This window comes from Poecilia reticulata, chromosome 2, assembly GCF_904066995.2.
Source record: "Poecilia reticulata chromosome 2, P_reticulata-male-v2, whole genome shotgun sequence".
Taxonomy (NCBI): Eukaryota; Metazoa; Chordata; class Actinopteri; order Cyprinodontiformes; family Poeciliidae; genus Poecilia; species Poecilia reticulata.
Genome location: NC_088831.1, coordinates 26,180,163 through 26,421,995, shown reverse-complemented (window position 1 = coordinate 26,421,995; position 241,833 = coordinate 26,180,163). Strand labels below are relative to the sequence as shown.

Genomic DNA, 241,833 nt, shown 5'->3' with positions numbered 1-241,833 from the left:
TAAAACAAAAATGTACAATAATTTTAGAATCCTGTGCAAGTACAACCCTAAATTAAATAAGAACGGGAAAGAATTTCATTCACACTGTAAAACTACACCGGATGGCCCTTTAAGGATGTGCTGAAAAAGAGGTTGCAAAAGTTTGTGGTAACTGCAACCCTGTTCTGATGTTTGGGAAAGAAAATCCAAATCAAATTGTGAAGGACAGAATTTGTTTCAAATTTGGTAAACAAAATCTTTAAACACTTGCTTTAAAAAAAAAAATTATTTAATGTTGCACAATAAACTTCTTCTTTGGGATAAAAGAAAGAAGCTGAGCTTTTGAGGCAGGTGTGACAGCATGAGGTATTTTGTGTGAAAATTAACATGGGCCAGGAAGAACATCAGACAAAAGAGAGATTTCAGTATCTAAATAAAGTGTCAGGTCAAAGCTGGGGTCGAAATACCCCCCTCCCTAGTCTCCGCAGGGGATTTGGTCGCCAAGGAACACAACACCAAGCTAAATGACGGAGGATTTGTTGTGTCATATTTAGACCCACACCACCACAGTGGCACCAAGTGCAAAAAGAGCGACAATGAGTTAAGGAGCCTTTTAATCATGCTCATAAATTCACAATTAGGTGGAAAAGAACCCACCAGAGCTGAAATAGGTGCCAAGTGGATGGATGCTCCAGCTTGAGAAGTTATGTGTGCATTGTGTTGATCAAAGAATCTGAAACTGCGGCAGGAGCTGTGTTCATAATTCATAAAGTAATTACTTGTTTATCTTTTCAGTCTGCCATACAAGGATAAGATTCTTTTTCACGTGAGAGTTATTTTTGCACTGGCCACATGAGCGTTCCTCAAATGATTTGTTTTCTCAAATGTGATTCATTTGAGAAAATGAATCCCAAGATCCCAATGATTTCCCAAGATTACATTCTTTCCTTTTATTTTGGTTTACTGACCGGATTCATAAAAAAGTCACATGTTGTAATATGATGTTTATTTGGGTACAACAAATAACAATGCACATAAATCTTTCCCTTTAATTAAATGAAAGGAGCTGATGAGATTGGTGTCTGCACTTATTTTGAAGAGGAAAGATACACTCCAAGACTGTTTCTGCGCCATAATTTAGGACGAACATTTTTAGTAACACTGAACACATCGGTGGTGGCAGCATCGTGCTGTGGTGAAGTTTTTCTACAAGTGGGACAGGTAAGATGTGTTTTAAAGATGCATGGAGTAAAATACGCAACAATCCAGGGAGAAAACTTGTCGAAGGCCTCAAAAGACTTGAAAACCGAAAACATTCAAGTGTAAGAATGGCCTAGTCAAAGTCCATGGAAGGGGTTTCTTCCCACTCTTTATTATCACTGCATAATCTGTCCTGGAAGCACTATCTGTACTGTGAGATTATTTGGGCATGTGATAAAAGAAATACTTCAGAGGGTTTTTTTAAAACGCTCCCTCTGTTTGTTCTTTTTGTATCTTATTATAATTGCAACAACAGCCTATGACAAAAGAGACAAAAAAATAGAGATCACAAGGGTCTAAATGCACTTTGCTAGACTGCTTTGGCTGCTATTTTCTGAAAAAAAGTTAGTCAAGTAAATTTATGCGTCTGTGTAGAATAATAAATTGTGCACAAAGATGCTGTGATGAATTGGTGTTTCCCATGAACACATGGGATATAGTCTTGTACATTTTGATAACACTTTTAGTTAATCTTATAAATGGTGAGACTATTATGAAAATAAATGTCTTAACTTGTCTGTGACGGGTCCAATGGAGGACGAAACTAAATTATCACAATTGTTATTCATTAAGGGAATTATTATGAGTATTATTTTAAATAACATCACAAATAAATATGCTGCACTTTCTAGAGCAGTGATACGGAAGTGTGCAAATGAACTAAAGATAGGAATCGTGCTTCAGGGACCAATCGCGCGGTGACACTTTTACAAGTTGTGGTTATCTCTGCTACTTTTCTTTTTCCACACTTCTTCCTTCCAATAAACTTTCTATTAATACACTGTCTAAGACACAGCTGTCTGTAAACAGGCGGCTTCTTTAGCAAGGACCTCGTGTGTTTTCCCTTCCTCATGCAGGGCGTCCGGCAGCTGTCTGCTGGACAGCTGGACAACTGTCACATCGGCAGTCTTCCCTATGGTTACATGAACCGTAAAAGAGTATTTCTCTGTTCATAATAATTTTTACATTAGTCTTGTATAACATGCAAATTTTCTGGGAAGTTTCACTTCATTAGCTGTGAGCCAAAACGAACAAAGACAACAGAAATACACTTGTAATATATGACTTTGTGTTATTAATTTATGAAAATTTTGATTTTTTTTTTTAGTTGGATTGTTGAAGTAACCAATTTTTTAATTGGCCACCCTGTAACAGGCTTAGAGTAATGGATGGAATTTACTTTTCAACAACAGTCTAATTCATTAACGTTGAACTTTTCCGTTACAACGAGCCTTTGTCATGTTCCTTCTGTCCTTCTTTCGGTTTGTAAAACGACACAGATTTCTCCCCTGCTGTTTTCATGCTCATCTAAACCACCTGGTAACTGCAGTCTCTTTTAAACCGCGTTCATGGAAGGTGGATATGAAACACCATCGGCTCACGTAATGTCAAGACGGGGACAGTTGCCTTCCTACTCCCACAGTGGAAACCCCAAATGATTGTATCCGTCTTCACCGGCTCTAACTGCCCCTCTGAGACGCTCATTATGACGCTGCACGTTCTTCGGAGCTGGTTGCCGGGATCCATTTCGACCACCTCCACATGGAGCGCAGTGAAGTTCTTCCAAAGGGCTGACACTGGATCTTGGATGACCCGGAGTAATTCCAGTCCAATTGGTTGCTGTGGCATTAATGATTAACAGTACTCTGGTGATGATGGGGACTGCCTGGGCTGACCTTTTCACGCGGCTGTATTTGTGGCCAGCGTAAGTACCGAGCTTTACCATCATGATAGTCCGGACAGCTGCACTTTTATCCGCTGGCCTTAGCAGCTGAGGTGGATGCCCTGGTTGGGAGGCTGCGGAGTGGAGGAGGGGAGGCTTTGCACCAGCTGAATGGAAAGAAGAAGAGCTGAAGAGAGAGGGAAAGCAAGGGGGCGTTATTTCAGCTGGGCATTAAAACAGAGTTGTCCCTTGAGGTATTAATTTGATCACATGTCTGAATCTAACCAGACTGAACCGAACTGATTGGCTCCCAATGCCTAATTGTACCACTAATGGCAACATTTCTATAATAATCAAATAAAATCTTCCTCCAGTCGTTTTACCGGAGCTAGCACAACATGATCTTCTGTTTGAGGTGCTGTCATCTGACTTCAATTTTACCTAGTACTAGTCAAAACTGCACAACTTCCTGTTTGTTCCAACTGTATAGTTCTAACCAGAGACACCAGCAGAGTGTTTTTATGGTTAGAAATGAAGAAAATTAGATGTTTATCTAATTTAATAATCGGTAGAATTTGGACTGGATCAGTTTGTTTTCTGAAATGTTTTTTATAAACTTGAGTGTTGTTTTTCAGAGGATAGCACAACAAACTCTTGATGCTCTGAATATGCACGCACGCACGCACACACACACACACACACACACACACACACACACACATATATATGACGATATATGTATATATATATATATATATATATAAACCCATTCAAACCATGAAGCAAGTCTAAAAACCAGAAGTCTAGCTTTAACCTAAACTGTAATTGTGTGTCTGTGTCCAGTGCATTTTTGGTTGAAACTAGCTGGTTCTTCATTCAGTGATACAATTAGGTTGGTAGAGAATGCACAATTGTACTCAAATAAGGGCAGAGCGACTTTAAAATCGCATTGCTCGAGTAGAAGTAAAAGCGTGGGGCAGAAAAACTACTTCTAGAAGTACGTACTTTTCAAAAAGTTACTCAAAATAAATGGAACTGAGTAAATGTAAAGAGGTACTATGAACTACAAACACAACTGAAAAGGAACAATTGTAAAAACTATAATATATGCTCTGTTGTCACCATCTAGAAACACAGATACACTTGGCGACATCACACACATGCAGCATCAAAATCAAAGTGGGTCCATGGTGATGCTTATTCTGAGAAATACCTTCCCAGAAAGATAGAGAGACTGGAAGAGCACCCACATGGAGTGTTATGGACGGGCCCAACGTGTGGATGGGAGACTGAAGGATTGCACACAAGAAAGCCAAACTTCCCTAGAAACTGCATGAGTCTCTGTTGTTAGCTGGCCTGGATACCGTAGCCACCCCACCGGGCTGGAAGACAGAGTCTCCTGTGAGGGAATGTGAGAAGACGTGGGGACAGATGAGACATCTGAGCATAGGAAATCCTCGCTAATCTGTGACATCATTGCAGGCATATAGGTAAAACATAACAAGTCAGCAGGGAAAAGCCCTGACAAATGAATTACTTTATGATCCAAGGAAGTTTTGACTGAGTGAGCCTCTGGTGAGTGCGTGAGAGAGAGACTGAGAAGAACAACTGAGTGACCTTAAAAGGCTACGTGGTCGTGCTGGTGCCTGAGTGTGGACATGAAAAGGGGCCTCGAGGGCTATCTCTCAGAGGTGCTGCTGTATTTATAGATCATCTCAAAAAAAAAACGAAAGAAAAAAAAGAACGACCCTGCCCCCATGCTGCACTCCTGGTCTACCCCTCCCTCATTTCCAATTAGCCCGTGATGGGTCGGCTAATGTAATCAGGAGTAACTACAGCACGCACGGAGCTTCCTCTCTCAGTCTGCCCCAGACTCAGCCCAGACACACACTCCTCACACAGGAAGGTAAGAGCCAAACTCAGCTCCTCTACTCATCCATCCACTCACCTGTCCATCCTTCTCTTCTTCTTCACTGGTCTTCATTCGCCATGTCCTCCTCCACTCTGAGGCCGTGCTGCTCGCTGGCATCCTCATGTGTGCCTCCCTTTTCCCACCCATCCATGTTCTCCTGTTTTCCAGCTGCACAAGATCCCTAATTGTTTACCTCCTCTTCATCCCTCCCTCCACTTTCCTCTCCATATTTCTGTGCAAAATAAACACTTTGAAAATCTGCTAATTGAATTTTATAGAGCTAGTTTAACCCTTTCCCTCATGTCTTCTCTTCATCCAAGAGAGACTCTTGTTGCAAATTGAAAAGTGGTGACTGTCCTTTGATGTTGTGATGCTGATCATGATCAACTATTACAGGGACATCTGATGTTTGGCTTCAGCATTAAATCTAGTGAGCATCGACCGGTGAACATGTACTTGTTTAGTTGACTTGCACTATGGGACGTACATAAAGTTAAACCCTTGCAAATTAAGCCCTAAGTTGTTTTAACTCTATTATCCACTTTAAAGGCTGTAATTAATGTGCTGATGTAAACCTGTGTTTAATTGAAAAGGAATGCCCTCGTGATTTGTTGCTTTGGAAAAGCACCTAATCCCAGAAAATAGTCAAAGCATCTCAATCAGAGTATGTACAAGTCGTTGCAATATTTAACACAACTTTAAAAGCAACTATCAGCATCAATAAAACATCTGGAGGCTTGGAGAGAAAAAAAAAGCAGCAAATGACATTTTTTTTATTCTCTCATTTCTTTCTCTGGGAAATTGTAAGTTTTATTTCAGATTTAAAGACGTTTTTAAAAGAGGCCGCCTTTTCTTTAGAGGCAAAAGCTCACTGGAGGTTAAATTCCTTGCAGTCGGGCTCCCAGATGGATGGGCATCAAAGCGGACCCCCGAACCTGACAAAACAGCTGCATGGCACGTCCAAATAGCTGCAGGTCTTATTTGTGGCCTTTCAGATTATCTTTCCGTATTTTTAGGAGTCAGATAAATCCTTATATAAGCTAGGTGAGTCATGGTGGGAGCAGCAGACAATGAGGGAATGTGGGAGGGGTCGACTGCGTTTGTAACAGAGAGGCACGGACGGGATTAAAAGTCTTGGTTTTGTCCAGATAAAAAATGGTATTGCCTCCTCGATTCCAAGAGGATCCCCCCCCAGTCGGTCACAGGTCTCGTTTTAAAACTATGAGCCAGACATGAAGAACGGACAAAACTGACTGGACTTGTAAGAAAAATACGTAGTATCGCAGTACAAGGTAAACCCCAAGCAGCTGCTTGTTTTTTAATAGTCATTACTACGAGAGCCGCTCACAATGACCAGGGAAACAGGGATCTAGCGCTGACAGTTGGAAGTGAGGCCCTGTATGGGTCAGTACACACTTGCATAGTGGGCGTTGGTATGCAGGGAGGGCAAGTGTTGACTGTCTCTAAGCAGGGCTGATGGGAGTTATTTATATCTCCGCAACCGGTCACTCTCTGCTCCTGATGCACAGAACAAAGTGAAATCTGGTAGGAAAGATTAGAGAGAAAACTGTTTTCCTTTATTTTCTTTGGAAAGGTCTTACAAACAAATAAAGCCTGCACTCTTTCGATTCCCAGGTGAGTGACTCTTGGTCAAAATGACCGAGCGCTACGACTGCCACTACTGCAAGGAGTCCCTGTTTGGGAAAAAGTACGTTCTTCGAGAGGACAACCCTTACTGTGTGAAATGTTACGAGAGCCTGTACTCCAACACTTGTGAAGAGTGCAAGAAACCCATTGGCTGCAACACCAGGGTAAGTGACTGAATTGAAAAAGAAACACTACAGACGTGCAAGATGAGACTGTGTCAGCTTGGCAACAACTATCTGACATTCCTTGCAGGATCTGTCCTACAAGGACCGTCACTGGCATGAGGACTGCTTCAAGTGCTTCCAGTGCAAGCGCTCCCTGGTGGACAAGCCGTTCTCCACCAAGGATGAGCAACTTCTTTGCACCGAGTGCTACTCCAATGAGTATTCCTCCAAGTGCCATGAGTGCAAGAAAACCATCATGCCAGGTAAAAAGGAAATCAAATATACCATGGAAAGATTTTTAGATTTTCCTTTCAAGAGTTTTGATGTGACCAAAGGCAGGCAATTTGGGGGACGTTTCCTGAGAGGCGGGTGGGCTGGGGTGAGCAGCGGCATTTCTAGCATTACTTCTGCCTTAGGTGAGCTCTTATTTCTGCAAGTTGAGTACTGCTTGCACTGCCCAAAATGGTTCCATTCACCATTAAATGGACATGCATGTAAGCAATTCAAAACTTATTTGATGCCCAACTTTTAAAGAATTGACAAGATATTTTTGAGTGCCTGTTACCTCCGTGATCAGGCTGAGGTAGCCCTATGGACGCTCACAATGAAATGTAGAAAGAAGTGACCGAAAATAATTCAATCGCCAGAGGCATCAATAAGTGAAGTGGCATTCACAAAATGTTCATTTTAAATCTACGTCCTCATCACAACACATCAACACTTAAATATGCATTATAATCTGGCATAGTGATTACCAACTGGCAGGTTTCCATCCATCCATTTACTTACAACCTTGTCCCCAGTGGGGTCAGAAGGGGTGCTGGTGCCTATCTCCAGGTTGACATTTTGGGCGAGAGGCAGGGTACACCCTGGACATATCGCCAGTCCATCACAGGGCAACACCGACCGGTTTGTCAAATGAATAAAGATAAGAAGAAAAGAAGACAAAAGACAACATGTCTACTTTTCTAACTTCCAGCTACTTGTGGCTCTGCTGCATTGCTACTATCAGCTTGTACATGAACAGGAAACATTTAGAAAACTTTCACTTTCCACTCGTGTTTTTTGTTTGGTTGGTAGAATGCAAACTTCTACTGACCTTTTTTTGTTTGTTTTCCCACCTTTTAATTTTTTTTTTACACACAACACCTCTTTCTATTAAAATTATACAATTGTAAACAACTTAAGAAATAACCAAGGTTCAGTCTTCCTTGAGTGTAGCTGAAATACTCTTATTTGGCCACCTACAGCAGAAAGCCAAAAATTTAAACTATAAATGAGGAAAACATAACTTTGTGGTGCATAGATGTACAAGATGAACTCCAGCTGCTTAGTGCCGATTTAACTCGGGTTAAATTTAATTACACCATTCACAATGCAACCAGTCTTATCCAAACTGAACCGATTGTTATGAGTATACCCAATTACCCAATTACTCTATTAGGATTCAAAGCTGATTCCTATAATTCTCTCTCAGCACTGCTTCTTTTTCCATCTCTTTAACTTCCTGTTGCCTCTTCCATCTCAATTTCCTGAAGGCTCCAGGAAAATGGAGCACAAGGGCAACAGCTGGCATGAGACCTGCTTCACCTGCAAGCGATGCCAGCAGCCAATCGGCACCAAGAGTTTCATCCCGAAGGAGAGTCAGAACTTCTGTGTGCCCTGCTACGAGAAGCAGTTTGCCATGCAGTGTGTGCACTGTAAGAAGGTAGGACTTCAAGCACATCTATGTGTATTTACGAAACTTTCTTGTGTGCTCGATAAGATGATGCTCATTCTGATTAGCCCATCACTACCGGTGGGGTGACCTACCGTGACCAGCCCTGGCATAAGGACTGCTTCCTGTGCACTAGCTGCAAACAGCAGCTGTCCGGCCAGAGGTTCACCTCCAGAGACGACTTTGCCTACTGTCTGAACTGCTTCTGCAACCTTTATGCCAAGAAGTGTGCCTCCTGCACCACCCCGATTAGTGGTAATCAAACAATCCTCGTGCTAACTGGATCCAAAACTGCTTTTCTCAAGTCTCCTGATGGTAGACTTGATGTTTTTTCCTTCAGGTCTCGGAGGAAGCAAATACATCTCCTTCGAGGAGCGCCAGTGGCACAACGACTGCTTCAACTGCAAGAAGTGCTCCGTGTCCCTGGTTGGCCGTGGCTTCTTGACTGAACGGGATGATATCCTGTGCCCAGAGTGTGGCAAAGACATCTAACTCTGCCTGAGGGATAACAATACAACTAACAAATGGCATATATTGAATAAGTAATATTAGACAATAAAGTATAGCATCTTTAGCATAACTATGACTGTACATTGTTTTTAGCTCCGGATTGCACACTAATCGTGTTTTTTGACTTCATGACGCTTATTCAAAGTTACCTGTAAGTTCCTTCAAGATGAAAATGTATTTACTAATAAAGTATCTGTAGGCATGAATGTAAAGGGTTTTCTCAAATGCAGAATTTGAACTACGCTCACCCTTGTATTTTCTTGGGAGAGTGAAAGACAGATGTTTAAGTCAAAAATTAAAAAAAAGAAATAAACGAAATGAATAAAATGAAAGCTGAATTGTAAATTTGTTTTACCTCAAAATTTTTCAGATTTTGTCACAGTTCATCCACAAATGTCACTGCATATTACTGGGATTTTATGTGGAAATGTTTAGAGCCAATGTTTAAACCACCACTTCCTAATCATAATAAATATAAATAGTATGGCTTCTCATCTACAATGATGGCTCAAGCAAACAGCCAAGAGGCTCAAAGCAGCTCTGGAGGAGCTGCAGAGAGATACAGCTCAGGTGGGAGAATCTGTCAAGATATATTATTAGTCAAGCGCTCAACAAATCTGGCCTTCATGGAAAAGTAACAAGAAGAAATCCAACAGAAATCACGTTTAAATTAAGCAGCAAATTATGCAGTTTATTCAGCAAACATTTGGGAGACGGGAGGGGAAAAAAACTACTTTTTGGCCTACAATGGAGTGAATTAGATCAAAGCATATTAACGTGTTAAAATGACCAAGTGAAAGTCCAAACCTAAATCAGTTTGAAAATCGGTGCCAACATTTGAAAGTGTAAGTTGCAAGACGGATGTGTAAACCTGGCAGAGACACACTACAAAAGACTTGAAGCAGCAATTCAGGCAATAAATACTATTTGCATTGTGCTACGACCCTAATAAAGCCATATTGAACAAAATACATGTTTGCTCACTACTAAAAAGTATTTAAAAGATGAGAAAAAAAACACTCTGGAGGAGCTTTAGATAAAACGCAAGTAGTATATTAGTTCTTGAAAGCATTTATTGAAAAGTATTTTCCTAGGACTGATAAAAAGTTGATATGATGAGAACATCCAAGCTACCGATAATTATCAATTAATTTTTGTAGCCTTTTATAATGTGCAAACAAAATGACTTAGAAAAAAATTAAAGGTCTTTGACAATAATATTTGATTTCATAATATAACAGTACGTCATGTGCTGTAAATTTTACAATAAATGTTTATGAAATAATTGAGACAAAACCAACAAACTTTCCTCCAAGACTTAAGGCAACAAAGAAGTGTGTTGAGAATTTATTTTAAAAAACTGTTTCTACAAATGCTGAAAACATTTTTTTTCCTGTGTGTTTGTAATGAACTTTGTCTACATCAAAGACATCAGCTGCAAAGGGAAATTATCCTAACCAATAAATACAGCATTACAGGGATCTAAGCTCGGGTCGGTTTACGCTCAATATACAAAAGTTTTCATAGTTTTCCCAAACCTTCCGCTTGATGCCTATTTAACCCTTGAGCATGATCAGTTAAGGATTTTAAAAATATTACTAAATAAAACCTTGACCTTACTGGAATTACAGCAAAAACTGAAAAGCATCCATTGGTTACCAAATGACATCGATTCAACTTCTAAACAATGTAGTTATTAGGGAAACAAGTCTCTCACTGGTGCATCAATATGTCTATCCGTATCAAAGTGTAGGATTCTTCTGTAGGTTTTATAAACCAGGAAAATCACATTTTCATCAAATACATGAAAGCATCAACAGTCATTGTTATTAAATAAAAAAAAAAAACAAGATGGGAGATGCTGGCTATGAGGACATAAAGGGCACTTGAGGCTGCAAAAAGCAACCAGGAAGATCTTGACTTCGACAAGCAGGGTTGATCTCCTGAGCGTCTCTGTCCACCATAAATAAGAATATTAAAGGGGTCCTTTGTGACGTCTAAAAAAAAAACCCCCCAAAAAAACGCTCATTACATCTTTTAGTTGGAAAACTGTGATGGTGAGAGGTTAGGCTGTGAGAGGTAAAAGACATGATGGGGAGAGATTTATGGATGAGTCTGAGCTGCCATGCTGGGTCAGGTGTCATGGCCACGTTATGTGTTGGATCTTTTTCTTCACCTCTGCAGATTTTAGAGCATCCTGAAAAAACAAGAGAAAATTAACCATAACGCTTAATCGTTGTTATAGTCTTTTAAAAACAATATTTGTTCCATTTTCTTTTATGGAAAACTCCTCGAGCTGTTATAGTACCATATTATGAACTGATTTGAAAGATTTCCAGTCAATCAAAGTAACTTCCTACCGAGTCGCCTGCGTCCCGTTTGAGGTTTGCGGTTTCAGAGCTGCGATGTGTGGACGAGGGAGACAACGATGAAGTGCCTGAGAGTTTGCGGATGGGGTTGGAAAGATTAGCAGCAGGAGGAGGTTTCAGTCTGTCTGTGACTCCGGCGGAGCCTTTCGTGCCCTCGAGTTTCTTCACTTTCAGCGGGGACGACTGAGTGGACTTCCCGTCAAACGCAATCAGAGGTCTCTTCCTGTGTTGGTCATTATAGGAGCTGGGAACACGACAAAAATATCCAACAGATGTTCAGATGCTTAGTCAAAGATAGACACATCTGCAAAGGGATGAGTAAATACTGAGAAGGTCAGAGCTGTTTTAAATTTTTTTTTCTTACTATTTCTTACATTTACGGTGGACAATTTCTTGTGATCAACCTCAGATCCCAGTAGGGATTTTCCAACTGTGCAAATGAATATCTACTACAGTTAATCCAGTCTGACGCAAGTGACACACCTGATACTAAAATATAATTAGATTTTGTTGAATTATGATGTCTCAAAACCATGTTTCCAGGGGTGCTACAGTGGCGCAGGGCTAAATAATGACCCATGTATGCAGGCCTTAGTCCTTAATGCAGCCATAGGTTCGAGTCCTGGCCTAATGCCCTTTCATGCATGTCTTTCCCCTCTCTCATTACCCACTTTCATGTCTGACCACTCTCAAATAAAGGCCACTAAAAACCAATAAAACAATAAAAAAAAAATTAAAAAAAAAACATGCTTCCAAGAACCACACCGGATGAGAATATTATAGAAAATAAATTAATTATCAGCTGTAAAGCTGAGTAAGAATCATCCATAAGATATGAATTTATTGACGAACGGTTGGTATAAGGACTGTGCCCGAAATCAATTGCAAAGAATAAAAAGCCTTACTAAATACAACACATTTTGAGGGAAACATGTAGTCTCTCAAAATGTTTCAGAAGATCAACAATAAATCAATATTTAAAAGAGACAAGTTGACCTGGAAGGTATTTGAAAGATACTGTCAGCAATAGCTTGGCAGGAGAGTTAGTATGATGTAGAACAGATTGCTGTCAAAAACAATCATGCATTGTACTCTCTTTATGTACATTTTACTTCATAAGGTTACATCTTTATGTAACAATAATAATATAAAAATAAAGAATGACTTGGGAAATGCTCATCTAAAATCCTTATGTGTGTTTTTTTGATATTAGAGGCTTACAAAGAAATAAAAAAAATGCAACTTCTTTTAATACTTAGCTTTGTCTAAAATCGATATTTTATTTATTTGCTCACTTTATGTGTTCTTGTTTTTTTTATTATTATTATTTTTATTTTATTTTGTGGTGATAAGTGACACGTGGGACAATATGAAAGAGCTCCTTGGGATAAATATAGAAAAAGTAGCCTAACCGACAGCAAGAAATGCATCCTTCAGGTAAAACCCATTAATGTCCTGCAGCCTGAAGAGTGAACCTTGACCTTTCTGACCTGTGCCCAGCGGCTGTCTGTCTCCCCTGGCTCTTCTGCATCCTCCGTCCCCAGCGGTTGTTGGGTAAAGTCCTCTGCGGCAGAGGGATGACATGCCGCAGGTAGAGCTCTGTGAGCCGGTCCCTGTCTTCACAGGCTCTGGTACTGACATTTCTCTGGTTCAGAACAAAGAAAACCTCTGAATCCAACATAAAATTCACACAGCACGCACTGAGAGAGAGAGAGCGAGAGAGAGAGAGAAAAACAGCCCTACTGTTTAGCTGACAAGCTACATTTTCAACATTCTTCGTTTTTTCTACAATAAAATGATTACTTCCGCATCCCTCTTCAACATTTAACTCACCTCCTTTAAAATGAGCTGCATAAAATCTTGAGATAGGAGCTCAGGGTGAAGTAAGAAGTCCGCATCTGAGGTCGAAACACTCTGTTTATTTTGTCCTGTGGCAGCAGCCATTGTTGCTACTCTTCTTCTTTGAGGAATTATCGACGATAGCTTCTCCTTTGCAATCCTGCACTGCCGCCTGCTGGACACAACAGGCTCTTTCTACTGTGTCTTTCAGAAGGCTGTTTTCTTTCTTAATTTCTTGGTAAATTACGACATTTCATGATAAACAAAACTCTCGAATAGGAAAGGATAATTCGAAAAAGGCACTAACTCCCGGCAGGTCAAGCAGCCACAGAAGATGGATGAGCAGATAGATGGATGGACAAAGGCCTAAAGACTATATATTTTTTCCTATTCCAGGAAAAACACACACACTTAGTGGAACTTCATACAAAAAATCTTTAATAACCTAGCTTTGCCTTTCAAAAAATTAGAAATTAAACTCAATAAACATTTAAAACTGACAAAACAACAGTTTGATATTACAAAATTCTGCACTTCTTGGTTTTGGTTCGGTTTTTTTTTATATATAGCTTACTGAACATTTATATTGTCTGATTTGTCTGTAACTCCCTCACTTTTACACATCTGACAACAAAAGTATTTTTTCCCACAATGATTTGTTTCAGGACAACAGGTTACAGCTTGCAGCAGACAGGTCAAACCAGTAGATCACAGGGGAAGATGTAAAACAGGTGGAACTTCTGTAATAATTTGCAAACTAAGCATCTATTTACTCATGGAAACAAACAGTAGACAATATACTGCACATGATGTTTGCAGGAGATATGATGTTTTCTTGTATTTCATTTTTTTACCTTTTTGTGCACGGAAAGGACACACTGGCTCAGTGCCATATAAGACTGTTCACACCAATGTTACAACCCTGGACTTTTACATGTTTTATTGAGATTTTATGTGTTAGGCCAACACAAAGTAGCACATAATTGTGTAATTCAAGGAAAATGATACATAGTTTTAAAGATAAAAATGAAAATTGAATAAATGGGGTGAGATAGGCTATACAAAATTACCCAAAGCTTTCAGCATCATTGAGCATCTAATAAGCTTGACAACAACATCAAGCTTATCAAGACATAGGAAGGTGTTTTACATTCTATACACTTCCACCCCATTGTAAAACATGGTAATGGCAGCATTCTGTTGTAGAAAGTTTTTTTTTCAGCAGGGAGAACTAATCTGATCAGAGTTGACTGGAACAGTGAATACCATCCTGGTAGAAAACCAGATAGAGGCTGTAATGACTCAAGGTGAAGCTTTTCCTTCCAGCAGGACAGCAACCCTAAACATACAGACAGAGCTACAACAGAATGGTTTAGATCAGAGGTGCCCTATTCCACCCCTCTAGACCAGAAGGGTCTTGTCATTAATCACCCATCTTTTAGCTGCAGAGCTAAAAGATAAATATGAGTCATTTGATTCGGGTGTTAGAAAAGGGGCGGAATGGATTTAGAAAAATAAATAAATAAAAATAATAATAATATCCTGCGACAGACTGGCGACCTGTCCAGGGTGACGCCGCCTCTCGCCCGAAACGTTAGCTGGAGATGGGCACCAGCAACCCTCCTGACCCCACTAAGGGACAAGGGTGCAAGAAAATGGATGGATGGATGGATGGATGGATGGATGGATGGATGGATGGATGGATGGATGAATGGATGGATGGATGGATGGATGGATGAATGGATGGATGGATGGATGGATGGATGGATGGATGGATGGATGGATGGATGGATGGATGGATGGATGGATGGATGGATGGATGGATGGATGGATGGATGGATGGATGGATGGATGGATGGATGGATGGATGGATAATATCTTAGAATGGCCCAGTCAAAGTGTAGATCTTTCTCAACCTGAAAATGTGTATCGAGACTTCAGAATAAATGTTTACATACCTTCTCCAGGTATGAGACTTTACTTAAAGTCTCATACCTGGAGAAGGTATGTGATGGGAGCATAAAATGATGGGAACAAACGTCATTCTCTGATGTATGTGCTACTTTGTGTTGCACATGAAGTTTATGGTTGCAAACAAAACAAATGTGAAAAAGTTCAAGAGATTATGTTTAGATGGAATGTTCATTATTGAAGCTATGCTTTGTGGTATATTGCTTTAAACCATACTTCCTGTTTTGGGGGAGCATTTAAAACATGAAAACATCTAGCAGGAGGGTCAGTCGCTGTTTCACACAGCAGACTGAGTCTCGCTGCACACATAAATGTTGCTGGGCCTCACTCTCCTGTGGCTCCTGCCTGGCATTCGGGGACACAACCTGCAGCTTTTGGGGATGAACTCCTGACAGGCCTCCCTGAACTTGCGGATCCTCCAGCAGTAAATGACAGGGTTGAACACCGTCTTCAGGTAGCTGAGCCACAGCGCGCCAATGCTCACCGGGTAGAAGATGGGGCTGTAGTAGAACTGCCGGCTGAACACGGCCAGCAGGCTGACCACGGTGTGGGGCAGCCAGCACACGGAGAAACCCACGAAGAGGATGAGGATGGTGGTGAAGGCTCGGGTCTTGAAGCTCATGTCCACCTTGACGTGAGGCGGCCGCTGCAGCCCGGTGAGCCTCATCTTGCTGACCTGGTTGAGGGCGGGCAGACAGGAGCGCTCGCTGGTGTGGTTGTGGATGCGCAGGGTGTTGCGGCGCACCGTGTTCAGGATGCACATGTACGAGTATAACATGACAGCAAATGGTACAAAGAACACGGCCACAGCCAGGAGCACCGTGTACCCCCGGTCTGCCATCGACTCGCTGTATCCCAGCACGCACTGCGGCGCCCAGGTGCCCCCGATCCCCGCTGCACCTGTCCTCCACCCGACCACGGACGGCAGCGACACGCACAGGCTCAGCACCCAGGAGCCTGCTATCAGCACTTTGGCCCTGTGTGGGGTCAGCTTGTCCTGCCGTTGCACGATGATGAGAAACCGGTCCACGCTGATGATGAGGAGGATGGACACCCCTTCCAGAACGAACAGCCAGTACAGCATGATGGAGGCCCGGCAGAAGCCGCTCCCGAAGCTCCAGTCGGCGGTAGCCACGGTGACAGCGGTGAAGGGCATGCAGAGCAGCGAGAGCATTATGTCAGAGAAGGCCAATGTGGCCAGCAGGAGATTGATTGCTGAGCGCATTGCGGGCTTCTGATAGACGATCAGACAAACGATTGCGTTGCCGAGGAAGCCGATGGTTATCATGAAGATCATAATGGCCGCCAGTGTCACCCGGAGAGTGACCGATATGAGAGGAGGCGACGCTTCCAGCGGGAGAGTTTCTGCTGGTTCCTCCACATCTGGCTCCAAGAGGTCACAGTCGTCCAGCAGGCTTTCGTTGCAAAAAGCCATAGCAGCTTTCATCAGGCACGATCAACGCAGGGGAGGAAGAACATAGCTGGCTGGAGGCTGTCACTCTGAACAGTTTACCAGCCGAGGTTCCTGGCAAAACCTGGAGCGGGAAGACAAGAATAAAAAAACTTTGTGATTTTATAAAGCGAATGCAGTGTTTTTCTGAAGTACGTTAGTATTTTTAGATTTTATCTCATACAACTGTAGACTTTTGAGGAAAGAAAGGAGAGGAAAGCAAGTTTTTTTTTCACAGTTTTGCAAATAAAAAATGTTAAAATTTTATTCATCCCTTTATTCTCTGGTACCTGTGAATAAAATTCAGCTCAACTATCTGCCATCAGAGATAAACTAATTAGTAAACAGAATAGCTCCATCAATGTTCTTATACAACTCTAACTAGCTTCTTTTTATCTTCTAAATTAAAGAATCCACTCAGCATGATGCTGCTACCGCTATGTTTCACTGATGCACCACAGACAGCATTTTGCATGCAGACCACAAAGTTCAGTTTTGATCTTCTCAAAGTTCGGTTTTGATCTTCTCAAAGTTCAGTTTTGATCTTCTCAAAGTTCTGTTTTGATCTTGTCAATGTTAGCTGTGACCTCTAAATGGCATAGGGCGAACGACAAAAGAGACTACTTATGGCTTTCTCTTTTTAAGAGAGGATTTTATCCGTCCACATTTCCACGTGGAACAATAGTTCTTCATTGTTTTGCAGCCCTTCCCACCTGAGCTGTGGATCTCTGTTGCTCCTCCAGAATTACAATCAATCTACTGGCTGCTTCTCTGATCACTGCTCTCTTGATCTTTTTTAGTTTAGGTTTAGCGGCTATCTCTAACTCGGTTTGCATTTGTGCCGGACGTTTAACAATCTGTGCAAAGAACCGAAGATCAAAGTTGATAGAAAGGATCCTGAGAAGCTTCATAATCTGGGGACAGTTTGTGGAAGAATGGATCAAAAATAATTTCTTGTGACGCTTGTGACTAGTTTCTCCATAAAGATGTCTTGAAGTTTTTGTTATCAATGAAAAGCTTTCATGTGTTCAGTTACTCCATATGTCCTTTTCTTTTTCTTTACATCTACATTCATTTGAGGACAAATTTTGTCCTCAAATGTCACTTGTGTCGCCACCAACATCTGGTGTGAATTTCATGTCAGTGGAAATGCTGCAAAAATATTCACTGAGGAAAGCATTGACGATTCAACACTGCTTTTACCCGCTGATTATAGGCCTGCAAAACAGGAGAGAAATGTGTCGCCAAGCTCAGTCCACAGAAGTTGATGATTAACTGCCAAGCGGTCATCATCAGAGTTTCACACGAGTAGGAATACACACATTTACAGCCCACCCAGAGCGTGGTCAGCTGCCATCCTAATCCACTCTCCCTCTAGGTTGCCTTATTGGATAATGATGATGCAGCTTTATTAAGTCGGAGGCATGTGAGTCACCCCTGAGTGTGTGGTGACTCTCAGCATGATAAGACGATTATTACACTTTAACTGTCATAGGGCTCTGTTCTGTTTTAGCCTTTACATGGAAAGGAACCATATTTTCTTTATTGGCAACACAAAAACACTTCGAGATGGCTTCAATTTCTTGGCAAAACTAAAGGTGACACCCTATTTCATCATGTTAACAACAACTTAAAATGATTTCAAAAATGTCTTAGTAGGCTTACGTAATTTTTTTTTGTTGTTGTTCTATTTTAGTTTGAAATACCAGGAAGTAATGAAAATGTATTTTATATTGGTGGGCATTGTCAAAATAATTTACAAAGTTCAAGTGGGGGCAATGTGGATATTTATACTAGAAGTCAACATTATATGAGTCCTTAATTGCACTGTCATCCAGCAACATTTTAGATTTCAAGGCAAAATAGTTGAAATGTTTCCAGACATGAAACCTTTGAAATTATGGATATAAGCTAATTCCCTAATTTATGGCACCTCAGGTAAAGATATAAAACCTTTAAAGCTCTCTCTATACTTAACTAAAGTATAAGTCTATTTTTGTTTTCAAAATGGTCAAATTCATTTATTTCAAGTATTTTAAACATAAATCATCAAAATTTAGCAGAGCAACACTAATATACTCATTTGATGTAAGTTATATTTTTTTCCATATTGTTTTTATTTCAGTGTATTTGTAAAGTCTTGTATAAATGGAGATTAAAGTCAGAATCTAACAAATCAATCAGAATCCTATCATTTCTAAAAAAGAAAGAAAGAAAGAAAGAAAGAAAGAAAGAAAGAAAGGAAGAAAGAAAGAAAGAAAGAAAACAAAAAAGTAATTTACAAAAGAAGAAAATCGTCTTTGTAGATCAGAAATCCCCCTTTCAAGTCACTGCATAGTGATGCTGGCTGTTGCCATGGAAACAAGATCAGCAGTTCCATGGCAACAAGCAGCCCTCACTTCCATCCGCTGTGCACAACTGTCAAGAAACGCTCATGATCAGCCTGGCTGCGCAGACAGAAGACGACTCCAGCCCCCGTATGAATAAAAGCCAAATAAACAGCAACATCTCATTTGCTGTAGGGTCACAGGCTTCAGGTGTGGTCAGACAGCGGTCTGACCACAGACCGGGCAGCCTGAGACAGAGTCGCCAATTTCTTCATTTTCATACAGATTTTAAGTCAGTTTTTTCTTTTGCCCCCACCGGATGTTCCTAACATTTTCCCTCTGTTAAAGTGCTTTGACTCAGCTCCGTCACTCGGGCTGTACAGCGTGTTCTCAGCTTGACAAATATGGATTTCTCCCGCAGATGATTTACTTTGCTGCTGTCCGCATCCGTCGCCTTTCTACGGAAACCGAAGGAGTCACGGCGGAGAAAATGCCCTCTCAAGAGAGAATCAACCACAAACGCTTCTCTTGAAACGCTCCCCAGAATGACTTACCCGATGCAAGAGGTTTGAAGGCAAAACGGAGTCGTTCCCGAGCCTTTTATCCGGGGCGTGCCAGCGTTGTTATGAGAAGATGTCACATTGCAACATTTCACCGCCGGATCGATCGTGCAGCCATCGTGCCGCCCGTGGGCGCTGCTGACGCCAGAGGAGCAGGTGGTCTCTGAGTTAAAGGAGCAGTCAGGCAGGAAACATGAGCTTCCTCACGATGTTCCTCCTTATGGCCAACATCGCCAGGCTGCATCTATTGCTCCCGACAAGTGTGTTCATTAAAGATAAAATAATGACTTTGTCATTATGTTTTTTTTTTGTTTTTTTTTTAATGTAATCAAGTTTAAGACAGGTTGAATCTGAACCAAAAGTTCTGCCACGGAATTGAAGTCTGGACTTTGACTGGACCATATGGTTCTCAAACTGTGGAAAGTACCTCAGAGAGTTTTGTCTTCTTGGATTCTCATAAGGAAGTTATTGTATCAATTCCAGTGCGCCACATGTTATGTGCTGGGATACATCTGTTTACTGCAAGCTAAATTTTGCCATAATCCAGTTGTATTTCCTCACTGTTAGCCAGTTGCACTGTACACAATATATTTCTATCCATTTGTACTTTTCAAATAACGATGTTTATTGCTTGGAGACTTTAATCTTTGCTTTATTGGTACTTGTATAAAAATTTGGGCTAAAATATGGAGTTGAAATATTCCGTTAAAGCTCTGACTTTATGTTAAGGGTTGTTGTCCTGCTGCAGTGAACCTCCAGCTCAGACTCAAACACTTTGCAGCTTCTAACAGGTTTTGTTTTTTCATAATTTTCCTTTATCACTTCCATCCATCCTTCCAACAATTTTTAACAGACTGCCTGTTCTTCCTGAAAAAAGACAACCCACATCAAGATGCTGCCATTCCCGTGTTTCACAGACAATGGTGTGTTCAGAGTGATGGGCAATGTGTGTGTTTTCCTCCACGTAAAACATTCTGCATCAAGGCCAAAACTTTCAGCTGTATCTCATCTAACCAGAGCCTCTTTGTCTGCATGTTTGCTGTGTCCTCAAGTTACTTATAGACAGACATGTAGCTAGAATGTTGGAATGATTTTGTTATTTTTTCTAATGCTAATGCTCATTAAATTTATTAAATCAAAAATAAAAAAACAGCATTTTTAAAAAGTCCTTCTGGTGATTGTTCAGTTCTGAATGAATCACATATTCATTGCGTAACTCGTTAACATGACTCATCCAGATTAGCTTCATAACTGAGAAACAAATCCAGTTTTTTTTTTCAAAGGTAATTTATTTGTTTGTTCACTTAAATTGAGAAATTGTTTTTCTTGTTCCAAATTTATTTTATTATCGCCCTCTGTGCTGTCAAAGTATTGTTTTGCTTTATTTATTTTGTTGAAAGTAAATGGGTTTGTTTTTGTTCTTTTCCCTTTTTTTAAACCCATAACTATCAATCAAGCTCACATGCGTTGCTAATTTTGTCCAGAAGATGGCAGTATTGCCCTAATGCTAACTTCCTTTTGGTCAAGCTACTCTGCATTGTACTGTGTGTTCAGGTACTGATTGAATTACTGCATGCTTTTACCTTATTTAATATCTGTCTATATTAATAAAAAAATAAACATCCTGTTTTCCTTCATATCTTATTGATTTTTAATTGGATGCCAAAAGAGAGTAAAACCTCCCCGTCATACACAGGTTTCCCCAAATATTTTAGTTTTTGCAATAAATATCTGGTGCGCTCATACAGAAACAGCTACGTTTAGTCACTTAGCATGCAGGCCGATATTCTTTCAAATGGCATGCTTGTCTAAATTGGCATCGTGCCCATGTGCTGAACATGCCCATCAAACGAGTTCCACTCCAGCGGTCTGGCACATGCATGCTTGTCACGTTCAGTGGCAGCCACACAACAAAGCTCGCTGGAAAGACAATTCATTTCCCCGTCCGTCGTTCCACAGATGTTTGCTTTAATTCCTTCCTGATTGGGAGACTTTGGTAGCTGCTCCATCAATCAGTGAAGAAAAGGCAAACACAAGCAAAGTGAAAAATCTCTTTTGATCAGAACCTTCAGATGGGAGAGGACACTGACTTGTGTTCAGGGTTCTTTCTTTTTTTTTAAAAAAAAAAAAAGAGGGAAAAGTCAGACTTTAAAATGCACTCGCACGCACCGAATAGGGGCACTTTTTAGGATCTTCTGATTCCAGGAAATCATTACTCACCTCATGAGTTTCTGCTCTTTTCTGCAGAGCCTGCAGTGTGTTAATCAGTGCTAGACGTGGTGGTTAACATATCTCCCTGTTGTAAAAAATAATTAACACAGAGCAGTGGGGATTGATAATGTTCAAACTGGATTGAAATAGTTGTAAGATTGGGGCTTTGCCGCTGTTAAATGATTAGTTTGATGCAGGTGCAGGTGTTAGTCAGCTGCATGTGTGGCTGTGCTGCAAACTGTGAGACACAAACAACAACTATTAAAGAGGGGGATTAATCTCGCAGTAATTGCTTCATGTAAAGCACCTCTGAACAAGGCTTTAAGAGCAATTATGAGCAATCATATTAGTAGTTACAACTGCAAGGAGGTAATAACATCCTCGGTGTGGAACTGCAATCACCACATGGCTCAGAGACGCAGGAAACAATAATCTATTGATGAATGATGTCACTTTTGAGCTGAGCACACAGACACAATTTGATTCCTCATGTGAACGTTGCGTTTTTTTCTTTTTTATATATACGTACGAGCTGAGCCTGTTCTGTTGATTGAGGAGTTTGCATGTTCTGTAGCATCATCAGCTCGTCCTCTTCAAATCCCAGCATTGATATTCACTGAGCGACGTGTGATGACAAAACCCTTTAAACGTCTTTTTATCCCCCAATTCCAGACTTATCTCCTATCTTTGCATCACCAGGCTTTGAGGGGATCACAACACAATCCTGCAAGCGTATATTATACCTCCATTTTCTTCTTGCTGCTAAGAGGGAAGATGTCATGTTAAAAGGCAAAGGATAGACGTTGACCATTAGCACTCTGGCTGAGGATGCTGCTAAAATGTGCAGATGACTTTCTTTTTGACTTGTTTTTTATCAAAAAATGTTTGTAAAGGGACATAAAATGTCAAGTTGGGTAAAGTTGCATCAGAGTTTTAGTGACTGCTAATGTCTCATGAAGAACATGTAGTTGCAATAATGGATTTAATAAGTATATTGGCAAAATAACTAATTTAAAAGTCAACCATAAAAGAAGAAGAAAAAGAAATGTTTTATCAAATGTAACAGAAAAGAAAATGTACAAGAGAATTGTCTGAAATGCAAAACAAGGAGACCATCCATCCACTGTTTATGCCCGTTTATCCTTGCAGGGTCACAAGAGGTCATGGTACAAGAGGCAGGGTACACCCTGGACAGGTCGCCAAAAACAAAAAATATTAAAAGATTTTGTAGCAAAATGTAGAACTGGACAAAATCAAAAGAAACAGCAACAAAAGTTGCCAAAAATACTAAGCAAATTGTTAACTGAAGGCAGCAAAAGCAAACAAAGTGATTCAATTAGCAAAAGCAAGACAACTAAAACCTAAAACGTCACAAGTTTTTTTCTGCAAATTGTGAAAACAAAACTATTCAGTCTTCCTCAAACAGAACAGGAGAAATACAGCAGAAGCAAAGATAAAAACTTTGGCTTAATAAAACAAAAACAAAAAAAAGGCAGAACATGCAAATCATAACTAATATGCAATCAGTGGGTTATAAAACAAAACGTTTTTAACTCAGTACAGCAAAACAAAAATATTGAAGCTGTTAGTAATACAAAAACAAATCACCAAAAAGGGAGAAAAACACACAGAAATTTTTAAAAAGTACTTAGCAACACAAAACGACAAATTCAAGTAAAAAAACAAAACAAACAAAAAACAAAACTAGCAATGTATCTTTATTGTAAAACAAAACATTTTCAAAGAATTTAAAGCATCTATTTTAAACAAATCAAAAACTGTACTAGAAAAAAGTTCAAACAGGCTAAAAGAAATGACAGCAAAATTAAGAAAATAAAGTTAGCATATATATATAAAATAGAGGAAACTCATCTTGAAAAAGACAAAACTTTTGATGATGACAGCAAAAATCACATAAATACAGTAACAACAATGCAATTAAGTCTGCAAAAACAAAATTAAGACAAAGTGAAACTCCCATCAAAAATTTAATTTCTGTTAAATTAAATTATATATTGTTGTGTTTTTGTCTTTAATGTTTTGGGGTTGTTTCTGCAATATTTCTGAAACATTCCCTGAAAAAGTCGCATTTACTGAATAATTGTCAGTGAAAAGGTTTTATACTTTCTGTTCTCAAATAGTTTAAATGTTGCTGCTGTGTTTTGTTTGAAAAAAAAAAAAACCTTCTGAAGCTTTTGTTCCACTTTGATTTTGGCTCTGTTTTCACAGTGTAGCGTTGTTGGTTTTTCTTGTTGCAGTTTGTCCAAAGTCTGTCCAGACTTTTCCTGAAACGCTGCCAGCTGCCCGGCGAGGACACACAAACGAACACCTTGTACAGTTTCTGCCGTCTGCTTGGGTGTTTTGACAAATCTGTGCGACAAGCTTCTCCAGCGGTAAAAGATATATATATATATATATATATATATATATATATATATATATATATATATATATATATATATATATATATATATAAACTGATTTCATTATGTAGCGTATAGAGTGATAGCTCCCGAAGAGAAAAAAAATCAAAATCAAAATCACATGTTTAAGGAAGTGTTTTGTTTGCATGCCAGCGCAGACAGGGATTAAAAGTGATGCATTAACTTCCTGGTTTGTTGTTTACCTCCCAGCAGCTACAGTAGCAGCAAACCTTTGACCTCTCGCAAAGGGGTCAGATAACCTCTGTGACTTTTTCTGCAGCTTGTTCCCCTTACCTTCAGATGTCCCCAGATGTCCAACATCACCTCATGGATTATTGTGATATTTAGAGACAAGCAGATGAAATTATAGGCTGTTTGTCAGCCCTCACTCACTCGGCTCCCCATCTCCCCAAACCCATCATCCGTGGCAAAAGATCCGCTTACTGCCTCGTGTCACTCCATCTCGCCGTCACCTTGGCAACTGCTGCCGAGGTGAACCGCCATCTGGGATAGCCGACCTCATCCGCTGGCTGATTTCCACAGAGCTGCAGTCCACAGCGCTGCCACACCGGCTGGTTTGATGTGCGGTTTATCACCCCACGAACGGGCTCATTAACTGATCCGTGATCAGTTCAGCCACTCTTGATGGGGTCAGAGGGGCTCTAATAGAAACATGCGGCAAATTATTCAGATTTGTGCTCAGTGTGAGAGCAAACCCATTTGTTTTAACAAATTTGGGGTGCTGATCTTCCTTAGATCCTCTGTTTCCTACGTCAGTCTTCCTCCGTAAACGAGGAGTCCTAAAAAAGGCCCTTTGTTGCCTCTTTTTCAAACCCACAAAACCAGCAGATGATTTAAAATAAAATGACTTGATTTTGATTTTCCTGCACCTACGTGAAAATACCTGTAGGTTACCCTACAATATCAAAATGTATAAACCAATCAAGGCTTTTTTTTAAAGGCCTTAAACGGCCACAAAAATCACAGATCACGTCTTAGTTGATCAAAACCAAAGCCAAGATGATGCTGATGAGATGTGAGCATGTGAACGTAAGAACAAAATGATGATCATCTCATGTATTAACATGGTTTTATGTCAAATTTATTAAATTATTGGTCTTCCATGAAAATAGACACATAGGGAAAAATAAATAGACTGAATCTTTACACAGGAACACACAGCAGACCTTACATACAGTTTTGGGAATTTGTGCTAAATTCTTACTGAATAAAAGGAGTATTCATCTACACTGTTTTTTGTTTTTTTTTCCATTTTCGTGTCACAACTTAATTCCACTTATGCACAACACAAAATATGAACGGGAGGTGATTAAATTATTATTGCTGGCTTACAAAAACTATTCATGGACAAAGTGAATGAAACAAATGTATTTCTTTCATGTCTAACAGGATGGACGTGGAATTCTGCAGAATCACAAAGAAAACTTGTATTTTGTACAATTTAGGAAAAAACGTTTTACTTTTTGTCTTCATATTTATGTAACTTTGTATTTAAAGTACTTTATTCTTGCTTTTGTGCGGATTCTAGATTAGCGTTAATGTTTTTGTCCCAGAGACAGTATTACAGATAAATACCAAACAAACACAAAAGTAAACTTCTTCTCTTTTTTCTTTTTTTTTTTTCTTTCTTTTTTTTTTTTTTTGCTTCTGGAATGAACACATACAGAAAAACACTAAAACTGCGGATGGATTTATATATATAAAAAAATTCTTCAGAAATTCTGGTGAGTCAGGAAACATTTTCCCTCCTTCTTTGCTCTCAGTTTCTTGCCTGGACAGTTCGTCCTGGCTGTTTTCACGTGTCGCTGTACATCCTCTTGCACTCGATGGAAGGGGACGGCGTGTCCGGACCGATGCTCCCCACCTGAGAATACGCGTCCTCCGGGGTGCGCGGCAGTCCAGGCGGCGTCATGCGCTTCTCCTTCTGCCTGCGGTTGCAGAACCAGACCCGGACCACCTCCTTCTCCAACTGCAGCGTGTCCGCCAGGGAGTTGATCTCCTGCGCGGACGGCTTGGGACACTTGAGAAAATGGCTCTCCAGCGCGCCTTTTACGCTCACCTCGATGGACGTGCGCTTCTTCCTCTTCCTCCCCTGCGTGGCGATCTTGTCGATGCTGGTCGGGCTCCCGGTCGTGGAGTCGGCCTCCTCCAGCCATTTGTTGAGCAGGGGCTTCAATTTGCACATGTTTTTGAAACTCAGCTGGAGCGCCTCGAACCTGCAGATGGTGGTCTGGGAGAACACGTTGCCGTACAGCGTCCCCAAGGCTAAGCCCACGTCCGCCTGGGTGAAGCCCAGCTTGATCCGACGTTGCTTGAACTGTTTGGCGAAATGCTCCAAGTCGTCCGACGTCGGCGTGTCCTCGTCGGACTGCGGGTCGTGGCCCAATCCGTGCTGCTGGTGATGGTGCGTGTGGTGGTTGTGGCTCTGGTGGTGATGGTGGTGGTGGTCCAGCTCAGGGGAGTCCCCGCGCAGCAGCCCCGAGTGAGCGAGGCTCTGCCCGGTGTGAGAGCTCAGCATCCCGTTGACTGTAAATCCTGACGGCTGGGAGTAAACCAGAGACTGTTGCTGCTGTTGCTGCTGTTGCTGCTGCCCCTCGCTGATGCTGCTGATGTGCGCCGCGGAGCTTCCTCCCCAACTTCCCGCGTGGGTCTGATGAGCTCCTAGATGCGGGGACCTGTGGTGCAGAGCGGAGCCCGAGTGCAGGTCATCCCTGTTCCGCTTCACCTCCTGCGGCTGGGAGCTGGGGGGCCACGGGGAGCCGGTCTCCGCTGCTGCAGCGGCCGCGGCCGCCGCCGCTGCCGCGGCCGCTGCGTGAGGCAACGATGTCACCCACTGGTGGGCATGGCTCAGCATGTGTCCACCGTTGCTCGCCACCATGGCTCCATGCATGAAGTCTGCACTCTGCACCATCTTAACCGATGGGTCCCCTCTGTATCCGCCGGACACCGTGGTCACGGCGGTGGTGCCCGGCTGCATTCCAGCACCTCTCCGGTCGGAGTGCACGATGGGACCGGATAAAATCCTGCTGCTGGCCAAATACGGGCTGGAGGTGGCTGCTGCCATCCCCCAAGGCATAAATCTGCAGATGTGTCTCACCTTTAGGTTTGGTCTTACTTTGCTTTAATCCATAAAAAAAAATACTCTAATAAAGTCTTGGTGCTATAAAAAAAAGCACCAAACACTCCAGAAGACAGTTTGACGAGAAAAAAAGAAAAAAAAACTGTTCAGCTTTTCATAAAGTTTACTTCCCTGTGCATTCCCGAGAGTTTGATAACTTTCTTGAGTCCCAGAATCCACGCAGGGCGTAATCCACTGTGCAGGTGACGAGGAGAGAGAAAGAGAGAGAAACTCTTTCTTTGATCCGTTCCAAGCAGACAATTTTTTATCATGAGATTAAATAACCTTGAAGTGATATAAATTAAAACTGCAGAACTGAAATTGTTTCCCACCCTCCTTTTGAATCTGCGCGATCTGGTGCGTCTTCTATCAGGATCCACGGAGACGGATTGTGAGTTTACGTTGTGCCAAGGCTGCGTTTTGCTCCCACCATCTCCGCCCAATTACAACAGCAGGGCTGCGCAGAGCCCCCCCGCTGATTGGACGCTCTGCTGAAAAAGAAGTTTGTGTGTTTATATGGTCGGTGCTCGGAGTTCCTGCTTTCAGGTAAAGATGCGACAATTTGATTGGGGGGGAGTATAAAAACACACACAAAAAGCCGCGTTTGGTGATGGAACCAAAAAGAAGATTTTATTAAATTACAATATTATTTTGTATAAACAATTACTATTATTTGCTTGACAATGTATTCATGTAATTTGGAGCAGCCTCGGCTTGAATCGAAACGATCAGATTCGGGTGAAAACAAAACAAACAAACAAACAAAAAAAGGTGTTCGCGCGCGTAATGCCTAATGGATCCCCCTTTGCATGTTGTAACCTTGAGGCGCGCGCCAGAGAGCTATGCTGAAAAATGTTGTTCTTTTTTTTTCTGAGACCAAACACGAACCACTGCCTCGGTGTACACATGCAACCTCAGTCATAAAGAGTTTGGAGGGGATTTTGTTTCACCGAGTCGCCTCGCTTTTTACAGGGCGTCAGAGAGAAAATGGAAGGCATGGACATGGACACACGGAGGTCTGAGTCTGGAGGAGACTGCCAGGTGCTGGTCAGTCAACTTTCTGCTAATTTATATCTTTCATTGGATTTATCTTGGGCTGTGTCCAAACAGGGAATGATAAATAGACTCCAGTTCTGTTAAGGGTTTGGTGAGCCATTAGGGTTACTTTTAGCTTATTATGGCAGTGGCGACCAACGCTAAGGCCAGGAGCCCACTGGGGGCTGCAAATCGATAAGTGTGGTCTTGAGGTTCTCCAGATAGACAGACAGACAGACAGACAGACAGACAGACAGACAGACAGACAGACAGACAGGATAGATAGATAGATAGATAGATAGATAGATAGATAGATAGATAGATAGATAGATAGATAGATAGATAGATAGATAGATAGATAGATAGATAGATAGATAGATAGATAGATAGATAGATAGATAGATAGATAGATATAGTGTAGTAAAGGAAAGATATTTTTCACAGGACTGTGGTTACCGACTAGCAGTAGTCTACTGAATCCTTTTTCAGTAGACTCCTTTTTCCTGATTACAACATCAGGAAAAAGGAGCACAAGAAACTGGAGAAATACCAGGGCCTCAGAGAGGAACTGGAAAAGACCTGGAAGGTGAAGACCACAGTGGTGCCTGTGGTCATCGGGGCCCTCGGGGCAGTCACCCCCAAACTGGAGAAGTGACTAAAACGGATCCCAGGAACAACATCAGACATCTGATGTGCAGTTCTAGGCACAGCCAAGATGCTGCGCAGAACCCTCAAGCTCCCAGGCCTCTGGTAGAGGACCCGAGCTCAGAGGATGAAAGAGAGAGAGAGGGAGAGAGAGACCACCCACGGAGGGTGAGAAGGGAATAAATTTTATATATATATATATATATATATATATATATATATATATATATATATATATATATATATATATATATATATATATATATATACTGCTCAAAAAAATAAAGGGAACACTTAAACAACACAATATAACTCCAAGTAAATCAAACTTCTGTGAAATCAAACTGTCCACTTAGGAAGCAACACTGATTGACCCGACGAGGGTCCCCGTATATATATATATATATATATATATATATATATATATATATATATATATATATATATATATATAAACATACATAATATTTTATTGCAGCTATAGAAAATTGCGATATGGGAAAAAATATCAAACTTCTGTTATTTTTTTCAGTTGAAGGGAAAACATGTAAAGAAATAAGTTGTGATTTTTTATTTATTAATTTTTTTTACAAAGTTCACAATTTCACAAACCCTTAAAAATTCTAAAAAAAAAAAAAAAAAAAAGAAAATACCTGAAACATATTTTTTAACATGTAATTAATTTCCAAAGTTGTCTAGGTACTTCTAATTAGTAAGCCAAACCTTCCTGTTTCCCTGGTGAATAAAAATGAGGTGACAAAAAGTCCCAAGGTGACAGCTTAGGCCAGAATTTCTCTACAATAGGTGAAAATGGGATGTGGTTCAGAGGTAAATTTCTCCCCGCTGCTGTTCAAAATTAATAAGACGAGTGAATGTTCCATTTAAAGCAAGTTGTTCTTTTGAGTCATCTACTATAAGAAATTACTCTAAAGTCATTTCTTTTGGAGCAATAATACGGAGCAATAATGAAAGTTTAAAACCAAATGTATCTTTCCATCATCTAGAGCGAGGAGAACGATGATGGGTGTTTTAAAGTTTTCATAGTCCACTTTTAGAGAACAGCAGCAGAGTAATAACACAGCAATGTAAGAGGAGCTTATTTTAGGATTTTTCGCACATCTTTAACACGGATGCTGATAAATGCAGCAAGGGCTGTATGTAAATAAACGCAGTGAAAGGCAAAAAAATTGTCTTAGGAAAAGTCTCAGTTGGAATTTATGATGCTGCTAAAACATTTTTGTAGAATCAGTGGTCAAAATGTTTACTGCAGTAGCCCATTCAGCTAACCTAGAATACAGGAAGGCATCTTAAATACATCGAATATAACCAATTTAGTAATTGGGGCTAAATGATCAAATAAATACATTAATAAACTCATGAAATTTGCGTTAAAACACCAGGAGTATCACTGTGATATAAGTTTTTACACTTGTCACAAAAACTTCATTCTGACCATGTATGGGTGTAAAATAACATCTTCCACATGGTAAAATCTGCTCATTACCGAGCTGCGTCCTGTGAAACGGCACAATGTGCATCCAAATGGCACAAAAAGCTCCACAGTGTTTCACATGTTGCGAGCGTCCCGCCATAATGTGGGGAAAAGCAGACAAATCAGGGAAGGCAGTAATGTTTTTCATGTGTTGTGCTGCCTGGTCACAGCTCTGGCTCCTCTATTTGTTATTCATGAAGGAAGCCGGGTGAAGAGGCCTTCTTATGATGCACATTTTTTCTCGCTGCCCCCACCCAGCCGCCCCTGCTTCAACCCTCTCAACCGGGGAGCCGCTCGACAACTACAACTATAATCTGTTAGCGAATGCTGCAATTAATCCAGCGTAATGAGCATGACACCGTCAGCTAATTGACATTATTGTTTCTTTACGATCAACCTCGTATCATGGGTGCAGAGACTCCCTCTGTCGCCCTCCCGCCCCTCACCCCTCCTCCCCATCTTCCTCCTCCCCTTCTTGCGCCCTCTGTTCAGGCTTCAATATGCAGATCAGACATTTCTGTCCCCGGGGCTATTTTCTTTGGTGGACTTTTGAAAAATGTAAATGCTTCCAAAAAAATTCCGAAAGAGAAAAGTAAAAGCTTTCGTCTGGCAACCAGGAGTTTTTTTTTTCTTCTTCTTCTTTTTTTTCCATTCAGAGAAACAGATGATTTTCCTTATTCTTTGCTGGTGTTTTTGTTTGGTTTGCTTCATCAGTCAAGAGCCAAGCTCATTTAAATGAGAGAGGAGGACGGCCAGAGCAAATGCAACAAGAAATATATTCTCTACAAAGACAACGCTGCAGTTTTTTAAATCGTTTTCTAAGGTTATTTTCTTTACAAATCCCCCCCTGTACATAGGGTGATATAGAACATCGTGAACTCATTCATTTTGAATATTTGCATGAAGTAGATATTTAAAGATGAAAAAAAAAAAAAAGAAAGAAAAAAAACTGTTGCCATTTACTCTGGGCTCTAAAATGTGGCCTTTGCAGAAGCAGACTGTCTGCAGCAAACAATGCAAAGAGAAAACAGACCTTAAGTATCTCTGAGCACTCTTTATTTTCAACCTCTTCAGTGTTGTCCCACGATTCTGATCATGAGTGTGTTTGACCTTCAGCTCCGCCAGAGCCAGAGAGATCCTTCACAGCGTGAGGTCCCCATGCCCACAATCCCCTGCTGCGCGTGCTTGAATCAGGAGTAGAGGCAGTCGAGGGAAGACAGAGACACCAGGATGGACAAACCGCGGTGGTGCAGAGTGCAGAGCAAATGAAAAGCGAAGGAGATGGAGGAGAAATGATCAAAGCGCATTCATCTCCAAGGTTCTTGTTTACGAAGACTGGGAAATATGAGACTGATGTGACCAATGAAGCGCCGCTTCAGCGACGGATGTTTTTAAAAGTTTAGCCATCGCTGTCAGTGAGCCTGGATGTCACGTTTCAGCCATGTTACAGCGAGATTCACAGAGCTTTCTTTACATCTTTTGTCTGTTATAGAAAGTTTACTTGTCGACTTTTCGTCCGTTTATCGGAATGGACGGAAAACAACAAATGGTTTCAATTTAAAAAAGATCTCAGTACTTCGAATCCTATATCCTGTTTTGAAAAACATTTAGGTGCAATTACAGCTCCAAGTGTTTTGACGTTTATCTACCAGCTTTCAGCATCTGCAGACTAAAATGTTGTCCCTTTCTTTTCTTGCAGAGCAGCTCAGTGAGATTTGATGGAGAGCTTTTTTTTTTTTGGACATCTTTAAGTTTTACCACAACTGAATTTTGAGCTCGAATATTCTAACCAATATTTTTCCAGTATTGCACTAAATTTGGCTCAGATAACCTTGACCAGCATCCCAGTTCCTTAGTAAAACAGAGTCTTCCCACAGCGTGACACCGCACACACTCTGTTCAAGTGCAATTATCACTCATTAGATTACTGTCACTTTAACAGATTTTACTACCTGAGCTTTGAATCTCTCCTGCTCCTCCAGAGTTACCCTGGGCTTCATTCTGTCTTGGTTATCGTTTGTGTCTGTTTTCAGATTATGGTTTAAAGTGTGCTCTGTTCGTTCTTTTCAAACTCTAGGACGCAGATCCGTCACATAAACGCGCTCTAAGCTTCTCCGCAGCTTTATTGGGGACAAATCTGGGGTTTTTCTTGGCGTTGTTCACAAAGGGACCATTAAAGCTCACTTTACATGCTTAAACTGACATGCTCCTTTCATGAATGCAGTGCAGAGTTCACTTGTAAGGTTTGAGATAATTTTTTATTAGCAATCCTGACAAATGTCTATAAGTTGATGATAACGCTCATTTTTAGAAAGATTTTTAAAGAAGCGCTGCATTATCTATATCATGTGAACAGATTTTTTATTTTTTTTACTTTGGTGCAAGAAACTGACAATAAATGAGCTACATTTACATTGCTCTATTTATCCTGAGATTAAATTATTCCCGTACGGTCTCTATTTACTACAGCATTTACTATAATTGATTTGTATTGTAGACCTGGAGGCAAAACCCATGTATTTTTTTTTGTGTGTCTGCACAACTTTAAAATTGTGCCCACCTTTGTGTTGGATTGCCACATTAAATTCAATACAACATTCTCAAATTTTGAAGAAGTTCCAGGTGTATTGATATATAGATATGTTTTTGCAAGGCAGAGTAGGAAGGTTTCTGCTGACTAGTCCTGCATCTCTTACAGTCAAGAGAGAGCAGAAAGCAACCGGACCAATCATCAGTCCCAAACGCTGCTGCAGCTTAAAGGAAGGAACCCAGCGGACGAATTCAAAGGGAAAACACAGTTGTGGGTCGGCCAATTATGGTTGAATGCGAGGCAGTTAATGTGTGAAAATTACAATCATTAATCCCAGCAGATAATTTGAAAGGGACCAAAGTGATGCCGAGACAGAGTACAGCCCAGAAAGGCACCTCTCTTGCTGTTTTTCTGTGTGTGCGCCCAGGTGTTTGCAGGTGCTCGAAGCCTCTTTCTAAGTGTCTGTATTCATTAACATAATGGTGAGAGGTGTTCCAGGAATGATGGCGCAGAAGTCTATGATTAATGTTTATGCTAAACTAAACACGGAGTAGAACAACATCTGGGCCATCACAGAGGGAAAAAACAGAGGAAATTGCTAAAAGATGAGACTGTTGGCTTTGGAGCATCCAGATAAAGTCCCGACCTGCATGAAAAATTGCGCTGCTTATACGACGGCGAAAAATAAGACATGCAAGATGGGTTGAGCTGGTGGATGGCTTTGGGTTTTCTAATTTCCTTTTAGGTTTTTTTAGTGAAGCATGAGCAGAAGAAGAAGGAGGAAAATGCGGTGCTTCTGCGGTTGTTCTTTATGTTGGATTCATCCGTGCTCTGTCTCCAAAAGTTTCCTTCACTGAATACAACTGCAAACAGCAGGACAGAGAAATTTAGTCAGGAAATACCTGCAGCTCTGCAGTTCGTGGCTACATACAACTGTAGCCCTGTGCCTGGCTCTGGACAGAGAGCCAAGTCAAACAGCCGGTGTCTCTGAAGGCCTGGCCAGGCTGAATCTGGCTGGCCCCGCGCCTTTCATAAAGGCAGAGAGCGCTCTCTGAAGCTCCCACCGAGGTCCACGCGGTTATAAAGGCGCTCTGTAGTTAAGATTAATCCACTAGTGGATTTAGGGGGGTGAGGGAAGGGGGGGGGGGAGGGAGGACGTATTACAAAGAGAAATATTAAGTGACTGAAACAAGCAGCAGAACGGTTTGGGGTGTTTACATGGTCCTCTAAAGGATAAACTACATTTCTGTTGCTGTTAAGTATTGAAATTAATTTATTTATCACTGATCTATTAATCACATCCCTTCATTGTTTTGGTTTTAAAACTCAGAAATAATCTAAGATGAAGTCGAATGCTGATAAAAGTAATGAAAGTGAAACAGTGTCCGGCAAAAGTGCATAAACCTCATTTAGATTTCAGGTTACCTAAAACTGATCGAACGAATCATTTCCAAATTTTCCCCCCTTTGCAGTGACATGCATCTCTTACAATAAGCTGAAAGAAAAATGTGGCAGAGGGAAGCAACTAAACAATTAAAAACCTGGAATATGTTGGTTGAACAAGGTTTTATATCCTTAAATTAAGTTTGATTAAGTTTTCCTCTTGAGTTCACACACGCCATCAGTTCAGTGAATCTGATTAACATGAAAAGAAGTTAAGCTGCATTTAGATCATTTTTGACATTTGGTCTTATGCATCCTTTAGCTAAAGTGATAGTTTGCAGGGAGGTTATAAAAGAAAAAACAATAAAAGTATCGGTTGGGAATAGTTAAAGAAAACATGCAGCATTACGTTATGTGTAAGTTTAGAAAATGTGGACGACTGCAAAGAGTAGGGCATTTCTCCTAAAGATGGAAACTGGCTGTGGAGACTGATGTTGTAGGATCTCCCAACAACTACTGGTTAACTCCTGTGTCATACATGGACTGAGAAACGACAACAGAACCAATTAAACCAACCAGGCCTGACTAAAATCTCCTAAAATCCCATGAGAGAACGTGAAGGAACCAATCTGGAATTATTGTAACGAATGTTGGCACAAGAACATCTTTAGTTATTGTCAAAACTAATGCAAACAGTGAAACATGGTGGTGGCAACATCATGATCTGGGTCCCTTCCCTTCAGCTACGGTTTTCATTAAATCCTGAACAAGTCCAAATATTAGTTTAACCTAAAGAATTTGGTAAAGATTTCCAATGACTCAGCCAGAGTCCAAAACTAAACCTGACATAAATGTCTGAAATCCTCTGAAGAGGGATGTGGCCAGGAAACGGTGCTGCAATCTGCCTTGTTGCTGAAAAAGTGCCAAATAAATGAAATTACCTTACCTTACCTTACCTTACCTTTACATTTAAACATAACTGGTTGAATTTATTCTCCATTTAATGATATTCTGATTATTGAGATTCAGCATTTTTTTTATTTTTTTTATCTACAATCCTACAACTTTGGTACTTATACTCTTTTATGAAAGAATATTTCTGCGGAAGCTCACTGGACCAAAAGCTGAAGTCAGCTTGAATTATTGATGAACCGTTTCGCAGAAAGAGTAAGAGCCAACTTTGGCGGCAGACAAACATCCCGCTGTATGAGGAGCCGCAGCGCTTTAGATGAGGAGGAACACAGATGTGAGGACTTCCAACCTCGCACCAACATCCCACATGTGCTCCCTGTGAGTCAGGGGGAATCTGTGTCAAACGAGGGCGGCGTCCTGAACCTGTGAGAGGGAGAGAGCCTTGCTGGTTGCAGCGTTTGACCTCCCCCCTCACTTCCCCCCCCACGCCGTTGAACTCGGTTTCCGCAGACCCCGCAGCTCACCTTGTGCCATCGAGTTGGCCTGCATGCTCGCAGCGCACGAGCCGGATCAGAGACGACCTTGGCATGCACGCAACGAAAACACAGCCCACTTCAGCGTCTGTCTTTGATGTGCATTATCAAAGGCCTTCTCTCCTCCTCTCCTCCCCGGACCAAAGGCTACTATTGTTTTTGTTGTTGTTATTGATATTGTTTTTCCATCCTTACAACACAAAGCAGTCTGACCATGACTCTGATGCTAATGTGGAGGTGGAGAGGGTGTTTTAATGAGCTGCCGAGTAGATCAGAGGGGTTCAGGGGGAGGGGGGGGGCAAACAAGGGGGGGGAGTAGGTAGCTCTGAACATCAAAACAAAGCCAACGCTCCACAGCTTCTGCTTTTCGCCAGCCTTGACCTTTAAACGCAACGTAAACATCCAACTTCAATTCTACGACTTTAAGCCAAATAATGCAGAAGGATAACCGATGATGGAGGAATACCTTCCACTGGTCACAATCGATACTCGCCGGCTGCTCACTGTTGAAGAAAAATGGTGTAAAACCAGACACACAGAGGCACATGAGACATTTACTTCATGTGTTGTGGAACAGATTTAGTGCAACTTTTTTGAAGAGCTTTGAAAAATGTAGAAAATTATTGAAATTTGTTAAGAAAATCTATATTTTTATCTGCTTCTTATCCTGAGCAAAATGTTTCAATGACATTAGTCAGATAAAGATTAACAGATTAATCTATCATAATCATTAAGCTGTCAATAATCATCATCGTTGTCAGGGATGTTACAGTAAAGCTATGTGCTACAATAAATAACAGCAGCAGCCTTAATTCATTGTATATACCATATTCTTATCCGCGGTTTTTAAAGTACAGAGTAAAATTTTCAAATGTTAGAGATCACCACAACGGCCACTTCTAAATCTGCAGCACGCAAGTAATTGTACTGTGTGTTTCAAACATGTCCTGCCTGAGACGCTGCACGTCTCCCAGTTTAACAGACGCAGCTCAAAAGTTTTTGCAAACACAGCAAGTGAGAGACGGCGGGATCAAAACAAGTCTCTGGATCTGGAGAACAAATAATTTATAGAAAAAGGTGAGGCTGGAGCAAAACACGACGAGAGAGAAGCAGAAGGAGCTCTACACCTAAAGATACGCTACAGGAAGGAAAATGGATGAATGAAATGCATGCAGCATAAAACGAGGACAAATTTTAACAACATCTTTACTTTCAAGCTGAAACTTCTGATTATGTCCAAAAACTTTTGGTTTCCAACATCACAAGCCTTGCAAGCTTCTCCCGATACCCTACAAATGTAAGGTCATTGTGGACAAACACTTCCATTTTTATTTCATCAGATCATAGAACATTTTGGAAAAATGTGCAGAAAAAGTGTTAGTCGCGGAGTGCATTTGCAAAATATATGAAGTCTTTGTACAGAACCCCTCTCTTCCCTAAATGTTTTGATACCTGGACACTCCCATGGTGTTTCTACTTGCATGCAATTGTTTGACCAGACAAATTTGGCTCTTTCAAACTTCTAGAGGTTGTACTTAAATGCAAACTAGACTGTGGAGTTTCAAATGTACCTTCCTGATTTATTTAGATTTTCAATTCTGTCCAAGGAAGTCCGGTGTCTCCGATTTTGCCTAAAAAATATGCCCAGATGCATGAATCCAATTGCCTCAAAAATATATAATTTAATCTATCATAAACTCATGAAAGAGAAAAAAATGTTTTGTAAGACAATCAATTTAGAGTGTGTGTATTTTCTGAATTTAAATAAAATATCTTTTTCATCATTCTGGCCATTTAGCACATCTGAATAAAACAGAAATTGTTCAGCACGATTCAAGGTCAGACAGTTATTTATCTTTTTATGCCGAGTAGATGAGTAGATTTAAATAGTTTAAAATGTATTCAGAGATGAGCTCCACTACCACAGATTTCCAAACTAGATTATAGCACCAAAAGTTTTTAACTGCTTGGGGCAAATTTAAAAATGTCAAAAAAACAAAACTTTTGTTTTATGCAAATTGTTCTGAAGGTGTTTAGACATTTGCACCTCTACAGCACACTTACAGCTATAACCAGAGAGCATTCGCTTGAATAACACATCTGCCTCTGAAAAGCAAACACATTTTCATCATCTTGTCTAAACTGTCCTGATATTACTGCAAAAAAACCCAACAAAAAAAACAATTAAAAGAGGCATTTTTATCAAGTCTTCAAGCCAGGTTAGAGATCAGCGGAGGGGGGGGGGGGGGGGGGGGTTGTTGAACAAAACAGATGGTAGGAAGAGAAAGAAAAGACTTGTTTACCTTTCCTCCCTTTCTGGGTGAAGGGGTATTCATTAACTGCTGTGTAAATCAATCTGCTTCTTCTTAAAGGCCTGTCAATTTAACCATGATGTCTGGCAGCCTGACATCGCTCACTGGATATTTAACTTGAAAGCCAATTAATCATCATGATTAATTCACTCACAAACTGCATGAAACTGTTCCGCTTTATGTTTCGGACCGAGAGACGAATCCCCCCCCCAACATCAAACGAGAAAGAAACGAGAGAACAAGAAAGTCCCGATCACTCTTTATCAGCCTGTGGGAAACACTGTTTCAGCTGGATGTCTACTCTCTCTCTCTCTCTCTCTCTCTCTCTTTCTCTGTCTGTTTCCTGCAAAGCCAACACTCGAAAGGTTCCTGTGCAAACACTGCACTTCTTAAGAAAAAGCAACCAGTGCCGGTGATTATAGAGTGGTGGCTGTAATTGGATTTGTATGTTAGCGCGGGTTTGAACAGTCAATATGAATTTGACTGCGCACATAAAAAAAGACCCTAGGAGCAGGGACAAAGAAAATACATCTATGCTTAGCGCTGCTCGCCGTGTTCCGCCTGGCTAATATTTTTCTCGCTTAACCTTAATATGTCCACCTCTTTCTCAGTGGAAAAAAAAAGAAGAAGAAGAAGAAGGGGGGGATTACAGATCAGGAAAGTGGAGTGTGAATATGTATTCCACTCAGTTCGCTATCATCAATTTCTAAAGTCTCAGTTGTGGTAATGGAAATGACCTAAACTGTGTGCAGAGTTACTGAGAAAGAGGGTTGTGCTATCAGCAAACGAGAGATGGCTTTTGCGTTCTTCAATCATCTTCTGTTCTTTCCTCTGCTCATTCACTGAGCCGTGGGAGAATTTAATCCATTCCTCTGGCTGCACGGCTCCGATAGACGGCCCCCAAATGTGTGTGTTTTTAATCGCACCTTTCTATCCTATTTAGCGGTGGAAATGGACATTGCATAATTGGAGCTGCTAAGGAAAGCTCTCAAAGTGTCACAATCATCCCCTCGCGGATCTCACCGCGATTGACCAGAGCTGATTCAACCACTTAAATAAGTGAAATAGTAGTTGAATAATTGCAGCAATCGGCTGACTGATGTCTTCCTGCTCCAGTCGCCTTCAGTGCTATGCTTTCCATCGGATGGCACAATCAGCAGATCAATACACCAATGAATCATTTAGCCTCTGAAATCATGGAGAACGTTCTTTAGTTGCTGTCTAATCTGTTTTGGAAGCAGAAACTACGCTGGCCACATTTCTTGTTTCTACATTTTTTTGCCAGAGGGAAAGGATTCAGTGTGTGCAGCAACATCTGCTCAACATGTGTAATGTCTTCAAATTACACCTTGTTCTGAACAGTCAGAGGAAAAGAACCAACAACTTAACTGCAAATTGGTGATGCTTGTTTGAGACAAGCCACTTGGATTGAAAAAACAAAAAAAGATGTATATCAGACACGTCTAACACTATTCATTACTGTTGCATTAAAACACTGAATCTCACTTGCAAACATGAACTCTTTTTGCCACCATTAGTTGATGGATGTATCAAAACCAGACCAATTTTGTACATTCGGTCTGGCATTTCACACATTACTCCCAAGCTTGGAAGATACCAGTGTATTGTATTTTGTTTTGAAGCGTTGGGTGATATTGGTGCCTTCTCTATAATACTCATCTTAAAGATTTCTGAAACAATTTCAAAGATTTTATGCCAGTTTGACATTGAAATTCAGAATAGAATAGAAATATTTGATTATCATTGCACACAGCCAGCCTTCCTGCAAATAAAGCTAAATTGTAAACTTTCAGAGAGCTTGACTGCAATGATATTTCAAAATAGAAGAACAAAAAAGTAAAGACAATCAGAAGCAACATTTTTGTTAAAAAATACAACGTAATTAGCTTGTTGCACATGAAAGTTTATGGCATGCGCTACAAAAAATAGTTAAATCGTGCTGAAATCCAAAGTTTCTGTCTGACACAGAACTAGTTGCTAAGTTGATCAATCACCATGTAGCTCTTTTAATTAACTTCTTCACCTTTCTGGATAGGCCTCCCCATTGCACACAGCGATGCACAAGCTCAACGCGCAACAACAACAAACCAACCTCCCGCTGTGCCAGATCCTGTACCAAACTGTCCGCGACGCGAGGCCGAACCGCAGACCCGAACCGCGATGAAAGCAACCGCAGACCCTCCACGTGGGCTTGTATCGGATCTTAATTAAAAAGCTCCGCATATTATTTTCTGTAACAAAGGGGAAATTTGGGGGTTCATTTAAATCCAATTAGGCCTGCACTGATGCCTCAGGAGATGAGGGAGTAATTGGTGTTTGAACACGAAGGTCTTTGTTCTGAGCTCCGGTAGACTGATAAAGGCAATGAGCGCACAACGTAGCAACTGGAGCTGCTGGGACCAGGCTGTGAAGTTGCAGTGGAAGGGTGCAACCACACCAGCACCTCATAACAGGACAATTAACAGTGAGTTCATTGTTAGGATTTAAAAAAATAAAAAAGAAGTGATTCTTGGCCCGAATGCTGCAGGAGTTACTGAAAAGATCACTTGAATTGATGTAGGTTTTATGGTTTTATGAATTTAAGGTCAGAAACTAAAGATATGTTTATTATGTGGCCACCATCTTTTCTTCCACATTAATAAATACTCAGGTGTTACTTGGCTAAGGGAGCAAATGTTTTAGTTGGTGTTAATTATCAATAATCCACCCAACAATCCATCCCACTAAAATTAATGCATGCGTTCACGCTAAACCATCACAACATAGGTTTCACCTGCAGTCAGTCACAGGTGATCATCACTATAATTCACAAAAGGACAAACACTTTGTAATTTTTCTTCATAAAGATGCAGCTCTGACAAAAATTAAGAGCCCACTGCACTGAACGCCATTGAAAACCTCCTGGTTATTCCATCAAATACTGGTTTCTGAACTTTTCTTGAGTTAATGCATTAGTATTGTTGCTTCTAAAAGAATATTAACTTGTTTTCTTTGCATTATTTGAGGTCTGAAAGCCATGTATCGTTTCCATTACTTTGACCATTTCTCATTTTCTGCTAATACTAAATTTCTGCTTGGAATTTCGGAGACATGCTGTCAGTAGTTTGTAGAATAAAAGAACAATGTTCATTTTACTCAAACGTTCACTTATAAGAAGTTAAATCAGAGAAGCTGATCATTTTAAGTGGTCTCTTACTTTTTTCCAAAGCTGTAAATTTCTATCTAAATCTCTAAGATCATCATGCTTGCTACTAAAGAGCAGAAAGTGTCATTTTTTTAAATATACAGCAGCAGTAAACCTTCTGTATGGCAAGCCGTATTTGAATTTATTTGGTATCCCTGATTTATATGTGTATGTGTGCAAATATACTTATGGCTGCAATCAGGCCTCATTTTTGAGTACTTTGTTTTAGTTGGTCTTACTGAGAACACCAACACCACCTCTTTACATACAATTATGTTTCCTTTCCCATTCCTCTGCTGGTTATTAATTATTGGTAGAAGTGAAATGTAATCTAATATCATCGTTTCTTTTTGTTGTTTCATATCCATTACTTTGGTTCTCATCTATTTCACAAACTTAAAATAACAAGATTTTTTGAATGAATTACCTAAGTTTTGTCTGAAATTGTTTGTCTTATTTCATAGTTTTAAAAAATATATATTACTGATAACTTCAGACAAATTTATTTAAAACATGTTTTTAAATAACAAGGCTGTCTCAAAAGGATTAATCAAAACTATATTTTATAGGTTGACAACTCACCTCAGTCTGAATGTTCAACTGTGCTGAATTATATCGAAAAACTAAACTCAGAGATTAATTACTATAGTACAGAGAGCAATCACTACGTCTGTTCTTCTGTATTTAAATTAAAAGGATGCTTCAGTAATTGAATCAGGAAATCAATATAATGGAAGTAACCTTACACCTGCTTCATCCATGTGTTTCCTCTGATAACATCCTGCATTGGAGTGAAAACTCTTCACTTTCTTATAACTTCTCTCAAGGTGATTTTTTTTTTGTTGTTTTTTTTGCTCAGGTAATTTGACCAGGAGCATTGCTGCTAGAAATCCACCACAACGCTGTTCAGGTCACATCTGCAGGGGCCAGAGATCAAACGATGAAGACTGAAAGGCAGCTTTCTGGCTTAAGGCCAAGGTCATGGGGTCAGAGGTCAGTGTCTTGGTTTAGCCTATTCCTGCCCTTGGCCTTCAGTAGATCAATATGAGGAGGTTTTTTTTCTGCTTCGGTCAAGCAATCAATGCGGTATTTACATTTTGCTCAGTCACTCCATGCCTACCCCAGTGTCCCCGTGTTTCACACCTCCACTCTCTGTGACCTGGAGTGTTACTTTGGTCCATTTTTTTCTGCCCCCAAGTCATTTTGAATTTTTCATGGAAAACATAATGTTTGTTTTCAAACACAGCCTGGTGTACTTAACTTTTAGAGGAACCTTAGTTTTGCTTGCATTTTTATTTTCTTTTCTTTTTTTTTTAGATAGATTTACTTTAGAGTGTGTGGCTTTCCCCTGCTTTGTTTGACCCCTATCCACAACCTCAGGCTTATTTACCCTACAAGAACATTTTCTAGAAAGCAGGAATATAGGGTTAATATTTCCCCAGTGCCTAGAAGCAAATTACCATGGTAGAAATGGTAGAAATGTATCCCAGAAAAACATCCTTTTGTGGATGTTGTGTGTTATGATCCCAAAGTGTTAGACCTGTGGTTTTCATCTCTTGTTTCTGTTTTGATCATTAGTTTATTGCTGTTATGTTTTGCTAACATCTTTCTACTTTAGTTTGTACCATGTGTACAAACTAAAATGTGTTAGTTTGTTTATTCTTATCATTTGTGCTTTTGACCCGTTAGTTTCAAATTTCTCCTTTCGTCTATGATTTTGCTGTGTCTCAGCTCTTTTTGAGCCTGCGTCCCGGTCCAGATTCCTCTTCTTCTTGGATCAAATACTTGATAAAAAATTTCTTTGCTGATTAATCCAAACATCAGGTAGCAAGTAATGTTTGTTTTTCATAGTCCAGCATCAGATATGTGATGCATCTGCATAACATGGTATGAGATTAAGTGATGCTGTTGTTTGGCATCCGTAGCTTTGTAGCGTTGATGCTGTGCTTCACTCTCTTTGAAAGTTTCAAGCAAGACACCACCATCTAAGAAAAACCATGTGGTGTTATATAAAAATAAAACATTTGGAAAAAAGACCAAACCTCATCTACAACCTTTCAAACTTCATGTCTCGATATAAAAACTTTTCCTTCCACAGCTTCTACACATGGACTCCTTTCACTCTCCTTTCACTTTCAAATATTCTTGTTTTTTCATCCATACCAAAGTGGGCTCAGGCTTGTCCTACTTACTTAGAACGACTCCTTGAACTCCGGCCATGTATCATCAGAGTTCCCTCTTTTTCCTTTTCCATCTTGCCTTTAACATTGAGGCGTGGTCTGCAGTAGCAATGTTGACATTTTAAAGATCAAATTACAAAAGGAAATCATGGACTAGCAACGCTTGGATCAAAACGTTCCCTCATTCCCTCTACATTTTCTGATTTATCACACACCTAGGCACAGGGTTACTATTTAGACTGGACTAACTTATAAATAAAAACATGAAACCATTTAATTGACCTTTTCTGTATATAAGTCCAGTGTTATTCAACCAGTTAGGCCATCGCTTCCACTTATTTTTGTTCTTTTGTTGTGTATTTTGTACTTTTGAGACATTGTACGTTCTTTATTCTATGAACTTTCAATTTTAGATATACGTTAGCTTTTCAACCGTCATCTTGCTCAATTATCTTCTTAACAATGTCGAATTGCCTCCTTCTCCTTGCTTTCGACAGACTACCACGATTAGCTTCCCTCTTTTTACTTTTTATCTACTTCATTGTTTCTTGCCCGTTAGCCTCCCTTGCTCTCACCGTTTGTAGCCGCTATCATGAACCACTCTCCATCCTCTGCAGGTTCTCAGTAACATGGGACATTTAGACAAACTGAAGCTATGTTGTTTGGACAGTGTTTCCTATTAAATGGCCCTTCCTTTATATTCACACATGGTGCATTTCCAGTCCCAGAGCAATTATACACATGACTACACATGGAGCTAAAGGAACGGGTTGAATCTTTATCACCAGGCAAAGAGCTGCAGCTCTGTGAGTTGAACTGAGCCGCCTGCCTTCTGTGCTTGGGTCTGCGTTCGCTGCCAAAGAGGAGGGAAATATTATTTTATTCTAATCTAATGACCGGGATTCAGACAGGGAAACATAAAAAGTACCTCAATTAGCATTTTGCATTTCTTGCAGAATTTCTCCACCAACAGAGCAGAGATAATTATTCTCTACGACTAGGCTCGGTAAGTCCAATAATATCACTTTGAATGACAATGACAAGAAACAGTTGCAAGCAAAGTCCTGGCTCTGTGTTTCACTTGAAGCTGGTCCTCTATATTCTGATCCAACCGTCTTGATGTGCCGCTTTGCATCTGCAATAAAATAAATACATTTGTCAAAGAATTAAATGTTTATTTTTATGGGGGAGAAAGGAATATTGCAGTGTTATGCAGTATGCAGTACATCATAAATGTCTTTATTTTTACTAGATTAACCCTTGTGTGTGCGAGGACTGATGAGGCAAACGTAGAGGACTATGGCAAATGATACACGTTTTGCGTGTGTGGGGTCGGTGGGGCCATAAAATGGTTTCTTCATCGGTACAAAATGTTTAGGTAAGAAATGGAAAAATGAGTTAACAAAAAAGTGAATTGAAACTGGAGGGGGTTTTTTAAGCTTCAACTCAGAATCAGAATCAAAATATTGTCTAATCAAGACTGCGTGTTTTAAATTATTTTGCTGAAAACCTTTTTTTTTTTTGCATGTTTTAGTGGTTGTTCTCACTAGAATTTCAGTGAAACCGCAGCTGGACTACAGTGAGAATAGTCTATAAATCTGAAGTGACCACCAGGCACCGTCAAAAACCTGATGTCACATGCAGCACACCATGTTCTAAAGATGGATGCTACACACGACTACATGTCTATTTGAAACTGATGTTAAATCGGGAAGAACAACATTAACCGCCCACTGTAATGATTGTAAATACTGTTGCGGTCAGACTTTTGCTTTGAAGGAGTGCAACTACTTCCCATGTGAACAGCTTTACCACATTTAAGTTGCAATTTTCTGCATTGAATCCAAACAAATAGACCCAGTTTAATCTGTCACTGTGGCAAACCAGCAAACACAGAGATAAAAGTTGAATGAAATGGAACATGACCATTCAGTGGAGATGAAGATTTGATTGTATCTTAGTAAATTTTTGCCCCACGTTACACTAAGTCTTCCAAAAATAAATTTATCTAATAATAAAATCTCTTAAATTAAGTTGTGTTTTTACATCTATAATACAAACAGGGAGAATCATCATTGGTTGTGGAAATTCAGAGGCAACCAATACAGATAATTTTAATACCAGGTTTTATGAGCAACACCAAGGGAAGATATATATTGCAGCAATAGTATATTAAGTTAATCTCCCACTATGTTAATCAAGCAATTCGTTCATCTTGAGATGAATATGTGAAGCTCAACGTGAAACTTGTGGCATAACTTACTGTCTAATTTAATCAAGCTAGTAAGTATCTAACACCACAATTATGGTTGTTTAGTGTAGATTTTAAAATCACATATTATTTTACAAAACAAACTTAAGACCTAAAAACAGACACAGGGTAAAAATGGGTGCTTAGGGGAGAAAATGACATACCAACGTATGTAAATATCAACAGCAGACATGTTGCTGAGAAGGAGCCATGAAAGGTTAAACCTAGAAAATGAAAATATAAGTTAAAATTGTTCAAAATAAGACAGAGAAAAGGCTGAAAACTGAACTCATGACTCACACAGACCCCTGTGCAAGCACATGAGAGACGAATTGCTATTTGGTCATCATCCTTATTTTATCCAAGTCTTTGCAGAAACTCTTCCTGCAGCTAAGATGAAGAAAGTTTTAAAGATGAAAGCTGTTTCAATCTGCCTGCTCTCCTTAGTGTCCCAGAGGGGTGAATACATGAGGAAGCAGGTTACGCAATAGACTTGAATCTAAAATTGTGCTTGATCATGGTTTGACTGGGAAGAGCTTCCAGTTTTAATCTGTGTGGAAAAACTAATTCTTCCAAATGATGCTGACCTTCTGACGTGCCTTTTTATTTTGGATAAAATTCAAAACAGAAGTGCAACCAACATCGAAAAGCCATATTTAAATACTGTACATAACCCACCAGGCAGCACTGAAATAATCCAGCATGCTATCCCTTGATGAGGCATTAAAAACACTAACATACAATAGCAGAACCATCGGGACCGAATGTTTCAGTCAATCCCTAATTAAACCAGAGATTCCAAGCAACGTGGCCTTACGCCGTTCAGCAAACGAGCCATAGCTAATAAAGCCCTTCAGTAATTAGAAGCTCTGATTTGTGGCTGAAGCACCTTGTTAACGGATCAACATTATAATCCCATGATTATAGAGCAGTTTCTCCTGTCAAATGAAGAAAATCAGAATCATATTAGGTAGAAGTCAAACACATGAAGTAAAAAAATGTGTTAAAGAGCCACTAAAGAAACAGAAAAAAAAACACATAAGAGGTAATTTAATTTGAGTCAAATCTCCTCGGGACCGGTCCCAGCAGACGCCTTGGACAGATCCATGAAACAAATGAAATAAATCTTTCAGCTTGATGTTTTGCTTTTTAGAGCTTATTCAGAGTGTCTACAACAAACAACACAATCCTTTGTAAAGTGTTTAAACAGAGGTTAATTTCTTTAAACAGTTCTTTAAGATAAAACGACCTTTCAGGCTATCAATCTTCATAAATCTAAAAATCTAAGGAAATAGCCGCTTACCGCTTCAAACATCAACAATTGAGTCAAGCGAGGCAGAATGAGGACCCAAGGTTGGTTTTTTCACCAGCAATGACAGAAATGGTTCACCAGACATAAAATCAACCCATTTCCATTAACATCTTAATGCCCAGACCTACATTCAACAGAAACCTGCAGGGTGAGCTAAACAGAGTAACAGTATAAAAGAAGTGGGCCTGTTATTAACACCTCCACCTTTGTGAAATGCTACAGGAGAAGATTAAGTGATTTCCTATTGGTTGTACTAAAGTATAAAGAAGTGTTTTGGATGAACCAACATTGCCATACAAGACTTTTTGACAAATTTACACACACAAGAAAAAACTTGTTAACCTTCAAGCTACTCTGTACATTGTCATGTTTAAATATTCCCCAGGAAGATTTATTGTCTCGTGTTGATAGGTCTGTAAAGTTGGACAAATGCCTCCAAAAGATGGCTTATCCTGTGTTTCCCCCCCCCCCCCCCACCCCCCTACCTCCTTCCAGCCAGCGCTCGGATCTACAGTCAAGATAATCCATCACTGTGGCATATAATGCAAAAACAGATATTAAACTCCCTGTGAGAAAATGCATTCCAGGGGACTAGGAATGAGTATAAAATGCTGCTTAAGCATTTAGTGAAGGTTAAAAAAGGAGAAGACTTCAGATGAGACGCCTCCAAACTTGATATCTGAGTAATTCGTTTGAGTCTTCATGTCGTTTCGTATTTTGTCAACATTCAGTTTTTATTGAAAAAAAAACTGATCGCACAAAGATGACATGTAAATAATAGCCGCGCAATAGTGAAAAAAAGGCATCATAGATAGATAGATAGATAGATAGATAGATAGATAGATAGATAGATAGATAGATAGATAGATAGATAGATAGATAGATAGATAGATAGATAGATAGATAGATAGATAGATAGATAGATAGATAGATAGATAGATAGATAGATAGATAGATAGATAGATAGATAGATAGATAGATAGATAGATAGATAGATAGATAGATAGATAGATAGATAGATAGATAGATAGATAGATAGATAGATAGATAGATAGATAGATAGATAGATAGAAAGTGTGAAAACCCATCTTATTAATTAACCAAACCGCGTCCAGACGCCAAGGCCTTCTCTGATGCCTGTTTCTAAGGGCAACCCGTTCAGCCTCTCTGTCTGCAAAGCAGATGCCTCATTGCTCGTCCCACAGGCTCAGATGTCAGCAAGCAGGTGTCCTTTGTGCCAATGGGCGAGAGACTCACATGGCATCTTCTGTTGAATGTGGAGGGGCAGAGCAGGGAGGGAGCAGGGAGGGAGCAGGGAGGGAGCAGGGGGAAGCTCTTCAGCGAACTCAAGGAAAGTAAAATCAGTTTTTCGTTTATCAGAGTTCTCCGACATTTCCTTCAGATTGTTACAGTATTACTCTTCGGTGTGGAAGTTCAGTGAGGAAACCTCAGAAGGAGCTATTGTCGGTATCAGTGGAGCGCTTAAAAATGAAGCCAAAAGAATCACAGAAGTTATTCACGAGGACGTTTTTTTATGTAGCATTTGGAGATATTTCTGGGGTTTATTCAAGCTGCAAGAGAATGAGACAGAGCAAGACAACAATAACAAATGACAGGAAGGCTGAAAATGTGCTCTGTTTTTCTCCTTTTGAGATTTTAGCCTCTATCTGTTGTGGAACAGGGTGGATTTGGAAAGGTTGACAGCCTTTTAGGACATTTTACAAGTGAGGAGCGGCATTCTGCACACAGAATATACACCCAAGCTAATGTGTACAGATTGTAATACCAGCTGTGTGTTAACCGCTAGTTTAAGATGCTAAAAAACAGTTTAAAATGTGATGTTTTAACCATTTTGTGAAAAAAAATTGTAAAGCTACACACCAGATTTGGTTCTTTTTACGTGATGCACATTTGTAGAATTGGCATTCTTTGCTTCTAGCTAACTGTTTTTATTCATAGTATATTTACGTAGGAAAACATTGCAATCAAATTTCAGTTTATTTGTTAAAAATGAAGAGCTCAGCTGTTGCATTCAGTGTCTTAGCTGAATAAATAAAAGCATCCATCCATCCATCCATTTTCTTCCGCTTGTCCGGGGTCAGGTCGCGGGGGCAGCAGCTTCAGAAGGGAGGCCCAAACTTTCCTCTCCCCAGCCACTTCTTCCAGCTCCTTCAGGGGAATCCCAAGGCGTTCCCAGGCCAGCCGAGAGACGTGATCCCTCCAGCTTGTCCTGGGTCTTCCCCGAGGCCTCCTTCCGGTGGGACGTGCCCGGAACACCTCACCAGGGAGGCGTCTAGGAGGCATCCTTACCAGATGCCCGAGCCACCTCAACTGGCTCCTCTCGACGTGGAGGAGCAGCGGGTCTACTCTGAGTCCCTCCCGGATGACTGAGCTTCTCACCCTATCTCTAAGGGAGAGCCCAGCCACCCTGCGGAGGAAACCCATTTCGGCCGCTTGTATCCAGGATCTCGTTCTTTCGGTCATGACCCAAAGCTCATGACCATAGATGAGGGTGGGAAGCCTCCACTTGAGACAGTACGACCCCCCTGACCCGGAGAAGGCACTCTACCCTTTTCCGGCTCAACACCATGGCCTCGGATTTGGAGGCACTGAGCCTCATCCCGGCCTCTTCACACTCGGCCGTGAACCGCTCCAGTGAGAGCTGCAGATCACGTTCCGATGAAGCCAACAGGACCACATCATCTGCAAAAAGCAGAGATGCGATCCTAAGGCCACCAAAACGGATCCCCTCAACACCTCGGCTGCGCCTAGAAATTCTGTCCATAAAAGTAATGAACAGAATCGGTGACAAAGGGCAGCCTTGGCGGAGTCCAACTCACACCGGAAACGAGCCCGACTTACTGCCGGCAATGCGGACCAGACTCTGACACCGGTCATACAGGGACCTGACAGCCCGCATCAAAAGGCCCGGTACCCCATACTCCCGGAGAACCCCCCACAAGACCCCCCGAGGGACACGGTCAAACGCCTTCTCCAAGTCCACAAAACACATGTAGACTGGTTGGGCGAACTTCCATGCACCCTCCAGGACCCTGCTGAGGGTGTAGAGCTGGTCCAGTGTTCCACGACCAGAATGAAAACCACACTGCTCTTCCTGAATCCGAGGTTCGACTATCCTATGCTAAATAAAAGCATTAGGTCTGAAAATAGAGTTGTATCTGATAATCAATCTAAGTAGTTTACTTTGTTCTAAACAGTCATTTTCTGACATGATGTCTCTTTATTTGACATCTGAAATATATAGAGACTAATCACTGAATATAATGGAAATATCTTGTAGCAAAGTTTATTTTGTCTTTAGTAAAATTATTGTAAATGTATCTGAGTTTGTGCACATTGTTCAATTATTTTTGTTTTAGTTGCAGGGATTAATATTCTCCTCATAGGGAATACGATCCAAGAAAAATAATATATATATATATATATATATATATATATATATATATATATATATATATATATATATATATATATATACATATATATAATTAGTCTAGTTTCTTAATATTTACACTAGTTCCTATACAATTAAATGTTCAATTGTATAAACTGAATGTCTTTGAAGAGTAAGCTTTAAGAAGATACAGAAAAAATCTGCTTATTTTAACTGGATCATCTCAGAAAAAAATCAGATTAAGTTTCACTTAACGTGTCTCTACAGTTCACAACTGTTTAAATGTAGACTTTATATTTTCTTTTACAACTTGGTAGGTGACACTGGAAACATTTGGTACTTAAACCCTTTTGGTAAGTTTTCTTATTAACAAGTAAATCAAACAGTTGAGTTAAGCTAAATTGTATTTAATTTTACTGATCAGTTTTAGAAGTTTTATTTTGAAATAAGTCACACACAAAAGAAAACAACATTTAAACTTTGCATTGTTCTGCTAATGCAAACAAATTCAAATCATCAGCATGCAAATCTTAAACAAATGTATCCTAGTTGTGCATGTGTGTGTGCGTGCGTGTGTGTGCCTGTGGCTTTCAGTAAAATGCTATTTGTGATTATTCATGTCATTCAGGAGAGCGATTTAATATTCTTTATACCCTGAGAGCAGCGAAACAAATGAACCGCAGCCTGCTTCTAACAGGAGCTGACAGATCTTTTAAATAATGTTTATTTATCAACGGTAACATTTTCAGCCCTCATCTGGTCCCTCTGGCATGTGACTTCAGCTGCCTCAAGACCGGCAGCAACATTTCGCTCTAAAACTTTGGAAAACTCTGGAGAACTTTGTGCCGTGTTTATCCAGCATTTTTCTCCCAGCTCATCTTCGGATATAAATAAAAGAAACGTTTGAGGTGCGTAAAAACAAGTGGGTGAATCTCTTTGTGCAATATTGGAGTAAACTGAGCAGGATGGGATTTTGTCTGACTTCCTGCTGAGGGATGTAAAAAAGATCACAATTAAACAAGTGATTTAATGTCGCAGAGATTAACTTTAATGACAAATTAAAATGAGCTTAGTTTTAAATAATGGTTGGAATAAAAGAAAGCTAAATGTCAATCCAAATGTATAAATTAATAAATGAATATATGAACATATTCATTATGTGCATACAGATACATTATTCACTGCTTTCTCGTCTCCGCACCGTCCCGGCCATGGATATCATTATACTTCCATTAATACAAAGTCTACTTTTACCATTGCAAACAAAAGCTGCCGCATGTTTTCCATGCAGGATTTTACTTTCAAGGAATGTCAGTCTCACTTGGGGTCAAAGGTATAATTTTGCACGTTGAAACTGGTATAAAAGATCAGCGGCAGCCACAGGATGAGGACATGTGTGTGGAGCTTTTTTCTGGAGCAGCAGAGAAGTCAAAGGACGGTGGGATTAGTTTTCTTTACATTCATTTCAAGCCGCAGCCATGATGTGGATTTTGCTCCTGTGGGATAGAAAAAGGAAATCTGAAGGTAAATTTTCCCATATTTCTCTGCAATGTGTTTCATGTTCCTTTGCATTGAAAGTTGCATATCTATTTTTTTTTTTGTCGTTGTTTTCCTGCATGTGTTTTAACTTCTAGTTTGCAGGTTTGACTGAATCAAACTTTTTAAATGAAATTTGAGATTCCTAGTCAGTCAGTTTCTGACTTTCTGCAACATTAACGTTTGCCGTTCACCCTGCTCAACGGAAACCTGAGCCCAAAGGAAGTCCACCGTCGCCTCGCTGCTGGGAGAACGTCGCCCCGGTTCCAATCAAAGCGACTTCTGCTCAGATGTAGTTCAAGTGTTAATAACAGGCCCGTGTTTTACCGCCACCGCGATTTCAATACATCATTTTCATGAGGGTTGCTGCGACAAAATGAGGTTGCGTACAAGGCGCTGTTCATGAATACACATGAAGAGGCAAACAAAGAGTGTAGGAATCATTTGAATAGCAACATTAGAATTGTATATTTAGTTTCTATTAATTATGGTAAACAGAGCTTGTGCCTGCTTATTTTTTGAATGCTTTTACGCACACTGACAGGTTTAACACTAACAGATATGACAGATGCCCCCCACAAGCTCCCCCCTTGAAATAATGTCATTAATAAACATGTATGTTGTTAAAACTGACTGTTGAGCCCCAGCTGAAGCAGCAGACACTTTTCCCATCATGTTCAGCAAAATATGAAGCAAAAAGCTAAACACATAGTTTTACCACATTTGAAAATACTGTTAAATGAATTGTTAAAAGCTAGTAAATAAATATTTTAGTTCAGTTTTAAAGATAGCCATCATTACTTCACATAATAGATGTATTCCATGGGCTGTAATGATTAAAAATACTTTTTATTTTGTCTATTTTCTGGGTTGGAACAAATATATTTGTAGATGCTGATAGAGCAACATGAAATCTTGGTTTATCCTTTGTAAACAGTTATGACTCAAGTGCCTTAGTTCACAATGAATAAATAAATGAGTAAACAAGTGGAAACACAACAAAAACAATAATACTAATAATAATTTTAATAACAACAATATTTAAAGAGGGGGGCTTGACAAGACAAAAACAAGACTGAGAGTAATAAGCTGCAAAGCAACATTTGTGGTTGTAGCAATTAAAGGTACTGTTGCCAAAAAAATAAACTGTGTTTTGTTAGACTTTGCTGTTCTACTTTCCTGTATTTATTAGCAGCTTGACAGGAAGAAGGGCAGACGTTCAGTAAATGACCCAGGGTCAGGAATCAAACCTGGCTGCATGTTGAGGGTTCTGGCATCTGGTGAATCTGCTCCACCACTGATCCACAAGCCACTGTGAACCGAACCAACAAATCTGTAGAATAAAACAGTCCAGGATGACAGCTGTAACTTCTTTACACATGTTTTTGAACTACGCGTGATCAATGCAGCCTAGGCTACTTAGAAATAGAAATGGTAATTTAGCAAAGAATCATTTCTTGTGAATCAAATAACATCTTCTGCCACATCAGTCAGCTGCATTTTATGGCTAAATATTCTCCTCCCCCCCAAAAAAGTGAATTTCAGTGATAACTTGGCCAAACAACTTTTAACTTTTAAGGAGATCTTTTCTACTGATGGAATCAACATGACATCCTCACACAACAAAGAGAGTTGTAGGATAAAATGACTTTTTGAAGAATGAGGTGCGATGTCCTTAAAAAAATCATTTCTACTACATAAAAGAAATTTTGAGCGAAACAAACAGAGCCGTGAAGAACCATAAAGAAATCACTTAAAAATGAATTCAACGCAAAATTGAAATAAGCTCCACATGTATGATGAGAGTGAAAAGGTGGGTTCTGCCCAAAACAATTGATTTTGTACGGTGCGGTTATGTCCAGCGCCTAAAGAGTTACACAAGAAACCAAAGACAAAGTTAGCGTAATCATAAATGTAAAATTAAAACCAGCAGAAGAATGTCACATTTCATTGTGTTAGGTCTCACTTCACGGAAAGAAAAGGGAAAAAAAACCCATAAGAGTGTAGATTGCAGGTTTATTGTTCACACTGAAACAGATACACATGGTACATGGAGCCTACTCCTTTGTGGCTCTGCAGCTCACCAACGCTCAGTGTTAGAACACTGCATGAGAAATTATATGCAAGAGAGCCGTCTTTGAATATTCATGACCAAAACCGTTGGCTGTTTGTACTGAAGCATTAATTAATGGCTCGGAGGGAGGGGGGGAAGCGAGCAAAACTCAAATGCAGAACTGAACTTCTGAAAGCTAAAACATAAGAATCCCAAAGAAAGTTAGAAGAAAGGGGGGAGAGAACTAGAGGCATGGTTTCCCCCACAGAGCTCCACTTGATCACCTGGACATTTGCGCTAAGCGATGCCTTCTCTTAAAAATCTGGAATCATTTCTCAGACCGTGACAGATGATGAAGTTTTTGTTTTGTTTAGGACTTGTGGATCCGTATGCGGCGTTAGAGACGTGTGAATATTCAGGAGGTAAAAAGGTGGCGGTGGAGTCCCAATCATCCCCTTCACGGTTCCTCTGGCAGTTAAAAAAAAAGAGAGAGAAAGAGAGAGAAAGCCGCTGAGAGGAGCGGCAGACATTTGCATGCCTTTGAAACAAGAGACCTTGTGTACGAACAAGAGCCGTCCATACGCTCTCTGGAATGTCATTTATATGCACAAGCCGAGGTGTGAGGCCACAGGATGTTGGAGGGCCGGAGAGGATCCACTCAATACAGGTGTAGCTTTCACTGGCCAACAATGTAATAACCGCTTTTAGGCTGCCGGGCGCTTCTTTACACATCAGTGAGCTTTTTCTCAACTTGCAGACTCCATTGAAAGAGTCTCTCAGCTGAAAATGAGAGCTGGGTTAGAGAAACAGGATGATGTGCTTCTATGAACTTTTGTCCAAATCTTTTTTCCTTTTTTTTTTTTTTTGCTGCTGCTCCATCCAGATAAACGTATGGATTTTTACCTCTCTGTGTCTGACGACCCGAGTTACTTCCCGTGCCACTGCCACCGATGACCTATGCACTCAGCTCTCTGAATTATGCATGATGATTATACGACGTAGTCCTCTGAATTGTAAATTCTCACAATTATGCGGCCCATTGTCTATTCATTATTTCAAACGAATGGGAAATTATGTAAAACTACCTCTAAAGAGGAAAGCAGCGTGTAATATGACTTGCCATATTGTTCATGCAATTCAAATACTTTTTGCTTTTTCGGAGAGTTGAAAGCAATCAGATTTAAATGAAATCCGACTTCGCGTGTCGCGGGGGATTACGATACAGTCGCCAGATAAGCTATGATAACTACACTACATGCCATAAGGTGTGTGCACTCAGGCAGAGGCTGTTTTCCAATTAGCTCAAAACTCCTCCAAGGTTAAACAGGAACGACTGAGAGCTGAGCTTATCTCGCCTTGACCACGTCAGTGAAGAACAGTGACTATTACTGCTTCTCAAAGGGCTAGTCATGGTTTAAATAAAATGAAAATGTAAAAGTATGATAAATGAAAACGCATGTTTAGAATACAGTTTTCAGGTTGATTTTCTAGCACACTGTTGATACTCCTGCTCACTTCCTAATTGAAACTGATTCTTTCAGATGCAATAAGTTTAACCTAGATGAGAGTTTCCTTTTTTTGTTTTCTTTTTGTTTGCATTGATCCTTCCTTTTCCTACAGACCTGTTTTATTAAATAGATATACGTCATTGTTTTCTTTAGCAATGTATTAAAACAATATCTTGCGCAATAAAACAAAGAAATACTTCTAAAAGTCTCACAGTCGGCAGATGTATGTCGATCTGCTAACTCTTGAGACTTATTAATAAAATTTGATGAATTATCAAGATTGTCCAAACATTTTTAAAATGTATATGGCTATACACATTGCATTGGTTAGCATTTCTTTGGTAATTCTTATATGAGTTGTCATTAATTGTGATGTTAGACTTAACACATTTTGACTTAGTTTTCTAAGTTACGTCTTTTTTTCTTGTCACATGTATTTATTATACAGTTACTTGGATCCCATTTTTTATTTTCATGTAATTTGAAGTAGATTGGCCACTTATTTAAAATCACATTTTATTGAAATCTTTAATCACAAAATGTATTTCTAAACTGTTTCATAATCAGATTTCTCTGGTGTTCAGTGTCTTGTTACTCATGGAGCATTTATCTAAAATTGTGAGGTGCAGTGAGATAAAACCTTTCTGGGAGTAACATATTGTCTCTGATTAAGGAACAAATATGTCAAATTAAGTAAATAAAGAACTTAAATTGAACTCTGACCCTTAGGTTAAAGCCAGAGTAGAAACTTGAGGAAGGCCTGTTATGAACTGCACTCTTAAGTGATATTATAAGTGATGTAAGATGTTATTATATATTTATTTTACTTACTTTGCCTGATTTTATTAAGCATTTTATTTTTTCAATTTTGTGTTTGTGCATCAAACTGTCCTGTTGACTCCAGCTGTCATGGCTGCAGCTGGAGTCAGAGTTTCAAGGGTCACATATGCAGGACATGAACCACAGATGTATCAATCCTTGTGATGTGTTCCTTATAAACAAGAGTACATTCTGGATTTTATTTACATTTGGATTCTGGATGAGAAGTGGAGAGAGACAGAGTTGAAGCTGCCTGAGGCCAGTTTATTAAGGTTTCTGCAGTCAGTGATCATTTTTGGAGTCATTTTATCTACTTCATGTTTCCCTCTGCTGACAAGATTTATGGAGACGATGGTTTTATTTAGTCATTTGTAAATGATGTGTGCATACCACAGTACCACTGAGGCTGACTGACCAACAACACAGCCTCACCTGAACCCAGGTCAACCAGGCGTTGAGCATATTTAATGTACAGAATATACAGTATATCTTTCAGTAGGCGCACATTTCTGTATTAAATTTGGGTTTCTTTAATAACTGCATGCCATGATAGCCATAAGAATAGTTGTTACCCTCTGTGCAATAAATCTACATATGATTTTCACTTTTTATGTTCAAAGACTGAAATAAATGACTTTCAAGTATATTTGGTTGCAAGCAAAAAGCCCAAATCAATTAGTTAAAACAAATATAATGTTGATGTAATGATCAGATTTAAAGTGTTGAGCATCCCTGATAACAATTGGAATAAATGTGTGACTGAATTGAAATGAACTGAATTGAATTCAATTTGATTAATTTCAATCAGACTAAACTCAGTAGATGATCTTGCTAAAAAATAAAACAAATTGCTCACTTTTTCAATTCTCAAACTCCCACTAAATCTTAGTTATACTCCAAGTTTTATAGATTTGTGCAAAAACACGCCATCTTTCCATATGGAGTTCTTCTAATAAATTGATTCTACTCATGATTCTCATTCTCCAGCTTCTCCATTTTCTAATTTTTATCGTGTGAAGGACTTTGCAGTGCAACTACTTCCTCTTGTCCTTCCTCCTCCTCCTCTTCCTGCTCCTCATCTCCCTTCTCTGCAAGTGCTACCCTCTCATCCTCTATCTCCCCTCATCCGCTATTCTTCTCCTCACCTTCTGCCGCACTCCATCCCTCTGCTGAGCACAGGTATTTGTTTAGGAATCTCTCGGTGGAAATTATACTCCATCTCCGGCGCTCCCTATCAACACACAATTATCATGGGCAATCATGCAGAACAGTGCTGAATTCAGCTGGGACTCCCACTCTGATGACATTACCGACTGCAGGGCCCCACTTCTCCAGGACCTTGGCTGCTCAGCACATGCATTATGCCTCAACCTTTTACTCCCTCCCCTTCTAATCACACTACTCGGATCTGCTTGAAGAAATTATTAAACTTTTTGTAACTCAAATTAGTATTTCATTTAAATCAGGAAGTCCAATAGATAAGAAATCTCTTTTCTGGGGGAAACTTGGCCGAAAGGACGGCTCCCCGCCTCGGTCCAGGACAAATGCTGAGATCGTATCTTACAATTTATTAGCATTTGCCCACCTGACCTGCAGAGGTTCGCCACGGCGCGGATTCTCACATGGCTCAGCCGAAGATGATGCTGCACGATGCGGAGGCAGTAATTTAAAAATAAAAAATAAAAAACATCTCAGAAATGCAGAAGTGAGAACTTCCATCATTAGAGTCTTTTGTGTGGGGCAAAGTCAGTCTCACAAAAATAATCAGCGCCTCACATTGTGTCACTCCCTCCTGCATTCTGAGGCAAACTGCGGATGCATTTCCCCGTGTGCGATAAGTACATTATAAATCTTGAAAGGCACAGAGTTGAGGCAGACGCACGAGAATCAACACAGGAGTACATTCAGATCCTGATCAAATGCTCCATTCATGAGTGAAATTACCATCCGTCTGTCAAGTCAAGGTGTGAATTCTTTCATCTACAGATCCAAGCTCTGAAGTTGTGATTAAATGCATAACGCCTCGTACTCTCCACACAGACCCCAGATAAGCAAAATGGGATTTCTGCCTCTCAGGATGTGCCGACTGGAAAGGAGAGTCTGTCAGGAGAACGCTGCCATCTGGTGGCGTGTCACTTCACTTGTTTACAATTTTTCAGGTCTTTGGTCTTATTTTGTTAAAAAATATATTTATGTTGGTCTACTTTAGGGACTTCAAATGTAAGACTATAAGCTGAAAAGACTCAAAGTAAACACTTCAGGAATGTGGTTATTCATTGAATTCACTCCGTTGAAGAGCTTGGAAACTTTGAAATTGCAGTTATTTATTTATTTTTAAAATGTTTTTATTAAAAATGGTCAAAATCTTTGGTTTAAGCTCCTACAACTGTCAACTGAGGGCCCTTTTATATATTATATTACTTATAATATAATGGTGCTATGCTTTGTGTCGTTCTCTGCTGTGGAAGAACTATTCACACCAAAACTTTGACTTCCTGGTTAATTTATTGAGATGTTGTTTCCTTAATATTTCATCTATTTTGAGAGGTGCAACAAAACAGAAAAAATACAAGAAGAAATACAATTTTACAAAACTGCAGAGAATTTTTTTTTTTTGCAGTTTATGCACACAGTATTTAACAGGAATACTGATTGAAATACTAAATACATCCAACGTGCCTTACCTGGTATTTGCATCTACACATATTATAGTAAACAGTAAAATAAAAAGTTATTTTCTGATGACAAAGTGTTTGAGCGTCAGTGAAGGTTAATTGTTCTTTATTAGAAGTACTTAAATAAATTAAAACTTTACCAAGTTATTTTTAAATGAAAGATTTGTTGAATGGTTCGTGCAACAACTTTGACAACCAACACGTGTCCACCACACAGACTGAAAAAAAAAAAAACTTGGAAAAAGCATAAATATGCAAGACTCAGTAAATTTAAGTAAAAATAAGTCATGACTTCCCCATCTGCCTGGCAGTAAGGTTTTCTCATTTATTTATTTGTTTTTGTTATATGAACATTTTTGTCTATTATTTTGGCGAAAACGATAATTTTGAGACTGAAAGAAAAATCACTCCTTCACAGTCAAAGAGCACAAACAGTTTAATATTTATTGCAGTTGTGATAAAATCATTTACAGCAAACAGTGTAAAAGCACCAACATAAAACTGCTGCTTCAGACATGAACCAACTTGACCAGTAAGTGACATCATCACATCAGAATGACGTCACCAGGATATTCTACAGTTTTATCTTCGTTATCAATCTGATATCTCTTAGAAAATGATGAAACTGTGAGCGCGATAGCTTGAAAACACTTTGCTATATTGCATAACATCAAAGCATTCTCACTGCAACAAACTTTGACTAAAACAGCAATAATCATATTTTAAAAAGTTGCATATATGTCTGTGGATAAAGCTCCGACATTGCACCAATGAAACTGAAGCCTTTATACTTACAACTGTGGCCTAATACTTAGCGTCATGCATGAGCCACTCTGCTGTACACACAGATTTGACTAAAACTAATATAGATATTGTTGCTTCCATTGTTGTGAATGTACAGCTTGAAAAATGTACCACAGGGACAATCCTGTACCCGGTTTTTGGACTCATGATGTGGAAAAATTAGAATTTGTATAGAAATGTACCCCTTCAACTTCTTGTGCTAAAGCAAAAAAATATATAAAATAAAATAAAAAAATAAAAATAAGCATTGTTCAACAAAATAAAATAAAAAAAACACAATTTTTACAAAGTGACCTAAAAAATACAGAACCTTGAGAAAATGTATTTACAACCCCTAATGCACAAGCCTGACAAAAATGTTGGGATTTTATATGATCAACAAAATGCATTAGATAACATTGATGATCATCAAGATTATCAACATTTCCTAAAATAAAAAAAAAATCCAAGAATAATGTCATGCTTTTATATTCAGCCTCTGGAAATCAATACTTTGTAGAATTCCCTTTTGTTAAATTAAAACCCGCTGAATAAGAATATTCCTACCCACAGATAAAAACCTTCTACATATTCAAAGAAACGTGGACAATGAAATTTACACCAGAATCTAATTTATTTTTGGGGGGCGTTAATGAAGTTCATTTTTTGGAGTATGTCTCTGCAAGCTTTACACATCCTGAGATCAAAAGTTTCCCTTTTTTTATCTTAAAGTTTATTGTTCTCTAATGTTCTCTAAGAAACCTCTGAGGCCTTCGCATAACAGCTGGATTTTGGCTCAGATCAAGTAACTCAAACGTTGGCTACATTTTCTAATCGAGTGGCTTTCCAAGACAGCTGCCTCATCTGGACTTCACTAATTGGCAACAGAGTAAATGGGGGTGAGTAAACAATGCACACCATACTGTAAAAGTGTTATTCTTTTTCTCCCTCTTCACACTTATGTACTGCTTTGTGTTGATCAATTTAAAAAAGCAAAAATGGAAAAAGTAAAAGGGGTATAAATATGTTTTCATCGCACTGTTTCTCAGGCTACCATTTATCAAAACTGCACAAGAAAACCAAACAAGTGTCTCACACCAAAATGTTCAAGCTTGTCAGATCATTGAAACCACAGAGGAGAGAGAGAATCCACAGCGTCCCGATGACACAGAATCAGACGAGCGTGTAAAGAGAAAACTTTTCAATCAGTGGTGGATCTTTACAGTTCGACCGATGAGCAGGAACAGAAGGCCCGCCAAGAGGGCGAAGAAGATCCCGATGGGGGCAAACACGAAGGACAGACCATAGCTGAGGTTCAGTGTGAAGTCTGGACAATGGGTAGCTCGCTGTTCGTTGATGAAGGTTTGGACCACATCCAGGACCTGAAGCCACACCACATGCATCACCACGGCACACAGCATGAAAAAACCTGCAGGTGCAGAGAAGAGTTACAGAGTGAGCTCGGGATGCGTAAACTCAATCATTTCAAGCACTGAAATTCCCTCACTGTAATTCATATTCAGCGTCTGCACAAGTATTCTTTCTCTCAGATAACACACAGGTCTTGTTCAATCTTTTTGAACATTTTATTCCCCGTCAGCTTGTAGCTTTAATTACTTTAAATTCCATCTCTGATTGGCTAATCAGTCCCTCGTGACGGCTCCTGTTCAAGAAGTAAAGGGTGTTAAAAGGGTGGCTGTGTTTTGTGTATTTTCAGTGAAGCCCTGCAAGACTCCTTTAAAAATAGAGATAAACAACTGCGTGTGTTGCATAGAAAGTTGCTGAATTATCTTTGTTTCCAAAACTTTAGGTTTCTGTTGTTTTTTTTCTTTCCCCTTATTAATATCCCATCTTAGAATAAAGTAGATCATAAACGTCTGAATTAATCAATTACAATAACTAACATTGTTGCATCTTAGATTCAAACAATGTCTTGATTTTCATCTCAGCTATAATTCATAGAAAGTGGTAATAGTCCTTTAACTCTTCCCCCACACAGCTTATAGCTTAGAAGAATTGTTTGCCTCGTTAATTAGTAGTTTATCTCCAATTTGACTCTGGATTGTTGGGTCACATTAGTCTTGATTTTTTTCTTTATAATATTTAGCAAACTGTAGATTTTTCCAGTTGATTCTTTCAGTATAAATATAAGACATCGCCTCTTACTTTAGTGCAATTGTTAACTGACTCAAAATGAGAAACTCACAATTTAAATGGATAAAAGACTCATTTCATTTCTAATAACCCTTAAAATGTTCATAACTACTGAGTTATGAACATCAGTACCTTTTAAAGAGGTTGAAATTCACTCTGGAGGGGGGAGGGTCGTATTTTCAGTACATTACTGCTCAGAAAAACATGTGCTTAGTCCCTCACGCCGCCCCTGGATTATACTCACCAGACGTCAGGAAGAGGCCGCCCCCTGCTTTGTACAAGCAGTGGCTCGCAAACGGAGCTGCACAGATGATGAGGAACCCTCCGAGAGTTACCGCTGCCACACTTATGAGCATGAAGATCCTCCAGAAACCTCCGTAGACTGGAGAGAGCAGAGATATTAGCCTGCTGCAGAGAAACGCTGTATCATAATTTGTATGAATGACACTCACTGATAGCTGTATTGTCTTTTGTTGTACTGTTGGTAGGCCCTGGCTCTGGGAACGGGAACAGGTAGCCAGGGTAGCAGAGTTTTGCGGAAGACTTTTCCCCTTCAGAAAAGAGACATATTTTAACACCGGCTACAGAAATGAAAGTTAATAGCACTTAGTTGTACTCATTAGTTTGCAAACTACAGTATAATTTTATATCTTCTCATTACTCATGTGGAATTCCATAAATCCTTAGAAGGGGCATTTTCATGTCTGCAGACTGTGTCACCATAGTGACCATTAAAAAAACCCAAAAATAAACAGATGACACATAACCAGCTGACAGACCACATGAAAAACATCACATGGTGCTACCTCGTTCATCAAGTCACATGAGAGTTTGGGATGTTTCTATCATTAATAACAAAAGAACACACTTTGCTCCTCCTGTATGAGCAGATTATTTCACTTTTATTAATGTTTCAACTTTATTTAGGCATTCTCAAAAGATGAACAGCACAAAAACCAAACTGTTCTTTGTTTCTGATCTGGCATAAAGTTTCACAAGAAATCAAACTATCAGTTTTCTGGAGAGTTAATTTATTCTTGCCCATTCACACAAATACAACGTGTTTCCGTGGTTAGAGATTATGAAGAATTAAAAAGTCATTGAAGCTTCTTCTGTCTTTAAGGTATTATTAGTCTCACATGTAAGCAATTCCTCTAAATATGTGAAAATGAATGAGTATTGTGATCAAAATCAAAAATAATGTCAGTTCAAACAATAAAATGCTGCTCACTCACAGGACGATATTGTCCCCGTGTGGTTGAGAAAAGCATCTGGAGGGAGTCCAGAAAAGCAAATCCAGAAGAAACCATAATGGAATGAGACAATCTTGCCGCTTTGGTCGTGCACCACATCAACGGCTAGCTGAAATATGATTCACAAAACAAATATGGAATTTAAGATGTACACTGAGTATGTCCAGCTTTGAAAAATATAGCTGATATTGTGTCTCATAAAAATATTCAAACATCTTTAAATACAATGCAATCACACTGAGTTTTATTTAGAGCTATCAGGATAAGGGGAGCTAAATATCAATGCACGCCACACTTTTAAGATGTTTTTAATGCAACAAATGTTAAAAAATCATGCATCATTTTATTTCTAGCTCAAAATTAAGCACTACTATACTTTACTCTGTCACATAAAATCCCAATAAAACACACTGTTTTGAGTTATAGGACAATGTTTTGGTAAAGAGGTTAAATGAGTTTGCCAAAGCACTGAATGAGGCCTGCTGGGTGTGGCACTTTCTCAAACTTATGAGATACAGTTGCAGCATCTGCTGCCACTTTGTCTGTGCAGCTGCTAAAGAAGGTCAAAGGTTGAGCTGAGCAAGGCCCATTAACCTCTGGCTGCTCCTCTTGGTGCCAACTGAGATTGCAGGCTCTTCATTCACCAGATAAGGGTGATGGAAAAAGGGAGGATGTATTTTTCTCATTATTTTCTCCAAAGGAAAAAAACCTATTCAATTTCTTATTAAGAAATTATTATTAACGGCATTAGATCAGGTATTTTTTCCGTGACTTTAAGATTAATTCACACCCTGAACCTTTAATCACTTTTATTGTGATTGATGTTAAATATGAACGCAAAGTAAAGAATAAGCATGAAGGTTTAATAATACCTGGTTTTCAAAAGCTTTCCCAACTAATGCCACATCTTTTAAATTACATTTCGGCTTTGACATTCACTGATACTGAAACGTATTTTGATTAAAATCATTTCATCATCTTAGCCCTTAGAAGGTTATAGTAGGTTTTCTTCCTTTATTTATTTCTTCTCATCTACTCTGACCATCTTTCCCACAGCATGACGCTGTCACCACTATGTTGCACAGTACGGATTAATATTGGCACACAAGCTGAATTTCTGGTCCTTCTGTCTTGCCAAACATACTGTGTTCCCTACAGAGCTTGACTTCTAGTGGCTTCTTTCAGCAATGGTTTTACTTGTCCTTCTTCCACACAGACGGGAGTTGTTCAAGTAAAAGTTGTCTTCTCAACCAATTCTAAAGCCTGACCTGACGGTCTCTGCAGTTTTTTTATTATTTTTTTGGATGAAATAGTATTTTGTCCAAGGAGCTGTCTCAGTGATTAATGCTCTATTTGACTTCTGAAATCAATTGATTATACTAGATGTTGAAGAGAGCTGAACACAAATGCACGCTGCACCTTCTAAAGATTTTATCAACATAAAAATCTTAGAAATGTGGTACAATTATACGAAAACATTTGTTTCTTTTCAACTACGTTTTTTTATCACATAAAATCCTAATAGCTTGTTGAAACTTGGAAACCTCTCGGTACATCAGAAAGTCAACCTAAAGCGTCATAAGAAGTTACTCTTCTCTGTGTAGCATGCACCACCCAGCACCACTCCAGTTTTATGGTCCTGCTCTCCAGTGTGGGTGTCAGTATAAGCCCACTCTGGAAGCTGGAAAGCTAAGTATGCTCTACTCGGTGATATATAATACACCGTCATGCCTTTGTGACTACAGGGACTTGTATTTCTATCTTAGAGGCACACGGTACAAGCTCTTCCTCAATCACTGCATAGCTGCACACACATTACATTGAACAGAGTCGAATTACCGGGATCCCTCTCCGCTCTGTAGTCCAGCTGCTGAGAAAATAATCGGAGCAGCTGATCTTTGAATCTCGTTGAATGTCAGCAACTAAATGACTTGATGTCTGCTGTATAATGTTATGCAGTAATAAAACGCAACATTAAGAGCAGAACAACTTGCCTTAATCTTGTTTCATTAACTAGTCCAAGCTTGTAGTGAACACAGCTGTTCTCATATTCTCCCTGACCTGCAGCCTTTTAGGAGAGACCAGTACTCACCGTAATTGTCAGACTGTCTTTGGATTCCTTATTTTCTGGGTCGCAGGTTTCTGAGGCTAAAAGCCAGTAATCGGTTCCAAAAGAAAGGAAGATAAATGCTGCTGCCAAAGCCCCAAACACCCCAGCAAAACACAATGCCACGCTGAGCTTCATATTCCAGAATCGGCTCCTATTCACACACTTGGTTTCCTTGAACAGAGATTCAGATCCTCTGATTTGGTGGGTTTCTACCCTATTCGGTTGTGTATCATTGGGTTACTGGATCTTCAGTCCTCCTTGCTATCTGTTTCTGTGTTATGGGAGGATAAAGTTGTCCACATGATTCTTTTGGATCCTCCAGCCCAGTCCCCTCCCTGCCCCCGGGCTATTTTTGATGTCTGGTTGAAGGTGGCTGCTCCTCTCCGGTGTGGAGCTGAATGCGTGGAGCATTTGGCGAGCGTGAGGGGAGGGGGATTAGCGCAGAAATAACCAGGCAACTGGACACCCAGAATCTGAGAGGGAATGTCAGAGTGGGGTGAGACAGAAATGGCAGCAAAGGAGAGAATAATCCAACAACACCAACCCCTTCTCTCCTACAAGACAACAAAGTGATGATGCCCCAGGGGGGACAAGTTTAAATCTGCCAGACGGTTTTGCAAAATCTCTGAAACTCACGTCAGAGATTTGATTTATTCTGAAGTGAGTTTTCACATACAAACCACTATATCAATAACGTTTTCCTTTAGTTGTGCAATTTGTTTTGCTTTAAATCGTTCGTCAAAACAAAACCTGCAACCTCGTCTATTGACATTGTGTGACGCTCCTGATCAGAGTTTTACATTTTTCTTTTTTTTAATCAAATTTCTTCTTCAAGTGTGTTTCTTTGTATTATGAACAGCAGCAAAGCAGTTTGAGTTGTAAGTGAGAATAAAGAAATTATTAAAATACAGCAACAATAAAACACATGGAGGAGTTTTGTTTGGAAGACCAAATCAGGCTGAAATTCTTTATCACTATTTTATTGTCAAACACGATTGGCTGCCATTACAAGCCTTCTTACATACTGTAAGGATTGGTTAGTACATGCAAGTAAAATTATACTCAAGTCCCAACATTTTTTTTTTCCTGTAGACTTGCTAGTTTGTACTCTAAGTCCACCCGACTCACTAACATAAGAATCATCCAATGATCTTCTCCTTACAAATCATATGAGTATTCAATGTCAATGTCATTTTTATTTATAAAGCATTTTAAAAACAGATATTAACTGCATCAAAGTGCTTTACAGTATTCATGAAAGTACAGTATTCAAGAAGGTAAAAGTTCAATTTGTCATGTATTCATTTTTCAAGTGATGATTCAGACAGAACTATTTTTAACAGGAATATAAACATATTTATACCATATAAAGCTCTGAAGACAATCATTGTCACAGTTTGCTTCATATTTCTCTTCTATGACAGTGTTTGGCAGCTCTACGACTCATCATGGTCAAACTCTGGCTCTAGTACAAACCCTAACACACATAAAGTAGAATTTGAAGAGACTGTCTTTATTTTTGTGACTTGTGATTTCCCTACCTTTTTTCATACATTTATTTTTATTCATTTGCAGTGTTTTGTGCCACATCAAATAATTCCCCTCATAAACACCTAAAGTAAAATATTTAGCAGTGAACCTATAGGTGAGCACTTTGCAATTAACACCCTTTTGTGACCGGTCCGCTCTCGACCAAAGCTGTTATATCTCAGTGCTTGTGAGTGAATGAGCTGGTTTGGTCAGCTTCTGGTGGTCAGGAGTCTTTCTTTGTCAAGTTCATCCCAACAGAGTAAAATCTCATTCTGATTTTCAACAAAATATTTTCAATTTTAGTAATAGCTCAGTTTAGTCAACTGCCACATGGTGTATACTTAGAAATACAAAAATTGTATTTTAAATAGAGCAGGAGTAAACATGATGGCCCACCAGGGGGCAGACAAAACAGTTTCTGATATTACGAATGTCATTAAGCAAAATTACACGAAACTAAATAAATGTGCCAAATAAATGTGCCTTGTATCTGGCATCAGCAAAACACAAATGTTCTTGTTTTTGTGCGCATGGAGAATTAGGAGTTTTGTTTTCACTCTGAGAAAAAGAATCCTGCACAGACTTTTCTTCAAGGACAATAATTGTATTTTATTTTATTTAGTTTCTGTTTTATTTCAGCTTTCTTTTGTTATAAATAATGTAGTCCACCAATTCTTAAAGTCCACATGATACATACTTTAGAAACTGTTTCAGGGTGCATATTTTACTGTATACATTTGTTTTCTTTTTTAATGTTTTTAAATTATGATTTTAGCTCATTGTGTATTTTACTATATAGTTCTTATCTTCCATGCAATACATCCTTGAGAAATTAGTTTTTAAGAAATGGAGACGTTTTCATTTATTTATCTAATTATTTTTATTTATCTATTTCACTTCTTTCAGCATATTTCATTTTCCTCGCATGTTTTCAAGGTTTATGTGATGTGTACTTGAGAAATTAAGACAATAATTTACTTTTTAAAATATGTTTGGTTTCATTATTCTTAATGTCAGTTTTATAGTCAATTTTAATGAATGTTTTGGTTCTTAAGGATTAACACTGTGAATTGTTAAGATTGTAAATTTAATTTGTTATTTGTAATTTGCTTTGTTTTATTATATAACTTTAAATTATATTGTTTACATTTTTGGTATAGATGCTATTTATTTTATTTTATTTTATTTTATTTTATTTTATTTTATTTTATTTTATTTTATTTTATACTTTGTGTTGCATGTTTGTAGATTTTTTTTTAAATTAAAGTAGCAGTGTGCTCGGGATGATCCAGTAGGTGGCAGAAAATAAACACAATTTGTTCATTCAAAGGTCGTTGAAGAAAACAAAAGGAAGGACCTCAAAACATTTAATCGATGTCCCTTTTTTATTAAACGTCAGAATTATAGGCAGAGCTTTTTATAAAATTATTTTCATTTCTTTGTTACAAGCAATTTACAGCTAGTAACGAAAAGCTTTTTTTTTTCATGTCCACGTCTGTGACGTAAATGGATGATACCATCTACTCCACAGTCACGGGGGAATAGTCACTTCAAAAATTACTCATAAGGATAAAACAATTCACCTTTAACCTCTACGATAAGAAATACACACTTCTCTTAAAGTGTAAGATGTTTCTTTTAACCCAGTAGCTTTGACACGATCCAACATGTCTGCCCCCTCTCCGGCAGCGGTCCACCGTCTCCCCCATTGCGGCTGCCGGAGCGGCCCGCCGGCTCTGAGACGTGTGCCGTGTTTGCTTACAGTAGAGCCGGATGGGAGCTTCCGCCTCGGCTGTGAGCGAGCTGTCACCGCGGGAGGATGAACAACCAGAGATGTAGCACTTTATTCCTGAAACTGAAAGGACGGAGGGGAATCATACACTGTATCTATGTGGTGGGCTTTATGGTGAGTCGGGAACTGCGGGTCTCTGTTGCTGCTTCAGGTGTCTAACTGGGTGAGATGTGAAATCAATGACACGGGCAGGCTTTCATAACTTAGGTGTGATGTCAAGTATGCAAAGGTACAGATTAGAACCGGTTCAATCTTTGTATTAGAGTATAACCCATTGACAGGAAATAATAATAATAATAATAATAATAATCATTGCTATCGCTGGTTAACGGGTGCTGTGGTAATGTGCTAATCATTGAGGAATCTGGGAATGTCAAGTTGTTTTAACATCTCTGTTTGTTTTCAGCCAGCTGCTGCAGAGGAGATTTAAATTCACAAACACACTCTGATCAATTCCTTGAAGCTTTTGTAATTAAGGAGGTTTTGGGTCACCCCCGCAGATTCTTCCAAATTAAAACCTTTCACGGTTTCAGTCATCTAATTAAAGGTGGCTAAAATAATTCAGGAAACTGACTTGAAAACTAAATGGGGAAAAAATAAATGTTACCTAAGCTTTAAAAGAATGTCATTATTGGATTGTGTTAGAACGCTGTATGAGCAGCTGTGTGCCTCCAATTAAGCATCTGGCAAAAGCTGCTTCAATCTCAGCTATGCAGAAAAACAGGATGTAGCTGCTGATTGAGTGTCTGATTTGTGCTATGTAAGCATGCCCTGAATAATTAATAGCTGTAGATTGTCTGCATGTTTCACCTGTTTCTAACCTGCTGGCTGTCACGTTTCCTGTGACTCCTCCCTCCTGCAGGGAGTGAAGCTGCTGTCTGACACACCCATGTCTCTCCAAAGCCATTCTTTTGAAGCCTGTGTATTCACAGAGTCAAAGATATGTAATTCCTACGAATATTTGCAGAGTATATCCGTAAAAGGTCTGATGAATAATTTGTCTCTTTATAATATTTTCTTCTTTGTTTTTGGTGTGACTGGTTGCCCGAACATAAATTTAGACTGGAAGTGGTGCTGATTTAAATTCAGCAGCAACACAAAGTACAAAATCTGGGAGGATATAATAATTAACTTTCTTTTCCTGTGATGAGAAATATAACTTTATCATTCTGCTATTTATCTACTGTTTTCTTACCTGTGTATTTACTTTGTTTTTTAATTATTATTCTTTGCAGTTGAAGGACTTAACTTTTTTTTCTACTACTAATTATTTTATGTTTTTATATTATTGTTTTATGGCTATCTGATAATGTTTTTATATAATGTAACTATGTTTATATACTATACGTGTTTATATTACTGCTGGATATGTGTTTTATTTTATATAATATTTTTTATGTTGGAGCTGATTTAATGCAGAGTTCTTTTTTTATTTACAAATCTTATAAGTGTATATACAGTCATATTCAATTAATTAGAATATGTGCTCAGAATAAAAACTACATTTTGAAAATAACCTTTTAGAAGATATCAAACATACTTTTCATTACACCTACATGTTGTTATTAAAAATGCTGTTATTCTTTAGGTTTTGTTTTCTTTTATTGTTTATTTTCTTATTGTTTTTGTCCTGTCCCAAAACCGAATCATTTTTTGAGATCTTCTCTTGTTTTCTGTAGGACTTGTTCGGGGTGAGCATGATCATCCCGCTCTTGAGCCACCATGTAAAGGCTCTTGGCGCGAGTCCCACAGTGGCTGGAATCGTGGGTGAGTTGTGTTTTCATAATAGTTAAGTGATATGTTACATTTCTGTGAGCTCAGCCTTCTGAAACAAACTGTCTGATGGCTACAAAAGACAAATCAGACAACATAAATGTCACATTCACAATTAGTTAGTTACTAAAACTTTACAGATCAATACGAAAAGGCCAAAATTAGTAAATTAATTCAGAAAACATTCATCTTTAACCCAATACTTAAACACAGGAGCGTGCTTTTACCAAAGACTGTCTTCTTTACGTTAGACGGCTTCACTTCATTCAACATGTTTTATTGGAATTTCTGTGACAGATCAACGCAAAATAATTATTAAGTTGGAAAGGTAAAATATTTTCATTTTGTTATTAATATTCTAACTCTAACATCTAGCCCTCTTTCTGATACCCTTCAAAAGTAACAACTATTGTGACATACAAAACCACCGAGATACGATAAACTCACAAGTCGGGTTAGAGAGCATCACGTAGGAAAGCAGCCAAGAATTACCTATTTACTTCCCACATCTGGAGGGATAACAAGAATAAAACCATAAGAAGTCCCGTTTAAACATTTTTGAAAAGCCAAACAGCTTGAGGAAGATGTTGCGATTACGAGAATGTAATATTTTAACTTGTTCGACTTCACTTAAATTTCAATTTGTGGTAGAAAACTAATGTAGCAAATCATACTGAACTCTCCATCTCCAGTTAAGAACATGGAAGTGGGAGCTTTATGTTGTGTAGAGTAATAGATTTCTGCAAGGTCAGGAAAGGTTTTCAGAGTTAATAGGAAAATGGACAGAGAACAATATTTAAAATAAAAACTGTAAAAAAAAAATAAATTGTTTTTTGAGCACGTAACATCCTAACAAAAGATGCTGTTGTCTGTTGTTCGTGGTTGTAATGTGAAAACGTTCCTGAAATTTGAAGGGTTGTGAATACATGTGTTACTGTGCAATAACCAATCTTACCATTGTGGAAAAAACACAAAATGTTTTCATTTCTTATCATGGACTATTGAGTGTGATTGACAAGGAAATGTGCATGCAATTTAAATGCAACACTTAAATGCTGTGATTTCTTTCATAACTTCTCTTCATATATTAAGATTTATTATCCATGTAAACTCAAAAAATGGAAGTTGCCCAGTTTATGACTCTGGATGCAAATCTGAATCACAAAACCAATTTTACAGTCACCTTAACTGTTTAGTAGATAGTAATCAATCAATAACTAGTATTTACACTTTTAATAGTAACAATAAAAATCTGCAAGCAAGATTTTTATTTGTAACTTGATCTATAATTTGCAGGATCTACGTATGGAATATTGCAGCTTTTCTCCAGCACAATAGTAGTGAGTATTGACTTTGTTTCTCTGTGCAGCCTCCTTTTCTGTAGGATTTCCTGGTAAACAAGACGAGCCCACTATAGTGGACAAAATGGCTGAATTCCTGGTAATTTGTGGAAACAAAAAAAAACACAAAAAAAAACACTGGTTGTTCAAGATTGATTGTGATCGCACAATGGGATCACTGTGAAGACTTTAATGCGCGTAACTGGCTCATGGTCGGCCACAAAATCCTTCTTTTAATACAGAAATCATTTCTAATTGTCTCCGCCCTTCAGAGAGCAACCTACGAAATAAACAAAATCATGAAGATGCATAATTTAAAATTTATTTTAAAAATTAAGAAAGAGCACAAAGTAAGTTTGGCATCTGCAGCTGAATTCTTAACTCCTTCTGCTGCTGCACACGGCTCCAGAAATTGGTTTAATTTTCAGGGGTCATGGGACAAATTAAGCACATAAAGAGTCATCTGTTGGTGCCCTCATGCAGGCAGACTGGATCCCTGTGAATGTTGGGATAATGTGAACAGCTGCAACCCAAAAGTTTACATCCAGAGCACAGATCGTCTCAACTGCTCCTAATTTTATTATTTCATCATTGCTGTGTGTGTGTGCGTGTGCGTGTGCGTGTGCGTGTGTGTGTGCGTGTGTGTGCGTGTGCGTGTGTGTGTGTGTGTGTGTGTGTGTGTGTGTGTGTGAGAGAGAGAGAGAGTCTAATCAAACCACAGCTGCTTGGCGCACAGAGGATGTGGAGTTTTAGTTGTTGTGCCTCTTGTTTCTGAGTCGCGTGATTTTTTTTTTTTTTACACAACTAGCATAGTTTCAGAGCAAAGTTAAAAACTTTTCTTTTCTGTACGCGCTTGTTAAGAAATATGCTTTTTATTTGTCCAACTCTGTCATTGATTGCTTAATGATACCATTATTGTCGAAGCGTATGTCGATGTGTCGTTGAACGGATCGGCGTGTGATTGGCAGGGCAGCTGGAGCGACGTGGTGGGGCGGCGCTACTCCCTGCTGACGTCTATCCTGCTGAGCGCCTGTGGTTACGGCCTGCTGGGGATTTCTACAAGCATCACTTTATTTGTCCTCGCACGAATACCTGTGGGTGAGTTTGGGGGGGGGCAAACGGCACCCAATGACCTGTTCCAAAGACTCTTGTGGATAAAACGTCTGATTTAAGCTGTATGTCCCTCTAAACACATCAGAGCCACATTTTTTCCCCCCCTGTTGTGCTTTGAAAATAACTCAAGCTCAGCCATGCTGGATTGACCTTGTGAAAATTTATTTTCCCACAGGTTCTCTACTCTGTTTAGGTGTTGACTTTAACTAGACCATTCTAATACATGGCCTAAGCCAAGTATCTACAACCTTAACAATCCAAAGAGGCATTTTGTCCCCTCTGCCCAGCAAAATAAAACTCGTTAATAGCCACAGATGTTAAACAAAATGTTAATTTTTCAGCTGGAATGTGAAATTTTGATTTGATCTCACGCCTGTTGAGTGTAACTGCTTCTCTTGCAGGATTTAACTCAATCCATCTTCATATTTTCTCTTTTCCTACTGAAGAAAATCATCCCCGCAGCATGATGCTGCCACCATCTTTCGCCACATAGATGGTGTGTTCAGTGTTGTGGACTCAATTCACTAATTAGACAACATCCTGTTGCACTTGATGAACAACCGATGACGCAAACACACGTCCCACATTTCAGATTTCCATTGATTAAAGTCTGCATTTTCTGTCTAATTATGCACTACTTTGTTTTATGTATTAAACATCAACATGTGTGTATTTTTTTTTCCAGGGCTGTTCAAACACTCCTTGTCCATCTGCAGAGCTTTGCTGTCAGACCTGGTGTCTGAATCAGAGCGCCCTCTTGTGATGGGACACTTTAATGCGGCCTCCAGTGTCGGCTTCATCCTGGGTCCTGTAGTAGGCGGCTACCTCACTGAGCACGAAGGAGGCTTTTACACCTCCTCATTTACATGTGCAGCCATCTTTCTTATCAATGCTGGTGAGCCTAAAACGCTAAATAATCTGATATTACAAAATTGCAGTCTTAAGTCTGTGTTTTTATTTCTTTGTATTCCGTCTTTGTTCTTTATACTTCAACTGATTTCAACAATTCATATATCAAAACGTTCACCTTCTTCTGGTGAATTCTAATTCTGCCATATCTTTTTTTGGTAATTTTATCTTTCATACTTCATGCAATATTTTAACATTCATCCAGATTTTGGCTCCATAGAAATGCAATAAAAACAATCAGAATTCCACAAAACTCAGCAAAAACTTTGTGCTCCTTAACAGTCTATTCGTTTTGCATACTTCAACCTAGAAACTCCTTTCAACTTTTAGATAAGTCACAAGATGTTAAGCTGTCTTCAAATGATTCAGCTTCTTGATATCTCTTTCGGTTTTTCTAAAATCAGGATTTAAGTGTTATGCAGATTTCTGTCCATTTTCAGTTTTACAATGTGTTTCAATGATGCGATCCTTCAACTTGCACAGTGTGCACCGATGCTTTTTCAAGTTTGACTGGCTTTTCACAAACAAAATGCAGCTGTTCATGCATTTTTAACCCTACGAAAATAATTTATGCTTCAAAAGATAGCCACAGGCGTCTGCTTTGAGGAAATATAAGCATCACTGCTGAAGGTCTTTTGGTTTTCTTTCAAACACTTCCTGAGCACCGGCATGTCTCCCCTTCCTCCATTTGGGCTCCATATAAAATATTTTCAGCTCCGTCTCTTTCTTTAACAACCTCAGGCGCGTCCTTTCAGCAGTTTTTCTGTTTGCTGTCTAAAGTCATGTTTGTGCTTCAGGCCTGGTGTGGCTGCTGCCGTGGAGCGAGACGATAACCGATCGAAACGCAACTAACTGCAGCAACAGCACCAGCAAAAGATGCCACGACAAATACTGCGGCAAGTCTGTGCAGAACGGCTCTCACGCAAACAACCACCACTCGGCGTCGCCGACGGAGACCGAAGCGGAGCGCAGAGCTGCTGGGAAGCCTGGCTTGAGGTGGAGGGAGGTGTCGCTCCTCCAGCCTGCGTGGAGACAGCTCACCTCCGTCAGCTCCAGGATTCACATGGTGGCCTCTTCCGACATGTGGGACCTCTTTCTGGTGCGTCTCTTGATGGCCGTCGCCATCATGCTCTACTACAGCAACTTCTCTCTGGCCATGGAGGAGCGTTTCTCGATGAAACCGAAGATGACGGGCTATCTGATCAGCTACAGCAGCACCTTGGGGGCCCTGGCCGGGTTCCTGGTGGGGCCGGTCACGCAGCTCTACAGGAACAACATGCCCGCTCTGCTGCTCCACTCCACCATGCTCACCTGTCTGCTCATTTTCCTCTACGCCGCCGCTCCGAGCGTGTGGCAGGTGCTGCTCACCTCCACCTTCTTCGCCATTTCTACCTCTATCGGACGGACGTGCATCACAGATCTGGAGCTCCAAAGGGGAGGCGTCCATGCCAGCGGGACTCTGATCGGGGCTGGCCAGTCGGTGACGGCCGTGGGCCGCGTCCTGGCCCCGCTCCTCTCAGGTCTGACCCAGGAGATCAGCCCCTGCGGTCCGTCCAGTCTGGGGGTAGTGCTCGCTCTGGCAGCTGTGGGTTTGCTCCTTGTCAGAATCCCAAAGTGGGACGGGAGGGCACTGGCAAAAACAGTGAAACTTTAAAACCGTTTCTGCAGCTGAATGACGATCTTTTGTCGAGTCGATGCAGATCCGCCACTTTTTGAAGTGCTCTTATTTGTGGCATGCAGCTGTGGCGAACAGCAGACCCTCAGCGTGAACAGAGTCTCTCACCACGGATGCCTCCGCCAAACAAATCTGCTGATGTCACGACTCGACACAAGGACCGCAGGCCTTTCTCTCAGGGACCGTGGACGTTTGCAGCTCGGAGGAAAAGGCTGCAGAGTTTCTTGTGCTTCCATAAATGCTGAAGTCGGATTTCACAGAAACGCGCAGTGAAGGCCTTAACTTTGGCTTGGTGTCCTTGTTACTGCAATAATCTACGCCGTGTTGTTAATTTAGTTCTGTCAGTACTACTTAGAGGTGCACTCGCCACTGATTTATGAAGACACAAGACCACTGAAATTGTCGTTATTGGAGATCCTCTGGTTATAGCTTTGTGACCAATTCTCGTTCTGCAAGTGTTGGAAAGGTTCGCAAGGATTTTATCCGTTTCTAATTTCTCTTTCCAAGCCATTTGTGTGCATTTAAAATGTTTCTGCTGTAAGCAGCCATTAAATATTTATATTAGGAATGTTAAGTTGTTAAAAAAAATAAATAAAAAGGGGTGGGTTACCATCTTAAAAGAAACACTAAACTTCCCATTATCTACTTTACTCCATTACACACTGATTTTTCTTTTTTACTGTTATATTTCCACTATACACATTTTTGTAGATGCTAACATAAATAAAATGGTTTATTTAAATATAGGATGTGTAGTTAATATTAAATTTAGACATATTTCTACTTATTAACATGAACCATAATTGTGAATAATGGTAGCTAAGCTATTTCAGGAACCTAAATTATGTTATTAATGCTGCTAAACAGAGCTTTGAAAAATGTTATTAGATCATGAGTTTTATTGCGGCTTTTTTAATGCATGTAGCTCAGAAGCCCTTTTCTTACTGCAAAATCACAACCGGTGTGTCCTGCAGACTGTTAACCCTAGATGGCAGGAATGTTCTTCCAAAATGATCCAAGGATAGACTTTGCATCCACACAGGCACGGTGACTGCATTAGGACCAGAAGTGGTTCAAGGCAAAGTCTCAACACTGAAAATGGTTAAGTCTTGTTCTCTCTCACTAAATCGAAGCCTGATCCAACTGCAGACATGATTGGAAATGTAATAATTTCTTTGAAGTAACTGCTTACATGCAGGCCAGTTGAATTCCAACCAGCAGCAGATTTCTTGACACATCTGCACTATTGATTATTGATTAAGACATATTGCAACGGAAGAAATGATGAGAAAAGGTCATAAAGCATGTAAAGAATGTAAAGATAATCTACCAAAGCAGAGATTATGGTTTCATCTATTTAACACATGCTGTTATAGACACATCAATTGTATTTCCTCCTTTAGCCTTATAAAACAGCTTTCATGTAGCAAAGTTGCACTATGCCTGTGTGTCATTACTTGATTTTTTTTAACATTTTTTTTTTTTTAAGTTTCATTTGCAGTTTTTACCTAAAGTCCCAGGTAAGAATTTTCACCTTTGATAAGTCATTATGATAAATTTGTGATTGTAATTTTTCACCATTTAAAAAAATTGTTCATATTATTTCGGCCATATTGACCTGTTCAAATTGTAGAAGTAGTAATGTGAAAAACCTTTACAAATTACACCTCGGTGGCACCTTTTCTTTTCTAATGCAGTGTAAATGGTGTAAAGTAAATTCAGCTTTTAACCTTAATGGCAACTGGAAATGAAGTAAATTATTTTTTTTCTTTGCACTACATATTAAACAAGTACAGCCCTAAATAATAGTAAATATTGTTCAAAATAATTGTGAAAGTTTTTTTTTTTATGTCGGAGTTCAAAATACCCTTACTGTGACGCATAAAAAAAAAAGTCCAGTTTGATTTAAAACTGTATTTTGACAGTTTATTATATGTCATATTCAGTTGATAAACACCATAATTAATCACTACAACATATTAAGATGTCTTTTAGATTTAAGGCAAAATCATTTTTTGTTGTTAAACAATTTTAACTTTAAGCTTTTCATTTTCTGAAAGAAATGCAATGCGAGTTCATCTTTTTGATGTAATTCAGCTTTTTTTCTTCCCTCTGCATATCTGCACTTCTAATCTATGTGGGCCTCGTGTGGCTGGATGGGAACTGAGTTTGCAATCGGCACTTGAATTGACTAAATATAACTATCAGCAGTATAACTGCTGTTCTACTAACTACTGGTTTCTGAAAGATAATTTAAAACACATCTAGGACTCACACAAGACCCACAGCTTTAATTTTTGAATATTTTGCAGGTACAACAAAAGTTTGTTCAGAGACTTTGGGAAATCTTTGTTCTTTTAAATGCGAAACCTTTGTGTTTTTATAGTTGAATCACTTTTTGCATTCTTCAGTTGTCTCCCATGTGTTATACAGGAGTTTGTGTTTATGAAGGTTCGTCACTGCTGTTGGTTGGACTAATGTTTTAATATTTGCAGTGCCTTTACAAAAGTGTTTGCATCAAGAAAAAAATGTGCGTGATTGTGAAATGGAAAGAAAATGATAAACGGTTTTCAAAATAATTCCAAATAAAAAACTGAACAGTCTGAAACATTTTTTGTGACGAAACTCTTGTTTTAGTTATAGCTGCAGGTTTTTGAAGAATGTTTATGGTGCCTCTGCAAATCTAGAAACTGAAGTATTTTATGTATATATTTATTTATTTTTTTTCCAAAGATGTTTACATTGTAATTCCTTGATAAAATTTATTTGACACCTTAAAACAATATAAAAATGAATAGTAAAATTTTAAATGAGACACATTGAGAGTTGTCTGACGTTCTGAAATAGCTCCTCCCCCGCAGTGCGCTGCGCTTCACTGTTCACTGTTTCACTTTTCTACGAAGTTTACCTATGAGCCGGGACTTTATCTTCAGAAAAAAGTGGAAAAAAAAAAGACCTCCAGTGTAAATTGCCCTTCATCTTTAAAAGTAAAATCAGGACTCTTCAGTTTTTTTTTTTTACAATTTGAGGTTCTATTTGATGCAGTCGTTTACTTCCTGGGGTTTCACTGCGGCCGTCTGAGCAGAGGGTTTCCAGGCGTGTTGTCTCTGGGTTCAGCTGCCCAGCTGGGCGGAGGCCTCAAAGCCCCGCGATGCTGCTGCTGCCGCCGCTGCTCCTCTTCTGCCTCGTCCTCATTTCTTACGTCATCAGCGGAGCCGTTGTTATCGTCAACAGGAGGGTCGAAGTGGCGAGGATGAGCTGGGAAGCGGGAGTCGCTGTAGGAGGAGCCAGTTCGGGGTTTGCTGTGGTCTTTGCCAAAGCTCTCACTCTGGCTTTCATTGAGGACGTCGGTGGAGGGAACTTCCTTCAGAGTTCCCAGCCTGTGAAGAGGCATCATGGCTCCGGACGAGGAGCGTTTGGGCTGGCTGAATCGAAAGCGCCGGGTAGGATAGGCTACTTCCGACATGGTTTCATGGTCATCTGAGAATAGAAGGACGGGAAACATGAAGGAAAAATTATAAAGCAGCAATTAGAAGAACAGACGTTTGTGCTTTCTCTAACATTTTCCTTCCACTTCACAGGCATCTTCTATTTGTTGGCCATATTTTAATATGTTGATATTTACTGTGAGTAGGGCTATTAAATGGGTCTCTACACTTTTGTCCAAACAATTTGGTGTCTAATGAAAATGGCATCTGAGCAAGGAAGAGAAATAATTTCTAAAACAATTGGTTGCACTGGATCTTGTTTCTGATCTTCAAAGTAAAAAGGGGAATTGAAACAAATTAACCTGAGCATTTTTGTATTTTCTCTAGCAAAAACTGCTTATTTTTCTTTTGCGCCCGGTTTACACTTTTTCTGGTTCAGATCACATAAAATTTCAATAAAATACATCTATATTTGTTGCTGTGGCATCAGAAAATGTGAGAAAAGTAATGACTGACTCAATACATTTGCCTAATTAGTTTCCTAAATCTTGAAAAAAAAATTGGGTTTGTAAGTTTAGTTTTAGAAGCTTACCTGCATAACTCCGCCTCGCAGATGGATATTTTGACCCCAGACTCTGTCCAGTAGGAAGTGAGAAATATTTCTGAGAGTCTGGAATCTGGGAATAAAGGTACAAAACAGATAATTGGCATGCCTGCAAGGGGATTTGTTTTAACATTTACTGATTACATCATAATTAGGAATGTGTAGATATTTACAAATGTGCTTTAACTTTGTCGAGACCCCTAAGATCGTCCGTTTTTATAGAAGTAAACTTAAACATCAGCAAACCACAAAAAAAAACACAAAAACTGCTGTAATTGAAAAAGATCTTGACAGTTATTTAGTTTCAACACAGCTGTAAACAAATGAAATATTCAATTCTCAAATATACTCATGAATTCCCCAATTCATTTAACAGAGTCAATGAAATTCAGATCCATAAAATGTCAAAATTAGAACCTGGCGAGTAACGATGGATTTTAAGCTTTAGCCACATGACAATAAATAAATAAATAAATACTATCACTTACGCAAATTTTCTAAATTTACAGTATTAACATTAAATTGCACCAAATTCAATTAAGACTAATTATTTTTTTATGGTTTGGGCTAATGTTCACTACATGAGAACTAAATTCTGAATTATAATTATATTATGCATATTATCATATCATGCAGCCAAAACAGAAAAAAAAACAAATAAAGGCAATTTATCTTAATATATTAGATTTATATTAGAAAATATTCCACGTACTTTGCTGTTGGGACTGATCAAAGTCACCTAAGAAACGATGTGACTTATCAAAGATTGTTTTCAGATTTCATTCATTTGGATTTTTTTTTTAGTTGTCCCTTCTATAATTTCTACCAATGTTGCAAAAAGAATCATAGTTCGGTTACAAAAGCAAAACATTTTTTTTTAAGTATGGCAGCATTTGGAAGAATTAGTGAAATCCTGAATTAGAGCTCACCGCTGACTGAAAGCTGCCGGGTCGGAGGCTCCGGCGGATGCTGGCGTGGCGTCTGATCAGGATCTCTCTGGGCTGGTTGTCGTTGGGCAGAGCGTACTTACTCGTAAACGCCACCGTCTGAAAACATAAACACAAAGTAAGGTGACGTTATTCGCACAGTTGTGGCTGTTATGAAGGGCTTTTTTCACACATTTGATCAAGTTTGGCTTCTGTGGACATTTGCAGAAGTCAAAAATGCAGCTCCACTGCCTGCATCGTCCTCTGGAGACAACCAAGGCTCTGATAGATAAACCATTAAGTGCTCTCTTTCAGGGAAGACAGCATTCTTTGAAGCTCGGATTACTCAACCACCAAAACTGACCACACCTGTCTGAGCAACAGGGGGGAAGTTTCTGTGTTTGAGCTTTGCAACCATAAAATTATCCTCCATGATGCAAAACTATCATTTCATATATATATATATATATATATATATATATATATATATATATATATATATATATATATATATTATAACAGAAAACATGCAACAGAAAACATGACGTACTATCACATATGGAATTATTGAATCAAAATTATTTTCTTAATTACACCTTAAATATCTAAGCAAAAAGTTTAAGGCTGACAGTTTTCAAAGCTCCTCAGCAATATCATTTTTAAAAATAAAAAAAGGACATTAGTTCATAATGGACACTGTTTAAAAAGAACAACGCACAATACAGGACTGTAAATATTTCAATTAAAACTACCAGCCCAACCAGAAAACCAGGAAGCTTGTTTTCCGTTTGTCTGCACATCAGAGTCTTTTAAGGGATGATGTCATTGTCACTGGTGGAAAAGTACTGCCACAGACACACCATCGTTATGCAAAACAAGCCCAGTTTCAGTGCTTGGAGTTTTCACATGTCACTAACATGACTCTGATGAAGCTCCATTTACTGGGCCAGACCTGTGTAAAAAAAATGTTTATAGATGGACTTAGAGGATGTTCTGGTTTCCATGTTGACTTTGTGAATTTTATCCCATTTAATTTCCACAAACACATCAGTGGGACCCATTAACATCTGAATAAATTAGATTTGCTCTAAAAAGTCTTACAACTCCTTATCTAATAGTTCAAAACACCAAGTATATATTTTTGTGAGTTAATACACACAGTACAAATGAGTGTGAAAAATATCACATTCTCACTATTGAGCATAGAAGAGGATGTGATGTCACGGCGGTCTCTCTTCCAAAGCTATTGACAACCTTCCTGGATTGCACGGCGTCATGATTTATTTGAAATGTGGAGAAATTTGAAACAATTCTGGTGGATTATTTAAAGTTTGTCACTGGGTCTACCAGTTGGATTTATAACAAGATAAAACGGAAACGGTTCCCCAGACAGCAAATGAAAATTATTCCATGGACTGATTCTGACAAATAAATGACCAAATCCTAATAGCAGTGATGTTTTTACTGTCCATCTTACCCGTTGCCTGATCTTGTACATGTTCTTGGAAAGGAGGTTGTGCATGTTTTTCAGGTCCTCAGCCATGAATGCCTTCTTTGGTTTAGCAAATTCCTTCTTCTCTTGTCTAAATAAAAATAAGAAAAAAAGATATATTAATTCAGAAAGAACGGTAACTAGTTAGGCGCCAGCTGATCTGACCAAACAGTAAGGAAGCTGTGTGGTTTTAGGATCAAGGTTTCGTACTGAAGGGATACGAGGGAAGGAGCAGCACTGATGTCCCCAGAAACCGTGTCCAGGATCTCCATGGCGTTCTGCAGCTCCAGCTTCTTGTACAACGCCACAATGCTGGACTCGGCCCTGCTGTCTCGGATCAGGACCCTACGTAGTATTCGGTTGTTGAACTTCATGAATCTAGGATTGGGATAAGGAATTTTGTTTGTATGAAATAATTTTCTCATCCTAAGATGCATGAACACAGGCTAAATTTCTGTAGTTCTGTATCGATACATAAAACCTGACCGCTCTATATGTAAGCGTCATGTTCAGAGCATGTTTCGACTGGTTAAAACTAATCCACTGCTAGACCAGTCTCACAAGGTCTGCTAGGGAACCTAGCAGACCTTGCAGATTCCCTAGCAGGAATGTCCCCTAGCAGGACATTCCCCTGCTAGGGGAATGTCGACACAGCCGAGAGCAAGAGGAAGAAAGGGGGGGGACAACAAAAGAAAATTAAGATGAAAAGAGCAGCATATACAAAAATACGGTAACTAATTTTGAGCAGAAGGAAATTGTATATATTTTCTTTGTTGACTGCTGAGGCCGAACACGACATTTCCTCACCTCTCCATCAGGAACACACACTGCTAAAAATGATGTGAAAGACAGTTTTTTAACGGCATTTTATATTGTTGGCATGTTTATGAGCAAAATCATAAACATGCCAACCTGTTAAACAACAGTTTAAGCAGAATTAGGACACCAGAGTTACTCACTTGTCCTTCCAGTAGAAGTGACTCCACTGTCCACAGAGATCCTCTATTCCTGCCATCGTGTGCTCCATGAGCTGAAAGTGACAAAGAGCGTCTCAGCACTTCCTTGTGAACACACACACACAAGCACACACAGTAGGTGATAAGAATAAATGCCTGCGTTATACCCTGCTGTGAATCTCTACATTGATGGTCTCTACGTCGCGGTTGGTCCTCCGTACGTTGATGAACTCAATCAGAGGTCGGATACTGATGCCCTGCAGAGAGAAACAAAAAAACACTTTTAAAATGTTTCAAATGAGCCTGGATTTATATGATGATGTCAATTAGAAATTATTTGATTTTTTATATGAATTGAAAGGCACAAATATTTGTATTTCAATATAACTCGCGTATTCGCCTCTCACCCAATGAATGCTCGAGCCAGGCATTAACCAGCTTTTTATTTTAACCAGATAACATTAAATTGTTAGACTGCTAGAATTACTTTACGAAAAGCAGAGCACAAAAAAAATTCAGCATGATAAGCAGCTTAAATGGTACTAAATTTAATATGTTTCTATCATGTTGATATGCATCAAATTAATATGTTATTGTGGCAGCAAGAGGAATAAAAGTTGATTTTTTTTTTCATAGTAATATGATATTTTAGCTCGGCTGCACAGTGGCACAGTTGGTAGAGCTGTTGCCTTGCAGCAAGAAGGTTCTGGGTTTGATTCCCAGCCCGGCGTCTTTCTGCATGGAGTTTGCATGTTCTCCCTGTGCATGAGTGGGTTTTCTCCGGGTACTCCTGGTTTCCTCCCACAGTCCAAAAACATGACTGTCAGGTTAATTGGCCTCTCCAAATTGCCCCTAGGTGTGAGTGTGTGTGTGTTTGCATGGTTGTTTGTCCTGTGTGTCTCTGTGTTGCCCTGTGACAGACTGGCGACCTGTCCAGGGTGACCCCACCTCTCACCCTGACCGTTAGCTGGAGATAGGCACCAGCCCCCCTCCCAACCCCACTAAAGGACAAGGGTGTAAGAAAATGGATGGATGGATGGATATTTTAGCTCAGTGATAATACTGTGAGAATCCAATATCACTCATTAAATCCAAACCTCCCAACATTTCTGGATAGTTTTAGTGTCACAATGTGCTACTAGTTCATGAAAATATGCCAGAACTGGCGTCAGTGAAACATTTTCAATAAATTAACCTGGTAGGGGAACAGTGAACCCCTAACATTACCGATAAACAGTGGCGGAGCTAGACTTTTAAAGTTGGGGGGGGCCAGGACTACCTCTGGGGGGGCAAAATTTTAAATGTGTGTGCATATATATATATATATATATATATATATATATATATATATATATATATATATATATATATATATATATATACATTACTAACAATATACAGATGTTGTTAGTTATCATACTAACAATATCTGTCAGAGAATCATCTCTGATCTGGACGCTTTAATGGACCAGAGGCTTTGGAGCGTCCAGCAGCTGATCCGCTTCTGCTGGTTTTTCTTCCGCTGAGGGAAGTCAGTGCGGGATCAGGAAACGATCAGAGTTCTGTCGTCTGCTAATCACGTCATTTTGTGAATTGTTACCTGATTTCAAAAACATTCTCGCAGAGAAATACTAAATGTTTCGTTGGATGACTACAAATTGGAAATAAAATGTTTTTTTTTCTTTGACGGTCAACAAAAAAACTCTAGGGCCACCTCTGCTCCAAACTACGAACATTGTCGGCCCCTCTTCGGTTTTTTCTCTTTTTTGTGGAGGATCAACTTATTGATGTTTTACCATCACCACCAGGTATAAAATGTGCTTCAGCCTTTGAGTTGCACCACAGCGCAGCACAACTGAAACATCCAGGAGAAGAATATCAGCTTGTTGTTATGAGTATAAAGGAGGCTGGTATCGCGCCTGATCTAAATCTATGTATTTATGTCACATTTATGTCACTTATATAAAGTTTTATACATTTTCTTTTCATATATTTATTATTGTTTTTCTTCTTTAGATATTAGGTTGACTTAGAATGATTCCAAATAATGTGCAGGAATAACCTGGTGCTGTTACATGTCAATCATCAGGGGGGGCCACTGGGGGGGCCAATCAGATGACAGGGGGGGCACTGGCCCCCTGCCCCCCCCCCCCCCCTGGCTCCGCCACTGCCGATAAAGGAATGTTATATAGACAAATTACACCAGCAAAATGTATTTAATTATTTTTATTTGTGTCTTTTGTGTTTATCCTTTCATCTACAATCAATCATTTTATTGATCTTGCTATGCAGTACTTTAGCGCTGTTTGTCGTAAATTGCTTTATCAATAAAGTTGACACTGACAAAAGCCAAGTCTAAAAGTCTGACTATGCCATCACTAAGTGTAAAGGTGTTTCTCTGAAAGCTTTCACATAAACATATATTATACATGTTGTTATAATGACTGATCTACTCACTTCCTAACTTCAGCAGATCTGATTATGATTTGCAAAGCTTTGGGTCAGCTTCTAGCGAGCTTCAACCACAGCAGTTCAGTTTTATCCACAGACTTCTACGTGAAACTGAAAAACTCTTACCTGGAGAAACACCGTGAAGAGGATGACTGCGATGGTGGCGGTGATGAACAGCTGTTTTCGGCCAATACTGTCCGGAAGCGTGAAGGCCAGAGCGAAGGAAATGGCGCCCCGCAGTCCTCCGTAGGCCAAACCGAACTGATCTTTCATGTTGAAGGGGATGGTTCGGAAAGGGTTAATGATCTGACTCAGGACCAAAACACCTGGAGGAGGAGAAAAAAATAAAATAAAAAATAAATAAATTTTATTTATTTATTTTAATTAATAAATAAAATGCATTTCTTTATATATATATATATATATATATATATATATATATATATATATATATATATATATATATATATATATATATACATATCAAACTTCTGTGTAAATCAAACTTCTGTGAAATCAAACTGTCCACTTAGGAAGCAACACTGATTGACCCGACCAGGGTCCTCGTTGTCAATCAGTGTTGCTTCCTAAGTGGACAGTTTGAATTACTTGGAGTTATATTGTGTTGTTTAAGTGTTCCCTTTATTTTTTTGAGCAGTATATATATATATATATATATATATATATATATATATATATATATATATATATATATATATATATATATATATATATTTGCTGAAAATGTTAGCAAAAATAAAACTTAAATTTTGACTGTTTGAACTTTTGGGCTCAGGTTAGTTCTTGAAATAATAATTTTAAAAATACAGAATTTTTATGTAAATACGACAGGATAGCTGTGTGGACAAATTAATATGGCCACTGAAATCTTACTGACAGAAAACCAGAACACCTGAAAAAATATCCAATCATCTTACAGTATTAACTGAAAGGCATTTTATAGTTTGAAGAGTATTGGGCTAGAGTTATACAAGAGCACATTTCTCATTTTTTGTATTTTAAAATCTCTTTTCTGTTTTACTCCTCAGAACAAATCTATTTAGTTGGACATGCCTACGAAACTGGTTCGATTTAAGGCTAGCAATGATCATGTTATAAAACGGAGGCACTCTGAAATTTAGCCATTTCCTTCTAAAACATTTAATTGTGCTTGTTAGTTAGAAAATTATTTCTTAAAGTCAAAAAATGTGGAGCCAAAACCTAAACCATAACTTTTAAAGGTTTCTGCACCTTTCTCATACCAATCTCGTAATTACACTAACAGATTCACGTTATTACCACCACGCCTTGCATCCTGCTTACCCAGACCTCTCCATAAAAAGGTAAACAGCAACGTGAAAAGGATGTAGCCCCAGTTCCACTCATGCTTGGTCGTTACGGTGGCGACGCCCAAAAAGAAGAAGATGAGGGTCTCCGAGATAGAGCTGAGCATCTTGACCACGTGCCGGATGGTTGTGCAAGAACGCTGGGAAACGTTCTCCTCGACATAGTACTTCATGGTGAGGGCACAGCAAACAATGCTGCATCAAACAGTTACAGCTTTTGGAGTCATTGAGGTTAAAGTAGTTGACAGTTCAAATATGTGAATATGCAACACCGTTTCAAAGCCACTCACGCCATGATGGAGGAGATGGCAAAGAGCTCGGCCACCAGGTACGCCAGGTAGCTGAACATGAAGATGAAGAGGGGCTCGATTTCTCGGACCTTGGAGGTGAATCTCGTTGTGAAGGCGGCCACAAAACCAAAAAGGATGCCGAAGCCCATCCCCCCAAGGCCGACCACAAAGAACCTCGCCACTCCCAAGAACACATCTTCGGGCTCCACCACCTCCATCTCTGCCACAAAGGAGAACATGTTGTACAACACCTGAAAACAGGCAAACATAGAAGCTCTCAGAGATCATGGAAATGGTTAGAAACTGTGGTGTCTAATTTTCAAATGTATTCATTTATTTGGTAGGGACAATGCACGTTAAAAGTTTTCTAAAATGAAACAGAAATGGCCAAAAGGCTTTTTTTTTTGTCTGTGGTTCCTGAACAATGTGCAATTTGTCCAGTTAAAAACAAACAAGGCAAAATTAAAATGACTTACAGACATTTTGCCAATAAATACAATCAGTACAAACAGCAAATACTAATCCCTGATGGTTGAAAAGGTTGTTGCGATTGTTTCGGTCTCATTCAACCAAGATTCTTATGATGACAAATCAGCTCAAGGCAGAGTAATATTTTAACCAGATGTCATCATATCACCCTGAGAACTAAATATTTTTTTAGGTGGCTTCAAATTTTTGTGAATAGCTTTTCACACAGTAGTAAGCACTTTTCACAAATGAAAAAAAAAACTTTCATGTAGAACTGTGGGCTTGTGTTCCTTAAAAAAGGTCTCTATCATGATCAATACATTAAAAAGTTGATATTTCTAACACTGCCTTGTCAGGTTGTGTGTGGTAACGACAGTGCTGTTTGTATTTGCATACGAATGTCAGTAATACAATAAGCAAACACATTCCCAGCCAAAAGGCAACACTCGAAACAAAACTGCCCCCCTGCTAAATGAGGAGTAAACCAGGTGGTCGTATGTAAATCTTGGGAGAATCTTATAATTGGTGAAAACAACTGCTCCTAGTTTTAGCTTGTAGGCAAAGTGTCAAATGTGTGACCATCCTTACTCCTGGGCTTCCCTACTGACCCAATGTAACGTTTGTTTTCTGTTTAATCTACTGTATGCTAAACAAAACGGTGACGAACTCAGTGAAAGGAGAACTGGTTTACAGAGCTGGGCTTGGTCGGAGTGTTTGAACATAAAACGAAGGGAACAGGAGTGGTGGCGGAGGAGGAGGGGGGGGGGGGGGTATGAGCTCACTTCAGTCATGTAACAGACGATATGTGCATGTGTTGACTCCTCCCACGCTACCAAACGCACATGCAACTGTGACCTCAGAAACAGGTTTGGCAGCATCTGAGCAAACAAGCTCTGAATGAGGCTGACATGACACATTTGTTTCGATTCTCAAATATCCTTTGTCCCCCCCCCCACTGGTTTATCTGTATGGTCATCATGCCTGTGGGCCAGCATTTCTCCCACGCGCATTATGTTGTCACGCATGTACCCTAACTCCAAAAAAGTAAAATTGAGAAAGTGTTATTATGGCGATGTAACCCGAGTTGAACCTTTTGAGTGCAGAAGAACAGAGAAATCTTGCTCACTCCACAATGGTAGATGTGTTGTTTCATGTGCTAGAAGGGTTTTAAATGACAGGAGCGGTAAAACAGTTATAATGACGAATTAAAACCTTTGAAATAACATAAAGAAATAAATATTCCTGTAGGACTGGAATGTGTTTATGTGGAGACAAGTGCCATTTTGCTTAACACTAATTGCATACTGTGTTTTCAAACCAAATAGTGACACAGAACAATCCCAATAAGGGCAGCAGGTCTCAACGTTAACAGGAAGCATCAGAAGCATTCTCGCTCACCACGGTGACGGCGTCGTTAAAGAGACATTCTCCGAACACCAGGATGTAGAGCTGCTCGTTCACAGAAATGTCCTCAAAGACGTTGAGGACCGCCACAGGGTCCACTGCCGAGATGATGGCGGCAAACAGCAGGTTCTCCTGGAGGTTGATGTCCTGCACGCCGAACGCCTCGATGTGGCATATCGCGAACAGGGACATGCCGATGCCGATGCTGTTCCAGAGGGTCCCCACCACTGCAAACCACAACACCTGCACACCGGAGGAAGAGCACAGGTCATTAGGTGCAGATGAGTGGAGACATGGGAATGTGGTTGAGTCGTTTGCTCACCGTGCCCACGTTCTCGAAGAACAGCCTGGTGGGCAAGAAGTAGCCTGAGTCCAGGACGATAGGGGGGAGCATGTAAAGGAAGAAGACATTGCTGCTGAGAGCAGCCGGAGGCTCCTCGTGGACTGAGTGCATGATGGCGCCAACAATCAGACCGATGCCTATGAGAAGGCATGACTCTGGCACCCAGATCGTTATCTTGTGATACACATGAAAACCTGAAAGAAAAAAAGAGGAAGATGTGACTTTGGTGTAGCACTTCCTGCAACTCAATAAGTTATAAAATCATTTCAAAGTTATTTCAATGATTTGATTAAAACAAAGCCAAACATTATGTAGACTTGTTACATAAAGAGTAAAAGGGTTCAAGTGCTTATTTTTGTTCATTTTTGCTGTCTTGGCTTTCAGCTAATAAAAAGCCCAGGTTAATTTTCTCAACAAATGAAAATATTAAATACCAGTTAAGGAAAATTATTTTAAATGCAACTGGGGGGGGAAGACTGCTGAATTGACAGCTGAAGCAGACAATCATGAATACCCTTTGTAAAGACGGTGGGGCAGGGCTAAACCACAGCCCATATGGATGCGGATGTCACAGGTTCGAGTCCCAGCCCGATGGCCTTTACTGCATAATGTTTTCAGAAAAATTAAGATCCCAGAGTCTGCAGAACGATTGGGAAGCCACAGAATACAAGTTGCTTGAGGTCTAGTGGGCATTCTCCACAGTTGATGACGATTTAATGCTTCATTTTACTTACAGGCTTTGTGGAGATGATGAGGGCTCGGCCCCTGCCCACACTGATAAACGTGTCAATACCTGCTTTACAAGTGGTACCTATTTGTAATTGCAATAAACTTGCCAGAAGCTGACCTGACCTAAACTCCATAGAGACTCTGTAAAGTAATGTCAAGAGGAAGATGAGAGCGACTGACCCAACAGTGCAGATGAGGTGAAGGCTGCGGCTTCTTTAACATCACAACAAACCCACACAAGTATAGAACGTAAAATCTTCATCGATATACGTTTCAGCAGTTTGGTATCTCTGTATTAAAATATATTATTTTGTTCTTGTGCAGTATTTACATTTTCTGGAAAGCAACATTTTTGGGTTTTCATTATCTATAATCCATAATCCAAAACAAACTCAATAACTTTATTTTTAATGAATTTGAATGGGCTGAATTATTCAGAGAAGTGTATGTACAACAAGCTTATATTTGACATCGGAGCAGCTATAAATTTCACATACTCACCGATTTTTGCGAACGAGGCCAGAAGCATCCATAACGTGATCTCAAACGGGATTTGTATTCTGGGATAGTCCATAGTGAACACAGGTAAATTTGAAGGCACATCCTCTGGATAAGCCTGGGGTCCATTATCGGGCTTGGTCGGGGGCAAAATTGTGGCCCCTGCATTTGGTTTATGTGAAGATTCTCCGTTACAGTAATCAGGAAGACTTAAAAATGTGCAGGTAATAAGCACAGCAAGCGCTCGTTTGGTGGAGCTGTAATTCATGGTGCGCAAAGGACGCAGTATAAGCTCCAGTATGAACACCGTGAAGGTTGAAACACAATCACTCCATCGTTAGTCAACAAAATATGTAAAAATAAAATAAAATAAAAACGAACACCACTTCTGTTTTAAAAAATTGCTGAAATTAAATAAAAACTAAAAGTATTCTTCAGAAACAGTGATGAAGAAAAAAAGGGAAAGGAGTATGGTGTTGTCTTTTTCTACCTGCGGGTCTGAACACCTGTGCTTCACCTGAGTCCATGAGTTCCGATATTGACTGGGTGCGGCCACGAGCCTCCCTCTGATAGGCTGTTATCTGATGAAGGTTAAAAAAAAAAAAAAAAAAAAGGTGGCACCTGCTGTGTTTCTGCAGGGCTCACACGAAGCAGTTTCGGTCAGCAGCAATGTTTCAATTCTCAAAAATCAACTGAAGTTACTGAAATAGATCTATATGACTGATTAAAGCTTACACAGACTGAAATTAGTAGATTTGATTGCTTGAAAATAAAGAAAACTACGAAGAAAAAATAGAATATTGTGGCTGAAGTATTTTTCTGCCCATTTACAGTATCACATTTTTTTCATTTTATTTTGTATAATTTTTCCCAATAATTTACTTAAACAATCTCACGTGATAAATTTACTCATGCTTATGTTATTTATTGGTAATGTTCCCTGAGTGTTTTCATCTGTTTTATTTGCGTCCCCATCCATGCACCACATACAGCCCCAGATGTGGTCACCGTGCGATTAGAGCAGACTGTTGTTGTATTTAATCAACTAATACTGTTGTCTTCAATTCCTTGTTAATAACACCAACATAACTTTCATTTTTTATAAGTCTTTATGTCAAATTTTAGGGTTTTTTATTTTTATTGACTGAATTTAGCAACAACAATAATTATAAATACCACTGCAACCAGTACATTTTGATTAAATATCCAAAATAATATTCTTCTGTCATCAAATTATTTAAATGTCTAAATAATTTAGAATGCATTTGCTAAAAAGAATAAAAGCTTTGTCTGATAACCCTTACTTATTCATCCAAAGATTATCTTCAGTATGACTGCATTGTATTTTCACATATTGAAAATATCCATAATTCAAGCTTTTGTCAACAAAATAGCATTTAATCTAATTCACAATAACCTAAAATGCTTCGTTTCAATTTTTTATTAAAACTTTCCAGGTGTTAACTATCATAGAAAAAGCATCCTTCTTTCCAGGATAGTTGACACCCCAGATTTATACATGTTTCAGGTTTCAGATGTCCTAAAAAATGTTTTCCTCTAGAATGAACACTCTGGATATCTGACAATAAAGTAGAAGAAATCAACAATACAACTATAAACAGTGACAGTACTCATTTCACCTGTTTAAATCAGAATTTCACAATAGATTGCAAAAAAAGTGATTAAAAAGTATTTTTTCACCAGACTATTGTATAATCAATATTCAAATCAATGCCTGAATTTATTTCAAGTAAGTTAATATGTTTTTCCACCATTTAAATATACTGTGTCACATATATTCCCCCTTTTTTTAACTACTTTAAATCTATAACAACAGGGTTGTATCTGAAAAGTATTATTTTTCTTTTATTCCATTCATTATTGTTTTAGTAAGAAATATGTCTACATAGCAACATACTCGAATATGAAAAACAACATCACGTCTTCAAGAATGAACAAATATAAAAACAAATATACAACATATTTTATTGTGTTACAAATGAGCTTTCCATACTCTCCGTCTGTTTCCTCTAACAGGTACAACAGCGGCCCCCAGCGGCTGAAGCAAGCCTCGCTTCCACCAAGGATATTACGTCTGGATGTGTCAGAGGGAGTCAGGGCGAGTCTGGACTGCAGGCATCGTCATTGCAACCAGGATGCGCATCAGCGAGACGAGAAGCCTTCACCTCTTTCCTACAGGTATGACAGATTTCTGTTCAGAGCATGTTTTTGACGCGATTTGGCTGTTATGGCTTGGGAGGTTTGTTCTCAGAGAAAGATGATCTCATGACGCGACGGCGTCGCTCGCAGCCTGATCCCAATGAGACGTGTTTACAGCCATAGCAAGGAGTCCAAACGTCGGTGGTTTGTTTTTAAATGTAATGTAACAGGATCGGAGTGAATGATGTCCTGCAGCCCAGGGCAGCAGCGCCAGAGGACGGACGAGCATCAGCGGATGTTGTGACGCAATGTTTGTTATTGTACGTGAACAAATGTAGACATTAGATTTAATGGTTAATGTTGCCATAAAAAAAAAAATATTTACTCCGGAGGATTTTCTATGTAGGCTGTTTACATCCAATCAGCATATTAAGCAAATAAAGTAAAGGCTTACAAGACAAAGTGATAATTATTAGTGGTTATAAAGGAAATATAATTTCCCCCTTCATTTAAAAGCAGAGTTATGTGCTGCCTTGTGAAGCAACGTGTCACGCCATTGCAGGCCTTTCTAACGCTGCTAAAGGAATACATCTGAACAGCAAGTTGACTTTATGTTTTCTTTTCTGAAATTAAACATATATTTACATTCAGATTCCTACTTTCAAAGATCTTTCAAGGAAGAATTTGTGTGTTTTTAATCTATATTTGTCCACCTGATTTTAATTTTAAAAAATGTATATTTCATGCTGGTTTTATTTGATTTTAATTTGTAGCAAGCAATCATGCAACATAATCCAAAATCACCCTAATTAAACAGATGTGAAGCCTTGCATATTCTTGACTTAAAATAGTCTCCAGAGGTTCTCGGTTATCTGGGGAGCGGCTCTTGCAGGTGCATTCTTTGCTTTTCTGTTCTCTCCCTGGGCGCAAAGTCTTTTGCATCGCCTCCTCGTCTTTCTGGTAGTTTAATTTTAGTGATTAATGAGACACATTTGTTTGGATCGGATTCTCCTGGCCCGCAGATGTTGCACTGGTCAGCACCGAACCGAATCCTTCGGTCGATAAAGTGAAATAAACAGGCTCACAGTGTGACAGAGGAAAAGAAGTTTGCTGGTGCCAAAATGAAGAGAAGACAGGGATGATGACGGAGCAGAAGAGACAGGTCCAGAAAGATGTGGAGGAGGTCTGGGGGAGAGAGGAGCTGCAGTGGATCTGCTGCTGACAGCATCTGCAGGAGGCCCAGCTGTGCACAGGCAGCCCAACAAACTGGGTCACTTTTGTTTCCAGACCATCCCGGAGGACCAAAGACCACCTAGAGCTGTGCCTTGCTTTTACTGACGCAGTTCTGCTCAGAACTTACGCTCATCATGAATGCAATTGACTTTTGGCTTTTGTTGATATATTTTTTGCAGGGTCGAATGATTTACGGCATAAACGTACCAGAGGCGTCAAACTCATTTTCATTTTGGGCCGTATCAAAAATCTGAATGTTCTTAAAGGGCTGGTTGTGCCAGAATCTAATGCTAAAACTCGTTAAATTGTTGAAATATCTGTAAACAACTGTTTGTTTCAGTGTTCAATAAGTGTTTGCTAAAAATGAAATACATTGATCAGTCCATCCAGAATTTTGTGATTGTTTTTGTAGTTTTTTGCAATCAAAATCACAGATTTTGTGGTGCTGATTTAGAAATATTTGAAGGGAATTTTACCGATAGTTGTGCTAATGCATGACGCTAAATGTGACTTTTTGTTTTATCGTCGTATGGATCACTTGACATCAAGTAAAGCTGAGGCAGCAGCCACTTGAATCCAATGGTTTTGGCCAAGTTTGAGAAACATTTGCAGTAAAATCAGAAACAAATTTGGGGATCGGTTGATTTTGTGTGAATTTTGCGGACTTATTGATGTAATTTGGAGTCTAGAGGACCACATAAAAAGCTGCGGTGAGCCAGATTTGGCCCCCGAGCCTTGAGTTTGACACATGTGATACAAGTGTTTCATATCAGTTGATATCAATAACTGACTAGTTTTTTGTTTTAAATATCTGAAATACTGCCAAACTGTTGCTAGGTAACCAAAGAGCGAGTGAGTTACTATGCCACCATCCCAGCTTAACTGGCCTTGAGAGGTGGAGCAGCTGAAGACTTTCCTCTGCCTACATCCCCCAGAAGGCTTTGCACTTCTGTGTTGGAGTTCAGTGAAATGATTGGAAATTCAGTCAGAGGAATTATGGAGGTGCCTGTCATAACATATGTTCTTATTGGTTTATTGTGCAGTCCTACAACAACAGTTTTTAAAGTTTGTAGTTTGACTATTGTGTCATTTAACAACTTGAATTATTGACCTAATTCTTCAAGAAATACACACAGCTGGGAGGCACTGTCCAACAATTTTCTGTCAGTTTTTTTTATAATCTGAGCTTTTCTAGAAACTTTAAGTTAGTCAATCTAAGTTTATTATCCAGTTGAAAAATGTATCCAGAACGATTGCTCTCAGATGAACGTAAATTATCAAAATCATCCGCCGAGCCTCAATTTAGAAGCAACGGTGTAGATGTCCAATGAGCACCGGCTCAAAAATCAACACTTTCAATCATGAGTAACAGTTTTATCTGCCTACAAAGATGGGCCAAAGCCTTACAGAGAAGGATTTTGTGGTCAGCATTATTGACAGCATAAATGTTGGTTTAGACCAGTTCAAGATCAAACCCGCCATGGTGGTGGTAGCATGATGCTGAGGGCCTCTCTCACTTCCAGAGATACTGGTACATTGCACAGAATTGGGTGGAATAATGAATGTTTCTAAATCAGCTAGCAAAATCATTCCTACTCTGGACAGATAGATCTAAGATTATTTTCTTTAAACTGATAAGTTTGCTTCTGACTGGAAATGTTACAGGTATCTCTCAAAAAAATAAGAAAACAATGTTAAATATGATCAATTTCTCAATAATCAAAATGAATGAAAGTGAAAAACTCAACTCTGTGAAGGGAATGTATGTACGCCACTGATGACTATGAGACAAGTGAAAGGGTGATTATCCTTCCCTGTGGCTTTACATTAGTTCCAGCGTTTGCTTCCTATAGAGATCCCCACAGCGCCCAAGGCAGTGAAGACTACAGCTTGTTAAAAGACGTCTCCCACTGACAAAGACTCCCACACAGCCTAATGAGCCACAGCATCCGCGGTGTAATTCTCATCTGCTTCGGTCTCGCATGTCAGTGCCAAATCAGAAACCAAACTGGCAACGAGCGTCACACTCGCTGGGTGGACGGCTGGTGTGGCTTTGGGTGAAGAGCACTCGGCTCATCGCTTGTGTGTCGTTGAGAAAAACGCTGTTTTCATCTGCACGTGCTGCGTGACGTCAGAACAGATTCGAGACTAAAAATAGATCCCCACTGCCGGGGTCTTTAAGCTTGAACGCACAGCATCGAACAGACAATCAGAAACGGGTCTGAACAGACTTGTGGCAGACGCACAAGTGCTTTAATCCTGGTTTGCGTGTATCAGAGCTGAGAGGGAGGAGGAAGTCTTTATCACACTGAGCAAAGGTGGCTGGGTATTTGAAGGGTGGACACAAATACCAGAGAGGGGATGCTAACTGAGTGTGACGTGCCACAGGAAACGTAAACATTTTCCTGTCAGCTCAAATAGAAGCAGCCCATGTTAGTCATCACACCACCGGCTCTGTCCTTTTCAACGGTTTGCAGTTTCTTTGAGATTGCCCTTTTAAAGGTACACAGAGATCTTTGAACGGCTGCCGATGCAGGGAGTTGTTTTGTGCCGCTGCTTCTTGACCTCAGTGCACAATTTGAAACCGTGGGCCACAGAAACAAACTCTATTGCAGAGATGAGAGTTACAAAAAAAAAAAAAAAAAAAACAATTTTGAAGATCTGTACCAGTCAAAGCCACATTCAAAAGAGTTTCATGTTTATTTATTCTTATTTGTCCAGAGAGCAAACACTGTAAAGGAACATTTGGATGAGTTGGGTCATTTTTGTTTGACCCAAATGAATCAGGGTTATGTTGGATGGTTTCCACCCTAATTAAAGGTCCATGTAAATGAAAGAAGTTTCTAATGTACAAATGAGTTGCTACTATTATGTTAAAAAAAGAATGTGTGGTTCCACAAGGTGTAATACTTGATCCACTGCTGCTCTAATGTTATTTTCCCTAGCAGATTCTGTTAAGATTATTCTTAATATTAATCTTTTAAGTGAAGTAAAGTCGAGTTTATTTCAGTTGTTTTTCAGCAATAGTGAAACCACCTGATGAGAGGGATGAGTTTTTTAGTACTTGTATCAGATGCAGAGGCAGACAAAAAGAGAGCAGGAGGAGGAGTTTAAATGCTGAATAATTTATTCAATGTTTTAATGGTTGAGTTTGCAGAAGTTTATAATTTTCGCTACCTTTGTTTTTTCGATTGGACACAGCATTGGCACTGGATTTAATGTGTAAGTGCAGATTATCAGTATAATTTTCTGAATATTCTCTTCAAAAATGTTGCTAAATGTATTGCAGGTCGTGGTAGAGTGGAGTTCAGATGTTTCAGTCACAGGAGGATTTGGCAAACAGGTTGACAAGCAGTGTTGATGTTTCTGTTGCTGATTCCTTTTCAAGGTTTACTCTTAAGTCGTATCTGTCTGCATAATGTCTCTTTATTCTGTCTCTGTGAAACTGAAATCCAGCCTTCCTCCATTTTCTCTCAGCTCTTGAGCTCGTGTTTCTCTTCACGTCTTAACGATGGAGCGTTTCTCCATGGACATTTCTTTCTACCAGAAGTTGAATCACTGCTGTATCAAATTTTACAAGGAAATTTTCTGTCAACTCAACTTTTAATAACAACTAAAACAACTATTCATGCCAAAAATATTCAATTCCACCTCTCTAAACCGCTCCAGTTTGAAAGGTCAGAAGTATTGACCCAAGACTTCACTGGTGAAGAACTAGAAGGTTGATAATTATCTTGATCTAAACTCCAACAAATGGGAAACAATAAGTACAGCCCCATCTGAAATATGTTCACATTACTGACCTCTTTATATCCATCTAGCAATCCTGTTTCTATCGTTGTCATAATTTTATCAACCAAATGTTGAACTTTAATGTAAATCTTTCAGTAGAACTGAGAGAACAGTTGTTGTGTTTTTGTCTTAGGCTGAAAACTAATCGGTTCTGTCAGACATTAATCTTTAGATTTATCTTTTATACATGTTCTTATTGTTTGCCCTTAAATAATCCCCTATATCTTTAAGTGTTGTTTTGTAATTTATACTTTTACAATCTTTTCATATCTCATCTTGTGACCACGTCTGTGAAAACTGTTTCATAAATAAATGATCCATTCATTTATTTACGCAGTTTTTATGCTTAATTGTTCTGTACAGTAATTTAATCAACACGTTCTTCTTATAATAGAGTTCATGATAGATTTTATATTTGGATTTATTTTTATTGAATGACAGTTTGTCATTCAAACTTTCTTTTAATCACATCAGAAGGTTATCAGGCAATGTGGATTTAGGTCCAAACTTTGATGAAATGCGTTATATTTATAATGTTTGGTTTCCTGAGAACAAGGGGCTCTAACACCTGACTAGGCAATAAAAGAAACTAGAGAAGCAAAATCGAAAAAGGAAACTTCATGCTCGTGGTTAAAACAGAAATAGAGTTGATCTGTCAACATGGACAGATAAACCCTAGTTGACAATTTGCTTCTTTTTTTTGTCAATTTGTACAAGGTTTCTACTCCTTTTTCACTCCGACAATGTGCTAATACCAACACACCCTGTAAGTCCAGCATAATTGAGAAATTTGTACTTTATCGTTTTGGTCACCTCTGCACCTGCTGTGCTTGAGGCTGAAACCAAAACTACTCAAAAATAAAAAAAATACATTGAGCGGTCTGGGTCCTGATAAAACACTCCTCAAAACTGTAAGAGCAAATTCTCTCAGCATGATGGAGTCGATTTGTATTTCTAAGTCATGAACGTTTTCACTAGGAAAAAAAAAAAACACACACACACACTAGAACATTTCATCAGCTTCACCGATGGACATTGAAAAGTTATGGATATAGTGCCAAATATACTACATTCCATTGTTCTTTTGTGTAGTTTATACATAATTACAGTAATTACTTTTAATGTTTCGAAAGATTAAAATATGCAGATTGACATTTTTTTTGCAATATTTTTAGGGCAACATTTTCACAGTTTCAAACGAGATTTAATTTCATTGTAAATGGGAACGCAAACATCCAGTGACATCTGCTTGGATTCAGATACTGGCTGAACATGACCAAACAGAGCAACCATTTGTGAAGACAGATTAACTGCAAACAAAACATCAACATTTAGCGTAAGACTAAAAAATGAGGAATGTTAAACATTTTATCCTTTTTCAACTACAACACTCCATTACTTATTTTGGTGTATTTAACAAAGTAGATGAATTGATTGGTTCAGTAAGAAAATAATTTGCTAAACTGAAGGCTGCTTGCTTTGGTAGTGGCCAAATGTGATAAAAAGTAAAGAGCTCAGAGCCAACTCTGCTGTTATGGCCCACTTGGCACAGCGTTAGCTTCCTGCTCCCAATGAGCAACCTTATGTGCCGCAGCCTTTCTTTCATCGGCTGCAGTTTTCTCGGAGCACTCAGCACACGTTACTGAAAGCTGGGTTGTTATTTGGGAAGTCGACTCCGGTCTTCGCATGAATGATAACTCATAAAGAACTGTTATATGAAATATTTGATTTTGGAATGTTAGTAATAGTAAAAAAAGATTTGAGTCCTTTTGTTTTATTTGAACTTCTGTGTTTTTCAGCTGCATTCAAGCTCTCCAGATGCTGAGCGTTAGTGGTATAGATCCCTCTTTGTGTTCATTTTGTGAACTGCATCATGGTGTGTAGTGGTGTGGAAAACAAGACACGTTCTTGAATAACTCGGTGCTTTCATTTAACGTGGCACATCAAGTACAACTAACTAAAGAGTCTACTATGAGTCTACTATGAGTCTACTATAAAGAGTCTTCTATGTCTACTATTGGCGTTTTCTTTTAATCGCATCAGAAGGTTATCAGGCAACGTGGATTTAGGTCCAAACTTTGACAAAGCCACTGCTCAGCCTTCCTGCTCTCTTGGACTAGCTTTTCTATGAGAATTATGTCTCCTACAGTGGTTTTCTTGACTAGATAGATAGATTGATAGATGATTATATTTCCCATATTTTGCAGGTTCTATTTTTTCTTAAGAAATGACATTGTTGTTCTGGTATTTACTCTTCTTTGTTTGATAATCTGAAGCACTCAAAATGCAATAAAAGAATTTTTTTTTAAAACACAGAAGGAATCATTACTCTACATACATAAGGGCCAGATGTGGATTCAGCCCGCTGCAGTGTGTGCAGAGTTTCATAGCCTGCAGCTGGGTGAAAGTCTCACTTTTCACAGCGAGATTCATCTCGCTGCATATGTTATCACCCTCGAAACCCAAGAACTAATTTAGTTCAAGTTGGAAACAGGCATCGTGCTGATTACGACACATTTGGGTTTGATGGTGTGGTTTCGTTGCTCTCCTAATGAAACAAATCAACAGCAGGAGTTATTTTTGTTCCTCAGCTGAATGTTCTCGTAAAAAAAGAAAAAAAAGTGTTCGCTCTAATTCGATTTTCTCTTTGTCTTCCAGATTTATCACAATCAAGCGCCTGAAAATAAAAGGGAGAGCAACAAAGAAACGGCAGCTGCGCACAACGTGACAGGCCAGTTTTAATCTCTTCTCTTCAAGCTCTTTCCGCTGAAACCCATCGTTTGCCCCGACGCCAGCCCACCATGTCTGGGAAGGAGCGCAGCCCCCGCCACCGGCCGTGGTCGGTCTACCGGGCCAACACCTTTGATCTCTCAGCGGAGATGATGGGGCTAGCGCTCTCAGGTAGCTAAGTAACTGGTGCCATGGCAACCAGCATTAGAAATTAGATTTATCTCATGTTTGTTTTATTTGTCTACTTCACAGGCAGCAGTCAAGATCCAGATGAACCGGTTCTGGAGTTCAGTGTGGGTATGTTCAGAAAAATCTGACTTCAGCATTTAAAAGATTTAGTGCAAAGAACAAGAAAAATATTAAAGTAAAATGCAGATCCAAATCATAGTGTAAAAGCCTTAGAGCATGTAAAACATAAACATATTCTTAAAAAGTATATAGAAGTAAGAAAGTCACACAAAAGGCACAAAATAACTCAGGACAGTTTTAAAATTAATCTCTTCTCTAAACTAAATGAATTCAGTGAATCATGGCTGTGATTGTCTGCCAGGTTTAAAGAACAGCAGGAAACACTTGTTACTGCTCAGAGTAAAAAAGTATTACACAACATCTGCTCATAAAGCACTAACAACTCTGAAGTTCTGTGACTCCCTGGTCGCAGGGATTATTTGTCACTCAAACATCTAAATCCCACTTTTAGTAATCTGTTGCGTTGCCATGTTGCTGTAGCCTGCAGTGAGCTGGTCACGCCCTCTCTGGACCGCAAGCCAACCAGCTTTGTGGCCGTCAGCTGCACCACACCGCCGCAGGCCTTCTGGACTAAACACGCCCAAACCGAAATCATAGAGGTAAAAGGAAACAGTTTGCGCCGACTGCTGGGAGCTCTGTGAGACTTTTACCACCTCCTCATCTCTCTCTCGCCGTCACCGTCTCCCCTTTAGGGCACCAGTAACCCCATCTACCTGAGCAGCATAGCGTTCTTTCAGGACTCGCTCATCACCCAGCAAACTCAGGTCAAACTCTCTGTCTATGACGTGAAGGATCGATCACAGGGCACGGTAATATCTGAAAAAAAAAAACAAATGTAGTGAAATGTAAATCCTTCATGGTCAACTATTATCTGCATTAAATCCTTTAAATCCTCTGACTTTATACAGATGTACATGCTTGGGTCGTCCATGTTTTCTGTAAAGGAGCTGCTGCAGGACAAACACCACAGACTGCACTTGACTCTAAGGTGACAGAGAGGAATATCACAATGTGGATGCAAAATGCCAAAGCTATGGTTGGATCTGATGTGATGTCATGGTGTGTGTGTGTGTCAGGTCAGCAGAGAATGAACGTGTGGGCAACATCACAGTCATCGCCTGGCAAATAGAGGAGAAGCGTGAACAGAGAGCACCAGTCGCAAGATTACAGCGGGGGGATACGGTCAATGGAAGGGTGAAATAAGCTCATCCTTTTCTTCAAACTCTCCACAGTTTCTCTGTTTTTGATTTAAGTGATTGAAAGGGAAGCCGGTTAATCTAATTTTCTGTTTCAAGCAACATTGCAGAACTTGTCTTTGAGACAAATGCTATTTGTGTTGTTGTTTTGAGGTATAAAATACAGCTGAAACCAGATATTCACACACGCCAAATAAAGACACAAACACTTTTTTTTTCTCACTTGCTGAACTTTTTTTTAGTTAAATCAAACCAAACTTTTCCTGTCTTAGCTTAATTAGGATTACCAAAGTTATTTGTATATGTCAAATGCCAGAAAAGTTGGCACAAAGATTTGTTTAGAAGTTGTTGTTTTTTTTCTGTGAATTCAAAAGTTTGCATACATTTGGTCAGTATCAGGGATAATTACCTTTTAAAATGTATGACTTGGGTCAAAGCCAAAACAAGAAAAGCTTTTTCAGATTTACCTTCAGACCGTGAGAAAGAAAACCTCTCCATATTTTCTATTCAGCGTGTGTAAATGTCTGGTTTCAGGAAAATTATTGGGAAAACCACCAATTCACTTGCATTTTTGTGGAGTCGTGATCACCATGTTTGATTTCACGATTAAGGAATGAATTTGTATGTTAACATACGAAGGTCAGAGGATTTCGTTCACGTGTCGTTGTTTTTGCTGTTTCAGATGGTTCTCCCAGTGGATGAAAGCCTGACCGGATCCACGGCTATTAAATCCAAGTCTTCGTCTTTATGTAAAGATCCGATGCTAAAGGCAGGTGAGTGCGTTTAAATGCCCTCTGCTCACGGGTCCATGCAAAATGTTATGGTAACTTTATGAGTTCTCGTGTCTACTCCTGTGCGTTTAAGTTTGTGGAGGTGTGATGTCACGGACGTATCGTTTCCCAACCACGGATGGAAACCACCTGCGCGTCCTGGAGCAGATGGCTGAAAGCGTCCTCTCCTTGCATATTCCTCGACAGTTCGTCAAACTGCTGCTGGAGGAGGACGCCGTGAGGTAGCTTTGAGGATCCACAGCCTGAACTTAAGAGAAACTCAGTTACTGCACTGCATGCATCATGTGGTTAAATTGTACGTGGCTGAAATCTAAAATCTTTGACTTAATTTTTTTGTGGATTTGTGTTTAGAGACAGTTTGACGTGCACAGCAGGCCACTGTAAACCTTGGGTTTATTTATGTTTTTGTTCTGTTGTTGCGCTGCAACCACAAACAAATACACTCGCCGTCTGTTTGGTGTCTGACACAGCAGCGGCGGCGGCAAACACAGCTTCTTAAATATTCTTCGACTTCGCCGAATGTCTTGACCATGACGGCGTGTGTGTTCGATTTGCAGGGTGTGTGAGCTGGAGGAGCTGGGCGAGCTCGCTCCGTGTCGGGAGAATCTCAGGAGGCAGATCATCACTCAGTATCAGACTATCATCCTCACATACCAGGAGACCATAAGTGACCTGCATGAATACAAAGGTCAGAAACAGAAGCTCACTTCTGCATCACAGGCACTGCACACTGCGATGAAATATTAAATTGGGACTAGATTGTAGACTGCAGATGATTTCACAATGTGAGATTAAAAAAAAAACATTTCAATCTGCATTAAACATCCTGCATTTTATCTCCCAAAACTTTTATCTCTTTAAGAGTTAAAACTCCTGAAGGTCTCTCACTCCTCTATTATGACTTGTTTGCTGTCAGATGATTCTAATTAGAAAGTTTTTTTTGGCTCTAGTGGCCTTTATTTGATGGTTAATTGACAGGAGGGTGGGTGATGGGAGAGGAGGAAGACATGCAGCAAAGGTTGGGAATTGAACCTATGACAGTGCCGTCAAGGACTAGGACCTCCATATGTGGGTTGTGCTTAACCCCTGCGCCACCACAGCACACCCCTAATTAGAAAGTTTTATAAACAGGTTGACATCTTAGATCCTCTGCAAACACTGATGGGGGGGTTTATGATTTTATTTAGTAATCAGGATATTGTGACTATCTGCAACTGTGGAGGTCAAGTGTTCAGAGGTCAGCAAATCAAAGTGACTGATTATTAGACTAATCATATTCTGTTATTTTGTACAGAATATTGAACAATTACAAGCTTTCCCAGAATAATCTGGCGTAGAAAATAATTTCTGGCCCTTTGACAAAGAACCCACACAGAAATGTAAGAAATACATAGTTTATTTTATTTTAAAAAAAGAGTGTTTGATATATGATCTTTTATGAAATGAGTAAAATATTTGTGAAGAAGATATGAATAATCCGTGTCTCTCTTTTACTCCTGTTGTCTCCCAGGACCTTCGTTTAAGCCCAGCACCTTAAAAGCGGAGAGGAAGTTGGAATTCATTCCCACCAACCTGCACATCCAGCGGATGAGAGTTCAGGGAGAGACGGGTTACGGTGAGTCGCTGTGCGTCGTTCTCCTAAACAGGACTAATGATAATATATTTGATTCAGTGCCGTCACTTTACAGTCTGTGTTTGTTGCGTCTTTCCCACCAGATTGGACGTATGACGTCGTGACCATAGGGGCTCCTGCAGCACATCATCAGGGCTTCAAAGGCTGCGGCCTCAGAAAACTGCTGCACAAGCTTGAAGAAGCCAGGAAACAGTGAGTGAAATCAAAACAAAGTAGCTCAGCAGCTCTGCTCTTTGCGCTCATTCATGAATGTTTTTCTGTGTGATTTTCTGTCCTTTATTCAATCAGCACTTATGAGGAAGAGAGGTAAGGGTTAGAGTAAAGAGTTATAAGAAGCCGTCTTCTAAGAGTTTTTGAATGTTTTCTCGATTTTGCCACACTGCTCCCTCTGTTTACTCTCTCTGTCCTCTTTTTTCCTGTTACGCGGACCAATCTGACACGCACCTGAAGCTCTGCTGGCTTCGGCTCGAAAGGAATGACCTACCAGCCTCAGGATGTCGTTAAAGCGAAGGAGCTGATTGCTCAGATCAACACTCTGAAGACGCAGGTGTGTTACTACACCGAACGTCTGTCCAGAGCCGCCAAGGAACGCTCATCCAACGCTCTGGAGAGAACTCTGGCCATCCTAACGGAGAAGGTAAGACATTGCTCAGAGAAGCTGGAAGGTTGTCATTTTTATTATAGCAGTCACAAATTTATGTGATGGGGAAAGGAAAATGGTATATGATTGTCAAAAATCTTGCAAAATGTTCTGCTTGGGAAAAAAAGAAAAACTGACAGGTTATGGATGAAAACCTTAAATTTTTGAGAAGGTGGGCTGAACCAAAGCATTTTTTCCCCCAACAATAATAATAGCTTGTTCTGCAATGAACTTAATTACTCACCTGAAACAATTTCAGGCTGAATTTAAACATTATTGATACTGGAGGAAAAGCTGCTGACATCCAATTGACTGCCTGCCTGTAGCATCCAATCAGCCCACACTCAGTACATCACAGAAATGCAAGTTGAGTCGATTCCCCCAGCAGATGCCATGCAGCATTCAGGTACAGCTGGGACACTATAGGTTTTTCAAAGATATCAAAACAACTCCAAAATGATTTAAGCATGTTGTCTTCTCAAATGTGGGTTCAGTCTGATTCAAAAGTTTACCAACATCAACGCTGACCAGTTTTAAGAGGCTGTTTTGTTGTTTGTTCTGTCTATTCTGTCCAGGCTTTTGATATGTTTGCTTATATCACTTTATTTCCTGAAAAAAAAGCCCAAACAAAACTCCATGCAGCCAGTTCTATGCTTTCCACTTTTTTTTACTTTTAGAACATAATAAAATCAATTTAATATTAGAAATGAAAAAAAATTGATTCTTTGTGTACTGCTGGTCGAAGTAAAAACAAGAATTATACTTTTTTTAAATTAATTTTTCTTATTTGAAATGTACCAAAAACATTATAAACCATGACTTAAAAACCGCGACATGCACCTTACCCTGAATATTTTGTAACTCTGCTAAACACACAAGCAGTGCTGCAGAGTAGTTGCTTAGATAAAAAAAAGCATATAAGCGTTTGCACAAAGTTTAGACCTGATCACAGATATTATTTGTAGGTGATAGCAAAGAATAGACAACATTTTTATCTTTAGATCTGCAAAGCTGACTGAGACTTAACTCAAAATACCTGCATCAGAAGTTGGTTCTACAAACTATTGAACAAGAGGAACTAAGTGCCATGCTCAATGATTTTTATTTAGCAATCCTGTCTTTTCTCTTTAGCTTCATTCATAATTGATTTCAAAGTTCAAATATTTCTTTGTAACAGCTTTCTTTTGGCAGAGCTTCAGTACCTCTTTCCCTCCTATTGCAGACCCGTCAGTTGGTGACAGTGTGCGACTCCAAGCTGCTGTCGTCAGCCATCGTTGCCCTTGCCGCCGCCCGCCCTCAGTTTTCGCAGCAAAGTACCCCGTCCCCTTCCTCCTCTTCCCTCTCACCTTCTTCTCGCTCTCCATCCCGTTCCCCCTCTCGCCACCCCACCTCACCTTCCCGCCCAGCCACTTCTCCGTCGAGACACGCAGCTCCTCCAGAGGGCAGCGAAGGGAGCAAAAGCAAGCGAGCCTCGACGCACTCGGACTATCATGAGGAAGAGTGGGTGAGTGGAGACAAACCTCCCTGCTTTTTTTCTTCAGCTTAAATTAGGATTTGCCTGTTTGGCTTGGTTTTCACCCAGGATGTGCGTTTATGTGCAGGAGAAGGTTTGGTTAAATGTCGATAAAAGCCTGGAGTGTGTGATCCAGACGGTGGACCGGCTGCTGCAGAGGGACAAACTCCAGAGCGACAGCAGCTCTGAGGACGTCTTTCTGCTCGCCAACGAAGTTCCGAGTAGCATTAAGAAAGGTAAGTCAGAGAATCTGCCCTGTGTCCTGATTCCTGCATCACGTGGAAGAAAAACAGACTAAAGTTTAGCTTCAGGGAAAAGCCTTCTGAAATAAATAATTATTTAGCGCCACATCCTTCACCAGCAACTCTTTTATTTTTTGTAGAAAGCAGTCCAGAAGTTGAAAAGAAATCTCCAGGTGAGTTTTTTGTTTCATTTGTTTGTTTGTTTTTTTGACAGGTTTATATTCTGCATTATATTTTCACTGTAAAAAACATAAAATCTTGCCAAGTATTTTTGGCCCAGTTTCTAGTACTCTGGAAATAAGACAAAACTAACTTTCAAGTAGCTTTTAAGCAAGAAATGGGAGCTTGTTTTGAGTCAGCAATTCTTTAATATTGAGGAAAAAGTAAAAGCAGATTATTTCACTTGTTACATGGTAAAATTGTCTCGTTACGAGTACCAACAGAACAAGTACTTTTACATCATATTACCCCTTTCATGCATGAATTGTGATTCTTTATGTCAGGATTTTTTTCCAAAGTGTTTGTAAAGAAAAATTAAGGCATAAAAAGGTGCAAAAAAAAACTTTTGTAATTTTTTTTTTTGTTTTGTTTTTTAGGATTTTTTTTCCTAGATGATCAGTTGTAATTTTCTTCAAAAATAAAATTGTTACATGAAGTCAGAATTTTTTTTTACCTACAGTAGAAGAAGGGACTGGATATTCCTGAGTTTTTGTCTGTCGGCCATATTGGATTTAACCAAAATTTTCTTGCACTTGCAGCTGATGGCCAGTAGTTGATAGTGTATTTTATGATGCATTAGTGTCCACTTCACTGGTATGTGTGCATTTATAAAATTAAAATCCACAAGAAACAGAAGTGTTAAGATAGCTGTCGACTGTAGTGACCACTATGCACGAAAGGGTTAAGGATTAATGACTTGAGACAAGCTCATATTTCCTGCTGAAAAGTTATATGTAAGTTAGTTTTCTCTTATTTCTAGTCTACTAAGATATTTGCACTAGAAACTAGACCAAAATTACTTGGTAAGATTTTGTGTTTCTACAGTGTTTAAATGGAGCTCTCATAACAACACAGGGTTCTTTTCCCCGGTTTGCATCTTTCAGGCGAATGGAACGAAGTGCTGTATCCCCTCCTCACCACCCTGACAGAATGTGTGTCTCTGATGAGCGACAAAGCAAAGAAAGCCTTGGTGTTTCTGCTGATGCAGGACAGCGCCCCCACCATCGCCATGAGCCTCACTATGCAGTATCGTCGCGACGTTGTTTTCTGCCAGACGGTCTGTCAGCTCCTGCAGCCAAAGTCCCACACACACTCACGTACAACGGCAACCTGACTGATTGATGTACTGATGTGAGATGTTTGTTTGCAGCTGACGGCGCTGATCTGCGGCTTCGTTCTCAAGCTGAGGAACTGTCTCTGCGACTCGGGCTTCCTGCGGCAGCTGCACACCATCGGCTTGCTGGTTCAGTATGAGAGTCTGCTCAGCACCTACGGTAGCTGCACACAAAACACGTCAAGACACACGAGTCGCTCTGGCGATGTCATGAATGGCTGCTGTAAGTGTCCTGTGCAACTTCCTGTTTCTCAAAGGGGAGGAGTTGGCCATGCTGGAGGACATGAGTGTTGGCGTGATGGACCTGAGGAATGTCACCTTTAAGGTTACCCAGGCAACCTCTGGTTTCAGCCCCGACATGCTGCCAGTGATCACGGGGAACAGGACTGGGTTTAACGTCAGGGTTCCCGTGCCTGGCGTGATGTTCGACACGTTGCCAAGAGAGATCCAGAACGGGATGTTGCTTCGGGTGCAGCCCATCCTGTTCAACGTGGGCATCAATGAGCAGCAGACGCTGGCTGAGAAGTGAGTCGCCGACACAGATAAATATATTTTATAGGTTTGTTATTGACAATCCTGAAAAAGCCTAAATCTGATTAAATGTTAGAGCCAAAAGATTGCCAACGTTTTGCAACCCAATATGTTTCATGTCATTATCTTGGTCTCTGGCACCCTGGATGAAGAAAAAGTCTGTTATCTCAAAGATTGTCTGCTAAAAATCTATAAAAATATAAAGCTATTTGTCCCTTTCCCTCTCTCGGTAATTAATCTTATTGTTATGCCACTCTGGTAGCTTTTACATTTGGTACGTTCACTAATTATGAAAAAGATCTGATTTTTCAGCCGGTTTGTGCTGACTTCTCTGCGCCTCTAAACAAAGGAGTTGTTCAGATGTTATGACTTAGTCAATAAAAGCATGGAGAGAAAAATTACACACGTAGGTTTTTCTGCTGCTTTCAAAAAAAAGTTCCTGAAAATCTGAAAGCAGTATTTAAAATTTTAAATGTTTATTGTAAAGGAAGTAAAAAAAAACAATATAGCACAGAATGAGAACCTATAGAAAAGTAGAATAACTTATCATTTCTATCTGTGCAGATTTGGAGACACGTCGCTCCAAGACGTCATCAATATGGAGAACATGACTCGCCTCAGTTCATATTATGACCAGTTCAAAGAAGTCCTTCCAGAAGACTGTGAGTCAAACACACATAATCTTTTATATATATTTTATTTTTGTCACTAGATTTCTTATTCCTCTTACATCTCTTCAGGTCTCCCTCGGACCCGCAGCACCACCACTCTGCCCGACATCCTCAAGCTGCTGAGTCAGAATGTGAACGCCAAGAAAAGCAAAAACGTAGAAATCCTGTGGCAGGCAGCCGAGGTGGACTTCTTCTTCTTCTCCTTCTTTTTTTTCCCTCTAAATGTTGCCACAAAATTATTAACTAAGCAAATAAAACGTTTCGAGTCACATCTGCTTCTTCGCACCCTAAAGGCATGTCGCCGCCTGAACGGCGTCCGCTTCACCAGCTGTAAAAGCGCCAAGGACCGCACAGCCATGTCCCTGACCCTGGAGCAATGTCAGATCCTGCAGCAGGAGCACGCCATGGCGCCGCAGGTCTTCTACCAGGCCTTGGATTGCATGCGCAGGTCGGTCGGTCCCGCCTCCTCTCGCTTGCTTATGTCTCGGTTATTATTTGCCAAATAGCTTAAAATGATTTCTGTGTCTCCGCAGTGAGGGCTGCAGGAGGGAGAACACCATGAAGAATGTGGGATGTCGAAAATATGCCTTCAACTCTCTTCAGCTCAAGGCCTTCCCCAAACAGTACCGCCCCCCAGAAGGGACATACGGGAAAGTTGAGACCTAAGTGGACTCATATTTGTTGGAACCAAAAAACAAAAACACATATATGAAAGACTGAAAAATTATACATATATATGTTTAAAAAAAAAAGACAACAATATCAAACAAAAACTGACACAGCCGCCCCTGGTTTTGTGTTTAGTCCGTGTTAGGATAATCAGTGTCCAAGTGCCGGTTCTGTTAGATTTGTTTCAAAATGTTTCCTCCCCCCATCTTAGCTTTGCTACTAGAATCACAATTCACAGCTAATGTGAGGCTTTCTGTGTCACATTGTAGGCCGTGTCATCATGGCTGCACCGGCTGTAGCATCTGGAGGTTTGCAGCCATGCTGGATCAACAATATTATCTTTTCTGTCTAAAAAATAACATAAAATGTGTTTATATGAGAGACAGGCTACAGTCCAGGAAAAAACTACAAACCACGGATTTATTTTATTTTATTTTTTTGTTGTTATTTTTTTATATTATTATTATCATTATTTTTGTGTCTAATTTAAATATTTCAGAAAAACAAGCCCAAATATCATGGCTTTGTCTGGGGGAAAAAGTAATCACCCCATTGTTAAATCATATATTAACTGGGTTTGAAGAAATTAAAACTGTTTTTGCTTCACTTGACAAACTCAGACCGGATTCCTGCCTGACCTGTAGAATAAAAAAAAACCTACTGGACAACACAAAGTAGGCTTAAATATCTCAAAAGTAACAGAGCATAAAGAAAACCGAGAGCAGATGAGACATAGACTAACTTTCATCTATCACCATGGACATGGTTACAAAATTCTTTCTAATGTTTTGGGACACTGGTAAGCCATAATGTGAGTTATTATCAACAGAGAAAATATATAACAACAGAGAACCACCCCCACCAGACAAAGGGTTTTGAGTGGTCTAGTCCAAGTTCAGACTTAAATCAGACTGCTGTGTGACCTCAAACAGGTCCTTGAATGTGGCAGAATTACAGCAGTTCTGCCAAAAAGATCAGGCCGATTTTTTTTTCTCAAAGAAATGTAAAGCTTCATTAGCACTTAATGGAAATGTTATAGAGGTTATTACGCTTATTAGGTTTACAAGAGATTTTCATAAAAATTGACTTTTTTTTCCTTATTTGATTAGTAATATTATTTTTTTTTTTTTAAACTGTAGTTTTTAATTTGTCTGATATTAAAGTCTGTTTGATTACCTGCAACAATTAATTTTGATGTTAATAAAAACAGAATAAATCTGTTAGGGGAAAACACTTTTGCACTGTATGGCACCTGTTTGTCCTTGTCAACACTGTTATTATTGGATGTCATCTAAATAGCTGATATAACAACAGACAAACTTTGTGTTCTTTTTTTACTTTCAACATGCATTAACAAAAGCCTTATTATATCGGTTATTTAACTTCGTCGCAGAGCCTGCTGACTTGATTCTCCATAAGTAAAAACCTGTTACTGAGCACAGTTGAGTTGTTTTAGAGAGGAATTCCAAAACTGCATAAAGTTAATAGAGACATTTTTTTTAAAATAAGTTCAATTAAGTTTGATGCATTTTTAGAAGCTTCAAAAATGAACTCAAGGCAAACGTTTGGACATCCTGAAGGGTCATCCTAATTTCTATGCAAGAAAGAAGTCGTAATATTTTCTTAAACTATGTAAACTTTTCATCATTTGCCTTCTGCTCTACTATTTGAAAGTGTTTTCTACATTTAGACATGCCTTAGGTTTTAAAGTCGCAGTATGAAAACCTTCTCTCGGCTCTATTTAGTTGTAGAATTGTGGATTTAGAGTTGTGCTTTGTTGGAGCCATCTTGTTTTCATCTTTATGTTGAAGCTATAACACTTCCTGTATTAGTGAATAATGGCCCAGCCAATCACACGGCAGCAATTGAGTTAATTTGAACATCTAGATGTGGTCAAAATAACTTGCTGAGCATCAGAATGGTTCCTGTCCAGAAGGCATTTCTATATTGGAAACTGGAAAATTGCTAAGCTGCTTGAGGCCTTTTGTAGCTTTCATTTCCTTTTTGTATGAGAGGGGAAAAATAAAAGTATAAAGAGTTGACGTATTTGTTAAGATTCGTAATTGGAATGATCTCCCATCCAAACAGTATGGGAGGTATATATCGGTATATTGCTGTTTATCGGTCAGTACTTGAAATACGTTGAAAATTGACATGTTTTATCCGGAAGGCAAAGTCTAATTTAACTAAGGCAATTCTTCCATTGATCCCAATCACATTTAGATATCTTTTTAGATATCTTCATCCAGGCATTTTTTTTTTATTTCCAGTCAAATTTGACCTTTTTTAGCAACACCTTTACAGTGAAATTTTGCTTCGGAAGTGAGTTTTCCTGTTTAAATCGCTATACGAGACATATCTCTGACATGCTAATTAAAGTCCAAACACTTTCTAAAAGTGATCCAATGTATTAGAAATGTGATGTGCTGTTTGGTTTTATTTCCATTTTTATTCCCATTATTTGTATTGTTTGGCTCTTTAACTTTGTGCTTTTGGAGTTTGTCTTCTACTTGGTCACAGCTGGCAAGAGTTTGACTGGTGGTGCACTTACTGTATATTATGTATTAAATACAAACTACAGTGTAGATCCACTTCTTAATACTTAATAAATCTTAGTACATATTCCTAACCTTTTTGAAGGAAACATTATCTAGGACCAGCATTCACAGAGTACAGGTGCAGAAAAGATGGAAATCAGAAAATGAACATTCTGTTTTTGATCATTTTGCGCTATTTGCTCACAGTCAACAGAAATTCAAAGTCACACCAGCAAAACTTGACTAGTAGACTGGATTCATAGCAGATGTGTGAAGTAAAACTTTACCCAACACTGAGTCAGATCAGATGAGACGCTGTCATTCAGAGATGCTGACATGTTCCACTCCGTTGTTTATATTAACGCAGCAATGCAGATGATCTGCTTCGGTATCAGCTCAGAAACCTTCCACTGGTCCTTCGCTGCACTGCAGGATGAAAGCTGTTGAAGAATTTATTGGCTTTATGTTTGTGCTCATTTCTCTAACACAACTTTTTGTCACTTTTGACAATAAGCACACAAATATTCTGGGGACCTTTCAAACATTTTCTTTCACGAAACTGTTACATTTACAAATTACAACGTCTCAATTATAACTTAATGAATGCTACGCTTTTGGATTCTACTTGCATGAAGATTAAGTATGCTGCAGCACATTCAGCTTAAATGTGTTGCAGTTGTTTTGCCTTTCAGATTTCCCATAAACCTGGAAACACTATTAGCCTGAGTTACAACAAACACCAGTAACAGTTTCATTTATCAGCTCTGGCCTTCAGTATATTGTATGTTTTCTCTGAGTGATGGATTGTATTTTCAGCTATTTCTTCTCCTTTAAGAGTATGTTCACCTGTTACTGACCAAAATATGACCTTATTTTAATAGTACACGCCCACAACAATGGCAGAGTGCTCTACCTACTGGGAATGGGTTAAAACTGAATAATGAATAAAGGACTGTTGAAACCAGCTGAGTGTTAGTGTCTCAAATTAAGTCCATTGCCAAAAAAATAAAAAATTAAACTGGGTTTTTTGTGTTTACATTGCTGTGGAACAAATTTAAGAGTGCAAAGTGTTTGTGTGCAAAGACTGAGTCAGTAAGTCAAGAAAAATCTATTTGTTAAATTATTATTAAATGCTCTGAAATAAATTAGGATTCAATTCCACAGACAAAAAGGAAATGTAATCTAAATGATATTTGAACATACAAATTATTGTTATGAGTCCTTCTGATAGGGCTGCACAGTGGTATAGTTGGTACAGCTGTTGCCTTGCAGCAAGAAGGTTCTGGGTTTGATTCCCAGCCTGCATGGAGTTTACATGTTCTCCCTGCACATCTGTGGGTTTTCTCCAGGTACTCTGGCTTCCTCCCATAGTCCAAAAACATGACTGACAGGCTAATTGGTTTCTCTAAATTGTCCCTAGGTGTGTGCGCATGGTTGTTTGTCCTTTCTGTCTCTGTGTTGCCCTGCGACAGACTGGTGACCTGTCCAGGGTGTGAAATTCCAAGCCCAGCCATACAGCCTTATAACACTCTTCATACCCCTTAAACATTGTCACATTAGTATTGCCAACACAAAGCAACATACGTCACTTTCTCTAACAATTAAATTTAACTCTTAAAACTGTGACGGGGATTTATATTTAAACCCCTTTTCTCTGATAACACAAAATAAAACGAGGTTACAAGAAACTGCCTCCAGAAGAAAGCAAATAGGGTCACAATAAAGACCAAGGAAGTTAGGCTAGCAAGCAACATCTCAGCTCTGAACATCTCTTAGTAAACTGATGAGTCTATCATCCAAAACTGTAGTTGGGTAAAGTAAAAATCCAAGTACAGAACAGCAGAAAACTTGACTGACGTCAATCATTATTTGCACAGGAAATGGAGATGGGAGATGGTGCACCACCAATAATTCAAGACCGTAACTCATTTGTGGTTAATTTTATCTGATTTTAGTAAGGCAATATAAAAATTAATTATTCAGTGTTGACCTAAATCACTAACAAATCTCTTTGCATTTACTCTCTGACTAGCAATGCTCCATATTAATATGTTAATATGTTAAACACAGAGTGATTATTACTATTTCCTACCTTCACTTTAAGTGTGTTGATGGACTCTTCAGTGGAAGATTCCACCAATTTTATGACAGTTTTATGACAATTTTTTGTGATACAAAATGAAGACACCAAAAGAGATATTTACTGAACGTGTGATATTAATTACTGTTAACCTTTTGGCAGAATGACATTACAAATATTCAACTATCTCTGAAAGTGAACAAAATGTGCAATACGTATTATGTCCAGAAGATGGCAGCGATGCAAATACTAATGTGCTAATATATACCGGATAGCGGGGAAGTAAAGGAAGAAGTAGAAGGTTGACCCGGAAAGGTAAAAACAGTCAACGACAGTTGTGAGGTGGCGCTGACTTTCTGATGGTTTCTAAATGTTATTTAGTAGGTTTTTGCCGTCGGTAGCGTCTCATATTATCAAGATCTCTGTGGAAAGGTGAGACGATGCTATGCGTTCTTCAGCTGACGAATATGGACAAACAGTTTCACTTCTTATTGTTTTGTCTGCTGGTGATTGAGCTACATAACATGCTTTAAAGTTTGCGCTTTTAACATATCAGTGGTTCTCGGTTCATAAAGATTTTTAATTAGAGGTTTCCTAGCTTTTGTTAGCCCCATGTAATTCTCTAGTCTAATCTGAACCGGTGTAGTGTCGGCTTTTGTCTCCAGCCATTGATTTACTGTGCAGCGCGCAAATTTGACGTCTGTCGCGCCAAAATAAATACATTTTTTTAAAAAACTTTATTTCATTTAATTTCATTGAAGGGTTTATGTTTAATAAAGGAGAACTGGATTCGTCTCAAGCAGAAAATCGCTACATGGTTGCAAATGCTGAACAAGAAAAGGAAGAAAGTTGACAAACTAGAATAGGAATTAATTTGTACAGAAAATGTTACCAAACTAAAATGTAGGAACACATACAATGAAAATAAATTGCATATATAAATATAGTAATAAAAGTAAATAAAGTGCAGAATATAACAAGCCATGAAAATATAAACATTTCTTCAGAGTTTTAGTTTCTGCTTTTGTGGAATTAAGTAATACCAATGAGGTGTTTATCTTCAAATCAAAGCTGATGGACATTATCTGACTGGTAATGGGACATTTACATGTCAGTATGAATTTAAAGTAAACAGGGAAACATAATATATTTATGTTGAAAAAGAAACTCCTTGAATAAAAAGAGAATTTCACTAATCTGTGATTCTCCAGTAATAGTTAATAGTAGTAATGCTTCTACTAGACGCTGTAAGAGCATCATCACAGATCAGAATGTCAAATCAATCAGCAAAAAAGCTACGGCGCAAAGATCTACACAGAGGCTGTCTATTTGTTTTTAAATGCGCAGCCTGAAATAAATGATCTTTTTCCCACCAATTTGGTTTTATTCCACATGAATTGAACTACTTCCTCTTTACTTATCCTTCTCTTATTCCAGTTTCTCTTTCCATCCTGCGCGGTCGGCTTGCTGCAGCGTCCCCACCCAGCAGAGGAAAGGTTTGTTCAGGCTTCACTGAGCAAACTGACTCAATTTACAATCTCACGGGGTTTTTTTTGTTTTTTTTCTTCCTCACACCAGAAGAAATGTCATCCAGGAGTAAAAAGAGGAAAAAGACGCCTCCGATGGATGCAGGGCAGAACAGCCAGGAAAAGCAACTGCAGGCTCTTCAAAACAGCAAGGAGGAAGGTAAAAGACGTATTCACAACTTTTATGCCCCACCTCTCACTTCAGACTGAAATCAGAACTGGAGAGATTTGACCGTAAGGGTCTGATGGTTTCCTCTTTCTGGTTAGACGGAAGAAGTTCAGCCAACTCAGTTCTTTTTTGGATTAAACAGGATGTCTTCTGTCTGTGGGTCGCAGGGTTCAGGACGATGAAGAAGCTGCTGCTGGACGTGGACTGTGGCGTGGACGACGCTCAGGCCATCATGGTGGGGCTGGCCGACCCCAATGTGGAGATCCTGGGCATCACCTGCGTGCACGGGAACACCACGGTGGAGAACGTGTGCAAGAACGTTCTGCGGGTTCTGCAGGCCTGCAATAAGCTGGAGGTGGGTGCAGAACCAAAACCACAGAGTCCCGAGAGAAAAATCATTATAGTCATTTAAGTAAAGTTGGTGTTTATTTGAGATATTTACATATTCTCTGTAATCTTTTCATTTTTTGTTCTGTTACTAAAAAGCATAGTTAAGCACTGACACATTGGAATAATACGTTTTAAAAGTTGTTCTACCGTATGGAGGTTTGATGAGTGGATTGTTTGGTTAAATACCGGGGCTTTCATCCAGCACATCAGAGCTGAATAAACCAGCTTTGTACCCAAGACAACAAGCATCTGAATTATATATATATTTTTAAAAAAAAAGGCTTTATAATGTTTGATTTTTGCAGCTAGAGATTGCAATCAGCATCTAAAATGCCACATTCCTGGAATGTCCTTAAAATGTGAGCAGTAATTGTGTTGAATGACAATAATTAGCAGTCATGTGAAAAGTCAGCCCGTTTGAATTTTTCTGCCCAACAATGAGTTCCTCAAGTCACATGATTTAGAGACAGAAGTGGACAACAAGTTCCTCTATGTTTACAGCACAGACACGAGTTACATCCATCCTCTGCGTCTCAGTTTTACAACACTTCCTTCGCAATTAAAGTTTAAAAGGATAAAAATGTACATGTATTAAATCTGTCTGCTTTTTCTTACATCTTTTTTTTTCTATATCTAGATTTTGGAAGGGCTTTAATTAGGGAAAGCTTATTGAAAAATTCGGTAACACTTTATTTGAAGGGGTGTGCATAAGACTGACATGACACTGTTAAAAACATGACACCTGTCATGAACATAAAGGAGTCTTTATGAATGTTTATGACTGTTGTCATGAAGTGTCATTCGGTAAATAATGACACTTTTAATGTAAAGTTGCTCTAAAAGTTGCATTAAAAGTCCATTAAAAGTGCCAACTTTGCATGATTTTGTAAATAATGACAACAGTCACACATCATGTTGAAGAAGAAGCTGCTAAAAACTTCATGAAATTTAGAATCTGAGGCAAACCTCAAAATTGCTGTTCACAAATGCTGTTTGTCAATAGCTTGAGCAATTATGCCGCATAAAATTCAGCAAAATGTGTCGAGTTTTTGTTATGACAAAACGAAAGAGGGAAAAAAAAGCTAGCAGTATCTTTTCTGGAAAAGAAGCTGTTGTGTTTTCACTTAGTCACACATTCTGCTTATCTGACGTTTTCACAAAGGATACAGAAAGAAAATTCTGTTTACCTAACCCTAACCCTAACCAAAAGGTTTAGATTAGACATGATGATGATGTTGTTGGCGTTGCATCAGACCAGAATAAGATGTTATGTGGTAAATTTGGACCAGTACATTTCTCACCACTGCTCTTGTTTTCATTGGCTAGATTCCGGTGTTTAAAGGTGCTGCTAAGTCCATCCTTGGGATCAAAGTCGGCGACGAAAACTTCCACGGTCAGGATGGCCTCGGAGACGCCCCCGACGCCGGCGCTCCCGGTCTGGACCTGATCCAGGAGGAGAACGCCGTGTCGGCCATAGTCCGGATCATTAATGAGAACCCTGGAGAGGTGAGAAGAGCCGGGTAAAACCCGCGTTACTATTCGTTCTGCACATCCTGAATCCGTCTACGCTCCCCAGGTGTCGTTGGTTGCCACGGCGCCGCTCACCAACCTGGCTCTGGCTGTGAGGATGGATCCGACTCTGCCGGGCAAACTCAAAGGACTCTACATCATGGGAGGGAACACTGAGTGTGAGTGAAACGCTGATGTCTGTAGAAGGAAATATTTTTACACAAAGTTAAATGAATCCCATAAATGTAGCCGATATAAACAGTGCCGTCAAAAACACATTTCTTCTGTTTTTGCTTTGTTTTTTGTTTTTTTGTCTTTTTGTCTCGCTTAAATGTTTCAGATTATGTAACAAAAATTATATTGGACAAAGAGAAAAAGCAAAATGCAGTTTAAGCTGATAATTAAATTTATTATCGAGTTAAATGTGTGTTAAATTCACTTGTCACACAAAGGACTGATTATTGCTGGACTTGTTTAATCCAGAACTCGCTTAAACAGAACTTGACTGATAACATAAAAGTCTACTAAAAGATCTGAGAAAGCAGCTTATCCTGCCATAATCTAAAGAAATGTTGTCATTTCTTTAAGGGATACAAACTCATTTGTAAAGTTTTGTGACCTCCCCCCCACCCACAATGAAAACTATTATCCACAAATGGAGAAATTGTGATTAAAAGCTGTAAAATCAGACAAAGCGTTTAGGGTTATAAAGTCACCTGCGGACAAACGTGTTTGCAGAACGAAGCGGTCTGAGATCAGGAAAGGCTGAGGTCCGATTAGGATCACAGTCAGCTGTTAGGAAGCATAAATTGTGACAGTTTAATGGTGGCAAGTCTCTTAAACTGAATTAAGACTTTGACTCGGAGAAAGTTTGTGATCTGTGTCTGAGAACATCAATCTCTGCGATATGTTATAAATTGACCAGTTAAAAATCTCCAGATGATCTGAAAGCAGAAGTCCACACTTCCTTCTGAGCAATTCATTTACAAAAACACTGGCAGATTTTAACCCTGCGCTTGAATGTAAACGCCAATATCTAACACAGTGATATTGAGCACAGGTGGCTGAACTTTGACGTGTTTGCAAACAAGAATAAAGAATAAATTGGGAGAGAAATGATTGGGATTTAATTCTGGTTACCTTCAGCCAGTGGTTAACGTTAAGCCTCCTCCCAACAGGAAGTGACATGTCTAGTTCGGGTCCATCCAGAAAGTCCTGCCTTCCTCGAAGCACAGATTTGTGAATACCTTAGTCTGGTGTGTCTGTGGTTTCTGCAGTGGAAACACATCGAGGAGAGAAACTAACCCTGAAAACTACACTGGTTCCTGTATTGGCTTCTGAGGGGGAAATGCACATGACCTTAACCATGTATTCTTCACTTAAATCCACCTCTGCTGACTTTGCAGTTTTTATTCTGATTCAGACTTTGTGCAGAAAAGAGTTTTACTCTTAAAAAAAATGACTGGATTTCATTTTTAAGAAAGAGGAACAAATCCTAAACTTCTCCTAAGAGCCCGTGAGAATGGCTGATAATGTGCATTTCCTCCTTTAATCAAACTTTTCTGTTACTGTAACAGATATACTCTCTGCTGTTGAAGTAGTTTTGCGGATTAATTCCATAAAATTAAGATTTATTTATTTAATAATGGGACTCACTGGAGTGACTTAAATCTTTCCTTCTTGCTCTTTTAAAGCTCTGCCCTTCGTCTCACATGCGTAGGTGTCCTCACGTCGGCGTGATCTTGGTCTTACAGAACTTTAATCCCTTTTTTTCCCCTGGTTCTTCTCTTGTTCAGCACGAGGGAACACCACAGTGTGTGGCGAGTTTAATTTTGCAGCTGACCCAGAGGCAGCGTACGTCGTGCTGAACGATTACCAGTGTGAAACTCACTTGGCGTGCTGGGAGTTCACCTGCTACAACCCGCTGACGTGGGTAAGGCTGGTTATAACTCCTCAATCTGATTTGTTGTTGAACGAACTAAGGCATCCGCCACAACTAAATTGCTTATAATATTGTGCCACAGTGCAGCTGCGGAGCCACAAGTGGCTTTTTGGACCTTGCACAATGGCTCTTATTCAAGTAATAAAGAACCAACGAATGTGTTTAATTAAAGATATAACAACAAATGCAGGTTTTGGCAAATTTTTTTTTTTTTAGCGCAAAAATATATTCACAAGAGAGTGCGACTCCAAAACACTTTTTTGTCATTCGATTGGAAACTACTGGATTGGATTCTGTGCCCAGAGAATTTTGACTTTGATTTTAGGCTCTCACAATGTACAGACATTAGGTAGAAATGTATAAACTTTAGAGGAAATACATTATTTTCCATTTAAATTTTCTACAAATATCAACATCCCATAGAAGAAAGTGCATCCCCGCCACTTTATTGCAAAAATCTTTTGCCTCTTTCTTGGTTTTGAAACCTAAAAATGGAGATAAAATTATGGTTCTTTTAAATGCTAGAACACAGTTTCTATATTTATTAAACATTCTAAAAGATTGTGTAACATTTGCAGTCCTAAATAAGTTTTATTTATCTGGAATGGTGTTGTCTTGTTTTAGTTTTTGAATCAGTGACACATTATAATAATATGCCCTTTAACTGGGTTCATCCAAGGTTGATTTAAAGAACTACCCACTTACGGATGTCATTTTTCTGTTCCTCCAAGCCTGAAAAACAAAAAGAAAAGATACATATCGGATGATTGCTGCGCCACATTTCTCTATTTATAACCTGGATTGTGCCCGTTTTCATTTCTCCAGGACTTCTGCGACGCCTGGTTGGGTCAGGACAGCGACAAGGCTCGCTTCATGGCCAAGATCTTCCGCCACAGTATGGAGGAGTCCAAGAAAGACGGCGGCTGCCTGGGTTCCACGGGCTTCATTTCCTGTGACTCGTACGCCATGGCGGCGGCGGTGGACGACTCGTTCGTCACAGAAAGCGATCATTATCCAGTCACTGTTGAACTGGCAGGAACTCACACCAGAGGAATGATGATAGTGGACACTCTGGGCCTGCTAAAGAAGACGCACAAAGCGTGCATCATGAAGAAAGTGGACATGGAGAAGTTCAAAAAGATGATGATGGCAGCTTTGAAATGATGTTTGCGAATAGAGGGAACTTAGTTAACTTAGTTTCTTAGGTAGGTCAGATGACACAGTGGTCCAGGTAAAAGCCTGACCATTCACACCTGGTATTGAATTCCATTATGAAGTGTCAGATCTCAGTCTTGGTGACCAAAAAGTGTAACTTCACCCGGTGTGTGGTCAGCCGATCATCGAACTGTAAAGGAGATATCTTACAAAACGCAGCACAGAAGGCAAAATTATAGAAACAGCTGGAACAAACACAAAAACTATAACTGTATATATGTCTATATGGGCTGCAAAAAGGTGAAAGGTCAAAAAGGTAAACTGACATCGCTCACCTGCTTGATGATATTAATTAGGTTCTGATCCGTACCCCTTGACAGTAGGCAAAGGTCTGAACGTAGACGGACTCTTTTATGACCACAACAGACCAGAACAGCTTCCTCATCACAGCTGACCACGGGAATCTTTTGATTACCTGCTTCATCCTAGAAATACTTATAAAAACCTTGAACTCGTCGTATTACAACCTGAAGGCAGCAGCGACTAGTTTTTTTTTTTTTTTTTTTAGAAACTTTACGTACTGCTGTGGGTTTTTTTGTCTTTTGCTCACTTTTTTTTTTAAACATCAGAGTAATAACAGCTGCTTGATGTGAGTCAGTTTGGTGCTTCTCGATCACCTCAAACTTTGCTTCAAGAAAACATTTTCTGTGCGTTAAAGAATGATTTTCTGACATTTACTCACCGACACCAAACCAGGAGACAGCAGCACCGTTTCTAGCTACGGAGCGCTGCACACCTACTTTCCAACTTGACTCTCACTACCTCTGCTGGCACCTTGGAGGCAAAAGTCATGAATAACATCGGGTGTCGCTTACCGCCGTCTTGTGTTGTTTCGGGCTTTTATTAGGACAATGAGGTGGCATGAAGACGTTATGGGCCTGCCTTGGATATAGATTTGAAAGGGTCTTCAGCCTGAAGCTTTCATAGAGGGCTTGTAACTTTTTAGTGTGCATTTTATAGATTCATGTTAATTGAAAATAAGTTAACTCCAGACCTCCATGTGCCGCTACATAATAATGATAATTTAAAAATTCCTTGTCTGGAGGGGGAATTATGATTTACTTGTTCCAGTTGTAGAAACTGTCAAGGGTTTGACCATTGTGGTTAAACATGAATTGTTGACTTTCTAGACCACGGGTCCCCAAACTTTTTCCTGTGAGGGCCACATAACTTTTCCCTTCTCTGGTGGGGGCCAGAGTCAGTTTGTAACAGAAAAAGTGTGACGATTGCAGGAGTGTCTAAATGTAAAAATTTGTTTTCCAGAAAGCACAATCAAATAACTCTCTGGGTTCTTCACAGAAAAAATCCAGGAAATAACACCATTTATGAAATGAATACTGTATTTTCCGGACTATAAGCCGCAACCCCAAAGTTTTTTTAAAAACCAGTATACATACACATCTAAGCCACAGATATCTCTGCTGCTCCAGGTTTTCCACAGTGATGCAGCAGCAGCACCCAGCATTTGAGTCATAACAGGTCAATTGAATATCACATTTGTTACTGTTGAAAAAGAAAAGTTGTCAAGTTTAGATTTAACTGAACTGATTACGGTAGTTTCCAAACGGTAACTGTAAAAGTGCTGATCCTTCGTGTCTGTGCTAAATGAAAATGGGCGCTTTCTTCTTCTTTAGATTTCAATGGCACCTTGCGTCCATTATTGTTGCACTACTGCCATCTACTGGATCCTAATATCTATACCTCAAATTCTCATAATGATCCCAGTATTATTTAAAACATGAAACATCTTCTTTTTCCCCTCAATGCTATTTAACTGATCAACAACATTCTCAAATTTCAATTCCCTATTTAAACCTAATTCCGTTTTAATGGGCGCTTTCTTTTATTTACAATTTTGACTTCCAATGATTCACTTCCAGGGGGCCGCACCAAATGTGGAGGCGGGCCGGATCCGGCCCACGGGCCGTAGTTTGGGGACCCCTGTTCTAGAGAGACCAAGCTTTTGCATAAGCTCTACAAGAGGGGTGTCCAAAGTCGGTCCTCGAGGGCCGGCATCCTGCATGTTTTAGTTCTCTCCCTGATTTTACACACCTGCATCAAACGATGGCTCATTAGAGGCCTAAGCAGAACACTGACTTGAAGAGGAGGTTGTTACAACCACTAGGGAGAGAACTAAAACATGCAGGATGCCGGTGACCTGAGAGCGACCTCTGTGCTTTAGAGAACCAGTTTGCTCTACAGATGTGGACAGAATCAAATTAAAATTTGTGTTTCAAAAGTTTTCTGTAATCTCTGGTCTAACTCGTTAATCCCCGTCAATAAACTGTCGAAAATAAAACTTTTAATAAAAAAGTATACTGAGACTTTTATTTTATTTTAAACCTTTATTCTTTATTTTATGTTTTATTGTCCATCTACAAGTTTTTAAGTTTTTGTTTGTTTTTTTTTAAATCCATCTGCCAGTTTTCTTTTAATTTGTTGTCAGTAAATCTCAGCCTTTCAACTTTTTAGTTGCTTCTTGAGTCATTTCCACCACCATTGTGATATCTAGAGTATGTGAAAAGGTATTTGTCACCTATATATATTTATACTGACATTAACATTTTTCTGATAGTTTATATCGAACAAAGATAAGAAAATACAAAAGTGTTTACAAAAAGGGTCATGGAGTCAAGGTATCCAAACCAACCTAAGTTTTTATTTATTTTTTTTAATGTAAAGTAATTACTGCCATTGTTAAATGAGTTATTCACATTTTTGGAAGGCTGAGTTGAATCACACACTGGCTGATCTGTAGAATTGCTTAATTAAAAGCTGCCCAAACTAAAGAAATTCAAGATCAGATGAGAATTAAGTCATCGACATCCATCAGTCTGGAATATTTTCACACAATGAGAGCCACAAATGGAGGGGAAAAAAAATTAACAATTCAATTCAGATTTTTAAACGGGCTGTACATGCTAAAACAAAAACATGGCTAAATGAAAACATTACTGCATAGAAGAGTTGGATAAAATGTCTCCGCTAGTTGTTGCTGCTCAGCGGCACAACCTGCAACTAGGTTAACGGATTAATTCACGTGGTCGGTGTTGGCAGCTTCTTTTCTCCCTCAATAAATGATTTTTTTATGAGCTCAGACTATGTTTGTCTTATGGTGACATTTGTACAGGATCTGAAACATGTCAGTGTAGCAAAAAATGCAGAAACTGAAGAAATATGGAGGGGAGAAATAGGTTTTAGCAGCCCTAAGTGAACTCAACGTCAGCACAAATACAAGAAAAAGAAAAAAAAGATGAGTATTTTCAAACATTCTCTTTATTATAAAGCGTCTTATGATTTTTTTGTTTAGAAAGCTTCTTCTGTAAATGATCTGTACTTAGCAAAAAAAAAAAAAGCTCTAGGCAGCCTGCTGAGAATTTCCCAAAAAGAACCCGAGTTATTCTGAGAGGAAGTAGTAAAATCTTTCAGTATTTTTGTGGTGACGTTGTGAGTGATATTCAGAAACATCCCAGCTGGAGCTGCAGTCCACGGCAGAGACGATGCTGAACTGACCCTTGAGACTTGAAGGCAGGAGATCTCAAGACTTGGGACATTTCTGGGCGTGTGCAGGTACTGAACAGAGATCACGCAAAGTGACCTTTGCCCCTTATTTCAACTCCTTTCTAGGAATCAGGGTTGATATATAGATTATATTTAAAAACTTTAAATCTACCAGTGGTTCTGAAGGCAATCATCTTTAATGAGTTCCCCAGATTTACCTCTAAAGCACATTGTGTTTATTTAAACAGTCTGCTACTGTTGAGTAAATTATTAACATCTGGCTTCCTGTTTTGTAACTTTCATCATGTACAACCTGCTCATGATTCAGCTGGTTTTGCGCTCAAAGGTTGTTTTCAGCCGACTGTCCCTGGCCACGTTTAGTCAGGAACTACAACCGCTTCATACTTCCTACATCAAGTTTCAGGTGCGTGTGAATGTTTCAGGTCATTTGTGAGGGTCTAATTATATGTTTCAAACGTCCCGTTTTTGTGGTAAACTCCGGCTGTGTTGAAAATGAAACATTTGAGGTCGCTGTTTCCGAGTCGGACGTGAATGTGTGCTCTCGCAGGGTTCAGGACGATGAAGAAGCTGCTGCTGGACGTGGACTGTGGCGTGGACGACGCTCAGGCCATCATGCTGGCGCTGGCCGCCCCCAGTGTGGAGATCCTGGGCATCACCTGCGTGCACGGGAACACCGCTGTGGAGAACGTGTGCAAGAACGTACTGCGGGTTCTGCAGGTCTGCAACAAGCTGGAGGTGGGTCAAAGTAGTTTACGTTCACGGTCTGACTTATCTCTGTTTAGTGCTGTTACATATTTGAACGTTTTGAAGTTGTTCTCTTTGCATTATACCGAGTTGTCACTTATGTTTTCTGGGTCAGATTCCAGTCTTTAAAGGCGCTGACAGGCCTATCCTTGGGAAAAGACTAAATGCGGGATCCTTTCATGGGAAGGACGGCCTGGGCGACGCTCCTGACCCTGACGCTCCGGGTCTGGACCAACTTCAGAAGGAGAGCGCCGTGTCGGCCATAGTCAGGATTGTTAACGAAAATCCAGGAGAGGTGAGAGACGCAGGACTGTCAGAGCTACAGGATACGTTTGATCGTTTCCTCCTCATGTATACAAATCATGGTCAATGTGTGTGTTAAAGAACTTTAGGGAGCAAACAGCATTGTGAAGATCAAGAAACAGAGAGTGTAAAAACACGGTTCATAGCTTCAAACTGTTCAGTGTGTCCTGGCAGGGAGAGCATTAATCTGAGAAGTAACCAAAGACAGTTAGAGATCCTGGTTGTCGTTCACCATAAGCAAACGTTGCAGAAGGTGCTCCGGTTATATGAGGCTGAAACTGAACGTTTTATGCCACGAATCACCATGTGAGGCAGAAATCTATCTCAGTGCAGTGCCCTGAACGCACCATCCTCACTGTGAAACATGGTGGTGGCAGAGTCATGCCATGGGGATGCTTGTTTCAGCAGAAGCAGAGAAGCTGGTTTGAGTTGGTAAGACGGTGAGTGAACCCCGGACAATAACCCTGAACATACCGCCAGAGCTGCATTGGTATGGATAAAATCTAAGCATATTCATGTGTTAGAATGGCCTAGTCAAACCCCAGACACCAATTCAGCTGAGAATCTGGAGCATGACTTAAAGATTGGTTGTCGTAGAGGTTCTCCATCCAACCAGTATTGCATGAATTGAAGTCTGTGGTTTTTATGTAAAAAAAAAAAAAAAAAAGTGAAAAAGTTTACGGGGTGTGAACACTTTAGCTGTGCTTGTTCATGGTGTGACAACTTACTGCAGGGTTATTTCCTGAGAAAATTTAGGAAGGATTTTAGTAACAAACTCAGCAGATCTGAGCATGCTTATTAATGGGTTCAAGAAGCAGAAATTAAAGATTTAAGCTGCAGAAAAGACCAAGTACATAAAAAGGGTTTGGTGATTAGAATGAATTTTAGATGAAGCAATATTAAAATTCTGCCTGCTTAGTACAAAAAAAAAAAAACACATGCGTCAGAACACTTTAGTTAAAATGTGAATGTTTGTGGTAAAATACAGCACTAAAGTCACAGAGATGGCATCATGCACTGCAGTCTTATGAGCAACTGTGTACTCTATATCATGTGATGAAATGAGGGCACACAATTAAATATTAAATTCTTTATAAGGAAATGTTTACATATCAGCGTTTAATCTCATCTTTAACTTTGGAAAAGAAAGTGAAAACATAAGACGTCTTTAGGTCTCCTAATGACATTTTAGAGATTTGGGAACATCTTTAGCATCATCACCGGAGTGAACTTGTGCAGATTTAGTGTTTTCCAAATGTTTTGAGTCCACTTCAGATCCCTTAACAGACTTATAAACTGCTAAAGTCAAACTAAACATATCAGGTTTAAACGGGGAAAACCTTCCAGAAATGACAGAGTGACAAAGTTCTCATGTGTTTCTAAATGTAACTTTCAGATTATGAAGTAGGACGTAGAAGTGACCGTATTTGTTCCACACCAGAAATAGCATTTTTTCATTATTACATATATATTTAGAAGGTCCATACTTGCATGTATCAGTATTGCATGAACTGTTTTAAAATATCCCTGTGTTTATGTAAAAAACAACAAAAAAAACAAACAATAGGGTGTCATAAGGTGCCCTTATTTGTTCACGTACTTTACATCTCTCAGGTGTCGTTGGTTGCCACGGCGCCGCTCACCAACCTGGCTCTGGCTGTGAGGATGGATCCGTCTTTGCCGGCCAAACTTAAAGGGCTCTACATCATGGGAGGGAACACTGAGTGTGAGTGAAACACCGAGAGTTACTAGTTTGAAGGAGTCGACTTTTATCACAGCTAAAGGGAGGTCACGGTATATCAGCATAAAGTCACCGACTTATTATTTTTACTCAAAAGTTTTCTGACAAATATGCTTTTAGGGGTTACACTTGGTTTAATACTTCAAGCATCCCCCCCCCAAAAAAAAATAGTGACACAAATTCTGGTTTTATTGATAATAAGCTTCATTAAATTTCTTTTTTTAATAATCAAGCCCAGAAGAATTTGCTAATTGGACGCCTTTCTCTTAAGGTAAACAAGCAAAATCCTGTTTTGGATATGCAATTATTTACACATCTTCTTCCTACAGAAAGTCTGACTGCTTTATTTTATTAATTAAAACACTGCATGTTTAATTCATTGTTGACCTACTAAAAAAATTCACAATAACATTTTGTGATTTCAGTTTTAAAAATAGGGTTGCGGGTACTTTTTCTTTGCCTTTTTGTCCCTCGCAACAAAAAGTTTGTACTTCACTTCCAAAATGTGAAAACTTTTTGCTGTTTATAGTATTTATGATATATTTCTTGTCACCAAGTTGTGATTTAGTTGGAAAGAACATTGTTTACATCATTCTCCACAAATTTTGACGTCCTATTGGTTAAAAACCATCCATCTTCTTTTAGATTAAATGAAATGGTGGTTCTTATAAAACACATTTCCTATAGTAGATATTCATCAATATGATTTTTTTTTATTTTTTAAACAAAATGTTATGCAATATTTGCAGCTCTAAACGTGTTTCACCTTGTTGGACTGAAGGCAAAAATGAATCTTTGGTTTGCAAAAGTTGCAGCGCTCTGGTCCAAACCGACTTTTGTTTTGCGGTTCTGTTCTGCAGCCCGAGGAAACACCTCGGTGTGCGGCGAGTTCAACTTCACTGCTGATCCAGAAGCAGCGTACATTGTGCTGAATGATTACCAGTGTCCCACCTACTTGGCCTGCTGGGAGTTCACCTGCTACAACAAGCTGCCTTGGGTAACCTCTCGTTTCCATATTTTCTCACACGTGGATGAATGCGACTCATTATCATCGTTTATCCACAGTAAACGTGAATAAACGTTGCAGCTGCCGAATGTTTTCGTTCCTTCAGGAGTTCTGCGACGCCTGGCTGGCGCAGAACAGCCACAAAGCTCGCTTCATGGCGAAGATCTTCAGCCACAGCATCGAGGCGTCGAAAACCGAGCGCTTCGAGAAAGAGTTCATCGCGGGTTCGGGCCTGATTTCCTGCGACTCGTACGCCATGGCGGCCGCCGTGGACGACTCCTTCGTTGTAGAGAGCGACCAATTCCCGGTTAGCGTGGAGCTGGTGGGCGCGCACACCAGAGGCATGATGGTAGTGGACACTCTGGGCTTACTGAACAAGACGCACAAGGTTTTCATCATAAAAAAGGTAGACATGGAGAAGTTCAGGAAGATGATGATGGCGGCTCTGAAATGAGAGTCTGAACTTAATGCTGAAGGTCGCTGCTGTTCTCCACACGTTTTGTGGTTCACCTGTTTTGTTTTTTGTATAGTAAAACTCAAGTTACCTCAACAATGCAATGACTCCACTTTCAACAGACAAACCTCTGACTTTGGTCATCATTTATTTAAGTTGATGATTTTCATTCAAAATAACAAAATAAAAATGTTCTAACAAGGCAGGAAAACATGCTGAACGCTCCAACCAATGAGAGCTCTCGTCTTTTGTTAAAGATCAACACCTAATCCTGCTGTGGGTTCTTTCACATCCTGTCGTTTGTTGCTGCTCTTCTCCACCTGTGCTTCAGATGAGGTGTTCATAATGCTGAAGATGCAGCATCACACATGTTGCTGCATTGATTTCAATCAACACAAGCTGCTCAGTCTCGTCACAACGCGACAATAGTTGGTTCCTCAGTATCCTTTCCTCCCTCTGAATCGCGACCTTGTATCCAGCTGCGGACAGAAAATGTTTAAAGTTGGTTATTTTTGTTAAACATTAAAGGCCTTCTACCAAACAGCGTCGTACAGTAACTGAGTGACTACAGCTGACTCACTCACCATGGACCTCTTGCACTCAAAGAATGACGTCTGCAGGGCTTTGCAGTGGCCTTCCTTCAGACACTCACTGGGCATCTTTCCCTCCTGGTGGACAGAGAGACACTTTAAAACACACTATTCTGAGACAATCACAAGAGCTTTTAGAAAGGCCAATGATTAAGTTTTATGCTTTGATTTTAAATTATGACAAGTATTTCTTCTTTAATGCATTTGCGATTTATGCATGTTCTCTATCAAATACATTACATTTGTGGCATCCAGGAAACTTATTTTAATCGTTTTAAATGGAAGATGTTGCTATATGTAACCCTGAAGTGTTACATTTTTTTCTTGTTTGGAAATGTTTCTGGTACAAATGTTCTGGTCAGAAATCAGTAATGAACAATAAAAAGAGGTTATGTCACTTTTGCTGTAAGTTACTAAACTTTACATCAACGTAATAGTTGACTTTTCCTTTTTAAGCCTAGAGTGAATGAATAGCACGTATGGCTGTAATGACATAAAAAAACAAAAAACACTCCCAGCATATCATAGGAAATTATATTGAAAAGTATAAGTCAGGAGATGGATACAAAAAAAATCTCTAAGGCACAGAACAACCTTTGGATTTTAGTTAAATCACAAGAACTGGAAGGTGTACGGCTAATGCGTAAATCTGCAAAGATCAGGCCTTTTACCTTTAGAAATGAGCTTATGTTTCCATTATGTCACTTATTGTCAGATCATTTTGCTGCTTTTGATTTTAACTATTTTCTCATTCTTGTGTCCAATGTTATATCTTTAATTATAACAATGGACACAAGAATTGTATTTTTTATTTTTTTTTATCATCATTATGTTTGGGACTTTAAAACTGTTTATCTATGACGCTGTAATAAAGCTGTATTGGATTTAAAAGAAGAAAAATTCTTCTCAAGCTCGTTTTTAAATTGGTTATTTTGTCTTTTAATTCAAAATTCACGTTTAATGTCTTTGCCTGGAAAAGTAAACATTAACTTACCATTAACGTTTAGCTTTAGCCGTGTAGCTGTACCGTCGTTAGAAAGCGACTACTTAATCAGAATAATAGTCTGAACCGTTATCCTGTGACATAATCGTTTCAACAAACATTTTCGCTACAATTTACAATTTGTTGGGCCAACCGCATTCACTAGTACACCATAGCTGAAATACTTTTACCTAGGCATTTGGTTAAAAATATGACGTATTTAAATACGTCACTCCAAAATAAAGCAACTGTTCTCATTAAAATGTTAAATAAATTAGACTCAGTCCCAATACATTTATATAGTGGCCTTTCCGGTGTAAACAGTTTTTTCATTGTCATTTGTACCTGAAGTGTGCACCTCCTTACCTTCACTACGCAGTCATGCTGGAGGAGACAAGCCTTGAAGTCCTCTCTGATGCCAGCGCAGGCTCTGGTGTCTTCCTCTTTATCCTCGTAATATTTAGGCATTTTTCAGAAAGTCACTCCAAAAACAAGAAAACGCACTTACAAACCGAGAGCTGCAATAATTCAAGTGTACACAGCGGTGACATGTAAATGTTATGAAATACTGTCAGCCGCCATGATTATGAAAGGCATGATGGGAAGACGGAAGTACATGTGCATGCTGGGAACGTTTGTAGTTTTTATTGCATGTGACGTTCAAGTGAACTTCTGGCCGCGTGTGTTAATATTAGCATTTTAAAATAAAACCTGGCAATGCGGGTGGGATGAGTGATGAGAGAAGAACAAAATCACAACACAAAAATGACCATTACTTCTATCCAGAACAGTTGTTTATTTAAAATTTACGTTCATGGAAAATTGATGCCAAAAATATCACCAAAGTCAGGCAAACACATGAACACGATGAAGGCACATAAACTGATGAGCATTGGAAGTGATTGGGTGAATGTCCTTTGTGTGCGGTTTTTTTTTTTGTTGTTTTTTTATGGTCTGTCCCTCTTCCTTAAAAAGGAGCGGGGAAAATCCCAAAGATCACATGACAATTCTTCCCTTACATGTGCTTACTTTTTGTTTATGAAAGCAGAGGAAACATCGTGGAAGGAGGAAAATGTCATTTCCAAACATTACTGTGCCCAGATTTTCAAATTAAAAGATGAACTAGCGAGACTGGACGGCGCACATACTTCGACTGGGTTAAAACCCATTTACATCTAAACAAAATGTTTATAAATTACATGTCATGAATGCAAACAAGCATAAGCCAGAAATTAGTCATTAGAAAACAATCCCACCTAAAGGCACTTCACTAACCCCTTAACAGTGAAAGCAACAATCACCAATACAAAAGATCAGTCAAGTTTCACTTACAAAGAGTTTCCACTGAGATAGTTGGCCACAAACATGAAAATGTAAAAAGAAACTACTTCAAACGGGGAAAAAGTGAATATATATTTTAGATGTATGTACAATCAGAAGTGCACTCTAACGATCAGTAGTCATATCCTGTCCATTAAAAATTGACTAAATAAATGGTTGAATTTGTTAAACAGATGCATGAAGGTGAAAAGTGAGGTACAATGAGGACAGTGTGATTTAAAACAAAAAAAAAGTAAAGGAAAAAAAAACAGTAAAGCAGTGCAAATATTGCTATGTCAGAGACTGAGCTAATAAAACTATGTCTTTCACTAATTTTGGACAGCAGTAAGATCATCTTTGACATCAGTTTATACTGTTATTTTTAAATATTAACATACAATGTCTTTCTAGAGAAGAAACCAAGAGGGAACGGATTATACAGATTTTGAGGCAATTTTTAAGATAACTGTGTTATAAGGCACATTTTTTTCCTATTTTAGACCCATATCTACAACAGGGTTCCTACACTTCACATATTTCAATATTCCACATGATCTACATCAGTTTTCTAGTAGCCTAACCAATTTTTGGCCATTTTAACCAAGGTCAGATTGTTTTTATTTTCCTTTAGTATTGGTGTGCTCCAAATATTAAAAACGGAAAAGAAAATGTGTTTTATTTTAGTAAAATACAGTAAAGCTGTATTCGAATGCAACTGTCCATCTTTTGACGGCAACAGGAACTATCTGAGAAGCACGGATATAAAAAAATTGTTTTTATTGTGACAGCTAAATCCTCTCTACATTTAGCTAGCTTCAATATTAAAACCACCATACTTTTACAGCTTATTTTATTATGTCAAGATATCAGGCAAGTTGAGTTTCGAGTTTCATCATCTCAGGATAACAAGCATTTAACTCTTCATACTGATACCAACACCTCAAAATCATTTTGTTTTGATAATTTTCATCACTTTATCTTCAGAAATTGAGATCTCAAATTAGTTCCGTTGGTATAACTAAAATGGTTTGGGTGTTTTTAGATGTGCTGCTAGCGTCACCGTTTCATTATAGTGAGATAGAATCCTCAAGCTTATTTAGTCGTGGCAGCTGCATTATCTCGATGTAACAGACTCCAGAGCGTTAAGCAACTCCTTACAAAGAGCAAAACCAAGGCTTCAAGATCACCTTCTTGGTTTTCTCATTCTAGCCTGATAAATTATTGAAATAAAGGTTTACAGCACACTATTATCTTGTCTTAAAAGGTTGCGACTGATTGTGTTTTCAAAACGTCTCGTTTTTATGTTCTTGAATGTGGAGCACAAAAGATTCTAGAAAAATCATTTTACACAAGTTGACACATTTGTTAAAAAGCATGGAGTGTGAATTAAGAGTTTCCTTAATGCGTAGGAGCCCTGCAAACAGGTTTCTATACAATTAAAATGAATGCGATTCGGGACTCTGAAACGAGGCGTCAGTATGGCATGAATATAAGGATGCACAGAAGCAATTCAGATTAAAAAGGAAAAAAAGTACATAAAAACAGACTCGTAACTACCGTAAACATCTCTTAGAATAAAAATATATTTTACCTCTTGTACAAATTAAAGATTTATTTCCAATAAATTAAGTCAACTTCATAGATCGTCAATCGTAGCTGTAATAATAATAATAATATGTCAGTATAACAATATATTTCTTCGGGGAAACATAGCCAGGCTAATGTCCAAGTTAGTCGACTATAAACTGACCTCAAGGTCAAACAGCATGTCAGACAAAAAAAGGTGAGAAAAGTTGGACGTCAAGGTGCTGATTTTCTTCATGGGTCGCTAGGCTGCCCTACAGTCAAATATCACTCAGATGGATTATGGGACAATAAGCTCACCAGCGTAACAACGGGACCGGTTTTTGTTTGATTGCAGTGAAGAAAAAAAAAAAAAAAAGACATTTGTTTGGGCTGGTGTTGGTTGATCTAGAGTCACGTGTCAGAGGGTAGACCTCCACCATTTCTGCTAGGAACGGAGAACAACTGGCCTTTAGAGACGTAGACATTCTTTATCATCGCTGGGCTTGCTGAGGCACTAGAGACAGTGCAACGCCCCCGCTCGCCCAGGTGTGGCAGCATTGAGTAATTGAGGGATTTGGCAGCATCTCCACCACTGGCCAGGTGGACTGGTTCTCTCCACCTGTGAAGATTCGGCCTCTTTCATCCAGCAACTAATCTGACTGGTCTCCGAGCTGCTCAGCAACACAGTCACTTTGAGAGTCCGAGCTGCTGCGAGCAGATGTCTTCACACCCTCCCTCCGTTGATTGCAGACAGTAGTATTCCCATTCTCAAAAGTAAGTGGAATTCACAAGAGTGTGGGGAGTCGTGGAGAAAGAGAGGGGAGAAACCGATAAATAAGAAGCAAAAACAAAGCAAATCAGGAAGAACGGGGACAGAGAGCTGGCATTTCTTAGACAACTCTAAGCTCTAATCACTTCTCTGCTGGTTGCTAGGTACTAGAGACCCCACATTAGCAGTCTGGGAGATTTTGGCCCTCCAGGGGCTGTGATTCATGTGTCTCCTGCAGAACAATCAGCCAGATACCCTCTTTATGTGGATCTGCAATGAGAGAGCACACCGGCTTTTCATTCAGTTATTCGCCTGAGTAGGCAGAAACAAAGAGGGGCTTCACATCTGGAAAAAACAAAAAAAAGTTGAACATGTCGTGACCTGGAAACATGGACTTACCTCACTGAGGATGGCCCACACCGCAGAGTCTTTCAGAACGGAAAGCCGAAGGGCAACGACAGGGTTGAAGGCCGGATCCACCGCTCCCTCTGCCACACCTTTCTCAAAATTACCTGAGTGTTCAACCCAAAATCATTTAAACCCAAGCCATCTTCACTGACTGAGAACAATACTTAAAATGCAAGAAACCAGGGGCAAAATGTGAGTCGTAGTTATAAACTGATAAGAGGGGAGAGAGCAATTATCTTGCACATTATCAAAAAAAATGAAGGAAATTGTGAAGAGAACATGCAGAGGAAATTTAGAAGGCGTATCACATGTTGCACACAAAGGTGGAAAGAGTATAAAAGTAATGTATTAATGTAAAAGTGCAGTTACTTTTACTGCACTTTTAGCATAATTTTACTTAAGACACCAGTCTAAAATGTACTCAAATACAAATATACAGTACCTCATTAAAATGTTACTTTAAGTAAAAGTTAATTAGTTTTATGAGCAGAAGAACATTCCACTCGTAGACTTTTATTACAAAATAAAAGAGGAGATATCGGTCTGAAACTCTTTTTACTTAAAGAACATCACTTATAGATAAAAAAAATAAAACATGTTAACATACAACATAAATGTTTGTGCGGTATTTTAATGACATACATTTGCAAAATCTTTTATTTCATTTTTTCTCATTAATACAAGATTTCAAATGTATAAGAGTAAAATACTTTACTCAAGTAAAAGTAAAAGTTCAAGTCTTCAAAAATTACAAAGTACACAAATTGTACTTATTTACAGCTACACTAGTAAATGTAACCAGTTACTTTCCATATTTGGTTGTAAACAAACACCTTCCTGGTGTCACATCACATGTTTCCATCAACTAATTTACAACTTTTTGCCTTCCCTCATTATTACTAACCAGCAGAAATATCGGTAAGCTAAAGTGAAATTTAACTAAAACTATTGATACTTTAAGTTGATCAGAGTTTAGTGAATCATTTCATTATGAATCCACAACTTCTTGATCGTCTTGGCTGTAAGTATGATAGCCCAGGAGGCTCATTTCTGTTGGGAATGATAACAGGGAAAAGAAAAACTTTTCTGTTCTTCCATCATAACAGTAAACATGTAGAGTTCGTTAAAATCTACCAGGGTTTTATCTGGAATTGTGTCTTTAAGCCAAATGAAGCCAAGAATGAGAAAAGGTGAATATGTGGAACAGCTCTGTTTAGTCAGGCACTTTCTCTTTAAAAGGAAAGCTTAGGGAACCAATAACTGTGCTACTGCTCTGTAGAATTAAAACATTAAAAGCTCTTACCGATCCTGTAAAAGCGATCTTCAGTTCGCTTGTACTTCTCTTTGGTCTGCAGTCCACTTTCCTAACATTGAAAGACGAAAAACAAAATGTAAAGACAAATGCAAATGTCACTGACGTACCATTTAAACAGCACCCAGCATGCTCACACAAGTTAAAAGTTTTACAATAAATGTGTAAATTACATATTCCGACCGAACTGACAGAAGCAGTGATTCTGTCATCGCCCTCACTACTGTCAAAAATCAATACGCTACGTCCAAAAGAGCAACCACTCGATGTAATCTAATTGAGGCCTTTTGCACATCTCTCAGTGACGGACTGTGTGCGTGTGTGTGTGTGGTGTGCGTGCGTGTGGGAGGCGTTTCCCTACCGATGAAGGTAGTATTTCCACTGTGGTGTTTTCAATCTTGTCCCCCGGGTGCTCCTGGTTTCCGCTGCGAAACAGGAACCTGCCAATTAAATCGTGCATTATTTTAACATTTGCATCCGAGGATGAGCACTAGTGACTTCAACAGGAAGACAGTCCAACCAATATTTGTATGTCATGAAATTGGATACATCATGTGGTTAAGGCATTCGGTGCCTTGAAAACGTAAGCCAACACAAAGCAGTAGAGGATGGCAAAATTATACATTGTTTTCATATATCAGCAAGGTTGCAAGATTATAACCTTAAAGAGAAACTTTTTATCCTATTACATTTGAAACTATTTCCTTTCACTACTTGGATGGCTTTAGTTATTATATTAAGGAGTGAATTGATTGTAGCTGTCTGCCTGATTACCAATCTTTAAAATTCAGATTTTGGCCGATATCAATTTTATTAAGATATTTATTAAGATACAATACTCCCCTCAATGTTCCAATTTTATTTTATTTAAAAAAAAATTATTCAAAACCAGTGAAACAATACAAACTTGTTTCGTCGGCAAGCGGAAGTTCTTTCGGTGATTTTCAGATCTTTGAACAGGCAGATGAGATCGGTGGGTAAGATCGGTTGCACATGTAGGGATGGGCATTGTACTCGTAACGTTGTTTTCACAACTGCAGCCTTATTTTACTTCGTTTCAACATGAACAAAGGGTTTTTGGTCGTCTCTCCTCTCAGGCTGGTTTTAACCTGCTTCTATTTCTCCATCTTCCTTCCCATCTGCCTCACCACTGCAGAGCAGCAGCCTGAGAATGCTGAATTTAGAGCGCTCTCATTAGCTCACCCTGACCTCCAGAGACACGCGCGCACACACACACGCATACATCCTCACCGAAGCTGAGCCACACTTACTGAAGGACAGAGAAGAAAAATAGGTGAGAAGTTCTCTGCGTGTGCCTGTGTGTGAAAATGTTTAGCCTGTAAGCACCCTACATACGGTGTATGCTGCTCCTTACCTTTCTATGCTAATTGCTCTGTCAAATTTAAAGAGGATGTAGTCTCCAGAAGTAGGTGTGATAGCCCAGAAGAAATCTTCTCCAAGGTACGTCTTCTCCAGAGTGTGGCCCTGATAAACCTGCATGACGCAAAAGAAACTCATTTACTCTTAAAAAATGTATCTTAATATGATTTAACTGACAACAATACAGAGCACATGTTACAAAACCTCTGGAGTGTTACCTTCATGGAAGTGGAGACCTCTGCTGGGGGGTTAACATGCATCTTATGGAGCAGCGGCTTCAGGAAGTCCTTATCCTACAGACCCAGACAGAAAGGAAACCACTGTTTCTATATGCAGGAAACGGATTCCCCTCACTCTGAATGTCAACAACGGTCAGGACACGAGAGCTCACTGTGAGTTTCTGAATCTTTCCAGCAAGAGAAGAGTGGAGTCCAACGTGCTGGAAGAGCGAGGGTCTAAACCGCACGCGGAGGCTGGATTTCTGCCGCTCACAGTGTTTCTGGAGGAGAAAAAAAAAAGCAACAAATGATGAGATTAATCCCTGCAATGTTGACTCTCTTGTTTGTGCGTTATTGACAGGACCTACCGCATCTTTCTCAGGGTTACAGACTTTGACCCAGAGAATATGGTCCAGCAGCCAGTCGATAGGCTTCTCTTTGTAGAACATAAAGATGAACTCCACAATGAGGTTCAGATCTGGAGCCTGGAACATTTTTCCTGTAAGAACGAGAAAACGACTTAAGAGATGTTTCTTGTTCCTCCACAGAAGGTTGGTAATAAGTTACCAGTTACGTGAAACGAGATAAACCCATGAAAGAATCACAGAGGCCACAAGCCTCCAACGTGATACAACAACATCAGTTTGTTTGGAATCTTTGACAAATTATTGAAGAGATAAAAACAGATTAGAAATTAATTAAAAATGAATAAGTGCCAGGCTATAAATAGCAAAATATTAACAGCAGTCCAGCATGAAAGCCATGCAGCAATGATGGTTTGATGTTTTAGTTCATGGTGGTGCCCAGCTCACACTGATTGGATGAAATACAGGGTACATCTTGTACCCTGTACAAGATGTACAAGGTACATCTTGTACATGCCATAGCAATATACTGGTCTAACACAGACCAGTATATTGGTCTGTGTTAGACCAATATACTGTCTAACACAGTATATTGGTCTAAGGATTTACAAATTATATTTTCATTGTTAAAAACATTCAATGTGAGCTACTTTTATTTATTTTTTATTAAAAGACTTGAGATGCAACAAACCAGCAGCCATTATATTTGTTACTGTGTGCAATAGTTGGTTTTCTTGTGATCAGAAGTCTGAAGTTCTCATTTCAGACTGGGTGTAGTGATCAACCCAGTCATTACCTGTATTTAAATTTGCATCTTATTCTAGGAATTAATAATTTCATTGACTAATTTTATCTCATTGATTGACAGTATTTATCATTTTGAATTTTAGTAATTCTGCAGTGCCGTCACAATGAGCTATATCTGCAAATTCCATTATTTTGCCTTTATAAGCAAAGAAATGTACTTAATAAAATAAGAATGCAAGTCAGTTTAAAAAATAGATAGTAGTAACGATAGTGCTGAAACAGCACACTGCATTTGTTTGGTAATTGTTTGAGGCTGATTGACAGAAGGTAATACCAATGAAGCCAAGCTGGGAGAACTCCAGGATCATCCAGTCCTCAGAGGACAGCTGCAGGGCGAAGTTCCTCATAGTGGCAAAATAGTTTGGCTTGGCCACAATGTCATCCTCCAGCTAAAAGAAGCAACACAGAATGATAAAAATAGCAGAAAAGAAACCCACTGTGTGAGATTAATGTGAGGTTATCCTTAATGGGGAGGGGAGCTCTTCTATTTGATCAACATTGTCTGAGCTGAGCTAGAAAACAACTACACTAAACTAGCAGGCTACACCAAGACAGCTGAAAATATTTTCTCATGACAATACCTCTTTTCTTTCCACATGAGCGTAAATAGAAACAACATTTAATGGACGAGAGAGAAAGAAAGTTTTAACACAGTAAAAATTCTGTCAACACTTCGAACGTCATCGTGATCATAAACAGCGTGCCTAGATTACATCAGACAAGAGTTGGAGAAGCCCAAGAGATTTATAGTAACAGAGAAAATCGCTGCCATCTTAAAAAGCACTGGTTAAGTGCTTTTTTAATTTTTTGAAATAAAAACAGCTTTCTTGTTTGGTTTCATTAGGTTACAGATTACAACAGTTTCTCCTCTATTAAAAATGTGTTAGTCTTTAAAGAAATAAATTTTTACTTGTAACACAAATATCTCATGCTAAAGATATTAAAGAAAAAAAATCTTCAATTTATGTACATTTACACATTGGGGGGGAAACATCCAACATAAAAAAATATTTTAACAAAATCTTTTCATGCATCATTTCATCATGATAGTAAATATGAAAAAATTGTGAACATTGTAAGCTTTTAAGCAAAAAGCAAGGATAACATCACCAACGCCAGTGTCTCTCTTACTGGCTTTTTAACCAAACGGCCAAACAGAGATTTAAAAAGGAGTGGCAAAAGGAAATGAGGTGGATCAGCAGCGCTTGCTAACAACTGATGATGTCATTCAGGGCATGCTACTGTTGGATATCTTCTCTGCAGCTGTTACATTGAGCTGTTAGCGTGTCATGACAGGCATGAGGCTGTCACACAGCAACAATTTTCAGTGAGAGGTCGAGCGCTTGCTGAGATCCTCCCTCAACATCATCACTCTTTGAAATCACTTAGATGATGCGAGTCAAGAGAACATTTAAATTCCCTTCGGCATAAAAGTATATTTCAACTGAATTAAAGAGAAGTAGGTGTGTCCTCTCGGGGCAGTAAATAGCGTCGAAAGCAAGAGTACAGTTGATTTTAGCCGAGGGGATTTTGGCATAAACTTTTAATTACATGTGATTCTTTCCCCACCAAATGTGTTGAGATTCTATTTTGTAGAATTTCCATGTTTCATTATGTGACTGAAATATATATATATATATATATATATATATATATATATATATATATATATATATATATATATATATATATAAGAAAAAAACATTTCACACATCTTTAGCAGGGTTAGTGGTAAAATGGCTGGCACTGTAAGCTGAGTTATAAATACTGTACATTTATCTTGATTGGCATGTAATATTTACACACAAAGGCTTATTATTGTAATATTTTTCCCTTTCAGTATGAAGTGACAAAGAAGCTTTTCGGATGATACATTTTAAGTATGTTGTGTTTATTTTAATGCTGCAGCAAATGTACCAAATTGAGACTCTTCTGAATTGTGTTACACATAATGAAGCATTGAAGAAATTTCTGCATTAAAATTCAAGTACATACCTGGACATAATAAACCCCTTTGCTCACAGCATACATCATGAGAAAGGAATAATCCAGATTCTGCTTCGTTCGCCATCTAAATAAAAACAGAAGTCATTGAAACACAAACATAAAAATCAACCCATGATAGCCGAGTCCGTTCTCCTGCATGTTAAGGAGTCTTACATTTGTGAAGTGCGTGTCAGACAGACTGCTTTACATGTACGAAGCAAAAGTGTTTTTCCAGGTATACGCGCAAAGTTGCGAGAGCAGACTCTGCTTGAATAATTTATAAACCCCAGCTGCCACACTAATTGTTTGATCCAAATGATGTAGCGGTCGGGAATAAGACTGCTCACAGAGGACTGCAGGTGTTTCTGCGTGGGAGCTGTCAAAGACGTATTTCTGACTACACAAGCTCCATTACATATAAATGCGCATGCCTGCCTTCTCATAACACACCAGTAAGCAGGGACGGTCACTTATTCCAACTTTGAAAGTCCACAGTATTTTCTTAGCTAATTTAGATGCAAACATAGAAAATGTGACAATCATGTTGATCTAGATGCAATCTGAAACGTCTGCGCACTCAAACACCCACACAGAGTGCGGCGCTCCTGAAGGCTATTATGTGAATACATAGAAGAAGCCTGCACTGCACTGTAAACAGATTTCTAATCAATTCAACTACAAAGAGAAGATAAAGCGCAGTGGATCAGATGGAGCCCTGCTTAGAGACAGCGATAGAGTGCTGCTGCTGATGACCTTGATCTGACTTTGACAAATGCCTGTGGAATACTAAGCGCCCCCATCAAGCCACCTAAAAGCTATCACATACTCCCTCCCCTCCCCGTTCCCCTGACTCATCTCTCCACTTTTTCTGCAATATCCTCACCACAGCTCTTTTACATTCCATCAGAGCGTTGGTTAAATTAAATTTAACTCAGTATTTCAGCGTGTTTTATTACAAAGAAGCAGAAGAAACATCGATATGTGCTGTACACACAAAAACAAACACCAGAGATCTGACCTCTTGTATACATTTAACAGCTGTCTTCAAAATCTTCAAGTCTTTTTTTTTTTTTAAACGGTCTGTCTCATTAGTACATCAAAGCTCTAATGTGCATCCTACTTTGCTCAACTCAAAATCTGGCGAGCTTTCAATATAATCGATGATTAGTTAAATCTAGATATTATTTTAAGTGGTAAATTCAGTCTTTTTACTCACTTAAAAGATACATGAATAAATGGAAAACCATCTGTGGCCTTGAGATAGTTTTATATAGAAAAATAGCTTTTTTATATTATACATTTCACTTGAGTTTAAAGAGCGTGGTAGCAATTTAATAAAAGTATTACTTTTTCTTATTGGTTGACTAACAAAAATGAAAAAAATCTCCTGATTGGCTGATCAGGGCGTCTTGATGACTCCACCAACTCCCCAGAGTTTAAGCAGGTCAAAATGCAATATAAAACTGCACTCATTGCTGATTATAAACAACAAAAATATGAACTCAATTTCTGATTCAGATTATTAACAATATCGGCTTTTTAATAATCAACACTTTGTACTAATAAAAGTTGTGATGAGAAATCAGCTGATTGCAAAACATTCTCAAGCAATGATTAAAAAAAGTTACTATAACCTAAGTTGGGAATATTATGGTGTCTACTTGCAGGGATACTGGGAAAAATACTATAATATGTGTAGATAAACATTTTCTATACACTGTAATCCTTCACAAAAACCCAGTGGAAGGATCAAATATTAACCGAATGAAACTTTTATAAAGAAGAGGCTCCAATTTGGCTCTTGGGTGGAAGAAAAGCAAATTAGTTATTTTGCAGATCCAGTTAAAAACTGTCTCTAGCGTTAACCCTGGTTAAGCACTTGAACTACTTTTGTGCAAAAGCTCTGAGCTGAACAGAGAAGATCTGGGCCAACAAAAGGGATTTAATGTCTTCTGCCAAGATGGATGTCTGATGCCTCAAAATCACATATTAAGGTGATTTGGAAACTTTAAATCGCTCCCTCCGCTTTATTTCTTCCTCACTCAAAGTCTACACTTCATACTGACATGGAGAATTAGGTGACCTTTTCTTTAAACTCCTGGGAGATTAGTTAAATTTTGATTAAAGTTTAAACATTTAAATCGGTTTACTTATTCAGAAAAAATTCCACTTTCTCCATGGTAGCAGTGGGGCAGAATTAGCAATAGACATTTGTTGGTGGATTGGTATATTGTTCGACATATTCACATTGTTAAACAAAAAGCTTAATTAATAATATTAAATAAAATTCTTGACTACGCTATTAATCAGTTCCCAGTGGCTTTAATTTTAACAGACTTTACTTAAAGTGTAAGCATTATTACCAAATATTTTCTTTAGATTGTCCTTGCTTTCTTTTTTAGTCAAACAATTCAATCTCTAGACATTTTTTTGATAGTATACATAATAATTTAGAAGCCTTATGTACAGTAATATAGCTTAACATAGCATATCGACTAAGGTCTTGTTACTTGTGTAATGCGTTTTTACCTGACTCTTTCTTTGGAGTCTCCAAAAGTCTCTTTGAGGTTGTTCAGGTCAGGATAATAGGCGGCTGGTGGGGATATGACCTCCAACAAACCCGAGTTGAGCTCTGTAGAGAACCTAATGACAGAAATGGTTTGGACACAGATGAGACATGAAGCTTTCCGTGGGTTGCTGTGTACAAATGTTAGTATTCTGAGCTTAAAAGCTGTCTGGAGAAAAAAAAAGTGTACTTACTCTTTTTCGAGGCCAACAACCACGCTGTGAACATAGTCCAGGTCCGTCTGCAGAGATCACACCAGGAGGAAACATTACACCCACGCAGTATGGTTTTTTGTTTGCTTTTTTTTCCTTCGACTCTGAAAAGCATTATACTACCACTCAAGTTCTCACCTCCCCAACAAACACAATGATGACACAGTCAAGCTTTTCCTCTGGTGAGAGCTTGTCTATTAGGGAACGCAGCGTCTCCGACAGATACGACTTCACCTTTCGCTTCACTGTGGGGATCCCCATCACCATGGTAACTGAGGAAAAGATACAGCACGAGGTGAGAAACGGGAAAGGACCACAGGGGTAGTGGTTTCATCACAACTGAGTGGGCCAAAACAAATAATCTTTAAAGAGTGAGCGAGAAAGTCGACAACAGATTAAGTCAATCTAGCTCCACAAAAAAGAGCAATTCGTGCCAAGACTGGCAGATGGCATAGAGAAGGGTGACAAATAGAAGGAGTTTGTAAGATACAATGTCACAATGTCACAAGATACAGCAGGAATATTTTTGATTATTGGCATTGTTTTTCCCACAGAGAGAGAGAGTATGGATATGGTTCAATGGGCGCGGGTGGGAGATGTAATTAACAGAAGGTTCATATCCTCTAAACCAGTGGTCCCCAACCCCCGGTCCGTGGACCAATTGGTACCGGGCCGCGCAAGAAATAGTGAAATATTTCCGTTTTATGTATTATTTGAGTCTGGAGGATCCTTTATTTTGAAAATCCTTTAACCGGATTCTCTTGGTTACTTGTGCGCCAACACTGAGGCCACAAGCAGCAAAATGAGTAAGAAACAGATCAGATGTCTTTGGAAAGTTTCTTTGCGAAGGGGAAAAGGCCCAGAGAAGAAACAGGAGAATGGATTTATCCCGGACTGGTAGGTGAGTCCCACATTACAAGCCGCTCTGCGTAACATGCGGCGACCGGCTGCTAATGAGGCAATGAAACTTCAAGCTGCTTCGCTACGTAGAGACCAAGCAGGCTGTGCATGTAAGCAACACTTCGGGTGTCATCGTCTCCCATCACTCCCAGATGGAACCGTCTCGTTGCAGAGAAACAAGCTCAGGGCTCCCGTTAGTCAGTATCGTGAGTTAAAATTTTCACGAAACTAAAATGTTCATTTTTGTGGCGCTTCTGTATCTTATTTTGAAGGGATATATATAAACGTTACCATAGCGAACAGAGTCAGAGAGCGTTTGGGAAGTGGTCGTGAGTCTTAAGTCCGCTTTAGACGGAAAGATTTAAGAAATATCGGCCGATTCTCCAAACCTCTGTGACCACAGAGCTGATAAAAGAACAACAGGTTTGATCGGTTCATGTGTCCAAGGCAGGAGCAACACGACCCGATTCCAGTCACGAACATCCCGATTCCAGAGGATAATCCAGTAAAACCCCCAACATAGCATACGGGAATTTAGAATAACCAAACATGGATGACAATGTAGAAGCAATAGTGATAGTTTGTGGACTCATTTTAAGAGATAATAGACGTAACAAAAAGAAAAGGCGGTGGATGAAAGACAACGGGAGAAGCCGCTCTATTTGCTGCACTATGATTTGGAGGTGAATATGTTTTTTCATAGTTAACATTTTTAACTGAATAAACATAATAATGACCATTAGATTTAATAATAAACATTTCCACATATTATCTCCGATATCCACCGGACTCAGTTGCGCGATATGTCAGCTGTTTGGGATTCCCCTCTGTTCTTATCTCACCGCGCTTTTTGATTGGCTACCTGTCACATTCAGCAGGTCGTATTCTCGTTCCCAGACAGGAAAAACTCCACAGGTTGCGATAAAAACTCCAAGACAACCCCAAATTGGGTATATTCAGGATTTAGCGGGAACACCAAGACCCCAACCCCCCGCCCCACCCCCCACCCCCGGGCCGCAGCAAAAATTTTTAAGTCTTGACCGGTCCGCGGTAATGAAAAGGTTGGGGACCACTGCTCTAAACTACATTATGACAATATTCAGATTTTAAAATAAGACAATATTGTATTTGAAAAATACTATGACATATAGCTTATACTAATTTTGAAAACAAGTCTAAATATATATATATATATGTATATAAAAAACTTTGCCTGTTAGCTGCTGCCTCACAGCAATCTAAAGCAATCCATCAACTCAAATACTCAAAACTAAATAGTATTGTGGGTTTCTCTGTAATCATACAGGTAAAGGCTTCACCAGAGTTTGCCTGGTTTACACAAAGGTCAATGTTTTGCTTAGGTAAGGTTAACCAGGGTTAAGAGCTGGTAACAGCTCTAAATGACTTATTTTATTGGGGCAACAATCAGCAGATATGAATATGGAATGTGTGCGAGAGTGTGTGTTTGATAGTGCAGGCGGAGGACGGTAAAAGCGGGAACATGCTGACTGCGCCGATTCAGTGGACACATGGGGCCCCAAGTAAAAGCACGCAACAAAACTTGAGGTGCAGCATGAGCGAGCAGCACAGCGGATTGAGAAGGGGCGCAATTCTCCAGTGATCTGTGCAGCGTGGAGAATCTGTCCTAGTTCTGCTTTTGTGTTTTTCACACTGAGCTCCATGTTGTATAGCGACACCCACCACCAAGAAAGTAGGTCGAGGATGAAAGGAGAATGTGGGAGGAAGGAGAAAAGACAAGAGTGACAGGGAGGATGGCAGACAATGAATGAGGGATAATGTATGCATGTGCAGTAGGACCGACTCCAGGACTGCACCGCCCCTCGTCCCTTGATCAGCTCGCCTGCTCCGCTCCGCTGGGCTGTCATTTTCACTCCACCAGAAGGCAGGAGGAAAAAAAACAACAACAAAAATGTATATTTATATATATAACTTGCTACATGTTTCTATCAGATCGCTGAAAACAAGTGACTGGTACAGTTACCAGTGTTTTGCAAAAATGTTGTTCAATCATTTATTGAAAATGAGTGTGAACGTGTTGTTTTTAGTTCAGACACCATGGATACAATTTATGTAGTGTGAAATAAAAAGAGACAAGAAGCGTGAACGAAAAATAAAACAAGCAAACAAAAGAAAGATACAAGTGTAAAACCATGCACAGCAGGTAAAATAAGTATTGAATCCATCAAATGTTCAGGAATGCCACATTTACATTTTAAAAACATGAATTGTGACAATTATTGTACAATATTCAGCAGCTTGACTGCACTGCTAAATGTAACTCGACTGAAAATAGCCGATGTATTGGTATGAAAGCAATATTTGTGCTTGCAAGACTGACTACATATAGTAATGGCTTTATAGCCTAAAAACACATTTAACTTTTATCTTCACTTACTTTTTATATAATCATCTCAATAAACGGTAAAAAGTATTTAAGTAAACTTTGAAGTCCATACACCCTCCATGTAGTAGCATGTCATTCATTTTTAAAACATTATCAACACTTTACATTAGGTGATGGAACTGAAATGATTTGCATTTATTTAAGGAAAATGCTACTAATAAAAACAACTTTTTTACTGTCTTAAGTAAACCTCATTGCCATGTGGGTTTAGGTTTACATACTAGAGATCTTAAATGAAAAAATAAAAAAAAGCACTTGTAACAGAATTTGTGTCTTTCAAATTGTGACGTCATCTTCCTGTTTGGTCAATGATTTTTTTTAAAATCATCTAATATGACAGGGATTAAAATGAACTCTAACGCTCTTGAGTAGGGAAGTCAGTTTACTCAGCTGATAAGCAGGTGTGAGGTGGGGTGTGGTGGAAGTTACTTTATTGTAACCACAGGCATTGCTGTGACTAACTGGTTTCACAATAGTGATGGCATTGTTAAAATATGCATCATCATATCATTAGTTTCATCTGTCAACAACTAAAGTGCCTCAAAGAAGCGTTTGTATTGGTGTTATGGAAGAGTAAGGTGAAAGGGTTTGAGGGACACCATAAACAAACCAATATGTTTTTAGATAAGCTTGTAAAACACTGTAGAGGAACAGTTCTGTGGTGCTTTTGTCCATTCACAGCGTTATGAAGTGATGCGGCTCAGTCCCTGAGATCCTGAAACTCAAACATCAAACCAAACAAGTTTTACCTCAGAAACTCTGATGTAAATGAGAAAACAAAACCACAAAAGATGCAAATATGCGGTTTCTCAGCAGACAGCACTGCTGTAGTGCTTCCCTTCTAAAATCAGAAGTCAGAATCTGTGGTATAGAGATCTTGTGATCGAAGAAGTTGCCCACCGAAGGACAGATAAAAATCTGGGGTCCTCACAATCATAGTCATAGTTGTCAGAATTAGTAAGTGAGACGCCAGTGAACGACAATAATCATGTGATGGGACTGGAAACTCCAACTCTCGTCCAATCTGAGTGTCTCCACGCTGAGCAGACACTGAAGGCTGTGGGGTGACGTCTTCCTTTTTCCTGTCACATTTTTAAACGGAGAGAAACATCTGAGACCACGAATATCTGGGCAGGCACATGAATGCCCACCTACATCTGTCTCAGAAGTCCCTGCGCCCACTGTTATTTCATCAGCATTGTTAAATTTTGAGTTGGCTAGCATCCTGAATTGTGCAGCTATAAATAACCCAGTGCCAAACATTCACAGACCGGCAATAAAACAAGAAATCCAAGATAAGATAGATTTCTAAGCTCTAAGATGCAGTGCTGGTATCTTGATGGAAGGGTTGCCAGTGGCAACTAACAATGTCATGTATCCTGCTTTACTGGTTCAGTGAGAAGGTAGAAAAAAAATAGAAATACCTTGAAGATTAGTGTAACCAGTCAAATGTCGTGGTTTACAGAGTAACTACATTAAAGGAACAATAACATTAAAAAAAGAGCTAAGACTATATTGTTACATCTAAAACTTCAAATTTTAATCAATTAGACTCGATGGGGAAAATCTGCAGGCAGCAGTTGTGACCCACCATAACACAGATCGCTTCCCAGGAGCTGCAGCTCTGCTTTGTGCATTGCAATATACCCAACTGAGCATAATTCAGAAACGAAAGCTGATGGCACGTATGCAAAGGGCTGCAGTGAGTGGGCATTCTCTTTCACTTCTGAGGAAAGCAATAGTCTCTTAAAACATTGCTGACGAGACATATTTGTAAACCTGGTCAGACCAGAAAGACAGCTACTTCCTAGAAATCTTGTCAGGCTGAGCCTTAGTGACATCTCAGTTCCCTGATCTAAGGACAGGAAGTAAAAGGAAAAAAAAAAAAGCCTAAAAAGGGCACATTTTACATACCCCAGAAAAAAATGCTAACGATATATAGACTTCATCTTTTGTTTTCATTAATAGCTGCAGTTGACTTGACGTTTTGCTGCCTGTTTAGAGTCCATTTTATTTTCTCAATTTTAATGATTAAAAATGGGACAGGGCCATTAGGATGATGTAAACCTTAAGCTTACTTCAGCCTTAAATCTAGTGCACACATAAAGCAAGATAAGGACACTTCTTAATAGGAATTAAATGCAGAAGAGGTCATATGGAGTATGATGCAGCTTACAGGATAAAAGCTAAATCAGCAGCAAAATAGATGGAAAACAGACTGAAAGTATCCCAACAACCAGGAGAAAAACACATCGTGCAGAACTGCTGGCTCATAAAAAACACTGATGCAGGCAAGAGAGAGAGAGAAAAAAAATACTCCACAGGAGGGTTCCCTGCATCATAAATTTTAAGAGGTTCTTGTATTCGGTTTATGTTATCAGTGTAAAAAGTTTTGCTGCAACGCTCTTTGGGAAGAACATAAGAGGAAAACAATTATAATTTTAATTACAAGTTGTTATGTTTTACGTAAATATCCGTCTAGAAAGCTAAATCCTCAGAGGACACTTGTTGTGAACAAGTAACAACCTGAGAACATGTTGAAACCTGAGGATCTCCCTGGTGTAATAAAGATGTCGGCGGGTTTTACTGTGTTTGTTAATCATTCGCTGTACAGAAGAGGGGGGTGTGCGGGTGTGGAGAGGAAGCACCATTAAAAGTTGGCAAAGTTAACTTCTTGCCGAGTAAGCAAAATGTATAAATCCACTTCTTACCTCCTGTGCGTCCAAGACCCACTTGGACAGCCGGCTGCAAGCTGCCCTCATTGTTGAGGAGGTGAGGCAGGTGGTGGTAGATGTTTGGCACCTGGAGAGCTTTCTTGTTTGTGAGCTCCTTCAGTAGTTTCTGTGTCTCGTCTGAAAACAGGACCGAACAAAGCAGCTGACAGTGAGCTATTTTAAGAGCTCTAACTGGAGAGGATTTATGAGAACACGGCCAAATTGCTTAGACAGAGATCACGTTAAAAACAAACCTCACATAAGTCAACACTGGCTGATAAAAGAGCAGAAAGCTGAATGAAAACAAAATGCTGGTGACGTAGCTGTCAGCTGTAAAATCTGGTCATATTTAATTTATGACTTTAAAAAATGCTTTTAATTGACCCCATTAGAGCTAATTAAGTAATATTAAACTTAAGTAAACTGCAAAGCAAAACTCGTTAATGTGTCATATTACAAACAGGCTTAAGAGTTATTAAACTGATTCCAGTTTGGTGAGCTTTCTATCAAAGCTTTATGATTTTAATGAATGAGCTTTTCAAATTAACTAGTGCGTCACCATAACTAGGATCCTGGTCAACAAGACAGTCCATCTCTAACTTATTAGATATAAGGTGCATTTCACTGCTGTCAGTCTGACAATTAGTTGTTTTCAGTGGGTTTTATGTCTTTTATTTGACTTAATCGATGTTTCTTCACACCATTGTGATGAAATAATAATTAACTCCATAAAGATAACAAGCAGTACAAGAAGGAATGCTGGACTGGAGTCAAGCAAGGTTGAGGACAATGCCGGTCAAGGCGCAGGTCTCAGTTACCTGAGAAGTTGATGAGCGCATCTTTGCTGCCGTTGGTTTCGGCGATGGCCCGTCTGAACTGCTCCAGAATGTGGTTGAGCTCAGACGAACGCTGCAGAGTCCTGTGCTCTGCAACACGAAGCCGTTCTTTCAAAGCGTGGAACTCCCGTTGGTATGCTATCAGCTTCTCTGTAAAGACAAATAAATTGCATGGATTAAACTTTACACATTTAAAGGTGACAATTTGCATAGAGAAAAAAAGAAAAGGAGAAAAATGTGGCTTAAAGACTAAAACCATGTTTTTCAGCAGTGTTGGCGTATCTAACCGCTCCAAATCCTGATTTAAATATTTATTGGACGTTTGGCCCTGCAATCCTAAATGCATTTATGTTTATGTTTTGACAAACTCCGAGTAAACTCGGTGTTTTTTCTCTACATCTCATGCAACAGCGGTTGAAGTTTAGGGAGAACGGAACCAGATCTAAGACTCGGTTTGAGGAGGAGTACAGATCTTATTTTTAGAATAAACAGGGTATAAAAAACAGAAGCTGAATTGGATTTTGGTTGAATTATGGGTGAATGCTTTTTATGAGCACTGGAGAAAGGGAACAGCAGCAGGAGCAGAGGAGTGCAAGAGTATTACAGATGGAACAATGAGATCTGGATTTCTGAAGACGAGAAGGTAAATCTTAGTTGTGTTTCATCTTACATCGAGCCAAATTTCATAAAAAGTCAAGAAATAAATGTTTCACAAAGCTCCAAAAACTGACCCACAATGTTCACAAAAAGGATGACGTCATTTCAGTCTTCTCATAGCTGTTGCAACAAATGAATATCTGTTATAAACAGTGTGACATTGCACACTGTTTATAAGGCCATTGTTTCACCTCATAAAAACAATGCAATCTCACGCAGAGGACATTAACAGGACTCGTTCCTCCAATCACACGTCTTTCATTGGGAATTTAGAAGCTGTACATGCTAACAAAAAAAACCCTGTTTAGGAATATCACTGACCATCTGGACCGTCACTCTGCACAAGGTTCATGTATAATAGCAAACAATGGGTATACGCTAACGGTGGTAGCATGAAAGGCGTCCAGCATGAACTACTCCTTCTTTTTCCAAACACACAGCTCAAAGCCCACTTTGCCCAAAACTACTTGTTATGCAGCATTAAGAACAAAAGATCTCCCACAATTCCTACAGATTGCTGCGTTTTTAATGCAACTATAATCATTGTAGAATACTTTAGTCCGGGTTTGACCAATTTACAGGCTACGTTTTTCATGTTTGTCTCAATCTATGGTGGTTCTGATAGCAAAGAACAACTTTTTATTGGCTGCATGGAAAGTGTTTTAATAAGAAACACAAAACAGGACTTTCTACAAGATTTTCTTTCAGTGTATGGATGGCAGGGGGTGGGGCAGCCATTCCTATTGACTGGATATGGAAATAAGCAGCAAAAACCTCCTTCAGAGCACGAGTGGCACAACTGTTTTTGCATCCACAGACTGATATATAAAATGTGTAACTTATTAACACAAAAATTGGAAGTGAGACTTTAAAAACACAGTCAATGGTTTTAAAAAAAATAGACGGGTGTAAAACTAGGAATAGCTGTGTGCAAGTTTATAACAGCAGCAAAGTTGGGGTCTACTACAACCCATTTTTTTACTAATTTTTCTGCCAATCTGCGATAAACTCAGCTTTCCATAAGTGTCACATCAATATTTTTTTTTCATGTTTTGAGGGGTTTCAGTACAAGTCTGTATTGTTAGGAGTCACTGCATTGTAAAATTATATTCGTCAAACTACAGGAACAGTGACTCTATGCACCTACACAGTGTCTGCAAGCATAGCTGAGAATGAACCAGCGTAAGGCCAGATGGCAGACTGCTGAAACTTTAGAGGATTGAAAACAATGAAAGTTATGGAGCCAGCAGCACTAGAAGTATAAACTTGACCTGAAAATACAGATGGGCAATATCCTCTCCGACTTGTGGTTGTCAGTGCGTGCTGAGAAGGTGTGATATGGGTTTGGGTAGTCTCTGATCTTCCTTCTTTCAGCTTTAGAGTGGCCTTTAACAGTGCAGTCACAATAACAAAGAGCTGGATCCCTTCATCTCTCCCTCACCATCACTCTCTTAAATAAGCCATTGTCCACCCGCTGTGGTCACAATATTGGTTTTCTTCGTTTTTTGTTGTTTTTTTTGCACAGAAGCTTGTTATTCACCCCTGAATGTTGGTCTCCAAGACTCACACAGATGTTGTCATTTGGCCCAGACTTCAAGGAAAGGGCAACTTCAAACTGCATACAAGACTTTCATCTTCACTCCCAACCCTTTAATTGTAGGATGCTGCTGAAATGATGCTCCACCTGCACTCTTACAGTGAGAACGGATCAGAAAGCAAGCAAAAGGGACAAAAACACGGCAAAGAAGTAGTTCGCTGTGGACAGACGTATTACATGGAAACAGTGGGAGGGAAGCAGCGTCTTATACTGTATGTTGAAGCTACATAAAAAAGTTATTGTGAAATAAACAACCTGTTGGAGGAAGCTGAAGACTAGAGATCGAGGGAGCGGTTCACCTTCCAGTTGGAGAAGAATAGCCTCAAGATTAGCAGTGAAACAATTAATCAAATTAATCATGATGAATCGATAACTGGAATACTCGTTAATTTAGTAACTGATTGATCATCTGAGTATACAGACTCAAAAACGCTGAAAGATCCCCACCCTTGGAACAGTAATTTAGACAAAACTTTACCAAAAATAGTACACATTTGATTTTAAGAGGAAAACAACAACTTTGTTTGCAAAGATGTTTTAGCCAGAACTCGTCAAGCGACATAGTGTTAGCTTCACCTTGTTCAAATTCAGTAAAAACAAATCCACTAAGCTCCTTTTGCTATCCAATAATTAATCGGTTAATCAAAAAAAAAAATATCACCAGATTAGGGGGCCGAGCTTTTCATATTTATGCTATAAGTCGCTACAAATGATCAAGTGTACACTAAAGGCAATAAATGTTCTCTTATTTAAAAAGGAATTGGTTATTTGCATTTTTATGCATTTATAACATTGTGTACTAAAAAAAGTTAGCGTGGTTAAATGAAAAATCTGAAGAAAGTCCCTTTTTTTTAATCTGATTAATCGATTGTCAAAATAAACGACAGAATAATCGATTGTTAGATTGTCAGTTGCAGCACTACTAAAGCTACAGTCAGAGCTAAAATGGAATAATTAAGTTCATAGCATATTATTCATGTGTTAGAATGGTCGAGTCAAAGTTAAGCACTAGATACAATTGAGATTTTTCACAAAGACCTGCAGCTGCGCTTGCAGTCAGAGAAAGCTCTACAATGTATTGACAACATAAAAACTTTAAAAATGATGTGGCTGTAACAGGACAAAACTGTAAAAAACTGTTTGCTGTATTTTGCTTCGATTCCTTTGGCCAGCATATTTTATTGGAGACATGTGGGAGGAATGAGGGGGCAGATATGTAAATGGATGCTCAGGTGCTAGCCTTTAGAAAGAGCTGAATCAAAGTCACATACACTAGCTTGGACACACACACGCACACACGCGCGCACACACACACACACACACACACACACACACACTCACACATCCACACATGAAAGTGCTGCTCTCAAAAGCAAAAAAATGTAAAATTTTTGTGTAACTAAAACTCCTCACCAGCTCATTAATTAGGTCTATCTGGATTTAATGGAGTTTAGTACGAGCATTTTCATGATGTTTGCCGCATTGATTTTATTTTTTATTTGAGGGTTTCTCTGGGGAAACTGTTCTTAATGAAGCACAAAATCAGCATTAGGGTCTTAAACTCACAAGTCAGGCCAAATTATTGTATATGTTACCATATAAAAGGGCCCACTGGGCTAAGTTGATTGTACTGTAATCAGTAAGATCAACTTAGGCTATCCCTCGACATTTAATAGGTTTGTTTATACCTATTAAATGTCTTTCTTGCCTTAATGTGGTTTCTCTGTTAATTCAGTCACCACCTCCATTCAGCTCTTATCTTAAGCATAGCGCTTCTGAACTCAGGGTTTAAAATAACATCACCTGAAGTGTTGTGCAACGGCAGAAATATGAGTTTGTTGTCAAAGACAACAGGAAGCTTAGCTCTTATTTTCCGTAATCTAAGGCTCACACTTCGTAAACGTCGCGTCACTTTTAGACGCAGTAAGAAAAGAAAGTAAAGCCATTATGTGAAATGTTAGGAACGTCTCAAGACCTGATCAAGACAATACCTTAAATGATCGGCGTCCAGGTTCCTGACAACATTTGCATTCCACTTTGTTGAGATAAGCAAGTGTTTTCTCAGAAGTAATTTTTGTAGTGAAAGAAAGGCAGTGTTGGCTACGGCAGCTCCCAGTACGTCTGAGTCAGGAGAACTACTTTTCTGTAAGTTTTGTGTTCATAAATAACTGGAGAGCCCACTGAAAAAAACACTAAATGCAGAGTTATTAAGTCATATCAAATCAGAGAGCAAATATGCTAACGTTAACCTTGAGCTTCAGCAAATATCTAAATCATCAAAGTGAGTTAGAAATTAGTTTATTGAAGATTGCAGCCATACTTGCTGAGTAAGACTATATACAAACAAAGGTGTTTCAGGTGATGTGCTGTCAGAATACAGATTTTTTAAATCAAGTTAATTCTCTGAATTGCTAAGGGCAAGATCATAATTATTACTAATATTTAGCTGAAAGAGTTTTGAGACAAATAAGTATGTTTCAAGTAAGAACATAGCTGTTTTTGGCACAACTTGTTTTCAGTATGACAAAAGGTAAAGAGACAATCTTAGCTTCCCTACGCCACAACTTTCTCAATTTCAAAGCTAAAGCGAAAGCAAAATAGCTATTTTTGTGGTTTTATATACATTATATATACATACACACACATACAGTATATATATAAATAAATACAACTGACAAAGACTATATCAGGTCATTTTATCTGTTCATCCAAAGCTTGCACTGCTAATCTGCCCTTCACTTAATTCTGCCTTGCTGAGGCAAGGTGCTGACAGACAGTTCATGAGTGCTGAGGTGGGATTTGTGTCGTATGTGTACACAAGTGGAAGACATGCAGCACAGAATGTGTAGATGTCAGTGCTGGAGCCAAGTTTCACACTTCCAGCACATTTTCACTTTTTTCAACACACAAACTGATCACCTATCAATCCCAAATAGCATCATGACAAATATGAAATTAATGCATAAAGGACAAGCGGGTGAAGACTGTGTGCTAAAATAAAAGCGATACTGAAAAACGGATGATTTATGAGCTGATTTGTAAAGTGTCTTAAAACACATGCTCAGCTAAATCTTATCAGTGATGCAGATGATTCAACATAAACTGTGAAGCAGAAAGTGTGCTTGTGGGGTAATTTAACCCAATTACACACACAGAAATATCTACCGTAGTACTGGATGTTGGTTTTTAATCTGCTGAAGTCTAAAGATATCACTGTTACATCTCTGGTTACGCAACAGAAAGGCATTAAGCAAAAGTTACATTTTGCTCGTCATTCTTAAAAACAGCATAATCACTTCGTGCATTACACGCTTTAGAGGAAAAAATGACCTTGTTTATTTTTCCACCACATTTTCCTTTTGCAACACATTGCAAAATATATTTGACAAACTAAAACAGCAACGTAGTCACTAGAAACTGTTTTGATAGCTTATAGTAGCTAATTGACCATAAATGTATGACAGCAATTTGTTCCTACTGTGCAATAAAACCAATCATTTGACAGAGTGCCCAGTCCTTAATCTCATTTCAACTGGAGAACAGCAACTTTACATGCATCGTGCATATAGGGACTTTGTGGCTTTAAAGATGAGCTTATATGTACAAAAGAAACTTTGCCAAGTTGTGAGGTCTTAAAAAGTGCAAGACATTGATGTCTGTAGAAAAAGGTTCACAAACCTGTCTATTTTTATCCATTATACCTCAAACTCCTCAGAGGTTAAATAGTTAAAACCACGTTGAAATAAAAAAAACATTGTCTTCATGCTAATCTTTTCCTACTTCTCATTTGGTCTAAAAATTGGGGAGTACGACTGTGATCTCCATTTAAAGCTTGCTCGTCAGTATTATGCAGTCTGCATCACAGCAGAGAATAAAAACAAGCTGCCAAACACACATCACTAATACCGCACGAGCACACAGTAGTAGTATTGATTTTTGGAGGTATTGTCTTGACAAGAAGTGCAAATCAATCCATGAGTCGGCACGTGATACTCCCCTAACGGTTTCGAGTAATTTGCAGGGGGTGGGGGGAAGACACACACCTTTATCCAGCTCTCTCTTTTTGAGAGGCTTCTACATCTTTTAATTTCACTGATAAAATGAAAGCAAAAAGGTCGAGTGATCAAAGAGAGAAAGAGTGCCTGAAATGCTGAGCTCATTTGCCAGCTTGGCAGGTTTCCCACCCAGCATTTTAATTTTGCTTCCTCACCATGGACTCATTGTTTTAGCCCGACCACCACCCAATGTTTTTATCCTCCTGTCCTGCAAGTCACGATAAGATCCAGCAGTCGACTGGTTGTCTGTGTGGGAGAGCAAGCGGTGTGTTACACCATATGATTCCGTCCATCTTACTTCCATCTTTACCACCACAGTGAGCTTCTTTTTTTTGTTCTTTAAAGTTCCCCTCAACAAAAGGGCTTTTCTGATACGTTTTCTAGAGTAACATCTTTATTGCCATCAATTCATCTCACACTACTGCTTCACTGATTTTCCCCATTCAGATTTCACACATCAAGTACATTTATAAATCTGTACAACAAACTCATTAACATGGCAGTCGCATCAGAAAAAGCAGAAGTATTATGGTACAACTTGAGTCACAGAAAGTCATATGATGCCTACGTTACAAATAGACTGATTTGCTTCATTGAAAAAAATTAAATGTTATTTAAGTGTGAAAATTAACCTTCTGTTAAAAGGTAGGCAGTAAAATAAAAAAGAATTTAAAAAATAGGTAAATGTCCTGTCATATTTAAACTGGACTTCAACAATGTCAGTAGTCCTATGCACACCCTGCCATCATAAATAGTGGTGATGCTCTGCAAAAATGCTGCCAAGTACTAGTTGGCAGCGGGTTTTGTTCCCCTCAGCTGGGCAGCTATGTGTACCACATTCATGGCAAAAAAAAAAAAAAAACTTCTAGAAGGCAAATAAAGGATTGTGTTACCTTAATAGAAATTGCAGTTGTGAAGAAAGGAAAGCAGCACTGCTTTCAGTACTATGGAGAAATTCACTACAATAACTAACAGTTAAGGTAAAAAAAAAAGTGTCAATAGACGTGAAATAGTTTAATATTTTATTCTTTTCAGCCACTTGTATTAATTATTTCAATCACTTCTATTCAGTCTAAAAATGTTAGAATAATCCATCTTTTTTATTTTCATACCATTTACTGAGTAGGAGAAAACGCTCACTATGTCGAGGGATTTTCACTCATTTAAAATAAATGCAACTGAAGTACTTATTAGATATCAGAACTTTCAGTCTGTAATGATTTCCTGCATTTAGGATTTTTACATTGTTTCCACAGGCTTTTATCTCCTGCTTACTTCAGGAGACCTCTAAAAGCTTCTTTTTTTTCATTAAAGTTCCCCTCAATAAAAGGGTTTTTCTGATGCAATACATTTTCTAGAGTACTTATCTACCCTGGCTTATTATTAAATAAGCCAGGATAGATATTTGATAACAAAATGAATTCTTGTACAAAAGAAAGTTTAGATTTCTGTATTAATCTTTTCCAGATAGAGTTGAGCGCAGAGTTAAATTGCTTGTCTTGTACAGCCACATCTAATGTGTTCTCATGAGGCTCATTTGTCAAATTAAAAATAACTTTTATGCAGGTAATAAACATACTCTTCGATAAGAGCGCATTTCAGTGTTTTTATTGTTCTGATGTAATATTCTAATCTTAAATATCATGTCACTAGCCCTCAATGGAAAATCATCATAAATAGCAGAAATAAAGGCTTTAAAAGATTTGTCTGTGTGTAATTAATCATTACAAGTTTTTTTAGTGAATTGAGTGACATAAATAATGAATATTAATTTATTGAATATGATCGTATGAGCAGCAAGTAGTTCATATAAAACTGGATTTTCGCTTAGACTTTTTTAATAGACTGTTATGATTTCCATGTTTATTCTTTCCATAGATAAATACATATAGTTTAAGAAAACTTCCTCTTATTTCTGAATGCATTTTTTTTTAAACTTCCTGCTGATAAATTTGAAGACTTAACTTTGACAACCAGTGAGCCAGAAGGGTCTATGAACGTCCAACATGTCCAAATCATTACAACGATTTGTTTTAAGGTTCATGTAAACTTCTTTATCTGGGATGCCAATAATCAAGTATCGTGCTATATTGCGAGTTTTTGAAAAACCACTTTCATGGAAACCACCTGTGTTGCCAAGAACGGACCTTTGAATTTCTAAGGAAGTGGAAACGCAACTATGACGAAGTTCACAGCAAACTTCAGCAAAGAGCTGACATCAAAAAGATGACATCAACTTCCTGTGACACACAGAACAGCTTATTTTAGTTCCAAGTATGTTCGAGCATTGGAAATGTTTTTTTTTTAATATCATTGTCTTATTGCCCAGCAGCCACAATGTTTGCTGGCATGCAGATAGATAACAAACAAAGTGTATACCAGTATGAAGAGAAGTCTCATGACACATAATAAAACAGAGGACTACTAGAAGCAAATAACAGCCATCTCTCTTCCCCAGCCTGAAAGGAAACTGTGTGCTGCTGTCTGGGAATGCTGTTCAGAAGTAAAAGAGGGAAAACGCTCAAATGAATGGAGAGCACTGTGGCACAGAGGAAGCCAACAGAAAGCATGAGGAGGCAAACAATAACGATTGTTAACTCGCTAACCGCTGACGACGTCCGTTTAAATGGAGGAAAACTGCTTTGGACGACGACAAATGCATATGTCTGCACCTCGCTGCTCCCCTGCCTTGTCAGCATTGGAGGCCTCTCCCTCTCCATTATACAGATAGCACCTCAGGATCCTCACATCTCTTAAGCTTTACTCCTTCCACTCTCCTTTGCCCTCCGGGCCACTCGGGATTTGTCTGGCAAGCTGCCCCGTTTCAAACTGTCCACTCTAAATGTGCGCAGAGAGAGACACACGCACTCAAACAGTAAGTGGCTACAAACAGGATAGCACGACATATCCAAGCCACATCCTTTACTATCCCGAGCTTTATTATGGAGCTACCCTTTCAACACAGCATCTGCTGGCTCATTTGCCTCCTATGCAGCAATGACACAAGCTATTTCTGGCCTATTGTGTTAGAAACGATGTGGCGATGAAGGAAAACGAGAAACGCCAAGGAAAGCCAGGGGAAGTAGCATTTCCAAGAAGGAAGTTGCCTGTTGTTGTAAATCACATAAAAAGCCTTAATCTCATATTAAACACATCATTTCATCATTACATGTAAATCATCCAGAAGACATTTTAATGTAGGCTTGGTACGAATTAGTGGACTGAAAAAGTCCTCTGTGCATTTCTCATAATAGCGATAATATAAGCTGTGAGCTCATCATCCTGCCACACCAAAATAAACACCTCCCATGTAGCTTTAACCACAGAGCCAAGTCATTTATTATTTAGGACCACAATCATAATAAATAAAAAGCCTAGCTGATCATCCTTGTATTTAGAAGGCATTAAACACAAGAGCTATTGTTCTACGGCAAGAGAAAACTCCTCTACGTCGAAATTTAAAGTGGGCAACTAGTACATCCCCATGTCAGCAGGCTTTTAAATTGGGCATGACCCGAGGTTAAGGAACGCTGAAGGCTGCAAACTGATCTGTGACCGAGAAGAGAACCACAGTTTTACGGTAATTACAACAAAGATATTAAAACAAAAAAGGCACACTGTGTGCTGATTACTTGGATTTTTAAAGGCCATTAATTTCTCATACCACTGCTAAAATCACACTGATTATCACAGGTATGTCACAAACACTTATTATATTGATTTTTACGCAGACGAGCAGAAATTTTGAATAATCACCTTTGAAATGGAGCATTTTCAAAGTGCCAAGAATATTATGCCTGTTTGTAAGACGGTCTATAAAAAGTATAAAGCGGATATAAACTGGCTAATTAGGGAAGCTATCTGCTGGGGTAGCTCTTTTACTTCACATACCATGTCTTTTCACAAATTATTGCAACCTAAAATATTTCTGGAAAGAAAAAATAAAATAAATAAATAAATAAATAAATAAATAAATAAATAAATATATATATATAGTTCAGTTATTTGTCGGTGGTACATCCCATGTAGGACAAGCCCCTACATGGGATGTACCACCGACAAATATTTGTCGGTGGTACATCCCATGTAGGACAAGCCCCTACATGGGATGTACCACCGACAAATAACTGAAGTGGCTGATGTCAGGAAAACCTACCAATGGCTGGAGAAAGCTGGACTCAAGGACAGCACAGAGGCTCTCATCCTGGCCGCCCAGGAACAGGCCCTAAACACCAGAGCAATAGAGGCTCAGATCTACCACACCAGACAAGACCCAAGGTGTAGGTTGTGCAAGGAGGCCCCTGAGACAGTCCAGCACATAATAGCAGGGTGCAAGATGCTGGCAGGGAAAGCATACATGGAACGACATAACCAAGTGGTGGGCATAGTGTACAGGAACATCTGTGCAGAATATGGACTGGAAGCCCCGAGGTCAAAGTGGGGAACACCCCAAAAGTGGTGGAGAATGACCGAGCTAAGATCCTGTGGGACTTCCAGATCCAGACAGACAAGATGGTAATGGCGAACCAACCGGACATTGTGGTGGTGGATAAAGAACAGAGGAAAGCCGTTGTGGTGGATGTAGCAATACCAAGTGATTACAACATCAGGAAAAAGGAGCATGAGAAATTGGAGAAATACCAGGGCCTCAGGGAGGAACTGGAAAAGACCTGGAAGGTGAAGACCACAGTGGTGCCTGTGGTCATCGGGGCCCTCGGGGCAGTCACCCCCAAACTGGAGCAGTGGCTCAAACAGATCCCAGGAACAACATCAGACATCTCAGTCCAGAAATGTGCAGTTCTAGGCACAGCCAAGATACTGCGCAGAACCCTCAAGCTCCCAGGCCTCTGGTAGAGGACCCGAGCTCAGAGGATGAAACAGACCACCCGCGGAGGGTGAGAAGGGAATTTTTTTATATATATATATATATATATATATATATATATATATATATATATATATACACACACACACACACACATGTTCTCTTTCCACAAAAAAGTTGGGTACCTTTCTTTCAGCCAGCTGACATGTCAGTGCATACTGACAGGTGGAGAAGTATTTTCTCTAGCAAGTAGAAGCATTTTAAATCAACTGTGGGTCAAAAAATGGTTGTGGTTTGGAGACATAGCTCATCACCAAACTCTAACTGGCTCAGGTATAGTTTCAGTATTTGCTGAAATGTTCAAACTCTTTGTAACCTAACACAAAGCTCTGAACTGTGAAAGGCCGCTGCTATAAAGTGCCAAAGCTTCCAACTACTATAAAAATAAAAACAATTTAAAAAACTGGATTCAAAGCCATTAATCTATCGGCACATTTCACCGATGCTCATGTTTCTCGCTGTACTTTCGTTTTTCGTGCTCTTTGTCATCAACTTGTGTTGTTAGATGCTCAGCACACTTTTACGGTTTAAAAGCAACTTCCTGAACATAAAGACGATCAAATTTTGTGATCAGAGAAACTAACTCAAACTGATAATAAAGTTAGATACCCAATGTTTTTTGCATGTCTTGAGGCTGGCGAAAAAATCGGTTGAGTTATACTATGAGAACAAAATGTCTCAATTCTCTAAACCTCATCTATTGTGTCTGTATTTTTGCTGTGAAAGCTAGTGGTGCTTATTAGCACCCAACTGGCTGCTTTCAGTCACTACAAACTCAAATCCTCTAAAACATTTTGCAGTTGTTTCTTTCAAGATTTGTCTTCTGCGTCACTAGATTTGTATCAAGCATTTTGTATCCCAACTAGAAAATCTGACTTGTTATTGCATAAATGGGCATACAGTGCATGGGTTTAATAACCAGGACTAGTGAAAAACAGAATTCACAATTATTATGCGTAAAGAAGGATCGACATCTATGTCCAAACTATGGACTATAGAATACGTAAACATTTGAGGATTAAACAAAAAACTTTTCTTAAGAGTGGTAACATATAATCTGCTTGCTGTTGCAAGATGTCAGGCCGCATATAGAAAGCTGTCAGTTCTAATTTTACACTCAGTACAACAGAAAAACAACGAGTGCAGTTCAGTCGTCAATGACATCCCCTAAAAACAGCTGGACAGATAAAAGCTATACATTTTTATTAAGAGCAGAGGAATCTGTGCCAGCTTATAAAACAAATTTTACTTTTTCTGCCTATTTTACCAGCAAAATGTAATCTGAACGATACTTTATTCTGCTTGTAAATGCTGTCAAAAACCTACTTGAGTTGTAATCACTGACATGCCTCCCCACTAAGAGGATGAAGGACACCCTGACAGAAAAGTACACATTCTGGAGAGTCATTCACCAAAGCTTGTTTGGACAGCTGACAAATATCAGCTAAACCAGGCTGGCTGTCAGAAGTGAGGAATACATCCAAAAATAAATGATAACAATAAAAAAGTAAATCCTCCAACAGTATTTCTTCTCCAACAGTCTCACTGCAAAACATATAAATGACAAAATTGTAACTCCACGCCCTGCTATGAGTAAACGCATGTTTGTTTCCTGTGAAACAGCGATTTTCAAAATGACCTGGTCTTGAAATGACGCCCTCAAAGGGCGTAGTCAGGAAGAGAAATTATATTAAAAACAAACTGAAAGCTAGTTATTGTCAAATATACTGTAGAAGGATTTGGTTAATGCATGCTAAGCATGTACTAAAAGGCCATACAGCAAACCGAGTGCAGTTGCAGTGTGACCTTTGACTAAAGCTTGACTGATGCTAAAATTCACCCTGGGGGATAAAAAGCTAATAAATAATTAAACAGTAAATTTATTTTTTAACATTGAAATATTGTGCAGACCTGACTGCACAGCGTGGCTTCTGTTACTTAACGCCTGGTAAGAATGATGGTGAAAGAGAATGTTTTAAAACGCTCCAGCTTTCACAACAAAGCCTAAAGCCTATATGTTCCAGTCCGCACCGCTAATAACTCGACTAAGTGACATCATTTTTATGTTCTGTACCAAGGGCCCACCAGGACTCTACGCATCCTGTTTTTGTGACGGCACATAACAGTGACAATAAAACTCCCAATTCAAAGGGTGGAGTCAAATCCACAGCAAACAAATCTATGAGTCAGAAGAAAAACAATAATGATGCTTTATCTCTCAGGGACAAAAAGAATTCAAAAACTGAATTAACATTCTGGTAAGAAATAACTTTTTTTTTTTCATCTTTGTGTTCTTTGGAGGAGACAGTTGACAAAGAGGTGCTTTATGGACTTCAAGGTTGTAGTGAAAATGGTACATAATTGAGAACACCATTGTTCCAAGAAATCCAGAAATAGTATGAATACAAGCACGTGCCCTTCATGCTTCAGATATGAGGAGACCTTAAAGGGATAGTTTGGGGATTTTGGAACCAAGATATTAATTTTCATTCCTTCACATTTTGTAGAATGATGTAGCATATTTGCAAGTTCGTATAAAAGTAATTAAATAAAATTAATGGTTAATGACCAGGCCTTCACACTTGTTGAGAAACCAAGAAGGTAGCGCAGCCTTTGCTTCAGGCGTGTTGGAGAAGAGATGCATCCAAAAGTTGCTGTACAGTTTCAGATCCCAGGTCTACCTAAGTGGCTGATTGTGAATGTTGGAAGTCGCATGTTGGACAACTTCCAGACAAATTTAAGACCTGGAGAAGCACAGAAACAAACCACCTACAATCCTGTTGCACAGAGCACTCTGTCACAAAATCTAATGGTTCACTTCAGTACATAACTAGTAACTCTTGTGACTACTCTCTTATATCCATTGCTATACCGTTGTAGTACAAGAATGTCAACATTTTTGAGTTGTACATAGCTAAAAATCAGCAACAAAAAAAAACTTTTTTCTTGACAAGTCTTTATAAATCCACTGCTAAGAAATTCTTCAGCTTTCTACTTGACATTTGTGCACCACACACATAACCTCACTTCAAGAAAAACCTAAACTGTCCCTTTAAAAGGTTAAGAGGCAGACAATGAGTGCAAGTTTCAGCTGCATCTCTGCTTCAACACCTGATTTGAGTCTGAATTATCTCCCCAACCTTACAATTTCTGTCAGTCATTTAGTCAGAACAACAGCTTAACCATGCAGGAGGATACCTCAACTGAAACTCCCCACCCATACATTTAGATAGATTTCCCTATGCATCCTAAAGTTAAAACTGAAAGTAAAACTGAAAGACTGGCAGATTTTTTTATTATTATTATTATTGCTATCTAAATATCAAAAGCATAGCAGGACATAAAGCAAATCACTAACATAAATTTGAAAGAGTTTGAAAGAGTTGAACTCAAGGGACAACTTGAGTTTTAGTCTGTTTTAGTTAAAATTATATTTTGTTAAAATATTTACAAAAATACCATTCCACTTCAGAGCATTTATTTTCATTTTTAAATAAATCCTTTTTCATTTCAAATCCAGAATTGTATAACAGGCTGCAGCCTTAACTTCTGACCTTCTCGGCCACATTCAGCACATGATTGCGCACACACCGTTTGCAGACGGGTCGAACAGTACAATGCCTTTGCAACCGTCTCAGTTCTAGACTGAGGTGAACCACTTCTCAGCCATACCAACTCAAGCCCACAACAGATGCAGAAGCAATACTTTGCTGCAAACCCTTTTTTGTCTAACTCACAAGGTTCAAAATTCAAGCTATACTTATTATCCCCGAAGGCCAATTTGATTCACAGGTGGCATTACCGCATGACCAGAAAATCCTCAAACAACAGGTTCTGTAAGCACAAAAAATCTATTTTGTACAAAGGGAGTGACGTGTAAGGTAAAAAGAACAGCTACAGTAAAAGGCAACCAGTGTTAAAGTTAGACATCATCATCATTTCAAACGAAGTCCAAAGTGAGCCAGAATCCGATTCTAAGCTCTTCAAGACAAGTGTGTGACTGTAATATTAAACTGAGCAATTAAGTGCTCACTCCTAATGATATTGACGGAATGCAATTTATCAACATGGGCTACAAACAAAGCGGACGGCATAATCTCTTGAACGCTGCTTATCGTGCCTGTCCTCTTAACTGACCGGTGACTGAGCATTCTCTGCCTGCTTTTAGTGCTGCTGCTCACTCACATGGCCTTTAATGGAAAATATGCCATCAAAATGATAAGCTTCTGAGAAATCACAACATGAAGCTTTGGCTGGTAATTTATCTAAAAGCTGCTATTATTTGTACTCTGCTGATAACGAGACAGTGAGGCCCTTAACCGTCCCGACATATGCTGGGGGAGCCTGGTATAATTCCTCCCAGTGAAACAACCAAACAGCTTCAGCAGGGTCATAATCTCATGGTCAAATGTTGACAGGATGTATATAAATATGACTGATCATCCGATAAAAGACCTCAAGTTTCTTTTGGGGGTTTTTTGGAAAGCAAGCTGCATTTCGATGGTGACATAGGCGTTACGACTGCGCTATCTGTTGCTATGACTGAAAATATGAAGATATGTTATCTCGCTTTGGTACTTAGAGATTCAATGGGGTGTGTTAGCAGATGTAAAATATGTTCCCATGTAAAGGTGGCTGTCGTTTTCAGTTGACTGTGTTCCTTGCGTGAAGTGAGCATGGGTACGTTTCCCATAAATGTTGAGCTACTGGATGAAAATTTAATGACTCTAAAGACACAACAGCAGCTGCTGTGTCACAACGTTCAGCTGGTCTCAGGTCAGCTTGTCGTTCCCCAGATTGTTAACCGGGCCTCATGCGGAAACTGTGTCAAAGCCATCACAGCGAAAAGGGTCCTCTGATGACCATCCCAATGAGTCAGGAAGTCGTTCATAACAATAAGATTTAAACGAGAGACAAACCAAGATGGTAATAGAAGAAGAAAGGATGTTACTAACTTAAGACATTTAAAAAAAAAGTTATGCAGAAGACCAGGTTCCTTTAAATTTTCCACTTAAATATTCCTGACGAAATACATTTTTTAAAAATTTCTGCCGTTTTTATGAATAGACATTGGTTTAAAAAAAATGCCTAAGATAATTGTTAGAATTAGTGCAGTCTACAACTCCAACGCAACGCAACTGATATAAATTTGATACAAAAGTATTACTGATTGCACTTTAAAAATTAGGTAACTTTATATTATTAAAGGTAAAGTTTAAACAGTAATGATTTCTTGGTTAACGTCAAGTTGCCATAACAAAGACATTTTGAATAATGTCAACTTTGTATTAAAAGTGTCATAATCTACCAAATGACGCTTTATGACAACAATCATAAATATTCATGAAGGCTTATTCATGTTCATGACAGTTGTTATGTCATGTTTATGAAAGTGTCATGACAGTCTTATTCACCCCCCTTCAAATAAAGTGTTACCAAACATTTGGTAATCAATCTGCCAGAAATCAGAAAATTGTTAGGTAGATATCTTTCTATGTATAACAGGGGATAATCTGAAGTTTTGCCATCTGGTGTTCAGACCTGTACATTAACACTTTTTTTGTGAAGGCCAGTCACTATACTCACTCATTCCCTTTCCTCACAAAACTACTGCTTCCTTTAAAAAAAAGCCTTCAGTAAATGTTCTCATCTAAAAAGTCCAGCTCTACAGAAAAAAAAAAAGCTATAATGTTGAGTGAGAAATCCGCATCGGTCAGGAAAAGACAGGTCAGTGCACCCCAAACGAGATGCCAATAAATACAAATATCAAGGGGTTAAATAACTTAAGTGAACAAATGCTTCGAAACCTTTACGTTGTGCATTATTCGGAGACGCATTAAAACCAACAGACTACTTTCTCTATGCTTTGCGGTTGTTTTGTGCTGTGCTCAGTCACGAAGTCATAGCTCTTTCTGGCACAAGTAGGGGGCCTCTACTAGCCCACCGATACGAGTTATATTGAACCTACCTTTGCCATTCTGCCATGCTGTGTACCAGGACAGGCTGAGGAAGGACGTGAAGAAAATTAACGCAGTGGCCACAGTTCCATTTCTGAGCCTCATCTCATTTCAGCGATGCCTCTCCTCGGCTGAGTGTCGGGGGAACCCGGAGCTACCGTTGCCTCCCTCCACTCCCTCTCCGTCCGTCCGTCTCTTCCTGCCCTCAAGATGTTGAGACGGGCGTAGGCGAAAGCATACGAGCGTATAAAACGGCCCAGTTCACAACACAGTAAATACCGACTTCTCAGCTGAGAGAGAGAGACCAGCGCTCAGATGTAACCTTGGTCCTCTCTGCGTTGTCTCTGGTCGGTTCTAGACGGAGGGCTGCTCTTCCTCTACCTTTCTGCTGCGGTCTGACACAATTCAAACGACTTACGTGACAAGATAGCTTACATGGTCGCCTAGCTGTCCATACAGCCCATTTTGATATTTACAGACGCCGCTCGTTAGCTACAAGTTCCAAGTAGAAGGCATTTCAAGTGTGTGACGGCGGATCCTCCGGGATAGGCTGCTGAAGCTCTGACGGTGTGCGGGAGGCTACGCCTCAAATCACGTTGATTCCGCTTCAACTGCCAACAGATAAAGGAGGGTTTGCATTAGAAACCTACGTGTTGCTGCCTCCTTGGGGCACGTCCAAAGGAGCCACCAAATTTTACCCTTTAGGCAAGCCCCGGTCCAGTACGACCCCCCGGAGCTGAAGCTAGTTAGCTAACTGAGCTAACATGAAGTAGAAACTCCGCTGGCTGTGTCCATCAACCTGCAGTCAACAACAAAAGCTGCCAGAACAGAACTAGGGACTCTTTTCACTACTTGAAAGCTAATTACTTCTTATTTTGCGCTTTTCTTTTCTTTTTGGGTAAATACCAAAAGTATCAGACATCCCGTTATTTCAATACATCATACAGTCAAACGTAACGTGACATTAGTAACTAACTACTTGGTCCACATGTCATGTCAATGTTTTAGAGATCAATGTCTTCCGGTGACAACTTTCAAAATAAAGCCCTTGCTGTTCACAGATGGTGATTTTCATCTATAACTGTTTCAAATAAAAATCGTTTGTATTTGTCAAATTATGGTAAATAAAACTGTTCAAAGTTAATTAAAATCAGAACTGCGACTACTAATACTTTATTCATTCTAAAATCCAAGTTCTGATTTCAGAGGTAAACGGAACATGAGTAGCCATCAGAACTTGTCTTTGTCGTCCGATTCATCATAGATGATTTCTTTGCACTTCCTTTTGCATTTATCATACTAATACGACCGCCCAGCAACTTATTCCACATACTGAGAACCAGTGCATTGGCTTTCAAATGATGGTTCAACGATCCAGTCATCTAAGGTCAGTGTCCTGAAACTTAATTGCTTCTCTGATTTAATACATTTAAGTAGAATAATCAGGTCATTAGCAGCTCTGGACAACTTGACAAATTGGTTCGGGCGTGTTGGACCAGGGATACTAGATCAAAGTTGCAGCAGTTGCAGACCTCTGCAAGAAAACCTACAGTGCATGCTTTCATAATGTGGCCACAAGGGGAACCAGTCACAACACCATCCTACTTCACACATACTTGCCAGTTTGGCTGTGTTAAAGTTAAAGAAGTAAACCTTTGTTTACTTTTAGTCCTCGAAGGTTACAAAATTCCATGATATAAGATGGGAAAAAGTCTTCCAAAGGAGGCTTAAATATTTTAATTTTTAAAAATCCTCTGCTTTACAATTTGCTTTTCCATGCCTTGCAAATAATTAGTACTGATGTTTTTCCTACTAAGAATCAGTGAAAATTTTATTTCCCGTGTTTTCCAGAAGGGTCTGCATAATGGAGCATATACTAGCAACAATCTTGCAGCAAGGATGTTCTGGATTCGAATCCCAGACTGGGATCTTTCTACATGGAGCGTGCATGTTGCCCAAGTGCATGCATGGGTTTTCTCCGCCTTCCTCCCAGTCAGGGTAGGTCATCTGTTTTTTCTCTATTATTAGAAAATAAAATAGTCCCTTAGCATACATTTATTATAGGTCAACTCGCAAAACCATTTGGCCCAAGTAGAATGTTTTTTTTTTAGCTTTGTCACTATATAAACCCCTTCTGCAACAACCAGTCTTCACCAGATAGGGGTAATCAAGTTCTTCAAAATACTCATTTTACAATATACAGTTACTCAACATTTTTTGGCATATTTTGCTGACATGTTTATGATTATGTAAATAACAGAAAACCATACAAAAAGGTGCCTGACTCAAGAGGAGTACCAACACAAAATGCTAGATTTCAATAAGAAATTTTACTTTATTTTTAAAACACCATTGTTATAGTGCAAACCCATAAAATATCATAAAAAGATTACATTTCCATACAATCAGTCAGTTTAAAAACACTATACATACATTCACGCATAAAGCTTATGAAACCAATAAGCTGGGAGGGAGCAGACTGCAAACATGCAACAACCTTTCTCTCTCACTAATTAGAACAGCAGCAGCATTCTGAAAAGCAATGCGCAGACACACACACTTTTACATTTATAGTCTTTGCACATCAGTGCTTCCTTATCAGACTGTGCCAGGTGTCAACTGTGGCACAGACAGCAGAACTGATGTGAAGCAAGGCGAGGCAGGATCTCAGAAGGGCGTAGCTTTGAAGTAGTCTTCCAGTGGGATGATTGATACGCCCCCGATCCAGTCCTGTAGCCAGACCTGAATCAAATCCATCTTCATGAAGAACCACTTGTGTCCCACTGGCCACTTTGCCATCACGGGATGTCTGTTTAAAACAGGGTCACATGTGAGTTTACACTTATCAAACGTACTGTTAGCACACTACCGTCGCCTACAGCTCTAGCACCTCGAAAACATCGCTTCCTTTGCAAAAGCGAGTTCCTCCGGGGCCACCTCCACCATTTTGCCTGTCAGTGTGAGTCGAGCACATCTGGGATCCTCTGGATCATACACCATTTGCCTTGAAACACAGCAGAATATGACACCTTGGTTACTAAAACGTTTTTCTTTTTAAGCTTTTCGGTAACTACATTATGTGGTGGCAGATTTCCTTTTTATGTCTAAGCCAACAAGCTAGCCTCGCTTTGTGGAGGTATCTACACATAGTGAGTGTTAAATATACTTTATTGAATCCTATTGTTTACAGAACTGTATAATATAGATACATGTTCAGGAAATCTCTAAAGATCTTAGTAGATTTTTTTTTGGACAACTTCGGATTTCAATCTAACTGAAACTCTGCCACCTCCTGGCAGAGGCAGGTAAAACTATCTGATCTCGGAATTTGGGGGAAATCAGATAGTAAAGATCTTATGAAATTTGTGAATTATATTCTACCACTTTCCAAATGTTGCTGAAGATTAAAAAGTTGACTTATCAAACCTTCCCAAAACCTAGATCTATGACAGAGTCTGAAACAATGATAAAGTTTATACAATTAGATTTAAAAAAATATATGGAGTTACAAGTACCTTTCACATGGACAATTTCCTTAAGCCCTAGAAGCACAATTTGATGGAAGTCAAATTAAATATTTTACTCTATGTTCTGAACTTCATAGTGTGATTTAAGTTTGCATACCCTGACTTCTCAGACTGGTGTAATTTTATCAAAAAGAATAATACAAGCATAGTAAACTTAGGCTTGCCTGCAGAAGTCCCCCTCAGCTTCTGAGAATGTGAGAGAGGCATACGGATTACTTTTCAGGTCCGTCACAGTGTTGTCCATTGGAGTCACATAAAAATAGATCACTCCAGTGCTGTTATCCAGTGGTCCGTCACTGACCGAGAAGATGTTTCCAAAGGGAACACCTCTGATCTGTGTAAAAAAGGTGTTGCAAAAAGAATATCGTTACAATCTTAAGCGAAAAGGGTTATTTGACTGTTTTTCATGGAATAATCTGGAATCAGTGATCATCTCTAGCACAAAAACCTAAAATATCTTGACTACACATTGAACAGAAACTATTTAAAAACAGGTTTATGGAACCAATATTTTATGTATGAAAACAGAAAATGAGCATTTTTTTTAATTCTTCTTCACAACCACCTCAACTTAAGACAAGTGTGAAAATAACAAAATTTAGACTGTGGAAATGAAGGCTGAGTTATTCTAAATTAATCTGCGATCAAAACGAAAAACTGCGTGGATTTGTTGAATCTATTTTTAAAAACTAAGGACACTGCACAGAGCAGGGGATTCTTTGTTTTCTCAAAAATACAGTTAAATCATTAACTCATCATTATGCAACTTTTGTTTATGGAATGCACAGTGGCGCAGTTGGTAGAGCTGTTGCCTTGCAGCAAGAGTTTGCATGTTCTCCCTGTGCATGCATGGGTTTTCTCCGGGTACTCCGGTTTCCTCCCACAGTCCAAAAACATGACTGTCAGGTTAATTGGTCTGTCTAAATTGCCCCCAGGTGTGAGTGTGTGTTTGCATGGTTGTTTGTCCTCTGTGTCTCTGTGTTGCCCTGCGACAGACTGGCGACCTGTCCAGGGTGAATCTCCCCCGAAACGTTAGCTGGAGATGGGCACCAGCAACCCTCCCGACCCCACTAAGGGACAAGGGTGTCAAGAAAATGAATGAATGAATGGATGGATGGATGGATGGATGGATGGATGGATGGATGGATGGATGGATGGATGGATGGATGGATGGATGGATGGATGGATGGATGGATGGATGGATGTTTATGGAACTATCTGATCTCTGAATTTGAGAAATGACACTTGTATAATAGGGCAAGTGTCAGAAAACGAAGAGAAACATAAAATGGAATATGGAAACAGCTAAAAATAATCTTTATCTGAGGTCACCATAGGAGGGGAGAATAGCAAGGGACTTCACAGGTAAATATGGTATAATGGTTTCTGTAGTTCAACATTGTGAAGAAGAGAATTCAAGAACAAATAGTGCAAGGATTTATATAGACATTTGTCAGAGAGTGACAAAGAGAACATACATACTGTTGCCAGGACACATAAAGGGGTCTCCTGTCTTAGCAGCTGACCTATACAGCGGGTCAGCCACCTGGACAATGAGATTTCTTTTGTTTTGTAAGTAATGATCATTGAGTTAATCCACAGACAAATCAGGATCCAAATCTGTCAAAATGTTCATCAGTGTATATTTTAGAGTGAAAAATAAGTGTTTCTTCCCATCCAGGAGCTGCCAGCGTTCATTATAGTGGCATAGAGCAGCAGTATCTAAGTCAGTCCTCATGGCAGGTATCCAACATGTTTTAGCTGTTTCCCTGGTTTGACACAACTGAATCAAATTTTGGTTCGTTAGCAGGTCTCTGCAGAACTTTGTGACATGCTGAGTTTGTAGTGGACCATTTTCAATGTTGGAGCAGAGATGTATCTGAACTTGGCAAAACACCGGCACCCGAGGCCTAAAGATGAGCATCAAGATGAACAGGAAAAAAGAAAAATTAAAGAACTGTAGCATAATATTATATTAATTTTGGACATCAATTAATTGTACAATTGTAAAAACAGGCCTAAATTTTCACAAATTTGTTGTCCTGACCTCTTTGTTAGTTTTCATGATGTAGCATTTTCCAAAGTGTTTTCCTTTTATGTCATGATGAAAACGTTTCTGGTCTGTAAAAGGTTTTTCTCTGGTGTTTTGCACCCAGTAATTTTTTGTTTGTTTTTTTTTTCTTCCTGGTACATGGCGACCTTGAATAACCTGCTACATAACACATTACAGAGCTTTAGATCCAATTTCATATATTGAAGTTTCTAAGATGAACTAATGTTTTATAAAGTTTGATAAAGTTGTAAATGGATTTGGGGAGTTTAACCTTATTAGAAGGAACGTTCCAGCCTTGTTGCTAAAAAAAAAAAAAAAGTCAAAAAAGTCTACCCACCCAGTCATGCCACTGAGCCTTACCTTGTCTTGAGTGGAAATGGTGGCCAGATGACCCCAGTTGCTGTAGTGGGCGATGTATCTGGCAGTCCTGGCCGTCTCCTGGTGTGGAGGAGGGGAGCTGCTGCCGCCGGACTTCTTCACCTTCTCCACGGGATACGAGAACAGCCGAGAGGACAGCTGCGCCGCTTCTCCGCTTTCGGGCTCCACCTGCTCTCCGAGTCCGGGAGTCTCCAGGCGGTCTCCGAGGACGTTGGCTTTCCACAGCCCGGCGCCGTCCACCAGCAGCGCCGGTGCAACCTCTTCGGACAAGTCGGCATCTTCTACATCCACGTCGTTGGAAGACACGACCCAGGACACGGAGCTCCTGAGGGTGTAGCTCCGGCAAAGACACAGGAGGCTGGCGCACAACGCCAGGGGAAAGTAACGGGGCCTCATGGAGGTAGGAGGATGGCCCTTCACATCCACTCTGGTGTTTACAAACTCACGTGTGGGTGATTTCATAACACGAGGACATTCGGCTGGCAGGGGCAGCTTTCTGCAGCGACCTCTGGCGGTCCATGGGGTGAAACTGCATCAAATCTCTCTACGCTTACACGAAAACCTCACTCATCATTTTTAGTCGTCTTTTGGGTGTATATTGGGTCTACATATAAAAAAATCTAAAAAAAAAAATTTTTTAATAAAATGTGCCCACTTTAATTTTTGTTAATGTATGCGTTTAGATGGTTTAAAAAAATATTGCATACTGAGTGAATATCTGATTTCTCGTTAACAATATTTGCGTGAACTTACACCAACTGCCCATTAGGTGGCAGTGAATGGAGTAAAACAATAAAGCAGCTTATTTGCACCAAGCCCCACACAAGTAAGAAAATGGCTTTTAAATAAGTGTATTCTAGTTCTGCTGTTATGCATAAAGGAGCTCAATGAACGAAAACTATGTAGTAGTTATGTAGTAAATACATAATCACTGGTGCACTGTTTAATTGTGGAGGTAAAATATGCTGAATAAAACATTTATGCAACTTCAGTAATTTTGCATAAATATACAGAAATAGATCAAGAATTACCAATTAATCTATTCTCTTTTGTTCAGTATTATAACATGAAACATTTCACTTCCTGTAAAAATCAGCTAATTGTATTAATTCTAATTCACTTTTTGTAAAAAAAAAAAAAAAAAAGAAAGAAAAGAAAAAGAAAAAAGGTTTACATGTGTACACAAAATTATAATTTTGAAGTATATGAAGTATCAAGTGTTTTCCTGTTCATTAGATATGCTCTCACTTCCATCTGGAGAGTTCAGTGCTCTGCAGGAAATATCTCGATGTTACCGTAAATTATGCAGGTCCTGCAGAACATTAATCTTGTAAGACTTTTTAATGAGCTGTTTCATTCTGTCTTTGGTTTTTTTCTGTTCTTGCTGGGCAATGACCCACCTTTTTAGGTCTTACTTGCAGAGACCTAAACTGCAAAATGTCATGTTAGGTTGGGTACAGGCAAGAATCTACACAATATAATAAAAAGTTTCACCACTTTTCCATGTATATTAATGTACATCATAGAAGGTTATTTAGTAAATTGCCATGCAATCCTTATTTGACAGCACACATTTTGACTTGTCCTAGGTGAAACAACATGAACATGGCTGTCTTGTAAGATTTTGCTGTACTACATTATTCATTATCAAAGCAAATAAAGTAAAGTTACACATCAAAATGTCATTTAATATACTCGTAATGTTTTTATGCTGCACAAGAGGCATGTTTGTGGTAAGCACTTTAAGTAACAAATTTAAAATATACATTAAAAAAAAGACAATTTTTATATCCTTTCCCTCATACAATTTATAAAATCTGCTGCTGTATTATGCAAAGGGCTGATTAATAATGAATAATTAAAATGTCTATTAATCACAACCACATTGTTTATCAGAGATGTAAAGTATGAGAAAGACAGATTGTTTTATACCATGTAAAATCTTAACTGACCATGGTGAAGTTTGTATCTTAAGATTCTCATCAGCCTTTTTAGTATTAAATGTCAAAGAAAGACATCATGGGAGAATCTGCTCAGAATGCCTGGAGCTTCAAAATAAAGCAATGAAATAGATTTTAACCATCTTCACTTTTTCTTATTTATGTTTAGTTTTCTTACTTCAAATAAAGGTCTATAAATAGGATAAGAAAATGAAGTTCTCTTTCAGGTAGACCGCTGTATCCTTGCCTGTAGATGGTGCTGCTAGTCAAATTTCTCGACATAAAATTAGAGAAACCAATAACTTTTATTTATTTTTGATCAGCTCTTTGCAAATAAAATGCTCAACAAAATAATCTAATAAAATTTATTTCTTTGTTTGCTTATCATAAACATTTTACAGTAATAAAATGTCTAATATAATTAATAACGATTCACAAACATTTTTTTATGAAGTGGGATCATAATGAAATTAATTTATTGAGCCTCTCTTTCTGTTCCTAAAACAATAAAACTTTATGATTACTTAAAAACAGTGTAAAATTTTTCCATCACATCTGATCAACACCCTCCAGGCAGCTTTACTCGACCTTTATCTTATTCTCTTATTCAAACCAGTACTCATTCTTGTTTCCAGAACCCGTAAATCTCTCAGATTCCCCTCTTAGTCCATGCTCTTATCGCTCCATGCCATTGACTTCCTCTTAGCCAGCTCCATCCAGGACGGCTGGCTGCTGTCAGAATGCAGCGCTGATGAATGAGTGCGTAAAGAAGACGGGGAAGAGGGTAACTCCACATTTTTCCGGGTCCATTTGTCCTCACGAGGCTTTTCTATAACCCTGGACGGGCTGGATTCTACACAATGCAGAGAGGGAAAACCATACATCACAGCTCAGCTTGCCACTGTCAATATTAGGGAAGCAGCATCTATAAACTCACAGTGCCTCAAATCTGTCTACATTTTGCACATTTAAACTGAAAACTATTTGCAATGTTTGGGACACAGCAAACATGGGGATCTTCTGGTCAGATAGGACCAAAATCGAACTTTATTACTCTAAATTCAAACCCTGTGTTTGGCACTAAAGTACCACTGCTCATACTCTTGAGCACCTTTCCCTTCAGTGAAACATGGTGGTAATTGTGTCATCCTGTGGGGATACTTTGTCATTTTAGAGTATATAAGTTCAAATAATCGAATACAATAAGTCGTTCAAGCACATTGATCTTTACTTCAAACAGCTCTATGCCAAATTACATCAAGCACAGTAAAAAAATGTTTTGTGGATCATGTAGATGGATTTCCATTTGTTTGTGATCTTCCTTTTAAATCCATCCATCCATTTTCTATACACCCTTGTCCCTTAGTGGTGTCAGGAGGTGCTGGTGCCTATCTCCAGCTAATGTTCCAGGCAAGAGGCAGGGTCCACCCTGGACAGGTCGCCAGTCTGTTGCAGGGCAACACAGAGACAGACAGGACAAACTACTATGCATGCACACCTAGGGACAATTTGGAGAGGCCAATTAACCTGACAGTCATGTTTTTGGACTGTGGGAGGAAGCTGCAGTACTTGGAGAGAACCCACTCATGCACAGGGAGAACATGCAAACTCCATGCAGAAAGACCCCAGGCTGGGAATTGAACCCAGAACCTGCTTGCTGCAAGGCAACAGCTCTACCAACTGCACCACTGTGCAGCCCCTTTTAAATCCACAAATTGAAATTGAAAAATCTGAAGACATATGTGAAGCAAAGGACAAGTTTAAAGTGGTTCGAGAATCCCAATGGAGAAAGCAAGATAACAGTGAATCTTGACGTGCTGCATTCCGCTTAGTTCTGAATTTAAAATGTGAGTCAGAAAATAACGTCAAACCCAACTTAAACATGTTTTTGCTATGCCAACAATCAACAATGCAAACTAATATAAATACATTTGTGTTCTCTCCACTGAAACATGGCAGCTCTATTGAATTTTAAGGTTGGGTTTGGTGAGAAACCTCCACCAATTTTCATGCTTGAAATTCTCACTTTAAGGGTTTTTTCTTTCAAAGTTCTACTTAAAAACACGAAGTGCAAATGAATATGAATGCTTTTACTTTTATATGACAAATACTAAACAGAAAAAACTCCAATGACTGCTTTAAAATGCCTCGACAGTACTGTGGCGTCTGGAAAATCTAGTATTTTGTGAGGTGGCACAAAATGTCCTGGAACCAGTGGTTTAGATCAAGATTCATTCGTGTGCTTAAATGGTCGAGTCAAAGTCTAAACTTAAATCCAACCTGAAATCTGTGACAACACTGAAAGGTTAATATTCAGACACTCTTCATATCATCTGATTGAACTTAGGTTATGCTGCAAAGAGGAATAGAGAAGTAAAGGTGATTACAACGTTCTGACACCAGGGAGGCTAAATACAGACGTAGAACCTTTTGTAAACATATCTGAAACCATGTATCATTTTACTGATTATTCTATGCTTTGTGTTGGTATGTTGTGGATGCAATGTGACAGCAGGGTGTGTAAATGTTGAAGTGGTACTGTAATGTAATGACAAATGTGTGCCAACATACCTGCTGAGTTTGCCACTTGTCTAATTTCCACTGTATCTTTGCTTAGAGGGAAAAGATAAGCCAGAGTGTCAGTGTCACTTGAGGTCTGCATTTGTGCTTGATATTTCTTCTGTTCCACCTGAGAAAGGTACAAAATTATTTGTTCACTTCTCAGGAAATGAGCAAAGGCTTATTTTTACTATTCAGATAAAATGACATATTAGTTCAGCACCAAATATAACTTTTGAATCAAAATAATTTATTCTGCATAACTGTCTGATTTAAGTATCAAGTTGTGTCAAAATAGCTTTACTAACAGTTCCACAAGAGAGATACAGCACCAACTAACCTCCTTTAGCAATGGTGGCGTTGTCCACTCTGCCCGTTTCTCCATGAAGGCAAACCTGTCGGCCGCTGATCCAGTCCAAAGTACCCGCTTGCTTACGAGAGATGGACTCTCTTTCGGGACACTGGATTCTTTTTCTCTTCTTTCCAAGGCAAAGTCAAGAGTAGGAGCTGCAGCTGATGTGACTGCAGGTTCTGACTCCAGAGCTGAAGGTACATGTTTGAGCTGAGTGGCAGGTTGGAGACCTTGACTGGTCCAGCAGGTTTGCTGCTGGGGAGAGGATTGGTAAGGCTGTGCAAGCAACTGGGGTGCGTTCCTTCGTGTAAATGTAAATGGAGACGTGTTGCCTATTAGAGGAGATGAGGGTGATGGAGAGTGGGTTGTTCTTGGGATGGCCTGAGCGTCTGATTGAGCTCTGTTAGGCTGCGTCTGGCAGTGGCTCATTTGTCTAGGGATTGGAGAGTCTCTAGAACTGCATGACTCAAACTGAGTTAGCGGCGGCGTCTTCTTTTGCGATGCTGGTGCCGAGGGTTTGACAGCTTGCTCTTGGCCACTGCTTTGAACGGATTCTTCTTTGATTTTGTCTGATGATAGCGGTGGTGTGCTCTGTTGAACCTTTACTGTCTGGTTCTGCACCTGAGGTCCGATGATTGTCTCTTCTTGGCTTTTAGGCCGAGCTCCAGTTTGTGTCCCAGTAAAATCTCTTTGAAATCTGCTGGTCAAAAGATGTTGGAGACTCTTGGTCTTTTCCATGGCCAAACTCACCCAGGACACATCGGAGGGGAATGCTTGTGGGTTAGGCTGAGTCTCCTGGGGGGCAGTTTCAGATTCCCCTAGGTGTATGGAAGTTGTTTGGACTTCTACAGGAGTGGTTTGAGAACTTTCTTCAAGTGAAGCATTGCGCCTGACTGGAAGGGTAACACCAAAAGGAGCTGGATCTGAGGAGTGAGACAACTCTGTTAGACATGTTAGCCAAGTGGTTTTTTAGTGAGTGCAAAGTTCCTGTGTGATTACAAGAAGCCTTATCTTTCTGGATTGATTATTTACAATGTGGGACCTTGCTATGAAGACACAGCTGCACAGCACGCAATGTTTAACTAGGGTACTAAAATTATGCAAAAGTAGTAAAAACACATTACAATACATGCAGGGTCTGTAATCTGCACTAAAATAGTGTTTTATCTTATCGAACTGCAAATGTTATCCTTATTTTTTCTGTCAGTGCAGTTTTATATGTTTTTCTTTTAGAAACCTATTAAGGGTGAAAATGGAACAGAAGCCTTAAAATAACTGGTGGGCATTCGTCTTTGGACAGTCTAAACATTATGCAGTGTTTTGGGTCCTCAATAAAACTCTTCTCCTCAGGTTACCTTATAGGTCTTTGTTAATTTGCCAATATGTTTTGGGTCATTGCCCTATTGAGAGACTCAATGACGATTCATTTGAACTTTTCTGGAAGAGGGCACTAGAATGTCCCCGGTGTTTCAAAAATTAAATGATGCCATGTGCTCCAATAAGTTTTCCAAAACAACAAAAAAAATAAAAACAAACGACACAAATCTTCCACTATATTTAGCACTGGGCTTGAGGTGCCTGTTTATATGCTCATCCTTTGCTATATGCCAGATTGAAAAGCTTATTCTCAGTCTTAGTACCATCTGACTAAGTCTCAGTTAAGTTTAGTAAACGTCATATATTTGACATCAGTTGCCACTTGAATAGCTTTTCTAATATTTGGAGACCCCAAACTTTTGCTCCAGTTCTCTAAAACTCAGCCTTTGAATTTCTTTTCATCTCCATTACCTCAAATGTCACAGTCTTGTGTGATAGTTCTTTTTCTACTTTTTTATCGCTCTAAATGTATCAGTAGATGAGTTCAGGCCAGTCGCTACTTTCTTACAGTCATTTCCTGACTTATGACGATCAAAGCACATCTGCCTTGCTTCAATAGAATGCTTTCCCATCATTCCCACTTTGAAGAGCACCAGAGAGTCTGAGAAAATCAAATTTTCCCTATAATTTTTATTCATATCTGATTATGGGAGATGTCCAGTTTTGTAAAAGTGATAAAAACAACAGTTGTGACAGACTCACCTGGTGATCTGGGGGAGCTGCTTGTGTTTACTAGTGTCTTTTCAGATATTTGACTGGAGCCGTCAACCATTTTCTGTCTTTTCTTTGTGTCGACATCTTGGTCATCGGACAGCAGCATCGCTGAATGGCGTTGAGAAGCTGTGTCAGAGCGGAACTTGAATGAGCGCGATGTGGAGCGAAGCTTTACACCAAACGGTGTCCTTGTTTCATCCTCCGGAAGCTCCTTTGCTTCCACAGCCTCATCCACTACCTCCGGAGTACTGTCCACCCGCACTACCTCTGCGACATACGTGTCTAATGGTGAGCTTCTGGCTGTTGTCACTGCTTCTACTTTTTTATAGCTGAGATTTCTTTCCTGTGGAAGAGACGAGCCCTTGGATCTGTCTGCAGCAAAGGGGCTTCCTTTAGGCTGTAAACTTTTAACTTCCTCCCTTTCTCTTGTGGTTTTCTCTTCTGTTCCCCCAAATGGTCTGGTCTTGGCTTCAGATTTTTCCAGGAACTCTGTAAAATGTTTATCTTCCTCCTTTTCTTTTGTGATTTTTTCTTCTGCTCCCCCAAATGATCTAATCTTGGCTTTGTGTTTTTCCAGGAATCCTGAAACATTTTTAAGTTCCTTTATTTCGCTTGTGTTTTTCTCTTCAGTTCCCCAAAACGGTCTACTTTTGGCTTCAGATTTTTCCCGCCATCCTGTAAAACTTTTAACTTCCTCCTTTTCTTTAGTGATTTTCTCTTCTGTTCCCCCAAATGATCTGGTCTTGGCTTCAGGATCTTCGAGGAATCCTGTAAAATTTTTAGCTTCCTCCTTTTCTTTTGATATTTTCTCTTCTGTTCCCTCAAATGATCTAGTTCTGGTTTCAGGTTTCTCAAATAATCCAGTGCCACTCTTTAAATCCTCTCTTTCTCTTGTGATTTTCTCTTCTGTTCCCCGAAATTCCCTAGTCTTGGCTTCGGGTTTTTCCGGGAATCCCGTGAAATGTTTAACTTCCTCCTTTTCTCTTCTGATTTTCTCTGTAGCCAAGCTTTTCTTGGCTTCAGGTTTTTCAAAGGCTCCTGTTAAACTTTTGACTTCCTCCTTTTCTAATTTGATTTTCTCTTCTTTTCCCTCAAATGATCTAGACCTGGCTTCAGGTTTTTCCAAGGATCTTGTTAAATTCTTTAGTTCATCTCTTTCTTTTCCAATTTTCTCTTCAGCTACCCCAAATGATTTGGTCCTGGGTTTAGACTTTTCCGGGAGTCCTGTGAAACTGCCTGATCGAGGTCTTTCTTCATCCCAGTTTCCAGACAAACGAAAGGAGTCAGATCCTGATGATTGTCTCTTTATTCTTGTTGAGATGTCCTCATCCTTTTTAGGCTGCTGCTGCTGAGTAAGAGGTGACCTGGATGTCAACCACGAGCTGAATGGCGAGAGCTGCTCAGAGGACAATTCAGTCATGCTGGCAAAAAAGGCATTTCTCTTGTTTTGGGATGTTACTTGCCTCTCCAAATCCGATTCCTTTTTCTCCTTGATGTCTGAATCGATGTAGGACGAGTGTGGCCGTTTAGTGGGCAAAGCGTCCAACTGCCCTGGAGGCTTCACTCGAAGAATTGGAAAGGTTTTGGTCTCAGGAAGAGCATTGTCCTGACTCGGTAATTTGGACGCAACCTCAGATGAAACTGGTGACAATTCTTCAAATGTTAGTGGAGAAAGCTGGGAAAGATTGGCCTGTCCTTTGTCTGTCTCCACTGTTTCTCCCTCCTGAGCAACAACCTCCTTTTCTTGTTCCTGAACACGCTCAAATCGGTCACGGACTTTCAGGTCCTGTAAAGGAGACCCAGATTCAATCTAAAAAGAGAAAAAAAGCCCTGTAAAATATATTTAGTGCTGTGTTTGTGAGGATAGATGTGGATTCTCACCCTAGGAGATGGTTTTCTCTTCGAACTGGCCCTCTGGTTTTTAGGTTTGATGGACATCCTGTGGCGTAAAGCAGATGTATCTAGGGAGGTGTTTAATTTGGCTGGTGTGCTGAAGTCTACCGGAGCCTCAGCTGTAGCTGGTGATGAATAGTTGGGTCCAGAAACAGAAAAGTGATGGGAAGGAATTTGGGACGGAGATCTTGTTTGAGCCCATTTTGAGATGGGCGAGACTGGAGGAGAAGTCGGCTGAGATGTTGACTGAAAAGAAAAAGGCAAGAGGTCACGCTTTAAAATACATCAATGATTACAGTGATTTGAAAAAAATATATATATCCATGAATTGATACTTTTCTTATTCAAACTTCAAACCTCAACTTGTGTTCAACTCACAAGGAAATGCTTTTAGAACATTTCCTTGCAACTACGGCTGCAAATTTTGCACTGCATATCAAAAGAATAACACTGAATAACCCATTGTCCAGAGCCAGTTTTGTCAAGCTCATTAAGACTTCTAGGAAAAACATTTGTGTACAGTACTTTTCAAGTGTTAGCCTGGATTCTCTATTGGATTCAGGTCTCGACCCAGACTAAGCAGTTCACTTGATGTAGACCATGGGTCCCCAAACTTTTTCCTGTGAGGGCCACATAACTTTTTCCTTCTCTGGTGGCGAGCCAGAGTCAGTTTGTAACAGAAAAAGTGTGACGATTGCAGGAGTGCCTAAATGTAAAAATGTATTGTTTTCCAGAAAGCACAGTCAAATAACATTATCTGGGTTCTTCACAGAAAAATCCAGGAAGGATTATAGTCCGTATTTTCCGGACTACAAGCCACAACCCCAAAGTGTTTTTTTTTTTTTTTTTTTTAAAAACCAGCAAATATACACATCTAAACCGCAGATATCTCTGCCGCTCCAGGTTTTCTACAACGATGCAGCAGCAGCAGAGGGGGTCGGACACCCAAAATTTGAGTCATAACAGGTCAATTGAATATCACGTTTATTACAGTTGAAAAAGAAAAAGTTGCCAAGATTAGATTTAACTGAACTGATTACGGTAGTTTCCGAATGGTAACTGTAACAGTAAAAGTGCTGATCCTCCGTGTTGCTACTAGCATGTGCTAAATGAAAATGGGCGCTTTCTTTTTCCTTAGATTTCAACGGCAGCTTGCATCCATTATTGTTGCACTACTGCCATCTACTGGATCCTAATATCTATACCTCAAATTCTCATAATGATCCCAGTATTATTAAACAAAAACAAAAAATCTTCTTTTTCCCCTCAATGCTATTTAACTGATCAACAACATTCTCAAATTTCAATTCCCTATAAAACCTAATGGGCGCTTTCTTCTTTTATTTCCAATTTTGACTTCCAATGATTCACTTCCTGCTAAAGAGCCCCCTGGTGGTTGAAGAAAAATCCACATATAAGCGCCTTATAGTCCGGAAAATACGGCATATGAAAAAAAATCTGAATGCTCTCTGGTATTGTTCCGGGGGCGGACCAAATGTGGAGGCGAGCCGTAGTTTGGGGACCACTGATGTAGACCATTGTCATGTAGCCCTGGCTTCTGCTCCAGCCCAGTCTCATAAGTTTTACAGCCTCTACACGGTTTTCACCCAGGACTTTTTATTCATTCAGCTTCATTTACCTACCAACTCTGACTATCTTCCCTATCCCAGCTAAAACAAACAAACAAAAAAAAGCATTCCAAAGCATGATGCTACCACTCGCAAGTCTATCCTCATTCCCATTCCTGGGAATGTTATTTTCAGGTTCATGTGCAGTGGTTGCTCGATTAAATACCACACTTTTCAACTCCGTTTGTTTAATTGGGAAAATTCTGAAGGCAGGTGATTTTGTTTAGGGTACAACAGTAAATGGGGCAGAATACAAATTCAACCTGTGTTTTTCAAATTCTTAGTTTCAAATTCTAGCAAAATATTTTTCATGAAAATTCAAAACTACTTCATTGATCCCAAAGGGAAATGAAATAGTACATGTTTGTACAATATACTAAAATCGTCTGAACAATATGTCACGTTATTAGAATATACATATTTACGACATTATAACAAAAACCTTTTACATTCTTAAATTACAAACATTATCTAGTAGTAAAAAATATACTACAAACATGAAAACTATGTTGGTATGATGTTTTAATAAACAGTAATGCATTTTTGTGTTTGAATATAATGTACGTTTACCTTACAACATAATTAAATTATGATGGGATAGATTAGCGAATTAGAAAATACCTCATCAGCAGGGACCGATTAAGTTGTATTTCATGCTTGGATTGAGCCATGAAGAGATTATGTTGTTGTTCAACATTGTGTACAGTACTGTGATAATTATTCATACACTGATAAGGAACTTAAAACACAGGAGGAAGAATGAGTCTGTTTTGACTGAGGTGGCAGCATTTCTCCATTAATACATACCACACCAGATGAACTGCCTTCAGACAGGTTATGTTGTCTCTCAGAGTGGTATGAAACATTTACAGAGAATCTGGACCCAAACAGGGTTGAGAAAAAAGAAATGTGGCATCTTGACTCTTGACTGTGTCTAGAGGCAGCAACTGAACGTAGAAGGTTTTATGTTTCAACAAGAAAACATATTAAAAAAATGTATCTTTTTGACATTTGCACATTAACAATGTGAATGTTATAGTTACATGGTAAGAATCTGAATGTTTTTTGGTATAACATTATATGCATTTTGCACAAACATGACAAGTACATTGTTACGATCATAAAGGTTCTTATAACTTAATATTGCTCTTTTTCTCTGTAGCCTGGTTGACAGCACTATGCTTCCATACAATATGTGGGAAAGTTCTGAATTATATCTTATCCTGACACGTTTTTCTTATTTTGATTATTGACCTGCTTATAATACAGAGGAGGGACTATAAATGTGGTTTAACGATGCATAACAGTGACTTAAACTAAATTTGTTGCTATTTTCTATCCAATCAATTACCCCCTCATCCATAAAACACATTGTGTTTGTAAAATAAATATAAAATTTAGTATGAAACAGATTTTTCTTCCAATCTTCCATTGGGACTCTTGTATTTTGTGCTTTTATTTATTCCGTCTACGCCTTGGTGAAGCAAAAATGAGATACTGAATTACCTTTGTGAGGGTTCCCTCTCCTGAGTTTTCATTAGAGCCGTGGAAAGTAAAGTCCTCCGACTGCTGAGCCGTTTCCTCTGGACTCCTGATTGGCAGAACCATCGGCGGTGGCCCAAAATGCATATTCTGCAGCTGGAGCTTCATCTGCAGCAGCAAAGCACGGGATGCTGCTGTTAAATGTGTTTGCTCTTGCCTTAAATTCCTCTAAAGAGAACAAGAAGCCGTACCTGCAGAGATTTGATTTTGCTGTGAACATTCTCCTGAGATGAAACCCTGACTGGGTCAGGGTCTGAAAGGACCTGATCGTCCAGAAAGATGCTTTCGTGGGAAAACGCTCGGGAGCCCATTGTACCCTGAGAGCTTTTAATGACAGAGAATAGAAGATTGAGGGGAATAAGGATGTGAAATTAGATGTACTATTTGCAAAGCTTTTTTGTCAGCTGTACACTCACGCTAAATCTTCATCTGAACCGAGTCCTTTTCCAGCGGTTATGTCACTAGCTGACTGGCTGAGCTTGGCATCTGCCTCTGCACCCGTCTTCTTAGTCCTCCTGAAGAAACGGCTTTTCAGAAACTTGATTTTGGAGCTTTTTCGTTCTGCAAGGGGTAAAAAAGAGGGAGATTCAGGCTGCAGAACAAATTCTATCACATCTCCAAACTCACTTGATTTTGTCTTTTTTTTTTTAAATTCACTTCAAATTTAACAATTTCCTGCAAGAGATAATCTTACTTGTGACGTCCTCTGTGCCTTCTTCATTGTCTCCTAAGAACGACTCCATCTGTTCGATCCTTTAACATACGAAAAAGGACAAAAATGGGTTATTATGAGAAGGAGGCATTTACAAAAAGCACCTGCCTCGACAAAAACTCTAGGCATACCATGTTTGCGGGCTGCTCTCCCATGGTGGAGGACATTTAAAATGATATGAACATAGCAGTGGTGTGCTCTTTGTTCTCAAGCATAAATACAGACATATGGTTCAAAGGTTTATTACAGGGCTGATTATCAGGAGCAGAAAAAACCTTCACTGAAAAGCAGGCAGCGGTGGGCAGCATCTTGCCCTGATCAGCAAAATGCAATCATTATTAAGAAGAGTTAATTTAAATTATTATCCAGCTGGTCTTTTTAGCATAATAATTACCAATTAAGCATTGTTACAACATTCTAATGAATCAACGCAGTCGTGTTCAGATGCATCGCTTCTTAAATGATTTTCTGCAATGGCTTTAATTCTTATTTTGTAGCCTTGTTCAGAATTTTATTTGGTCAGTAGTGAATATTGCAACAATCCAATAATCCCTGAAATGTATTGATTAAGATTATTCGATGGAAGTAGTGAAAAAAACACTTCTGCATATTCATAAACCTTCTACTCTTCTACGTTTTGTCACCTTATAACAAAAAACTTGAACGTATTTTGTTCAGCTCTTATGTTATTGATCGATGTAAAGAAGCATAGTACCGTATTTTCCGCACTATAAGGCTCACCTAAAAACCTTTAATTTCCTCAAAAGGCGCCGACTGTGCGCCTTATAATCCGGTGCGCCTTATATATGGACCAATATTGAGCCACAACAGGTCTAGCAACTACGGTAAGCAGCCGCCGACTTCATTTTCCCCGTAGAAGAAGAAGTGCGCGGTGCATGCTGGGATAGTTGTCAGAACGCTGGTTTGTTAATAAAGTTTGATAATACATTTAAAGCCAGGGGGGGCGGAGGGGAGGGGGGAAGAGAGACAGAAACTGCAGCGGCAGCGTGTCGGTTGGTCTGTATTACCCTGAAAGCAGTTGGGTACAATAGCGCAACACCAACACCGTGAGTGAAACAACTACTGGGGCAGCCTACTATATAAAGCACTCGGGGACCACTTCTTTACTAATGTGAATGTGTAATAATAGAGTATGGAACAAATTGGCAACCCAAACTTAAGCGTCTATTGTATGCAGTGTGCCTTATATGAAAAAAGTTTTAAAATAGGCCATCCATTGAAGGTGCACCGCCTTATAGTGAGGAAAATACGGTAGATGTATGTTTAGGGCCAATATATCCAGGAGGATGGTTGACCTCCAGCTCAGGTTTTCTTAACAGCTCATCTGACCCATATGAAGAAAAGCAACCCCACATCATGATGCTGCCACCACCACACTATGTCTTATTGTGGGGATGCTGCACTCAACCATCCAGTTTTCTTAACAGCTCATCTGACCCATATGAAGAAAAGCAACCCCACATCATGATGCTGCCACCACCACACTATGTCTTATTGTGGGGATGCTGCACTCAGGTTGATGAGCAAAGTGAATTTGTTGACAGTGTTTTACGCCAAACAACTTTTTTATGACTTTCTCTCAAGAGAAAGTCATATTTATTTTGCTTATTTTGCTGTCAGTTTACAAGGGCGACCATGTCTTGGTAGTTGTGCCAAACACTTTTAACTTTTTGGTGATGGGTCGAACACTGACGTGTTTCAACCCTCCGAGACATTGTTTCAGATCCTAACCCTGCTTTAATCGTCTCCGAAACCCCGTCCATGGCCGTTCTGCTGGTCTTCATGTTGCTGTTTGTTCACTATTGTTCCCCCAACAAACGTCTGAGGCCTTCAGTCAGTGGTTGGTTTCATGTTGGGATTATGTTACACACAGGTGGAGTCTGTGTACCTGACTAGGTGACTTCTGAAGGCCATTTGTTGCATTATATTGTTTCTAGGGATACCAACACAAATGGTGGATGACTACAAATGCACACCACACTTTTTTGATTTTATACCTGTGTAAATCTTTTAAAAATGCTTTTTGCTTTGTGTTGCTCTGTTGCATAAAATCCCAATAAAAATACATTTAAGTTTGTGGATATAAAGTGACAAGCAGTACACAGTTTAGCAAGAGTGAAATAGAATTTTATGAACACTAAAGCCATTCTAGAAGAGATTCTACATCTTCCCAGCTCTTCCAGGTTGGGAGGATTTAGACCAGTCTTCTTGCTGCGTTTTGTATATTTTTGTACTGTAATATTGCTCTGGTGTTTTGTGAGCTGCAGCCACTGTCTGTGTTTCATGCTGTTGTGCCTCAGTCGTCAAGGAGTCAACAGGGCGTAATCTTGCTTGCCTGACTGATAACACAAGATAGATCAGGTTATAGGCAAACATGCAAAGTCCATACTGCACCTTGTTGTCTAATGGAGCACACCTTCTTAAAAGGATACAAGCACATGATAACCATGTGACAAATGAGGAGGGGTGGGGAGGAGAGTAACCCTAAAGTATAATTTTTTTCTTGTGCTTTTAGGCTAAAAATTAAATCGACATGAACTGAAGTTGTGATATTTACAGAGCCAAACAACAGCATCTAGAGAAAAAGAGGATAATCTGGTGGATTATTGACAATGCAGAGAGATTCTAGTAAGATTTCAGAGCAGCAGAGTAATCCACAGACGGAGCTTCATCGGAGTATTTCATTCAAAAACATGACACTTCCAAGAATTTCACCTGGAAAAACACAAACATTCCCTCTCCGCGCAGTCCGAAACTCACCAAACGGCCAAACCAGCGGCGCGGCTTCCCTCCCTCCTGTTTGTCCTCGTCTCCAGTCGGAGTTCTCGGCCGTGTGACAGACCTAATGTTTAACCCTCAGGCTGACATCATCCACATCTGCTGAAGCAGAGGCAAAGGAGCGAAGAAAAGTGGGGAAAAAAAAAAAAAAACAGGCTGGCAGAAGAATGGACAGAGGGAGAAGGTCACTGCATGACAGGATAAGCAAATGCACTAAGAGAAAAGAGGACAGATGAGAATGTGTGTGCGAGATGTGAGAGAGGGAGAGGGAGGGATACTCTATTACATTAGTGGCACACTGTGGCCCTCTGCGCTAAGCTCCTTATAAAACGCTAACCTGATTTTTAGGCCCAGAAATGAGAGTAGAGGGAAAAAATAAAGCTCCAGTCCAGTTGGAAGGAGGGCATGCACACAGGAATCATGGCTCATGAGATTGTTTATAGACCACACTAGGTCATTCCCTCTCCCAGATGGATGCAGGGGGGAAGTCTGGGACAAAAAAAACAAACAAATTGACAAATTCAAACTGTCAGTCATAATTTAGTTGTCTTATATTCTCAGTCATTTCTAAGGTTAAATTTTGTCTTTTTAAAGGCATTAACTTTTTTGACACATACTTTTATTGTGTTAAAAAGAAGGCAGAAGCTATACTGTATAGACATTGGTCCATGTGAGTGAAATGAAATGGCTTAGAATGGCTTTAGAAATGCTAAAATATCGAAATAAAAAGTTCGTTTGAAGTTTTGTTTATTTACAGCGTCAATTTACAAAACACTATAAACTCTTTGCAAGACAGCGGGTCCATTTCGTATCCAGTTACACAGAACTGAGCTCGGTAACGATTAGGTTCAAATCTATCAGATCCACAGCAATCCAAGATCCAATCTAATTCAATGGTGCAAAACATAGTGATTATTTAATACCAGTTAGTAAATATGTATTTGCTAACTGAGTAGAGTCATTGACTTTCTTCCAAGCCTTCATCCTGAGAAAGCATGTGGCGACAGTGGAGAGGAACAACTCCTTCTTAAGAGGAAGAAACCTGCAACAGAACCAGAACCAGGCTCAGTGTGAGCAGCCATCAGATACGACTGGTAGAAAGGACACAAAGCAGTCGCTGAAAAGGACTGAAGCACAACAGCGAGTATTTTGGCAGGAAACAAAAACTAGCAACAGCTCTGCGAAGGATGAAGCCGCAGTGACAACAGAGAAGCAAAAACACAGAGAGAGAGTGGGAAAATAATGACTACATTCATTACAAATAATGCATAAATGGAGAGGAGCAGGAAGAATATGTCCACTTGTGGATTTCTCTCTGGTTTAAACATAAAGACCAATATGCATGGCTGCATTTTGTGACCTGTACATAATGTGATTGTAGAGTATCTACATTATTTTCGCTCCAGTGAGATCATCAGAACATGAGCTGAACTCTTTCCCTCCCTGCTGTAGAGAAACAGAGGGAAAGTGACCTTATTTACTGCATGTGATTGTCTCTTGTTCAGGAGGTTTCCTCACGGATTATAATTTCTTCATCTCTGAACCCAGATGAGGACTGTGCATATCGAGATTAAGGCTGATAGATAATCCGATCACAGAGCTGTGTGAACCCATGAGAGTCACCCTTCAGTTAAGCAAAGGGTTTCCCATGAACATTTAGATTTTTATTTTCCCTTTAAAAAAGGGGGAAAAAAAATAAATAATGAGCTGACATTATTTGTACGAAATTTTCTTTTTACTTCATCATGTTGACTGGTGATACCGGCTGAATCACAGCATCATTACCTGTTTTTATAAGAGGGATTCAGTAAGCAAATATGTAAAATCTTCTTGTTAGTTGTTTTAATACGTTGTTAGTAATTTTGTCAGTTTTTTATGAGTGCATGAGTGCCACATAATCGCAGCCTTTCATTCCATCATCCCTGTCAGTTTAACCCCATTTAACTGAATTTCCCCCCACCCCCAAAAAACAAAAAAACTAACAAACAAAAAAAAACAAATGTGACAATAATGGAACAGAAATCAAGCTTGTAAACAAGGATGGGATTTCTTAGCACATATTATAGCTTAATTTGTGCGACGCAGCACTCAGCCTGGTAATACAATATGGTCAAAATCAGTTGAACAGCTGGTGTCAGTGTGCGTTAAGATAAGCTTCAGGTTGTATCAACAAAAAATAAACCAATGCTTAGCCATTTATACCACATTTGTTGCCTCGGATGTAAAGGCATAAAAATATGTCTTTTCCTACAACTATAAAATTTAGTTCCTAACATATTTGTGAAATTTTTTTTAATGTGCATTTTAAGAGAGACGTGTTGTGGTTTAATGCACGTGTAAACCGCTTTTCACAACTTATTTAAACAAGATTTTATTCATTTTCTTTTTGGTAAATTAGCCATTTTCAGATTTTAACGAAAAAGAGCCAGTCTGATTCATCCTTGGACAACAAACCTGAAGCTGCCACATTCATCTGTTCAAAACCTATGCAAATGTTCAACCCCAATACCATTAAGGAAAGAGACAAGTTTTGTGTTTCAGAGGTGAACCTGCGTGAGCCAAAAATATAATTCTACAAAATCCTGAAATGTATGTAAACTGATCAAATACCTCTTGAAATTCAGCAAAGAGACATTTTTTTTAAATTAACCCCAACTCCAGTTAAGATTATTTTATTGCAAATTAATGTTTATATCTCTTATTTGTTTCATTCTTTCTCCGTTCTGTCCAGGTCTCTCTGACTAAAAAGATTTATTTATGTAGGAATTTTTTTCAAATATTAATATATTTTTAAAAGATCCCATTTTTATCTAATATCCTTCATGCTGTTATTATCAAGGCTTTATGAATTAAAGATAGCTTTTCATTCATATTGCTTAACCACAAAAACAACAGTGATGCATTTACAGATCAGTAAAAGCACATTTTAATCATTTTCAGAAAATGTATTAAAGCATCTTAACAGTTTATGCCATCACACATTCATACAAGATTCATAAAAGCATCCTTAATAAATATGACCATAGTTACAGAAGAAATGTACAGGTGCAAAAAGAGAGGAGGGTGTTCAAAAGAACTCCTTAAAGTAAAGAAAGTTTCAATAGTCCCGTCAACTTTGGCCATGACATACCAGTGCAAGAAAAACCCAGCGGGAGAAGATGTATGTTAAGGCAAAATTAAAATCATTGCAGATGTGTTTCGGCTTAGTTTGTGAGGTCAATCTCTGAAGTTGGAGGAAAATGTTCTTTTGAGCAGGAGGAGTATCATAGAGTTTTTGTGTGTTTGGTGTGGAAAATGTCAACTGAAGTCTCTTGGCAGTATCTGAGGTCGTAGTCACAATATCCGATAGAGAATCGGCCCTGTTGGACACAACAATCAGAACTGAACATCCACAGATAACAGAATAAAACGACGATTACTCAGAATATGAAGCTGCAGTCTCACCTTGGGCTTCTTAAAGTAATCCAACCCTCGTCCGATTTTTATAATCCAACCGTTGTCAAACCTATAAGCAGTTACCAGAGTATTAATTCCTCATTTTGAACACAAGAAAAAAACAAAACAAAAAAAAAAACATTGTTGCACATAGTTGTAAACTGAAACCAAACGATAAAAAAAAACACAAAAAAAAACATGTAGGTAAGAGACACACCTGATCTCCCTGTCATGGATGGTGGAGGAGTACTGAACATCCAGAGTGACCCCGTGACCTCCCAGACTGTCCCTCAGCTCGGACAGAGCGCTGCTCTGCTGGGTGTTATCACCCTGCTGGACAAAAAAAACCCCCATCAGAATCATTAACATCTGCGACTGCTTGACACAACGTCAGCTCATTATTTAGGTAACCTACTTCATCCTGGGATGTGAGGAGGTTGATCTTTGTCACCTTGCCGCACGATTTTAGCAACATCTCACAGAACCGCAGGAAGTTGTACAACTGGTACAGAGGAGACGTACGGGTTTAATTAGCATCAATTAAGCACGTTTGTGCTGAGATGAGACTTCGAACTAGTAAACTGCATGAAGTTTAACTCAAAGGTTAAATATGATTCACATGAGTTAAAGATAACAATAAAAGGTGTTCATAAAAGCATTCATAGTTGTGTACGGAAATCAATTTTCAGAAAAATGTTTTCTTTAAAAACAGGACTTTTAAGGAATATTAGAATAAATTGAACACTAAAGCAAAAAAAAAAAATTATAAGAAAAAAATCAACCTTAATTTTGGTACATCGTTCCTGAGTAAAAATCAAAATCTCATATTATGAAATACATATTTTTTTAAACCACATTTTGATAACTCTTTTCTCCATCTTCCTTTTTTATTTTATTTTACAACATCCTCACCATTTTTTGTTAGCTTACTCTCAATCTCTAAGAACATGGATCCAATGCAGGCAGAAAAGGGAAAGAAAGAGGAGGGCAAAAATACAATTTCAATGCAGAATCTGCACGCATGGCAATATACCAACTCTTGTTTCCTTGAAATTTTGTGGCAAAATACAAGAAAAAATTCAATTGAATCACAGCAGATCCCTAATTATCAGAATACAGACACAAGTAGCCGCTGCCATCTTTGAGCAAAGCCTAATATGAATGAATCTAGCAGAAAGAAAACATACAATAATAAATAAAAAAGGAAAAAACAGGGATCACACCTGGTGGGTATGACGTATGTATGGATCCTCCACCCAAATCTCAGAGAGAGCGCTGCTAATGTATGGTTTAAACAGAACCTCGTAGCTGTAGCCTGTGGCATCCTCCGAGATCTTTATCTGCTCGTGATATTTCCCATCTGTTAGGACGAGAAAAAATATTTACATTTTTCCACATTTTGTGTCACTACAACCAAAAATAGTAAGATATTTTACAATAATTTTATGTGATAAGCAAACAAAAAGGGGTGCATTATTGTGAAGTGTAATAAAAAGTATATATATAAGTTTTGTTTTGTTTATTTAAGTAATAGGAATAATTTGTATTCAGCCCTGTGTGTAAAAGTAAATCTCAGCATAAATCCAACTGTTCTGGAAAAATGTCAGAAGTTTGTTAAGAGAACATTAGAGAACAAACAGTATCCAAAACACTAATAAACACAGCAGGCAGGTTAGAAAAAAGGTTATGGAGAGGTTCAAAGCAGGATTAGGTTATAAAACAATATCCAGAACTTTGGACATCTCACAGAACCTCGTTCACTCCTTCCTCTGAACATGGAAATGTTATCACACAACTGCTTTAGAACCTAGGAAAATTCGTTATACATGCAAAAGGAGGAAATGTAACTATGTTGAAGAGGCATGGAGAGCTCTGGAAGTCCTGTGTTTGATGGCAGTACCTTCTTTCATCTGGTTAACATGAGATTTGATTTGCTCTGCTCTGTCCATGTAGCCCTTGATCTTCTCCCTGTAGTGTCCTCTCTTTGAGTCATCTTTCAAAGCTGTTAAAACCGGAAGGAAACATGTGAGTTTAGAGTTGTGAATGTTAATGTTTACATCAGGAACAATAAGATACCTTTCAGCACATCTATGAGCAGCTGGATCCCCTCCTGGTAGCAGACCAGAGACTCTTGTAAGCGGCCGCTGTGGTCCAGCTCCACGGCTCGTTTCAGGACTGACACGGCCGAAGCCTCCATCCCGGACACGTGGTTCTCTGTCATTTTCCTTTATGTTTTTCACCTTTTAATATTTATTTTTATGTTATCGCTGGTTCGTGCTTCATTTGTAACAGAAAATATTCTAAAAATTGGTGGAACTCTCCTAGAAGTTGAAAGCTATCTAAGAGCTCCTGAAAAATAATTCCCCAGGAAAAGGTGATGGCTCATTTGTTAATTACAGATATGCAGATGAAACTAAGTTTTGAAAATACTTATAAAAAATGTTTATTTATCTAAATATAATTCTTAAACTTTTAAATGTACATTTTGGACCAGTAATAAAGTTTTATTTTAAAATAAATAAATGAAGGAAGGAGTGTTTTCCAACCGGTACGGTTTAGATGTAACTCAGTCACGTTTCCGGTTAGCTTCGCGCAAGTAAAACTAAGTAAAAAGTGTTTAGTTTGTTTCGAGGTATAATGTTATTTTTTTTTTTTGAACAGAGGATTTGGTGGTGAATTTAGTGGATATTGTTAGACATTCGGCTGTTAATTTAATTGCGACATAAGGTTAGCCTTTCTTATATTTAGCCATTAGCAGCGCTGTAACCTTGGCGTTTTTGCGTCTGAGTAGCAGGTTGTGCCTCACAAATTCAGTATGTCAGGCATTTGCCGCAGTTTCAGCTTTCTCACAAGTAAGGTAAGTATTTTAGTATGTGTAGTAGATATTCGTGGGCTAGGGTTTGATACCACATTACATTAGTTTATATATATATATATAGAATATTTTAGCGCAAAGTTCAATTTTATTTTTTATTATTTGTTCAAAGATGCTATACAATTGATGGTTCTAACCTCTATTTGGGCTGTTTGACTCGTACAAAATATTACTTTTACTAGTCATAATTATTTATTAATCATATGGATACATTTTCTTGGAGACATTTCTTAGCTGTTGTTCAGCTAGAAGCGACCAAATCTGCAAAGAAATATAACAGTGAAGAGATAAAAGGACCAACAGTACAGGAAGAAAATTATTCGTGCACATTCTGAGACGTCGGATCTTTTAAAAATCATCAAATCATTTAGTATTGCATTGTGGAGTCTCCGAGAAAACACATGCAGCAAGGGAACAGATATGGGATATGGAAGAGCAATCTGATGTAGCAGAAACTTTTCGTATTGTCAAAGTTTCACAGATTTTTCTGCATCAGAAAAGGGACCACCCTCCTGGCTCACAGTGCTACAATACAGTCTCTGTTTCTTCTGATGTTGCAGGCATTGACAGACGCCACAGTTTTATCACCTTGTGCTTGGTTTGTGCCCGCACGCAGCAAATTTTCCAAATCAAGAATCCCAGAGACGGTGAGAATCAAGAAAAAAATACTCAATGTTCCCACATTGTCACGTTTTATATTTATTTTCAACATTTTATGGAGTACGATTCATTTCATTGTCAATGCTACGAAGGAGTGTAAAAATAAGGAACCTACTGTATCTCGCTTGCCTTGTCTGTGATGAGAAATTAAAAGTTTGTACCCGTTTGACAGATTTTTGAAGAGAGATCAAAAGAGCACGAGAAGTATGGAGGCAATCCAGAGCAACCTCACAAACTGCACATAGTGACCCGGGTCAAAAGTGCGATGCGGAGGCCATACTGGGAGAAGAACATCGTGAAATACTTTGGACTTCAAACGGTACTATTAATGTCATCTAAAAGGAGCAGCAAGAGCTGGGAGATATTCAGTCAGGTCTTGATCCACGTGTGCTACCTGAACTTTATGTCTACCCGTCAATAGAAGCTCATAAACTATTTATTACTAGCAGCTGGCAGAATAAGTGTTTAATAATAAGATAAGCACACAGTGTTTGTCAACCTAACACTTAAACTTTCATAAATATAAATGGCACTGTGTATAATGCATAGACAACATATTAACCTTGCTCTCTGTTTGTCTTCCTGTCAGGCCCACAAACCTGTAATCCATAAAAACACACCCTCAGTAAACAACCAACTGAAAATTATCAAGCATCTTATAAGGTAAGATTACTATACAATGCAAAGTGCTTTAAATAATAAAGTAACAAAATCAAAGCAGGCATTTAAAAAAAATATGACCATGAAGATTACTACAGATTGTCATGCAAGGAATGATTTGTAGAGCCGGATCACTTCAAAAAAAATGATTTATTAAGTCTTCTGTCACATTCATCACATATACATAGGGTATATAACTGTATGATTGTGACCCGTCCCCCACCTGTTACGTTTTCCTGTTGCATGAAGGGTACAGCCGCTGAAAACCCCACATGGTCTCCCTTCTGAGGACGACATGGCCGACACGTACATCAACAGCAAGGGAGAGCTGATTGTGCGTCGCCTTCTCCAACCTGTCGACCACAAGGCTATTGAGTCTTAGTTCTGCTCTGTGATGTTTGCTCGAATTTAAGCTGTTGATAAATAAATAGGAAGAAATCTAAAAAAGTAGATTCCAGTCTTGTTCTCTTCTAAAGTGTCTTTTGAGCTTAATGAAATATTTTGTAGTGATCGGATTAGTTTGAAATCCTTCAGCAAACCTAGCTTAACAAATAACCAAGTTGGTGTATCTAAAGTCTAAATGATTGAAAAGTTTGTTTCAATAATTAAAAGTATAATAAACCAATGCAGGTAAAACTTGGCATAGGAGGAAACCAATACCCGTCTTAATGATCAGAGTATAAATGTGCCCTTTGTGTTGACTCCAATGTGTTCAATGTTATGTCAGGGAGGGAAAAGCTATGAGAGTTGCGCTGTGTGTAAATATCTTATTTCACTGTAAATACAGCTGCTCAGTCACAGCCTGGTAGAGAACAGAGATCCAGAACATCCTGACTGTTGAACATGTCCTGGAAATCCAGCCTTCTTAGGTCCATCGAGAGAACCAGGCTATTGTTTAAATACTTAACTATTCAGATAAATCCATAAAGAAATCACATTTGCACTTCTATTGCACTTTGCAATAGAACAAACTGCATCCCTGCATTGGTACATGGCAGTGGCAGCCATGGAAAAATGTTTACATTTCTTTACTTTTTAGGAAAAACTGATTTGTATCTCAAAAATGCTTGCTGCTTGCTGCATAAAAACATGGTTCTACAATGTTGAGATTTGAAAGGTTGGAAAAAAAAAATATGCAAGCCAAAAATAATTTGTATTACTAAAAATAGTTCCATCATATAAAATCCTAGTAAAATACGCAGAAATTTGTGGTTGTAGCATGAAACATTTTGAATTTTGAAAGTCAAGGTAAATTAATAGTTTTGCAGAACGTTGTGAAGCCCTTACAAACACGTGTCAAAGGCTCCAGGAATCATACAATGTGGTTGGTACAGCTGACAGGACAGCCATCTGTCATATGTAAAAATGTGCTGGAAACATGACAAAAAATGCAAAAAACATCTCTGATGTATGAATATTTTTTCCAAGGCACTCAAAAGAGTGCCTTGGAAAAAATAAATCAGTTTAATATAATCGAAATAAATCGATTCAAAATAAATCAGTTTTTTCCATCTCCACCCTGTCAATTAACATCGTTGGGACCCCGACTGTAAACAATGGAAACAATCACAGGAGGAAAGTGAAATTCTTTCACTGCTTTTTATTACATCAGTATTTATTAAGTCAAACTCTTTGCTACATGGTCATGTATAAATGTATTCTGATGCTAAAAACTGAATACATCTGATCTTGGCACCCACATGCATCACAGGCTCTGTTCTAACGCAACGCTTGATAAAAATGCAATGAAACGAACAAGTCTGAATCAAAAAGAAGGCTTAAAGTGTTAAATTAGTGAATCACATCTGCGATTCCTTTGCTCAGGATGACTAAATTATTATGTTATGTCCAAGTTAGTCATATACAACATCTTGACTAATCTAAATATAAAACATAACATTCCATTAAATAAAAGATGAAAATCACAGATCAGGCAAGTTGTAAAATTGAATGAGCAGGTGATGAAAACAAAAACAATGAAAGAGGGCTGTCTGCTGGAAATAACAGTGAGGTAGCCCCGACAGACAAAACCAGCCACATCAAAGCGTTTCAGTCGTCCTCGGAGTCGGAGTCGTAACCTCGCCCTCTGATACTTTTCTTGTCCACTTTTGTGATCTTTGAGCCAGACTTTTGTGTTCCTGTCGGCGGCTCCATCAGGTTGCCGCTACAAAAACCAAACAAGAAGGCGGATGTTAAAATGAATGTGCACTTCTTCCTTTGTGGAATCCCACAGATGGAGGAGTGATTGTTCTGCAGGTCTTACCTGTAGTTAATCACATCTGAGCATCCGAGTCTCCATTCAAGCATCTCGGTGGAAAACTCGTCTGTGTTGCCCAGATCTGTAAAGCCCACTACATAATCCTTTGTCTTCCCATCTAAAAGCAAAGCCAGTGTAGGAATAACTTTGATGCGCAGCCTCTCTGTCAAAAACGGGGCCTTTTCTACGTTCAGCTTGATGAACTTGGTTTCAACGTGCTTCTTTGCCAAGAGAGCCAGGTGTTTGTCCAGGATCTTACATCTACAAGAAAAATACAAAATGGCAAAAGTAACAATGTTCTCACCTGCACAGCAAGAATAAATCGATGGATTTTGCATCTGAGAATAAAATAAACTGTTTTTGGTTTTTTTTGTAGATTTGCAGTTTATTTCTTTAGTTTTAGAAATAAACTAGTGTTTTAGTTCATCAGTGACACATTGGAATTGATCTTTCCTTTTTCCAAGTGGAATAAACTGCTAGATTTTCCACATTGATTATTTTAATTAACATTAATCCTAAAATAGTAAAAACAAAATGTCACAAGTGCAGTTTTTAGTTCCCTAAAAAGTTAGAATTAATGTCTCACATATAATTTATTGCATTTTCAAATTATGAAACCGACTGTATTTTAGATGGCCAATGACATTGCTTGACTCAACACTGACATCTTTAAAAGTAGCTTAGATTCCCTGCAACAACTATAAGAAAAACTGTGGCTATAAATTAAAGCTAAACTAAAATATTAAAACCAAATGTTTGCAAAATGCTGTGCAGTTACCTGTAGGTTGAATTTCTGTAAAAGTGGCAGACAACATTCTTGCTCTCCTTTACTTCGCCAAAAAAGTCTTTCTCACTGGAGATTTCTCTGTACTCGCCATGGCCTTTGGACAGCCACTCCTTCAAAGTAGAAAATTCAGAACAAGGAAAATATTAAAAGTTTGTTATTTCTAAGTGCAATGATCCCCCAGTATTATTTTCTCTGGAAGATAACTGCTCCTCTTCTCAATGCATGTATTTTTAAAGATGCCTTTAGGGTTCCCTATCAAACTTTATTTAGAAATTGTCATTTATTTTCATTTTTCTTCACCAGATTATAATAAAATCCCTCACCAAGTTAAATCTATTGCGTTGATTTCTACTGATAATCTGACCATCTAAACTTGAAACATAGGCGCCTTTCATGCAGTTTATACAACCTTCCAGTCACCTGTGTCTGTTTCTGAGTGTTTTTAAAGCGCCTCCAGTTTCCTATCCAGGTGGGTGACGTCTCACACTTACTTGCTTTTGCTTCTGTGCTTTTTTAAGCGCCTCCAATCGTCTCTCCTTCAGCCTCTCAAGATCGTCGTCGTCCATTTCATTCAGCTTGCTCAGCTGCGCCTCCACCTGCTCGTCTACCACCTTAGCCGTTTGCTCTATCACCTTGCTTATGATCTCAACGGGAATGGCCATGGCTGCCTGTGTCAAAATCTGAGGAGGAAGAAAACATGTTGTGGAAACCGAGACATGGCAACAATGTACAGTATTGTGTGATTTAAACACTTTGCAAAAACCCAATTTGATATGAGGTTGCACTTCTTAAATATAGTTCCGGGTTTCCAGGATAAAAAAAAAAAGTTTCGCAGGAAAGCAACTGGAGGAGAACTGACCTCTTCCCAACCAATCAGCTGGTTGAAAGAAAGAAAAGAAAGCCCCTACACTTTTAAATTTTCTTATAAGTTCCAATGTTTAAAACATTTCCAGTTGTGAAAAATACAGACAGTCATGGTGTGGAACCGAGACCTGGCAGAGCTGTTGTGTAGCCAAACAGTTCTTATATGCATTATTTCAGGATGAGTACTTCGGTCTAACACAAACGATGAGCAACACTTATTTTACTTTTAAATTTAAATCAACTGAGCGGTTAATTAAAAACACACTTGTCAATCTGTTAGCACAAACATCGCACGCATTAAATATATTAAAGGCCTTGCTCAAACGTCGTCTTAATAGTATTCCTCTGCGCAGGTCAAGAAATACATAAAAATGTTTGCATCTTTCAAAGTCAGCTATTCTGAAAACCAGTTGATCTCAAACACCTGCAGCTAACAAAAGCCATGGTAACAACAGGGCACGCCTTGTTTTCACCGACTACAGTTTATAAAGTCTATGTTACGGTGATGTGCTCATCTCCGCACATGATTATGAGTAAATATATCAGGATGGACCAACTACTTACAGTCAGCCATCAGAAATAAAAAAGAAATACCAGAATTTACGTTACTTTGGCTTATTATGCTAGCTAGCAGGCTAACGCTGTCGGTACCTTCTACATATAAAAGTATTATAAATTTTAAAAATGGTAGAATTAAGAACAACATTATTGTCATCAGCAACCTGTTCAATTACAGTAGACATTTACAAGATAACAACTAAAATAAAGTAAAACAGTACCAGAAAGAAATGCCGGTAGATACTTCAGTTAATGCGCGAAACTGCCACACTGGATATGACGTCAGATTAGGCCTGTTTGACATTATTTCTTCCGGGTATCTTACAAAATAAAGTACATTTTTGAAGTAAATTTTCCGTGTTAGTGGATTTTGGGTTTTTCACATTATCTGTAAGTCAGAGTCATCAAATGTACAAGAAATAAAGTAAAAATTTAATTGTGTGTAATGAATCGATGAACTGAATTAGTTTTACCTTCTGAAATGAGTTACAAAAAATATTAAATTTTTTGTAACAAAAAAAATTTAAATATTTTTAGTTACAAAAAATAACGAAAAATATTTCACAATATTCTAGTTTTTTGAGATGTACGTTATACAAATGCATACCAGAACTTGTGCATGTGCCTAAAAATATATATTTTTAGACCAGAATTTTAATTGTAACAACTTTAGTCAATTATTAAAAAGCATCAATTACATAGATTTTTACATTGTGTCACATTACAACCATGAATGCCAATGTGTCTTTCCACTGTTTTCCATTATAAACCAACAAAAAGAGTCGTTCACTTTAAAGTGAGGAGGAGAAAAATATTTTTTAAATTGGATTTAGGTCTTTGACTGGGCCATTCTATCACACAAATGAAACTATTGAAACTATTTCATCACCCCCTCCAATATCAGTGATTTTTGCCTCTGAAAGGGGCTTAGTCCAGGATTGCTTTGTTTAGCTTACCATAATCTTTACACCATTTACCATCCTCATCCAAGATTTAACTAAACCACCCCACAGCATGATGCTACCACTGCCATGCTTCATGGTTGGGCTACCATGTTCAGGCTGAAACGGAAAACTTTCTGGGACTTCTTTAGACCAACTTTCAACAACAGATTTCTTCTTGCCACCCTTTTACAAAAGCACTACTTTAGTTTAGACTTCTTTAGCTATTGCAGCTTCCTTTGTCCAGCAATGTCTAATACACAAAAAAGACAGGTAGAGTATTAGAAGTTTATTAGCAAGGTTTAGAAAACTTACAAACAAATTCACAGCTTCAGGTCTTCAGGCACAAGCCAGATTAGAGAACCCAACACCGGCCAGTTTTTACTTGTGGCCATTTCTTTCAAGAAAGAAGTGAAAGGTGATGTGAAGCAACATCTAAAAAGTGAAAACTCATACATTCCAAATTACATTCAGACTGATCTGGTTTGCATATAGTTACTGCTTTAAGCAAACTTTTCAACAACATACTTATTGTCTTCTGTGAGGAGATCAGAAGCCAGTTAGTTGTGTCTGATGAGCGCTTCAGACGACAGGTTAAATTCAGGACGTATATACAGAAATGAAGTCAGTTGCCGTACAAGTGTTTCCAGGGTGAATAACAAAAGATGGGTCACCTGAATCTATCCAAATCCAACATTATTTCAACAGATTCAGAACCTGTTGAAAAGAGGAGGCAACTGCTTGAGTTACACCCGATTTAAATGCTTAACAAATGTTACATCATCTTCATCAGATCTCTCTTGTTCGTTAGCGACAAAAAAAAACAAAAAGGGAAATGAATAAGCTGATTGATTGCCGTTACATATGTTGATGCCCTCCCAAATTAGACTGCTACTGTCCAGGAAATACTTTGGCTAGCTTCAGATTTCCATGCCGGAACACGTGCAAGCTTTTAGACTTCAGAGTTACAATTTAAAGACGCTTACTAAGAATTCACTACTGGTAAACAAGACAAGAGGCAATTCCTCCACATACATTTTGTTTAAAACATTAGACAAAGGTCTTTCAAACATTATTTACACTCTATAACAAGGTTTGGCACTTTAAAAAAAACAGAATTGAATGAAACACTACAGAATGCAGCAGTTAGTTGTTTTTTTCCCTTTCTTCTTCCACAAAAGAAAGTGCTTCTAGATCAGAGCACCAGAATAACACGGATAAAAAATATTGTCTTTTTTTGTTGAACCATTTCAGCTTCAAATGCGCATTCGGACTGCTACAAGGTTAGCAAACTCCAAACGTGATCCACGAGTTTGGTTTTTGTCTCTACAACATGATGAACCTTGTACTCAACACTAGTACCTGTGCCTGTGAGGTAAGTTGACCGCCCTGCTGAAAAATAAAACAGAAAACAAACATATCTAAGCATTACAATGCTGGGTCAGAACAGGTGTGTTAAAAAAAAAAGAAAAAAAGTGAGCAAACAGAACCGTGCTGCGTTCGATTTGTACTTGAAAGTTTCAAGAGTCCCAAGTCGTAAAAACGAGAACAGAACAACATTGAAGTCTGAATGCCGACTGGGAAAAGCTGGAGGTCCCTGAGCCATTCCGTGTTCAACGTCTGTCATGGCTGCCACACGTATAAAAGATGGTGAAAGTTGCAGGAGTAACCGGTTTCTTTGCACTTCTGTCACACATTTCACTTCCCATTCATGCTCCTCTAGTGTTGCATCCATAGAAGCTGTGACTGGCTTGTAACAATAAGAGTAGCACCCTTAACAGTGAAACATCACTGGGGTTTCCAACTTGCAATCAGAACGGGCTGAACTTGGGTATGACATCATGCCCGTGTCAAACTTCTGAGACAAATCAAACGCAGTGCTAAACATCTGAGGAAAGGAAAAATCACAGATTACAAACCGTAAGGATTACGAACCATTTAAACTGCACCAAGTAGACAGTGAGACCATTTTTTTTTGCCCTTCAGTTTGAGCTACTCCAACACTGAAAACAAATATTTGTACAAAAAGTGACATACTGTACATGCTTTCATATAACACACCGATGGCTCTTTGCGTTTCTGCCATTAATTTTGTTGGCCGCTGAGGAAAAAAAGAAAGATGCTGCGGGAGAAGCTAGGATAGCAAATAGTAATCATTCAGATGTCATGATTCGTTTGGTACATGGTAGATTGTTGCAGAACAACAGGGTTACTTCTTTTCTCCTCTTCTTCTCATGTTATCTTCAAGATGCTACCGTAAGCTTGATGCACAACCACCTGTATGTTGTCTAAAATGAAGTCAAACGCCATACTCCAAACTGACTCCACAGACTGCTGCATAACCCTGAAGGAAAAAAACAAACAAACGAAACAAACTATAAGCAAACTGGGATCAGATAAAAAAGAGAGAACAACGCATGCAAAATGTTCAATTGTGCACCACCGACCTTTTCATATATCTTATTATCAAATCCAACTTCTCCAGGTCTTTATCTTCAATGAGATCAGTGCAGTACTTTACTACCTGCAGGATGTCCTCCTCCATTGGTTCTAAGCAAAAAGGCATTTTAAAAGGTAAGCAGTTGTGTAGCAGTTTATTTTTCATTAAATTTGTTCACATTAAATTTACTGATCCTTAAAAGTGTGTTCTTGCCTTGTTATGCCATTATTGCTATTATATTACTTGAAAATGGTCTCGAAACATTATAGTTTATCGCAGTAACTTCTGGAACAATTTATCGTCTAGCAAAATTTATCATCGTGACAGGCCTACTCTGACACCCTCAAATAAATTTCAGTGCACCCAGCTGCCTTCGGATGTCCAATATAATCCCAGCATAAAGCTACACCCAAAAGGAATTAGAGCTGGACCTGCAGCCCTATGAAGCTTAGATAAACAGGTGTTACTGTAGATGTCTTTAGGACATCTGTACCTGTGATGGTGGTGACCCATTCCCGTAGGAGCGTTTTAATGTCCGTCAGGTCACAAGCTCCAGCCAACGTTGGAACAGGACGAGGCAATGACTTCGTCACAGACACCATGACGTCCTGTTCTGAGGTGGACGGGTTCATTTCAGTCTGACAGAAGAGAAGTGAAAGGGAAAAGGGGTTAGTTCCAAACAGCAACGAATAAAGTAATCTTTCCATCTGTAACCACACGCAGAAATCACCTTTGGTACATTAGCGGGTTCTTGTGGTTTTATCGGCGGCACGCGTTTGGCTGGGCTGTTTGTGGAATGACGTCTCTTTAAGGGCGAGGTTCCTTTTTTAACAGGGCTCACTCCGTTCTTCCTCTTGTAGCGCCGCTTCAACCGTCCAACGCCAGTTCCCGCAGCAGGCGGCTTCAGCTGCAACAGGGGATTCTTCTGCTCGGCTGCAGACAAACCAACGCGTCAAAAAATAAAAATTACGTTAAAGGGGGAAGGAAAACTACGCGGCGGCAGCCGACGGTTAACTCACCCATTTTCACCTGGGGCTGGACATTGTTTGCACGGCTGTAGGCGGACTTCAGTTCATCCTGCAGCTCTTTGGGAAGGGCAGCAAAGACGTCCGGATCAACCTGCGACCAGTTACAGAAGCCGAGTGAAAATCTCCAGGAGATACCACTTAATCCTCATTTCTTAAATTACAGACATGATAAAACACAGTTACTCCTCCTTATTGCTGCATTGCTGGTTCTTGAATTAACACAGGGCTTGAATTACCGGACGCAATGTCAAAGTTTCCAACAGGTGCTTTTTTACCTGTGAGAAGTTTGGTAATTCAAGGACAATTCCCGGACTGTCTGGCTGGTTCGGAAACTGCAGCACCAACGTTCCCGCAGGGGGAGCGTACGGCGCAGGATGGGGAGAGGAAAGCTGTAGGTCGGGTGAACGGCAGTGATTTGGCCTCTCGTCTCTCTTAGTCCATGACTGCTCCACTTGCTCCCTCAGCTCGGCCGGCAAGGCCTCCAGGACAGAACGATCCACCTTGGAAATTATTCCAAAAAGATTGTGAAGAAGAAGAAGAAAAAGAAGAAGAAGAAGAAGAAAAAAAAGGTCTAAATAAAGAGCCTCTTTTAGTAAAAAGTGTTAAAATACTCTGTTGGTTTGTTATAAGCATGCTGGAAGAAAAAGGCAGGAATTTTCTTCAGCTAAATGGAGTATAGAACGATGCAACTATCAAATTCAAAAATACCTCATTGATCCCAAAGGGAAACTAAATATTTATTAATTAATTTAAAGTAAATTTACCCTCAATAAACTGATACTGATACCATTATCGCACATTTACACAGGCAAAGCTCATTGACACACAAAGTGTCAATTTCAAAAGTGCCCCGATTTCAACAGATGTGAGAAAATCTACAATCAACACAAATCATATAACAAATCACATGAATCGTACAACATAAAAAAATGCAGTAAGACATTAAAAAAAAAGAAGCAGTCACGGTGTGAGGATTTCTCCTTTGTTCTTAAAAATAACTTTTTTAAGAACAAAGTTCTGGTCCTGAACTGGTCCATCAGTTCAGGACCAGAACTGTTGCTTTTCTGCTTTAAATAACAGCATTTGATCATGTTTCTAAATCTTTTTCTAAATACTATTTTTCTGTGAAACGGCGGTACTTTCCCCTCAAAGTTATAAAACTGCACAAATCTCATGCCTGCGCTTGGCGATGATCCACCATTAAAAATCTCAGATTTTACCTGTGAGGGGGAGGGGACTTCAATGCTGAGGTTGAGACGGGTCCAGGAATGTTTCTGCGCTGCCCTGCAGACGGGCGTTTCTTTGCTTGTCCCAGGGACCGGCTCAGCAGGTGTCAGAGGATGTGGTGGTGAGAGAGCCGCTACTGAGAAAGTCTGCTTCTGCGGAGTGCCTGCTGCATTTTTAAAAAATTTTTTAAACACACATATAAAAGACTAAGCCAGGAGTTTAGAAGGAAATAAACAAAGCAAAAATCAAACCATGAAGACACACCAGACCTTTGTTGGTAGTTCTGGCATTTGATCCTTTGCCTAACAACATGTCCTTGATGGAGCGTGTCCGAGTTCCCCGGCAGTCGTGTGCCTGGGGCTGATTTCCCTCGAGCTGCTGAACCTGAATGCCGACCCCTCTCAGGTCCTGGACCTGCAGCTTCATGGCGTGGAGCAGCTTGATGACAGCGGAGGCGATCAGCTGACCGCTGTCAGTGGACTGAGCGAGCATCACAGTCCTGGCAGGAAGCAAGAAGAGACAAAAATCATTACTCCCGCGTCAATGTCAGGCTCAATCTTTACCATGTGGTGCTTTGCATGTTCGTCTGCTCGTTGCCCTTCTATTCGTCGACCATTTCGTTTTATTTTCTCAAATTTTGACATGTTGCAAGCACAGACTTTAATACGTTTTATTCCAGTTTTATATGCTCGACCAACACATTATGAATCGGAAGATAAATGATGGTTTTCTAATATTTTCCCAATATCTTCTGTTGGTCGATAACAACAATCCTACCAAAATACATTGAAGTTAGAGGCTGTAATGTTAATAGCATGTTCAAGGTAGGGCTGACACTAACAATTATTTTAGTCATTAATTATTCTGATGATTAGTCAGATGAAAAAAAAATTGCCGTATTCTTCTGATTTTTCATTTAACTCGCCTTTTTATGCAATATTAGAAATACATTAAAAAATGCAAAAACAAATGATACAATTCCATTTTAAGTAAGAAAATACAAGTTTATCTAACCTGATTTATTACAAATTATCACAATCATTTCCGCTTGGGGTATGAATGCTTTTGCAACTAGATGAAAAAGATCCTTACTTGGCGAGATTGTCACATATGCCATGACCTCCATATTTGGCCGGCTCCAGAGGCGCTCCGACCTTGCGAACCATGACCTTCAGAGTAACTCTCCGACCCCGCAGCCCTGCTTCCTTTAGACGCCGCTGCACCTCCATCGACAGGTTAGTCAGGAAACACTCAGCCTCGTCCTCCTGGTGAGTTTTTAAAGGGAAGAAGTTCAAAAATCAGGCGGTGCCTGGACAGACACGTGACGGCGTAAGCCTCGCAGGTCCAACCGTGGCAAAGCGGATGTTGTAGTTCATCTCGGCGGAGACGGATTTCCTTTCCTTTTCGAAGCGGACGGGCCGGTCGTCTAAACCCCTGCAGAACCGAAACAGGGTCTGTCCGGTACGAGGTCCGAACTTTTTCTGCAGCTGAGACAGAGACACCTGCTGGAGGTCCCCGCAAGACTTCACGCCCATCACAGCGAGTTTTTTGGCCATAATGTGCCCGACACCTGGGGAAAATGAATGAAAGAAACAATTTAAATAAATAATTTAGCTTCATGTTTCCTGAGAATCTCTTCTAGGGTAGAGACTAGAGCAGGACGCAGAGCAGCATATCCACCTGGCAAACTGGTCACTGGTAAGTCCCTGATGAAATCATCCACTTCTTCAGACCTTAGGAAGTACTGCCCGTTCGGCTTGGCCTTGCGGGTCGCGAGTCGAGCCAGAAGAATGTTGGACCCTGAACAGAGCGTCGCAGTCTGTCTGAATTATTTCCGTATGAATTCTGGATTTGTTTTAATTTACTTCGTGGGGGAAAACAGGGACTCACCCATTCCCACTGAGGCACAGCAGCCCGTTTTCCCCTGGATGTCTGCTCTAATGGCTTCGGCCAAACCATCTGGAGTGACGCCCACCTCAGCCAGCAGATGAGAAGCATCTATCAGAGCTTCGTCGCAGCTGAGAGCCTCGATGTCGTGGGTGTAACTGCACAGAGCAAATTAAGATCAACTTCGCGAGTAAATCCTTACTTCTAGCTAGACTGGCAGAGTTTGAGGTTCTGTACCTGGCCAGGATTTCATACATGTTTAGAGCCACCTCTTTGTAGGCGTCAAAGTCGTACGGGACCGACTGCAGAGAGGGGCACAGCTGCTTCGCTTTGCCAAAAAACATCCCGTTCCTCACACCCGCCTGCCTGCAGAGAGAGAAAACAAGACGTCCTTACATTTCTGTCGGCACAGGACGGTTGGGATCATGTTAACGTCTCACCTGGCCTCGTAACTGCAAGATGCGATCTCTGCCATCGACAGGGCGGTGGCGTCCGGGTCCATACCGTTTCCGTGGGAGTCGGGGGTGTCTTGCGAGGGAGTCACAGGGAGGTCGTCATCTGCTTTCTCTGACGAAAACAGCAACATTGCAGCAGTAATGTTATTCACAAGGCATACAGATTGGGGGGGGGGGGGGGGATTTTGGTGAATTGCAGTCTGGATTTTGTCATTTTCCTGAAAGAAGTAAGAAGTAGTTTTCTTCCAGGGAGTGCAAATAGAAAGTGAGTTATTTTTGGCCTTAGAGTCTATTTTATTTTTATTACTGTACTGTTCCCTCTACCATGCAGATATAAGCTACTTGCTTTACTTTAAAGCATTATTTCTTATGAGCTTTAGGGGAGGCAGCAATTTCCCTGCAATACTGACGTTTCATTTAGTTACCTGGATGACATGATCTCACCTGGCTGAGGATGAGTATGCCTCATCTGGTAGTACTGCAGCTCCACCTGATGGTTGGCTCCGGGTCTGATGGGGACTTTGCCCAGGCCACGGTTACTGGTGACAGCTACAGGCTTCCCTGCACAGAAATGTTTCCAGAACCAGAGAGCAAATTTCAAATCCCTCCCGTTCAACGTGCTTCGTATACACAAGGTTCACAGTTCACATCTAGACGATAAGGACTTAAAGGACTTGCCTTTAAGTTCTGGTCTGTGTCGGATCCCCACAGACACAAAGAAGCAGTCCATGTCCACGTGGAAGATGCACGATTTCACACTGATTGCCGATGACGCGCAAGCTGCAAACAAGGAGAAATTACAGCAACGAACGCTTTTCTAGATTTCAAATAGTTCTAGTCATCATACCTCATTAAAAACAAAGTATTTTTCAGTGGATTGTATGTGACAGAACACAACGTGCTAAAGAATTGTAAAATGTAAGGAAAATTTGGAATATATGACAGAGGCTGAAAACTGCTGAGCATTTTCATCCATTCTGACTGAGCTTGAGCCTTTTTGTTCAATCCCAGACAGAAATAAAACAACATGATATCACATTTGTCCTTTATCATTATTACTGATAATAATTAATGTTATTATTTAGATGTGGCCACGACTGAACATCTTGTGGCCATAAAATATTGTTGTATTTTTGTCCGTGACAGATGGAAGAGATGAAAATGAATAAAGTTCCTGATCATTAGGAAGTGAGCATAAACTTTTACCTTTTTCAGGGGTGTTTTATGATATGTTTTGGTGTTGAGCATTTTTAAAAGGAAGATTGTCTTTTATATTAAGACTCTTAGTTTTGCACATAAAAAAACCATCTAGGGCAAACACTTTATAACATTTTGTTAAACTAATGTTCTGTTGAACCACAGCAGTTTGTTTCATTTGTGTATTTTAAATATTTGTATTTACACTTGATTATATTTTGTTGGCCAAAATTAGTTTGCTCATATATTTATTTATCTATTACTACATTTTCTTTGACACACTAAACGTATTGTGTGATTTCGTGTGTATATATATATATATATATATATATATTTTTTTTTTATTCTACTTTCCTGTTTACAAGGGAAAGTAAAAATAAAAAGCTGTTACATATTTGTTTGGACAAATCAGAAGAAAAAAAGGAAAAAAGAAAAGCAGAAAATGTGGAGCACTAATGTGATGTGATATCTTTAGAGGTATTTTAAAATATATGTTGTAATATTTTTTGGCCATCTCGCACACCCCTAATTGTGGCACATACATTAATCTATAAATGGTAAAAAAAAACAAAAGAAAAAACGTTCTTAATTTTTGGGGAAAATTCAAAAGACATCATTATGAAATAAAAAAGAGAAGGCAAGAATAACTTCCTTTTGCCCACCTTGTCCATGTGTGGATCGCTGTGCCATAGACTTCCTCAGTCGCTCTTTCCCGGGGTAGGATGGACTCCCCTCAGTCTTCCGTTTGCTGTGTAGTTCGTTGACATACTCGGAGAAAGCGATCCTCCAAGTGGAGATCTGGTGCAAACGCGAGTGAGAGTAAAACTCAGAGATCAGACCGCCCGTCTGCTCCAGCAGCTGGTCCGAGGACGTGGAGGCCGAGGGCGCCTCGGTGGGAGGATCGGGCTTGGCTGCTACGCGGGCCGCGTTCGGGAGAGGGGCGTCGGTCAGAAACGCTTTGTGGCGACTTCCGTTTAATCTGACGGACGAAAGGGAACAAGAAGGAGGAGGTTGGGAAGTCTGCTCCGAAATTGGCTCAACATGAGCGGGAGGTCGGAGACATTTCAGAGGCGTCTGGGGTTCGTTGGCCCTCAAAGCCTCGTGAGCGGAGGACGATGGAGGTTTGGGGTCGCAAAGGCCTCCGTCTTGTGTGCTGGATTGCTCCAAGCGAATAGGAAGAGAGTCTGATTGCTTTGGAGGGCTTGGGGGGAACTCGTACGGATCAGGTTTGGCGTGTGACTGCACTGAAGAACTCTGAGGTTTCTCTGTTGAACTCTTTGCTCTACATGTGGACGCGTCCCCGTCAGAGGAGCGAGGATCTGCAACAGGGGACGAGCCCTCTGGCTTTAAGGCACCGTTAAAAAGGTGAGCGTGTCCGTTGGTCAGGGGGGCTTCTCCCACAGCAGCCGAGGCCCCGACAGGACAAGGATCTCCGCGCTCTTGCATTTCCATCATTTTAGAATGGCTCGAGGTATCCGGTGAGGCCTGGAGAACTCCATTTCTAGGGAAAGCAAAAGAGAGCAAATTGTCACATCTTAACCAAACATGGGATATTAAATTAAAAGCCGGAACTGCTTCATAAAAAGGAAATAAAAAGCATCCAATTAGTAATTTCATGAAAACGCTCACATTTTTAAGTCTTCGTCGTTCACGTGAGCAGAACCGGGAGACTTGTGCGGGAGCTTTGCGTGGCCCTTGTTGGGAAGGGGGTACTTGTGTAAGGATCGGCTTGTGTGCAGGGAACCTGAAACGAGTTGACTCGATTTCAGATGACTCGGGTGGTGGCAATCCAAGCTCGCCTTGGAGCTGCGGCGGACGGACTGAGGCTCGGCTTCGCTGCAGCCGGGGACAGGGAAGGGGTTGTTTGAGGATCCCCCGCTGCGGGGAACAGAGGGCTCTGTGTTGTGCGGTGGCAAAAGAGGCTTTTGATGCTTGCTCAGCTGAAGGGGACAATGGCTCGGTTCGGACATCTCTGAGGTGTGGCGCAGAATCACGGCGGGGAACAGCGTGTTCTTCTGCTTAGCATACAACTGGTACTTGAAACAAGGGAGGAGACGGCCGTCCTTGATGCTGGATGAACCAAAGGAACGCAGATTTCAGCTCATGTTTGCATTCGATAAAAAAAAAACAAAAAAAAAAAAACAACTCTTGTTTTGTACTAAACACACCTGTCAGTGATCCACTCTGGCCTGATGACCTTTTCCCCTCGGAGCTCCTGAATCTTGCAGTTGGGCAGGTTATTGGCGATGATGTGGGTGGTCTTTGAGCGAGAGTAGTAGATGTGGAACTGACCCCCGTGCAGCATCATCAGCCGGCGGAGCTCGTCTGCACTCGGGTCTGATTAGAAGGACAAAACAGCGACACATTCATTCATTCATTCATCGACGAGAGGAGAGTGAGGAAAGAGTACGCCGCCATGTCTGTCACACTCAGCCACCTGGCATTAGACAGGGCATGAACGACGAGCAATAGAAATAGAAAGTTTTCAACGATTAAATAACACATGATATTTGAACATTTGCAAGACTGTTTATCTTTATAATCCATGGCATACTTGCGTGTAAGGAAAAAAATAAACGGGCATGGGCAGGCAATAATTTGTGTGCAGGTACAAATAAGTGTTGGTTTGGATAACTGGTAACACGAGGGATAACAAAGAGCCATGAAATACAAACCAAGTGAGCAGAGTATTTGCTTGTACCTGTGTATCCGTTGACATAGATAGACACCCCACTGAAGATGCTGGAGCCGGTTCCTTCCTTCTGCTTTTCTCTGGTGGCATTGAGCTTGAACTGCTCGTCCAGCTTGGTAACCTTGGCAGCCATGTAGCCGCCCTGCACCAACAGAAATTCGGCAAAGCAAAACAAAACAAAAAAAAAAGAGTAAGGGACGTTTAGAAACCCAAGAGGAATCAGGATATAAATACATCTAATTTACATGACGCAACATTTAGTGACTGATCAGAGCTAAACGACTTGCGTAGAAAGAACATGATATGAAACTAAATAAGACTGAGCATACAGAAGGTTTATATACACAGGATATTAATCATTTACTTGGACTAGCACATAAAAACCACACCATATGTTGACTGACAGACCTTTTTAAACATGACATTATAGCCGAATTTGTAGCCATGCAAAAGGTTTAATTTAGCTATGCCATTTAGAGTAACCTGATACCCAGACTGTTTTTAGTTGATGTAACATCTGAGTAGTTTTTATAAATCTTCTGGGGTATTATTGAGCACATTTATTCAGACTATAATATGTATATCCTTCAAGTTGTTAGGCTGTTAGAACACGAGGGGAACATGGGATTAGAGCAGTAGTCCCCAAACTACGGCCCGCGGGCCGAATCCGGCCCGCCTCAACATTTGGTGCGGCCCCCCTGCACAATACCAGAGAGCATTTAGATTTTTTTTTCCATATACCGTATTTTCCGGACTATAAGCCGCTACTTTTTTCCTAAGCTTTGAACCATGCGGCTTATAGCCGGGTGCGGCTCATATGTGGATTATTCTTCAACCATCAGGGGGCTCTTTAGCAGGAGGTGAATCACTCGAAGTCAAAATTGGAAATAAAAGAAGAAAGCGCCCATTAAAACGGAATTAGGTTTTATAGGGAATTGAAATTTGAGAATGTTGTTGATCATTTAAATAGCATTGAAGGGAAAAAGAAGATTTTTTGTTTTTTAAATAATACTGGGATCATTATGAGAATTTGAGGTATAGATATTAGGATCCAGTAGATGGCAGTAGTGCAACAATAATGGACGCAAGCTGCTGTTGAAATCTAAAAACAGAAGAAGAAGACAAAGAAGAAGAAGAAGAAGCTCATTTTCATTTAGCACATGCTAGTAGCAACACGAAGGATCAGCACTTTTACTGTTACAGTTACCGTTCGGAAACTACAGTAATCAGTTCAGTTAAATCTAAACGTGGTAACTTTTTTTGTCAACCATAATAAATGTGATATTCAATTGACCTGTAATGACTCAAATGTTGGGTGCTGCTGCATCATTGTGGGAAACCTAGAATGGCAGAGATATCTGCGGCTTATGGTTTTTTTTAGAAAAACTTTGGGGGTGCTTACAGTCTGGAAAATACAGTATTTATTTAATAGTGTTATTTCCTGGATTTTTTTCTGTGAAGAACCCAGAGAGGGTTATTTGGTTATTATTTATTTCATTAATAGTGTTATTATTTATTTCCTGACTTTTTTTCTGCGAAGAACTCAAAGAGGGTTATTTGATTGTGCTTTCTGGAAAACAATAATTTTTTATATTTAGGCACTCCTGCAATCGTCACACTTTTTCTGTTACAAACTGACTCCGGCCCCCACCAGAGAAGGAAAAAGTCATGTGGCCCTCACAGGAAAAAGTTTGGGGACCCCTGGATTAGAGGATACAGTGAACTGCAACCTATTCAATCTTGCACTGGAATTTTAAGTGACTGACTAACAAAGCGTATAACATAATTGTGAAGCGGAAGTCAAATTATGCATGGTTATGATTTTTTTAGTGTGGTTCGGGAGCCCCTGAATAAAATGCAGTGCAATAAATTCTTTTTAGAAGTCACCTAACCTTTAGGCTTCTCTACAACTTCAGGTTCATGTCGGTCTTGGCAATATTAAAAAGGGGTGGGACACACATATTCCCCATTATTTCCATGTTTTGCCATGCATGTCTCTGGTTCTTTGCGAAGCTCTCACAGCTGGATGTACTCACCCTTTCTCCCCAACCATTGTCATCGCTGCCATTGGCTCTCTTTCTCATCCAACCATCTCGACTCATACTGAGCTTTCTGTAAACACAAGGAAAGCCAAATGTCAGGAATGGTATACAAGTAAAAATGAAAATATGGACTACTCAGATTATCTGATGCTGCATTAAGACATTCTGGAAATGTCAACAATGCTGAACTGTTAGGTTTTTTTTATTTTATTTTTAACGCATAACACTGACAGATTTGCTATAATTAACTAATAATCTTTCATAACGCATGCACTGATATCATTTCAGAGCAAATGTTATGACTTTGGCTGGCGTTAGCGGAGCTGTTTGCCCCCCCCCCAAAAGGCATGCCTGGACAGACTTTCTCCCTCTGACAGACAGGTCACAAAAGCAACATGCTGCTAACATTAGCTTAGCTCCAGGAATTAAATACATTACAGAGCAGCACGTCGCTTTATCATCCTGTCAGTTTAATAAGGACCGCTGGAAATGTTCTCTCTGTACTTGCTAACACAACAATACAGGCGAAATTAGCTGGCAAACAACGAACAGAGTGCGTGTCTGAGCAACTTCAGTGCAGCGGTAATCATGTGTGTAAACAAACTACGGTCCCGCCAGCAAAAGTCATCTTGTAGTTCTTTGTGTTGTACCTTTTAAGCTGTCAGACGAGGCTGCTGGCCACACTCTTCTCTCTGCAGATACCGCTGAGCAGAAAGGCTGCCCAATGCTGCTGCTGCTGCTGCTGTTTGAGTTAAACGAGGTTAGAGAGCAAAGCGAAATGAAGACCCCACAGACAGGCAGCTCACAGCCACGGTCTTCACTTTGTTCCTCAGAAAAGTCCTGCTTTTGGTGAGGTGAGATCCTCCTATTGTGTCACGCAACCACGCCATGTCTCTTGAATATTTTTGGTCACCCTCCCAATCCTTTCGCTCTCCATTTCAACCGCCTGATCCATTTACCTCTTTTTTCTCTCTGCGAACGTGAAACCAAGCGATGCGGAACTTCCGGTGCTTTCATTCAAAATAAAAGGTTGTTGCTATTCAGTTGAGTAGACAAAAAAAATTAACACATTTAACAGGTAGACATTCCGAAAGTAAATAAGTAAATCAAATAATTTTAAAAAGAGATTTAAAAAAAAAGAAGTTTTTTTTTGTAAAAATGAGTAATCATGACACCTGATTTTTTTTAAAAAAAGAAAGAAAGAAAATGTAATCAGACATGAATGTAAAGTTATGTGTAAACTGCCTGTTTAAAAATAACATTAAACAAGTGTAAAAGCTAATGACAAAATAAATAATGTAATCCATCTCACGCACAAATCAGCTGCTTTATAGTGACTCATTGGTTTTTCTCGTAGTGTTTAGGTTCATTTTAGCATTTAAATAAATACTATGCAAATATAGAAAGATTTAGCACTAGTCTCAAGAAAGTATCTTTAATTCAGTTTTCTTAACCAAGGTGTCATTTATTTTGAAACAAAACAAGATAGGCTCAACTTCCGACATTATGACGTTCGTCAGGTAGCTTAACAAAACGCCATTCCACCGGCTTCTTGTTTTGCAGCTTCACTCGGTGTTATAGCGCCACTACGCGGACAATCGAAGAAATGTCATCTGAATGTACCACGGTAGTTATTGTGAATCTGAACACTTATAACCCACACAGTCTCGTTTCCGAAAAACCAAATTGTCTGCTAAGAAGCTTACTGCCTGTTTATATTGTAGAAGCTGCTTGCTCTCAATCAGGCTGTGAGGTTGTTTTTGTGCTGCCTGTTTGTTACGCTACCATCAGTCTTGTCAGGGATTTTTGTTAGATGTACCGTTTGATTTTGTGATCTATTGCCCTGAGACCTCACCAATCCGGACATTATATAGTCCTGCTGTGGTGACAGTAACCTTTTGTTTCCTTTGAGGGGGAAAAAAAATGAGCTCAACCACCTGAGAGCTTGATTTGTTTTGGACACGTGGACTCTTGGCTGTCTCGTCTCGAGGGGACTGACAACAGGAAATATGATGAAAATATAATCTAGTTTAAAACCAGCCCGTTAAACGACAGCGTCATTCTTCAGTTATTAGAACACAGTCAAGATGAAGCTTAACGCTGAATTTATGTAAATTAGACCTCGTATTCTAAAGAAAAGTCACGATGCTGTTTGATGCTATCCCAAAGACTCTTCTTATTGGATGATCTCTGTTGCTATGGCACCAGACATCTGATGCTGAGCGCTTCGGTTCCTCTAACATGTTGGTGCAGTAGTGGTTTCTCATCTGAGCTCTGAGCAACTGGCCTGAGTCACATGTCTGGTTGTGACAGTCAGTGGACGTGTGTGCTTTTACACATAATGTAGAAGGAAACCTGTTGACATCACATCATTTGTCTTTCTTTTGACTGACCCAAGCCGAACCCTTATGATGCCAAGCATGCTTTTTTTTTGTAGTAAAAATTTTATTTATTATTTAGCAATGCCTGCAAAATTATTCACCTGCTTTGGATGTTTCACCATTTGAGTGCTTTTGAAAATCTTACATCTTACAGTCAATGTGAACGTTAAAGAAAACAACAACAAACAAACAAAAAATTATCAATCAGAAAATTGGCACTGTACCTTGTGCACATATATTGTCCTGAAAGGGCTATGTTTTAATGCAACAATTGACTTCACCTCTTATATTGAATATATTTTAAGATACTTTTGCCTTGATATTATTTTTTTTTCTAACTTTCCTGCCCACAAGCTAAATTATGTTGACTGTGATGTTATTTATACCAGAATCAAAGAACGAAACATACTATGCATACACCCCAAAATATATTTTTTATATAAACTTCCCTAAGCAATATGTACCACCTTGACACATTATTTGTAATAATCAACAAACACCAAGCAAGAGTCGTTCTAGATGGTTAATTGATCACTTTTTATGGCATATAAAGACCGAGATAATGGTCCCACAATGACAAGGAGACTGTTTGGAAGAAGTTGAATTGAGTCGTTTGAACCAAAGGACACTGTACAAAATGTTAAGCATGGTGTTGACAGCATCATGGGATGGTCCCAGCCCATCCCATGCCCTCACAATCAGTCAGTAGTACAGATGAATTGCATTTAAAGTCTATGGAATAAACTTTACTTTTCTTCTCAATTCAACAACTTCTGCCAAGAGGTGTGGTCAAATATCAGTCTAAAACTTGGCCAGGTGTTTGGTGATAAAAAAAGAGTGTGGTTGAAGTAAAACTACTTACAAGACAGAGAGCCATTTAGGGTGCATATGTGTATGCATGTGCATAAGTATTTTGACCATGTGGATAAAAAAAAAAACATAATTCAATACTCCAAAGTCTTTAATGCATTGAAGTAAATGAGGAGAAATCCAGATCCTGACTGTTAGACTAAATCTCTCACAAGATTCACAACAACAAAATATATTATTCATTCTCAGTTTATTTTTTTCTTCTTACAAATAAGATGATCTATCAAATATTGCACAGTAAAAAACAGAAGAAGTGAAAGTATAAGACACTTTAAAGGAAAAATCACTTCAAGAATTTCCCCTCTTTGAGAGCGATGCATGGTCGATCAGTGTTTTTTTTGACCATATTCTCTTGTTTTGCATCCAGAGACAATCTTTGGTGAAAAACAACAAAGTCTAAAACACAGACAAGTTTCACTGTCCTTTGAGGTTCAGGGTTCATTTGGCAAAAAAAAAATAATAAAAAATTGAGACCTTAATTAGTTGCTGAACAGACAACTCTTCAGAGTAATCCAACAACGAGGAAGAACGTTGCAAAACTGGTCCTTCAGAAGGCTTTACACACATAATGCTGGTGTTTACATCCCAACGTTCGACAAGGGCGGTTTGTGGCTTAGTGAGATTTTATTTAAGTCCATTTTGACACACCACACTGGTTATCAGTGCTTTCCTCACAGCTGTTTGGAGATCTGCAGTCTTTTTTTTTTTTTTTTTTTTTTACAGCAGAATTAAGCTTGAGGAGCAGCTTGGCCGGCTAAGAAGAAATCCTCTGTTGGAATCAGTTCAATTTGGCACTAATGCGTATCCACTGAAGAGCCTGCCTGGTGTACTGAACAGCGTGAGCAATGCTACTGTGAAGAGTCAATGGCCCAGATAAAGTATTCAAGTAATTGAAGAATTCTGCAATGATAAGACAAAATTAAATGTTTATATATACATATATATATTACTAGTTCCGTCAGTGCATTTTATTTAGGATTTTATGTGACAGATCAACACAAAGCAACACATAATTATGAAACAGAAACAGGATGCATGATTTGAAAAGCCTTTTTAACAAATTAATACCTGAGAGTGTCATTCATGTTATTCAATATCTCTATCAGCTTTGCTCATACAGACTGTAATTATGGCTCTTTCTTCTTTGCGAAATAGCTCAATTTCATTTGAGGTGGATGCGGAGTGTCAGCAAGTCTTGGCCTATAAAACATGATTTGCCCTGTATTTACCTATATAAATTGTTAGAACAACATCGACTTTCTTCTTCCACAAAGGCCAGACTTCTCCTATGTCTGACACCAAATCATTGCACTGCACTATTATTATGTAAGCCTATCAGAGTATAGGTGGCGAAGAAAAATAAAAAGCCATGTATCCTGTTTTCCGCCAATTCATAACTATGCACTAATTTGTGTTGGTTTATCACAAAAAATTCACCCACAGAAAATGGAAGTTTAAGGTTTTAATTATTATATTAAATTTTTTTTACAAAGCAGCATATATATATATATATATATATATATATTTTTTTACCTTTATTCTCCTTTGCGAGGTTGTCTGCCACCTCCCAGTATTCATAGCTGTACAGGACACTGTTGGTGATGTTCAGGTGGTTTGCTGCCATCTGGTGGATGCGCTGGGGTATGCTTATGAGCGACGCAGAGCTGCTGCCCTCATTTGAACCCCGTCTGTGGTGTTTTGCAGTGGGTGACAGTGAGGACGGGAGTCCTGCTGTAGGCCTGGGAGTGAAAAGACATGCGCAGCAGAGCGAAGCCAATCAGTATCATTTCAAAGGATAAAACAGAGGAAGCCAAAACGGTTAAACGTGGAAGCCTAGTTATTATCCACTCACTTCCCAGAGTCCATCCAGCCGGGTGGCGTTGTAGGCACTTTGGGAGAACTCTATAATAAGACCAAAACAAAATGTATGCAGCCACACGTACCAAAATTTTACTATTCCACTAAGCAGTGACGTTTGTGTCATTAGATATACCTTGAAAAAGTCGAGCAGCACTTTGGAGTACTTTAATGCATGATCTTTTTTTAAGCGAAACATCTGCCAGTAAAGGAGGGCAAGGCATCTGAAACTGTAAACACAGACAGACCGCAAAACCGTTCTCAAAATGCTCATCCTTTGTCGCAGTGACAGATGTGGCGTAAACAGAGAGGATGACAAACGCACCACAGCACTGCCAGCTGTTTGTCTTCCTGTCTCGCTCCAGGGCCAGAGTGACCCTTGAGCCTCATTGCGTACCTTAAAACACATAGTGAACAGTCAAGTTTTTTATCTTGAAATTACATTTGTTTTGGCAACGTTCAGTAGATGTAATTTACCGGATCAGCTCCACTGTCTCAGAATACATGGTGAAAGGAGACTTTGCCTCGAGTGGCCCCTCCTCCATCGCCTTCCCACATTCCATGAAGGACAGAGCTGCATCGACGTAGTTAACAGCTTTTCCGAGCTTGTCCACCTGAAAAAGGCGAGTAACAAAAGCAAATGAAGAAAACAACAGCCAGCCGTGTTCAAGAAGCATTCATTTGTCCTGTTCAGAACATAAATTGTGAAAGCGTCTATTGAAAAACGTTGCAAATTCAAGGTTATTTCTGTATTTGCGTGTTTTGTTTAAAATAAGACAGATTATCAGGATATGATTTTAATGGATCTACACTTAAATAATTCAAAGGTAGATGTTTTCCCCACTAACAATAAAAGAGATGTTTCAAATAAAAGTTCGAAATGCCACAGTGATTGTTATGGTGATCCTTTTTGTTACTGTAATTTGCAAGCATTGCTGCTTTGAATGCCTGATTGAAACAACCACTAAACTCTTGCATACTTTTCTAGTAAAAAAAAAGAAAAAAAAAGAAAAGTTTTTTAGTATTTATTAAAATTTATTGTATAATATCACAGTAAAAAACGTATTATTGCACCAAATTTTAAAAACTCACCATTGCATCAGCACGGTGCTTCATTCGTTTAGCTTCATGTAAGTAGTACTCAGCATGGTGAGAACTATGAGAAAATTGAGCATACATGGTTAAAACCTGGTGATGTTTTGTCACCAGTAAGTTGAATTATCTCAGTTTTATAAGTAAACTGAAAGCAGTGCGGAGGCTGTTTTGAAGACTCACATTTCTTGGCTTGGTACGGTCCCTCTGTGACCAGCTGGTCCCCAGGTGGACTCGGGTAGTGGCTGATGCTGCCTTGATACTTTTACACACTCCACCTCAGTCTTGGGCTGCACAGAACATGGCTAAATGAGACCAAATGTTGCACGGGGAAGAGTTGTCTAAACAAAAGTTTATGAGCCAAGATGTCACCTTTACATCTGCATCTCTGCTCTTGTCTTTGCTCTTCTGTGCCCGGGACTGTTGCTGTTCGGTAGTTGTCTTTGCTTTGGAGACGGGCCTGGTGGGTTCAGGGCTCTGGGGCAGTGGAGACAAGGGAGACAAGGGAGACACTGGCCTCTTGTTGTCCAAGAACTCCTCCAGGTATCTTCAAGGAAACACATCCACAGATTCCTTTGAAACCCAAAATTATACATGGCAAAAAAAAAGCAGTAGAAAACTTATTCAAGGTGCAGCTGGCAGATAAGTTTGATATTTGCATTTGCTCTGTGTACTTCTTCCATTTCTAATATCACTTGGGGCAACTTCCCAGATGGCCAATACCAAAAACCATCACTGCCTCTACTACCCTTAACACACAGTATAGGGTGCTATTCCACATATTCAAACCCACCGGGGATGTTGAGAAAACTCAGTTTTACTCTCATCTGACTAAGGAACTTGGTTCCAGTTAAAGCAGAGTTCAATGGACTCCCCACATTTATGGTTGTGATGGACAAAAATGACTCTCTCCTGCCATGCTTCCAATAACTAGTTGACATGTAGATAGTTCAACGGCATGCAACGTAAACTAGAAGTGCCTAGAAGTGCTTTCATGATGTAAGGTGTTATTACCCATTGTGCACAGTCTCAGTAATGATGTTCTCAGCTGGTAATGATGAAGGTTCTTTCTGCCCTGGTGTCTCGCTTGGATAAAGAAGACTCCTCTTGGTTTCTCTTTGCGTTACGCCGTTCTCTAGCTGGTGACAAAACAACAAAGAACAAGTAGACATGAAACATTTCTGTGTCATATTAATGTGTAGAAAATACTCTTCTTGGTTTATTGTCTCAAGATAAAAGTGAAACATTTGTTTTCTACCTTGCGTTTCCTTTTGCCATCTGTAATGGAGGTCTCAGGGTCATAAACGTGTTTCATAGCCTCCTTAGATTTTTCCTTCATCAATGAAGATGATTTGGAAGGGGATAGTTTTTTACCAGTGGAATCTGTGGGACTGTCCGGGACTCTCTTGAGAAGACAGAGGTCTATCTGCACCACCAGATTTCGTAGCCCCCGTTGGGCGGTGGAAGGAGTTTTTTCCCCTCGTCCAAAAGGGACTAGTGTATAGAGCCTTTTCTTTGCCTCACTTTTCTGCCTCTCACATGGATTATCTGAGCTGTGTCGTCTGGGGTGTACTGCCTTAGGCCTGGTAGTCTCAGGTCTGCTTGGAGCTTGGTTCCCTGTCTTGGTGACTCTCCTGTGAGAAGTGGACTCAGCTGAAACCTTGGGGATAGTGCCAAGATATTCAGATTCAGAGTCTGAGTTGGAGGAGGTTGTGGAAGATGATGATGAGGAGGAGGAGTTGAAGGATGGCCTCTGGGGAGGTGGGGAGTGTGTGGATAATAAGGGTGATTGGTCTCTGATTACTTCTCTCTTCTCCTCACATCTTCTTCCCTTTTTTGTCCTGCCTTGACAGTCTAAACTCTCTCGAAGGCGGTGTTGTTTGTCGTTAGAAGGCACTTGTCTGACCGCTTTCCATTCTTCCTTTGCCTGCTCCCCCTTCCTCCTATTTTCTCCTCTTCCTGTGTTCTTTCTCCCACCTTGCTGTTCTGTTATTCTTTCCTCCTCTTCCTCCTCTTCTTCTGGTGAACTTTGGATCCAGGGGCGTCTTAGTAGCTGCTCCTCCGCCAGCCTTCTGTCTTCCTTTCGTTCTAGTTTCCCTAGTTGTTTTTCATGATGATGTCTATCCTCCTTGCTTTCATGTATTCTCCTCTCTGCTTGGGTCGGATGAGGTTTTCTCTGAACTACTTCCTGTTCCTTAGACTGAGGTTTCCTTTGTGAGGTTTTGGCATGGTTTGGATGCGTGGGGTTTGAGTTTGTAGCTTCCCACAGCTTTGTCCAGTGTATAAGGTTAGAGAATGGTCCAGAGGTTGACCCAGTAACAGAATTTCTAGTAGCTTTACTGGCAGATGTGGAATGAGTACTGGGAGCTGTGTTGGTTTCACAGCCAGTAGGCACTAAATGCTTTGTTCTTTTGGGGCTTTGCTGTGAAGGTTGTTGAAATGGTGGCAGTGGCTTGGGTTTGGATTGGTTGCCTTGGATTTGATCAAAATGTGTTGGATTTTTAGTTTTGGGGGCGTTGGAAAGCTGTTTAGTTCTTGGATATGAAGTAGGCTTGTGTGTAGATTTTTGATTGAGATTTAATTGGGAATTTAAGCCTCCAAAATCTTTCAACTTGCTTTGGCTTTGGACTTGGTCTTGTGTGTGATGATTCTTAGGCTTGAGCTGATAAGGCGGTTGAAGATGAATGTTACTCGTGGGCTTACTCTTTAAACTGGTGCCAGGCAATGGTGCAATCCATGGTCTTATTTTAGTCCTGTGGGGGGTAGATGTTAGAATAGAATGCGACTGGTTCTGACTCTGACTCCCATGGTAGTGAAAACCCCGTGATGGAGTGGGTAAGGTGGGACTAGGACTTCTTGGGGGATGTTTAGGTATAGGGCTTGGGCTACGACTGGTCCTCGGTGTTCCACAAGGACTGGGGCAAACACTTAGAACTGGACTTGGAGGTGGGCTATGTTGTTGACTAGGGGTAGGACTTGGACAGGTGCTGGGGAAAGGGCTGGGACTTGGGCAGTAGCTGTAACCGGGGCTAGGAACTGGGCTGTTATCATTACTGTAACTGAACTGTGGACTTGGAATGGGGGTTTGGCTCGGGCTATACTCTTGATTGCTGTCCCATGACCTGGCTGGTGACGGGGCTCTCTGACTTAGGGGAGAGGCCTCGGGTTCTGCAATAGCCTGAGACAAATCTTGATCAGTCCTGGCAGATTTTTTCTTTGATCTTTTCAGCCATTTGTCTAACTGCCACTGGGTAGTGGAACGATGGTCAATCTTAAGAAAAAAAAAGAGAGAGACAAAAGGACACATGATTATTTTATATAAATCTTTGATAATCATGAAGTTGGTGCACAAAGTAATGTTGAATCAAGAACCAAAGGTCCTGATTTGGACATTTCTTGCTAAAAGGAAACACATCCAAAAACTCAGGCCAAATCCATACAAACCCAGATATTTTGCATGTTTGAGAAATTCTTGATTCTCAGTGATTCAGGGGTGCCTACTGCCTATATGCTTGCTCATACAATGCGCCACCTATTTGCACAAAACTCCATCTTTCATCTAAAGTTCCCAGTTGGGCTCCTGCCCCACAAAGCACCCCTCTCCCACCCAGCTCCTTCAGACTAGCGGCAGCAGCAATCCACCATGTGGAACTGCGTGTCTGATGAGCTTATCATTACAAACTACATGTCAGTCCAACACTCCTAAGAACAGTTGTAAGCGGCATCACTGAGAAGCATTGTTGTGATGACGTCCAGAAGGGGGAGTGTCAGAAAGGTTAGGAGATTCTTAAAGACACAGAAGCCAATTTCAAGGCGTCAGATACAACCATGATGTGAATGAAGTCAAATTTCTTTTAACTTATTTTATATAAAGCATTTTCACAATAACTAAATGTACCATTTTCATTTGACTATGAATGGAATGGCATAAGGTGCCTGGAACACCATTTAATCTAACGTAAAATTAGATTTTAGAAAATTATTTATTTATTTACAAAATTGGAAGAAAAAAATCTGTTCAGAAACGCATCCATAGTACTGTAACCGAGTCTTCAACGGCTTGTACAACCACATTTAGCAGCAACATGTTCCTATATTTTCTTGTGATGTGTATTACATAGACACTTAATAAATTTTTTGACAAATTAACACATTCTGTATGTGGAAAAAAAACCCAAAACATTTAAGGTAACATTAAAACTTCACAGATTTAGTATTTCAAATTATATTTTAGTGCCACAGGTGTGGAAATGTGCATTTAAATTCTTTGATTTCTTCAAGCACTTCTGTGACATTTATGAAATTAAACTGAAATAATATTTGTAATAAACCAAGACGACTGTCGCACAACTTAGAAAAAGTTGATAAAAAATATCTCAAGAGAAAAAATATAGCAAATAGCAATTTAATCTTTTCCGGAATTAAAGAGAAACTTCCTGAGGTATAATTAACAAATCCCAAGTATAACGTTTAAAAAAACATAAAACAAAAAATGTACTTCTTATCAGTAGCCTGTGTATTACGTGCACTCACAGATGCAGTGCATTCACTCTGTGCTTACAGAATAACTACACTCCTGTTTAGTCATGTCAGTAAATTCCTTAATCTTACGTTTAAAACTGTTTTGATTTGAAAGCATAAAACCTCTGAGGCAAACAAAAGTTTTTACTCTAATTAAAGAAACCAAAGGGTACTCACAGCCTGAGAGCAAGCTTCTTTTTCTTTTACGCCTTCACTTTTTCGGTCTGACCAGAAGAGCTAAATTAAACCTCGACTCTTTAAGTCAAACAGTGACCCCCACACCCTCCACCTCTGCCTCCACCTCCTCCCCTCATACCTCGCTCTCTTTTCAGAGAAGACACTGCATCTCTTGTACCGTCTCAACTGCCCTCCCTCCCTTTTTTTTTCTTGCTACCTGAAACTCTGGGTTTGCTGCTTCCATAACTGCTGCCCCCAATTTTTTTTCTGAAGGAGACACTCAAACACTCCATCTAAATGAAAACCACATGGTGCACCCCCCCCACAACTCACCTCACCCCAACAAACACCCTCCCTCACACTCTGTAGGGGCCCAGAGTAGCATGTTCAGTAATACAGTCTGCAATGTCACACAGGGCCCTCCATTCATAACAGAGAAGCAGGTTTGCCCCGTCACTGCATACATAGCACACATGTCAACCACCACAAAGCCCTGCACCTCCAAACGCTCTGCACAGCATCTCTTAGCTCCATAAAACTTATCTGCAATACATTCTCCTATGCACTTTGTTTATCACATTTCAGCAAAAACTCAGTCCTTGATGACTTTCATCCCCTATGGCTTTCCTCTAAGACTCACCGTTGGAGCTAATTTCCAAAGTTGCCCCACAACCCCCCCAGTTACAGGCATTTTTCATTGCTCTGTCCCTCCCCACACCTGCTGTGGACCGCATCGAGCACCCCCCGCCATCCCCCCAACTCCTCACACCCCACCCCATCTGTGGAGACTTCATCTTAAGGCACATAAACTCAGGAGGAGATCTACCGTACACGAACTGTTAAATAAATGAACTGAATCACATTGGGCGGCAGCTGTATTTCTCACCTCCTTGTTGTTGCACAGTGGCTGCACGCTCGCAGGCGACGGAGGATCCGGGTGAAGTTCTGGACTCGGGCTGCGGGAACGAAGGCTGCTGCCCGACTCTGCAGAGGAGTCAGAGTCCGAGGAGTCCGAGCTGGAATGTCTCACCCTCCTGCCATGCGTGTGCGCTCGCTGCGCCGACAGGCTGTCAGTCAAACTGGGTACAAACATCAGAGACGGCTCAAAACGGAGGCGCCGAGCCAAGTGGAGCGGCGTTACACACGCAGTAAAACCGATTCCTACAGCCAAAATACCAATAGAGATCATTGAAAGAGAAATCAGTGGGAGTACCTGTGTCTGTCCCAGGAAGCTGACTCATGAATGGCCTTTGGGGGACACAAAAACAGAAATTGATCATCCACTGCAGCAGTAGCAAAAAAAAAAAAAAAAAAAAAACTAGCAGAAAAATGGCAACAATCAGGGTTAAAAACATTTATTTAGACGTGATTAAAGACTGAAAAGGCTGAGATTGACCTACCCTCTGAGTGTCATCTTCATCACTACTTATCTTCAGGTCATCAGCAAGCATTCTGCAAATGTACATTCAGAAACCTGAGCTGTTTGGCTTTTAAAGTTCCATAAAATACTGCAGTGAACTCATGTAAAGAGGTTTTCCTGATAAAAAAAATAAAAATATATATAATAAAGGCTGAAGGGACATTAACTGGGATGATTTTACTTGTATTAAACAGCCTAACTCATGTTGCCCTCAACCCTTATTGTCACTCCTGGTATAGAAGAATGTGGATCTTGTGACAATTGAACCTTTTCTGTGTTTATTTGGCCATATTCTTTGCATCATTATCCTGTTGAAATACCAACTGATGACTAATTTATAGTTTTCTGGCAGAAATCCTCACTTTTCTTAACAAATTCCCTGTCAATTTAAAGAGTCTGAGGTGCCATGCACTCTAACAAGATTTAATAATGTTTCCAGAAGCAAACAGATTCACAGCATCACAGATTATTCCAAAACGGAGGGTGAGCTGCTTCTTCATATGGCGGTCATGTGTTTCACGACACCAAAGTCACTTTGTTTGTCTCTTCTGAAATCAAATATTTCCATTATTATTTAAACTGGTCGACATCTTCAGCAACAAGGTTCCTACATATTTTTCAGAAACAAATTTTAATTGTTCTGATATTGTAAAATGAATTTCCAATCATTTTAGAACAGTGGTTCTTAACCATTTTTGAGGTACCGAATCCACCAGTTTCATATGCGCATTCACTGAACCCTTCTGTAGTGATAAATAAAATATAATTTTTTTCCCCCCCCCTTAAATTCAAGACATAGGGGTGACCCAACTGGACTAGAGTCTAGTTGGGTCACTGCAAGATCATTAATTCTTCTTAAAAGGTAGAGTCTCTGAGAACAGTTCTTCAAAATATAGTCAGTGTTTTCAGCAAAGTTGAGCTGACTGCCCAGGAACATCCCAAGGTATTTAAAATTTGCCACAGTTTCAACAGGTTGGCCATCGAGAGAAACTGGAACCACTTTAAGGTCTCGTTTAGATTATTTAATTAGCTCTACATTCTTAAGAGAAAGAAAAACTAATAATAAATAATAAAGACTTTGCGGTATTCTGATTTAGTAATGTAATTATATTAGTTGTGTTGTCACCCCCACGCCACTAGAGGCAGTACCAACCCCGAAAAGATGCGACTAAGGAGCAGATTTAGAAGTACACCGAAAGCTACAGAATTTGGTAAAAACTATGAGCTTTGCTGAAGTAATTAAAGACACAAGTTCAAATCCATGCTGAGAGTGGAGCTCCTTCAATCAGGGCTCCTCCGCAGCCCTGATTGGTTAAGCAATGTAACGTGATCCTCTGCAGCAAGTGATGGCAAAGTGGGGCGCGTCATCGCGACTTTACACAAGTGTGTCTTTACCTCCGCTGCAGAGGCTCCGCCGAACCCCTGAGACCGACTCATCGAACCCCTGGGGTTCGATCGAACCCAGGTTAAGAACCACTGGTTTAGAATATAAAATACAATGACTTTATAACTGATATTTCAGCAGTTGGCAGGTTTAAGTAAGGAAGGAAGAAAAGAAGAAAAAAGACAAAACAAAATAAAAAAATGTATTTTTTGTCTGAAAATACAAATATTTTATCATGTTTTTTTCAAAGTAATCCCTAAATACAAAAAGCTAAACGTAAGCTCCATACTTTTTCAAAGTGCAAAGAAAATAACGCTCAAACTTCATTACAAACAATAGATCTGTTTAACACCAGCAGGCGATGGTATGCCAATAAATGTGGAAGTTGCTGTCTACTGCAAGATTTTAGCTAATATTTTTCAAATTGTGGTTTTATAATTCATTACAGACTAAGCAGAGCATCTTATAGTGATCTCCTGAACATAAATAAGGCTTAAATAAGCAAATAATGTCAACGACTGACAGCTTGGGGGGGAAAAAAAAAAATCTGTTTCATAACAAAGCTTGTAAAATAATGTGAGGCATGCAGTTGGCTCCCACCCCCTGTACATGTGTTTCAGATTAAAAGCAGGATGTAAAAAGTTAACAAACAGGAGCACATCGGTCTTCACTGACAACTTTCAGGAATGTAACGTGACCCTTGACCCAAACTGCTGCCTGAAACACGGTTTGCCTGCTTAACGTAATGTATCCAATTTCACGTGCGTTCCTTCCCTCTTGATCAATTTGCCCTGTAGCTGTTCGGATGATAAAGATCGTAAATTCGTTTTAAAGAGGTTACACGGACAAACAAATCAAACGAGTGGCCATTCCTGCATGTGCCACGGCAGCGGGTTTACGGGACGTGACCCGAGCCGGATCGCGTTTCTACAAGCCCGACTTACGATTTGTGAGGTGCCACGTAGGGAGGACGAGCCATTCGCTGCTGAGGTTCCCCACGGCCTAACAACAGAGGGAGAAAGAATTAACAGAGAATCACACAAAGATGCAAATTTGTCAGTCGGTAAATTCGTACTTTGCCTTTGTTGGGTGGCTGGATGCCTTGCATCCTGGGGGAAAAACAGGAAAATTAAAAATATAATATTCATCTCTAAAAAAAGATCTTTATTAATACAATAGAGCCTCTGCTTATCTGCAGATATATTCTGTGAAAACATCACAGAACACCCTCGAGGTAAAATAAACATGAGATGCGGGATTGTGGGATTTGAATTTTGTTTTTCGAACTGGAAGATTTGCTCATTTGTTAACACAATGTTACTAAATATGGAGGACTCAAGTAAATTGTTTATTTCACATCTGCAGTTAGGTGGCCATTTCCCTACACTCCAAATGTGTGTGCTGTTTGGTCCCTCGAAGAGTCAAAACGGCTTGAAGCTGAAGTCAGAGGCTTACATGGAGTGATCACAATCAGATCAACGGTGGACATTTAACCACCCATGTTATCAGAAACAGTAGACCTGATTTAAACTGGTTAGTCTCTTGAGTATTGCCCAGAAGTTTGACGTTAGTCTGTTTCCTTTAAAAAAAACAAAAAACAGTTTAAATGTTTGCTTGAGATCATCACCTCTCTAAGTCCAAACATCTGACAGAAAGTGTCACCAAGTGGAAGGAAATTGGTCGGTGTTCAAATAAATCCTGTGAACCAGCAAGGCTAAAGCCTTTCGTAAACAGGAAGCTGATAAAGACCCAAACAGATCCAAGACGTAATAATTTAACCAAGTTCCCTCTAAAGCTCATTAAAAACAATGAGCTTAAAATGTTTTCATCCCCTCCCCCGCCTAAAAACAAAAACAAAAAAATAAAAATAAAATATATATATATATATATATATATATATATATATATATATATATATATATATATATATATATATATATATATATATATATATATATATATTTTTTTTTTTTTTTTTTTAATTTATTTATTTTTTTTTTTCAACAGACCAAACCTCATAAAACCACATGCAGTTTTAATTAGACAAACAGAAAAACACACACACACCTTAGGGTTGTAGAGGATTCGCTGGGCCTGCTCCCCCCCCAAGGCTTGCTGGGAAGGCCAGGATTGAGTCATGTCCTGCGCGACGAAAATAGGAGTGAGGTTAAAGGTGACTGGGGAATCATAACAAAGGAAAGCACACTGAATTTAGGGACAACTTTCTCCTCCCTTTCATATGCACACGCAGCAGAGATCGACATCTGACTCTCATTCATGGCCCTGCCCCCCCCCCCCTCACATCCCACCCACCCTTCCCGACGATTCTTGACGGAGGCAAGTGTTCACTTTGGGGCCGAGTTCAGGTTGAAAGATGTGAATTACATGCTTGAAGTGGTTGTGATCAGTGACTGTGCGAAAAAAAAAACGGAAACCCATCTTGCTGCGAGCACCTGCTCATGTAGCTCAGTTTCTGGAAGCATGAACTAGTCACAAACCGATGGGTGAAAGCTGTTTCTTATAAGCATGAAAGAAGGAAAAATCTGTTCATACTTATCAAGAAGAATGGAGGTATTGCAGGACAATAGCACAGGTGGACTTTTAAAAGCGTTCACTCCCAAACCTGCGAGCCACCATGCAAAAACTATGCAAAGCATTTCAGTTAGAAATTATCGGCTCCCAGCGCAACATGTAGAGATTTGAGTCTCTTGCAGGTCGCTTCCACCTGCAGACAGGTTGACAAAAAAATAAAGGAAGAGAATTCACTCTGCAGATTTGAACTATTTTGGAGAGTGAGAGGGGGAACTCACTCTAAAAATCAACCCCCCCTGCAGCGGTGCATTGAGACAGGAAACACAGCTGGTATCTGCGCACAGTATTTTTTGTGAAGAGGTGTATCAACCGTTATAACCACATAAAAGTGGTTTATTTGTGACAGAGCTCACTCACAAAACAAGGAAAACAATGCTTATTGGTTGAGGCATTTTGAATGCAAACATATGGCTTCAATCAGAAGAATTACTTGTATTTAATCGCGGGACACACTTACATAAATTTATATATCTATATTTGACTATATATAGATATACATATAGTGGAATTTGCTACCACACAAAACATCAGCGACTAATTTTGTGCTACTCACTTGTTTTTTTATTTTTATTTTATTTTAAACCTTCTAGTTATTTTTCTTTTGATTTTTGGGACTTTTTGGGGTTTTGGTTTGTTTTATTCAGGAATTTTTCACTCTGCTTTCCATGTTCAGTTCATTTATAAGTTTTAAGATTCAATCTGCTTTTGTTTCTGCAGTTTATAAGCATTTTTTGTGTATTTATGATGTAAAACACCTTGAACTGCCTTGTTGTTTAAATGTGCTATACAAATAAATTTGACTGATCAATTAATTGATTTATTTTTGGCTGTACACTGAAGTTTTTACAATTATTCACTGTAGATACTAATGATTTATTTTGAAAACCCCCGTTGCTTCTGTCTCTTCGTCACCTTTTTGGTACAGATCTCGATTATTTCTTATTTGATGGTTGATCTGTGTACTTCTCTGGTCTCTGTTTCCTTGTTTACCTGGTTTACTGTATACCAGATCTGTCTCTTACAGCAAGGAAGTGTAAGGACCATGTTGCTATTAATTAATGACTTGTTCCTAGTTCAACAATCACCTCTCCAGCCTAAATCTCTCCTCAGGTAGTATGCCTTTGTCAGAGCCTCACGTTGTGACTCCTTTTCTGTCCCTTTGTGGTTCTACTGCATTTTTTTTATATATGCTTTTTTTATGACTCAAGATTTTAAATTTTCACTATTTACTTTGTAAAGAAGTGTACTTTCACCTGCTTGGCTCCTCTTTGCATTTGGGTTTTTCACTTCACCATTTTATTGCATGTTTTCCTATGAAACAATCTGTTCAATTAAATTAGAAGGGCATACAAATGGGCTCGGTTTGGGGATTTTTCCCAAACAATCAAAACATTTCTTCAGCTCCAAGGGGAGTTTGACATAAGGGCATTTAAGGCCTGAAATATCCTCAGTATTTGGTGAACCTGGCCAATTTCTCAGTCTCCTCTCCCCCCTCTCTGCTCATAGCAAAGCACCCCTGAGGGGGGAGTGTTTCCTCTCTGTGCTCATCCTTTTCACTTCATTATCTCCCCTTCCTCAGTCACCAAGGACACAGTGCCAACCCTCGCCTCTTTCCTCCTCCAACAACAACAAGGTATCCCAGGTGGAACATCATGTGTTGCCATCTTCCTGCTCCTTTCCCGCCCCATTCCCTCCGTTTACGGTGGTATCTTTTCCATTTATTCTCTCAAGTTCATTCAAGCAGAGGGAGAGAGAAACGTACAGGTGCACCTCGATAAATCGCAGCTAATGTTATATGTGTTTATCACACTCGAGGCAATGTTTCTAAAGTATGTAAAAACATTTTTACTAGGGCTAGTGAAAACATAAAATTCAGTTTGTCACTTGAAAATGACACCCCTGGCCAATTTCAACCCAGAAATTCTGAAATGTTTATGGCCTCTAAAATCAAGGGAAAGACTGCTGGCTTGAGTGTTGTCCTTCAGACAGTTACTGAAACCACAGTGATCCATGTCAATGGAGAGTTGGGGAAGATTCAGAAATCACGGACTGAAGCTGGAGTCAGGGTTTTACGAGCCACAACAGAGAGACGTACCCAAGATATGGGCTACAAATGTCGCACTGGAGTTAAGCCACTCTAGAACTAAAAACCAGGGATGCAGTCATCCTGGGTCACGAGGAAAACGAACAGGACTGTTGCCCAGTGGTCAATTTGTCATTTTTTTCAGGTGAAAATAAGTCTAGCGTTTAATTTATGACTCCAGGTTTAGGAGCGGAGCGGCCCGGAATCAATTGGACATACTGTAAATTGACAAAATCTTGAATGATATTCTAGTTTATCGTGATGTATGTCTATTTGGGTAAAGAAACCTATGGCAGCTTTAATATAAGTTTAAAAGAAATAAATGAGACTCTTTTTAATTGATCCTCTACAGAGAATAGTCACTTTTTATTTTATTGAACTGAATTTTGAATTGAAATTAATTTATTGTTTGTCACTATGCATATGTACAATAAGATTAAAGATCACAACACGTCTGTAAAACGAATGAGTAGAAACGTTACCTTCTCAGATCTCAGCTAAAGGAAAATTCAGTAGATTAACTGATGCATAAAATCATGCTAAGTCGCTGCTTGGGTTTCCTCCTCTGAGCAGCTGGATCGTCCGTTGAGTCAATTTTTTCAAATGACTGAACGTTTTGCGACATTAAAAAAACAAATGCAAAGGGAACTCGCAAAGCGCAAAATAAACTTCAAATACGGCCTGATTCATTTTGAGACAAAACCGCTGTCATTATAAAACAAATTGTTCATATTATACGCTAATTATCTGCTCCTTACCTCGAGAATATCTTTGGCACAGCACTTGTGTTGGCTTCTTTTTCCCTGCACAAATCAAAGAATGGAGAACTTTTTTTTTAAAGGAGCAGCGTACTTTAAAAAAAAAAAATTAAAGACAGGCACTGACAGTGACAGGTAGCCTTGTGAACCACAGAGCAACTTTGGATGCAAATTTCAAATGCAGAACACATTAACGCGTGACATGCCGATCAACAAACAGAGAGTATATCAGACACAATAGATAGAAAAGCTGATCAGTTACTATCAGTCGTTGCTCACCATCTGATCTTGAAAAAGCTATCACCCAGCCAGTCATAAAAACCCTTTACCTTCGCGCCTTTTTTTATCTGCTGCATTCAAAACCCACTGTAACACTTTACTGTAACTCAAACAGCCTCACGCACACACACCTACACGCATACACACACAGTAACTGTGAGTCTCTCTGAACCTCGTTGATGACTCATATCTTAGTAATCACAGCTGCAGGATGATCAGCCGGATACCGACACTGAGCAAAGCTACTTTCGGTTTCAACATCACATGGTAAAATCCCTTTCTGAGCAACTGAACTCACAGGTGAGGGTCAGAGAAAAACGTAAGAACCGTACAGTACAAACATGCTACTGTACAATCACTGCCAATCTGTGTTACTACAGCGGGTTTCCACTAATCAACAAATAGTGCTTTCCCCTTTTTCTTGTTGAAATTCTGAGTCTTTTTATTTTGACACGATCCTCGTCTAGAGCATCATAAAGCTGGCGTTAAGCTCTTTGGAGTCTTTGAACTTGAAAAAGCCTAATGCAAATAGTCATTTAATATTTACCACCTACTGTCAGACATGCAGCAGGCAGCTGAGTGACTGACTGCTCAATATTGTTCACAACTATGGAACATTTTCATATTCTGTCACATTTCTATGTTTTTGTTTATTTAAATTTCATGCGACCAACGCAAAGTGGAACGTTGCATTCATCTGTAGTCATTCTCGTTTACTTTGCTTCCAGAAGTCACCTAGTTAGTAAATGGAGTCCACCTGTCTGCGGTTTAATGTCCGCATAAATCAGGCTGTTCAGTGAAGACAGTGAAGGCTTGTTAGAGAAGATTAGTGGACAAACAGCACCGCCAGGACCAAAAAAAACACATAAATCCAAAGACACATAAATCCGCATCTCAAACATGAGAATGTTTCACTTTTCCAACAATTAGTTGCGTGCTCTATAACTCTGGGCCACAACGTAAGCCAGTAGTCATTAGCAGAAAATGTGTGGAAGAAAGTGCTACGAATGTTTAAGATAAAAATGTAGCCTTATGGCTTATGAAAAGATTCTGCGTGGAGAATAACTAATACTACTGCAACAGAATCGCCCCAGTGGTGAAACATGGTGGTGGTCACATCATGCTGTGGGGATGCATTTCTTGGTGTTCCTGTAAAGCGCCAACACCGGGAGGCCGAAAACAAACGGTGCCGTAGTTTCAACATTTTAATTTGTAAAGAATGGAAAGTTGATATATAATTTTCCCTTAGACTACGGTTCTGCACTGTGTTGCTCTCTCAACTTAACTTCCAATAAAATACACTGTGGTTAAGCTTTAAGAGTTATTGAAGCTTGTGCAATTTACTTTATGTATGTCATCTAAGTCCAACTATCCAACTTTTAGAGCATTTTTTGGGCCTTAGGCACTAATTATAACACATAATTACAGACAGTCCAGAGTTCAGTTTCCTGTGGTTACACACATTAAATAAAATGTTGTCCCTCTTCACATTTCTTTTAGTTTTAGCCTCATTAACACACGAAACATTCAATGGCACAAGTGCTGCAGGCTACAACTCTGGTGCAATACCCAAGTGCGCTAACCTCCGTACCCCAGGGACCCAAACAAACCACAACCCATCATAACACCTGCAACAATACAGACAATAACCAGCTGTTGCATTCTTAAAGTATTTCCAATTACTAAAGTTATGCTTATTAATTGCAGCATCACAATCTCATATTTAAAGTAATACATCTAGTAAAGCAGAACATGCTAAATTAGAAGCTAAACGCGTATTTTAGGTGAAAAAGTTTGTTTAATGATTCATCTTTCCTGCATCTCTTCACTAAATGTAAACGAACTCAAATTTCAAGAATTCGGACGCAGAAAGTGAAGCTGGTTCCGTCCATTTGAAGTCCAACCACTGAAGCGTACTCCACATTTAAGAAGTTCACACAGACCGTATTTGATGTAACTTGTCTCTAAGCTTCATTCCGCGCTCTCACCTGAGAATATGCGTATCGGAGCAAAAGGCAGACAATGGAAAGTTTCCCTTTGCCACCGAGGACAGTAGGCATGGTTCCTGGATGTTCAGTGTCCTCCTCCGGTGTCCATATCAGTGAGGACGCGCGTCAGTGACCTGACTTCGCACGCCGGGCTTCTCTCTCTCTCTCTCTCTCTCTCTCTCTTTCTCCGTGTCTGTGGGCGCTCCTTCCCCTCCATGTGACGGACCGACACAGACGGGGGATGTAGGCGGGTCGGGAACGTCACAGATGACGGAGCATTACGCGAGGGGATCACGACTCGCTGGCTGTAGTCATCGCCGGTTCTTAATTGTCAGTGGACGGTGAGGATATCACGGCAGGCATACCGATGATGATATAAAGATGATTTATTAGACGTACTGTTTCACCCTTGAGGTATACTGAGATGATGTCTTTCAGGGTTATGAGGGTACAAGAAGCTGTATAAAAAAAACAAAAAACAAAAAAAACATTCCCCAAGTTGAGATTTACTGATTAGCCTTATGTCAGTGACAAACAATAAAAAAACCTGTCTATTTTGGTTCTGTCCTGATACATAAATATATATATTTTTTACATTTCAAAGCAAGGTAATCTGATCAGTGTCCTGCAAAATAAAGCCTTTCCCCATTTTGTCACAACGTATTGGGATTTTATGTGATAGACCAACATAAAGTAGCAAACTTGTTCATGCCGTGTGAGATGTTCAGAGCTTTGGATGATGTTTTAGGCCCTAACCTTGATTTGAACTTCTCCATAACTTTCTCCAGGACCTGCCTGCTGTGTTCCTTTTGTCTTTGTGATTCTCTAATAAACCTCTAGTCCCTTAAAGCTGAATTAATACTGAGATTAAACTGCACACGTGCAGGCTTCTTAAAGAAAATGTTCGCATTGAAGTTTGTTTAAGGACATCAGGCTAAAGATGCATTTGCCTACACTGTCACAAAATGCATTTTAAAAAATGTGTTCAAGACTTAAGACGTGGTTTATCTTATCAGAAAATGCAGATGTGATCATCTCTCTTCCAGACATCTTGTCATTGCTTCATGTCTGGCCCATCAGTTACTCTGCTAAATGCAGTCAGGCCTGTGAAGCGGCTCGGAGCTGTGCAGGCTTTAATTTGTCATCTTAAAATGCGAGCTGTCTCCCTGAGTCAGACGTGATGCAAGAGAGAGACAGAGATAGAGAGAGAAGCAAAGTCTCATGGTGACTGGTACATTAGAGCTTTGATTTACGAATATTGGCTGACACCTTTATATTTCTTTCTGATTAAACCTTGAATTTGGTTGTGGCTGCAGCTAACAGAGAGTTCAGTCAGAGTCAACATCCTCCTCCGCACAGTAGCACCCCTGGTTACAGACCCATGGTGACAGAACCTCACAGGCCCGGCAGCATCCCTCGACACCGCCTGCTTCAAACATATAGCCTCGGGAGTCATCGCTCCTACCAACACACACGTTTCTTTTTGTTCTTTCGTGCGCGTATGCTGAAATGTTAAACAGGGAAGAGTGAAGAGAGCTCCATTGTCTGAGTTACGTTTGAACTGTGTAACTCGGGTTTGGTTTTCTTTACAGATCCAGGAATGCAGATTTTGGCCTAAACAGACAACAATGGTCCATTTTCTCTAGCAGAGCATCTGTTATCAGGAGCTTACTCCTAAAACTAGCACAATAGTTTTAAATCTACAGGAAACTGTTAGCTGATTAACACCTTACTATAAAAATGTGACCAACGGCATGCATCTCACAAGATGATAAATGCTGATGTAGTTTCGCCTGAGCCACAGGTAGGAATGGCTCTCTGCAGGCGCCTGGCTGCCCTCATATCTGCAGAGTGGCTCGGATGAGTTTGTCAACCTGTCAGCAGTCAGTGGACACACGAGGCACGACGAGAGCTCCATCTAGTGGCCATTGTGAGAAGAAACACTTTTCACTGCACAGGCTAGAAACGGATCTTAGGGCAGATGAATCGCTTTCTGACACACAAATCACACAATTGTGAAATAAACTGCAGTTTGTATTTGTTTCTTAAGCTGTTGTCCTATTTCAGGAGATTTAATCTGTTCCCATGAAAAAACACACTATCAATCAAACTGTATTTGTATAGCACCTTTCAGCAGCAAGGCATTTCAAAGTGCTTTACATCATAAAGACTCAAATATACAAAGTCATAGAACACACAGTCGACAACATTACATTTTGCCATCATTACACATCAGATTGTTGATAAATGTTTCATGATTATGTTTCAAAAGCAACTCTAAACGTCTGGGTTTTTAGTTTGGATTTAAAGGAACTCAGGGTTTCAGCTGTTTTGCAGTTTTCTGGAAGTCTGTTCAAGATTTGTGGTGCATAGAAGCTGAATGCTGCTACTCCATGTTTGGTTTTGGTTCTGAGGATGCAGAGCAGAACCAGAACCAGAAGACCTGAGAGGTCTGGAAGGTTGTTACGACAACAGCATCTCTTTAATGTATTGTGGTGCTAAGCTGTTCAATGACCAACATGGACCGATTAGACAGCACCTGCGGTAAAGTTCAGCCTGGGAAGATAAGATTATTTTCCAGAAATAACTGTTTTTAACAATTTGTAATGTGTTAAATTGACTAACAGTATTTCTTCTTTAAAATAAGTGTAACTGAAACATCTTTTAATTTTTTTTTGCTTTAATTTTTTTTACATTTTTGATCAAAGTTACAACCTTTTCATTCCTCGTCACTAATATAAACTTGTGGCGTTTGCTAAATGCTATTGGGACTTCAAGTGGACTGTGCCCTGGTCAGACAACACTAATACCGAGGTTTTCAACAACAAATATTCCAGGTGGACATAATGTATGTGCAAAGGATGACTATGTGGGAAAAGCACCTCATGTCCATTGTTAAGTAAGGTGGAGGAGCTGTGATGCTGTGTCAATTTTTTGAATTACATTTTAAGTAAGAATCGGGTAGCCTCTACCAGACAGCTGAGAAAAAAAAGGTAATCACTGGATATTTCAATACAATAACGATCCAAATCAGATTCAAATCTGGATCGTTATTGTGGGGTGAGGTTTTCTGAACCAGGTCACTGTGGGACTGACCACCTGTCTGAGCTCGGGGAAGTGAGAGGGGCTCACGGCAGCGTGGGAATTCTGGCTTTTTTTAGAGAACCGGCTCTTTTGGCTCGGATCACTAAAAAGAGTCGACTCCAAAGCAGATCTTCAGATTTTTTTTCTTTTTTGTTCCTTAATTTATAATCCAACAGAAAAATGTTGCAAAATGAATGAGAGCTCATCATCGGAAATGATTATATTCGACAGCTCTTCTTCTGGGTCAGCGTAAAGTGAAATGTGCATTTTGAGTTTTAAAATATCATATCAGATCTTTATTTGGCTTTTGATGTTTACATTTACAGATTTACCTAAGGAAAATTGATGAAACAGGAGCTTTTAATTCAGAAATCTTCCCATTTTGTCTGAAACTTGTGTTTGTATTGAACCGGTAATCAGAAAACATGCTTCTGTTACATGACAGTTTACTGCTCTAATGTAATGGGTTTTAAATGTTTTCTTTGAAAAACACTAAATCTCTGGCTCTGAAAGGAGAGAAGGGATTATTTAAATTCACAAGGGGGTGCCCTGAACTGTCTTACACTAAAGACTGGAAAGAGAATTAAAACCAACCATAATTTACTGTTTTAGTATAACGTAGAAAATATGTGACATTAGTTACACACAGAAAATGTAAATTTTAACACTATTTGTGGCTATGATGGTATAAAAATATAATAAATAAGCTCATTGCATGCTTATATTCTGTATTGTTTATTGGACTGAGAGACTGCTATAATTTTTCCCCTCCATGTATGGGAAGCAGTGCTGCCATGACATAATTCAGGATAACAGCCGACAGCTGATAGAAAGTAGCCACACTCCCTGAAACGTCTGAGAAGATATAATGGCGTCTGGAGCTAGCAGTTGATCAATTATGGATATATTACAATCAAGATGAGAATTCCCTTCAATGAAGTTGAGGATCGCTTCCGTCAAGCTGAGGACTCCCTACAAGGTGCCTGGTGGATCCGCCCGACCCATCACAGGTCGGTTAAGTCAAAGAACTGTTAAAATGGTGGAGAACAGTTAGGTGATGGCAGCATCATGTCAGCCAATGCCCTTTTTCAGGAAGCAACCACAACTAATCAATGCCAGACCAGGTGTGGCTTCATGGAGAGAAAAATGACTGAGAAAACAAAAAGCTTAGTTTCTAACTAAACTTTTTAGTTAGAAAAGGTTTAGTTTAGTTTCTAACTAAACTAGTTGTTTAGTTAGAAACACCAGCGCGCCACCTTCTGGCCTCTCTCAAGATCAGTTCAGTTCAGATTAAGGAACTGTTTCTGGCTTTGTTTTGTTCCTCTCCGTGGGCTTCCACCTTATCGTGGTGGAAGGTCGGTTAAGTCAAAGAACTGTTCCAGTGATCCTAGGAGCCGTCAGGGGTTTCATGCCTCTATTTGGGTCTGGTCTGCCAGGGCAAATGGGTCCTATAGGTCAGGGATCGGACCAAGAGCAGCCTAAAAATCCCAATCTTACAACCAGAGCTATAGACAGAAGTCAGTTTCTCCAAGTGTTTTATCAGCCTGGCAGCTGGCAGGCCACCAAGCTTTATTCCCCCCCCACCAGGCTATGGGTTGTTGTTTTTAAATAGGGATTTTTCGACAAATTAAGCTAAAGGTTTATGGTTGAAACACTGAACTGACTGAGGAGTTCATTCATCCATCCAGGTTCCCTTCATCCATCCAGGTTCCCTTCATCCATCCATCCATCCATCCATCCATCCATCCATCCATCCATCCATCCATCCATCCATCCATCCATCCATCCATCCATCCATCCATCCATCCAGGTTCCTTTTATCCTGGTTTTCTTAATAATAATAATAATAATAATAATAATAATAATAATAATAATAATAATAATAATAATAATAATAATAATAATAATAATAATAATAAATTTTATTTATAACGCACTTTTCATTAATAAAAATCTCAAAGTGCTACATGGTGCAGCTAAAAACAAATAAAATCAACAATCAAAAACAATAAAAAAAGACAGTCATTTAAAAGTGGAGTAGGCTTGTCTAAAAAGAAAAGTTTTCAAGCCAGTTTTAAAATCAGACAATAATTGCGGGGCTCTCAAATAGTCTGGGAGAGAGTTCCATAGACGAGGAGCAGCCACAGCAAATGCTCGATCACCCATAGTCCTTAGTCTTGATCGAGGAAGGTGGAGAAGATTACAGGCTTGGGATCGTAAGGGTCTAGAAGTTGAATGTGAAATAAGGAGGTCCTTCAAGTAATCCGGTGAGGTTCCATATAGACAGTGATGGGTAATAAGTGCAATTTTATACTGAATCCTATAAGTTACAGGAAGCTTGTGAAGCTCGTAAAGAGTAGGTGTGATGTGATCAAATTTACGAGCTCTCACTAGGATCCTGGCAGCACTGTTTTGAATGTATTGAAGCCTCTTAAGATGTTTTCTGTGGACTTCAATATACAGCGAGTTACAGTAGTCGAGTAGTCTTCATTCGTCCATCCTGGTTCCCAATATTAAACATTGGGGACAATGTTAT

At 39.4% G+C, this 241,833-nt stretch overlaps 19 protein-coding genes and 2 long non-coding RNA genes across 35 annotated transcripts; 6 read left to right on the top strand and 15 right to left on the bottom strand.

Annotated features, from left to right (window-relative positions):
• Nucleotides 1-970: 970 nt before the first annotated feature.
• On the bottom strand, nt 971-4,966 carry LOC145549497 (uncharacterized). Of its 2 annotated transcripts, XR_014085478.1 has the most exons (3): nt 4,851-4,957; nt 4,116-4,301; nt 971-3,089 (listed from the first exon to the last, which is right to left on the bottom strand). It is a non-coding gene; the product is annotated as an uncharacterized LOC145549497 (long non-coding RNA). The 2 variants fall into 2 exon arrangements; XR_014085477.1 differs by having other exon boundaries at nt 971-4,301; nt 4,851-4,966.
• On the top strand, nt 4,673-9,184 carry fhl2a (four and a half LIM domains 2a). Of its 2 annotated transcripts, none has more exons than XM_081602010.1 (6): nt 4,673-4,808; nt 6,450-6,625; nt 6,714-6,888; nt 8,164-8,333; nt 8,411-8,597; nt 8,683-9,184. In XM_081602010.1, exons 2-6 carry the CDS (start codon nt 6,470-6,472, stop codon nt 8,832-8,834), a joined length of 840 nt encoding a protein of 279 aa, XP_081458136.1. In that variant the 5' UTR covers nt 4,673-4,808; nt 6,450-6,469; the 3' UTR covers nt 8,835-9,184. The 2 variants fall into 2 exon arrangements, with proteins under 2 accessions (XP_081458136.1, XP_008432965.1); XM_008434743.3 differs by lacking the exon at nt 4,673-4,808 and adding an exon at nt 5,966-6,359.
• A 1,000-nt stretch (nt 9,185-10,184) lies between these two features.
• On the bottom strand, nt 10,185-13,850 carry c2h2orf49 (chromosome 2 C2orf49 homolog). 2 transcript variants are annotated; one of them, XM_008434722.3, is made up of 4 exons: nt 13,055-13,850; nt 12,712-12,866; nt 11,213-11,465; nt 10,185-11,049 (listed from the first exon to the last, which is right to left on the bottom strand). In XM_008434722.3, exons 1-4 carry the CDS (start codon nt 13,163-13,165, stop codon nt 10,993-10,995), a joined length of 576 nt encoding a protein of 191 aa, XP_008432944.2. In that variant the 5' UTR covers nt 13,166-13,850; the 3' UTR covers nt 10,185-10,992. The 2 variants fall into 2 exon arrangements, with proteins under 2 accessions (XP_008432944.2, XP_008432952.2); XM_008434730.2 differs by having other exon boundaries at nt 12,712-12,921; nt 13,055-13,173.
• A 124-nt stretch (nt 13,851-13,974) lies between these two features.
• On the bottom strand, nt 13,975-19,515 carry gpr45 (G protein-coupled receptor 45). The gene is made up of 2 exons (XM_081602003.1): nt 19,363-19,515; nt 13,975-16,566 (listed from the first exon to the last, which is right to left on the bottom strand). Exon 2 carries the CDS (start codon nt 16,476-16,478, stop codon nt 15,309-15,311), a length of 1,170 nt encoding a protein of 389 aa, XP_081458129.1. The 5' UTR covers nt 16,479-16,566; nt 19,363-19,515; the 3' UTR covers nt 13,975-15,308.
• Nucleotides 19,516-25,082: 5,567 nt separating this feature from the next.
• On the bottom strand, nt 25,083-28,419 carry pou3f3a (POU class 3 homeobox 3a). Its single transcript, XM_074186870.2, has one exon. The coding sequence runs from the start codon at nt 27,097-27,099 to the stop codon at nt 25,819-25,821; it is 1,281 nt and encodes a 426-aa protein (XP_074042971.2). The 5' UTR covers nt 27,100-28,419; the 3' UTR covers nt 25,083-25,818.
• Nucleotides 28,420-59,348: 30,929 nt separating this feature from the next.
• tmem182a (transmembrane protein 182a) lies at nt 59,349-65,801 on the bottom strand. Its single transcript, XM_008434686.3, has 5 exons — nt 65,220-65,801; nt 63,110-63,236; nt 62,327-62,425; nt 62,119-62,256; nt 59,349-61,149 (listed from the first exon to the last, which is right to left on the bottom strand). Exons 1-5 carry the CDS (start codon nt 65,370-65,372, stop codon nt 60,926-60,928), a joined length of 741 nt encoding a protein of 246 aa, XP_008432908.1. The 5' UTR covers nt 65,373-65,801; the 3' UTR covers nt 59,349-60,925.
• Nucleotides 65,802-68,031: 2,230 nt separating this feature from the next.
• On the top strand, nt 68,032-77,977 carry slc67a2 (solute carrier family 67 member 2). Its single transcript, XM_008434678.3, has 6 exons — nt 68,032-68,673; nt 70,239-70,326; nt 71,629-71,672; nt 72,641-72,770; nt 73,471-73,680; nt 74,492-77,977. The coding sequence occupies exons 1-6, from the start codon at nt 68,587-68,589 to the stop codon at nt 75,346-75,348; spliced, it is 1,416 nt and encodes a 471-aa protein (XP_008432900.1). The 5' UTR covers nt 68,032-68,586; the 3' UTR covers nt 75,349-77,977.
• A 140-nt stretch (nt 77,978-78,117) lies between these two features.
• slc9a2 (solute carrier family 9 member 2) lies at nt 78,118-90,897 on the bottom strand. Its single transcript, XM_081601989.1, has 13 exons — nt 90,308-90,897; nt 89,057-89,271; nt 88,729-88,977; nt 86,863-87,113; nt 86,550-86,767; nt 85,353-85,552; nt 82,943-83,032; nt 82,779-82,849; nt 82,030-82,197; nt 81,805-81,910; nt 80,331-80,447; nt 79,390-79,474; nt 78,118-78,849 (listed from the first exon to the last, which is right to left on the bottom strand). Exons 1-13 carry the CDS (start codon nt 90,570-90,572, stop codon nt 78,434-78,436), a joined length of 2,451 nt encoding a protein of 816 aa, XP_081458115.1. The 5' UTR covers nt 90,573-90,897; the 3' UTR covers nt 78,118-78,433.
• A 1,473-nt stretch (nt 90,898-92,370) lies between these two features.
• inpp4aa (inositol polyphosphate-4-phosphatase type I Aa) lies at nt 92,371-113,188 on the top strand. Its single transcript, XM_008434669.3, has 24 exons — nt 92,371-92,503; nt 100,148-100,390; nt 100,472-100,516; nt 100,949-101,067; nt 101,161-101,277; nt 101,377-101,456; nt 101,545-101,662; nt 102,347-102,437; nt 102,529-102,676; nt 103,013-103,143; nt 103,966-104,070; nt 104,172-104,280; nt 104,377-104,394; nt 104,539-104,725; nt 105,951-106,232; nt 106,330-106,477; nt 106,624-106,656; nt 107,587-107,759; nt 107,853-107,976; nt 108,074-108,341; nt 108,912-109,009; nt 109,088-109,200; nt 109,312-109,466; nt 109,552-113,188. The coding sequence occupies exons 2-24, from the start codon at nt 100,291-100,293 to the stop codon at nt 109,682-109,684; spliced, it is 2,895 nt and encodes a 964-aa protein (XP_008432891.2). The 5' UTR covers nt 92,371-92,503; nt 100,148-100,290; the 3' UTR covers nt 109,685-113,188.
• A 1,399-nt stretch (nt 113,189-114,587) lies between these two features.
• On the top strand, nt 114,588-123,371 carry LOC103479930 (nucleoside hydrolase-like). Of its 2 annotated transcripts, none has more exons than XM_008434654.3 (8): nt 114,588-114,736; nt 115,742-115,800; nt 115,886-115,990; nt 116,167-116,354; nt 117,716-117,895; nt 117,966-118,077; nt 119,695-119,831; nt 120,666-123,371. In XM_008434654.3, the coding sequence occupies exons 1-8, from the start codon at nt 114,675-114,677 to the stop codon at nt 121,002-121,004; spliced, it is 1,182 nt and encodes a 393-aa protein (XP_008432876.1). In that variant the 5' UTR covers nt 114,588-114,674; the 3' UTR covers nt 121,005-123,371. The 2 variants fall into 2 exon arrangements, with proteins under 2 accessions (XP_008432876.1, XP_008432868.1); XM_008434646.3 differs by having other exon boundaries at nt 115,883-115,990.
• LOC103479924 (uncharacterized) lies at nt 116,263-119,701 on the bottom strand. The gene is made up of 4 exons (XR_536008.2): nt 118,615-119,701; nt 117,999-118,096; nt 117,691-117,887; nt 116,263-116,348 (listed from the first exon to the last, which is right to left on the bottom strand). It is a non-coding gene; the product is annotated as an uncharacterized LOC103479924 (long non-coding RNA).
• Nucleotides 123,372-124,343: 972 nt separating the features above from the next.
• Nucleotides 124,344-129,027, top strand: LOC103479903 (inosine-uridine preferring nucleoside hydrolase). Of its 3 annotated transcripts, XM_081601981.1 has the most exons (7): nt 124,344-124,625; nt 124,885-124,980; nt 125,125-125,312; nt 125,437-125,616; nt 127,239-127,350; nt 128,226-128,362; nt 128,478-129,027. In XM_081601981.1, exons 3-7 carry the CDS (start codon nt 125,136-125,138, stop codon nt 128,823-128,825), a joined length of 954 nt encoding a protein of 317 aa, XP_081458107.1. In that variant the 5' UTR covers nt 124,344-124,625; nt 124,885-124,980; nt 125,125-125,135; the 3' UTR covers nt 128,826-129,027. The 3 variants fall into 3 exon arrangements, with proteins under 3 accessions (XP_081458107.1, XP_017157660.2, XP_008432821.2); XM_017302171.2 differs by having other exon boundaries at nt 124,885-125,312; XM_008434599.3 differs by lacking the exon at nt 124,344-124,625 and having other exon boundaries at nt 124,820-125,312.
• coa5 (cytochrome C oxidase assembly factor 5) lies at nt 128,957-131,009 on the bottom strand. The gene is made up of 3 exons (XM_008434630.3): nt 130,764-131,009; nt 129,410-129,493; nt 128,957-129,304 (listed from the first exon to the last, which is right to left on the bottom strand). The coding sequence occupies exons 1-3, from the start codon at nt 130,863-130,865 to the stop codon at nt 129,263-129,265; spliced, it is 228 nt and encodes a 75-aa protein (XP_008432852.1). The 5' UTR covers nt 130,866-131,009; the 3' UTR covers nt 128,957-129,262.
• Nucleotides 131,010-131,173: 164 nt separating this feature from the next.
• On the bottom strand, nt 131,174-168,308 carry mgat4a (alpha-1,3-mannosyl-glycoprotein 4-beta-N-acetylglucosaminyltransferase A). Its single transcript, XM_008434584.3, has 17 exons — nt 168,031-168,308; nt 167,344-167,943; nt 150,164-150,331; nt 149,343-149,483; nt 143,445-143,578; nt 143,289-143,335; nt 143,058-143,171; nt 140,538-140,613; nt 138,817-138,931; nt 137,739-137,869; nt 137,544-137,651; nt 137,371-137,445; nt 137,148-137,266; nt 136,134-136,212; nt 135,764-135,824; nt 134,452-134,564; nt 131,174-134,322 (listed from the first exon to the last, which is right to left on the bottom strand). Exons 2-17 carry the CDS (start codon nt 167,435-167,437, stop codon nt 134,296-134,298), a joined length of 1,602 nt encoding a protein of 533 aa, XP_008432806.2. The 5' UTR covers nt 167,438-167,943; nt 168,031-168,308; the 3' UTR covers nt 131,174-134,295.
• Nucleotides 168,309-169,643: 1,335 nt separating this feature from the next.
• Nucleotides 169,644-173,757, bottom strand: creg2 (cellular repressor of E1A-stimulated genes 2). Its single transcript, XM_008434567.3, has 4 exons — nt 173,273-173,757; nt 171,024-171,193; nt 170,223-170,336; nt 169,644-170,141 (listed from the first exon to the last, which is right to left on the bottom strand). Exons 1-4 carry the CDS (start codon nt 173,750-173,752, stop codon nt 170,000-170,002), a joined length of 906 nt encoding a protein of 301 aa, XP_008432789.2. The 5' UTR covers nt 173,753-173,757; the 3' UTR covers nt 169,644-169,999.
• Nucleotides 173,758-174,957: 1,200 nt separating this feature from the next.
• On the bottom strand, nt 174,958-190,473 carry cracdla (cracd like a). 4 transcript variants are annotated; one of them, XM_081601921.1, is made up of 10 exons: nt 188,789-190,473; nt 185,990-186,048; nt 185,712-185,856; nt 185,487-185,619; nt 185,260-185,403; nt 182,114-182,371; nt 180,221-182,042; nt 178,130-179,058; nt 177,802-177,919; nt 174,958-176,083 (listed from the first exon to the last, which is right to left on the bottom strand). In XM_081601921.1, the coding sequence occupies exons 2-10, from the start codon at nt 186,036-186,038 to the stop codon at nt 175,893-175,895; spliced, it is 3,789 nt and encodes a 1,262-aa protein (XP_081458047.1). In that variant the 5' UTR covers nt 186,039-186,048; nt 188,789-190,473; the 3' UTR covers nt 174,958-175,892. The 4 variants fall into 4 exon arrangements, with proteins under 4 accessions (XP_081458047.1, XP_081458049.1, XP_008432782.2 ...); XM_081601923.1 differs by having other exon boundaries at nt 178,130-179,064; nt 180,221-182,018; nt 188,789-189,902; XM_008434560.3 differs by having other exon boundaries at nt 178,130-179,064; nt 188,789-189,900.
• Nucleotides 190,474-191,716: 1,243 nt separating this feature from the next.
• Nucleotides 191,717-194,622, bottom strand: mitd1 (MIT, microtubule interacting and transport, domain containing 1). 2 transcript variants are annotated; one of them, XM_008434552.3, is made up of 7 exons: nt 194,318-194,622; nt 194,142-194,243; nt 193,465-193,601; nt 192,657-192,743; nt 192,459-192,571; nt 192,251-192,311; nt 191,717-192,165 (listed from the first exon to the last, which is right to left on the bottom strand). In XM_008434552.3, the coding sequence occupies exons 1-7, from the start codon at nt 194,460-194,462 to the stop codon at nt 192,070-192,072; spliced, it is 741 nt and encodes a 246-aa protein (XP_008432774.1). In that variant the 5' UTR covers nt 194,463-194,622; the 3' UTR covers nt 191,717-192,069. The 2 variants fall into 2 exon arrangements, with proteins under 2 accessions (XP_008432774.1, XP_008432765.1); XM_008434543.3 differs by having other exon boundaries at nt 192,459-192,574; nt 194,318-194,621.
• Nucleotides 194,623-194,787: 165 nt separating this feature from the next.
• mrpl30 (mitochondrial ribosomal protein L30) lies at nt 194,788-196,886 on the top strand. The gene is made up of 5 exons (XM_008434531.3): nt 194,788-195,098; nt 195,677-195,763; nt 195,949-196,095; nt 196,366-196,439; nt 196,686-196,886. The coding sequence occupies exons 1-5, from the start codon at nt 195,057-195,059 to the stop codon at nt 196,816-196,818; spliced, it is 483 nt and encodes a 160-aa protein (XP_008432753.2). The 5' UTR covers nt 194,788-195,056; the 3' UTR covers nt 196,819-196,886.
• Nucleotides 196,887-198,021: 1,135 nt separating this feature from the next.
• On the bottom strand, nt 198,022-200,187 carry txndc9 (thioredoxin domain containing 9). The gene is made up of 4 exons (XM_008434519.3): nt 199,972-200,187; nt 199,472-199,590; nt 198,700-198,954; nt 198,022-198,600 (listed from the first exon to the last, which is right to left on the bottom strand). Exons 1-4 carry the CDS (start codon nt 200,140-200,142, stop codon nt 198,486-198,488), a joined length of 660 nt encoding a protein of 219 aa, XP_008432741.1. The 5' UTR covers nt 200,143-200,187; the 3' UTR covers nt 198,022-198,485.
• A 1,930-nt stretch (nt 200,188-202,117) lies between these two features.
• On the bottom strand, nt 202,118-215,822 carry rev1 (REV1 DNA directed polymerase). 3 transcript variants are annotated; one of them, XR_014085430.1, is made up of 23 exons: nt 215,462-215,821; nt 214,806-214,881; nt 212,779-212,911; nt 212,246-212,414; nt 211,707-212,147; nt 210,740-211,578; nt 209,559-209,660; nt 209,325-209,441; nt 208,866-208,992; nt 208,663-208,791; nt 208,429-208,583; nt 208,219-208,338; nt 207,888-208,108; nt 207,631-207,803; nt 206,808-207,037; nt 206,532-206,704; nt 205,587-205,811; nt 205,303-205,402; nt 205,014-205,216; nt 204,777-204,921; nt 204,291-204,393; nt 203,905-204,187; nt 202,118-203,731 (listed from the first exon to the last, which is right to left on the bottom strand). XR_014085430.1 is itself a non-coding variant. In XM_081601904.1 (22 exons), the coding sequence occupies exons 2-22, from the start codon at nt 214,869-214,871 to the stop codon at nt 204,076-204,078; spliced, it is 4,080 nt and encodes a 1,359-aa protein (XP_081458030.1). In that variant the 5' UTR covers nt 214,872-214,881; nt 215,462-215,822; the 3' UTR covers nt 202,118-204,075. The 3 variants fall into 3 exon arrangements, 2 of the variants coding, with proteins under 2 accessions (XP_081458030.1, XP_008432715.1); XM_081601904.1 differs by having other exon boundaries at nt 202,118-204,187; nt 206,532-206,701; nt 215,462-215,822; XM_008434493.3 differs by having other exon boundaries at nt 202,118-204,187.
• A 2,920-nt stretch (nt 215,823-218,742) lies between these two features.
• Nucleotides 218,743-238,349, bottom strand: aff3 (AF4/FMR2 family, member 3). Of its 3 annotated transcripts, none has more exons than XM_081601897.1 (19): nt 236,214-238,349; nt 233,947-233,991; nt 230,581-230,655; nt 229,589-229,622; nt 229,458-229,515; nt 227,110-227,161; nt 226,923-226,957; nt 226,596-226,788; nt 222,270-224,282; nt 222,026-222,150; nt 221,390-221,558; nt 221,195-221,301; nt 221,012-221,075; nt 220,397-220,533; nt 220,245-220,316; nt 220,056-220,149; nt 219,915-219,964; nt 219,596-219,801; nt 218,743-218,962 (listed from the first exon to the last, which is right to left on the bottom strand). In XM_081601897.1, the coding sequence occupies exons 1-19, from the start codon at nt 236,283-236,285 to the stop codon at nt 218,841-218,843; spliced, it is 3,723 nt and encodes a 1,240-aa protein (XP_081458023.1). In that variant the 5' UTR covers nt 236,286-238,349; the 3' UTR covers nt 218,743-218,840. The 3 variants fall into 3 exon arrangements, with proteins under 3 accessions (XP_081458023.1, XP_081458022.1, XP_081458028.1); XM_081601896.1 differs by having other exon boundaries at nt 221,384-221,558; nt 236,214-238,348; XM_081601902.1 differs by having other exon boundaries at nt 221,384-221,558; nt 226,596-226,776; nt 236,214-238,347.
• Nucleotides 238,350-241,833: the final 3,484 nt, after the last annotated feature.

What these genes read in the sequence shown, in the direction of transcription:
- aff3 (XM_081601896.1), bottom strand. Translation starts at nt 236,285, where the DNA reads ATGCCTACTGTCCTCGGTGGCAAAGGGAAACTTTCCATTGTCTGCCTT. An exon ending in GAATCCTCTACAACCCTAAG is followed by an intron (nt 229,623 to 230,580) that starts GTGTGTGTGTGT and finishes TTTTTCCCCCAG; the next exon opens with GATGCAAGGCATCCAGCCAC. An exon ending in ATGAAGATGACACTCAGAGG is followed by an intron (nt 226,958 to 227,109) that starts GTAGGTCAATCT and finishes TGTCCCCCAAAG; the next exon opens with GCCATTCATGAGTCAGCTTC.
- mitd1 (XM_008434543.3), bottom strand. Translation starts at nt 194,462, where the DNA reads ATGACAGAGAACCACGTGTCCGGGATGGAGGCTTCGGCCGTGTCAGTC. An exon ending in TCCTCACATCCCAGGATGAA is followed by an intron (nt 192,575 to 192,656) that starts GTAGGTTACCTA and finishes TTTTTTGTCCAG; the next exon opens with CAGGGTGATAACACCCAGCA. An exon ending in ATTACTTTAAGAAGCCCAAG is followed by an intron (nt 192,166 to 192,250) that starts GTGAGACTGCAG and finishes TGTGTCCAACAG; the next exon opens with GGCCGATTCTCTATCGGATA.
- c2h2orf49 (XM_008434722.3), bottom strand. Translation starts at nt 13,165, where the DNA reads ATGGCTGCTGCCACAGGACAAAATAAACAGAGTGTTTCGACCTCAGAT. An exon ending in CAGACAGCCGCTGGGCACAG is followed by an intron (nt 11,466 to 12,711) that starts GTCAGAAAGGTC and finishes TCGTGTTCCCAG; the next exon opens with CTCCTATAATGACCAACACA. An exon ending in AACGGGACGCAGGCGACTCG is followed by an intron (nt 11,050 to 11,212) that starts GTAGGAAGTTAC and finishes TTGTTTTTTCAG; the next exon opens with GATGCTCTAAAATCTGCAGA.
- coa5 (XM_008434630.3), bottom strand. Translation starts at nt 130,865, where the DNA reads ATGCCTAAATATTACGAGGATAAAGAGGAAGACACCAGAGCCTGCGCT. An exon ending in AGCATGACTGCGTAGTGAAG is followed by an intron (nt 129,494 to 130,763) that starts GTAAGGAGGTGC and finishes TCTGTCCACCAG; the next exon opens with GAGGGAAAGATGCCCAGTGA. An exon ending in TTGAGTGCAAGAGGTCCATG is followed by an intron (nt 129,305 to 129,409) that starts GTGAGTGAGTCA and finishes TTCTGTCCGCAG; the next exon opens with CTGGATACAAGGTCGCGATT.
- tmem182a (XM_008434686.3), bottom strand. Translation starts at nt 65,372, where the DNA reads ATGAAGCTCAGCGTGGCATTGTGTTTTGCTGGGGTGTTTGGGGCTTTG. An exon ending in AAGACAGTCTGACAATTACG is followed by an intron (nt 63,237 to 65,219) that starts GTGAGTACTGGT and finishes ATCATATTTCAG; the next exon opens with CTAGCCGTTGATGTGGTGCA. An exon ending in CGGCCTCTTCCTGACGTCTG is followed by an intron (nt 61,150 to 62,118) that starts GTGAGTATAATC and finishes CTGCACCTGCAG; the next exon opens with GTTTTTTCATGCTGTGTGCC.
- txndc9 (XM_008434519.3), bottom strand. Translation starts at nt 200,142, where the DNA reads ATGGCCATTCCCGTTGAGATCATAAGCAAGGTGATAGAGCAAACGGCT. An exon ending in TACAGAAATTCAACCTACAG is followed by an intron (nt 198,955 to 199,471) that starts GTAACTGCACAG and finishes TTTTTCTTGTAG; the next exon opens with ATGTAAGATCCTGGACAAAC. An exon ending in TCAGATGTGATTAACTACAG is followed by an intron (nt 198,601 to 198,699) that starts GTAAGACCTGCA and finishes TGGTTTTTGTAG; the next exon opens with CGGCAACCTGATGGAGCCGC.
- rev1 (XM_008434493.3), bottom strand. Translation starts at nt 214,871, where the DNA reads ATGAGTCGAGATGGTTGGATGAGAAAGAGAGCCAATGGCAGCGATGAC. An exon ending in TCTTGCAGTTACGAGGCCAG is followed by an intron (nt 208,792 to 208,865) that starts GTGAGACGTTAA and finishes CTCTCTCTGCAG; the next exon opens with GCAGGCGGGTGTGAGGAACG. An exon ending in ATAATAAGATATATGAAAAG is followed by an intron (nt 204,188 to 204,290) that starts GTCGGTGGTGCA and finishes TTTTTCCTTCAG; the next exon opens with GGTTATGCAGCAGTCTGTGG.
- fhl2a (XM_081602010.1), top strand. Translation starts at nt 6,470, where the DNA reads ATGACCGAGCGCTACGACTGCCACTACTGCAAGGAGTCCCTGTTTGGG. An exon ending in CAAGAAAACCATCATGCCAG is followed by an intron (nt 6,889 to 8,163) that starts GTAAAAAGGAAA and finishes AATTTCCTGAAG; the next exon opens with GCTCCAGGAAAATGGAGCAC. An exon ending in CTGCACCACCCCGATTAGTG is followed by an intron (nt 8,598 to 8,682) that starts GTAATCAAACAA and finishes TTTTTCCTTCAG; the next exon opens with GTCTCGGAGGAAGCAAATAC.
- inpp4aa (XM_008434669.3), top strand. Translation starts at nt 100,291, where the DNA reads ATGTCTGGGAAGGAGCGCAGCCCCCGCCACCGGCCGTGGTCGGTCTAC. An exon ending in GATGGGGCTAGCGCTCTCAG is followed by an intron (nt 100,391 to 100,471) that starts GTAGCTAAGTAA and finishes TCTACTTCACAG; the next exon opens with GCAGCAGTCAAGATCCAGAT. An exon ending in AGATCCGATGCTAAAGGCAG is followed by an intron (nt 102,438 to 102,528) that starts GTGAGTGCGTTT and finishes TGTGCGTTTAAG; the next exon opens with TTTGTGGAGGTGTGATGTCA.
- LOC103479903 (XM_017302171.2), top strand. Translation starts at nt 125,109, where the DNA reads ATGTGTGCTCTCGCAGGGTTCAGGACGATGAAGAAGCTGCTGCTGGAC. An exon ending in TTAACGAAAATCCAGGAGAG is followed by an intron (nt 125,617 to 127,238) that starts GTGAGAGACGCA and finishes TACATCTCTCAG; the next exon opens with GTGTCGTTGGTTGCCACGGC. An exon ending in CATGGGAGGGAACACTGAGT is followed by an intron (nt 127,351 to 128,225) that starts GTGAGTGAAACA and finishes TCTGTTCTGCAG; the next exon opens with CCCGAGGAAACACCTCGGTG.
- LOC103479930 (XM_008434646.3), top strand. Translation starts at nt 114,675, where the DNA reads ATGTTATTTAGTAGGTTTTTGCCGTCGGTAGCGTCTCATATTATCAAG. An exon ending in ATCAAGATCTCTGTGGAAAG is followed by an intron (nt 114,737 to 115,741) that starts GTGAGACGATGC and finishes CTCTTATTCCAG; the next exon opens with TTTCTCTTTCCATCCTGCGC. An exon ending in CATGGGAGGGAACACTGAGT is followed by an intron (nt 118,078 to 119,694) that starts GTGAGTGAAACG and finishes TCTCTTGTTCAG; the next exon opens with CACGAGGGAACACCACAGTG.
- pou3f3a (XM_074186870.2), bottom strand. Translation starts at nt 27,099, where the DNA reads ATGCCTTGGGGGATGGCAGCAGCCACCTCCAGCCCGTATTTGGCCAGC.
- mrpl30 (XM_008434531.3), top strand. Translation starts at nt 195,057, where the DNA reads ATGTCAGGCATTTGCCGCAGTTTCAGCTTTCTCACAAGTAAG. An exon ending in AATCAAGAATCCCAGAGACG is followed by an intron (nt 195,764 to 195,948) that starts GTGAGAATCAAG and finishes CCCGTTTGACAG; the next exon opens with ATTTTTGAAGAGAGATCAAA. An exon ending in ATTATCAAGCATCTTATAAG is followed by an intron (nt 196,440 to 196,685) that starts GTAAGATTACTA and finishes TGTTGCATGAAG; the next exon opens with GGTACAGCCGCTGAAAACCC.
- gpr45 (XM_081602003.1), bottom strand. Translation starts at nt 16,478, where the DNA reads ATGAAAGCTGCTATGGCTTTTTGCAACGAAAGCCTGCTGGACGACTGT.
- slc9a2 (XM_081601989.1), bottom strand. Translation starts at nt 90,572, where the DNA reads ATGAATTACAGCTCCACCAAACGAGCGCTTGCTGTGCTTATTACCTGC. An exon ending in GCCATCTCCTCCATCATGGC is followed by an intron (nt 86,768 to 86,862) that starts GTGAGTGGCTTT and finishes TGTTTGATGCAG; the next exon opens with CATTGTTTGCTGTGCCCTCA. An exon ending in CACTTCTACTGGAAGGACAA is followed by an intron (nt 82,198 to 82,778) that starts GTGAGTAACTCT and finishes TCCCAATCCTAG; the next exon opens with ATTCATGAAGTTCAACAACC.
- creg2 (XM_008434567.3), bottom strand. Translation starts at nt 173,752, where the DNA reads ATGAAATCACCCACACGTGAGTTTGTAAACACCAGAGTGGATGTGAAG. An exon ending in GCTGAGGGGGACTTCTGCAG is followed by an intron (nt 170,337 to 171,023) that starts GCAAGCCTAAGT and finishes CTGTGTTTCAAG; the next exon opens with GCAAATGGTGTATGATCCAG. An exon ending in AAGGAAGCGATGTTTTCGAG is followed by an intron (nt 170,142 to 170,222) that starts GTGCTAGAGCTG and finishes TGTTTTAAACAG; the next exon opens with ACATCCCGTGATGGCAAAGT.
- cracdla (XM_008434560.3), bottom strand. Translation starts at nt 186,038, where the DNA reads ATGGAGTCGTTCTTAGGAGACAATGAAGAAGGCACAGAGGACGTCACA. An exon ending in AGGCACAGAGGACGTCACAA is followed by an intron (nt 185,857 to 185,989) that starts GTAAGATTATCT and finishes TACCCCTTGCAG; the next exon opens with AACGAAAAAGCTCCAAAATC. An exon ending in GAGAGGGAACCCTCACAAAG is followed by an intron (nt 182,372 to 185,259) that starts GTAATTCAGTAT and finishes TTTTCTTTTCAG; the next exon opens with TCAACATCTCAGCCGACTTC.
- mgat4a (XM_008434584.3), bottom strand. Translation starts at nt 167,437, where the DNA reads ATGAGGCTCAGAAATGGAACTGTGGCCACTGCGTTAATTTTCTTCACG. An exon ending in CTCCCAGCTTGGCTTCATTG is followed by an intron (nt 137,870 to 138,816) that starts GTATTACCTTCT and finishes TCGTTCTTACAG; the next exon opens with GAAAAATGTTCCAGGCTCCA. An exon ending in TGGAAATACTACCTTCATCG is followed by an intron (nt 135,825 to 136,133) that starts GTAGGGAAACGC and finishes TTTCAATGTTAG; the next exon opens with GAAAGTGGACTGCAGACCAA.
- slc67a2 (XM_008434678.3), top strand. Translation starts at nt 68,587, where the DNA reads ATGAACAACCAGAGATGTAGCACTTTATTCCTGAAACTGAAAGGACGG. An exon ending in CCTCGCACGAATACCTGTGG is followed by an intron (nt 72,771 to 73,470) that starts GTGAGTTTGGGG and finishes TTTTTTTTCCAG; the next exon opens with GGCTGTTCAAACACTCCTTG. An exon ending in CATCTTTCTTATCAATGCTG is followed by an intron (nt 73,681 to 74,491) that starts GTGAGCCTAAAA and finishes TTTGTGCTTCAG; the next exon opens with GCCTGGTGTGGCTGCTGCCG.